The sequence below is a fragment of the Cygnus olor genome, chromosome Z (genome assembly GCF_009769625.2).
Source record: "Cygnus olor isolate bCygOlo1 chromosome Z, bCygOlo1.pri.v2, whole genome shotgun sequence".
NCBI classification, from domain to species: Eukaryota; Metazoa; Chordata; class Aves; order Anseriformes; family Anatidae; genus Cygnus; species Cygnus olor.
The window spans coordinates 80,818,914-81,107,271 of NC_049198.1; the positions used below are offsets into that span (position 1 = coordinate 80,818,914).

The 288,358-nt window shown below is 45.0% G+C and overlaps 2 protein-coding genes across 7 annotated transcripts in view; one reads left to right on the forward strand and one right to left on the reverse strand.

Moving 5' to 3' along the window:
- Positions 1 to 62,215: 62,215 nt before the first annotated feature.
- PAX5 (paired box 5) lies at positions 62,216 to 211,911 on the reverse strand. 4 transcript variants are annotated; one of them, XM_040540353.1, is made up of 11 exons: positions 210,832 to 211,911; positions 202,804 to 202,969; positions 198,013 to 198,210; positions 194,014 to 194,078; positions 192,565 to 192,693; positions 159,775 to 159,950; positions 138,363 to 138,419; positions 134,552 to 134,681; positions 103,537 to 103,638; positions 77,334 to 77,420; positions 62,216 to 68,596 (listed from the first exon to the last, which is right to left on the reverse strand). In XM_040540353.1, the coding sequence occupies exons 1-11, from the start codon at positions 210,875 to 210,877 to the stop codon at positions 68,520 to 68,522; spliced, it is 1,233 nt and encodes a 410-aa protein (XP_040396287.1). In that variant the 5' UTR covers positions 210,878 to 211,911; the 3' UTR covers positions 62,216 to 68,519. The 4 variants fall into 4 exon arrangements, with proteins under 4 accessions (XP_040396287.1, XP_040396288.1, XP_040396289.1 ...); XM_040540354.1 differs by lacking the exon at positions 210,832 to 211,911 and adding an exon at positions 207,124 to 207,454; XM_040540355.1 differs by lacking the exon at positions 138,363 to 138,419 and having other exon boundaries at positions 210,832 to 211,904.
- Positions 211,912 to 242,791: 30,880 nt separating this feature from the next.
- Positions 242,792 to 288,358, forward strand: part of ZCCHC7 (zinc finger CCHC-type containing 7) — a 116,376-nt gene continuing 70,809 nt past the window's right edge. The window contains exons 1-4 of one of the 3 annotated variants that reach the window (XM_040540841.1): positions 242,792 to 242,869; positions 243,544 to 243,583; positions 246,190 to 246,317; positions 249,281 to 249,991. In XM_040540841.1, coding sequence (XP_040396775.1) covers positions 249,298 to 249,991 — 694 coding nt within the window. In that variant the 5' untranslated portion in view covers positions 242,792 to 242,869; positions 243,544 to 243,583; positions 246,190 to 246,317; positions 249,281 to 249,297. The remainder of the gene's footprint in view (positions 242,870 to 243,543; positions 243,584 to 246,189; positions 246,318 to 249,280; positions 249,992 to 288,358) is intronic. The other 2 variants (XM_040540840.1, XM_040540842.1) reach the window with 2 other exon arrangements.

Here is a 288,358-nt window from a genome sequence, read left to right on the forward strand (position 1 = left end):
GCATGATGAAGCCCATTTAAAACTAGGCTCCCAGGTGCCACCTCCACCCTTAATTACTGGACTTTGTATGGCTAGTGCAACACACTGCACGCATACTTTCTGCACTTCATTCGAACAGTTGTAGAGCCCCTAGGACAATGATACAACCAAAATAAAGTTCTTCTGAAACATAGCTCTACACAGCTGAATGAAATTTTATTCTGAAGCAAAATAATTGATGTAGGGATTGGGAAATGCCATACCCAAAGATAAGAAATGAGCAGGTAGACATAAACATTTCCACTTACTCATTATGTAGTTTTTCAGTGTTTGATTTTCCTTTGTAGGAGCAACTTTTCACTTTTTCTCTCATCTTTTTTTTTTTTTTTCCCAGAGACATTTTTTTCTGTCTCTTTTCTAGTCCACTCAGTGTTGAAGCAATGAGAATCCTATCAAGTATTACAGGCAGGTCAGAGAGGGCAAATTACTTGCCAAAATAGTCTCTCTGCAAGTTTTTATTGGTGTTATGTGCTAAGTTATGTGATAAGTCAAAGTTAGTGTTGCATAACATTCTCACAGTACTTCTTGTAACCTTTTTTTTCAGTATAGAGAGTGATTCACTTTCTGAAATGCTGCAGTTGCTTTATTCCTGATGAAACTTATCAGATACGTTACCTTATTGCTCTCTGATACCTGCTTCTTGTTCCTGCCCTTGTACCATACACATACCTGCTTTTCATTAGATTACATCCCTCTGAGTTATTAATAAATGCAGGTTGAAGAGAAGTGGGCATCTTGCTTACATTTGCTGAATTTATGACTCATTAGGTCTTTGAATCACTAAAAAGTCACTCTGAAAACCCTTAAGTGGGTGATATATCTTGACTAATACTTACTAAGCCAACAGACCCCTAGAGTCTTCAGGACCATTCTCTGGAGGTCTTGATGGAGTAGACTGGGCAATGTGAGGTTTGGTTTCCATGCTCCTCAGCAACCCAGAACAACCCTGACTCCTTGGTATGTCACTCCACATTCCTGGGGATCCCTGCTTTCACAGGTGTCATGCATCAGGACCAGGGCACTGGGCATTTATTTCAGACTCATGGACTAAACAAGCAATCAGCCATAGGAAATGCAGATCAAGTAAAAGTGGGGATGAAGGAGGGGGAGAGGAAGGGAAGGGAAGGGAAGGGAAGGGAAGGGAAGGGAAGGGAAGGGAAGGGAAGGGAAGGGAAGGGAAGGGAAGGGAAGGGAAGGGAAGGGAAGGGAAGGGAAGGGAAGGGAAGGGAAGGGAAGGGAAGGGAAGGGAAGGGAAGGGAAGGGAAGGGAAGGGAAGGGAAGGGAAGGGAAGGGAAGGGAAGGGAAATAAGTTTATTTAGTTCTTCTCTACCGCACCTAGACAGGTATATACATTTGGCTGATTCTTCAATGCCTTTCTGCAAGCAACACAGATGCATGAGTTATCACTCTCACCCATGTCCCCTGACCTTCCTCTTCTGTCCAGGTTTCCCTGGAATATGCTCACAATGCTCAAGATTTGCTGGGTTAAATCTTGCCTTCACATTGGTCACCAGGGGCATCCCCAGTGATGGGGTCGGCTGTGGGTCCACAGGCAGCTGATGGTGAGCCCAAGCCCACACAACTAGTAGGGGGTTCCTTCCTTTAGACCTTCACTTAGCCCCATGCTCAGTCCTCTCAAACCAACTAAATACCAGTCTGGTACTGGTCATGAGCTCTGCCCAGCTCACGCTCCAGGTGGTGTCTTGCACATCCTTGTGTTTATTCAACACATACATTCCTTCATTCCCTTTATCTCTGTTTGTGTGAGTGTATGGTGTCACCAGAGATTCACAGCGTGGAGGAGAGCACAGGGCTGCAGTCTGTCATGGTAGGTCTCTGGTCAGCCTACTCCACGCTGCAAACCAAGCCATGCCATACCCAGGAATTCTTCCCCTTGAGGGCACCCCAAAGGTGACCTCTTCTTGGTGGTCTTTGACATCCAGCCCTTGCATGTGCAGCGCCTGTCAATAAGGGAGTGTGGCAGGAGAACCAGGCCCCCTGTCCAGAAGGGGTGAGGAATTCCACAGGTGCAGCTGCCATATACCAAAAAGCCAGGACTAAATTCTGTGATGTTGGAGAACACTGCTTCACACTTTGGAGTACCTTGCTCTGTGTAAGCCTATTTGTCCTGGATGAAGGTTGACTTGGTGTGTGGTGACAGCCCACATTGTCCAGTTGTGTAGGTTAAGGACAGGCTTGCAAGTTTTCTGCTGGTTGCATTAGGTGTGGTGGTTACTCATTACTCAGTGGTGTAACCAATAGATTACTCAGTGGTGTAACCAGTGAGTTGGAAGAGTCCTCAAAATATCTTCATTATCCAGTCTTAAAAAAGTTTTTTGACATTCCCATATTCTTCCTTCTAATGCAGATACTCTTAGGAAGGCTTTTTGCACCTGTGGCTTCTTTGCAATGAAACACAGCCTTGTAATAGCGCCATCATTGGTAAGATTGCTCTGTTCACCCCACCCAGTATGGTGGCTAAGCCACGGACAGGTTATGGCATGCAAAAAAAACATAAAAACAGTTAGCAGACCAATCAGACAGTTACCATTCATTTTTTAAAGGAAAAAAAAAAAAAAAAAAAAAAAAAAAAAAAAAAACGATAATTGAGGAAGTATTTCCGATACGTTGTGATAACTATTTCTCTCTGAGTATCAGCTGCATCTGAGGACTGCATGCTAGGCATATGTAGATCCACAATGCTAAAAGCAACGTCTGCCTGTTGTATTTTAGATGCAATGATACTGAGAGTCTACCCATCTTCCTTTTTACATGTTTCTCCATCCACTTGTTTCTCATGTTCTCAAGCAATGCAGCCGCTTTCCTCTGGCAGTACTCCCCTCCTCTTAACATGCGCAAGAGGCACACAGCAGCGGTGTGTGACCAGGGACAGTGCCTGGTGTGCACATTCACCATTTGTATGTTACTGCACTACTAATACATTTCCTGCAGTTCAAGGGAAGCAATGGAAGGACAGAGCATCACTGAGCAAGGATTCTGATTAAAGGACAAATGTAGCTGGCCAAATGAACAATTACATGAAACAAAGGGAAAATAACAACTAAAGATCTTTCATTGCAGCCAGATAATTATCATGAGTTCTGGATTTAACTGTTCAGGCATAGAATTAAAAACCTTAATTATATTGTCACCTTTGTCTCTCAGCTCCCATTGCCCACAAATGAATCCATTTACTCTAACTGCTGATGATGAGAAGAAATTGATGGCAGTCCCAGTGAGGTGGGAGAGAGGAGCTTTTTTTAAGAGAGAGAGAGAGAGAGAGGCAGCATGCTGATGGCTGCACAGCTGGGTGACAACTACATTCCAGGACATTATAAATTAAAAATACTTTTAATGAGACAAATATGGGTTTGATGGATTTCGTGCTTTCCTTCTACTCTCCCCTCCCGCTCTCCCCTTCTATGCTCTTACTGCCACCACCGTTGCCTTTTTAATTTTAAGTCATGCCTCTTGTCAAATAATTCTCCCGTCTTTGCTGCTGGCTCCCCAGAGAGCCTCATTTGTAGTTCCATGAAAGCTTCGGTGTGCTCAGGCTCGAGCGTTGCTGCAGAGTGGTGACCATGGGTGACACATCAAAGCGGGCACTCCGCTCTGCGAGCCAGAGATCCCGCTGGGTGCTGCCCCACGGTAGCTGCTCGCTGGCGGGTGATGAGCAGCACTGCCTGCCCCATGGAGCCGCGGAACAGTAAGATTTTGCTGGTCAGACAAGCAGGTGTTGGGACCTGGCTGTGAGATGCAAACCTGACAGCTGTACACAGTCAGTGCTCCCTCCTTGCGGCTCTAATGAAGCAGTTTGATGCTCAACTGGAGCCTACCTACTCAGCTAAAGATGCTATCTTAATTTTCCTTTTTTCCCCCCTGTAATTCCAAGGATTTTTTTCAAGACCTCTCCCGCGGATGTTCTGTGAGCAAAACGCTGGAGGCTGCCAAGCTGGAGGTCTCCCTGCTCTGCCCCATCTCATTATGAACAAAATTAAGGGGCCCCATTACCCGCTTACAGCCTAGGCTGGGCTGGCGCCGGCGCAGAGCTGGCGGCGCTGGGCACACCTGAGTGGGGCCTCCTTGGGCCTGACAGCCGCTGTGAACGTGTTGCCGTGGTTACGCGGGTGAGTTAATGTGACGGAACTCCGCAGCGAAGCAGAGGGGCTTGTTTCAGACATAGCCGGTGCACATGGCTGTGTCAGCGGCGGTGCACGTTCACTCCCATTTATTACCCTCATGTAGCGGCAAGGCTTCCAGCTGTGGCTTTGAAAGCTTTGGCTTCCATCTCTATTTGAGTTCTGCCTCTGCTGGGCTGTTGGGCTTCTTCTGCCGTGGTTTTGTTCCTTCACCGCCTGCGCAGCCACCCGCCAATGTCAGGCATTTGCAGGGGCTGCTGCGCGTGCAATGCTCAATCTTCAGTGATGGAGACAGGATTTAAGGTTTTTGAGGAGGAGGAGAAAGGAGATTCCCTGGCTTGGGCTGCCTAAATCTCATAGGCAGGAGCAGTTGCTTCACCTAAAATTAAAACTGATTGATGAGTCTGCAAGGTTTCTTTCTGTCAGTTTTGCTAGCATGTTAATAAGAAATCCCATATTTTGCAGCACAACCTGCTTTCTCTGGTTATTTGTGGGTTGTTTTGTTTTGTCTTTGAAGTCTTAATGTGGAAACCTCTCTTTAAATATATATGGTACCACCCTATCATTTCTTCCAGTTGTGATACACTGCAGTCGTGACTTTACAGGTGGGCAGGTCTACACTGATTTAAACTGTAAACACCCTCCATGCCACAAAAAATTAAGTAATCTATCCTGCTCTCCTTGTGTAGGTGCTGACAGCTGAGCCCAGTGAAATCTAGTCACATATTTACTGTTCAACGTTTGTTACCAGAAGGCCAAAAGACCACTTCTGGTCTGGAAGTATAAATGAGGTTTACCATTATTTCTGCTAGCTTGGGATAGATCCATGGACTCGTGCTTACAGGTGCATCTGAATTTCGGTGCCAGTGGAATTTCTGCGAGCTTTGAGAAACACATGGAAGAGCAAGCTGCAGATAAGGATTTCTGTTTTGCTGCATGTCAGTTTCTGTGTGTGTGTGTGTGTGTTTGTGTTTGTGCTCTTCATTTCTAAGAGTGAAATATAAGCTACAAATGTGATAGCAAAAAGTGTCTATTTTGAATACTGGTAAGTTCGACAGCATCAGAAAGTTGCAAAGCAGTATTACAGGTGGCTTAACCTAACAAAAAAATGTGAACAAAGTGAATGAAACAGAGAAAATAAAAAAATCATTTTTCACTCACCTGAAGAAAATTAATTCAATTGATTCAGTCCTCTCTCACTGAAAGGTTTTTGTTGTTTGCTTAGATTTGTTTTGTTTTGCTTTGTTTTTATATATAATGGACTACCACTGTAATCTATGGCAGTATTGGAACTACTGCTTGTTCAAAGCTTCTTTCCAGACTCCTGAAACTTTCAGAAAGTTCCCTTTAGAATCACAGACTGGTTGAGCTTTGCAAAAACCCCTGGGTCCATCTAGCCCAACCCCTGATTGAGCAGGGCCACACAGAGCAGGGTGCCCAGCACCTCGTCCAAGTAGCTTTTGATGATGTCCAAGGAGGAGACTCCACCACCTCCCTGGGCAGCCTGTGCCACTGTTCCATCACCTGCACGTCACAGAAGTGCTTCCTGGTGTTCAGGGGGAAACTTCTGTGTTCCAGTTTGTGACAATTGCCTCTTGTCCTGGCACTGAGCACCACTGAGAAGGGCCTGGCTCCATCTTATCTGCACCTCCCTTCAGGTATTTAGAGACATTGATGAGATCCCCCTTAAGCCTTCTATTCTTCAGACTGAACAGTCTCAGCTATCTCATCTTTTCCTCATAGGAGAGATGCTCCGATCCCTTTTGCATCTTTATGGCCCTTTGTTGAACTCTCTCCAGTAGCTCCATATCTCTCCTCTAATGGGGAACCCAGAACTGAACACTGTACTCCAGGTAAGACCTCATCAGTGCTGAACAGAGGGGAAGGATCACTTCCCTTGACCTGCTGGCAACACTTTGCCTAATGTAGTTCAGCATGCTGTTAGCCTTCTTTAACTCTAGGGCTCATGTTCGACTTGGTGTCCACCAGGATGCCCGGGTCCCACTCTGCAAGCCTACTTTCCATCTGGGCATCCCCAGCAGTTATGCACGTATGGGGTTGTTCCTCCCCAGGGGCAGGTCAAGGAGCACTTGCCTTTGCTGAACTCCACGAAGCTCCTGTCAACCCACCTCTCCAGCCTCTTCGGGGCCCTCTGGATGGCTGCATGACCCTCTGACATATCAGCCTCTCCACCCAGTCTGTGTTATCTGCAAACTTGAGAGAGGATATGCTCTGCCCCAACATCCAGATCATTAATGAAGACATTAAACAGCAAATTAGATGTTAAACTGGACCCAGCATTGACTCCTGGGGCACACCACTAGACTTTGTGCCACTGGTCACCACCCTCTGTGTCCAACCGATAAGCCAGTTTTCAATCTACCTCATGTCTGCCTGTCCAGCTCATACTTCATCAGCTTCTCTATGAGGATCTTATGGGAGGTTGTCTGAAAAGCCTTACTGAAGTCCTGGTAGACAATATCCATTGTTCTCCCTTCCTCTACAGATTCAGTCATTTCATCATAGAAGGTTACCAAGAACCCAAATGCTGGCTAAAAGGTTTCAGCCCTCACTAACAAGGTAGCTGCAACAAAGACTCCAGGCACCCTGAGTCAAGGGCACTGGGTCACATTCATCAGAGATGGTTAGAGCTTTCTTGGACCCACACCCTTTGGCTCCCGTTATCTCCTTCATACCAGCAGGCACCCTCAAGTTTCTCAGAGGGTTCCCAGGCATCCCCCAGTGATCTTGGACCTTGTCTCTAGAAGGTCCAGAAGCTGTGAAGGCAGAACCCAGAGACTGCTGCACAAACTGCTGCATCTGCTGCCTGTCTCTGTTAGTTGCTAGAATAGAGAAAGTTTTGGAAATTTTGAATGATTACCTTATTCTTTTGTAAGCTGAGGCCTATTAGCCAAGCTTCTAAATAGAAGAAAAAGTTTTAAGAATCTGCAGGAAATGTTTGCGTCACATAAGTAGTCCTGTGTACGAGCAGTTCAACACAGCAGCAGTGTGCAGGAGGCAGTCTGGTTTAGTGCTGCCAAAGAGGCTGTTAAAAAGTCTCCTGGAAGCATTGCTGTGTGTTAGTGCTTCTCAGGCTCTTGAGACCTCTCCTTCCCAGCTCATTTTTGTGGTCATCCCCACTTTTTTCCTCCATCCACCTGGTGCAACCTCAATATGGAAGCCCATGTTCCCCATATGTTTCCATACCCAGAGGCTTCCCTCAGTGCTTCTTGGCTCTGGCTCCTGGCATGGTATGAGAAGCGCTGGTGCATTTGATGTGAGAAGCACTGTTTGGTGCAACATGCTGCAACTCCACAAACCACTGACTAATGCAGATGAATAGAGAGATGCCAGAAAAGAGGGATTGGAAGGGAAGAGAAAGGGCAAGTGGATGGAGATAAGGGTAACTCAAAGGAGAAGTGAGCAGACAAACTTTAGAGGTAATGAGGGAAGGAACTGAATAGATTTGGAAACAGCTGGGGACAAGATTTACTGAAGGCTAGAGCAAGCTGTCTGATTGGTGGTGTAACCAAGGTCTGAGCTCACAGCATGATCCTGCATTCCTCTTCTTCCTCCCCCTACCTGGCCTGTAAGAGAGCAGGTTGTTGTGAATCCCAGCACTCCCCCTGTTGAGTCAGGAATTGCAGCAGCTTCTCAGGGCTTCTGTGTCCCTCTAATGCTTTAAATTAGAATTTGAGGATGAGCAAAACGAAGTAAGGAAGTGGTAGATCAGGATGGCAAATGAATGTTACAGGGTAAAGTGAACAGAAAGGACTTTGTAACGAATTCAACAGGGCTGAAGTGGGTCCCTCCCATGGGTATCACATAAACAAGGAAGGCTCTACCAAACAGACTTATGGGGAAAGTTCTCATACCTCTTCTGGGAAATTAGCACGCCAGGTGCCTCTCTGTACATAAAAGCACACAAGAGCACACAAGACGGGCCCATACAGGGGGAACTGAAGGTCTGTGTGCAGCTGCAGAGTTGTGATATCATTGGGATCACAGGGATGTGGTAGGATAGGTCACGCAACTGGCATATGCATTGGGTGGATACAGGCTCTTTAGGGAGGACAAGCTGGGAAGGGGGTTGCACTTAATGTGAGAAAGCAGCTGGTGTCTCTCCTGAGATGGATGATGAACTACTTCAGAGCTTATGGATTAGGAGGAGACAGCAGGCCAGCTTGGGCAACATGGTGTCTGCTACAGGCTGCCTGACCAGAAAGAAGCGCTTGCTGAGGTCTTCTTCAGACAACTGAATAAACCCCACATTCACAGGCTGTGGTCTTCATGGGAGACTTCTACCACCCCACTACCTGCTGGTGCAGGTTGAACACAGCAGGAGGTGATGCAGGAGGTTTCTGGAGGCACTGACAATAACTTTCTGAGAGAGATGACCAAGGAACCAACAAGGAAAGGTGGTTCTGCTGGACCTCACAATTAGAAACAGAGAAGAATTGATAATGTGAAGCTTGGGGATGGCTTTGGCTGAAGTGACCGTAAAATGGTGGAATGCAAGATCCATAAATTCAGGTTAAAATGGTGGGAGGGAAATAAATTAAAAAGCAAGATCACAGACCTGGACTTTTGCCTATTCAGGAATCTGCTTGGAATTGTCCCATGGGAGACCATCTGAGACAGAAGATGCATCCAGGAGAGCTGACGGATTTTTCAAGGATCACCTTACCCAAACGCATGAACTGTCAATCCCAGTAAGAAGAAAAATGAGCAAAGGTGGCAGGAGGTCTGTATGTATGAACAAACAGCTCCTGATAAAACTTAAACTTAAAAAGGAATCAATAGGAGGTATAATCACAGATGAGTGGCCTGAGAGAAATACAGAAGCACTGTGAGCATGCAGAGATATAGTCGGGAAAGCCACAATCCACACTCCAGAGTCCATTCTCAGGTCACAGATTACATCAAAACTGGGAGGACTGGGTGATGTAGATTTAGGGGGACATGAATGGGCTGGAGAATTGGACAGAAAGGAATCTCATAAAATTCAACAAAAGGACATACAAAGTCTCAGGGTAAGGAATAACCCCAGCCACCAGGACAGGCTGATGTCCAGTGGGATGGGAGGCAGCTTTGCAGACTATGAGCTGTAGGCATAGCGGACAGAAGTTGAACATGAGCCAGCAGTGTGTCCTCATGGCAAAGAAGGCTGATGATATCCTGTGTTGCATAAGGAGGAGTATCAACAGCAGGTTGGGGTATGTGATCCTTCCCCTCTGCTCAGCACTGGTGAGAAATACCTGGAGTGTGTGCCCAGCTCTGGGCTCCTCAGTGCAACAGACACGCGCTTCCTGAAGGAAGTTTGGTGCAGTACCAGGAAGATGATTATATGATAATATATATTAGGATCATATGTCCTACAAGGAGAGGCTGAGAGAGCTGGTACAGACTGGGAGAAGAACTCACTGAGAGCAGCCCTGCAAAGATGGATTTGGGGTTCTGGTGGATGGTGTCGAGCTTCTGCTCGACATGAGCTGGCAGTGTGCACTTGCAACCCAGAAGGCCAGCTGCATCCTGGGCTGCATCAAAAGAAATGTGACCAGCAGGTCGAGGGAGGTGAATGTCCGCCTCTACTCAGCCCTTGTGAGGCTCCACTTGGAGTATTGTGTCTGGAGCCCCCAGCACAAGGAGGATGTGGTACTGTTCGAGTGGGTCCAGAGGAGGGCCACAAAGATGAGCAGAGGGCTGGAGCATCTCTCCTATGAAGAAAGGCTGAGAGAGCTGGGGCTGTTCAGCCTAGAGAAGAGAAGTCTCCGGGGTGACCTCACTGTGGTTTTTCAGTACTTAAAGGGGACTTAAAAAAAGATGGAGAGCGATTCTTGGCTCAATCAGATAATGACAGGATGAGGGGGAATTGTTTTAAACTAAAAGAGGGGAGATTTAGAGTAGAGGTTAGGAGGAAATTCTTCCCTCAGAGGGTGGTGAGGCACTGGACCAGGTTGCCCAGAGAGGTTGTGGATGCCCCATCCCTCAAGGTGCTCAAGTCCAGGTTAGATGAGCCCCTGATCTAGTGGGTGGTGTCCCTGCCTGTGGCAGGAGGGTTGGAAATAGGTGATCTTTAAGGTCCCTTCCAGCCCTTCTATGATTTTATGATCCTATGGTACTGTTCAATCTGGGGAAAGGGAAGGTCAGAAGGAATCTTATCAAAGTAAAGACGATGGAGACAGGTTCCTCTCAGTGGTGTCCAGTGAACAGATAAGAAGCAATGGGCAGAAGTTGAAATAAAAGAAACTTCATTTGAACACAAGAAAAAAAATTTACTGTGAGGGTGGTCAAAGTAGAATATTGCTCAGAGAGGCTGTGGAGCCTCCATCCTTGGAGGTATTCAAAACTCGAGTGGGAATGGCCCTGAGCAACCTGGTCTAGCTGAGTCTGCTTTGAGCCAAGGGGCTGGGAAGGAGGACCTTCAGAAATCCCTGCAAACCTCAACCACTCTGCAGTTCAGCAATCTTCCTGAGAAACAGCTGACAGAAGACTTAATCTCTGAAGCTTATGTCCAGCTGACAACAGTACCATAGGATGGGAACTTCAGAAAAAGTCCTCGTGGGCACAATCCTGCACCAGAAATGGCCATCACTGACAGGTGAAAGACTTTCTCATCTAGTGGAAGTCTTCTTTCCTCTACAGCTGGAATAATGGCAATGACCATTCCCTTATAAAAACACCCAGAGCTACCATGAAAGGGTCAATATTGATCAACCATAGACCTTGGCTTAAAATTGCAGAGTCCTGCTGTACATGCGAATGTGCAGCAGATTCTCTTTCTTTTTTATTATCTCTGTGTAATTTAGAAATAGCTGAAGATCAGATGTGGACCAGTGCACATTATTATTGCCAATATGAGTTTAAATTGCTCTCCTTGAATTATTTGACTTATCTTCCTCATCCTTGCTTTAATTTTTTGCTGTTTTAGGGTCAGATGCTGCCACATGTGATGAGTGGGTCACTTTTATGACAGTAGGCCCACTCCCATCTGTGGAGTTCATTTAGTTTAAATGTTACAACAATTAGGCTGAAATGACAAACTTAAAGAAAATTCATCTTTGCTTCTCAGTGAAGATCCTTTGCAAGCACATGATGGCCTTTACTGCAGGCATTTTCATGACTGCTAAGGAGAAGAACTGATATGTAAATGAAAAGCTGGATGCAATGCATGCTTAGAAGGGGTTTCACCTTACCAGTCCTTGGCTGTGTAGAAATATGGTACCCAGGCAAAGCCAATTGTTCCTAAACTGGACATCTACTCTGGTCTTTTGCAGGAGGCTGGTAGCCTCAGAGATATTGCCTCCCATCCTGAAACAGATAATTGCAAAGGGAACTGGCCTTCTATTCAGTCCTCTGGCAGACACAGCCTGAAGCAGCTAATGAGCTTTCTGTGCTCAAAGTTGGTAATGCAGTTAACTGAAATGCAGTTTTTTGTCATGCCATCTACTGGATGATAATTCCCTGTGAGAAAGAGCAGGGTACATTTGATGTATGCATGATAAATCAAGGCAGAGTAGTTAACAGCACTCACGTCAGAGCTCATTGTACACAAGGGGAGTCCTTGCTCGACCATGTCTTCTGACCGATGCCCATGTCCTGTCAGTGCCAAAGGATGAGGTCTTTATAGTGAGGGGTGTAGGACCAAATGTCTAAGTTATTAGAAAATGTGAATCTCTGATTATGACTCCCTAGGCCCTGATACTGAAAGTACTTACCTCTTTTTTTTTTTTCTTGCAAAGTCTGAATTTGGACAGTGTTTCAACAGGTAAGTGACTACTTTTCTCCTTTCTGAGAAGCTCTACAATAATTATATACCAACTTTACAGCAGCAGCTGCCTGGGCCAATTTCTAATCTTCACTCCAACTGTGGGACATTGCACCCTGTACACACAAATTTTTCAAAGCACACAATTTCACTGGGTTGTCTCAGTTTACATTCTAGTTCTTGAAATATTGTTTACTGCTGAGAAGGAATTATTTCTCCCTTCACCTTTAAGTGAAAACTGATGTTTCATTTTCTATTGTTATTCTAGGACAAAGACTTTAAGCAAAACACTAAAAGAAATACCTACCTTCCTGTTGATTTTAAGGAATTCATTTTCTCATCCTTTTATTGCAAAAGCAAGCCAGTGCTCTGTAGGAAGCAGTGTCCTGTAGTGCCTCTAAAACTGCTGCCTGAGTGCCCTTCTCAGAGCCATCAATTCGGTTTTTTGACTTTTATGGATATCCTAGGTTCACACTCAGCAGTGATGGCTGGAGCACAACTCAGAAGAAGCATCCTCTATTTTGTGCTGTTAAAAGTGATGGCTGAGCAGGAAACATGGGCACTGTTAGCAGACTTCAGGCTTACAGTAAGGCTGTAATTGCTGCCCACTGCCTCTGCTGAGCTGCCATTGGTGACAAAACTGGATGACATTTGTCACCTCAGAAAACAGGAGATTGTGAAAATTACCAGAGTGAGTATGTAGCCATGTCTTGTTCATGACGAGAAGAGTATGTCTGGTTATTACCCAACATTTGCTAAGCATACCAACTAATGGAGCGAGAGACATGAAAGATTTTCATAGGCCATCCGGAATGTAATTCAAATCTAGCCTGACGGAGGTCATGCTAAGTAAGATGAATTTTCATCTCTCCTTTCCTTTAAAATATCAACCTTTGTCTTCTAAAAAGTTACTTAAAAAGTGATAGTTAGGTGGTACCTGTATGTCTTACTAACTGGATGAATTTACTGACTCCTTGAGGGCCAAAGATGTGTCAGGTCTTCTAGGAACCAGTTGGGACAAATACATATTTCTTGGTCCTTCTTTTTGAATAAAGCTCTGGGTTTAGACACTGTGGACACATGAAAGCATTTTGTGATGGAAACTTAAATCACAGAATCACAGAATCATCTAGGTTGGAAGAGGCCTCCAAGATCACCTAGTCCAACCTCTGACCTAACACTAACAAGTCCTCCACTAGCCACATCACTAAGCGCTACATCTAAACATCTTTTAAAGACCTCCAGGGATGGTGACTCAACCAATTCCCTGGACAGCCCATTCCAATGCCTAACAACCTTTTCAGTAAAGAAGTTCTTCCTAATATCCAACCTAAACCTCCCCTGGTGCAACTTTAGCTTATTCCCCCTTGTCCTATCACCGGGCACGTGGGAGAATAGACCAACCTCCACCTCGCTACAGCCTCCTTTAAGGTACCTATAGAGAGTGATAAAGTCGCCCCTGAGCCTCCTCTTCTCCAGGCTGAACAACCCCAGCTCCCTCAGCTGCTCCTCGTAAGACTTGTTCTCCAGACCCCTCACCAGCTTTGTTGCCCTTCTCTGGACTCGCTCGAGCACCTTGATGTCCTTCTTGTAGCGAGGGGCCCAAAACCGAACACAGTACTCGAGGTGCGGCCCACCAGAGCCGAGTACAGGGGGACAATCACTTCCCTAGACCTGCTGGCCACACTGCTTCTTATGCAAGCCAGGATGCTGTTGGCCTTCTTGGCCACCTGAGCACACTGCTGGCTCATATTCAGCCGACTATCAACCAGTACTCCCAGGTCCTTCTCTGCCAGGCAGCTTTCTAACCACTCATCTCCCAGCCTGTAGCGCTGCTTGGGGTTGTTGTGTCCCAAGTGCAGGACCCGGCACTTGGCCTTGTTGAACTTCATACAGTTGGCCTCAGCCCATCAGTCCAGCCTATCCAGATCCTCCTGCAGAGCCTTTCTACCCTCGAGCAGATTGACACACGCACCTAACTTGGTGTTGTCTGCAAACTTACAGAGGATGCACTCGATCCCCTCATCCAGATCATCGATAAAGATATTAAAGAGAACTGACCCTAGGACTGAGCCCTGGGGGACTCCACCACTGACTGGCCTCCAACTGGATTTAACTCCATTCACCACAACTCTTTGGGCCTGGCTATTCAGGCCCAAATGAACCCAACGAAGCGTACACCCAGTCCAAGCCATGAGCAGCCAGTTTCTTGAGGAGAATGCTGTGGGAAATGGTGTCAAAAGCCTTACTGAAATCAAGGCAGACCACATCCACAGCCCTTCCCTCATCCACTAAGCGCTTCACGTTGTCATAGAAGGAGATCAGGTTCGTCAAGCAGGACCTGCCTTTCATAAACCCATGCTGACTGGGCCCGATCGCCTGGTTGCCCTGAAAGTGCCACATGATGACACTCCAGAAAATCTGCTCCATGAGCTTCCCTGGCACTGAGGTCAAACTAACAGACCTATAGTTTCCTGGGTCTACCCTCTGGCCCTTCTTGTAGATGGGCATCACATTTGCTAGCTGCCAGTTGACTGGGACCTCCCCTGACGGTCAGGACTGCTGATAAATGATAGAAAGCAGCTTGGTCAGCTCTTCCGCCAGTTCTCTCAGTACCATTGGCTGGATCCCATCCAGCCCCATCAACTTATATACATCTAAGTGCTGTAGCAGGTCGCTAACCATTTCCTCGTAGATTATAAAGGCCACATTCTGCTCCCCATTCCCTTCCCCCAGCTCAGGGTACTGGGTATCCCAAGAACAACTGGTCTTGCTGCTAAAGACTGAGGCAAAGAAGGCATTAAGCACCTCAGCCTTTTCGTCATCTCTTGTCACTAAGTTTCCCCCCGCATCCAGTAAAGCATGGAGATTCTCCTTAGTCCTCCTCTTTGTGTTTATGTATTTATAAAAACATTTTCTGTTATCTTTAACAGGAGTAGCCAGATTGAGCTCCAGATGAGCTTTGGCCTTTCTAATTTAGTCTCTGCACAGCCTTACAACATCCTTATAGATCTCCTGAGTGGCCCGCCCTCTTTTCCAAAGGTCATAAACCTTTTTTTTTTTTTTTCCTAAGCTCTAGCCACAACTCTCTGTTCAGCCAGGCCGGTCTTCTTCTGCACCAGCTTGTCTTTGGGCACGTGTGGACAGACTGCTCCTGAGCCTTTAAGATTTCCTTCAAGAATGCCCAGTCTTTCTGGACTCTTCTGCCCTTCAGAACTGCCTCTCAGGGGACTCTGCCAACCAGTGTCCTGAACAGCTCAAAGTCTGCCCTCTGGAAGTCCAAGACAGCGGTTTTACTGATCCCCCTTCCTGACTTCACCAAGAATAGAGAACTGAACCATTTCATGGTCACTCTGCCCAAGACAGCTCCCAGCCTCCACATCTCCCACCAGTCCTTCTCTGTCTGTGAACAGCGGGTCTAGTGGGGCACCACCCCTGGTAGGCCCACTAACCAGCTGCGTCAGGAAACTATCTTCCACACTCTCCAGAAACCTCCTAGACTGCTTCCTCTGAGCTGTATTGTATTTCCAGGATATGATATGTCTGGGAAGTTGAAGTCCCCCATGAGCACAAGTGTTGTCAATTTCGCAGCTTCTGCCAGCTGCCTGTAGAACTCCTCATCTGTCTCCTCAGCCCGGTTTGGCGGTCTATAACAGACCCCCACTGGGGGGGAGGGGGAGGGGGGGAAGGGGGCTTGCCTTGTTGGCCTTCCCTGACCCATGGCTGATCCTAACCCATAGGGACTCAACCTTATCATTCCCAGCCTCAAGTTCCACAACATCAAAACACTCTCTAATATAGAGAGCCACACCACCACCCCTTCTGTGCTGCCTGTCCCTTCTGAAGAGCCTATAGCCAGACATTGCAGCACTCCAGTCATGGAATTGGTCCCACCACATTTCAGTGATGGCAACCAAGTCATAGCTTGCCAGCTGCACGATGGCTTCCAGCTCCTCTTCTTTGTTGCCCATGCTGCCTGCATTACGGTAGATGCATTTCAGTTGGACCATTGCCTTCTCCCCCAGCCCTGACATTGCTCCCCCTGGCACACCTCTAATGAGCCCTACTTCATCCCCATCCCCCTTCTTACCTAGTCTAAAGCCTTCTCGATGAGCCCTGTCAGCTCCTGGGCTAGTATCTGTTTTCCCCTTAGAGACAGGTGGGACCCATCTGCAGTAATCAGGCCAGGTGCCGAGTAAAGCGCCCTGTGGTCAAATACTCGGTTCTAATTACAATAAGGCTATATTATTGCTTTCTTTTTTTTTTCCTTTTTTTTTTTTTAAGTCTCCATTTTCAAGTGAGCATTTTCCTAGCTTTCTACATTGCAGTCTTCACTAACATGCAGACAAAATGATAGAATAGTATATATAATCTTTTTTTTTTTAAGAAATTCCCTGAAAAAGCAGCCAAAACAAACAATTCTTTTTTATTTATTTCTTTTTTCCTAATTATTTTTTCCAGCTCAGAGATTTGGTTCTGTGGCTGAGTCTATTAAGTCAAAGAGGATATTACCTGAGGAAGGCCTGTGAGATCAAACTTCTAAAGGCCCTAGGATTGTGTTTCTGTTTTTATTTGTTCTGTTTATTTTTGTTGGTTTCTGTTTCTCTTTTTTGATCTCTTACTTTTCCTTTTGGGGTCTGATGTATCACTTTGTGAAATCTTAAGTAATTGCTGGTATTGCAGCTCCTACCCGAATGGGTCATCTCTCTCTTCATGCCAGCAAATGCTGTGGTCAACATGAATCCCAGACCACAGCAGGTTCCTGTGTGCCTAAATTACTGCATTCAAGGGTAAAGAATCTGTTGCTTAATTCCTAGGTAGCACTTGGGACTGGGGTGTGCTGCCTGAACATTTCAGCCATGTGAAGGTATTTGTTCTGCCCAGAAATTGGGGCTAATGGGAATGTTTTAGCCTACAACTTTCCTAGAGATAACTCTCAGAATACTTTAGGGAGATTGATTTTGGCAATGTCCATGAGGGAGGGGAGGAGCACCCACTCCAAGGCCTGCTGAGGCATTCTCATCAGTCTTGGAGACTTGGGATGAGACTCTGAGCTCACAGAAGCTCAAAGCAAACAGCCTGAAGGATGTCATGATTTTTTTCTACGACTCTGCTCTGATAATCAAAGGACAGATGTTGGCTTTCCACCATGTCTCTTCCTCACAAACCAGTTTATCTCCCTGATGTTCAAATATCCCACTTTGGCCAGTGGGTTTCTCACTTAAAAGGACTGGAAAAACAACATTTCCAGGAAAGCACCAAAATGAGGCAGTCTTGGAGCTGCTTCTCAGCCTGGCATTTCACTTCAGTTTCTCTGCTTCTGAATGAAGCTGAATTATGGGATATTTTATAGTTCTTGGTTTTGGAAACTGCCTCTGCCTTTATGGGAGGTAGATTTGAATGTTTTCTTCCACCACAGACTTTGGGATTGTCAGAGGACTGGGAGAGTCAACAAAATCTCCAATTCTGCAAATGTTTGAAACAGAAGGTATTTTGAAGTGTTTTTTAAAGTCTTACACAGTAAGACTTGAATCTAATTGAGCAATTCTGAAATAATTTTTTGCCAGTAAGATGTAACCATAAATATTCACAGGCAAGAGATCTTTCCAAGTTACAAGTAGCTCATTAATGTCCTTTTAATAGGCTTTGTGAGCACAACCTGAGCACCAGAAAGATATGCATGTTCCCTAATAAGGCACTTCCTGATGACAAATAAGAGCTGTGATCTTTTGTGTTTCAATTCCCATGCCTTAGTTGCTTAAGCTAAATGAAGAGCTCTGTTAGCTGGCTGGAAAAATTGTGTGCTCTCTAAACTACAGCCAGTCAACAGATGTCAGTGTGTTCATTCTGACAGAGCTCAATGGTGCTTCCACAAAGGCAACGTCAAAACCCTATTGACTGTGTGGGGGATGAGAGAGAGCACCAAGCTATCCGTGACTACAAAGGTGCTTACTGTTAGCAAGCAAAAATCTCTGTCTTTGCCTTGCATTCCTGAGGAAATGCAATAGCATGGTATATTCAAGAGATAAACGATAAGGGACTATTGTTTTTTCAAAAAGTGAAAATTTTACTGCCAGACTGAAAAATAAGACTATACATTTTTTTTTGGTACGATCAGCTAAACAAATCAATATTTTTGGTGATATAATAAGAATTTAACTTTACGCACCCTACTGCAAAATTAACTGAAAACTGCTGAAATAATTTTGAAATATTAAAAGGTGCATGAAAAATGGCATGAATTTATTAAACAACAATGGATAAGAAATATAATTTATTTTTAAAAAATATGTCTATTTACAAAAAAAAAAAAAAACACTACATTAAGCAGTTTGTGAAACTTTAATCTCTCAAGTTATTCAGCAGTATTAAGACACAGTGCCGTCCAGAACTAGAGGAGACATCTCTGACAAAGTCTCTGAACACCTGTGAAAGGTATTTATAATGGAATATGCTTATAGCAAGATTTAAACAGATTTTGAGGGAGACTGGCCCTAGATTTGTTCCAGCTGCAACATCCCAGTGAACACCTTGTTGCATGGAACCAGAGAGCCCCTCCAAGATGTAGTTAGGAAATAAGTGTTCATACAATTAGCAGAAATGCTCTTTCACTAATTATGACTAGTGATGGTTTCCATCTAGAAAAGTTTCACCCAGTAACCTATCAAGAAAGCTGTAGGTAGCTGATAACTTAATTATTGATCAATGGTGGTAGTATTCACAACCAATAGCTCCAATGGCAAATTTCCCAAGCCTGTACTTGTTCTTGGGAATGCTTATTTCTCTGGCTGTAATTTCTCCTACCCAAAAAATGCTGCTGTGACATCAGACTGCCCTAACTGGCATTTTTTCTCAGTTTTCCATCTTTAGAGTTTCTAAAGATATTAGCACAGGTCTGACAAAATGAATTCCGACAAAAGATAATTGCATGAATCTTTTGTAGCCGAGCACTTAAAACGCCTTGACACTGTCAGTTCCTATTTCACTCAAATGTGTGTCAAAGTTGCAATGCTGCCCTAGCTCAAGTAGGGGTGACAAGAATCACTCAGCCAGAGTGGTTGTGAGGATCTGAGTCCATATGCATTAACATGTTTTTGTTGTTGTTGTTTTGGTTTGTTTGTTTGTTTTTACAAAACAGAGGTCAGTGTATGGAAATTTGGGAATCAAGTTAACCAAGCTGACGTCTCAAACAAGTTAACACTGCACTTGAGGCACTGACATGTTGACACAACATAGTCAGATTGGGAATGGCAGTTACAATGAGGGATGGATCTATTGGTGTGCCAGAAAAAGGAACACTCCTTGTGAAGTAGATACTTTTCCTCCCCAAGGATGGGGAAATAAACTGAGCTGGAGCAACTTGCCTGGTCTTAAAGTCACACCTGGAGGAATTTAAGTTCTAGAGCAGAGTCAGTGGGCCTCCTCAGGCTTCCTGCCTAGGGGTTGAGGCTTACTCACTGGTCCAAATAGAAGAGTCTCATGTCATGTGCAAGTGAAGACCACAATGTTGGGGCAGGAAGAGAGAAGAAGCCATGAGACCCTGGCAGAAGACAAAGTGCTCCCGACAGTCTGAGTTAAGGAGACAGAAGGGACAGGTTTCTGCTATTTCAGGCATTTTATTTAGAAGTGCCAAGCCAGGGTGGCTTATCAGTGTTTGAGTCTTTGTTGTGCTCTTAACACTTCTAATATGTCCCACTGCAGAAGTTTCCCAGTTTTACCCAAGTAAATATTTTTGTGTGACTGGTCATTGCCCTCAGTACTTTAGGGTTATTCCTCAACACAGCTAATTGATGGTTCTCCATTCAGGAGCACAGACCTTGATTATCTCTTAGATTTAATGAGAACCTGTTATGTCACTGTACCTCGTTTTTATACACTTGCTCTGTTAGCCATTTGAAGTGGGTAATGAATTTCCATTGAAATTGTTTTTTTCTTCCTCTTTCAGTTCTTTCTATGGGAACCAATCTGAAGGAACTTGATCTGCAAAAAGGGCAGACAACTGCAAAAGATTGCTTCCAGAATCTCTTCTTCCTCACAGTGACTACCTCAGTAACTGTCAATCTGCAGCTAACATAATCAGTTATTTCTTGCACTTCAAAGGAAAATGTCGCTCTAACAATTAAATTTCTGTGTTTTCTTATGTTGTCTCAACATTTTCTCTTTTAAAAAAAACTGTCTTCTAGAATCACTTTTTACTGATGTGAGCCCTGTGTCAAAATAGAGGGATGATTCACAAGCTTGACTTGCAGCAGGATGGTTCAGGGTGTTTTAGGGATGTTTGTTTCAAATACCTTTGCGGTCCCCTTCATTGGGCTTTCCACTGTTTCTTTGTTACTGCAACTCCACAGAGAAATCTTTGGCATATGATACTGATCCTGGAGGAAATATTATAACTGTAAATATTGAATTCAGTATTTTATGTAAAGACAGAGCTAAGTATTACCTTTTTCAACATGAAGTTACAATTTATGATGGAAAACCAGGTGGGAGGAAGGGGGAATCCTTGGACGCCTTGAAAAAGAAAGTAAGTGCATGAAATCTTGTAACTCTGAGACAGGGATTTTTTAATTTAGCTTGCTAATTGTCAGTTAAGCACTTCTCTCTCGTCGTAACAAGCACTAAAGCACAAGGTGCCGGTAAGTGAAAGAAGTGTAGGTTTGGCTTCTGTCTTGCTTATCTCCAGAAAAGGCCAAATTAATTATGCTCAGTAGGCTCACTGAGCAGACTTTATCTATGCTGAGGAAGGCACACCTGGTCTGTGACATGAGAGTCAGCAGTGCTGTGCAGTGTGCAGGAGCATGAGCTAACTATTGCAGCCCAGTCCCCATAGCAAGAGATGTGTAGTTGAAATGCCCATGTTAAGGACAGCAGGAGAGGAATTTGAGTGGCTCAGAGGTACAAACACAGTAGTCAGTAACTCTGGATGCAGAGTATTTTGTTTTCAACCACACCAGCATCTTTGAGATGCAGCAAGGTGGCGATGCTTGCAGATGAAACCCAGGTCTGATGTCCTGAGCAGGCTGCAGGCAGGGTGTCAGCCTGTCCCCTGACCCATCACTCCTGCAGGCCCTGAAGGAAGCACCCCTTTGCAGCAGGTATTTCACACCCACAGCTGGTGCATGGGTTTCAAGCTGCCTGCCACTCCATGGGCAGGGCTGTTTGTGCAGGGAGAGCTGAGACTTGGCAGGAGCACATGGATCTAATGGCAGTGTGGGACTGAGTGGGGCAGGAGAATTTCTGAGACCCAGCCAGGAATGCGCTGAAGACCTCAGGTATAGGGCTCCAGCTAAAGCAGTGACTTGTGCAGAAAGGAAATTCAAAAAAAAAAAAAAAAAAAAAAAAGAGAGAGACAAAAAATAAATAAATAAAAGAGACAGCTTTCAATCAGCTGAACTAACTACTGTGCAGCCTGCTATGAGGCTGAAATGAAAAATGTCTGTACAATTCTCTTGTGCTTTCCACTTGAAGCCCAAGAGAGCACCTTCAGCTCAGCTGGTGACTGAGATCTGCTGGACACACGAAGTGGAAGAGCAAAGTAAGGCACCAGCAAGCCCATATTTGATCTGTAGTCTTGTTTTCACACTGCATAAACTTCCTTCTCCCTGAATCAGCAGTGTTATTGTAATCCTGACTGTTGGTGTTAAAGTACAGCAGTGAAAAAAGCTGCCATCAGTCTGGACACCTGCTGCTGTGCTTCCTGTTCCAGACCTGTCCAGGCAGATCAAGTCGTGGCCATTCTGCCCCAGACCACCTTGGGCATTAAGTCAGATGGCGGAAAAGGGCTGCTCCAAAGAGCAGCACAGGTCTGGCTTCCCCAAATAATGCCACCTGTCTTGTGGTGGGGGAGTCAAAACCTCCTCATGCACAACGGGCTCTTTGGCCCATTTGATTTGCAGACACCCCAGGACTGATGTGTAATTGCTGGCTTCTTCCTTCAGCTAAATTTGGAAAAACAGATAGAAGAAACACAGCTCTTTTCTTTCCTCTGCTATCATATTTAGTCAATTCATTAATTTTACTTGCTGCCAAGCATGCCTCCAGTTAGCCATTAATTTCAGGTGCTAAAATTGTAATTTAGTAACTGCACAGGACCAAAAGGGAGAATATAATTCACTTCTCTGCCTCTTAGGGGACCTGTACATATAGTAAATCAACCCAGAGTTACAGTTATACAAAAGTTGGTTTTAGCTGGAGAAAAAAACAGTATAATAGACAACTGGCAAACTCAACTATCAAAAATTACAAATCCTAATGGAGTCAGTCAAAGATATTATATCTCCATTTGAAAGGACTAGCAATTTGTCAGCCAGACCTATTTAGAACTTGCTGAAGTGCTGCAGCCCTGCAGCATAATGCATACAATGATATGGTCTTGATATCAAGTCCTTTCCCTATTCCCACTGAATCCCTTCTGCATCCTCAGATTTATACAGCACCTTGGCCACATGCAAGTGAAAAGAACAGTTAAAAGCTGACAGAAACAAACCCAATGATAACTCTTGGTTTAATCCAAAAAGAAGGAAAATCTATGAATGCCCATTCAAGCTGAAATACTAAGAAATCATTAATAAGCCAAGTTCAATGATGATGACAAAAGAAATTTAGGGACGAAATGGAATTATTGGCATTTGCTTAAATTTGCCAGTTTTGACAGGATGGGAAAAAAAAAATCTGTGCTGGAGAACTCACAAAGCAAAATACAATTTAGGTGGTGCACTCAGTGCAGGCTGACAAGTATTGAAATGCTAGACAAACACAGACCATTCCTCAGCCACTCCCTGCCTGTCTGTGTTTGCTGGGCTGAACTCTCCTGCTCACTGACAGTTCCTGGCCAGGGCTGAGGGCAAAAGAGCTGGAGATCTCTTGTGTGTGTACATGGAAGGGAGTGGCCACCTCCAAAGACATGCTGATACCAGAGCGCCTAGAAGGCTTCCAACGTCCTCTTCTGCAGCAAACCTGAAGTGTGTCCAACTTCAATGCAGCACTGCTGAGGCACATTGCTGATCTCCTATCACGAGATTTCTGTTGTCCCAAATTTTCATCTTACTGTCCTTGAATAAATAAAGATGTTCTTCACTTGTACTGTGTGAATTCCTTATTGTTGGACTAACTGATCTTTGTTACTGCATTAGCTGAAAATTAAAAGTAGAGTAAGCTAAGTACTATATCCAAATTCAGCCAAGGTAAGTACAGGTGGTTGCTTCCCTGTTTCAACACTTTTCATGGTGCTGTGTAAATCCTGGGTTCCCCAGAAAAGCAGGAAAACTCTGTATTCCAAATCACAAAGAAAATTAGACCATGGAGAGACTAATGGGGTGGGGGGGTGGGGGAGAGCGTCACTGGGACATCAGACTCGGAGACCCTGTTAGAGTAATCAGGCCGCTGGTTAAAATGTCAGGTGCCCTAATGAAGCATGAACAGTACCTTGTTATTTTTCTGTCAGTGACAAGCCTCAACCAACTCATGTCACTGGGCTCCAGCCTCCACAACCTGCTGATGGGGATTTCTCCTGGGAAAAGCAGGCTACCAGCTCCGTGACAAGGTGCCAGCTTTTCCTCTTGCCTTCTCTGGACTGAGCTGGCAGAACTGAGAGCTCCCAGTCCCTCCCAGCTGCTCTATTACTTCTCCTTCAAGACCAGGAAGCTCTCACCAGCCTGCCCTGTGCCCATGCTGCGATAACCTCCATCAACACACAGAGCATGCAACCCTCCTTCCAAAAACTACTTTATCAGTCCACTTGGATCTTGGGGCTGCATTTCTCCTCTTTGTCCCAAGCCTCCAACAGGTGCTCCCTTTAGCCCCTAGGTACTTTCCCACTTCTCTTCTTTTCCATGCAGCTGGCACTCCTTATTAATCCTAGACAGCAGGGGAACACAGATCTCTAAGATCAATCCCTCCAATATTTCTGCCTTTTTCCTGCTTTTTTGCCACCTAACCTTACCCATAAAAGTGGCCTAGAAGAAAGCTGGAGAGGGACTCTATCAGGGCGTGTAGCCATGGAACCAGGAATAACGGCTCTGAACAAATGGAAGGGAGATTTAAATTAGATGTGACGTGAAGAAGAAATTCTTCACTCGGAGCACATGGGAATTAGGGCTGAAGATGCACCTTGCTTCTGTTCTTTTCTGTAAAGAATAGAATGAAATTACCTAAAAACCAGTGTTAAAAATAACCCCAGGGCACGGGATGGGAGGTGCAGGGCAGTCCCTGTGGCCAAGGGCCAGCCTTTCTCTCTGGCAAGCCAAATGGCCCTCTGGAGCCAGCCCCAGAAAACGGGCCCTCAGCCCCCCCCAACCCTCCTCCTTGTCCACGTGAGGAGTTTTCCATTAGAGAGAAAGCAAACAAGACTTTTGTCTCATTTCTGCCTGCTTTAGATTAAATTTTAATTTTTGTAGAGTTTTTATTGGCTCAGTGTCAAATAATAATAACAACAACAACTTTGAAATGGCAGATTCTTTTGTTTCTGATCATATATGAAAGCCTTATTGAGAAAGTATTCTCTATTCTTCTTGCAGAAGAATAAATGCTTTCTTTTCATTAAGCATTCTAATATTTAAAAATATGTCTACATGATTGTTAATATTTTTACTTGAATTGCAAATTTGCATCTTTAATTTGACTGAGCTAGATAGTTTTAGAGCTAAGGCTTTTGACTAACCCAGAAAATCTGTTCCAGTGTTCAAAAGCCACTTTGCTTTTGATAAGGTACTGGATCAACAGATCAGTAACTTGAACAAGTCTGGCCCATTCTTCCTCCTTCAATTCTACTTCAGGTTTTGTTATCCTAAGTTTTTCCTCCATTTCTCCAGGAATGATGTGCAGAGACTCCAGTAGCGTTCAGAAAATCAAGCTGTTACAAGGCAGCAATGAGCAAGGGCAAATGGTGATTTAGCCAGCCAGCTTTGCAGAGCTGTGGAGGAGATAACAACTCATCTTTGTGGTGTTTGTTGTTAAACAGCACTCCTTCTTCATTATTTCATTCATTTCTCTTTATCTCAATCTTGATTACAAATTTTAGAGGGCATCTGTATTGGGTTTATGTGGCAAGCCTTTGGTCTTTACCAGGGGGGCTGCAGAGGTGGCCTCTGTGAGCAGAGCCCAGCAGCTGCCTCATGTCACTGAGGAGCCAGCTCCAGCTGCTCCAAAAGGGACCCGCCACTGGCCAAAGCTGGGCCATGAGCAACGCTGGTTGGGCCTCTGGGAGAGCAGACTGAAAAAAGGAGGAGAAAAACAACTGCTGTGCTACAGCAGCTGGGAGGGAGGGGTGAGAACTGAGCAAGAAACAGCACTGCAGCCCCCAAGGTGAGTGCAGCAGGAGGGCAGGAGGTGCGCCAGCCACACAGCACAAGTTCCCCTGCGGCCTGTGGAGAAGCCCCTGGTGGAGCAGGCTGACCCCCTGCACCCATGGGTCCCACATGGAGCAGATCTCCACGCTGCAGCCCGTGGAGGAGCCCCCGCTGGAGCAGGTGGGTGTGGCCTGGAGGAGGCTGCGGCCCATGGAGAGCCCCCGCAGGAGAAGGCCCCAGGCCAGAGTTGCAGCCCTTGGAGAGGAGCTCATGCGGGAGCAGGGAGTCTGGGGGGAGCTGCCGCCCGTGGGGGACCCGTGCTGGAGCAGTTTGCTCCTGACGGATGGACCCCGTGGTACGGAGCCATGTGGGAGCAGTTCCTGAAGAACTGCTGCCTGTGGGCAGCCCCTGCAGGCTCAGTTTGGGAAGGATGGCATCCTGTGGGAGGGAGCAGAGACTGGCATCCACACGGAGCAGGGGCAGAGAGGGACCATGAGGGAGAGGCGGAGACAAAGCATCAGGGACAGACCGCAGCCCCCATTCCCCTGTGCCGCTTGGGAGGAGGAGGTGGAAGAGGGTGGATGAGGGGAAAGTTGGTTTAGTTTGCTTTTAGTTCTCATTGCTCTACTTTTATTAATTTGCAATATATTACATTAACATTCCCAGATAACTATTTTGCTTGTGATGGTAGTTGGTGAGCAATCTCCCTGTCCGTATCTCAAACCATGAACTGTTTTATTATATTTTCTCCCCCCATCCTGTTGAGGAGGGGGAGTGAGAGAGCAGCATGGTGGCCAACTGGCATCCAGTCAAAGTTAAACCAACAAGAGCATCTTATTTTGTAAGGACACTTGCACAATAAGCATTGCAGAGAAAATTTTTCAGTCTATTTATTTTGCTTTTCTTTAAAGGCCATCAACAATTAGATCTAACAACTTGCACTGAGATAGTCCTCTGCTCATGTGCCTCCTCTGCCTTTCCATCACACATTCCTTCTCCGTAGGACAAATGAGACACTAAAGATGTTGGATTGTCCTCCAGATATCATGTAAGCAATTTACAGTATGTTTTAAAGCCTCACACCAGGAAAGCAATTATCCAGTGTTGGAAGTAAAGATAGGCTCTGAGTCACAGAGTCATAGAATCATACAATCATAGAATGGTTTGGGTTGGAAGGGACCTCAAAGATCATCTCATTCCAACTGCCCTGCCATGGTGGGGGACTCTAAATCAGGTTGCTCAAAGCAACATTCAACCTGGCCTTGAATACTTCAAGGGGTGGGGCAACCACAACTTCTCTGGGCTACTTGTACCAGTGCATCACCACCCTCAGAGTGAAGAATTTCTCCCTTATCTAATCTAAATCTGCCTTCTTTTAGTTTAAAGCCATTACTCCTTGTCCTACCCCTACACTCCCTAGTGGAGTCCCTCCCCAGCTTTCCTGTAGCCCCTTTAGGTACTGGAAAGTTGTTATAACATCTCCCTGAAGCCTTCTCTTCTCCAGGCTGAACAACCCCAACTATCTCAGTCTGTCTTCATAGGAGAGTTGCTCCAGCCTTTCATCATCTCTTTGGCCCTCCTCTGGACTCATTCTAATACTTCCATGTCATTGTTGTGCTAGGGGCCCCAGAGCTGAGCGCAGGGCTCCAGGTGGGGTCTCACGAGAGCAGAGCAGAGGGAGACAATCCCCACCCTTGCCCTGCTGGCCACACTGCTGTTGGTGCAGCCCAGGGTACGGGTGGCTTTCTGGGTAGCAAGCACACATTGCTGGCTCATGGTGAGGTTCTCACCAACCAACACCCTCAGGTCCTTCTCCTCAGGGCAGCTCTCAATCCATTCTCTGTCCAGCCTGTATTTGTGCTTGGGATTGCCCTGACCCAGGTGGTGGACCTTACATTTGGGCTTGTTGAACTTCATGAGGTTCACACAGGCCCACCTCTCAGGCCTGTCCAGGGCCCTTTGTATGGCATCCCTTCCCTCCAGCATGTTAACAGCACCACACAGCTTGGTGTTGTCTGCAAAGCTGCTGAGGGTGTACTCAATCCCACTGTCCAAGTCATCGACAAAGATATTAAATAGTACCAGTCCCAATACAGCCTCCTGATGAACACCACTACTCACTGTTCTCTACCTGTACCTGTACATCTAGCTGTTTACTGCAACTCTTTGAGTATGACCATCCAGCCAATTCCTTATCCAACAAGTGGTCCATCCATCAGATCCATGTCTCTCCAATTTAGAGACTAGGATATCATAGGGAACAGTGTCAAATGCTTTGCACAAGTCCAGGTAGATGACAATTGCTCTTCCCTGCTCCACCAATGCTCTAGCCCCATTGTAGAAGGCCAGCAGATTTGTCAGGCATGATCTGCCCTTACTGAAACCATGTTGGTTGTCACCATGCAACTCCTTATCCTTATTTTCTGTGTGCCCTAACAGAGTTTCCAGGAGGATCTGCACCATGATTTTGTTGGGCTAAGATTTGACACTGACTGGCCTGTAGTTCACGGGGTCTTCCTTTTATCCCTTTTTAAAAATGTGGGTTATGTTTCCCCTCTTCCAGTCAGGGGAAATTCACTGGACTGCCATGATTTTTCAAATATGATGGACAGTGCCTTAGCAACTACATCTGCCAGTTCCCTCAGGACCCGTGGATGTATCTCCTCAGGTCCCATGGACTTGCGCACCTTCAGGTCCCTTAGATGGTCTCAAATCTGATCTTCTACACTGGGCACTTCATCATTCTTCCAGTCTAGGCCTTTGCCCTCTGGGGCCTGGGCCATGTGGCTGGCAGTCTTGTCGGCAAAGACTGAGCCAAAAAAGTTGTTGAGTACCCCAGCTTTCTCCATATCCCAGGTGTCCAGAACTCCCATTTCCTTCCAGAGAGCGCCTACAATTCCCCCAGTCTTCCTTTTTATCATTGATGTACCTATAGAACCCTTTCTTATTGCCCTTTATGTCCCTGGATAAATTTAATTCTAAAAACACATCTCTATAATGCCAGTGCCAAAGCCCTGCAGGCGTGCGTACATCTCTAACTCTTGTTTATTCCCCATGCTACGTACGTTAGCATAGAGACATTTGGGTTGGACCCCCCAATGAAGCTGACTTACTGGCTGCAGTGGCTGGACTTCCTTTGTGTTGCTCTTCAGGTGCTCTCCTGCTGACCTGTGACCCTTCTCCAGGCTCTGTCACTGACACTGGCATCAAGCTGGGAGGGGCGGGATGGATTGAGGTTCCCCTTCCTCGGCAACTCTGGTTCAAAGCCCTCTTCACCAGCTTGGCAAGCCTATGACTGAGGTTGCTCTTCCCCTTTTCTGACAGGTGGACCCCCTCAGACCCCAGCAGACCAGGTTTCTCAAAGCAAATCCCATGCTAAGCAGCCGAACCCCTGGCTGTGGCACCAGCCCTGCAACCATATGTTGATTTGCCAGATTCGACCGGCCCTTTCAATCCCCTTCTCTTTGACTGCTATGGCATGCTTAGCCCTTGGGACTTGGACAAGATGGCCTTTAAAGGTCCTTTCCAATCCAAACTGTTCTGTGATTCTGATTTTATGCAAGAGGGATGGGAGCCTAGGAAAGGCAGAGTGGTGCTGGTGCGATAAGGAGCTGGACATCCTGGTGGCAAGCAGGAGAGTGTGGAGTTTGGTCAGTGTGAGACTAGGCCTCTGGTGTGAGGAAATTTCTGGGGCAATCCCAGAGGACATTTGTCCTCAGCAGTCTGTGGTGTAGGTGTATCTGTATAGGTGCATACATACACATAACTCCAGACACATTACCTAACTTCTGCATTGCTTCTCATCATATTTTTTTCAGTAAACACAGCCTTCTACTCATGCATTTCCACTAATTGTCTTTCTTCTACAATAGTCTGTACTGGAGCAAAATCTGAAACATTTAATGAGTAATATAATCAGTTTCTTACAAAATTTATCCTTTTTTTTTCTCCTTAATCAGTAGAGTGACTGGTTGCCCTATTAGACCCTGTGACTTTAAAATATGCCCTGGTTTAATTCAGCAAAGCAGCTGGAACACAGTTAAGAACTAAAAGGCATCAAAACAGCTCAAGAGCAGTCAGAGCTCAAGAGAGAACCCAAGAGCCCCCTTGCTTGCAAAGACAGTGTCATAAAGCCTCTGTTCTCCCAGGAAGCGGAGCAGCTCTTGTGCTGCCTGCTTCTGAGGAAATAGCGGTCTATAATCAGTTTTCAAGATTTTCAGTCTTGCAAGCATTTCCTCTTCTGGGGGCAATAGGACACTCTCTGATAGTATAAGTGCTGTTGTCTGGGATCCCAACCTCGGACTTGAGGAGAGAATGTCATATATTCAACTCTAAACCAGTAGCAGCAGGAATAGACTCTTGGAAATCTCCAAAGCCCACATGCAGACCCAAACACTTCAAACCTGAATGTTTGGTGATGGTATTAATAACGATTAATATGGTGTTGCTTGTAACCAAATTTGCTTGCTAGACTCCTACTGAAGTTGGGGGAAGCTAAGCCCTGCTTTTCTTGAAGGTCTGCATTTCTTGTTGGAACACCTTCATTTAGTTCAAAGAGAAATTGTTTGTACACTAATAAATAAATATAAGTTCAGAATTCATTTTAATAAATCACCCACTTTTTAAATTAAGATAAGCATTACACAAATTTGCTATCAGTTCTTCTATGCCTACCTGAGAACATCTTGCCTTGAAAGACTTCTATCAGAACTGACTTTGCAACTAATAATGTGGTCTCTGTCATTTAACTCAAAGGTCCCTATTGGCTTTAGCACAGTGAAGCATTAAGAAAATGAATTATTTTTTTTAAATGCATACCCTGAAGTTTGATTTGTTGAAAACATTTCTTGAACTGACAAGACACATGCTGTGTCTGTGAAACCCACTGGGAACTTTCAAAACTTGAGCAGCAGTTTCTAATCACTGACTATCATTAGCATTTTAGTGAATAGATTTTTGATAAGAAAAATCTTTGCCCTATGAAAAAGACTTTTTTTTATTATTTTTGTGTGTGTGTGTGCCAACAGATCTTCTCTTTTAATTATTCCTTCAGCTATCCTCTGAGCTACAGAGAGTTCTGAATGATCATGTTTTTCTGTGGCAAGGGAGTACAGTGCTGTGGCAACAAATACTCCCATTATGATGTAACTTTATGCTGTCGTCTGTGTATTACTAAACCATGGAATATGCCTTCTGCTATGTGTGGCAGCAGGTCAAAGGGTGGCTTCCCATGATGGAAGGCATGCCTGGATTTCTGATGGACCTCACAATGGAAGTGGCTGAACTGTGCCAGTGCCCCTTCACTGTAGCCTGTTAATGTTAACTTCTGTATGTGTGTAGAGCCAAGCAGAGCAAACAGGGTCTCTGCACAAAAAGCGTCAGCCTTTTCAAGCTGTAGAGCCAACCAAATATGTTACCCATAGGTGAAACAAAGAGGAAATGCAGAGGACATTCAGTGAAAAGTTTCTGAAGGATAGTGAAATCTTGACACAATAGCGGAAAGAATAAAGAGTCAATACTGTTTCTCTATGCTTTCAAGAAGTATTTGACAAGGTCTCTCAAAGAACATTCTGAAAAGTAGGCAGGCAGTAAAATGTGGAACCAGCATTACTCCAGAAACTCAAATCTGAAAGTGTCTGTGAGGCACTGAGAAAAGCTAGATAAATGAAGACTGTGATAACTGGAGCAACTCGTAATTTACCAGTTTGGCTTTGGAAGCTTACATATTTCTTGGTTTTAACTGGAGCCACTCAGAGGAAAATCCTGAAACAAAATGTGCTACAGCAGTCAAAAGGGCAAACAAAGCCACATGCTGTCCTAGACATTTCATAGGAGAAGGAAATGATGGAGTCAAGTTAAAGCTTTGTCCTTCTTGTCTGATCCTGGAAAGAGCATGGCAAGGAAACACAAAAACGAACTAGGTCCTGTAAAGAAGCAGAATAGTCATCCTTCCACCTAAGAAGCCAAGGACTAGTGAGTGCAGATGGGAGACTAATTAAGCTCCATCCTACAGCTGTCTGATACTCACCTGCTAGTGTTCGCAGGATTAAGGAAACAAGACAAACGAATGAACCCAGCTGTATGGAAGGAGTCCCTGGATGGATGTGCAGAGCCAGCAGAGCCAGTCTGTACTATCAAACAAAGCAGAGCTGGGACTTAGCACAGAGGCAGTGATACCTGAATACCCTGAACTGCAACAAATTTTCTGTTTTCTGCTAGGGTAACATGGCTCTGCTGGGCTGGAGGACATCTGCATTATTTGTGGTGCTTTAGCTGAATGCCATCCCCCACCCCAATCCCCTATCCCCTCCCCGATAATAATCACTCTGTTGTCTTTAAAAATTATCATAAGAATGGGGCCAAAGGAGAGATGAGGCCAAGTGCTGTGTGATGATAATGCAGCTGGGCTGAATAATAGCCTTTGTTTTTCACCTTTAGTAAGAACTACTACAATAACAGGGACTAGGACTGTGGAAAGGGGCCGTTTCACCACAAGCAATGCCAGGTTGTTCCTCGAGATGCACCCGGTGACATCTCTGCAGAGGACAGGACAAGGGGAGGAATCCTGGCTTTGGAGAGGACACTGGAAGAACATCAGTGATGTCTGTCCCCTTGCAGCATGTGCCTATGCCTGGCTAGGTTGTTACAGCTGTGTCAGTGTTTCTCATGAAATTTCCATGTCTTGAGGCCTAAGTTGATAGAAAGAGAGAGGATAAGAGATCTGTCCTGTTTGGTGGTGGTTTATGGGCATACACTACAAAGATTTTGGTTCTTTTCATCATCACTGGGGCCATTTGCAGCTTCCTTTTCACTCTGTTGGTCTCCAGCAAAGTCTGGGCTCTCCTGCCTTTGGTTCTCTGACTGCTGCTCCTTCTCTTCTTCCTCCATCAGCAAGCATTTGCCTCCTGGTTGCTGACATTTCAGGACCAGGAAATGCAATCACAGTGCAAACAAGACAAGGAGAGGATCTGTCCTCTCCTCAATAGAGCATCTGTCCTTTCCTCAACAGCAGCTCCCAGTCCAACTACAGGGGATCCTCATGAAGTATAAGACTGTAAACAAGGGCTGCACGCACCACTGGCTGTCAGGAGTCAGTCACTGCTCAAAGTCTCATTGCTGGGAGTCAGCCAGAGACAAGCTACACTTGTCCAGCTCAGCTGCTCTGAATTGCCTGTCTTCCCCAACCTGGAGCCTTTCTGCATGTGGGCATGCACAACACAGAAATGCACTTCACTGGGGAGGGACCAGTAAAGAGCTGACAAATGCTAGCGGGAGAAGTGAGAGGGTAGATGTTGTGAGAACTTGGATGACACAAGGTCCTGAATGTAGCAGGAAAAGTATTCATCTAAAGTCATACAAGCAACCTTTGTGCTTCTGTAGAAATAAATAAATAAATAAATGTGCATACGGCTTTCAAGGACTGTTTTATTTCCTGGAAGCAGAGAAACCTGATGAAGAACACACATGTACCTGTGTGACGTTTTGCCTCCTGATCTGCTGCTGCTGCTGGCCAGGTTAGCCTGGTGGTGTGACCTGCCTAATGGTTTGCCACCCAGAGCTGGCTCCAGGTGGTGGTCAGCCAAGGGGTGAAGCTACACAGAGGTATAGGAGACTGCCCCACACAGCCAAGTAGTGCTGGTGGGAGCCTTGGTCACAGCCAGCGTGGGACCAGGTGACATCGTTCTGGTACTCAGTCACGCCTGTTCATCCCAGGAGCCAGAAGGGAGGCAGGGCTGGCCGGGACACCTGTCCCTGTCTGCAGCAGTGGGAACCTCCCTCCCAGGGCTTTGCTTGCGGTGTGGGGAAGCGATGGCTGATCGGGACTGATGGGACATGGCCCAGCAGGCTGGAGAGAGGTGCCTACAGCTGGACCAGGTCTCTCCCAGCAGAACAAGGAAGGCTTTGGGGAAGCAGCAGGAGTGGGGGGAAAAGAGGATGCCAGGTGCCCAAGGTGAAGAATCACAAATAGGATTTTTTTGAGAAAGATGGAGAAAAGAAGACAGAAAAAAACCTTCTGACTTTTTCTCCCCACTGTCTCTCCCATGACGTGCCAAACTTCCCTGCTCATGTGCAGCTGCCCTCTCTGTCTGACAGGGAGGAGGTGAGGAGCTGACAGTGTTCAGGAGAGAAAAAGGGAGAAAAAAGAGTGAGAGCACCAGAGAGAGGCTAGTTGCAATCCCCTGCTTGAAGCTGATAATTAATAAATGAAATGCCCTGGGACTCCACTAAAGCTTCCTCAGATGACTTATCTGTCGTGGGCTCGGTAAAGCATTAAATGGCCATTTTCTGACAGAATGACTTCACTGCGTTGGAGCTTCCTTGACTTTGTGTGGAATATTTCTCCCCTCCTCCCACCCTTTTTTTTCAGTCTTCTCTATTTCTTTCTCTCTCTCTTGCTCTCTCTCCCTCTCTCTCCCCCTGGTTGATGGCTCTAGTTCATTTCTGCCTATTTAATTGGGCCCCGGATGAATTTACTCGACAGGGCCATTCATCATGTGGCAGCGGCTGGCGGACGAGCCCAGGGGGAGCGGGGCTGACAGCTCCAGCAGCCTTGGATGCTGCCTGACTCTGGAAGTTCACATATTTGGGCATTAGTGCAGCTATTAGTTTAACAAGCTTCGTTTATCCCTGTCACTACCACTTCAGCTTCCCATGTAATCATTTGAAATGTAGATTACTGCTAGACAAATGGGACAGAGCAAGAGTACACAGGAGGGAAAAAAGTGACATGGATTGCTTGCTATGAGCTGGTTTTTTGTTGTTGTTGTTGTTGTTTTGTTTTGTTTTGTTTTTCTTTCCCTCTTCTAATACCTTTCTATGTGAGTGTTCTGATTAACTTAATATTCACATTATTCCTATCACAAGAGGTTTGTCACCTGTGTACACCCATTTTTAGAAAATATGTGGTAGCTATTTATTGACCCAAAGTATATGTTTAATGCAATCATACAGCCATCCAGGGGTCCAGAAGTTTGTGCACACCTAGCCCTCTCTCCATATACTTTTTCTGTCTCTGCTTCAAATTCGTTGTGGTCTGCCTCTATCATGGGCACAGCATGGACTTTTGAGAAACCATCAGCCATGCCCTCCACTCTACCACAGAAACACTGGTGCATCTGCTTCCACACACATCCCCATGACTCTGCAATGTCAGATCACACATGTACTGCTAGGAGACTAGGCAATGCCAGTTCATGGCAGGCAAATGCTATCTCTCCTGGGCTTTCCCCAGGTCCTCCAGTACTGTGTTAAAAAAAAGGAAGGAAAGTATGAGGCTGAGAACCTCTTGTGAGCCCTTTCTCTAAGAGCTGGTAGAGGTCATGTTCTTCAAGCCAGAGATGCCACCAGATTCTGAACCTGGACCTTTCCCAACACAGATCCAGTTCCCTTTGCTGGAATCTATGTGAGATATGGCAACAGGATGACATGGCAAATGTAATCACCCCTTCTAGTCTCCTGTTTAATGGGTTATGCCTCACTACATTATTTTTGCACTAGGGTAGAAGTCAAAGCAGAGCAATATCTCCAATGTTCAGAGATGTTTTGTCAGTTATGATCCAGGAGTAAAGGTGAGGCTAGTATGCAAGCTATTCCCAAACTTCCCAAGTCATTATGGTTTGGATGAGGGCTAATGTTCCCGGACTTGGGGAGGATGGAAGGGAACAGCAACTAATCTGCTCCGGTAGTCTGTATGTCATAGACTCATAGTATCAGTCATTCCCAGCAAGTCCAGGACCAACACAATTCATCCTTTGAAACCACATTGAAAGGTGTCAGTGATGGACCCATTTTATTGCAAAGGAACATCATCCAGTGCTCAGCTATCCCTCCGATTTAAATGTGCATGTCATTCTGAATTCATCTGACCCAACTCTTGACTCTTATTTGACTTTCTTTGCTCGGCATAGAAGCTCTCCTCTGTCAGATCACATACTTTTGCTCAAAGTTCCCATTATAGACCACATAGGTCAAGTCAGTCTTTAATAAACCCTTGAATCAACCAAACAGGTTATCCTTTTTCATTCTCTTAATACAAGTCATGTTTCCAAGCCTCAAATGATTCTAGCAGACTTAGCCATCTCCAGTTTGCATGCATCTTTTCTGAATCAGAGGTGCTTTACTCTGCTAATGGTACCACTAGTGCTTCATTCAGGAATACCATTCCTATCTGTCCTGCCATCCATACTCCTCGGTCCTCCAAAGTCTGTTTCCTAATCTGTTAGCCACAGGCAGGCTCTAGGAGCACTTTGTCGGTTGGTTTGCACCTTGCTCCTCACCATGTCCTTTTCCCTGTCACAGTTTCTCAGAAATGCATGCCTTCTTCCTACAAATCTAAGATCATTCCATGTTAAAACCTGTGTTGCCTTGCATTTTGTTTTGTGAAAAATGTGTTGTTGAAATAAAAATGTAAAAGCTAACTTTGCAGATCTGAATGTTTTACAATGACACACCATTAACCTGTGATATCTGCAGGATTTATCAGTATGGGGCTTGGGATTTTCTTCCTGGCCCTGGACAGAGCTGAATGAAATTTAGAAATTCAATTCTTTGGGAAAATCTGGTCATTCAGCACTTCTCTTCATACCAAAGCAGGATGAGGCATTAAAATTCAGAAAATTCTGTGTTTTAATATTTTGACAGATGTTCTGTGTTTTAATATTTTAGGAGACACAGAAATGTGAAGATATTAAAATGAGAAAATACTAAAACCATCCTAAATGGAAGCTCTCTAAATTTCCTGTAGTAAGGCATGGGTGTGCTGTTTGTCTCTGGAAGGAAAGTAGTGGGTTGCAGTTACTGTGGTGTCCCTTCTGAAAAAAGAAAATAAAAAATAAAAAAAATAATCATGGCAGTTCTGTTTTTGCATGTGATCACTGGCATTGTCATGGTTCATTCTGCTCATCTCCTGTCTCTCCCCCTATTTGAACAGTAAGATCTCCAAGGTGCAGCTTGTGATATGTTGTTATCCCTTTCCAAGCCACTGCAAAGTGACACAATTCATTTATCCCTCCCTCCTCTGCAGCTCTGGGACTCCCCTGAGGGCCTCAGCAGCTGGTGTCTTCCCCTAATGAAAACAGCTCACAGGTCTGTGTCAAGCCTAGTGGCAGATCAGATCAAAGGCACCTGATTTTCTTTAGTCAGCAACAAGCCTGGGAGTTGTGCAGCGGGTGTAACACCCAGCCACCTTTCCATTCCCCTGCCAACACAGATAGGACAAATAGAAAAATCCTGGGCTCAACTCTGGTGCAAATCCCAGGCTTGCTCCTCTGGATTCACTCTATAAAATATCTTAAGGATTACTTTGTCCTAATTCCACCACAACAGAGCTAGGTGGATACATTAGAAGACCAGATTTTCCTGTAGCTTAGTATTCTTCAGGAGATCCAGGGTCAAGGGAATGGGGAATTATTCTGTGAAAGAAAAGCCAGAAGAGGAGAAATGTGGGAGAAGAGGGCAACGGGAGTGATTAATGGGTGCTACTTTCCCTTTCTGAACTTGGAAAATCACAGCTCTGCAATAGCAGGGACATCCCTGAACATCCTTAGCTGAGCTGGAGCTCAGAGAGTGTCCCTGGCCTTGGTCTTCATTACTAAACACATGCAATAGTATAACTGATCTGAAACAGTATTGCCCTGGACAAGGATGCTGTAGCCAATCATGTATGAACAACAGCTGAGCTCCTACATTTTTTTACACATGGCACCACAAGAAAACCATCCTACCAACCTGTTCCCCTGAAAAAAAAAATAAAAATAAAAAATCTGTCAGGGGCTGAAAGGGAGGGTTGAGAGGAATAGAGGAACCATAGCCCCTCTCCTACTTTCTGCTAGTCCAGTTTGGCAACATGACAGGTAGTCTCCCTCTTCTGGACCCCATCTTCAAAGGAATGCCTGTGACTTTCCAGTAGGGTGAAACAGACCCTCCAAGGTGCTGTCATTGTTGTCTACATGTTGGTTTCTTCTTTTCTGGCGTGCTTTGCAGACAATGGCTCCCCTCTCTTGACTACCAAGTTCCTTGCACTGATGAATTCCAGACATGACTGGGGAAACTTGGTTACAGTGACTACACTCTTGAAAAATAAGTCAGGTTTGCTGAAGTATATCCAGCCAAAACCTCAGGCTAGCAATTATTTTTCTGGCAGTCATCTTCCTCCCCAACACCTACACAGACAAGTCTGAAACAATTGGAGCTCCCATCCCCAGTAATTTGCCTGCTGCATTTCCAGGACGTGCTTGCAGTCCAGGAGAGGGGTATTTGCAGATCAAGTAGAGAACTGGTGAGTTTGATGAATCTGAGCATCACAATTTGGTGTTGTTTTCGTAGTCACTTGCCTGGTCCAGTCTAGCCCTTCTACATCACAGGAGAACTAGGAATTGTTGTTCTTATTGTAATTAATTATAAGCTATTAGTTAATTATTAATTAGCTAGTAAGTAACCATGAGTAGTATTAGAAGGTCTTACATGCTCACTAATTTTCAAGGCAGCTCTTTTAAATGAAAGCATTTTCTACTTTAATGAAATGTCTCTCTGAATAAAAGCAGCAATGTGACATATGGCTTGCAAGGCCAGGGAAATAAACCCCAAGATAACATGCTGACTGCCTTCAGTGACTTTTTTCTTTTAATAAAGGTCTACTGAATGTATAATGTATCAATTCTGTATGATCTGCCAACAATTTCAGGGAACTTTGTTAGTCTGTCAAATGAGAATGATTCCTCAAGCTTACATCCCCACAGTTCCTAAGCAGCTTCTTCACTTCTCTCAAAGCTAGCAGGTAACTGGCTGGCAGGGAGTGAGCTCAGCACTGTTCTCAGGCATTTCTTGTGAAAAAATGGTTTTGCTTGATCTGTTAATGGTATTGGCAGGCTGATGACCCTGGAGATATGGCACTTCCCCATCTCATTTGAAAGATGGTATTTGGCCTGGGGTTTGCCTCTGCTCGCCCTTCAGGAAACAAACTCTATGGCACCATGCACTGTCATGTATGTCACGTGCTTCAGGCGTATGTGGGGATCTCATTGGAAGGGTGTCTGAGGCTAGGAGCTAGCATGTGGCTGCTGTCAAATCCAGTCCAAAAAGCCATGATCACCTGGGAAGGTGTCCAGCAAGAGTGGTTCATTTACCAGTTGTTAACCAATTGCTAATAATTCTGAATAAATAGAAGACATTAGAAAAAATAAATGCAAATGGAAAGGAACCTTTTCCTTGCCAAAAAGCAGTTCTTCAAGCATAGTGCTTCCTGAAGTATTTTAGATAGAGAAAAATGAATATTAATCTTCCCTCCTTGGGAAACATTTTCTTGCAAATAATAATCCTGATTCCAATAAGCAAGACTTGTATAGTACAAATAAAAGCTTGTGTCTGTTGTCTTCCATATCCCTGAGATGAAATATGAAGAGATCCCACCAGAACTGATGAAATATGAATAAACTCCATCAGAAGAGAATGGCTGTTCATACTAGTAGTGATTTTAAACTTGGTTAACTTTTGAATCTGAGACCTGAAAGCCAACATGTAATTCACACCACTTGGGAAGTGGAGGAGAGTGTATTTGCTGAAACCTCATTTAAATCAGGCAACCTACCTTTCCATTTGCCAAACACTTCTCTTTCCTTTTTGCTTCAAGCATTAAACAAACAAACAAACAAACAAACAAACAAAAACAACCTTTCACTCAACATTCAAACAGTAATTACAAGACTGGACTTTACAAATGGAACATAAATAAAATTACATAGCTAATTAAGATGTATCATGAACTGAAGATCATTTCTGTGATACTAATTGCATATTTCACCTCCCTGTTAAATAGATTTGATGGTCTGAAAATAAGCCATTCATGTTATGCAGTCGCTAAGGTTTTAGTGAGCAGGTACTGACCTCTGTTCAGTGAGATGTCAGAGCTGTCTGGTGAGACCTGAGATTAATAGCATAAATTGATGATCCTTTTTCTTAGCCCTACAAGAAATTTGATTTTGAATGTGCCAGATGTTTTCTCTGCCCAAGTCCCCTTTTTCCTCAAAGACATGAATGTACAGGACAGTAAAGTTCTTCAAAACAGTGAAAGTGTTCAAATTCAAATAGTGATATATTGCAACCTTTCTCCATAGCTAGTCATGCTAGAAAACAAACTAGGTAACCAATACCTCTGTCTAGCTACAGAGTCACCCAAGATCTTTGCTCTTTTAACTCTGTAAGTAATTCAACCTACTTAAATAAACTAATAGAATTAGCTAATAAGATTAAATTAAAATGAGACAACAGATATAACTTTGTAATCATTTTTAGGAGCCTGACCAACTTACATGGATTGTGTCTTATCATCTGCTAATGTAGTAGTCCAACTGCCAGTCATTTGTGGATATTTTTCCAGGCTGCCCACTTTTGTTACCAGTCCTTTCTTGCCTGCTCTCCTTTACTTGAACAACATTCTGGGCTTCGCAAATGGACCTGCCTGTGGGAGCTCACTGTGCCTGGCTGCTGACTGGGCTCAAGCCCAGAGTTTTCCAACAACTGATGCTTGTCTGGTGGCTAGAGATGGCTTTTCCACCTTCCAGCGACAGAAGAGACCTTAGCAATCTCATCTGCTGCTTTTCAGCAGGACACAACCCCTTTGATGTTGAACCCAACCCAGTGCAATGGGATCCCAATGCTGTGGGGCACACTTAGTGGTGGGCTGAACACAGGGTGAATTTGCTGCTCTGAACAGCAGGAAGAAAGAGCTGCCAGCACTGCATGGCACATGGGACTGTGGTAATCACAGCCTTACTATAGGACCTGGATGCATGATCTGAATTCTTCATTCTGCTATCAATTTTCCTTGTGGATTTAGGCAATTCCTGGATTTTTTTCTCCTCTTTGGGAAGTAAGGCTAATGCCTTCCTGGCATCTCAACAAGAGTGTGAGCATAATGTAGTAAATGTTCTGAATTGTTCAACTAGTATGAAGATATACAGGGAGAAGGGAAAGGAAGTAGAATCTATGTGTTGGGTTTTATGCTGTTGTTGCTGAATAGGTCAAGTACTTCTGAGGAGCACCACTTTTCAAACATAGCTTTGAAAAATCACTGTGTGAGGACAAAAACCCTGAGTCTGCCTAATGGAGAAAGACAATTATTTTTAGATGGAATGCTTTAAATGCTGCAGTAAGAGAGAATGCCGGTGTTGAAGCACTTGACACTGCAGCAGGAGAATGCTCCCCAACCTTGCAGCTTGCTCCATCAGAGGTGTGACAGGAGAAAAGCCCAGCAGGTATGTTTGAAGTAAAGAGAGCAACCATTGTTTCTCCACTTTTTTCTTTCTTTTTTTTTTTTTTTTTAAGTTTTGCTTTGCTCTTAACAGCTCTGGAAAAAGGGCACAGCAGCTTCACGGGCTGATGTGCACCCTCAGCGAAAGCTGATGTCCTGAGTGGGCTTGATCTCCCCTGCATAAAGTTGTCACAGGAAGGGCTGTCCAGCAGGCTCCACAGATGACTTTCTTGCACTAGGAACTCTTTCAAGCATGCAGCATGCCTTTAATGTGTTGATATACGTGGCAGGTAAACATATATCCTCAAAACTGAGGGCTTGAAGTGTGAATAAAGGTTGTTGGAGTATTTTTTTCTCAAAGAGCTGCCTGTGTTTAAGCTAGTCAAACTTGCTGCCAGGTGTAGAAAATTTCTCTGTGATGTGGTTTTAACATCAGGCAAGCAAAATAATGCAGAAGCAAATTTTGCACTCTTCTGCATTCAAGGCAAGTGTTTTTGTGGAAGGCGCTGAACACCCTTGATATGAAGATATTTAAGTGAAATACAAGATATGGCTCACAAGTTGCCAGGAAGTGAAGGAGGGTTGTGTTAGGGGAAATAGGGCTGGATATAGCTGCCCGTGCAAGGCCAGGCTGCAGCAGGTCCATGCCCCAGAGGCAGCCAGCAGTTTGGCTGAGTGTGTGTTACCAGCAGTCAAAGGCACATTTGCACACATGTATACACCACGTATATGTGTGTGCCCAGCCATTCACATATATTGACAAAGGTGCACATAGCACCGACTTGAAAACAGAGAGCACCATTGAGTGGAATAGAGGCCCTCCTCTAGTGGGAATATGCCGTGGAATGGAATGGAATGGAATGGAATGGAATGGAATGGAATGGAATAGTGGGTTAGTGTGTGATAGCCAGTCTGTGAACTGAGTAAAACCTGTCTCCCAGCCTGAAGCTGGATTTTTCCACCTCCGTCATTTAGACTAGCCTAGCCTAGCCTAGACTAGACTAGACTAGACTAGACTAGACTAGAATAGTTCCAGTTGGAAGGAACGTACAAAGACCATCAAGGCCAACTGTCAAACTGCCTTGGGGCTGACCAAAGTTAAAACATATCGTTCAGAGCATTATCCAAATGTCTCTTGGAAACTGACAGGCACAGGGCATCAATCACCTCGTTAGGAAGCCTGTCAGACTACCCTCTTGGTAAAGATACCTATTCTGAGCCTCACCCAATGCACCTTTGTGCCATTCACATTGGTCCCATCACTGGATACCAGTGGTCAGAGGTGAACACCTCCCTGTGTGCTTCCCCTTCTCGGGAAGCTGCAGAGGTCACCCCTCAGTCTCCTTTTCTACAAACTACACAACCCAAGTGTCCTCAGCCTCTCCTCACTGCACATGCCTTTCAGCCCTTTCACCAGCTTTGTTGCCCTCCTCTGAATGCTCTCCAGTGCCTCAACATCCTTTTTATGCTGTGCAGCCCAGAACTGCACACACTATTCCCGGTGAGGCCGCACCAGCTCACTACAGCAGGACACTCACCCCTTTGGGCGGGCTGGCTGGGCTGTGTCTCATGCACCCCAACACAGGTTTGCCCCCTTGGCTGCCAGGGCTCGCCACTGGCTCATGTTGGGCCTGCTGCCACCAGCATCCCCAGATCCCCTCCTGCTGAACTGCTCCCCAGCTACTCGTCCCCCCGTCTGTGCCCGTGCCCGGCGCTGCTCCATCCCAGCGCAGCACCCAGCATTTCCCTTTGCTGAACTTGATGCCAGCGCTGATCGCCCAGTGCTCCTGTCCATCCTGATCCCTCTGCAAGACCTCTCCTCCCTCCAGGGAGTCAGAGGCACCTCCCAGTTGAGTATCATCAGCAAACTTGTGGAGGATTAATTCCACACCTGCATGCGGATAATGGATAAGACCTTGACTGATTTAGGCCTTTCAAGCACATTGTTGCAGTAGTATCTCCAGGTAATTAAGCATGAAGGGTCTAGAAAGCATTTTGGAGTTCCTGCCACCTGGTTGTTCCTTCAGTTTTTAGGAAGGAGCTTTAAAAAGCTGTTTCATACCTGCTAACAGTTACAGACTGTTTGTTCAGGTTTATTTAAGCAGGGTGTTACAGGTGTTAAAGCACAGAAGCGGAGTGCTGCTTACACCGCTGGTTGTGGTAATTAACAGTGTAGCATTTCCGAGCTGCTCCTTCAAAGTGAGGTACAGACACTGTCTAATTAATTGTGTGGCATTAATAACACTACCTGGGATTCTATGAGTGACTCTGCACTCATTGTCAACCAGACCATTTCGATATGCAGTGCTCCAGGGGCTCTGTCACGGCTAGTGCTGGCCGTAATTTTTAACATACTTTTATCATATTTTTTAAAAAAACAAAATGGGGGCAGAGAGGTTAGTACATTGAGACCTTTTTTTTATTATTATTTTTTAATTGAAAATCAAAAAGTGAAGATTTTCTTTAGTGCAAAGAACGTTTTACTTGAAAATCATTTGTGAATGTTGTTCTTCTTCTGAAATCTATGACTTTCTTTTCCATCCTCAAAATAAAATTAAAAAAAAGAAAAGTGCAGAAACCATTTTCCATTTTCCATTTATTGATGTTTTATTTACTTTTTTCCCATATGTGAGGATAAATTGCTTGACACAATGCCAGGTAACTGAGGGTCCAGAGACTGCCAGCAGCTTCTTATTTTGACATAGAGGATCTCAGGCATTTTGAAAAATAGCTTCACTGAAAATGTTTTCCAAACTGGAATTTTTCAGTCCCCTTTGGAAACATTTCTTCTTCATTAAAACTTCTGCCTCTGACAAACTGTCCCAGCCCTGTTTTTGTATTGTGTACCTGTTCCTCTCATAATCGGACAGTTTGTCGAGAAATGTACTGTGAGGGACAGTACCAAAAGCCTTGCTAAAATCCAGAAAAACTACCTTCACCGTATTCCCTTCATCCACTAAATGGGTGATCGTATCATAGAAGGATACCAAATTAGTGACACTGGACTTCCCAATCACGAACCTATGCTGGCTGGGCCTGATGGACTGCATTATCCTTTGAGTGCCTTTCAGTGGTGCCCAAAATAATCTTCATATTTTTTCTAGGCACTGAAGTTAAATTAACAGGTCTGCATTATCCAGGGTCTTCTCTCACGCCCTTCTTATAAATCGGGATAAAGTAGTCTGGTTTCCAGTCACGCACAGACCTTCCCATGACAGACAGGCAGACACACCCCCTGCCCCACAGCTGCCCCTGGTTCCCGCTTGCCTGGTTGCTGGCACCAGCAGGTGGGAGCCCCTTGCAGCAGCAGCACTACTCCAGCTGCTGGTACAGCCCCCCTTGCACGCACCAACCTACACGCAGGCACCGGCACACAGCTGCCCAAGGCTGCCCTGGTCCCCCCTCAACAACCAGTCTCTCCGGTGGTATCACCCCTTGAGACCCGCACCCCCTGGCTCCCCAGCCACATCCCGTCCTTGCCCACTTGACTGGCTGGATCTCCACTTGTGCTTGCACACTCACATGCACACCCGCACTGCTCCAGGTGCTGCACCACTGACACGTGGGCCCTGTGACTCCGTGCACATATACACTCCAAATGACCTTTGGAAGAAGAGGCAGGCAACCTGGGAGAACTACAAATATGTGAGGTTATGCAGGGAAGAAATTAGAAGGGCCAAAACCCAGCTAGAACTGAGCTTGACTGCTACAGTAAAAGACAATTAAAAATGTTTTTGTAAGTACATAAACAAGAAAAGGAGGACTAAGGAGAGTCTCCAACTTTTATTGGATGCAGAGGGAGACAAAGTGACAGTTTGTCTTGTTGGCAGGGCAAAAGATTCATTGCGAATGGAGTTCAGTACAGCTGGTGGCCAGACACCAGTGGCCTTCCTCAGGGCTCAGAATTGGTATCTTTATAGATATTAAAGACATTAATATCTTTATCAGCGATATTGATGGGGGGATTGAATGCACCCTCAGTAAGTTTGCAGACCACACCAAGATAGGTGGGACAGTTGATTTGCTTGATGGTAGGACCAGATCTCTCTGCAGAGAGATCTGGACAGACTACATCAATGGGCCACGTCCAATTATATGGCATTCAACAAGGCTAAATGCCGGGTGCTACACGTTGGTTGCAACAACCCCAAGGAGTGGTATAGTCCTGGGGAAGGGTGGCTGGAAATGTGCCCAGCAGAAAAGGACTTGGTGATGCTGGTTGGTGGCCAGCTGAACATGTGCCAGCAGCGTGCCCGGGTGTCTAGAAAGGCCGATGGCATCCCGGCCTGCATGAGAACTAGTGTGGCCAGTAGGGCTAGGGAAGTGATAGCTCTTGGACACGGCAGTGGTGAGCCCGCACCTCAAATATTGCGTTCAGTTTGGGGCCCCTGACTGCAAGAAGGATGTTTGAGTTGCTTGTGTGTGTACAGAGCAGAGCATCAAAGCTGGTGAAGGGACTAGAAAACAAGAGCTACGAGGAGCGGCTGAGGGCATTATGGTTGTTTAGTCAGGAGAAGAGGAGGCTGAGGGGAGATCTCATTGGGCTTTCCACCTCCCTGCAAGGAGGCTGCAGCGCGGAGGCAGTCGGTCTCTTTTCTCGGGTGACAAGAGAGAGGCCGTGAGGAAAGGGTCTCAATTTGGGTCAGGTTGTGCTTGGGTTGTGCAGGTTGTGCTTGGGTCGGGTATTAGGAAGAATTTCTTCATGGAGGGTGTGGTCAAGCATTGGAACAGGCTGCCCAGTTAGGTGGTGGAGTCCCTGTTCCTGCAGCTGTTTAAGAGATGTGTGGACATGGCACTAAGGGACGTGGTTTGGTGGTGGGACTCAGTAGGCCAGGTGGATGGTTGGACTGGATGATCTCGAAGTCCTTTTCCAACCTATATCATTCTATGATTCTATGCACCCTACAGAATGTCTCATGTCCCTGGCAAGTACTTCCGAAAGTCCCAAGGGTGCTTTAGCTTTAGTACTTCTTGATGGGTTTTATGCCTGGATGCTGGGGCTGAGGCTCTTCTGGGACAGCTCTGGGAGTGTCCTGGACAGGATGCCCCTTCTGCTGAATCCCTAATTTGAGTTCCCACCTGCTCCTCTGCCCCTCTGATTTTGTGGAGATGGACCTCTGATGGACACTATGGTTCAACTCACAGTCCTTACTGTCCCCCTGTTCTTGCAACTGCATCATGTGTGAAGCCAGGTTAGGGAATTTGTAAGCTTTCTTTAAGGATGAGTTAGTTGTTTGTGCCTTGAATTCTGGACTGCATCTTCAGAGTTTTCCAAATTCAGGCTTCTACTTCGGATTCAGAGAGCACATTGTATCTGTGCTTGATGTTTTTGTTTGCCTTCATGAAATTTTACTCTATGATTTCTTCCAAGGACTCAGAATTGTGTATGGTATGGGCCCTAGGGTACAAAGTTTTGATATGCTGGTTCACATTCATATGTCACATCAGGATAGTTTCACAAATTACAAGCTAAAAATGGTTACAAAGAAACTTTGTAATAATCTCTTCCATGTTTAATGAACTTGTTAAATACTGTTTTCAAAATGTGCAAGTGCTATCTGGGCCAAAATGCAACCCAGCCATGGAAGCATCATGAACTTCTGCAGCTGCCTCTGAATTTCCATCAAGTGTTCTTTCCCTCTCCTCACCCTGTTCCCCTTGTCCTGTGCTTTGAGTTTCCCACAGAGCAGAAAGGAGGCTAGCACAGAAGCCACTCTTGCTTCAAAAAGCAGAATCTCTTCTCTTCCGTTTGCAACTTTTTCCCCTCAACTTAGTATGTTCTCTGGGCGCAATTCTTGACATGTTCCTATGAAGATACAAAGTGGTGAAACCAGTGAATTGTGAATCAAAGCTGCTTCTTACTTTCATAAAAGAGACATTATAAACTGAACACATAAAGATCATTTTAGCTTTATTAATAGTTTAATGCATATGAGAAAGCTATTTGACATTTTTTACACCTCCAACTCTTTTCTTCATGCATTGCTGAGCAGGCTGAACCAGAACTCAGCCATTTAAATCCATTTCATAACTCAGTAGATACACAACAAAAGGATTTCAGGATATAGTGGTACTTAACTAGTTATATTAAAAAGTCCATCTGTCTATTCCCTTAAAGTTATCTGGTTATAGTTAAAAAACACTGCTAATAATGAAATTAAAATCAGACACGATATTTAGATTGAGGTAAACTATCCCATTCTGCTTCCTTCAACAAATTGTAGTCTTTTTTTTGTTGAATATTTCTGCTTCTTATTAGAAAGGATTTCATTTTGTTGTCTAGCAGTACACATCCAAAGTGCCTCAAGAATTTCCTCTTAGCAGCTCTTTGTCAAATGCAGATTGCCTCGTGATCAGCCACTAATTTTTTTATTTCACTACCTGCACAAAGCAGATTGTAAAAGTGTGGTGTGATTAATTTTGCAGGTTGAACTCACAATAGGAAGGCTTTAAGAACAAAACAGCACAATAACCCCTCATTGTAGCAGCCAGACTTTGCTGTTGATCCACCTTTGTCTTGTCTCCACTGCAGTCCAGCTTCTGGCTTCATGGCAATGTATTCCCCTCCTCTTGCTGCTCCCCTTCTTCTCAACTTTGAACACCTTTCCGCCCCATCTGGACAAGAAAAACCTGAAACATACAATTTTTACCATGCAGAAACAGCACGGGGAGGTTCAGCTGGAGTGCTTCACAAGAATTAATCCATGAAGAGAGTGGTACTGTTGAGCAAAATACATGCTGTCAGTGATGTCAGGGTTTGTTCATCCTCATGCTTATCTTATTCTGCTGAGAAACTAAATGGTGAGGTTCTTGTCCCGCCGTCCCCTGAACAATGCACAGCCCACATGACTTTCAAGTGAGAGCTGCCATGAATCTCTGTAAGGCAGCAGAAAGCAGCCGGTGCCTGCAGCTGGTTGCAGGAAGGCTCCTCGTCTATCTCAATGAAATGTCAAATGCCAAGGTATAAACCTCCTTGGAAGGATGTTCCCTTCGTGTTGCTCAGCAGTGGATCTACAGTTTTGTGGCATGGTCTGCCACGCGAACTCCATTTTTTAGGGAGGGGCAAATGCACCTGTGTGAGTTGGCTCACCCAGGTTTGGTGCTGGAATTTTGCCCAAAGACGGATATCTACTTAGGTTGTGGGCTGCACACTGACTGCAGAAAGATCAAGAAATTAGTATTTCAGAGGTACCCTCACCTGTACTTATGATGTGTCCCCCTTTCTTCCCCAGCTTCCAAAGACTAATGGTTCCTTCTAAATAGTGTCTATAATACTGTCAAAGTTCTTGTCTTGATACTTGATACTCTTGATCAAGAATAGGAAAGATATTTTTCACCATTTTCCTAGGCTGAATAGCACTTGCTGATCTTCAAGACAGGCAGACCCTAGACTAGCAGTAGTGTGCAATAAGCCCACCAGTGACCCTGTGAGAGCCCTCCTTCTGAAAGAATACCTGTCACACTAAGAAGATGTGAGAAAATCCTTGCTCACATCTGGATTCCTAGAGACTCTTGGGGACCTTGTTTACTCACATATCAGTCTTACAAAGTACTAATCAAAAACACATAAAAAACCTACTTTGCATTTCCTTGAAATTGTTATCCTATTCAGCAAAGAATCATCTTGTGTCTTATAACTTATACAATTACTGTTCTTGATTAACAAGAAAAAGTGATGAGTTGGCCTTTCCAGGAGCCATAAGCAGAGTCAGCCATGCAGAAAATATAAGTGAAAGGAAAACAATTAAAAGTTGTTTTAGTTGTTACATTGGAATAGATTGTTATATTTACATATTTTTTCTATGCTATATGAACATCTCCTTGACACGCCCAGTGATACTTTTCCAATGACATTAGATGGATATAAAAAGTCAGGTTTTTATATTAGTCACATTAGTTTGGGATTAGTAAGCAACATGCAGGTGGCGGTTTTGAGATTTCCTTTAATAATTGTGAAATAGACAAATAAGGTACATAATGATTTCAACAGCTACAGTTATAATGCTTACAATCCAAAAGCAGCGATATGAACCAGGTAGGACTAGCCCTAATACTGGAGGGGAGGAGGATGTACAACAGGGACAGTATGCATGATACTTATAAAGTGCATGGCATGAAACAGAAACCTGCAAGTATTTAAAAATACACAAAACAGACGTACAAAAAATAGAAGGCATTCTGCAAGTGCTATTATGCTGTGGTCGTGTCTTAAAATGCTTAATGTTGTAGAGGGTTGCAAATACTGATGCCTGGGTATAATAGAATTTAAAGAATCAGCCAAGATCTTCCTATTTAAATTTTTATTAATCATGAGGAGGTGGTAATGTGTTGAAAAATCATCTACAAATCAGCACCTGCTCACATAATTATGGGCACCTGCTCATAATGAAAACTAGCTAATTACTGGGGGAGAAATCCAGCAAAACCATTCAGCAGAATTTTCACCTGAAGGAGTGACAGTTTTCAAGTTAGGTCTGAAGATCTGAATTCTGAAGTGATTTATTCTGTGTCCAGCTCTGGGCTCCCCAGCACCAGAAAGAAATGGACATACTACAGATTCCAGTGAAGAACCACGAAAAGATGAAGAAACTGGAGCATCTCCCTTACAAGGACAGGTCTCCTACAAGGACAGGCTGAGAAAGCTGGGACTCTTCAGCCTCAGAAAAAGAAGGCTTCTGAGGGTGTCACCAGTGTGCACAAATGTCTGAAGGGTGGTGGTGAAGAAGATGAAGACAGGCTCTTCAGTAGCGCCTGGTGAATGGACAAGAGGCAACAGGCACAAACTGAAACACACAGGAGGCTCCATCGAGGTGGAAGGAAAGGCACTACTGTGAGGGTGACTGAGCAGCAGCACAGGATGCCCAAAAATGCTCTAGATTATCCATTCTTGAAGATATTCACAAGCTGTCTGGAGGTGGTCCTGGGCAACTTGCTGTAGGTGGCCCTGCTTGAGGACTGGACAAGATGACCTCCAGACTCTTTCAGCCACCACCACGCTGTTCTTCTGTGATTCTCATGACAATTTTTCGGACTTTCTCCTGTGTCACCTAGTCTGGTTCTGATGTTCAAGAGAGTTACTTCGATACCTGGCTGCCAGGTGCCACTGCTCAGAGCAGCCACAGGACAGAAGTAAGAGCCATTGTTCAGCCCATCTATGAGACATGCTGATCTTCTCTTGTTCTTCCCACTTGCAAAACCTTTAGGCAAGAAACCTCAGTTTGCCAGTGCCTAAGGGCTGATGTCCATGCCCAACAGTCACTGTCCTGGTCTATGCTACAGCTGCAATAATGGCCCTTATGACTCCCTTCTTGGAAACGACAAGGGCAGGAATGACCTGAACCAAATGTCTGCTTTTATATGAAATAGCTGCTGTGGCTTGGATGACTGCTGAGAAGGTATTTCCCCATCCCTGCTGTGCTTAATCTAATTTTGCTCAGAACAGAGAGATTAACCTCCACTAAGCTTTTAGCATTTTTAGGACTGTGGGTCAATGCTACTCCTATCCATCACAGATACTTCAGTTTCAGACTAAATTTTACAACAAGGTTACCCATGCCACTTAACTGACTAAGGGAAGACAGAAGATGCATTTTATTATTATTATTTTTTATTATTTTGGCAAAGCTTTCAATACTGTTTCTCACACTACTCTTCCAGACAAAATGCCCAGCACACAGCTAGACAAGTACATGATGCAGTGGGTGAACAATTGGCTGACAGGTCAGGCTCATGAGGTTACAACAGGCTGGCAGCCAGTCACTAGTGAGGTTCCCCAGGGCTCAGTTTTAGGGACAGTTCTCCTTAATATGTGGATACAAAAGGAAAGACAAAAAGAGCTGAGAGTAATCTTTCAGCCATGAGTCTTCCCAGTATCTAGGAGCTGGTGGTTTATGTATTCTTTCCCATAATGCTTACAAAAGCTTTACATGGGTGTGTTTAACACAAGTAATAAGATACACCACCTTACTTCTCTAACTATATTCAGCAGTGAGAACAAACGTATTGCAAAAAATATCAACAAATCAACTGTACAAGCAAACACTAATTTTTCAAAAAATACTGAGGGACTAAATTATGAACTTTTTCCAAGAGAAGAACCTCTTGTTGTAGTCAGAGATCAGTGCACAGAACTGAAAGGCAAGGCTTTGCACCTAGGCTAAAAAGTCTTTGTGGCAAGAAACTCTTCCTCCGCCTCCTCCTCTTCATCTTCCTCCTCCTCCTCCTCCATTTGCTATTGGGTGGCAAAACTGAGGGACAGAGGGGTAATCTGCCTTGAGAATTAGTGAAGCTGCTGTGGGTGTGAGCACAATTTCCATTGGTGCCTGTAGAAGACACAGCAGCATATGGCTAGCAGAGATTTCCCCTATAAAAGTGAAAGGAGAAGAAGGTAAGTATGCATTTCACACAGGCATTTCAGTTTGGCTTTCTCAAAGAGCAACTCCCATCACTGTCTCAGTGCACTCCTCATGTTCTGGCTGGAGAGAAACTCAGGTATAAACATTTTATTCTTTTGTTGTTGTTGTTCTCTGAATACTCTATTTTCCAGATTTTTTTTCTTCCCCTCATTTTCTTTGTTGGCTTCTCTGGTTTGTATTCAAGAGCTTTTGCACTTCTACTCTTCCCAAGCAAGTACACTAAATAAAATTCACCTAGTACCTTTTAGAGACTGGCAATCAGAGTGCTTTTTTTAGTTAGTGAATTTAGAAGTAAGTTATTGAGCTAAACAATCCCATGTCATCTGATTTATTTAACAGTTTCTCAAACCTTAGCACATGCAGAGCATGTGGAGACTAGCAAGACAAAAGGTTTTTAGGAGAATTATGCATACAGAGAAAAAGTATTTATTTATAGAAATATTTGCTTATATAAGGCAAATGAGGATATACTTGCAATGTGACTTTCAAAAGGGCCAATTAAACATGCACAGAGTTCTTCTTTTACTGTCAGACTTGTCCTTGGGAACACAAAACAGGCTTTTGTGCTCCTTGTATATCAGATATGTTTTCCAACCTAACATGTAGCAGCCATATTAAGTGTTGGGATATATTCTTTTTTTTTTTTTTCCCTAGGTATTCTTGTATATTGTTCATATGCTAGTCAGCAAGTCATTCAGTCGGTTCTACCAGAAGACTGTATTCTTCCTCCAGTCAAAAGCAGCCACCACTTCTCTTTCTCTTGATTGCACACAGAGGAATGGAAATCAGACAGCAGTGATAAAGGCAAATTATTCCCCTACTTCTATGAGAAGTTTTTTTTTTTTTTTTTTTTGCTTAAAAATACCAAGTAACGAGGATTGCGAAGTCATATTAGAAAACTTATAAACAGACTCTTATATAAAGATAAAGACCAACATAGAAATTTTAGTTCAGTCTACCTCAAGAACACGTTGCCAGCCACATCTCACAGCTTTGCTAGGAGTAAAGGGCTACTCTGGGGACTCATTACAGTGATGGATGGGACTCCCTCCCCCTTTAGCTCTCACCCACAGAGCTCTGCTTTCAGGGTTCCCAGAGCAGTCCTTTGCAAGGAACTGGGGGCTGGTGCACAGGCAAGAGCCCCTGTACTAATATAAATGCTTTTCACTAGAAAAATGCTTTTCACTAGTCTGGCTGTGGGACTGTCTCACACTCAACTGCCATCCCTCTCGACTGTGTTGCTTGAATCCCCATTGGCACTGGAGTACAGTTGGTGTGGCTTGGGAATTCAGCTATTTGTTCATCTCTCCAAGAAACAAATGGAACCTCTGCATGTTAAAACCAGTCTGCAGACTGACCCAGAGCCCTAATGTGGGTGCAGACTTCCCTGGATAGCAAGCAGCCACAGGGGTACAGCTGAGCTGCAGATATCGTCAGACCTGGGGTCCCGCAGTGTGGATGGAGGCACAAGTGACTTGGACATGTTTTGTCCATGTTAAAAATGGCATGCTCCTCAGAACAGTCCGCAAATTCTTCTCCAGGAAGAATTTCCTTTCTAACTCTTCCTTTCAGATACTGCCCTTCTGCAAAGAATAACCTTTGCATCAAACCGTGGAACCAGACTACACAAATGAAGCTATCACATTTGACTCTTTTTCTTCCTCAGCATGTTAATGCAGGACCAGCATTTAGTTATCTAAAGACATTGGGTTAGTGTGCCATACCCCTGTGTTCTTCTGCCTTTTTTTACCATATAGACACTCTGAATTACATTTTGCTCTGCTAATTGAACATTTTAGTATCACATGCTTACATCAGCTTTATGTAAATGAAAAAGGCCTTAATGTGTTTGTTAATGAAAGAAGTTATACTGGTATATTAAAGAAGAGTTTATTTAACTTAGTTTAATTTAAAGGCCACTTAGCACACTGAGCATTTATGATCTACAGAAAATGTATTCCTTCAAAGGATTTCTCCATTATTGTGTGTTCTTAGACAAGAGTCTACATTGAATATATAGGATTTAGATAAATTGCTACACTGGGTAACACAGTGTGATAAATGGACATTAATTCATGCTAAATTATGATGAGATTCCTTCAGAGGAATTATTATATCCCTATGAATACAAAAGACACCCTCTGTATCTGAGGGTTTCCTGGGAAGCCAGACATTTCTGTGTGTTAAAGCAAATTGCAGATGTACTCATTATAATAACATTAATCATGATGACTCCATTTGTCAGTTCCACTCTAATTAAGCATTGCTGCAGTAATGGACCATTATTTTAAAGTGTTATCAGGGACTGTTTACAATGAGTTTAACTGAGTTAGGAGTCAGAATTTAGCAGTCTTATATCAGGTGTGACTTCCCCAGCGCTGTGAAGTGACAGAGATTTGATAGGGATATCACCCAATGGGGGTGGCTGGGGTCATCCCTCTTAGACTGTTCCGGGCGTGTTACTAGTTGGGATGGAGTTAATTTTCTTCAGAGCAGCCTACATGGAGATACGTTTTAGTTTGCTGACCCAAACAATGTTGATTACACACCAATGTTTATCTGACAAAAGCTTACGTGGCAGGGAGGGTTTCTTTGTTTCCCACTCTGACCTCCAGCCAAGAGGCCAGGGGTCGGCAAGAGAGTGGGAGAAGACACAGCCAGGACAGCTGATGCCAGCTGACCAAAGGCATACCCCTTACCACCTGACATCATGCTCAGCAGAAAAGTTCAGGGAAAGAAAGGGGCAGGGGAGGACATTCACTCTGATGGCACTGCTTTTCCCAAACAATGGTTAAGTCTCCTGAAGCCCTCCTTTCCAGGAAATGGCTGGACATCTGCCTGCTAATGGGAAGGAGTGATTTAATTCATTGTGTTGCTTTGCTTGTGCATGCAGCTTTGATTCTTTTATTAAACTGTCGTTATCCTCAATCTCTAAGTTTTTCTCACTTTCCTACTGTTGTGGTTTAACCCAGCAGGCAGCTAAGCACCATGCAGCCATTCGCTCCCTCCCCTGCAGTGGGATGAAGGAAAGAACCAGAAAAAAAAAAGGTAAAAATCATGGGAAGAGATAAAGGCAGTGTAATAGGACAGAAAAGGAAGGGGAAACAAATGATAAAATAATATAAAAAAAACAAATTATGCACAATGCAATTGCTCACCACCCGCTGAACAATGCCCAACCAGTCCCTGAGCAGCAGCAGCCCCCCCAGCCAACCCTACCCCGACATTAATTCTCCTGCGTGATGCCCCCATGGTATGGAATACCCCTTTGGCCAGTTTGGGTCAGCTGTCTTGGGTCTGTCCCCTCCCAGCTCCTGCTGCACCCCCAGCCTGCCTGCTGGCAAGGTGGTGTGAGAAGCTGAAAAGACCTTGGCTTAGTGTAAGCACTGCTTTGCAACAATTAAAACATCAGTGTGATGTGCAACATTATTCTCGTCCTAAATCCAAAACACTGCACTATAACAGCTACCAGGAAGAAAATTAACTCTATCCCAGCTGAAACTGCATACTGAATCTTCCCCCATACTGCTGCAGGAAGAGTGAATGAGTGGCTGGGCAGGGGCCTAAATGGTGGCCAGGGTCAATCCACGACAGGCACAGAATTTGGGGCTGTGGTCAGAGAGGAGGTTTACGCATGTAAATTCCAGTAGTGGTACCAGAATCCAACTGATCTGTACCAAAATACTGGTTCCCCTTCTTCCACTTGCTCTCAGCCCTGCTCTGTGGTGATTCTCAGAGCAGCTGCTTTCCTGCTTCTCTGTGTTGGCAAAACATTCTTTTGGCCACTCTCAGCTTTCTCGTGTCTTCCTCATACTAAGGTCCTGTTGACTCATGCAGGGCTATTTCCTGCTGCTTCACTTTCCAGGGCCTTTTACCCTTACTGTGCTCTGACCCTGTGGACCCTCTGCAAATGTCCGAGGAGAAACAGTCCTTGTCTTCCCTCAGTCCAATTTAATGCAAGGGAGGGACTTGACCTTTGTCTTTGGGATTCAAAACCACATGGTAGAGGGAAGGAATCTGGTGAGCTCTCAGTCTATGCATCAACATTGTCCTACAGTGCATGACGGTGAGGTGATGCTGCAGAAAGAGGGCAGGGTCCAGGGTCCAGTCTAAAAATCCTGTGTGGCCCTCCGCACACTATGCGTCTACTTCTGTGGTTAAAAGTATTCTGTAAACAGCCCAGATTTGAAGTTATTTTGATCTAAGAAAATAATCCTGAAAGGAAGCTTTCCTCTAAGTCCTTTTGCTAGGATCTTGCCCTTTCAGAGCTGCTCTGGCAGTTTGGTTGCACCCGCAGGTGAGTTTATGCAGCGTGATGCATAAACGTGTACATTTTGGAAGAAGATCTCTGATGAAACTAATTCTTCATATTCATTCAATGCTTCTCCAAAGTAACTTCTATTACTAGTTCGTGCTTCCAGCTCTTATTTGAGTTTGACATCAATGCAGCCGGCTGAATTTTACCTGTTTTGCTGCAGCTAAGCCAGTTTCTCTCATGTATGCTGACGAGTACACACAAGCCTCTGCAGTGCCGGCCACACTTTCAATGCCTTGCACTCAGTCTGAAAAGAGGGCATGGGATCCCATTTCCGGTGTGCTCACAGTCCAGCACAACCTTTGGAGGGGTGAATGAGTGGGAATTATCGCATATCAGCAGGTAGAGAGAGGTCAGTCTAACTGGATGGTGGCCAAAGCATTCTTTTCAATCCACTGTGCAGGTATGGTTGGTAACCCCACCTCTTTGGTGGGGAAACACTGCCCAGAAGGAAGCTTCCTAACGGCTCAAAGATAGTGCATATACAGATAAAGAATTTACTTTTCTCCATAGGCCATTTCAAGTCCTTGTCTTTTTGCTGAGTGACTGAGAATGAAAATAGGTCATGACACCCTGAGACAGAACCTACAAGTTCTCACCAGCTATACCTGACATTATTTCCAGATGTTCCAGCTCATAACCATCATGGCCCACTGCAGGGGTCCTGGCAAAGGTCTGTCACTTTGATCTCTTTGGACCAGCCCTTGTGTACCCGCCAACTCTGCTCCTGATTTGCCGGCTGGACTGCATATTGCCCTTGTCTGCAAAATCTGTTACAATACAGAGACGTTCCATTGCTTAAACAAGGGTCTTCATTTCCTATTCATGAAAAGTTTAGGTGACAATTCCAGGGCATCTTAAACAATAGCCATTTGTACAGAGGTTTGAGCTAAAACTGCATTTGCATCCTTGAAGGGCATTCTCATTGAACAAAGCGGTATGGGGCCTCACACCTGGAGAGACAGGATGATCCTGTGCCTCTCGCTGTAATTTTGTCAAGTCTAATCCCACTGTTCTCCTGCCAGCAGGCTGAAGTGGTATTTCACATCCAAATGTGGGAGGGCTTCATGAGGAATGGGCACCGCATGTGTACTAAAGGACAGTTTGCTCCTCTTTTAACCTAGCAAGACTAAAAGAGAGCAAAAATATAAAAATCCTAAAAAACAAAGTGAGTAACAGCAATCCCTGCAACCAGTATCTCTCTGTAGGGAATGGACAATCACAAGACACCTCTTGCTGTCACTATCTGACTGTTCTGCAAACTCCCTTTGCTGCTGCACTGTGACCCTCTCCTGAAGGCTGCCTGGGCATCAGCTCTCACCTCTCTCTTGGAGGGGAAGGTGGTTGCGCTCATCCACCTTTCTGCTCTCTTTCTGTAATGCTGGTAGCGGCACTACCAGTCTTAAACATACCCTGCTGCAGGGCATCCATTGAGGGTGATCTCTCAGCACAAGATCAATCGTGGGGTCTGGAAGGGGTCTGATGGCTGGAAGGTAAGTGGTGAGATTTGATGCAGCAGGTGGTTTTCTTCCTGGGAGGTCCCCAGCAGCAGATGTTGCTCATAAGCAGAGTATCCCAGGTCTCAGAGGGGAAAAAAGGAGTTCTCTGCCTCCTTTTGAAACTCTGGGTCACCTTTGCTGGGGGCACCTGTGTCTTGATGGGGGAGGGGAGATGGTAAATGCCATCCTGTAGCAGTGATGCAGGCCTTGACACTGGGAGGTGAGACAATTTCTTGCACAGGACTCTTTCTGTAAAGGGTTGTTCCCAAATGCCATACTCTCCACAGAGCTACAAGGTAAGCCATGCGTGTAGAACAGCTGGTGACTGACAGGAAGAGAGGGTCATGAGGTGTGAAGGTGGACTCACAGAGTCAAACAGGATGTGTGATATGGCTGAATAAGCAATGCTGCATGAACTTGAAAATTCCAGAAAACAGATTTTTGAGCACTTCTTAAGTCAGATGCATGACACTGTATTCTCACGTGCAAGAAAACCAGCTCCACTTTGAAATGCTAGTGTGTGAAAGCAGTCCTTTGCCCTCAGGTGAATTGCTAATCACCATTGGAAAGGGCCCTGAGGGCAGACAAGGCAGCCACAGTCCTTCTGCGCTGTGAAAATCATGGCGTGAGCAGGCAGACATGACTTGCTCTGGAACTGAAGACCCGTTTGGACTGTTTCTGGATGGACTTGCTGCTCTAGGCTGCTGGAGCAGAGAATTCAGTTGCCTCCCAAAAGCAGAGGCTGCTGAGGGCTGAGTAAATACTGGTTCCAAGCTATGGGTTGATTAAATTCTGCCCCTCTCTGATGTCTGCAATTAGACTGTCAATTTCTTTTATTTATTTACAGTTATTTGCTGAATTGTGGAAAGTTCTGTGAGTTTTGTTTCTCAAATACGACTATTTAATACTGAAATGTATGCTACTGTGACAGAGATACAGAATGGCATTGCATCCATTCTCATATTGTTGTGATGAGTTGACCCTGGAGAGCAGCTAGATACAATTGAACATGGCCAGGGACAACAAGAGCAAAAAGAAGGGCTTCTATAAGTACATCAATAATAAAAGGAAGATGAGAGAAAATGCAGGCATTCTCTGGAAAGAAATGGGAGACCTGATTACCCAGGATATGAAAACAGCTGGGGTACTCAATGACTTTTTTGGCTCGGTCTTCACCAACAAGAGCTCCAGCCACAGAGCCCAAGTCGTAGAAGGCAAAAGCAGGGACTGGGAGACTGAAGAACCACCCACTGTAGGAGAAGATCAGGTTGAAGGCCATCTAAGGAACCTGGAGGTACACAATTCCATGGAACTTTATGATATGCATCTGCAGTTCCTGTACTGGCCGATGAAGTTGCTAAGCCATGTCCTTCATGGTTGAGAAGCTGTGGCAGTCTGGTGAGGATCCGCTGACTGGAAGAGGGGAAAATAACCCCCATTTTTTTAAAGGGATTTTTTTTTTTTAATTTTTAATTTTCCCTTTTTAAAAAGGGGAAAAAAAGAACCTGGAACCTACAGGCCAGTCAGTGTCAAATCTGTGCCCAGCAAGATCATGGTGCAGATCCTCCTGGAACTGTGCTAGGGTACATGGAGAATAAGGAGGTGATTGGTGACAGCCAACATGGCTTCAGTAAGGGTAAACCGTGCCTGCCAAATTTGATGGCCTACTACAATGGGGTTAGGGCATTGGTGGAGAGGGAAAGAGCAAAGCAACTGACATCAACTAACTGGACTTGTGCAAAGCATTTGAGACTGCCTGCATGATAACTTTGTCTCTAAATTGGAGAGACATGAATTTGACAGGTGCACCACTTGTTGGATAAGGAATTGGCTGGATGGTCATACTCAAAGAGTTGTGGTCAACAGCTAGATGTACAGGTAGAGAACAGTGAGTAGTGGTGTTCATCAGGAGGCTGTATTGGGACTGGTACTATTTAACATCTTTGTCAATGACTTGGGCAGTGGGATTGAGTACACCCTCAGCAACTTTGCAGACAACACCAAGCTGTGTGGTGCTGTTAACATGCTGGAGGGAAGGGATGTCATCCAGAGGAACCTGGACAGGCTTGAGAAATGGGCCCGTGTGAACCTCATGAAGTTCAACAAGGCCAAATGTTAGGTCCACCACCTGGGTCAGGACAATCCCAAACATGAATACAGGCTGGGCAGAGAATGGATTGAGAGGAGCTCTGGGGAAAAGGACTTGGGAGTGTTGATGGATTTAACACTGAACATGAACTTGCAGCCCAGAAAGCTGACGATATCCGAGGGCGCATCAAAAGCAGTGCGGCCAGCTGGTTAAGGAAGGTGAATCTCCCTCTCTACTCTGCTCTCGTGAGACCCAACTTGGAGCCCTGCATTCAGCTCTTATGGTGGGATCCCCAGCATAAGAAAGACAAGGACCTGTTAGGGTGGGTCTAGAGGAGGCCACAAGGATGATCAGACGGCTGGCGCGCCTCTCCTATGAAAAAAGTCAGAGAGTGCTGTCATTGTTCAGCCTGGAGAGAAGGGTCTGGGGAGACTTTATAGCAGTCTTCCAGTGCCTAATGGGGGCCTACAGGGAACATGGGGTAAGACAATTTCTCAGGGAGTGTAGTGATAGGACAAGAGGTAACAGCTCTAATACGGTCAGCCTGAAAAAGTTGCAGTTAATGGGGTTACAACAGGCTGGCAGCCAGTCACTAGTTGGATTCCCCAGGACTCAGTTTTGGGGCCAGTTCTCCTTAATAACACCAACATAAAAGAATCACATCAAATAACAGAAGTGCCAAGATACACAGATGACAACAGGCCCGTACTGTAACATTTCTGGAGAGTAATCTATGCAAAACCACCATAGTTATAAATACAGGTGTTGAAAAACGTACTAAGAGGGCGTTTTTTTTCTGCTTGAAATATGGGAATACTTAACAATAGAATCCAAAATTTAGTCTCGTGAATTTAGAGCTCAAATATAACTGGATTTCAAAATGTTTACCGTGCATCTCTATGTATTAACTTATGCTATTAACTGCATTCATAGGGTAAAAAAAATTCAGTCTGACTTACTAAAAAAAAAATTGTCACTGTCCTTTAAATTTTAAATCACTCTTAGAAAAACAGGGAAATCTATTAAACCTTTCAGCTTAAGAACATAGATATCAGGAATTTTTTTTCTCTCCAAGTGTGGTCAGGCACTGGAGTGGCCTGCCCAGGGAGGTGGTGGAGTCACCACCGTCCCTGGCGGTGTTCAAGAAATGCCTGGACAAGGTCCTACAAGTTATGATTTAATAGCTTAGTGGGTAGTATTGGTGACAGGAGGACGGTTGGACTAGATGATCTTGTAGGTCGTTTCCAACATTGTGTTTCTAAGATTCTAAGATTCTAATATATTTATAAATGATCTGGACATAGGTGTCAAATGCATACTAAGTACGTTTGCTAAAGATACTAAATTAGGAGGAGCTGTTGACTCCCTTGAATGTGGAGAGGCCTTGCACAGAGATCTGGACACATTAGAGGGCTGGGCAATCACCAACCGCATGAAGTTGAACAAGAGCAAGTGCCAGATTCTGCACTTAGGATGGAGCAAGCTTGGATATAGGTACTGGTTGGGGGACGAGAGGCTGGAGAGTAGTCCCATGGAAAGGGATCTGGGGGTTCTGGTTGATGGGAATTTGAACACGAGTCAACAGCGTGCCTTTGGCAGCCAAAGGGACTGTCTGTATCCTCAAGTGCCTCAGGCACAGCACTGCTAGCTGGCCAAGGGAAGGGATTGTCCCATTCTGCTCTGCATTAGTGTGGCCTCACCGAAGTACTGTGTGCAGTTTTGGGTGCTACAATACAAGAAAGACATAAAACTATTGCAGAGTGTTCAAACAAGGGCTACAAAGGTGGTGAGGGGTCTGGAGGGCAAGACATATGATGAGGGGCTGAGGTCCCTTGGTTCATTCAGGCCAGAGCAGAGCAGGCTGAGGGGAGGCCTCATGGTGGCCTGCAGCTTCCTCATGAGGAAAGTGGAGGGGCAGGCACTGAGCTCTGCTCTCTGGGGACAGCAACAGGACCCGAGGGAATGGCACAGAGCTGGTACAGGGGAGGGTCAGGCTAGGTGTTAGGAAAGGGTAGTCAGGCACTGGAACAGGCTCTCCCAGGGAAGTGGTCACGGCACCAAGTTTGCCAGACTTTAAGAAGTATTTGGACAATGCTCTCAGATGAATGTTTTGAGTTTTGGGTGATCCTGTGTGGAGCTGGGATTTGGACTCGAGGATCATTGTGGGTCCTTTCCAATGCAAGATATTCTATGATTCTATGATTCTTAAAGAGTGTAGATTTAGATTAGCCATTAGAGAGAAATTCTTTACTCAGAGGGCAGTGAGGCACCAGCACAGGCTACCCAGAGGAGCTGTGGATCCCCCATCCCTGGAAGTGCACAAGGCCAGGCTGGATGGGGCATCGAGAAACCTGATTTAGTGGGAGGTGTCCCTGCCCATGGTGCGGGGGGACATGGAATTAAATGGCTTTAAGGTTGCTTCTAACTCAAACCATTCTCTGATTCTATGTTATCCAGTCACACATTGAGCAAGAAATATTTTGGAAAACCTCCTTCCCCAACATTTTAATGAAGACCACAATGTCATACAGCATGTGGTATTCCTTTATTCACTTGGCATCAGCAGTCCTGGCTGGTCCCCTGACAGCGACTTGGCCCTGCATGATGGGTATCTTTTCAACAAACACACAAAAAAAAAACACATTTCAAATGTAACAACCTTGTATTATTTGCAAGAGATCCAGAATGCAAGATGAAAACAAGAGTAAAAGTAGACTTCTGGAACTTAAAAAAATTACTTTTATTTTAGGAACCAATAAAATTATGGTAGATATTTACAAATAATTATCTCACATAAAGGTTACATAAAATCAAATGTCCACAAGTAACAGTCACTCTCATGAAAAGACACACAGATATTGAACTACGCCAATCTTATTGCATGTTTCTTCAACTAATCTAAAAATAAAAAGTGTTGCAGTCAACCATTTAACTTAGAATAAAATCACAAATTTCAGTTTTGACAAGAAAAAGAATTGGAAAAAAAAAAAAAAGATCAAAAAAACTTCAAAAGGCCCATCCCTTATGAACCACACCTTAGCACCCCCACTCCCCAACCCACCCCCCATTTTGCTCCCCAAAATAAAATGCAAAACAAAATCCCCAAAATAATGTTCAACATCTTTGGCAAATTGGCACTGCTGTAATTACATTCAAATATTATAACACACAAAAGCAACACACAGCACTAAGGAAAAAACACCAAAATTTCAAGTCTGTTCTTTTCCTACTAGAAAAAAAGAATACAAAACATACACATTTTAAGAAGCAATTTTTCATCTGTTTTGCAACAGATGTTATCCCCTACTTTCAAAGGCAATTCAACAGTTATTTTTATGAGTTTTCTTGTAAGTTTTTTTTTCTGCTTGTATGTATTTTTCAAGGAAAGGAGACTGTTTTTCTCTCCCTCTCTTTTTTCCCCCTCTCTTATAAGAAGTAAGCTTCAATGCAGGCATTGCAGACTTTGGTGGATACAATAGATATGTATTTCTTTGTTGCTAGAAGTTCCTAATAGAAAGTAGTTTGTCTCCAAGAAGCAAAAAGAAGAAAAAGAAAGAAAGGAAAAAAAAAAAAAAAGCATGTTCTTCTTTTTTTTTTTTTTTTTTTTTTTTGGAAATAAATCCCATTTGCAATGAAATGAGTTTCTGTAATTTCAGAATGTACAAAGGCCACTAGAAAGTGAAAAACCAGGACAGTTTTTTTGCAATACAAGGCTGAATGAAGCAAAAGAAAGATCTAAATGCCCACGGGTCATTTTCTGTCTCGCTTTACAAGGCAGAGTAGAAAACTCCAGACACACAAGTTTAATAGCGTGGTCACAAGTTGAGTGGAAAGGCTATCAGCAGGCTTCAGGTCTGTCCTATCACAATTCCCCACAGACTGGGAGATTCAAGCATGCCTACAAATGCACACAGGTGTGCACATAAATATTTACACACAGGCACGCACATTCACTACAGTGCTGAGATTGCATCCTGCAAAGCATCTTCAGTCTGGCTCTTACTCTGAAGCTTTTTAATTAAGTTTGTCCTCTCTCAGGACTAGTAAGCAGAGATCTCAGCTACAGCTAAAAACTAAGCCACCTGCAATGCTGAAATGAGCAATTCTGGCACCAAGCACCTGTATACAGTGCTTTTCACTCAGTATTTGCTCACCAAGTCTTATTAGCTCCACCAGAAAAGCAATACTAACCAGGTTCCAATCCTTTTGAATGTTTCCAATTTCTCATGCTGCTGTAACATGTCTGAAATAAGAGTGGGTTTCTGTCTGAGGGGCACAGCAGTGCAGAGCAGATCCCTGGCTTGAGCCTTTTGCTGCCACTTCGCTCTCTGCCTTCAGTGCAGAGTGATCATAGGCTGCAGCTTGGGATGTGCGCTCCGGGCCTATGTCGGTGCATGCAGCCCAGCCTGGCACTGTCTGCCTGTGGGCAGCCCCACACAGGGCTGTCGCTTTGCACAAGACTGCAGGGTACAGTACCCAGGGGCTGTTGGCCCCCTAGAGCTCTCAGTGAATCCAAAAGGAAAAGCAGGTTTTCCCAGCATTTGATGGGACAGAGTCACAGGGGGGGTTGGCTTAACGCTGTGCTCCTGCCATGGACCATGGCCTCAGGTGTCCTAGTGACACACACAGGCACGCACATGCAAGAAAGAATACAATACCAGGGAGGACACTTTACTGAAGCCTTGTAGCTGCTCCAGCTGCCAGCCACACATGTTAACTGGTCTATGTGCCATAATGCTTTGGAGCTATTGGTATTTGTGCTTGGCAATAAACAACATTATAACATGGCTTCCATTCTTCTTCATGCTAAAGGACTTGTAGAAGAGATAAATTACAGAAAATGAAAAAAAGGAATGTAATCCCATCAGTCAAGAAGGGGTATGGCAGAACACTTGTGCACAGCAAGTGGTTGCCAGTACCCCGTGCAGTGAGTGACCTCATCATCTCTCTGCTCTCCACAGTGCACAGCCATTGTACCTTGCATCAGTGAGAGAACTCAGCTACAGAAGGACAGTGGAAGGATCACAAATGCCCCATCAGTTTTCTGTTCAACTTTACTTTTCTTCCAAAAACCGCTTTTCAGTTAGTCTCTTTCCTCTCTTTCTTTTTTCTTTTTCTTCTCCTGGTGCTGCTTCTTCCTTTGCTATCTCCTTCACAAAGGCCTACAACACCTAGGCTCTGCTTCTGGAGCCTGCAGTCCCAGCGCAAATCAAAGCTTTACTTTGACATCTCTGCATCTCTGAATAAAACACTTACTCTCTGGCCTCCTGATTTAATAGCTATCAAAGTCTTCAGTCTAAGCATCTGGTCCTGAGACATGCTTAGCTCTGCAGTTGGTGGGAGCCATCTTATGATAATTCCTCTCTAGTTGAAACTTCGCACGTAGATGCTAAGCTAATTCAATGCCCACAACTTTTTGTGTCTTCCTTATGGTCACACTCTTATAGCATTTGATTAAGGGCTTCCTTAACAAGTCAGTTCATGTAACATTAGCTCACGGACTTTGTTGATTTAGTTTTACGTCAGCATTTTCTCTCTCTCCATCTCTCAGACTTTATTTCTATGCCTGTCTGTATTGGAAATGTACTTGATAAATTTATTGCTCGAGCGCACACTACGGGAAAAAAAAAAAAAAAAAAAGTCTAGCTGCATTAAACAACTCAGTGATGAAACTGCCTAAAGACACGTTATGGGGCTGATCTCTGCAAGAGGCTGGTAATGATACACGGTGCTACAGGGCATTCTGCCTGAGTGAAACATAAACAGGGCCTACCATGCCCCTAGCCCCAGTGCTTTTGGCTGGGTGTCAATGACCCTCAAAACTGTTCTGGAAAACCTGAAACAGACTCAGCAGATTAATACCAGCGTTCACTATGTTTTCTTCCCTTTTTGCAACACCAAATGATGACTTGCTTACAGTTTCCACTTCACTCAACAGCCTCCACTGCAGCTAGCACATTTGAAAAAAGAGCCTAAGCACTGAGAGTTTTGTAAAAGTCTCTTCAGCCAGTCTTTGTACAGAGCATACATCTGCTAGAGATTGCATACATCCCCAGCAGTGCTTGGGTCATTTGTACTGCATACAGCACAGGTGCACACACCTCTGCCTTGGGTTTGTGTGTTGTTGATCTGCTCCCTATTGACCCAAGCTGAGCCCTGTGAAGCAGTGCTACATCACAGGAAGGTCCAGTAGTCTGTGGCGCTGAATGAAACCCAAACATCCCTGGGGGATTGGTAGGGTGAGTGAGGGGAGGCAGTGCACCAGTGAGACAGGCAGCATTCCTCCAGTCCTCCAGGGTCACAAAGGAAAAGAGCTGCAGAAGGCAACTTTCTGTCATCCTTGGAAGACAATTTTCTGCTAGTGATGAGTTTCAAAGACATTCCCCAAGGAGTAAGGTTTCCCATGATGAAGACTACGACAGAAAGTCAAGACTTCCTGAAGAAAGGAGTTTGTAAATACCAGGCATAATATTCCCAGAAACAGAAAATACTGACAAGAAGTGCCTTTTCTAGAAGTACAGTGTGCATACTTATTGGGCTAAATCCTACTTGTGTTTCTTGCAGAGAAACAATCGTAGCAGACAGAGGCAGGCCACATCTGCCAGGGATCCTCAGCAATGTTTTGGGAAGGTGGGCCAGACACAGATCTCGCCATGTGTGTGCAAGGATGGGTGTTTGTAGTTTCACCTCTGCAGCTGCGACCAGGGGCACACAGGCAGGGAGGGGACGTGTACATGGCCTGTGAACCTGCACCGTGTGTGCCCTTCACCCCCACTCTGGCTCACTGGATAGAGCCCACCAGCATGCACTGCAAGATGACTCTGGACAAGGGCCAACCCTTAGGGGATCTTGATGAAAGCATTAAGGCAAATCAGGTCTAAGCCTAAGCATCTAGGTCATTTCATCCACGGGCATGCATAGATCCTTAGGATGAAATATACCTGTTGTGCCTCTTGTAAGTCCCTACCCTAACTAAAAGTCTCGTTCCTGAGCATAGTAACAACTGCTGAAGTCTCATGTTTAGTCTTCTGAATGTTACCCAAATGAGTTTAAGTCATACAAGCCATGCCACTAGTGAAATAACAAAACAAAACCAAAACAAAAACAAAACAAAACCAAACCAAACCAAACCAAACCAAAAAAAAAAAAAAAAAAAAAAAAAAAAAACGTTTCCCAGGTAGTATTCAGAGCTGGTGAAACCACCCACATGTAATCAACAAGAGCTGCTCTTCCCTCACATGAAAGACACAAACAGTAGCTTTAAGACCAGCCTAATCACTGACCAGGTGGTGTCTGTAGCTCTTATAGCTCATCCCCACCTCTGCTCTGGAGCCATAACCCGCACCTTCATGTCATGCTGTCAAATGTTCATTTCTTTTCTCTTCAGCTATTGTCAGATAGCCTTTTCACTTCCCAAGATTACAGAAAAGGCAGGTGTGTTCAGTATGTGCCCCTGCACACAATGTGCACGCCTCAGTCAAGAGCAAGTGTGAAGACTCCCACACAAACACTAACCAGGAACAGAAACTCCCTTTGCAGCTTTACCACCAGGGTACAAAACGACACAGCATGTCGTGATGGCTTAGAAAGGGTGACACAAAGCAAATCTTCAGAAGGTTTCTATATAGATGATTTGCCTGTGCTGTTATTTTTCTTGAAGATGTGTGTGTGTGTGTGTGTGTTTGTGTATCAGCTATTAATGGCTGAAAAATAAAAGGAGGTCTTTTTGTATGGGTAAGTTTTTCACATACTCACAGAACTTAATTCTGGATTAGATGGAAACATTTAAGCCAATGGGACCAATGGGACCATTCATGGCTTTTGAGGATCTGAACACATCTCACCTGGAAACTTGAAAGTGGTGGCTGCATTTTTGTAGCATGAGAACACATAAAGCATGCCACCAAAACTGGGAGAGCACACAGAGACTCTTTCTGAATGGATCAGTGGCCATTAAGGTCAAGATACCAGACATGCAGCACAAGAGATGAGGTGCAGGGTAGGGGGGAGGGAGTAAGGAAAGGGAGAAATATTAACTCAGTAGTTGCCATTACAAAGAAATACTTGTAAAACTAGAAGCAAATGTTTATACTTGATTGTATATGGGACTGTATTTCAGGTTCAACACCAACAACCCTTTTTCAACTTTGGGAAACACACAGGCACACACCAGCGAGATCCCTTTGCAGTGTCTGTGCAGATCCATGTAAGTAAGCATGGTTGCCTCTGGGAGCTTCACACTGCCAGAGGCTACAGTCAAATCTTCATCTCAGCAGGACCAGGGAGCTTTGCCACTGCTTTCAGGAGGGGCTGGGCACATATGTTGTACCAATACATGACTAAAGTTAGCTGCAACCAGGACTGGTGCAGGGGGACGGTGCAGAAAGAAATCAGCATTTTTCTCAGTTCCCTGGGAAGAGCAGTGATCGGAGTAGTTGCTTACCAGATCAATTGTAAGCTGCTCTATTCATTAGCCCCAGGAAACAGTGAACATTGAACAAAATGTCACCATTAGTGCTCCCTCTTTGAGCAGGAGGGGAAGAAACACAGAATTAACAGGGCAAAATTCTCCATGACACCAGTATAGACTGCAGTGGCTTGAATTTGAAATTGCTCTCCTCCATGTTATTAGAATGACTTGAGAGATGCCTTCACTTAAATGTACAGACCCCCCAAAATGAGTGCCTTCCTCACCAGTTTGGTTCAGGAAGCACATGTGGCTGCCCTTGTGCACAATATACCCTGTTAAGCATGTCCATTTCACAAAAATTATTTTTCCCCTTCCTCTCAAAGTGTTCATAATTGGATTTTAGCATACAACCTATTGAGATGTACAAAAGGTGTCTGCTATGATTCCTTCTTGGATGCTGTTTAACTTGAAACCAGAGAATTTGTTTCAGTGCTCATTATGATGACAAATGAACATAAATGAATATTAAGCAATAAACTGTCACAAAATTGCCCATGTCTTTCTGTTGCCCATGAGTTTGATACCAGCATATAGCATGATCATACACCACTGTCAGAAAGGATGCTGTACACAGAAGTAACATCAGCCTGAAATACAGCCACCATGAGTGTTAACCTGGTTCAAAGTTGCTTAAAGCTTACTGAATTCTTTGAATCAGTGCACCAGTTTCAAAACACATTTTCAGATGTATTTTGAGTTCATATTTGTACAATGTTGCTGCTTATGCTAAGTCACTCATAGTAATACAAACAAGCAAATATTTACAGTGCTGCTTGTGTAAAATTGAGCGGACTGATCTTTCTTTGCAACAAAAATTTAAAAAATAAAATAAAAATTGCGTTGTCTCACAGCCTGTTTCAGTGTGCAGTGAGAGGAAGCCACCCCAAGCAGGGAGGCTCAAGCCTCTTCCTTATCCCCAGATACAGCCATGGCACCCACAGGCAATTAAAGCAGTAGCCAGCCGGCTGCAAAAGACATGAAACTACTGCATTTTTATGACCACATGAAGTGTTAGGAGAACTATGTCCTCCTGCTTCTTCATTTTGTTTGAGACCTGGATAACACCTCCAGAATTAAGAAAACAACAATATTAAGTTCACCAAGTCTAAAGAGTAAAATTTCAATTAGCTTGTTCCTACTAGATACTTTCTCCTTCCCTTGCAGGGTGACTTGCATGGTTGTGGCAAGGTGACTCAATGCAGTTGTCCCAGGCAGTATATTTTAGTAAGTGCTTTAGCTCCGGGCTCCAGGGTCAGTGGCGGTCATAGGCAGCAGCCGCTGCAGGTGGGGCTGCTCCACGGGCTGCAGCGCTGTAGTAGTAAGGAGAGCCTGGAAGAGAAGAGACCACTGTGAAGAAGACAAAGGTAGAATGGTGCCAGCTTGCACCATGCCAGCACAGGCAGCAGATAGCTCTCCAGCTTGAATTAAGACTCAGAGGAATAAAGGCCAGGTGATTTAAATAAAATTCACAGTCACAAATTCTGCATGAGAATATTGCTGGAGCTGCTGTGCATTTCTGCTGGCTAGCAGAACCAGATACCTGGTCTCCTTCCTCCACCCAAAACATTAATTTCATTTACATCGCAAAAAGTGAATTACTTTTTAGAGTAGAAGGTTGAACTGTTCCAGCTACTAAAACATTACAGGACTCTGACTTCTCTGATGTTGTTGGGTGTTTTTTTGTGTGTGTGTTTATTTTTCCCTCCTTTTTGAAGGATGCAGAGTTTGAACCCAAAGTATTCAACATATTTTACTGGACTCAAAAATATTTTCCCTGTTTCTCAAGATACTTCTTTCAGGGAGTAAACCCCTGCCTTTTGCTTAGCTCTGGCAATGATGTTGAAAATCCAGAAATAACAGTGAAATTTGTGCTACTGGATCTGCTTCTGTGATGACCACACTACACTGGCCTCTGTCTGGCCAGAGAAAGCCCTTTGTCATCTAATAAATTTGCTGAAGGGAGAAATTGTCACAGTAAATACCGGTGACTTTCTCTTTCACTTAGTAGTGAAATTGAATTCAGTGAAAGTGAATTTGAACTCAGAAATTATGTTACAACTACCCACAGTGAATAATGTCTTATCTAAAGAAGTACCAAGTGCTCTACATGACAGCTTCTGAAACAGGCACTTAAGTCACAAGCTGATCAAATAAACATATGTTTTATTTTTCGATTCAGTACATGTATTACACATCTGAGTGAACTATGCAGATTGATAAGTGCTGAAACACTCATCTAGTATGACAAGGCCTGAAAAATATTAATGATGACTTTTCTGCCCTGCAGTGCGAAGCGGTAGGCTGGGTGATCACTGAAGGATCACCTGGAATCTGGATTGACTGCTGAAATAAGTAAGAGTGTTAGACTTCACTTGTATCTAGACATACACAAATTTGTCTAGACAATACAAGGTATTAAATCAGTTCCATGTACACCAGAGAGGAAACCAGCTCTGATGTGGTGTAAGAAAAGAGTAAAACAAAAAATATTTCATAGTGCTATCAGTTCAGTCTCCAAGTCACCAGCAGAGTTTCACATTTGGGAAATGTAAAGCAGGCCACAGTGTGGAAGAAACCCCTTGGAAGGATTCACATCTGGACTCTTGTGTCCAAACACCCCTCAGACAGGTTTGGATGAGCAATAAAAAGCCAACACAGGGATCTGCTCTGGAGCAGGCTGGGCTGTAATATCAGGTTCAAAGAGCACCCCACCCCATCCAGAAAGCTGTGAGTTCATCCCGAACAACCTGCCTGTGCTCTGCCTGGGACATGAACAACAGCCTCACAGGCACCGTAAGGAGGCTCTCCATGCCTAGGCATGTGGCTTTTCACAGACCTAGTAACTTCTGCAGCTTCAGCAACGCGGAGGAGCAGACACTTCCAGGAGATGGTGGCGACACTAGTCCTCAGATGGGTGTGTGGACAATTCAGCAAAGCAACAGTGGAAGTGATGTCAAAGATGCATCTTCTGTCATTTTCTTCCCATCACGGACTCACAAATTCTGCTCTGGCAGGTCCACAGGCTGCCAAAGACCTTATATAGGCCCAGAGTACCACTGCTCCAGCCACACCACCTCCACAGCCACAACACATCATCTGCATGTGAGCTAACATCCTCCATGTGAGATAACACCTGAGCAGAGGGCATGGAGGACCGTAGGGCCACCAGAGGTTGTGGAGGTAGCATGAAGGAGAATTCAACTGCACACCTTGTGCCTTTGGCTTGCTTCCTCTCCTCTGCACACTCTGCCAAGAAGCCTCTGCAGTGGGACAATAGAGTATTTTTTGGCCTCCCCTCCTCTTTCATAGCCTCCATCTGAAGTCAGCCATGCTTTTGGCTTTGCTGTTTACCTCAAAAAGGCCTGACTCAAGGACTGCTGGTTCAAAAGCTTAAGAACAGCGCTAGAATCACCACCTCTAAGAGGAAGCCCATGGACATTTAGTGTTAACTATCAGCTCAGGATGGTGCTATAATTGCAACACACAGGGCTTTCTGCACTTTCTGCCCAACATGACCTATCTGGCATGCTCAGGCTCCAGAACTCAGCTCTTTGCTCTTTGCAGCTCTGGTATGGAATGAGAAAGGCCAGCAAAATTAGTGCTGCTACCTGGAAAGGGAGCCCTGAGTAAGACAGCCCTACCAGCTTAAACACATCCCAAAAGACTGCTATTGCTGGATCCAACAGGATTCCACTAACATGCAAGCTCACCTGTTTGTTCTGCTTTCCTCCTGAGCACATTGTCAGGAAGTTAGCTCAGGCTTTATCACCAGCCTGCTGCTGCCAATTTCCAAGCTGGTACAATCCAATACATCCAAAAAACAGAGTTCAGCCAATATGTGCCATTGCATAGTACATACTCAGCATAGCCGTGAAAAAGAAACTTCTTTCTCATGATCAGAGTCCTACCAAAGCACATGATACTCTTCTGCTGCAACCCTGACGGATCAGAAACTACAGAATATGGCTATGGGAGCTTGGCTATGGCTTCTGCAACAGACAGTGCTGCAGCAGCAGAGTTTGTACATAGGGGCCTGGCACATCTGCGAGGAGCATTGTCCTCAGTGCTTCAACCAACCCAGCTTACATATCATGTAAACCTGCTGCAAAGGGATGAGTTTAAAGAAGGTAAACCAAGTTTCAGGGCTGTGGCCTCAGTTGTCCAGAAGGGTAGTCATATGTTTACCATGCATCAGAGGAATTCAATACAGTCAGAGAAGTTACTGGCCAAGGTAAACATTTGCAAAGATATTTGCAGAACTTGTAGGAACTCATCACATCTAGATTTGTTAACTAAATTTAAGTATTTTAAGCAATAATCAATAGAGGCAAGGGCAGATCACTTCAGAGAGTACTCATTCTATTTACATTTATGTAAGTGTTGTGCTGACAGCCTTGCATTACCTGCAAGGGCACCACAACTGCTGTCCTGGCCTGGACTCTTGTCTTCTAGGTAACTGACACTAGAGTAACAAATCCCAGCCTTAGGAATTGTATTTCACAGAGGATAATATTGGACAACTTCACAAGAACAATAAACACCATTCTCGCAGCCACCCTAGATTGCTGTATACATCCCAGCAAAACGGAAGCCTCTGGCTAAATGATGCAGTTTTGATTTAGCAAACTAAGCTCATAGAATCACTGAATCATAGAATATCCCAAGTTGGAAGGGACCCATAAGGATCATTGAGTCCAACTCCTGGCACCACACAGGTCTACCCAAAAACTCAGACCATATGACTAAGAGCACAGTCCAAACACTTCTTAAACTCCAACAGGCTTGGTGCAGTGACTACTTCCCTGGGGAGCCTGTTCCAGTGAAGAACCCTCTCAGTGAAGAACCTCTTCCTGATATTCAGCCTGAACCTCCCCTGTCGCAGCTTGACGCCATTCCCTTGGGTCCTATCACTGGTCACTAAAGAGAACAGATCGGTGCCTTCCTCTCCGCTCCCCCTCATGAGGAAGCTGTAGGCCGTGATGAGGTCTCCCCTCAGCCTCTTCTTTTCCAGGCTGAACAGGCCAAGTGACCTCAGTCATTCCTCGTACGTCTTCCCCCCTAGGCCCTTCACCGTCTTCGTAGCCCTTTGCAGCTCAATGCTGCAAACTAAGCTGTTCACCAAACTTTGAAACTTGCCTGCAGTCTAACTGATTTGGGGGGGGATGTTCAAAATGACAACAGGAGAAATGACACCTTTACCCTGTCAAGCAATACAGCAAAAGTGGCACAAAAGAGATCAGGCGACTGAAATGTCCACTCCATCCTAAAGCAAAGACAGCTTAGGCATGTTTCTGTTCCCCAGTAATTCCGTGCGAGTTGCCTCTGCTGCTACAGCATCTCAGGGTAAAACAACTGCTAGGCTCTTGGAGACCCGGGTGAAACTACTGTGCTCACCCAGCAAGGGCACCAGGAGGACTGGAGCAAAGGATGGCAGCAATATGTCTTTGATGCTTTCCAAAGGCCTTACATTTCTTCCGAGTTTCATTTCTCCAGTTTGCATTTCAGCAGTGAAATAAAAAGCTTGTATTTAAAGTGAAAAATGAAAACATCACAAAGCAATCACTCTTTCTCCCTGTCACCATAGTACCATCCAGAATAGACTTGTCCATCCTTTTGTCATTTTTCCTTTCTAATTCATATTATCATCAATTTATTTCTTGACACAGTCATTTCTGGTGCCTACTTGTTCTCTAATCCTTTCACAGAAACCCACAGAAGAACTGAATCTAATCCTAATTGACCAGCTTTAAGCCCTTCCCTCACAGGACACTGTGCCAGCAGCATGACTTTGTAGGCAACCCTGAGAGGAAACCCTCCCAGACAAGGCACACGAACCACATCCGTGCGGGAGAAGGAGCAGCACATCAAGCAAAACCTGCCATGAGCAGCATCAAGTCAAAAGCAATGAGAGAGAATGGTAAAGAAGTTATTGCAACAAGCCAGCATGAAATTGAATCGTTTTTCTTCATTAGACTGCCTTCCTGTTATCCACTTTTAGCGTGTGCTTGTTGACCAGACTCTAAACCGGCACGCCTGCCAGGCCGTGCAGACAGTGACAGACTGAGCCCTCAGTGCACGCATGCTTGCTTCCCAGCATGTTTGTGTGCATGCCTCTGTGCAAATCCCTGTATTATAGCAGCTTCAGGTCATTAACAGCACGGTGGAGAAAAAAAACAAGATGCCTTTTTCTCCACCTCTTCGTATTGCTTCCTGAGTTACACATGAGGACACCTGGCTACAGCCACTGAGATGGATGTGACACCAACAGCCAGCACTTGCATTATCCATCCTCCCAGCACAGCCCGCTAGAAACCCAGAGTTTGCCATCACTCCTGCTGCAGTCAGGGATGGACAAGTCATGTCAAGACATGCAGCAAATGCTGGCTGTGTCCATGCTGCAGAGCTAGGTGTTGGTACTACTGGGGTTGATGGCAGGACAGAAGAACACGAAGAGGCCACAGAGCTGCGGCAGTGAAGGGATTTCTTCTTTTGCCCCTGCTTCTCTTGACCACTCTGGGGGACTGTAGGTTGGTTCTCTCCCCCTCCACAAGAGCTATAAACCACAGTGTTTCAGATTGCCCCAGAGATAAAGGTGCACAGTCACCCTTTTGTATCAGTTCACATGCTAGCCAGAGCAGATGTGGGTGGGTTGCCTGGTGCAAAAGGAGCAGCAAGCACAGAGCAGGCATAGAACCAACAGCAAGCAGCTGGTTCTCTGGTGGGCCATACAGCTGCTCTGTACCTCATGCATGCCTCCCCAGAGCGTGGTCCTGCCTCACAGTGGAGAAACTGTCTCACTCCTCTCACTACTGCTCTACATTCACACAAGACCAGAAACTAATGACCCAAGTCTTTATACTATTCTTAGCATTCTTTACTCCTATTCTCCTTATTCCTCCCCCCAAACCATTTTTTAACCCAAGTATCCTTTCTTGCTGGCACTTGCAAATCACTGCATCTCTCTTTTAAATTCTTCTTTCACAGATTTGAGCTTGGTGTGATTGCTGCAGTGCAATTCTTCCTTGCCAGAACAGGGAATTAATTGAACATAGGTGCTGTTAAGTGCTTAGAGTATTACAATTTCATCTTGGTGAAGGGAGAGGGACTTAGTAAAACAAACTGTGTCAGTCCATGTACCAGTCCTGATTAATTTTGTCAAGGCTTCTGCTTTGAGGCTGATACTGCCAGAGCTTGCTCTCAGGAGAGAATTAGTAAATGTACTCACGTATACTGAGAAGAGTGGAAGCATCCTGGATATAGTTTAAATTAACCTCCTCTCTCCTGCAGGTGCTCAGACTCGTAACACAGAGCCTTCTGAGTGTGCAAGGAGACTTAGAGCAGGCATTTAAGGCTCTGCAACAGATTCTTACTTGCTCTGAACTACCAGTGAGTTTAGTGGGCATCTTGGTGCAAGAATGGAGTGCCAGATCAGGCTCCCAAGGATAACAGAACAGTATGGATAACTGGGCTCTCCGTATGATACAGGAGACCTACAGACAATGGCCAACCATGGACATATTCTAACTTAGGTTGTATGGCTGCATCTGGACTTTGCAGTGTCTCTTGGAGCACCGGCTCACTGGCCTTGCCATCCAGCACAATGTTGGCACAGGCAAGAGCTCTGTGCTCCAGTTAGATCAAGGACTTTTGCAATCCCCAGTCTACATGGCATCATGTAGACTCCCAGTAAATGCCATTTCAAACTTAACACCATTTTGCTTTTGGTGCTCTTCTGACAAAAAAAAAAATAAAGAAAAAAAAAAAAGGGAATCTCAAAGGTTCAGCTCAGTCGAGACCTCACTGCTACAGTTCTCACACTGTGACCACAGACAGATAGTACCTGAGCACCACAGAGAGCTACAAATTATGTGAGATTTTAACCAGCTCAGCAATGCCTACACTGATGACAGGAGCAAAGTGGAGCAGATATTTTAAACCATCACTGGTCAGACAAGGGAATTCCTCCTCCAAAGGAAACTCCAGCACTCCCGGTTTTGTGATCATGCTAAAGGAGCAGTAAATTCTTCCTGAGGACTTGCTGCAGAACAAATATTCCCATTTCTTTTTCTTTCCAACGCATCAAAAGCTTTCAGTCTCATCATTCCCATTCAGTGTGTCACAGTGCACTCATAACATTATATGGCAGTGATTGACAGCGTACTTACTGAAACACACAATTTTGAAAATATCAAAATGAAATGCTTCATATAGGATAAAAACAAGGAATCTAAAAGTATATATTTTAGCAACTCCTGATAGCAAAAAATTATTATTGTATTTATCCTGTACAACATTTCAGTTTCAAAAAAGCTGTAGTTTCCGAAGGAAAATGGTAGCATTCAAATCTTTTTGCCCTTGCCTCCTTTAAACACATGTTCACAGCATGCTAATGAATAAATACTGCTGTATAAACTCTCACTGGCTTGAGACGTGGGCATTGCAGTCCATTCACTTTAAGGTGGGGAGCACGCACTCATTTCAGCTGTGGTCCCCCCACATATTCAAAGAAGAGAAAGAATTGCCCCCAAAAGTTTATCATCCAAAAAGAAAACAAGGAAAAAGAAGCAAGTCCTCTCCTGCACAAGTGGCAATTTGCAGGCACGAGTCTGCAACCCAGAAGCCTTGCCAAAAGCCACTCCTGTTATGTAGAAGGGAGGGCTTTGAGTTGGGTTTTCACTTATTCTGAAAATCCTGCTGGTTTCTTCACGGGTTTGCAGGCAAAATTTAAAAAAAAAAAAAAAAAAAAAAAGCCGTGCAAGACCTGGCTCCCAAGGCCTCCCTTCAGCAGTAGGTTAAAGCATCTCATCTGCTTCCAAAGGAGTTGCAAAACCAGAAACTAGGAAATCACTGCATGCACTCTTCTACTGGCTAAAGCAGCTTCCTTCATGCAGCCAAACCAAAGTCTTGCAGGCACTCCTGGCTGTGGCCATGGTAACTACGGGTTTAAGCACAGGGACTCCCCTGGCTTTGTACAGCTATGCCCATCTATATTAGCTGAAGATCTGTTCTCTGATTTATGATGGAAGCACTAACAAACCCTTAAATGTGGCACAGCAAATAGCAGTAGTATACCAGCACCATGGCATGAGAGGCAGAGGCTGTCTATTGCTCCCGAAGGATTTGTTTAAGGACAAGAACTATGATGAATACAGCCTGGGTGGCTCAATTACATGGGGACTCAATTACTTAAAACAAAGAAACTGGATGAAAAAAAAAAAAAGACAAAAATTCAAAATTATTTCTCTGCTGGAGGTCACATATAACAGCCCTGTCATCCATAAATCTGGAAATCTCTAAGGCATGCTATTCCTGTGTTGAGAGATGACAATTAATTGGTATTTTACTTACCTCATCCATGCAAATTATGCAGGGAAAAATTCTAATTACTGCATGCTACATGTGTACAAGGTCAAAGTGGGCCAGCTTTTGACAGTGGTGTAAAATGGATTATGTTTATGCTTCACATGAGGGCCATGATCCTGCATGAGCCACAGGGCTCCTGCCCCCCACCGTTTATGAGAGCCAATGCAGACGTCAGTGAGACTGCACTGGCACAACAGTCCCTTGCAGAAGAAAAGCTAGATTTGGCAAAAGAACAATTGAAGAGCATACACAACATGAGGGCCGGGAGAAAGGCCAAGGGCTGGAACTAGCAAGAAAACAACAGCGCAGAGAGTGGTGGGGCTCACATTCGTCTGTAAGAGACATAGCATCTTCTTGAAGCAGGTGTCCCAGTAAAACACCACTAGTTTTGTACAAATAGGATTCCTTGCCCTCAAGAAATGGACATCCAGTCTTCCAACAATGCCTTGTGTTTGTCAAATGATTTTATGGAGCAGAAACAGGAAGACAAGAGGTTTTGGCATGGGGCTTCCTGCTGGCAAGAGGAACTGAGAGCATTATCGTGCCCCAACAAAGATCTGCAGCCACTCACCAGGGAAGAGCACTGGGATGTAGGACCGCACCAGGACATGCATTCTGCCTCCCCTGGTGGTGCATAATTGCCTCCAGCTTACGAATGAGCCACAGCTAGCAACGCACCCTTAAGGGAGGGATAGCAACTTACCAAGGAGTCCAGGATTGGGAAACCTCCAGGAATCATTGTACGTTGAATATTGTGGATGGCTGTATGGGCTCCCAGAAAACTCACTCCCTAAATAAAAGGGAAACAGAAAAAAAAAAAAGACAAAAGAAAAGATCATTTGATTTAAGACTGCAGTTGTTCATGTGGGAAAGGAACTATTCAGTATGTGCTATACTCTAGTGAAGGCTCTCGTAACAGCACTGCTGATCACTCTCTTTGAAGAAGGGCAATCTGGATGGCCAAATTATTAAATGAATGGGAACAGTCATCTTTTATGTGTTCTTTTTTCACTGCAGGTCATGCCTGATGAGCTGGTGGGATTTTCTCACACAGCCTGTACTGCAGGAGCAAGACAGCTGGAGGAATGGAGAGGAGTCTGGGACATATCTAAGGGGCTGGCCATTGCCACTGTGGTCCTACAACAGGACAAGAAATGCAATCCTGGGACAGAGCTGGTCAACTAGGCTCTCTATTAGGAGGAGAACACAAATCAGCTAATCTTCTAGGTATTGAATATCATTCCAGGCTCTCCAGGAAAACATGGTTTTAGTCCCAGGCTTCCACCGATCATTTTAACCGAAGGAGAGGGATGTTCACCGCAGTTTCAGGTGGCTTTGAAACCTTCTGGACCAATGCACAGTTAATACTCAAAGAGTTACTGTTATTTATCTCCTCGTGAGCTCCTGCTTTCCCTGTCTGTTTGTTCCCTTCACGTCATCTGCTGTTTCATACCTCAGCTGCAAGCTCATCAGGGCAGTGCTCATACTGGAGCTCTGACCCTGGGCAGGGCACCCAGCTCCAGCACCACGAAAATACAAATACTGCCATTGTTTTGTTAGGGCATCTTACACAAATGACAGTTTCTCCTGCTCTCCTTCTATCTTTCTTCCTTCTTTCTTTCTCCCTCTCAAGTACACAAATACATACAAAAGAGCACAGCAGGAGAAATTTTCCTGTGCTAAGTGGTGGAGAAGGCTGCAAGCTGAAGAAGGAAGATGCTGTCTGCAGCCTTCAGCTGTTCTGGTCCTTGGCTATGGCACGGCTTCTGCACCGCACTCAGGGACTGCCTTTACCCAACCAAGCGGCAGAGCCACACCACCAACACGTGACAGCAACATCCCACCAACCTACTGGCACAAGCGGCAAATCTGCCCCAGGGATCACAGCCTAGATGCCAAGCCAGTGAGTGGCCTCCACACTCAGGACATGGCCCTGGCGAGTTGCCCACTGGCTGGCCCCAGGAGGGAGATGGTGATGCTCTGGTTATTGGCAAGGCAGTAGAAACCCACTGAGCTGCTTGGTGCTCACGGTTTGGGTGCGCAGCAGTAGGTAGCTTGGTGTCCACAGGATGCTGTTTCAGTAAAAAAGCACTGTTTCTCAGTCTACACCAACGAATGCTGGTGAACACTGAATACACAAATGGCAAAAACCACCCCTCACTCCTCTGCTCCAGGGGGTCTCCAGTAACAGCCCCTCCCCGTGCTGTTCCCCACAGACAACTGGACTCGTAGCATTGCACCTGACAGTGTCGGCCTGCTCTCTTCTCCCTTGCCCAACATCCACAGACAGGGCTGAAGTCTGAAGCCAACAGCAGCAAGCGCTCACATGCTTACCATAGGGTTGAGACGTGTAGCTCATCACCTGCAGGCATGTGTCAGCTCACTACACCAACAGCCCAAGGAGGGCTCCCAACATCTTTACGAACAGCAGCTTCACCCTGCACTGAAGCAGTTAAGCCCAGAACAAACCAGTTCTGATTTGATTTGATTTGATTTGATTTATTTTATGAGCCTTATGCATCATTGTTTCTCCCTACCTCTGTTTACTGATGTGGAGAGTACCAACTACAGACAGGTCATCCGACATCTCCGTGGGTAGACCTGCACCTTGCTTTGAGCAGCAGGCACTGGCTTTGCAGGCCAGGAAGACAGGAGAGACAGACCATGGCTCTGGCCCAGCATTCTTCTTGAGTTTACCTGTGCCTCCTCCAGCTGTTACACGCTGGTTGGCCAAGGCACTTTTGCAGGAGCACAAGCAGAAAATAAAGATTTGTACAGCTGCAGGTGGGACCATTAAATGCCCATTCTGTTAAGTGCCAATTGTGTTTTGACTACATTTCCACAGAAGTTCAGAACAGGTTTTCATTACTACTTCTAAGAAATGGTATTCATTCTAGGAGCCATGGAAAATAGAACTGTTTCCAAATCCTTCTATGTGGTGCAATACATTTACATTTATTTACATTTCCTCCCTAGTCCTTGTCCTTCTGGATCATAGACAACTTTAGTACCTGACCACTACCTCCATTCAGTACTCACTCTTGTTGGCTAAAAAAACAAGGCATAGAGAAGGCAGCAGAGCCAGAAACAGAAACCGTCTGAGGTCCCAGAAGCACTGGCAAAGATGTCCCCACTGCCTTCTGCTAGCTAGAAAGCAAGCTTGCTCCTGCAGGACACAAGTACTGTTGCAGCCACTTTTATCCAGGAAAAGCCAGGAAAAAAAAAAGAAAAGAAAAAAAAACCTCTGGTCACTTCTGTCTCTCTGCTGCACCTGAGACTGTCTTCTCAGCCAGATGCTTCCTCTGCTTTTCTTGTGTTCCACCAGGTCTCTGACTCAGCTCTGTCCTAGTGGTGTTTGCTGAAGCCTACAAAGCCTATGGGTGGCAAACTGATTGTTATCTTAACGGTTGAGTAATATCATCTTTTCCAGCCCTTGAAGGCTGAAGCCCAATTTCTCCTTCCAAGTGTGTGCTGCACAAAGACCCCTTCATCCTGTGAATACCTTTTCCTGTGGACACGGCTTCCCCAGGGGTTTCATTTTTTTTAATTTTCAGAGGTTAGGCAGAAGTTCAGTTCAGAGGTTCAGTTGCATGGGAGCATGTCTATTAAAATAATATTCACTGAAGCTTCCCAATGTTTTTCAGGCTGGACATAGCACAAGACCAGGGCAGGTGTGCATGGCCCACCTTGCTGCTGCTGCCTGGTTGACACAACTTGCACATGTGTCTCTGCACCGTCCTTCCTGGGAGCTGCATGGTGTACAGACAGAGAAGCAAGATAGACAGGACAGCCTCTGCTCCCAGCTTCAGACCCTTTGCACAAGAAGCAGTCTTGGGTGTGGAGAAGAGCCTGCCCAGCTGCTCTGTGTGCAGACTGAACAAATGTCACACCAAGCCATTGTACCCCTGCATGACCTGCGCCCATCAGGAGACAGGACAACACATTCCTCTGTGAGTCCTGGGCATTTTCACCTGGGACATCATGCTCCCTCACACACTTATGCTGTGCACACTGCTAAGTAGGCAGCTGCACTTTCTAAACATTCAGCAGCACTGCAGCTTGACTATGGGCTGACATTTCATTGTCTCATCCTCTCTTGCTTTGCTCTCCTCCCCCCAAAATCTCCACTACCCTCTTCCCTTCACACAAACACACACACACACATATCTTGGACCCTCTCTGGGGGATGCTCTGGTGCCTGTCAGGCTGAGGCTTCCAATTCTCTGTTTTTTATGCCTCAGTGGTCAGGGTGTCAAGCTCCTGCAGTACAGACCAGCCAGGAGCTCGAGGAGTCACTGAACACCATCAGTTCAGTGACAGTATTGCTTGCTTCTTAACATACTCTGCATATCCATCAGCCTTGCAAAAAGAGACTGGGGGAGGAGGTAGGGGGGACAGAGAGGGAAAGGAAAACAAGAGAAAAGAAATAAGGATGGGAGGGGAAAGAGGAGAAGTGGGGGAGAAAGTCTCAAGCCCTGTTGCTATCATCACAATGTGTGGGCAGACAAATGTTACAGCCATAGTGAAACTAAACTAGATGAATGAACACTGCATGAATGCCTCATGAGTTTCACCAGATATTCCAAGGCCCATCAGGTATACTTCTTGACAGCACTGCTTAGCAGCCAGCCCCAGCCCCACTGAAAAATTACAACAGAGCAGCTACCCTGGGATACACACACACGATGCACTGCAGAGAAGGGGTGGCAATCTGTTCCTTCATGTTGAACAGTACCACCCCATCCCTGCCGACCTGAATCCAGGCTGTTATGATACTACTGCTGCTATAGCCCAAAAAGGCTACACTAGAGGTAGAGGTCTCATTTTGGAAGGTTTAGGAGGGAAGAGTGATTCACAGAAACTCTAGTGCTACAATACAGCAGCAAACCTGAGGACATGAACTCCATCCTAAGATGGTAGACAGAGACATAATCACCCTGACCATGGGTTGAGCCCCAGGAGCAACCGCAGAGTTTGATGGTGGTGGTGAATAAGCCTGCTTTGTCCTCTCTGCCCTACTTCCACTGGGGATTAACAACTCAGTTTTACCAGTCTGTTTGGTTATAAGGTAAAGGCTCCACTAAGTTTCCAAAGTGATGCACAGAACTAAAAAGTCTGAATTTAAAAATCACAAAAAACAGTACACGAAGAGAAGATTTCATGGTGTCTTTAAAAATACCATGGCTTAAGAAAACTACCTGTACAGGGGACCAGGGAGGTTGCATGTACCTCTGTACACAAGGTACTGGACTCAGCCCAACTCGCGAAACTTGTCTAAACTTTAGCTGTTTGGACTGAGCTCTTTGTCAGGTTCTTTCTGTACTCAGCAGAGAAATGGGGTACCCCAGAAATAGGTCAGCCCACTAAATTCATACCTAAAAGAGGTGGGGGTGGCTGATATCTCTCCCTGTGATATCAAACATGTTGTACACGTTACCTGCTCTACCTCAGTGAGGCTGTGGCATCTGCCGGCAGGTCCTGATGCAGGTGCACAGCATGTGCCCAGGGTCAGCTCCCAGGACAGACACCTCCTGAAATCAGGTGCCCCACTGCTCTTAGGAGCTCCAGAGAAGAATGAGGGTGCTGCAAACCTTCCTTGCCCACTGAAAGGCAGAAGAATGGGCAGAACGGCAGAAGGAAAAGCAGATATTGTTGGCTGGCCCTAGGGTAGCAACATGCATGTGCACTAAGAGGGAGTTCATAGGTATCTCTGCACAAGCTTAGGAGATGTCTCCCCCTGCAAGAGGCTGCACTAACCGTGGTCCTGAGGCTGGCTGTGCACTGGGACACTCAGCCAGCTCCAGCCTTCAGACAGGTGCAGAAGCTCCAGTTCTCACCAGCTTCACAGAGATACAGTGGGTATCATACACTTAAACCTCGCTCAAGTCAAAATGGGAAGATTTGCAGTTGATCTCAGCTAGCTTTGGATCTTGGTAGGTGAGAGGGGAATGCAAATTATTTTTCATTCTTTGTGTTTGTTTGTTTTTCAATGGGATGCTGTAACCATAGAGGAGTGTAAGTTGGAAGGGATCTGTGGGAGTTATTTGCTCCAAACCTGCGCTCAAAGGAGAGAGAGCTTCAAATTAGCTTACGTCCAGCCAGGTTTTGGAAATCTCCCAGGATGGAGGTTCACAGCTTCACTGGGCCACTGTTCCAAAGTCTGGCCACTATCACTGTACAGCATGGAGAAGATCTGGCTCGCTGCTGTCCCACTAGACAGCACAGCTGTAGTGAATTTGACCTTTAATCATTTATTCTTAAGACCATGTAACATTTAACAGTAGAAACTAGCAACCTAATCAAATATGAAGAATTTTTGTGACCCAGCTGCTGGTATCTTTTCACTGAAATACAAAGTTTTACAAATACTTAACAAACAAGTTTGTTTTAACATTTCCAAGTTCATCACAGAGCTCTGATTCCCAGGGGAAACAAGCCTCAGAGTCACAGAAGATCCTGAGAATCAGAAGCTCTGGCCAGTGAAGCACTAACTAGAGCTAGCAAGGTGAAGATGGACATATGTTTGTACACTCCTTTCACTCCATTTTCTCAGTTCAGATAGTAAGTTTTGTGCACATGTTTGGAACAGGAAGAATCCATCAAGACCATGGAGACAAATGGTTATATCAGTGTTATGGTTTCAGGATACCACCTACAGACCTGATCCAAGCTTGACTTCTTCTGTAATCGTTTCACGGGGAAATCAGTGAAAAAATCTGCTATGGTTGCAGCCCAGCTGTAACTAAGTGAACCACTGAATCACAGAATCAGACTCTTCCCAATATTTTTTCTTTCAACACTTCTCCTTCCTGGTCAGTCAGTCACTCACCAGCTCAGGGATCTTTGTATAATCTGCCTCAGCTGCATCTTTGAGAAATGAGTGGTTTCTCTCCCCTTTTAATCAGCATGTGGACACTTCCTGATGAGTATCAACTGGAGCCACTGTGAGTTATTACAACCCCCCTAGAGCTGTCCCTGGTCCCTTCTCACCAGATTGTCTAAGTCTCTATTTTTAATTCCAGTCCAAAATTGCTACATCCTTTTGACATCCAAGCTACTGGTTTAGGACAGTGTCTTATACAGCCCTTCTATTTGGTAGACTAATAAAACAAACCAGGGGAAAGTTTTCAATAAACACAGCTTCATGAGGGACACAAATGGGATGTCATGGGACACAAAACAGAATTCTGACCAAGAATAACAACATACTGCTCATTCTTTGTTGGGGTCCAGGGTAAATTCAAAACTGATCTCCTGTACCTGCTTAGAAATTGGACATCTGTAGATTAACTGTTCTCTCCCATTCCACCCTGACCTTCAGGCAAGGGCTGCAAGTGTCTTTATTTTTTTCACGTGGCAAAGGAACCTAATGTAACTTTAAAAAAAAAAAAAAAATTCTCGAGTTTTATTTGTTTTCTGTCTCTTTTTTTTTTTATGGAAGTAATCACATGGATCATAAATTTCTTCGGTGAACTCCAATAACAATCATTATCCTGGTAACTAAGATATGCTTGACTGCATGGCAAGCAGGGTTAAATACTGCCCTTAGGAACAAGAATACACCAAAGGAGCCTGCATATTACCTATGAACATTATGAAATAAATGCTATCCGAATGCAACTTTAAAATCTGTTACAAAAAAGTAACACGTACAATAGGGCCATATGTCATGTGCACTTGAAGTTTCAAATATTAACCAACGGACAGAACATGGTGCTAACGGACACCACCTGAGGGATCAGCTTCAGCCTGATCTAGAATCTAGTTCACATTGGGAAGCATGTGAAATAAAGTCAGACTGACAAACAAATGCGAGACACTTTAGAAAAGAAGGAAAAGATCTGGGCTCTACAGAGAAGAATAATGGCTCTGTTTTGCCCTCAGGGAAGCACATCGGCTTTCCTGCAACAAGCTCTCAAGGTAGATCAGGGTGAGAGAGTAACAGGTTTGCAGCCCTGTCTGGAAACAAACAGCCCCCATAACTTACAAAACTCACTGCCTTAGAAGCTCTGTCCACGTGCAGGGGAGCTGGGAAACACTCTTCAGGTAAAACTTGCTTTCACAAAAAAAAAAAGGTAGTTTCAAATCACTAACATATTTATGCAAATTTCTAACAATTTGACAAACTTATTCCATCAAAAAGTAGCCCTATGTGCTTTTTCTTTTCATTCATATGTTTTCCAAACCAATCTCCTTTTTCTTTTAAATTCAGAGTGATTCAGAGTTTTCAAATTGAGTTCAATAATATTTTAAAAGTCCAAAAATCTCACAGAAAAAATATGTATATTGCTTTGAATCGAAAATCTTTTCATTTGATCCAAAGTAATTTTTATTGCTTTTTTGTTTTGCTTTGCAACCTTAGACTTCCTTTAAATTTTAACATTCATTAGCAAACAAAAGAATCAGTGATTTACACTGCTCTGATCTGTAAATATCAGATGTATTTAATCAGGGTGTGTAGAAAACAATGGCTGACCACCAGTAAATGGCCCACCAGTAAATCTGCTCTCTCATGTTTTCCTTGTCCACAGAAGCTCCACGAATGGAGGACAACGATAACTTTACCTTCTGCTTTGCAGATAATTGGCCACTAATCTAACTGCTCTAGTCCAAACATAATGCAGTACACACACACACACACAAAATGAAATAAAATTGCAAAATAAGGGAACAAGTAACAAAACACAACTAAAACAAAACATATTTCAGATGCAATGTTCACCCTGGAAAGAAAGCAAGTGGGAAAATGCACTAATAATGCCAAAAGTCTGTAGTTTTCTATCCAGTTTATCTCAGTGAAAATACCCAAGGTAATAAACAGCCAAAAATCCCAGGAAAAGCAAACAGAATTTGAAAGACAATCATTGAAGGACAGGCTTGGAAAATTTTCTTGAGACTGGATTGTTAGAAAATACATCTAGAAGAATTGCTAGTCCTACATATAATGGCAGTAACTGTGTTCCAGTGAGAGATGTCTGAAAGGAAAACAGCCGCTTCAGTTTGTCATATGTTTGTTTTAGTTTTTAATGCAGACCTCATGCTCTGCTTGTATAAGAAAACAAAGCAGCATGCCCATTCCTGATCTCAGTGTGGGTAAACCTGACTTAGTTGGCCCAACAAACATATTTCTGCTGACTTTGACATCCGCGTTCATTCATTTTGCCAGTCTTCTTTAAACACAGCTTCATTACTCTGAAAAGATTTACACCAGCACTGAAGCAGAGCCTGGCAGGGTAAGGCAGTCACAGGTACGCTCTGCATCTCTTTCTCTGTGGACAGCAGAGCTTAGAGCTGTATTGCACCATCCGCCAGCTGCATTTCACTCTCCCACTTTTGCAGGGAGAGTGAGGGCAACAGGGCAGCGGGACATGGACCAGGGTCAATGCTCACTGCGAAGGTGGAGTGCTCATCAGGTTGCCACTTCAGAGATAAGAAATTTGTCACATCTTAGAGATGCCTTCCCCTACATGGCTGGTAAACCATGTATATTTCTCCCTCTGCAGTTTCAGGAAAACCAAGGAGGCAGCAATCCCGCTGCCTAGGACTGTGTTTAGGTGAATGCCTTTTCCTAGGTATTAGGAAAAACATCTTTACCAAGAGGGTAGTTTGACATTGGAACAGGTTTCCTAGCAAGGTGGTCGATGTCCCGTGCCTGTCAGTGTCCAAGAGGCATTTGGATAATGCTCTGAATGACGTTTTAACTTTGGCCAGCCCCAAGGCAGCCTGAAAGATGGACTCAATGATCTTTGTATGTTCCTTCCAAACTATTCTATGAAATGAAATGAAATTGAAATGAAATGAAATGAAATGAAATGAAATGAAATGGATTAAATGATGGAGGTGGAAAAATCCAGCTTCAGACAGGGACACAGGTTTTGCTCAGTTCACAGATTGACTGTCACACAATAACTCACCCAGCAGGGAAACTGGGGAGCCTGCAGCCAGGAAAGGGAACAAGCAAGTGCCTGGGACATCAGAACCCCCTTATCAGAGTTTCTGTCACCCTACTCTCTGCCTCGCTTTCACATGCCAGAGCCCCCAAAACCCAGGCTTCTGCCTGCAGCCAAGGCTCTGGTCCTGATGAGCCACAGCTGTGGCTGGAGGTGGCTCATCCCAGTCAAAGCCATAGCCACCAGTCTGACCTCAGAGAATGCAGCTAGGAGGCCAGCCAGGGAGCCTGCCAACAGAGATGCCTCACTAGGTATTCAGGGCTGAACTGAGTAAAAGATGCTTTTTGCTAGCTTCATTTTCAGACTACTTCTCCAGTCCGTATTCTTTTGTATGATATGGCACTGTCTGCTCTCCTGGAGGCACTGAGTGGGACAAAGCAGAAGCACACAAGAAGAAAAATAGCACATGTACCAACAGGCACTGACAGATATGTGCAGATGTACATGCACAGAGATGTGAAAACACTTTGCATCTTTGCATATTTAGGCTTTTCTTGGCCACATCTCAGGTTAAAGAAACCCATCCACAGAGGCTTAACAGATCGCTCGTAAATCCACTATAAGTATACGTTGGATTAATAGACCACTTATTATCACCTTTGAATCCTTCCACCAGTACACTTTTACTCACCAAAAGCGTATTCTGCTCATGCCTGTAATGTCTCATATTCGTTGATTAACATTTCTATTAACAGTATAGGTATAACCATTGCCCAAACTTTCACAAGTGATTTCAAAATCTTTGTGTGCATTGGATAATTTTTTCCACACTTCAGCCAAAAAGCAGTTTATTGCAGTTGTGGCTGGAAGGCACATAGTCATATTCAATAACATCTCTCCAAAGTTCCCTGTCCCACCAAGACTGCCAATTAACTTCAAATGAAGGATGTATATAATTTTATTATCCTACAGATTGCACACTATTGTCCCCTTCCTTTATCTTTATATTAACAAGAACCTGGTCAAAGATGTACAATTTTATTTGTAACAGTCCTGAGTAGGTTGTCATATTTAAAAAATCAAACATGCAGATTTTTGTAACACTACCTCATTTCCAAGACGCTACAAGGCACAGAAATCCCATCAATGACTAATGAGTTGTGGGTTAAGGTGGACGTACCTTGCTGTGAAGTCACTGTACTATTCTCGACCCGTGCTGCCTGCCATAAAATTTTAATGCTGCCTCTGACATATTTATGAAATACCTCACCTAGTCTTTGCAGGATGACAAAAAGATTTACATCTGCAATTACTGCAGGCACATAGGTTTTAGCTATGCACTTTAAACTTTTGTACACAAAGATATTTAACTTTAATACAACAAAGGTAGGTGGTGCCATAGAGCAACCATATTGGAACTGCATTAAGAGAGAATTATCTCCCTCTACAAAGAGGACAACCGCCCAGCTCATCTGCACGGAACATGGCATTGCAATTAATGATGAGAAGGAAGTTGCCCCTTCCCTTCCTTGGCTGCCCTCTACAGAGATGCCTGCCATTTCTAACCACACATCAGTAAACAACCTTTTGGTACTCCAGCTGGACCCAGGAATGAGAAGCTGAACTGCCAGAACTTCCAAGTAAATCAAGACATGCTCATGAGGATGTGGGGCTGAAAATGAAGTTCCCCTCTGTGCTACTCGTCTTGTGCAGCTTGGCAGGTTGTTCCAACCACGTGGCACCACTGTGTGCGCCATGTAGGCTGCTTACTACCTTACTGCTTGCAGCTCTCTTGAACTCTGGTCTGTGGGGCTGCCTTCTTCCTGATGCTCCATTTTAGGATCATTCAAGAAGGAGAAGTGGCACTGAGTGCCTTATTTCCAGTCAGCATGTCGCACACACTCTCTGCACTTGCATCCAGGCCTTTAAAGATTAGCATTTCCAGCCTGTGAGTGCTGCAGCATGCATGATTTCATTTTCTCTGTTCCAAACTGAACAGCTGGTAGCACAGGCTGGATGAGAAGGGAAATTTCCATCTCACAAAACACTTTAAACTATGTTTTCAGCCCAAACTGTTGGAAAAAGGATCAAAAGAATATATTGTGGAATGAAATTCTCCAAACTGTGTTATCGAAAAGTTGCTTTTGGGTCAGCTGAAAATAGTCCACTCCATGCTTTTATTTTTCAGATCTTTGCCTTTTTTTATATATAATTTCAGCCTTTGAAATGATAGCATAATATGTTGTTACTTCCAGGAATTACACAAGTAATTTAACTAACAGCAGAAGTAGTTATAAGGTTATGAGGCATAACAATATATCCATAATGTGGAAATTAGAGTTCAAATATCTGGAAATTAAGGATTTGGGTATCTTGATAAAGGTACTTTGTTGTTGACAGTGAAGCAGTCTTCATTAATCTGAAAATACCGATGTGAAAACAGGTAGGAAAGTGTCTGCACAGCTCATGGAGCAGCTGCCCACACCAGCATGCTCACAGACATCCCACTGGTGTCCTTGGTGACCATTCAGAGCACGCTGAGGCAGGCCAGTGCTCACTTGGGGCCAGGTCAGGAGTTCTGGCAACACCAGATTACAGAGTCCTGTCCTTTCTGCGAAGGTGGCAGCATCTTTGAAGGGTGGAAAAGTCGAGATGTCTTCTAAGCCCCCTGTGTGGATGAACACTTCTGACTGAGCCCCTCAAAATCTCTGCATCTCATCCCTTCATCCAGCAAGACTGGCTTTTCAGATGGACTTCAGGCATCAGCCATCCCTGGACTAGGGCTTTAACATGTCAGCAGGGCAGGCTTTTCCTCCCTGGTTCTTTCTGTCATAATGGGGAGCTCAAACAAGCTCTGAAATACAGAGACGTAGCTACAGCAGGGATGTCAGTTTTTCCTTCTGACACCAAACACAATGCAAATTAATGCTTGAGTGACAAAAGACAGGTAATTTCTCACTTGATTTTCACAGCGCTGCTTTGGTTTTACACCACATCCACGTTATAGCAGTTCTTTTAATGCAGGAAAAAAACATGTCAGCCAAACACAGGTCAGTCTGTGGAAGCACAGCAGCTTGGGCCTTCACAGGATCACCAAACACACATTTTGCAACCAAAGCCACTTCAGGGTGATACCTGCAGCCCACTTATTCTGACCTGACCCAATTGAAACAGCAACAAATTGTGCTGAGCATATGGACACACAATTAGGAAGTGAGGACTGATGGGAGCCTCATTCCCCACCTAGCAGGGGTAGCCTGATGCTCGAGGACACTGTGGCCTGGTGTGTGCAGGCCATGTGCATCCTGACCCCCCAGGCCTGACTTCCAAGGAAAAAGGCTCCTTGCTAAGTGCTGGCACTCCTGTTCCTCGCTTCAGGAAGCACACAAGATTGTATATTAGGCAGACCTTTGCTGAACTGGCACCTTTGCTCCAAAAAAGTTTCATATCAGGAAGAGAAGACAGGGCAGAATCTTCACACCAGGCCCAGAGAACAGCTATTGACAAAGCAAGTGGTTCTTCTCCTACCTGTATGTCACTAATCACATCACTGAGTCCACACACGTATCTTCATTCAGCAAGTACAACATCCACACTCACTTGGGGATTACTTATTTTGCAGCAAAGGTGCTGTGTGGCAAAGTAACCTTTGTTGCTAATACCTGAGACTCCAAGGATTTAGAGCATCTGTTGTGAAACAGACATTGATTCAGGACCAGAGTGCTGCTTTTAGTCTTTTTATGTAATAATTAAGAGGAATACTTTTAAACTTCCCAACTTAATTTCCAGTCAGAGTAGAGACTGATCCAAAATCTACTGCAGTCACAAGTGAAAGACAGTGTATTAATTCTCAAAATTAACTTGATTCTCAAAATATACCAGTGTGTGATCTAACCATCAGTCTGCGACTATTTGAGTTTACTACAGGACAGATGCTCTTGTCTCCAGCCTCTACTTGCGTTCCATTGGCAACACAAATGCTGGAAACAGGAGACAGCAAGTTCACTGCAGACTAACTCAGCAAGTGTTTTCTAAAGCTACAAAGCTGTGCAGATGTCAAAGCTCTCAGGCCAGCCCTCAGAGCCAGGCACAACTTATAGTATACATCCTTCCACGGGATGCTAAATGCAGGCTGCAGATTTGCTATCCAGGGTCTAATGCTTCAGGGGAAAAGAAACTGAATCCTACAGGGCACCAGTCATACAGTCAAACAGTTGGCAGTTTAGCTGTAGAGCTTGGATGTGACAGATGTACACACTTGCTCTCTGTTCAGTGCTACCTAGTGGTTAGTTCACAATGGCATGGCTAACTTGCATGGCCCAGTGCCGCCAGTGTCGTGCAGATATACAACAGGCACACAGGATCACACATATCACAGGATCACAGAATTGTAGGGGTTGGAAGGGACCTCCAGACATCATCGGGTCCAACCCCCTGCCAAAGCAGGTTCCCTAGAGCAGGTTGCCCGGGTAGGCATCCAGACGGGCCTTGAATATCTCCAGAGAAGGAGATTCCACAACCTCCCTGGGCAGCCTGTTCCAGTGCTCCGTCACCCTCACCGTGAAGAAGTTCTTTCCCATGTTGGTGTGGAACTTCCTGTGATCCATTTGATGGCCATTGCCCCTTGTTCTGTCTCCACAGACCACTGAAGAGAGGTTGGTCATATCCCTTTGTCTCTCACACTTCTGCTATTTATAAACATTGGTAAGATCCCCTCTCAGTCTTCTTTTCTCAAGGCTGAACAGACCCAGGTCTCTCAGCCTTTCCTCATAGGGCAGATGCTCCAGGCCCCGTATCATCTTTGTTGCCCTCCGCTGGACTCTTTCCAGGAGACCCCTGTCTTTTTTGTACCGGGGAGCCCTGAACTGGACACAGTACTCCAGGTGAGGCCTGACCAGGGCAGAGTAGAGGGAGAGGATCATCTCCCTTGACCTGATGGCCACGCTCCTTTTTATGCACGCCAGGATCCCATTGGCCTTCTTGGCCACCAGGGCACACTGCTGGCTCATGGCCAACCTGTCGCCCACCAGGACCCCCAAGTCCTTCTCCACAGAGCTCCTCTCCAGCAGGTCATCCCCCAGCCTGTACTGATACATGCGGTTATTCCTTCCCAGGTGCAAGACTCTACACCTGCTTTTGTCAAACCTCATCTGCTTTCTTCCTGCCCAGCTCTCCAGCCTGTCCAGTTCTTGCTGAATGACAGCACAGCCTTCTGGTGTGTCAGCCACTCCTCCCAGCTTTGTATCATTGGTATACTTGCTGAGGGTGGATCAAGGTCATCGATGAAGATGTTGAACAAGACCAGACCCAGCACTGACCCCTGGGGAACACTGCTAGTCACAGGTCCCCAGTCGGACTCTGCACCGTTGATCACCACCCTCTGAGTTCAGCCTCAGCCAGTTCTCAACCCACGCCATGCTCCTTCTGCTTGTGGATACAGTGGGTCAGGAAATACTTTCCAGTGCTTTCTTTTGGGATCTAAGCACTTTCTCATAGTCAAACACAGTTTGTCAGAAAACTGCCTGTTTGATTTTGGTGGCTTGGTCTGCTGCTCCACAAGCACCCCACACATCATGCGTAGTGTTGTTCCCAACACCCCCATACCATCACTGGTTGCAGAGGCAGGTTCTGGGCACACTATATGGTTTGTAGAGCACACAATTTGTTGTTTGTAACTACAGTGCTTTTGTAATCTCAAGGTTTTGAAAACTCTGAGTATTGATATAACACAAGGAGACACAACCTTAAGAATGATGAACACTCAGGAATTACATAGGATTTTGTGTGCTCCCGCATCTGTGATGCTTAGGTCTGAGAAACCTCATCAAGAGCAAAATTCAACCCCACAAGCAAAAGCATGTTCAGGCCAGCTGGCAGCCATGCCTAGGAAGCAATGACTGCACTCAGGACAAAAGTAACTTAACCAGATTTTCAGTGCTTTGCTTGACTAATCCAAACCACAACTTTCCAAAACCAGAACTAGTGTAGACCTCACAGCTTTCTAATTACATTCTGCTTTTTCTTATTTATTTATTTTTCTTATTTACTTGTGCTTTGTTTCCACCAACAGACAATCAATAATAATAATAATAATAATAATAAAAGATCCAACAGGAGGGCACCTGTGGATGACAGAGCATGAAGCAACAAGCCTAATCTGTAGCAAGAAATGTCTTGGCTGGACACTGAGCTCCCACGGCATGCAGTTAAGTGCGGGGGTGTGCTGCCTGGGGAGCCACTGTCACTGCTGCTTTTAAGAGCCAGTCAGACAATGATTTGTTAGGAAACCTTATGTAAAGCTGTTCCTGCCTGTTGAGAGGAGAAGGCACCTTGCAGCCCCCACAGCTGCAAGGATCATCAGGGATGTCCTGATGCCCAGCTGGCGGGTAGCCAGTCTCAGTGGTAATGAGCAAACCCCAACAGAAGGCAAGCTCTATCAACCAGTTCTACATTGGGCAGTTCCCTGATGTCATCTTCTACAGGGCAATTAATGACCAGAGGACAAACTTTTTAACATGTTTCATCTACAGACACCTCATCTTTAAAATTCTGGCTGGGGCAGAGACCTGTGCTCACAATGCTTCCAGCAGAAAGGGACCTGAAAGCAACTGGCTTGCAGAGGATAGAAAAACTTTTACTGATGATAAAAAAATAAAAATAGAAACAGCAACAAAAGGCATTCTAAATTCTTGCTGTTGCTTTTATAATCACCAGCATTGCTTAAAGATGAGCAGTGAGTCAAGCTCCTAGCACTGAATGAACCATCAACAGGAAACAGCCTCTATTTTTAGACTGCTGTCAGTGTCTCCTTGTGGATATGCTGCACTGAGACAAGAGATAAAAGCTGTGCACGTCCTGCAATTTAGCCCTGCCTGGGAGATGCAGGATTTAGCCCAGTATCACCAAGAAGTCAGAATTATTTAGAACAAGCCTGTTATGCTGCGGCTCATTGGGTCTAGAAAATACAGCCAGGTCTGTCATCAAGACCAAGCACTGAACACCTTCCACCTCTCCTCCTCTGCTTGCACAGGCAGCAGGTGGCTGCACTTCAGCAGACGGCATCCCTCCACGTGGAGCAGCCAAGCCCTGCCAACTACAGTGTGCTTGTCAATTTGCCCAGTGTAGCAGCCTCCAAAATTACCCTACATGCACTCAGTTACCACAAGCAAGCCAGGAGCCCTGGGCAGAGCAGAAAATGAGAAGACATGACCAAGACCCCTGGCATTCATCTATCCACACAAATTGCCCCCCAACAGGAACCTTTTTTGCAGCCAAACAGTGACTTCAGTCTCAGCATCTGGACAAAAAATCCCACGAGATCAGTCCATTGTCCCACGAGCAGTATTTCAAGCCAGCTCCTGGGTCAGCTGCCAGAGACCCAAACTCCTCAGGTGGGAACGGGGTGGTCTCAGTAGCAAGGTATGGCTGCAGCCCCCCACCTCTGTGGCCCACGGCCCCCCGGCATTGCAGCGCACTGCTACCGGTTGACGCAGCTGATTTATTTGACTGAAGCTAGCCAAACTGTCACTCAGGAGCTGCCCCCTTGGTACCTCTTATGCTGGATCTACTTGAGGGTGGGATTGCCTGAGCCGCTCCTGTCAGGGTTTTCAAACGAAACAAGCCGCTGAATCTGGATCTGACAGCTTGGCCGCCGAATTAGGGCTATTTGCATGCTAATTTTCACCGTGCTTAACTCGCTGGCAGACCTAGTGCAAGAAGCAGCCTCTGCATGTTTGGAACAATGCTTGACTGATCTAGCGGCATTAACGAGCAAATTATGGTAATTTTGTTATTACAAATTCATAGAAATTTCCAAAGAGTGGAGCAATACAATATGTTTTTTCTCCTCCTCCTCACTCCTAAATATGGAGCCTTTTGTTTATACACACTTTGCCTTGCTTACTTATGTTTAGTTATGCATAATGTTTCACTTCAAAGGGAGGAGGCAGAAATTATGGCTAGAGCAAAGGGAACCAGCACAGAAGACTAGACTGGCTTACAGAGCATTAGGCACTTGGAACAACATCCCTGGCTGGGGTAAAGCAGCAGAGTGCCTTGGAAGTCAGGGAAGTCAAGAAAAATTGACTCCAGTTCAGGATCTGGTCTGTAGGAAGAAAACATGTTTGGGAACAGCAGACCTAGAGGCTGTTGGTTTTTCTTTTCCAACATTTCACCTTCTTTCGATCACCAGCGTAATTTCTAAATCAATTTAATGAAATAATTTCTGACAATGTCGTATTGAAAACAATATAAATTCTGTCTATATTCTTTTTAAGAGGAGCAATTACATTCCTGAAAGATGAACAACAAAATGTTTCTCTAGGCTTCCAAGTTCCTGGCAGCCCCTTATTCAAAATGTACATAAGCACTGGATAAATGCATATCAGCTATTTAACTGCTTCATTATTAATTATTAATAAATGATTATAAATCATTTGTCATTTGATTTGCAACCTGCTATTGCCCCAAGATATTTGTGATGGCACATCACTTGCTTCATCATGTGATGAAATTTCTGTAGGATTTGCCTTCTGACATTACAGAAGAGTGGGGAAGCACCTATATGAAGCAGTCCTAGACTTAGGAAAAAGCAGTAATTCATTTAAATGGAAATGACATACTCCAACACCTCAAACATCAATAATTTCTATACTTTAGCAGTGGGTCTTCTGGCTTTAAAGGTGGATGCTGTGATATGCTTTTATGTGCATCTAGGGGCATGAAGGTGTTTTAGGGACACTCTGGATGATGGCTGGATGCACACTATGTAACTGCATTCACAAACTGAAATGTGAAATCCCTAAAGAGTTAAAATATTCTGGGTCAAAATCTTCAGGCGGCTACAGATTACCTTCAAGGTAGTTATGCTAAGTGCATGTCCTAGCATCAATCCTTCTACCTGCTGATAGAAAACATGATTTCTCATGGCATCTCTTCCACCTGATCAAATTCTCTGCCTGAATCCCAAAAGACAAGAAGCAGAAATAAGCAACCCAGAATTTACACACCCTTCTGAAGCCACCTGTCCAGATAGAGCGAGACAAGCACATCACTGAACAGTCTCGCTCTGACCCTGAGGAGCCCTGGCCAGTTGGGTGGGATGGAAGGGCACAAGAAAGAATAGAGGGGGTTTTGACAGAAATTAATATGGTATAATCCATTATACAATGGAGCTGCAAAAAGTCGTGATACTGGGAAGAAGCAAGTAATCATAATCAGAGCAGAGACAAAAATTCTTGTAATATCAGAGTATGAAACAGGTGAAGCAGATGCCAAAAGAATATCATCTTCAGATATCATCTCCAGGCTTCAAGAAGACAACTCGCAACTTTCCACTTCACCAAAGAAATGTTAAGAGGTCTTTTCGGAAAAAAATATTTCCTCCCTGATTTTCCTTCTGCTTTCACTGGTGGCAACAGCGTTACTGTTTAAGTAACCAACCGTTTCCAGCTTTATTCTGTGAATCAGAAGAGCTCACACAGTTCAGGCTCTGCCGCTGATGCCCTCTATCGTGCCACATACTGTAATTTTCTTTGTCAGTCACTGTTTGTCAATGTTTTACCTCCCAGCTACCTTCCTGTCAAATATTTACTGCCTCACATCAGGAGGCTACAAAATGCTATGACAAAACTTTGGCACAGGCAGAGCCAAAACAAGTAACATAAACATATGATAATACTGATGACTAAACTCTTCATAGTGCCTGGCAGGGGAACACTATCCCCAAAGGCTTTGTGTAGAAACTATTAGCTTGTAATACCTGCCTTTTGATCCCAGCCACAACACAGCACTTGTGTTTCTGTTCTTCACACAAACATTGCCATACGTTGTGTTTCAAGTGGGTTGAGAGAGGGTGTTTCCCCTTAGAGGGTTAGGTGGGAGAAACAGCCTAAACATGGAGAAGCTACACAATCTATGTCTGCACTAATATCTTCTAATCAAAAGGAAAAAATTCTTTTAAAAACCATGTGTGTTTTTTTCTCAACATTATCTCTTTCTGTTTTGCACATTTGGGCTAGCCACTTCCTTTAGATAAAAGATTGTTAATGATACCCTTGCTATTTTTTATGCTTCTCTTTTCAAAGCCCAGTTTTGAATGTCACTGTTTTCAGGTCCCTTTAGTTGGGTAATTGCACATAGACTTCATATAAAGGAAATTCATTTGTTCAGGGTCACTGCATGGTTTTTCATTAAAAACAAATTACCGGTGTTCAGAAAGGACATCTGGGTTTCAAGAGTCCCATTAATGACTGTATTTTCAGCATTGCTATTCTGGACAGTCTACCCTTTCCTGTCACCCTGTGCGCAGGGCCCCAAGAGGACAATGTGAATGACAGTCCTGGGGAAGGGAGGACATGGGAGAGGTGCTCAGGACTCCATCCCAAAGACAGGCAGATGGAAAAATGAGGAAAAAGATAGAAAACAGAGGATAATGGGGCTGCTGTCTGAGCACTTCTAACACCAGAGCCAGAATAAATACTTACATGAACAAGCATGGTTGCTTGAGCGTAATCTTTTTGCATTTCAGCCGCAGACACACCAGGCTGGTGGCGAGGGCAAGCAGAGGAGCTGGAGCTAGGCACTAGCGTGGTTTGCCCTAGCCTGGCCCTGACTGTCCCAGCCCCAGGAGAGGACTTGGAGCCTTCCCCCCCCAGCCAAGGTAGGAGCCTGAAATGGGGCAGAGCAGGGGCCGCGGGAGGGACAGGCAGTGCAGCATCCCACAGCTGCGTGCTGGGAAGGGACATATCTAAGTGTCAACCACCAGCCACCCCAGGACACCGGGGAAGAGACAGGGCTGGGAGAGCGCAGAGAACAGCCACAGGGCACAAGAGCAGAAGGAGACTCGTCCGCTCCACCACCGACTGGCGCACAGCAAAACCCAGGCTGCTGCCAAGCTCCCATGCACCCCACAGGCCATGTGTCTGCAGGATCCGGCACGTGTGCAGTCACACTGATGGACAGAAAGCTCCTGTGCTTTGTGAGGCTGGGTGGGAGACATGTTGGCAGAGACATCTGGCCTTCACTCCATGGCTGCTGGGGTCTGACGGACCTGCGTTACACTCACCAACTGCCACCAGCTCCACATTGGGTCCACCCCCCTTCTTCCTTTCAGCCCTGATTTCCCAAAGGACTGGGCACAAAGCACAGGCAGGCAGGAGAGGCTGAGGTGGGGCCAGCAGCAGGCACCTCTTGGCTGCAGCAGGTCACCATGGTCGTTGGTGAGAGAAGATGGGTGGAGAGCAATTTCTCCGGGTCCTTGTGTAAACATTAGGCACTGTCCCGTGACAAGGAAGCTGCCAGTACGGCTCCCTCCGGATTCTGAGGGTGAATTACAGCTTTATTTTTTAGCAGTGGTTCAGGTCTAGAGCAGAGCTATCACATTGGTGTGGACTGCTAGCATAACTGGTTTCCAGAGAGGGACCTGCTGTTAACAGCTTACTGACTCACTCTCTACTCAAAATATTAGACAGAAGATTCGATATTAGAATTCCTGATTCTGAGGTGTATTTCAGCAGTGCTGTAATCAAAACATTGAGTCACAGGCTTCAGTAGGTCTCTTGATACTGCTCACAGCAAGATCAGCAGTGAGGCCAGACCAGGATGCTCAGGGCTTTATCCACTCTGGCCTTGAAAACCATCACAGATGGAGACTGCACAGCCCCTCCAAGTAACCTCTCCAACTACTTGGACCTCCCTGTGGGACAAAGGTTTGAAGCTTTCCCTCATATCCTGTCTGCATCTCGCCTGTTCCTACTTAAACGCATTGCCTTTTCTGTGCTGGGGTGGGGGGGTGGGGGGGTCAAAATGCAACATTCTTGTAGTGATACTATGAGTGAGAGGGATAATCTCTTCCCTCCATCTCCTGGCCAGAATGTTTTTGGCCATGCACATTTTACTTGCTGCTGGTGCACAATGCAGGCAGATGCTTAGCTCCCTGTCTGCCCCTGGATCCTTTCCAGCATCCAGCCAATCCTCAGCCCGTTGCAATGTGCTCACTTTCCTGGTGCAGGATTCTGTGTTTGCCCTTGCTGTCTCCTCCTCAAGCCTGCCTAGATGCCTCTACAGGACAGCCCTACCCTTTGATCTGCACTCCTCGGTTTGATGTCATCTGCAAATGTTACGCATGTGTGCTCCACCACCTCCTCTACTTCATGGATAAAGGTGTTAAAGAGGACAGACCCCTGGACATATGCTACAGTGTCGCATACAGTTAGAACTTGGCATTAACCACCAGCCTCCAAGCTTGACCATCCCACCAGTTATTTTCCCATTTTGCTGTCCATCAGCAGTGTCCACACAATAACATTTAACTTGGATAAAAGCATACAAAGGGACACAAGAACACTGTGAAAGACAGTGTTTTGCAGGCCATGGATCGAAGTGACTGGGCAGTACCTGAAGCCCAGCTGTCTGAAGCATCCCAGCCACTGCCCCAGGGACAGGCTGTGCCCCTGTAAGTCCCATCCTGTTTATCTGTTGAGTGCCCAGGCCCTGTGCTGTCAGAGGACTGTGGTGTGCCAGCACTGCAGCACCTCTTGGAAAGCTCCTCACCAGTCACCTTTTCAGGGATAGCAGCCACCAAAAGGCAGAAGGCAGTACAAGCATGTAGGGCCAGTAACCTGCAGAGGAACACTCTTTACAGGAGCCACAAGAGATGCCAGCTCTCAGTTTGTAAAGCTCTGGTGCGAAATCAAAGCAACACCTCTGGTTCTTTGGTTTCTTTAGAGAAAAATCTTTGATTAATTTATTCTCTTGGCCACATTAAACATTCATGAATCACATAAAAAAGGGAATTCTGTGGTGACAAGTAAGTCCCTGTTTTTGCAGAGAAGGAAGGAGAGAAATCTGAGAGTGTGGATCAGATGTTTTGTGCCAGGCACGGAAATGCAGAGCGGGCACGCTCCCGTAGGACAGTCTCGGCTGCTGGAGAGCCAGGAACCATTGGTGGGAGGAAGAAGCCTTTCCTGTTCAGATGAACAGTGGGGAAGCTGGAGAAGCGATACAAAGAGAGCAAGAAGCTGAAACTACATGGCTGCTGTTTCCAGCTTGAAAATGCCAAGGGGCTCAAAGGTTTCCTTCACCCTTCACACATACTGTAAACCCCCAGCAAATATGAGACAAATACCAACAGTGTAGTGGGGAATAGCTAATTCACAGCAGCACAAGCAATGTCAGCAGCATGCAACAAAACACCCTTTATGTCTTATATATATATTTCTCCCACATCTCTAAGTACTTAACTCACACAATCACTTAATAATGAGCAAAAATTAATGGCTAACAACTAAAAATCTTATCAAGGAAGCACATTTCTAGCAGAGGCTCTGAAAACAAGGAGGTGGCATGTTATTAAATGAATCCCTGTGAAAAAGGTAAAACAAACGTATACATGCTTGGTCATGGCAATTTGGCTATTTCAGAACAATTGCAGATGTGCCTCTGGAACCAGACCTGATCTGTCAGCTACTTCTGGGTCAGCCCCTCAGAGACTGTGGTGCTTTCCCTAGCAAGGCTCTGAAACTCGCCCTGCAAATGACAAGAGGCAAAGAAGGATTGAGAAGGTATTTTGGATGCTAGTTAGCAAATTCTCACTTAAATGAGAAGGCGAACCTAAAGAAATTGGAGCTGACCTTCACACTAGCTGGAGCAGAAGGTTGTTATTAAAGGAACCAGTGAGAGGAACAGTGCAGTTATTCAATGTAATGGGTCACACAGGCCTATGTGTAGTTAAAAATAAAATCTATTACCTGGGAAAATCAGCTCAGACGACTCTATATCACTGACCCCTCACTGCATTTCCTCATACTGAGCTCCACCAAGCCCATCATTCTCACAGATTTGCCATCCCACTCTGGCAGGTGCTCCTGAACAGCTGGTAACTGCTGATGTATTTATTCCCCAGCTCCCACAACCAAAAAATAATAACAATAATAAAGAAAAGGAAGAGCGTGTATACCCCTTAAATGGGGAAGTGACCAGGGCTCACTGGAAATTCACAGAGTCATAGAATATCCCGAGTTGGAAGGGACCCACAAGGATTATTAAGTCCAACGTCTGGCTCCCCAAAGGACCACCCAAAAAGTCAGTTCATGTGTATGAGAGCGTTGTCCAAATGCTTCTTGAGCTCCGGCAAGTTCGGTGCCGTGACCACTTCCCTGGGGAGCCTGTTCCAGTGCCCGACCACCCTCTCGGTGAAGAACATTTTCCTGATATCCAGCCTGAACCTCCCCTGTCACAGCTTCAAGCCATTCCCTCAGGTCCTGTTGCTGTCCCCAGAGAGCAGAGCCCAGTGCCTGCCCCTCCACTCCCCTCATGAGGAAGCTGCAGGCAGCCATGAGGTCTCCTCTCTGTCACCTCCAGGCTGAACAATCCAAGTGACTTCAACTGTTTCTCCTACGTCTTCCCCTCTAGACCCTTCTCCATCTTTATTGCCTTCCTTTGGACACTGTCTAACAGATTTATGTCTTTCTTCCTTATACTCTGGTGCCCAGAACTGCACACAGTACTCAAGGTGAGGCTGCACCAGCTCAGAGCAGAGCAGGAAAATCCCTTCCCTTGGCCAGCTAGCAATGCCATGCTTGATGCACCCCAGGATACGGTTGGCCCTCCTGGCCGCCAAGGCACGCTGCTGGCTCATGTTCAGCTTGCTGTCAACCAAAAGCCCCAGATACCTTTCTGCAGGGTTGCTCTCCAGCCTCTTGTCCCCCACTCTGTATGTGTAGTCAGGGTTACCCCTTCCCAGGTGCAGAATCCAGCACTTGCTCTTGTTAAACTTCATATTATTAGGGATTGCCCAGCTCTCTGATTTGTCCAGATCTCTCTGCAAGGCCTCATCAAACTTGACGGAGTCAAAAGCTCCAGCCAATTTGGAATCGTCTACGAACTTGCTCAAAAATCCTTCAAGTCCTTCATCCAAATTGTTAATGAAAACACTGAAGAGGACTGGTCCTAAAATGGAGCCCTGGGGAACCCCACTAGTGACAGATCACCAGCCTGATGTAGCCCCATTTACAAGAGCCCTCTGGGTCTCACCCGTCAGCCAATTGTTCACCCATCTTACTATACTTTTATCTAACTGTATTCTGGTCACTTTGTCCAGATGGATACTGTGAGAGACAGTGTTGAAAGCTTTACTGAAATCCAGAAAGATTGCATCAACTGTCTTCCTTTGGTCAACTAGATGGGTGATCTTGTCATAAAAGAAAATTAAGTTGGTAGTGGAAGGCGACCAGGAAGATGACAGATTTCTACAAGGTTTCTAAAAGCCTCTAAATTGCCATCTCTAAACTTTGTGTTCAACAGCAGGTTCAGGCACAGAATTCATACCTCTGTCTTCATGACCAACCTGGCACACACATGATTAACTGATCCTCATACTCCAAATGCTCTGAAGTGTAACTACAGTTTTCAGTCATGCTAAAAAGTTAATGTAAAATTGAATCCTCAGATGATTTAAGCAGCTGGCAATGCCACTGAAGTAAGAGCAGCCAAGCTGAGGACAAAAAAAGCTTTCTAATAGCTGTGTGTCTTTGAGAAATAGCGTAAAACAAGAAGTCTAACCTAACATTTTCCAAACAAGACTTTCTTTCAGATGTTCAATTTTTATCTTTTTATTTTTATTAAAACAGCAGTCTTTCATCCTCTGTAGTCTTTCCGAGACTACATTTCATGCATAAAAATTGTTTCAACTTAATCTCTGATCTAGCATCCATAGCCAGTTTCTAACTCTAACAGAAAAATAACGTGGCTGATTAGATTATTTTTCTTAATTTCTCAGTGATCTGCTGGAAAACATTTTACAGAATATAATCAATTCTGGACAAAAAGACTAATCCCAAAAGCCTGGTCATCATGTAACTATCATCAACTCCTACTTTCTTATTAACAGTATTGTTTTCTAAATCACCACCTCCTGGAGCCATGTGATTACATATGAAATTCCACTTTGGGGGATTTTCTTCAATAATTGTCTGACCTTGCTGACTCCAAAGTGTCTAACTCAGATGACCTTAAAGGCTTAGAAAGCAGTAGGGGAAAGAAAGATAATCCCCAATTTATCATTAATTTTCAAGCTATACAATACTTACATTACTTTTAACATATATATTTGAGCCTCAGGATACTTCTTACCCTTGTAGACAGCAGTGTCTGTCATGTCCAGACCAAAGGCAGCAGAGCTTGGGGACAAATCCCTTTCTTTCTTTCAAGCCGAAATAAGCGCACTGATTTCCAGCAGTATCTGATCTCCAGTGCTTTGGCAGGAGTTAGCCCAACTCAGCCTTCCCACCACCACATACCCACCAGCTGCCCACTGCCAGCACCCCGATATCATCATCCTATTGAGCATTGCATGTAGATCCACAGCCAATAGTAAGAGAGGATTATGCAGATTATGTTACGCTCACGCAGACCTTACTCTGCCAAACCCAAGAGCCTGCACATGCTCAGCTCCCACTGGTTGCACAAGCTAGCCATTAGCTGGTACCTGCCATCTGGCATTTCTCACCATGAGGCTCAAAAACGGGAAGGTAAGCACAGAAAGAGATGTATAAATAGCAACTGTCCTGAGGAAAACTATGTCCCCCAGAAGTCGTCTGGATTGCCACAGTTTGGCACAGAGAAATGTTAAGGTCAGGATGTGTCTAGCTCCCAGAGACTAGCAACCTCTTACGTGAGACATGGCAGAGGGATAAAAAGGTGCCTGTGTTGAATGGGAAAAGCCTGGAATGGTCCAAAATTAAGCTATCCCCAAGCTTCGCACATGGAAGGCTGGAGGCACTTTCAGCATCCCAGTGCAGATGTGCTTTGGCAGTCTAAATGCTGGATTATCTCTAGCACTGAGAAGTCTGCTCCTTCACTTAGGGCTGCGTTACATCTCTTCCCTCTCCAGTGCTGTGATTTCTGTCTCATGGTTGCCTCAGTGCAGAGCATCCAGAAAGTGCCATGCCTTCTTTCTGAAATGCTGTCTTCCCTGCCTTCCACCCCCTCCTCCCCCCCATTTTTTTGAAAACTCACCAGGCACCATTCCTGTCAGCGCTGGAGCTGAGTAGCTGCCCTGTCCGGCAGGGGGGACATGTGGAGGGTATCCTGGGAGGGTTGTGCTTGCCAGCTCACGACCTGAGGAATCAAACCAACAAATCACCACGTGAGCATCACGACCAGTGGACATGGTTTTACATCTCCCCAAACACTGTGAAAACAGCCATGCATTTGTCATAACTACTCTGCAAGTACCAGAGTGGGATTTTTAGCCTGGCAGAGGGAGAAGACACAATTTCCCTTCCTCTGTAAGCTGCCATAATGCTCTGACAAAGAGAGATGGAAAGGGGAAGAGACGAACACTGCAGGGAGCAAAAGTCACCAGTTTCAACTCCAGCTGCTCTCCCTTTAATCCCAAGTTTATCCAAAGTTCAGGTTTATAAAGTCAGAAACAGCAAAATGTGAAATAACACTGATTTTAATGACACTTTCCCAGAAAACTCTCTAGGAAATCACACCGCATGGTCTGATGGCTTGCAGAGATTTAAATAAAAAGCAGGACATTATTTGTGTCTCTTATTAAGGCAGTTTATGAAAAAAACACACACACACACTGAGGTCTGAAGCCAGTTCAAAAAACTTGGCTGTTGCTCCAGAAAAAGGGGAGTCAGATTCACATACACAGCCTGACAGAGCACTCTTTACTTAGACTACAGAAACGTGCCTTCTTATTCAAGTCTCCTCAGGTCTTCCACAGAAATCACACCACAGAAAGGCAGTGGGATGTCCCCGTCTCATTCTGCCCCTGGATCACTGTGCTGAGGTGCCCTCACTTCAAGCACAGCTTCAGACACAGCTCCAAACACCAACCTAGGACATGCAGCTGCCTGCTGAGCTAAGGCAAGAGGTACACACAGTATTCCATACCAAAGACACTACACAAGTAATGTCCAGACCCTGTCCAGACCCTGCCTCCCATGGTGCAGATGCCAGGATACCCTCCTGCTCCACAGGCTGCAGCGGATGCAGTGAGATTTCAAGGAAATCTGCTGTAGTTTGTTGTGCTGAAATTAGATCAGGAGCCCACAAGGCGAAAGAGATGCTCCCATGAATCACACCAGGAAGGATCCAGCACAGCCAGCCTCTCATCATAGAGGGAATCCTCAAGTTCACCTCCTCAAAGCTGAGGGCATCTTTGGTTATATCACTCACTCCAGGATAACTGCCTTCAAAGATTGCTCATACACATGGTAACATCTACCCTGGGACGCCATGGAAGGGTCTGGAGTTGCTATCCTGTACTGGTGTGCATCAGCTGTGAGCTTCATCTCCAGTCAGGTGAAGGAAAGAGGATCCATGCCCCCGCTGCGGAGAGGCCTGGTCCCCCACTTGCATGGCTCACGTGTCACCTTGGTGCTCCCACACCTCAAACTCGTGCATGGAAGGGACCACACAGGTGACAACCAGCAAGATCAGAGATGCTATTAGCACAAAGCAGGCTCAAAACAGCCTGCTCGGCAAAAATCACTGACTGACAGTTCCTTCATCAAAACGTGGTTATCTCAGATCAATGAGAAATATGAGTTTTTTCCCAATTTTAACATCCCTGACAAAAATAAGTGTACATATTCTCATGTTCAAATTGTTTAGCATAGGCATTTAATTTTATGATAGTCATTTTTAAAAACTATTTAGAGCTTGTAGAGATTGAAATCACAGGTAAAAATTAAACATTTTCCCACTAGCTAAAATAATTTTTAAACTTTTCAGTTGGAAGAAATTTTAAACAACAGTTTCATTTTGAATTGACCTAAGAATAAAATTTTTAATCACTATTCAATTACTATTGTTATCACAGAAGGAATGGAATGTCACCAGATGTAATGAGGCACGGGAACCTGAGATATTGCAAAAAGCTGTTCACCACTTCGTGGCCCTTGCTACAAAGGCTGCTTCCTCCATCCCTTCTGGCCCGACAAACGGGTTTATATCTGAATGCTCCCACACTGCCCAGCGCATGGCATCACTGCCGTGATCTCAGCAGTCTGCACCGACAATTCAGTCCGCACAGTCCCTCTCAGGTCCTTCCTACAGAGCTTCTATGGTTCATCCACATCCTGAAAGCATTCAAGACTCAAAACAGGTATGTAATTTGTTCTCCAGTTTTAGAGGGAAGGAGGATTCCTAATGGAAGGACATCATGAGTTCTGATTATTCAATCTGGGCAGAAAACAGCTCTTTTAGATTAAAACATTCTCCCCTCATAACTGCCCTGTTTCCTGGTCTCCTGCACAACATGAAAGTCTGATTATGTCATCTCTGCAGCCTGGGGAATGTGAAAGTATCTCTGGTCTCCTTAAATTTGGTCAGAGGACGTCAGCTTCACCCCCTCAACTCGCAGGCAGTGCGAGGTTAACAGTGATCTCCCCTACCTGCCACCCCACCAACAAGGGTCCCAGAAGGGCTGCCGCTGCTGTTCCCTTCCTTTCCCCTTTCTATCACCACAAAACAGCAGAAGCCTCATTTCCCAAAGGTATCCAGTTCTCTGGTAGCATATGTCCAACAGGTGAGCTTCCCTTCTCGTCGTACACACTGACCACCCCCCAGTGCTCATTTTCTGATAGCTATTAAAAAAAAAAAAAAAAGCCTACATTGCCATATAATTTATTCAAATATATAGAAATATTACAACATATTTCAATACCCAAACCTCTGTCATATTCTTTGTGGTTAGGATCATTTTCAACAGCACTGGGCAACATAGCCACCATTGGAGACACCAAGAAAAGTTGATCCTCAGCTTTTCCATAAATAAAGGCAACAACACTCACAGACTAATATGTTCTACAGGTAGCAGCCTGGTCTGGTTTCCATTGCATCCCATTTCCAAGTTGAAAGTTCTGCCATTTGCCTACAAATGTCACTTCGGCAGAGCCTGGGAGGTAGCCAAGGGGAGCTGGCAAGGACCAAGGCAACAGCTGCAGGTGCTGCAACCCTGTCTTTTCCTCTTGATTCATCTGATACGCTTACCCAAAAAAGAGAATAGAGCATCATTGTCCTCAGTGAGATTTTCCCCAAATACAGGCAAGCTTCAACTGTGTTCAAATAATTAGTTTCAGAGAAACATCAACAACCCTAGCACAAAAAGAGGGTAAGAAGCAGCGTCCATAGCAGGATGTCCGTACTGTACAAGAGCAAAGCACATCTGCATTTTAGTAGTGGGCCACAGAGACTTCAGGACACACTTATTCCTGAGTTCCTTTGGCCTGGTCTCTTTAAAGGCTATTAGATGGCTAAATTTGGAGGCAGGGCAAGGATGGCTTGGAGGCAGAGCTTCCTTCCTCCTGTCCTTACATCCTGCAGGACAGAGCAGCTCAGCTGCCACCCCCAGCCTTAGGAGAAGCTCAGCTAGAGCACAGTCTATCAGGATTTTCCAACGACAATTTCTGCCAGCGCTGTGAGGTCACTATCTGAAGCTTCAGGTGCCCAAATACCTTCCCGAGTTTGCCTGAAGTGGCCTCCCCATGGAGAGGCTGGCAGCCCCAGTAGTACCCATACCTGCAGGGGTATCTGCTGGCCTTCAGTCAGCATGCCGGGCACAATGATGGGTCTCCCACCCCGGCACAGTCACAGCTGGCCCACAGCTCAATTAAAAGTTTATCATCGAGGAAACAGTTACCCGTAATTTTCATGTGACCATGTGTTGCAAATTTTATGCCAGACTTATATGTAAAAAAAATGGCAGAACTACAGAATGGCAGCCTGTTTTCCAGCGAGCAACCACTCCCACTCCGCTGGCTGGTGACACCAGCACTTATTTTTCCCTAAAATTGAGAGTGAGAGTGAAAGAAAAGAGCAAAACAATAGACTCCATATGCTTGGGCTCCATCTCCGCCATCTCAGGAAATCCATTAACAAAGGGATGTAAAACATATTGTAGAAGCCTGCAGAGTTTATAATACTGGTGCTTAAAGCATCAGCAGACAGTTCCTGCAGCTCACCACCCTCGCTGGGGATGGGGAGATAACCTCATGTCATGGCACGTGGGGCTGACGGTATGTCACTGTCAGTGACAGAGGGAGCACACACAGCTCACTCCTTCCTACTGGAGTCAGGATGGGCACCTAAACTGGATAATTGATTAGCTGACAAATACCTGTTTACGTTTTGCAGATAACTAACTGTTTCTGACCTTCCTGGCAAAGGAGATAGTCCTGAGGGCCATGAAATGACTCTATCCGTGTTACCTTTGAGGATAAATATTCAAGAGAGCGTGCCACACCCAGGGGTCCTGGCTCACTGCCTCTCATGCCACTTCAGTCTGCAGGAGACACTGACATATCCTTCAGGTGTCCTCACTGGGCTTACTCAAGTCACTAGGGAGTATCTTTAAGGTGTGCATCATCAGCACGCCTCTGGCCTGTCATACGCGAGGGGCTTGTTCATCCAGCCCCACATGAAGGCAGAATACAGATACGCTCTTTGAGTGGGAAGTGGTGAGGCTGGCAACATCCTTACTAGGGTGGGAAGTATGTCCTTTCCCTCAACATGGCCAGGTCCCAAGGAAGTTCTGTCTCATCCACATTGATCTTTACCTTTTCACAGGCACTTTGCACCACCCCAGAGGAGTAACACATTATTCCTTGACTTCCAGCAGCACTTTGGATACCCCAGGTCCAGGCTGCAAAGCCTAGAAGGACTTTGAATCTTCATCTTGAACCAACATATTCTGGAAGCTCAGGGGAGCATACAGCATCCAGGCATGATGCTGAGGAGATGGGATGCTTTTGCACGACTATGGCATGCCACTGATGTCACACAGTATACCACTTTCATACAATATCCTATGTCTGCAAGCCCAACAGCAAAGTGTCACCACTCGCTAGGACTGCAATTAAACCAGAGACTGGCTTGAAGTAGGTTTATGGGCATAGGATTAAAATAATAGCAACCCTAGAAGTGATGTGTGGATAAAAAATATGAATACAGGACTATCTGCACTCAACAACCCTTGCCACAGCACCATACAGTCAAATAAGCCCTCTTGGAAATGCAAAACTGCCGAGTAGAGGAAACCTGAGATTAGGACGACTAGGGAAGCCTTCATCCTGGAGATGGGGGTGAGGAGCCCATTTTCAGTTTTCAGTACTGCTACAGACAAGCCACTTTCTGTCTCCAAGTCTTGTCTTTTCCATCTCTCCAATGGAGAGAGTTCACCACTTCTTGAATGAGTCTGAAGGATTAGCACTGCAGCATTCTAGGTAACGTGACATTTAAAATGCTTTTCCCACTGAAGTGCGTTACAACAAGGAGCACACCAGCCTAAGCTCCAGCAGGCAGGCTGCAGCACATGCTTACCAGCGTTGCCTTGTGACTTGCCACCAAGAGATGAACATGCATCCATCTGGAGAGGGGCTGAGGGCCACGAAGCTGCGCAGCAATGGCATGCCACGAGGTGGGGTGCATGCACCCTGGCTGGCATCGGGGCAGTGGAGCAAGCATCTCTTTTGCGGATAAATATGCAAGTACATGACCATCTTGAGCTTGCTACAGGGATGAAAAGCTGCTCATCATTTTGAGTTTGAGGCATATTCCTGATGGAATTCATTCTGCATTACTCCAGAAACTAGAATATAATGATGCTAAATAATAACAATATCAACTGGCACTGTGGGACCAGAGGCCGCAGCTACGTGTTAAAGTGCTTGGCTCTGTACACAGACGATATGCAATGAATGTCCATCCTTCCATTCACCGGCAGCTGACAGCTTGCTTGCACTGAGAGCAAATTATCATTTCTCAGAAAAAGTGCAAATAAGTAATTTTCTTCCATTAAAGAAATTATTTTGCAACCAGCAGCAGGAGAGCTCAGCAACACTCCCTCCAAGCACGCATGGTAAGCTGCACTCAGACATTGGCAAATGCTCTGCTCCTACACACGATACTAGAGTCTGGCAACATGCAGCAGGAAAGGCCTCTTGTCTCCAAACCACAGTGAGAAAAAAATGAGGAAATGGTTCAGAAGCATTCTTTATTTTACTTACCTTTTTTTTTTTTTTAGGAAAAAAAAAAGCAGTGAAGAGCATTTCCAAGTGTGTCTTTGTATAATAAAGTGTGTAAACGTGAGTCCAATTAACTTCACACTTAACTACTAATGAAATTATCTCATTTTGCTATCAGCTCAACTCTCATCCATGGCAGTAATTAACCACTGGGGGTTGTCACTCCCAGACACATGACACGAGGACTTCCTCAAGCTCAGGTGCTTCAAACCCTTGCAGAATTCATTACCCTGACAGTGTGAAAACCCTTCACTTTCAATACCACAGGGCACCAACATGTTTTTTTTCCCTTTATCTAACTGATTGCCAGTAACAGTATGAAAGAAATGAATACACTGGAGAGGTAATTAATTACTGCAAAGGATACATTAGAAAATGCAGGGGGTTCAGGTGGTGGGGAGGGTAGTTCAGAAGCTCTTTTGCCAATGCCTCAGAATAGCTCCTCTGCAATAGAGGGGCATTTTTCTCTTTGAGGTGCCTGTGGGCTGTACTGAAGCAATGCTAGCCGTGCATAGTAGCTTCCACTCGCTGTTTCATGCCTACAGCAGACCTCAGGAACTTGGGCAAGGACTAGGCAGTGCATTGTGTTAACAGGATAATCCCATCTCTCCAGAGACAAAGGTTCAAACACGGAATAGGTCACTAGTACTATAAAAAACAGCTGCATGGTTTGTGAATGCCCCGTGTGTGTTTGCTCTTGCCACAGGCACGTTCACAAAGTCATTGGCTGGTCTGAAATAGCCACCCAACGCAGTGTGCACCCCACGTCATGCCCCATGCTGGGAGTGTTCCACCATGGAATCAAGAAGTTCCCCAGGGCTCCACGCAGACAGGTCACAGGGCAGAGACTGAAGCAGTCAAACTTACCACAAAAGAGACTTTTCTTTGAAAAATCTGGTTCCTCCTATGAAAAGCTCTTCCTTGGCCAAGTGATGACTTTGATAATACTGCCCCTGTTGTTCCAATCATTATCAGGAGGAAAACATTTTGATCAACCTCACAACCCTCTCAGCAGGAAAAGGTCCTCTACGCATCATGGAATGATAGAAGCAGAATGGTTTCTGTTGGAAGTGACCCTCAAAGACCATCAAGCCCCACTCCCAGCTCCTGCTCCCCCCCCCGGGACACATGTCACACTGACAGTCCGCCTGGGGTAGAGAAGCACCCCAACTAGAAATGAGCTTCTCCTGAAAAAATTACCCAGCTTTACCACATGCAATAAAAAAACAGCACTCGGCACGACAATGTCACAAAACCTCCGCTGTTACCACCTCCCAGTCTGGCCACAGCCGTAACACAGGAGGCAGGAATTAATCCTCTTCTGTCCTTCCCTGGAGGTACAGTGGAATTATAAAACTCAGCTGTCCTGAGTGAATTTTAAGGATTTGTTTGGTGTACCTGTCACCTTTACACCTGACTCCCAAAATCTGGAGGGGACTGGAGCTCGGGGTGTCAGGCAGCACCAGCCCTTGGACCTTGCTCCCCATGCCCTGTCCCATCCCCTGCCTTGCGACCGACTCCTCTGCCCTGCCCTGCCCTGCCAGGCTGGTGAGGACCAGGCTCGCTCAGTCCAGAGCCCCTACGAGCACATCCCAGCCTTTGCTCCAGCCACGCTGTCCAGCCTAAATGCGATCAAGGCTTTGCTTCCTGACAATGTCTGTGGTCTGGATGTGGTCACATCTTCCCTGGTTACACCAGGAAAGGACAGGCCACCGGCACAAGACCCAGACAAACCGAAGTGCAGCTGTAAATGAATAACTTCCCCTCCTGTGCTCATCTAGCTCTATTTGTGGACATCAAACCAATTGCAGCATGCTTACTACTATGAGTTACCTCTCCCACACCTAATTAGAGGCAGATAAAACAGTGGTAACAGACAGATCACCTGTAATGATTTTGCTGACTCGATTATTCTTCTGACAATTAGCTCTGGCTGCCAAAACCTCACAGGAATGTCAAAGTCTACTTCCTACAAAGCAGGTAATGTCACAGGTGTGACCATGAAATCAATAATGAGGCATAGCTCTTGCAGAGGGCATCCAGGTCAGATGGAACAGCCCTTAAATTAAACATTGATAAGCAGAACACAATTATCCATCATGTTTAAGTGCCTGCGTGAAATTAGCAGCCAGGGAATGGGAGCAGTGGGGGAAAGATTAGTGGAGGAGGTATTGAAATGCACAGTGTCCACCGTGACTGTGGATGCAAGGGTTTGTGACATCACTGTAATCTGCTATCAAGGCCATAAAATTCAAATTAAGCGCACTGCACTGAAATGGGGGTTGCAGTTATGGGTTTATTTTTCTTCTCACCTGCAAAGCAGCACAGATGTCTAAAGGAGTCCAGAGCTGCCCTTCATATCCGTTGTTTCTCTTGCTCTTCCCATTGACACTACTACACTTTTTAAAAAGAAGCAGGGCAGGTAAAAGAAAAAGGAAGGAAGATCAACACTTTCTTGTACAGAGAAAATACAGTGGAGAAGTACAGAAGAAACCTCCAATCTTTTTTTTCCCTGCAATTTCTAAGCAACAATTTTGGAGCTGCAAAATGTCTCTTCTGAACAATTTCTCTTGCCTGCTTTTGCGTAAAACTCCTGTCCTTTTTTAGTTCTAGTGTAGCCACTGAGCTGCTCTGCCCCAGGAACAACCTGACAGCCCAGCTTATTAAGTACTTTTTAGAGCTGTTAGCCATAAGAAGGCTTTGTCTGCAGACCTGAGGCAAGGATGACCACTAAGCTGCACTCTGTCATCCATCTCAAACTACAGAGTCTACCAGGCTCTCTTTCCCCTCACATAACACATACATCCAGGATTAGAAGTCTGTAGTTTGACCCTGCCAAGTTTAAGATGTGTGTGGGCACACAGACACACACACACAGAGTATTGGAGGGGACATCTGTGTGGAGACGAGAAAAAGATACCCTGAGGCAGACAATGTCTCTGCAAGACTCCACAGCCACGGCACCTAAAATCACATGTGGCCAACGATTAGCCATGTACAACAACTTATTGTCATTTAACCTGTCACTGACTCCCTGAAAACGAAGACTCTGCAGAGTGCGGACACTCTTTACTCCGCAATTCCTGTTTGCTTGATGCCTGTCCATACCTCTCTGCTGCCGAAGAGCACCGTCACCCCAAAGCAGCTGGCCACTGCACAGAGCTGGGTGCTGGTGCAGGGGTCTCGCCTTGCCCGCCAGCACCACTTACTTCTTGTCACTGCCCCTTGCTGGAGGGGACAACATGCTTTAAACAGCGCTTCTACCATTCAGAACTATGGGCTTGTGCCACTTCTGTGGGTTTAGTGTAAGCAACACTTGGCTCTTTAGGATGCATTTGAGGAAGAAAAAAGATGGGGAAAATGAGAATTATGGACACGCGCACATGTTGGCATGCCCAATGCACAGCCAGGGCATGCCGGGGCTGCAGGCAGGTGCTGGCCATTCTCTGGTGCATGGCGAGAAGGAAGTGGAAGAGCACAGCCATCATTTTGGTTTGCCTTTATACTGGAGCCAGCCAAAACCTTTTTTAATTAACCCTTTTCATAAACAGTCAGAAACCCCCAGAAAATAGCCTGGATCACAGAAGCCTGGACTTCATGTGAGCAGAAAGTCCAGTCTCTGGGTATTTTAGCTCCAAAAGTTTCTAGGAATATATGTATAAAATGAAATGCCATTTTCAGGATTGGAGTGACTTTGCTATGTAAAATACAAGTTACTGAGACAGAAACATTGGTTCAGATAAAAGCAAGAGGTGCTGACTGCTCTGGACTGCTTTTATCTTACTACTTTCAGTTATTAAACTTTTCTCAGATCTTAAGTTTTTACTTGAAAATAGACCTGAAAAAGTCAGAGTTGTGAATATTTTCACAGGACAGGAAAATCCACTCCTCCCAGTCCTATCACTTGTGAGTAATGCTCAGCACACCTGGCTACAACAAGGGCAAAGGGGACCACAGAGCAGTGCCACAGCCAAGCAAGGCTGGACCCTGCATGCACTCAGCCAGAGATGGGGTGATCTCCCTGAAGACCTGAAAATAACCCAGGACAGTAACCGCCGCACAAAGACCTGTGCCTGGGCACAGCGGAGCCTCTGCTTTGCTCCAAGGACACACATGGGACACTGATTTCATAAGGCTGGTGGCACCAGAGCAGAGTTTGCTGATTCCTTCTCAAGCAAACTCCTTAGCATGTTGAAAAAAACGAAATCTCAAAGCAAAGAACATCATGCCAGGCACTCAGCATATCTGACACTGAAATTGACGGAAACATTCGAACAATTTCAGGGGCTGAACCACACCTTCTTTTTAAGGAGAAAGATGGTAAATGTGAGAATTGGCGTCATGACAGCAGAAAAGGGACAGAGACTTCCCTGGAAAGATTCTGGAACAGGCACAGATCCCTTTTTGCATTTATATGTTTTGTAAGGGAATATAATAAAAAAAAAACATTGCAAACAATTAACATGTAGGAATTCATGAAGCAGTGTGAGGCAAGCCACCTTAGCTTTCACAGCTTTGTAAAGAAAACTGACAAGGGAAATACAATCTGGAAGCATGCATGCATGCATAAGTCTATACATGGGACAGACACATAAACATGCTTCCATTCCAGCTCTGGTCATATCACTGCTGCCAATTATATAGACCTACAGTTTTCACTATTTCAAAAGGGATTCGCTGTATATCAAGTGCTCTGCTCGGCCATCTGTGTTAGTTCGGAAATGACATCAAGTGTTACCTTCAAAGGCAAAAAAACCCATGTGTCTACTTATCTAAGAGACCAGTTAGTCTCCTCCTGTCAAATCGACATGTTAAAAGGGGAGTGAAATCTCACCAAAACAAAACAAAACAAAAAAAAAAAAAAAAAGGAAAAAGGCGGGGGGGGAGGGGCTTGCCACCATTGCAGATCTTAAAGCCTAGGATTTTACTTTTTTTGAAGTGTAGCTCATTGTGCAGTGTGTTTTACAGGCAGCACTGAAATGAAACTTTACCTTAAAAAAGAAATAATAAAAACAACTTCACACAGTTCAGAAATACAGTAAATGCAAAAGAAACCAAACCCAAAAGAACGAACAAAAATCGTAAAACAAAACACCTCCTCCTGCTAAAGCACAGGAAGTGTCAGCATGGGTATTTTTCTACTGTTGTGTAAGTTCTTCAGCATTTCATATCCCCTTCCATCCCAGGTCTGAACGACCCTTACACACCTCACAGCCACAGCCAAATTAAAGATGGTTTTTCTTTCATCCCATTATTTCTAAAATGTACTCCAGCCAGCATGCTACATGCAATGAATGAAAGAACTAGGAGAATTAAACCACGCAATGAAACAGCTTTCTGACGAATAAAGCTATGGAAATTTTAGGCTCCATTTACTTCTCAATCTAATTTTGCCCTCCAATGCACATTATGTCTGAAATGGGATCTCATGTGGTTTGATCAGTGATCTTAATGCATGCAGAAGCTACATATTCCCTTTATTGTTGTTTCCTTTCTGCAGCACAGCAATACTTTTAATAAGAGCAGCACAGCAGGCTCTGTGAGACTGCCTCTACAGTAATCACTTTACTGCTGGAAAGCTGAAAGACAACCATGAGGGTTGGCAGCTTATAAATTTTGTGGTCTAAGGGATCCCCATTCTTGCCAACAAATGCAGAACTAGCTGTTGAAAACGTTGTCCTTATCTCAACCCTTGAGCCCTTCATCATACTTTCTCCGTCTCTGAGGAGGAGAGTGAAAGACCAGTTGTGGTGCAGCTCAGCTGCCCACCACACTGGCCTCCAGCTTGGCATTTTTCAAGGAATGAAAACCAAGTACATTCTCAACAGCACACTGTAGCTTCACACCTTCAGCAATTTTGTTCAGCAAATACTTAGAAGTTAACAGAAAGAACACACATCTCAAAGAGAGCCCTGAAGACACGGATTGTCCTGCATACCCTGTTTTCTGCGCTTCATTCCTCAGGTCCAAAGCCTTTCGTCATATGAGGAGCAGCACTGAAGACAGAGGAGCTGCTCCCAAATGAGTCCATAATTCCTTAGGATTTCATTTTCCACACCTTACAGATCTTTAATATGGTCAAAAGACACCTGCTGTCAATAGGCAGGACACGTGTGTACCTGCCTGCATGCAACCACCCTGCCCATACCAACTAGCACAGCCAGCAGCCACCTCCAGGGCTTTTCCTGCCACTGCCTGAGCTCTCAAGAAGGAGCAAGGTTATGGGTTACAGCAAGGTCCTGGCTGCTTTCTGAAGAGCATCAGAGGATGGTGGTAACACAGGACCTGGGCTGGGGCACAACCCGGGGACACCAAGTTGTGACATTAGCTTGATGACCACCTGGGCAGAAGGGTCCTGCCTGCTAGAGTAGATGTCACTCAAGCATTAACGAATGCTGGACAGGAGTAGCAGGCAAGGCAGCCTACCTCCTTCCCCAAGCTGCTGTCTAGCTTTGTAGCTCTGGAGACATTCAGCTGAAGTCTGAGGACTGTTTGTGGTGACATGTGAAGGGGACCTAGGACCATCCCCACTGCCAGAACGGTGAGAAGCAATGTTGGAAGCCCTTCGATCCCCTATTCCCTGCCCTGAGCTGCTGCAGGTCACCCAGGCCAGCAAAGCCCAGGCACAGGAGCCGCCCAGGCAGCACTAGGCACCACCTGCATGGCTGGCCAAGGACATGTGGCTTCATGTGGTGGGGCTGTGCCACAGCCTGGCAAGCCAGGACAGGCAGGAAGCCACAAGTGGGAGGAAAGCAAAACTGATGGAAACAAGGAAACCGGGCCAAGACCTCAAGGTGGGCTTCCTCACTGCACAAGGTATCCACTCTGAAGTTCAAAGGCAGCTTGTCCTGACTGAAGGATGAGGTCCAGCTTCTTGCATTGGTACAGGACTGCACAGCAACCCCAACATATCAGCCAGCTAAGACTTTCATGCTGGCTCTTGCCCTCCTCATCTGGAGGTGGTGCAAGCGACAGCACCACTCTTCAGCAGCCAGATGGGCACCAGCAGCCCAGCAAGCCCAGACAGATAGCCAAGGCTTGTGGCACCAGAGTCAGCTTTGCTTGGGGACCAGAGAGCCCTGGGTCTGAACCATGACCTGCCAGGGCCAGGTGGCACAGGCAAGGAAGGGTCTCTGTGCCTCCCAGCTAGGCACAGGAGAGCACTTTGGCAGCAGCCAGGAAGGACCTGACCAGGCAAAAGGGGGAACATGAGTTTCCAGTCACCTTACAAATGACAGCAGTGACCATGACATACAGAGGGACCTGGGCAGGCCTGAGAGGTGGGCCTGCGCGAACATCATGAGGTTCAACAAGGCCAAGTGCAAGGTCCTGCATCTGGGCTGGGGCAATCCCAAGCACAAATACAGGCTAGGCGATGAGTAGATAGACAGCAGCCCTGAGAAGGGCTTGGTGGTGTTGGTGGACAAGAACCTCACCATGAGCCAGCAATGTGTGCTTGCAGCCCAGAAAGCCACCCGTACCCTAGGCTGCACCAACAACAGCGTGGCCAGCAGGGTGAGGGAGGGGATTGTCCCCCTGTGCTCTCATGAGACCCCACCAGGAGCCCTGCACTCAGCTCTGAGGCTCCCAGCACAAGGAGGACACAGAAGTATTAGAGTGAGTCCAGAGGAGGGCCACAGAGATGATGAAGGGCTGGAGCACCTCTCCTACGAAGATAGGCTGAGGGAGTTGGGGTTGGTCAGCCTGGAGAAGAGAAGGCTCCGGAAACACCTTACAGCAGCCTGCCAGTGCCTAAAGGAGGCTGCAGGAAAGCTGGGGAGGGACTCTTTGTCAGGGAGTGGAGTGATAGGACAAGAAATGATGGTTTTAAACTAAAAAAGGGTAGATTTACATTAGATATAAGGAAGAAATTATTTCCTATGAGGGTGGTGAGGCACAGGAACAGGTTGCCCACAGAAGCTGTGGATGCCCCATCCCTGGCATTGCCCAAGGCCAGCCTGGATGGAGCTTTGGACAACCTCGTCTAGAGGGAGGTGTCCCTGCTCATGGAAGGGGGGTGGAATTAGATGGGCTTTGACGTCCCTTCCAACACAAACCATTTTGTGACTCTATGATCCAGAGGGCATTTGGGAGCAATGAGAGTGGGACAGAGGAGTCGGAGAGCAGCCCCCAGGAGCTTTACAAAATTGCCTTGGCACAGATCCTGCCAGCTCCAAACTGGACCCTCAACACTGTTCACTGACATCGATCCCAACAACTATGTGCCAGCTCACCACATCGCCAGGGCACCTCAAGGCCAGGGCATTTTCAGTGAGGCACCACGTACTTTACAGCCAGATGTACCTGACAGCAAGATGCCCTGCTACTGCCAGGGAAGACCTTTCAGCCTTCTCTCATGCAAACGGTCCCCTCAGAACAGGAGATCACGCTGCATGCACAGGCACCAGCAGACATGACTCCACAGCCCACCGGCAGAGTCGGAAACAGGAAGGGGAGAGTATGTTGACGGTCAGTTATCCATCTTGCTAGGTAAACACAGAGGGAAACCAGTACAACAGCTTCCACCCATATCTGTTGCAGAGCTGTGAAATCCATGCTAAAATATTCCATCTCACAAGAATCAATATTTATTGTCTGCATCTACAATTAGTCTGAGATGGAGACACTTCTATTCACTTCTAACATCATCAGCAGCTTTCTGCTCCTCAAAGAAAAAATATTTACACCCTAAATTTTAATGCCGTAATTAAGGCTAACCAAAGTCCAGACTGACAACCCAAGTATGACATTCTCGATATTTCAATGCTATTTTTATCCCAGAATAAGAAGAAAAGCCGAAATCAGACATTTTATCTGGATTCTGTGTGATGGAAAAAGTGAAGCTTTAGAAAAAATATGGAAAACCAAATATCTCAACATTTCCACCAAAATATTTTAATTACCAAAATTGAAGTATTTTATTTTCTTTTGTTCAAAGAACCTGAAACAGCTTGATGAAATCACTTTAAGACACATCTGCATTTTTCATGTGCCCTTTGAAAGTCGGATGAAGTTCGTACTTCCAACATCATTCTCTTTCCTAGCTGCCTTGTCAGTAGTTAGTATCTCCTACAATATATTCAGATGTGTAGATCAACTGATGCACCAGGTAGTTCAGGAAAAAATAAATGCATGAGTTACTTTTTGTAAAGTGTCCTCCAATGACTTTAGACAAAAGGACGTAAAAGGACATGGAATTACTATTCCCATATATCATGAAACACAGGAAAAGTTTGAATATTCTGCTGAAAGTACTGGTTGATCAAAAATATTCAAGTGTGATTTTCTGTCCAAAAAAGGAGTGGAGGACAACAAAATTAATCCTTTGCGATAATGAATTTTTTTCACCATGAAATATTCCCCAGTGCTAGGAAATTTGCAGTTTTGCAGGAAAGCTTTTCAAGTAGATATTCCTGGCCAGCTAAGAAGTGTTGTGAGCAACTTGCCTAGTCCTAGAAGGGAAAGGTAAACAGGTTTGAACACAGACCTGAAAATCAGCTTTGGGAATTCACAGAACTGAAGGTATCTATTAAGTACCCCTCCGGGCTGCCAACCAGCCAGTGATGCCTCAGGACTTTCCTCCGTACTCACCCTTCCTCCTTCAGGAGCCACCGCTCTGCTCCTCTGCATCCTGCACACCTTTCCTCAGGACATTTCTGTGGGACGCTGCCAGACAGCAAAGACCACTCAGAAGGCAAAGGGGCTGCTGATACCGACTGTGCTGATCTGCAGTGGCTCTGGCTGCCTCTCACCCATGTTGTGTGGGCAAGTGGTGGGGCAGGAAGGGGGCATTTCACCTGCAGCACCAAGGCATGTCCGTGGCTTCGCTATGGGACCAAAACACCCCATCCAGCATTCTCTTCATGCTTTTTCAGTGCTGCACTTGTTCGGTTTCCAACACATGCAGAGCCCTAAACAGAAATCTTAAAATGACAGCTTGGCTGTATTTTTGCATACCTTTCCCAACACAACAAGGTGTGACACAGAAAGTGGCTTCCCGATGCCACTGCAATAACAACCAGAGCCAAAGCTGGTGGCTGTCTTCTTTCAGATTCCCACTGGTGCCATTTGTCCCTGTGCCACTGGGTGAGGGCTTCATGCCCTGCGCCTGAGCCGAGCAGGAAACACAGGTGAGGAACCAGCCTTTCCTGCTAACTAACACTCTGTCTTCTCTGCCACAGGCTGGCACTTCCTGGTGCCCTTCGCCAGCATCTGGCGTCTGAAAAGCTTTCCAGATTGGATGCAGGATTAGCCAGTGGAGGCAGCATCATGTTACTTCTGCCTGGCTTATTTTGTGTGAAAACTACACATGCCCAGTCTTTGCTAGGAGGATTACACCAAGATCATTAAAATTAAGTTAAAAAAATGCATCAGCTCATCTTTCTGAGGGCTTTTTGCATGTTTAAAGCAGCTGATGGGACTTTGCTTCCCAGCCACAATCACCAGTTCCCTTTTCCGCCACATTCAGTCGGGATGAGACCAGCCTCACCAGCACAGGTGCCAAGACCTGGGGGGCTGCTCTGGTGCCCTGGGCTGGGCCTTTGGGCATCCCCTATTGCCCCAGAGTCTGGGGGCCTCACAGCCCACCTGGGTCTGCGTAATGTGCTCAGGGCCATCACTGTCACTGTGGGAGCTCCTCAGGTCCGAATTTCCCCCTGCAGCTGAGGAAGATGAGCAAGCAGCTGTGGGAGGAAGGAGCAGGGAGGCAAAAGGGGGAAGGGAGACTGGTCAGAGGAGGTCCCTAGTTCACGGTGCCAGTCAGTGGGTCAGGATTTATAACTGTATTAAATGGCATGACAGTCAGCCATGATAAATCAGTTCCCCTTCTTCCCAAATCACAGACAATAAAAGCTTTGGCAGTGAAAGTCATTCATCATCATAAAGACTTGAGACGTTCCAGCCATCAATTTCACTCACATCCTTAATACACTTGAGAGGAGTGGTGGACTTTTAGGGAAAAAAGACAGGGAGAGAAGAAAGGGAAAAATAATTAAAAGAAAACACAAAGAAAGATTGAACGGGAATAATTACCAAGGTCAAAGAAAGGAGTCCCTTCAGGACAGCCGTTTTGATGATGAGGGGCAGAGCTGCCATGTCCTCTGCCCGCCACATGATGCTGAACAAAGCAGAGGGGCCTCCTTGCTACCCTGAGGGGTTGCACAGGGGAAGGAGGGAGCTGGGGAGGATGCTACAAGCTGGGACCTGGCCTGCCAGCCCTCCAAGACATGCTGGCAAGGAGAAACCCCCGGCACCCCCCTCACTGTGGCTGGGCGGGCAGTGCTTGCCCCCTACAGCCTCGCCATGGCACACAGCCATCGACAACAGCGGCCCACCAGGGTACAGGCAAGCATTGAGGGACTGACTCTGTTCCCAGAGAGAGAGGGGACGGGGATGCCTGGCCTCAGGCTGCTGGACACAGGGAGATGCCCCAGAGGCTTTTGCTGTGCTGTGTTGAAGTACATATGTACAGAAGCTATCCCTACTTCTGACAGCCATCCCTACCATGGCACCCCCAACTCCAGACGGACAGCTGCCATCAGAAATGAAGGGCGGAGCACAGTCTCTGCCAGAGGCCTCCTGCAGCCAGAAGGACCTTGGAGAGCACAGGACAGACCAGGCTGTTAGATGTGTATCTGTACCTGACACCTTCCAGAGGTGAGTGAGGACGTAGCCATACTGTTTAAAAACCCTCAGGTGGCATAACACAACAGTGAGTTCACTTCGCATTACTCCAAGGGGCCAAGCATGTCACCTTTTGCATTTCAGCTGCTACAAAAAGCACCTGTGTGCACCACGTGCTGGCAGGGCTGGAGGGAGTGGTGTTGCTGAGAGTGGCTCTTCTGGAGAAAGGCTGAAGGGTTAATTTCCAAGAGCAGCAAGCTGAGGAGGATGAGACATGGGCTGAGGAGCTCAGTGCAGGCAGTGAAGGGCAGCAGGGGCACAGCACAGGGTCCCCACTCAGTGCTCACAAGGCTACCTCCTGCTTCTCAGCTACCACTGTCAGGCCAAACTGAAGTTTCAGATGAGTCTACCTCATGCTTGAAGGCACTGATGTGACCACTTCACTGCTGCTTCAGTACCAAAGTCATCTTTCGTAACATGCCCAAGGAGAGCTACAGAGCTACTTTATCCATTTTACAGAAAAGACCACTTATATTTTAAGATGTTAAGAGCTTCTCCCATTAAAATTACTGAATCACACCAACCAACCCATGGCAGTTCATACTCAAGCCTGTTAAGCCGTAATAACTCTCATACAAAGGACAAGGGCATGTCTGTCTGTGAGGTAGCACTCACACTTTACACACCTCTTCAAGGCCTGATACACCTTCACTGCAAGAGGCCACAACACCTGCCTGCATATCCTCTCCTGCACCGTGGTAGACAGCCTCAGCAAAGATGAGGTCGCTTCTCTGCAGCATGAGCCTGTTCCATTCTGCAGATCCTCAGCCCCCTGAAGGCCCAGGAGCAGCCTTCCCACAGAGCATGCTCACCTGATGGGACACCACTGGGTCTGAATTCCACAAAACTCCTGCTGAGGACAGGGTAACCCACACACATCCCCTCTTTAGAGGAGTATTTATTGTGCACAAGTCATTTTTAGGAGTCAGTGCTCCAAAACAGTACAGTGTCATCACAGTTATAGTCACAGTCACAAAGTATAGCTCACAGTATTTAGATTGTTGCAAAGAATGTACGATGGAAAGAAAGAAAACTCCATTGAGGCCCAAGTACTCCTTTCATGCCCTCACTGAATTCACTTCAGTCACATCTATGTGAAAATCCGAAGTCAGGTGCCAAGTTCATAGCAGCACAGGCAGTCCCTGACCCCTCCAGTTCTCACAGGATTTCCACAAAGGGTATTTCTCACTGTTGGGAAATAGGCACTTTTCATCAGAAGGTAGAAACAGGCCAATTGTATTCTGAAGAAATGCCAGTGACATTTTATTTTTGCCAATGCATTTTGCTATTTGCATTTTTTTTTAATTACAGTTCAAAACTTTGATAAGAAATGAAATCAAAACTTGAAATTCACACATTTTTGGCCTGATGTAATAAGAGTTATAAAGAAATAATGGTCCATTAAAAAATAAAAAAAGCCCCAAACATGCCTATAAAATCTCTGTTCAGAGATAACATGAGAGAGCACAGCATTTTCCAAGGGAACTAACTACAGGTGAGCTATTTAAAGAAGACAGTAGGGAAAGTAAATGAAGGTTTTCCTTCCTGCTCTGCAACAGATGCTCCCCTTCCCCCAAACTGTGCTGCAGCATCATTAAAACATCTGGATCCATTCTCTCTCTCTCACACCTGATGTCACTGGCAGTCACTTTTGTCAGCTCCAAACTGGGCAGCAGCAAAGAGACATGCACATGCCTGAAGCTGTCCAACCTCAGGAAACACCAGCTCATGCAAGGCGCAGGTGGCACCTTGAAGCAGCCCCTGCTGGCCTCCCAGACACTGCTGCGCAAAGTTCGGCCCCTCGAGCTCAGCTGGGTTCCCCAGAGCAGAGCAGAGCCACTTAAGGAAGCACCTACAATGTCTGGCACCTGAAGATAGCACTGGTTGCTAGTCCTTGTGCTCATCTAATTTTGAATACTCTATATTTTGCTGCTTTTCTTCTGTGAGTTTGGGGAAAAAAAAAAAAAAAAAGAAGTTTGTTCTGGTTTCTAAATGGTAATATCACAGTACTAGCTGATAGCAAACAGCAAGTGTTCTCCTGTTATGCTATCCATTACTCGGTGGTGCATAAAGCTCTTAAAATGCCTCTGTTTTAACATTAAAGCAAAAATATTCTCTCTTCCTATACTGGTTTCCAAAACTGCCAGTCAGACAACTCACTATCCCATATGTAACTAAGCAGAATCTCCAAACTGAGTATGTAACAGGGAGAAGTAACTCATACATGGCCAACTAAAGCTACCTATTTTTGATGGTGCAACAAGTTTGGAGGCATCCTCAAATACCATCATCAAAACAATTACTTTGTCATAGAAATGTTATCTGTAGCCTGATTCAGATTGCCATTAGACTTTACTCATGTAACATGCCTACAAATAGAGCTCAACGCATCACTCTACCCACCTGGAAATGCCGTTTTGTTTTATTGTACAGGCAGCCTCAGGTGTTTTGCTATTGTTGCAGGAAAAAAAAAAAAAAAAGCAATTTAAAAAGCATTTTTACTACCTGGAGTGTTTCATTTCTATTTTTCTTTTTATTTCCAATCTGGAGATTTACAGCATATCTCTGGCAGCAAAAAAGCACTGTGCATTGAATAGGCCACTGATGTCCTAAAGCACTAACACAGAAAGCCACCTTGGCATATCTGAGCACCTGAAACCTTCACTGCTCCTCCACAGCTGGCTGCAGACAGTGGCAGAACTGTGGGTGGGTGTACCAAGGACCAAAAGACCAATGTGAGATGCTGCTGGTAAAGCCAGGATGATAGTTTCCACCTGCTTGCATGGAGTTGGTTTAATGCCCTGTTGTTGTTTTTCCAGAGCATTTCAGACTGGAGCAAAAAAGAGCTGAAGCTGTTCAACATGTTTGCAGAACAAGCCCCAGCCACGCTGCAATCAGGAGCCAGCACAGAGGCACCAGAACCCTGTTGTCTTAATCTTTCTGCCATGGCTGTTCCATTTAAAATTGTATTTATTATCTGTACCACAGTGGTATTGGGGGCAGGGGGAAACAGATTTAATTAATTAGAGATTGCAAAATCCTTAAGTAAAAGATGCTATGTAAATGCAAATTGTTATTATACATGCTTTGCACCAAAACATGCCTATCACAGTTAAATTCAACATTTAAATCCACAGCAAAAATCCCAACAGAATCAGGCTGTACATCATCAAAAGAGCCAGTTAATAGCCTAGGTCTTAGTGGGGTACAAGTGGCCTCGTTTGCTTTCTGAGATGCGCTTGTTCCTTTTTAATGGCAAGATAAGAACTCATAAAAATTGAAAAAAATTAACAGTGTTTCAGTTAGACTCTGTCCTGTCATTAAAAATGACACTTTTGTTTTTCAGATTGGCTGCCTTTCCACAAGAGTTTATGTGGCCTTTTTTCAAGTCTTCAACATGACAGGCCCTATCAGGAGTGACGAATAGATTATTGGAAAATGCATCTGCACTTTTATCTACTAAACGTAGAGACTAAGTTGTAAATCTAGCATTATGTTGTGCTAGAAACCAGTGATCTAGCATTATGTTGTGCTAGAAACCAGTGATCTACCAACACCAATTTGCACTTCAAAAACAGTCTCACAGAAATTAAAGTCTATTTTGGTGTTAATGGTTAAAAACCAATCGATATATCCACGTAGAAACTGACTATATGAGCAAGACATAATGGCCTCAAAAGAAGACATTTAACTATTATAACTGTTGTCCAAAAAAAAAAAAATAACAAAGCAGTTTCCAGCAGAAAAGGCAATTTCCACAAAATCAACCCTTTTCTTTACTTTTGTCACATCTGTCTTGATTTTAACAATGAAAAGGAAAAAAAAAAGGAAGAACAAATTGTGAAAATGTTATATTGCTGTTAGAGAGTTGGGACATGAAGTCTAAACTTTTAAAACATTTTTCATTTAGAAACTGCAAATCTTTTAAAATTTACAATCAATATAATTGAAATCCTTTCATTCAGCTAATGAAAACACTGCTTCAAAACTGTTACCAATATTTCAGCAAATATCAGCTGGATGAGAATTCCCTCCAGAACCTTATTCCTGAGACCCTTCTTCCTCTCCACAGCGTAGATCCCTCCCACTTCATGTAGCTCTAGTTTAAGCTAAGTGCCTTCTCTTCCTATATAGTCATCAGAAAGAAGAAGTTACCTTCTGACAATGACCCCTAACTTTAGATCCAAAAGGCTTGTGGGACAAGTCACCTTCAAGTGCTTTCTCCTCTTCATTTGTATCCTGCTACACTGATGACCAGCAACTGACCTCCAAAGGATGAGAATTCAGTGAGATGACTTTGCTGCTATGTCATTCTTAAAGTGCAAGGTGGTAAATTAATTTAAGAGTAAAATACCGTTTCCTAGTGAAATCAGGTTCTTTCATTGTGGTCAGCAAGACCTGGGTTTAGACCTATATTCAGAATGATAAGCAACCCACAACAGTAGAATCAACTACATAAAAGATTTGTTGTTTTTTTTTTTTCACCCCCACCCCAAATACAGTAAAATATGAACTAAAATAAATGCTCTCTTTTTCCCCAAGGAATCACCAGCTGCAGATTTCACAATGCATTTCCCACTCTCACACTTCACATTAGTGAAATGTTGACCCTGTACCACATTTTTTGCATCTCAAAACTACTAGTTGTCTTCACTGTGAGTGTCAGGTGTGCAAGAATGAGTGAAAAGTCTGATGTCACTATGTATTCCTCAAAGTCATGTATGGGGATCTTTTATTTTTGCTTTTGTTTACAGATTCCACTGGACACAAAAAGTATTTATTTTTCTCAGATAATCATCAAAAATGAGACATAAAAGGCAGATCAAATAAGGGCTTGGGCCAAAAGAGAAATAGCCCTTTCTTGGCTCCTTTGCGCACCAATTCCAGAGACTTCATCAGTGCTGAAGAAAGAGCACCATCTATTAGTCAAACTTCTCTTTATTCTCACCAAGCTGAAAACAGAAGGCAGTTTGGAAAGAGTCAGCAATTTGGTTTCAGTGTGGGATGAATATTCAGAACCCAGCCAAGACATGGCAAAAGAACACTGCATATTATTTGGGATCCACACAGAACTTCGAAGAGTGCAGCCCACGTTTCCCACATTATCTCTCTGCAATGATAAAATGCTCTACCTTGATGTACACACCATATAAGACAACACTCTTGCAGCTTCCTACTAAGACAAAACACTTGATTTCTCTGATGCACGTCTAAAATACCTAATTCAAAAGCCAATAAAATTAAATAGGCTGGATTTTAAACTGCTTAGGAACTTCTGTGTTCCCATTTCTCCTGACACTGTCCCCCCAGCCATTCCCAGAGGGACACAGCCCTTACAGTGTTCATCTGAGAGATTAACTCAGGGTAAGAATTCCAGAGAAAGCCTTTTAAAACTGGTATCCTTGCTGGCTGGGTGGAGAACCAGGGATGCATTACAAGGAGATTAAAAAAAAAAAAAAAAGCAAAAACGGCAACAACAAACGTCATGTGAAAATAAAACACCCACCATTTCTTCCATGTTTTATGGTATCTAAAGAATGGTCCTATAAATGCATGCAACAGACAGAGAAAAATAAACAGATCAAAACCTCCTTCAGCCATCTACTCCACTTTCCAGCATAGTTCAGTACAAGCAGATACTCAGCAGTTATGAAGGTGTCCCGTCTCCAGGGGCCCTGCGCACGATCCCATTAAAGAGACAAGGAACACAGCTTGCTACCCAGCAAATACGGAAGCACTATGCCTATCACAGAAATACAGAGTAGCTGAGGTTAGAAATCTGCTCTGGAATTCATGCAGTACAACTCCCCTGCTCAGAGCAGGGTCACCTAAAGCAGGTTGTCCACGACCACGTCCAAACAGCTTTTGAACATATCCAAGGATGGAGATCCCATAGCCTCCCTGAGCAACCTGTGCCAGTGTCTGACCACTCTCCCAGTTGAAAGGTTCCACCTCAAGTTTAAGTGGCATTTCCTGTATTTACATTTGTGTCCTCGGCCTCTTGCCCTGTCACTGGGCACCACTGAGAAGACACTGATTCCATTCCCTTTACTCACCTGCCATCAAGTATTGCCACATGTGGATAAGGCTCCCTCTGCAACCTGCCACCTCAGTTGTAAACAGCCCCAGATCTTGCAGGGCACACCATCGCTATTTCTAAGCACAGAATCATAGAATCATTTGGGTTGGAAAAGACCTCTAAGAACACCTGGTCCAACCTTTAACCTAGAACTGCCAAGCCCACCATTAAACCATGTCACCAAACACATCATCTACACATTTCTTGATTGCCTCCAGAGACGGTAACACAACTGGGCAGCCTGTTCCAATACCTCACAACCCTTTCAGTGAAGAATTTTTTTCCAATATCCAACATAAGCCTCGTCTGGCACAACTTAAGGCCATTTCCTCATGTCTAAACTGCATACTTCTGCACAAGCTGTTGCATCTGAAGCTGCTCCTGCTATTGCTTTCTTGTTAGGTGCGCTCTGGTCCCGTCCCCTTACTCAGCAGCAGCTCAAAAAGTGCTTGACTCTCCCTAATCAGGTGTCACCTGGAGACCACAGCTCAGAGCACACTTTGATTACAATTATCACAATCTAGTGTGTAATAAGACCTCCAAAATTGAGCTACGCAAAAAATAAACATCTGGTCCAAAGTCAGTTCATAAACTCTAGGCTGTGATGAGAGAAATGTACCTCCAGGCTCCTCCCATACCAAGGCTTGTATCTAGGGTTGTCCAAATGAATCCTGCATCCTACATGTCACTGGTTTTCTTTTTAAATAAACAAAAAGCTTCTTCAGGCTGCATTGAGCTAAATGCTAAATATTATCAGTGTTTAACCCTGGCAAGAGATCAGCCTGGGATTTTAAAGCAGCTGTTCGTTTTTTCATTGCTGTTTAAGGTATCAGAATCCACTTCGGTTGCAAATATTGAACAGCTCAGGTGGTGATCCATTTTTGGCAACCTTTTCTGTCCAACTGCTTCATCACCATCTAGCTCCTAGCTTCAGAAGTGACAATAACTGCCATTTTACAAAACCTTGTGAAACTGTGGCTCATCAATTGCAGACACAGCATGATGGGATAAACATAGCAGGCTGAAGAGTCAGGCAACAGACTTCTGTAAAACTGAGCACTACTAATGAAAAAACATGCTATCAGGGACCAGCTAAGGACTGTATTTTGCTGCAGAACAGTAGCAGGAAACCGCTTATCTTTTGACATGCATTTATCCCATGTTAGCACTCTTGTTTCCCAGTGGCAAAAATTTGACAAAATATGTAGTAATATAGAAGGTTAAATGCATCCCTGTTATCTGCATTACCCACAGGCCTGTGCCACCTATGGAGAAATAACTACCAGGCATAATATACCACATCAAAGTTATTGGATGCATCCACACTAAAGAAAAAGTCAAGCTGATTTTTCCAGGAGTGGCAGAATCTGTTCTGACAGATATATTTGTCCCACTTGCTCAACATTCAATCCAGCCTGAAGCCTGGAATCAATTATGCTTGGTTGCCCGAGTCCCCCAGTGCAAACCAGAGCAGATGATCTAACGTGATTGCCATTCAGAATTTCTCTCCTTCCCCAAGGTTCCAGATGACAAATGGACTCTGCTTCTACTTTTGCTCTGTTTCTTCTCGCCTTTTTGACAGGCATACAAAATGCGCAGGAAAGATGATGAAATCGGCTCTGTGGCAACATTGTCTTCATAGCTGATCCCGAGAAGGAGCATACAAGGTAACACTCATTTTGTAGTGTAGTTACAAAGCCAAATGTGGAGAAGAAAGAATCACTCATCTGCATTCTGCAGTCTCCATTTTCCCATGCACAGGTGTGTAAGCTGCAAAATGCACTGCAACCTACTCATTGGTACAGCTCTAACAGCACAAATTTCTCAGATCGTAGTAATGTGGAGGAGCAGACAAGCTAAGAAAGGTAAGCTGTGCCAGAGGTGTCCTGGCATGGGAGCAGATGAAGATCCCTCACTTGAACATCTGCTGGAGGAACAAAAATAAAGCCCACTTCGAATGTTTTGCTCTGTGCTTCTTCTTTTAACAGAGCAACACAGAGTTCATGTCAGATTCCAGTAAAATGAAATGCACTTCTCTGCTCTTCAGTGAGGCTGGTCGCAGCCACTTCGGTACTCTGCTAATGCAAACTGACTCTCCAGCCAGCTGCAGTCAGGGCTTACTGTGGATTTGTCAATCTGCCCTCTACACCGTATAGGAAAGTCAAGCAAAGGTGTCAGTTTAGAACGACTTTGTCCTCTCAAAGTGATACTGACCATGCTGAAATCAGCAACCAGAGCAGGGAAAATGCATCTGTGGGTAATTAGTAACAATCACGGGCTGCTTGGAAACTGCTGACTACAGCAGTAATGAGCTGGGCACATGTCATTGGCTTGCAAATGGAGAGAGCATTTATGAACCATGGCAGCAAGCAGTAAGGGAACAATTTTTTTTTTTTTAACTTAATATTTAATGTGGCATAAAAACGATGGAAAGAAATTGAGTGGCTCTCTAAACAGAGGTTTGGCTGGTGGTCTGTAACATAACAGAGCTGGTGGATGAAGCAGTACAGAGAACTGTCACTAAATTTTCCTTACACATATTCTAGCAGCAAGTGCTGGCATGAATGCCAGTATTTAAGCAGTCTTTCCATCTTCAAGAAATATCCCTAATCTTTTGCTCTACCAGCTTGCTAGGAAATGGGAATCTTAACATTACACGCAGAGGATCTTCCATATCTCAACTCTCAATATTACCTTGCCATCCAAACTGTGTTCTAGCAATAAGAAAAAATGAAAGATTATGATTATAATTCACTTAAGACCTCTGTTCTCCAATTCATTTGCATTAAATTCCTTATGATCTGTCGATCTGTCTTACAGATTGAAGACTAACAAAATAAACTAGACCTAGCTCTCTTCACAAATGGCAGCCCACAGTCTCCAAACTTTCCAATGAAACTGATTAAGCCTGAACTGCAGATACCAGCCTGTAAAAGGACTAAGTATTCTTAGCCATAATAAAACCCATCCCACTAACGCCTGTATTTAATATTTCACGTTCTTTAATCCCCAAAATAAGTCTTTTAAGCCCTACACCCACCAACTCTGTGTTGAAATGTTGTGCAATCACACATTTATGGCTCTGCTTTACACAGACTAGAAGATTTCCTGATAAAAATAATATTTTCCACTAACGTATCTTAATATTACAATCCACTTGCAATTTTTTTTACGCAGCCCTTGGTCTCATGACAATTAAGCCATTACAAATGTTTTTATAATCTGGAATGTCAGCTGAGAAGTGAGGTAAACCTATCAAGCCATTATCACCACCAAACACAGACTGTGGACATTTTGTGGTGCGTTAACCCCTCAATTTTACAACTGAAAATTGTGTTAGCTAGCAGTACTGAAACAGGTTGACCCACACAGCTTTCAGTCTCCTCCTCGCAGTCTGCACACATCACAAGACAGTCTATCTGGAACAAGGAAGTGGGAAGGCTCCCAAAAAAAAGAGTTAAGAAATTAAAAACAACCAAACATTTTGAATCTCAACGGAAAAAAAAAAAAAAAAAAAAACAGGATTCATGATGGCCATTCCTCCTCCAAGAGGCAGCAGTTTGCAGGAGAAACACTATCAGAAATCTGTGAGGCTCAGGTACTTTCCTGCAACACAAGGGCCCAAGATCCAGGACATGGTTCTGGCAGAATTTCTCCCATGAGTTAGTTCCTGATCACTAAAGCAGGGCTGACAGAAAGCTAACAGTTTTGCAGTTGTCTTACTTCTCACCTACCCCCACTGATCTGTGATCCCAACTTAGAAACACTAAACCATAGCTTTTGTCGGAGCACAGACAACAAAAAAGTTCCCAGGAGGCAGACTACATCATGCCCTGTTAGGAAATGTTTGTTGGATCCTGCACTAAAAACAATTATTGTGTACTGTGTATCATTGTTCACCTCCTTCTAATTTTCAGTGGCATCTACTATAAATGTAGTATTGCCCATAGCAATACGCAGGTTTTGGTTACAAGCAAAAAGAGGATCAATAAATGTGTCTTGTCTCCTGAATCCCCTGTCCTGCCTAACAAAAAGGATAGAAAAAGAGACATGACTAAAAAAGTGTGTTAATTCTTGGGAGAAAATGCAGTTGTCTGTCCAGAGCCATGATGAGAACCGTATCATCAAGTACACTTTAATTTACATAGCTTGTATGTTACAGGCACAAAGTATGGCTTGCTACTTAAATCTTCGTACCCCTGAGATCTGCATGTCCCCTCAGATCATTACAGAAGCCCCAGGGCAGAGAGTAGGGCTCAGCTGTATGGTATGTACCCAGCACTACAGGGCTCAGGGCATGCCTTGGGCTTCTAGGTGCTTCCAAACTGTGAGCAGCATGGAGCTGCCATGGTGTGGGTTATGAAAGAAAAAGGGAGGATAGCACTTGGACAATCTTTTCAAGAAAATATATCAAAAAGCATAGGTTTTTAAAGGGTTTTCATACACTTGTATAAATCTAAGTTTTATGAATATAGGTGTTAGAAAACACTACAGCAATAGCAAATTAAAGATATAAATACCTACTGTCTTGTAAAATGTGTTCTGTTATAGCTCTCAACTTGTCACATTTAAGACCAACTGCAGGTTTTTTCTAGGCTTTCTACTCATACAGCCTGCTCCACATGGCCAATGAGAACAAATAAATTTAACATTTAGAACTTTTGTTCACGGGTATAAAGTCACAAGGAGAGCTCGGGAGAAATACAGAACAGCAGAAACGTCCCAGTGGCAACAGAAGGAAGCTCTGTTATCTAAGAGGCCACGGAACATACGTGCTCCCCAAGGTCATCTTCCCAGGTGAAATCTGTAGTCAGCCTTGCTTCTGGAAGGGCCCAGCATGACCAGCACCTGAGGCAGAACCCCATAACAACACACTGACCAAATCTGACGACTCTTAACGCTTCTGTCCATGTCAGCCTCTTGCAAAACAAAGTAAAAAAAAATAATAATAATCTATAGGATACCTGTGAGCTTGGCAAGGCCTTTTTATACTTTAAATCAAAACAAGTTCTTTTGCCATTTCAGTATATGCCGAAACTCAGAGTTTTGATGCACATTGCTCAAAAGACTGTAACGAGTACTTTTTCCATTCCTAAGTGTCACCTTACACTGGTGTCAAGGCACCTAAAATTACTTGATTCCTTGAGGGTTACCATGTAATCTTCTCCATTCTTGACTAATCAATATCATTGGGAGTCACATATAAATGAGATGCTTTTAGAAACCTTATGAAACAGGTTTGTTTGAGAATAAGATTTGTATAAGATTAGTATACATAGTATAGATTAGATCCTGGTGAAAGGCATATTCGTGCCTATTCTCTGTTAAAGGTTTCCCAAGCTGGTTCTTATCCATAATTCTTTATTTTCAACTTTGCTCGGAACTCAGTTTATTCATCTCTTGCTAGAGATTTTTTTCAAATGCTGGAAAGAACAACTGAACAACATCAGTGCTGCTGCCTGGAGTATTCCCTTTTTTTTTTTTTTTTTTTTTGAATATCTTGAAGAATAAGTAAGGATACACTCATCAACTACCCGGGCCCTGCCATAGTAGTAGCTGACTTTATAAAACAAGTGAAATCTTGCTTGCTGGCAGTTTGGCAGTTTTACTAGAAAGCTGTGCTGGAACTGCTGGATCCATCCTGCCTGCTTCCAGAGACCTGAGGCTCGTGCAACCCACTTGCACGAGCTGCGATCTGGTCTTCTGAGGCCCTCAATAACTGGGCCCACAAGAAAAGCTTCACCAGCAGTTCCAGCAAGCAAACAGTCACTGCTATCAGCTGATCATCCCTACTGCTCCCGTTGCTAACTCTCTCCTTGACTTGCCCACATCTTCCCTCCCCAGACACATTGTGCTAGTATTACACCACCAAGTACTGTGCCAGGGACCCTACCTGGCCAAAAAGTAACTCCATAGAGGGTGTTATTTCTCAGGAGGGTGCGGGGGGGGGGGGGGGGGGGGGGGGGGAGGTTCTTGGCTATTTTCCAGCCAGTTCAGTTTCATTGTATGATTTCCTGCATGATTTCACACAGATGGGACAGCAGGGGGAATGCGATAAGCATGCGAAGTGCTTAAACCAGCATAAAAGAAAGAAGTGTTGCTGTAATATTAAGACAGCTTTTGGGTGAACCTGTTTTTGGCTAGGTGCAGATCTCAGACATGCAGTTTCTTAGCAGAAGACATAAGCAAGAAAGCATTCAAGTTTTCTACCATTTCCTTCCTAAGTCTCACTCCATGATAATGCAATTTAGTAATTTCTTGCTTCTCACCTACTAGATGAGATTGCAGTGCTTCCAAGATAAGGTAATAAATAATATAATAATAATAAAAATAAAAAATAATATAAGAAAAACAGTATCACTTTCAATTTTAGCAACAAAATAAACAAGTAAATCCAATCCTGGCAAAACACAGAAAATTCAGTGATAAAATCTCCACAAGTTAGACTCAAGGACAAAAGTAATACACAGGGGTAACATACATAAAAAACAGTTCCTCAAATTTTTTAATCCTGGTTGGTTTGTTGTTGTTTTTTGTTTTGTCTTTTTTTTTTTGGGGGGGGGGGTGAATTCCCACAATTCCTTTGGGACACAGTTTCATGTATTTCTTACCATTTGAGCAGTCTCCTTCCACATGATGTGGTCAGTCCCAAATAAACAGAGGACCATAGCATTATCAGATTCCAGCTGTTCCTTAACTCTTACCCTATACCTTCTTGAATAAGGTCTTGCTTAAATGCAGACAATCCTAGAACAAACAATTGCTTTCCACTTAAATGCTCCATCTTAGTGCAAAATTGTAGGTCCATAAGTCTAAAACATGAATGTTTGTAGAAAACAAAAGCATTCAAAATTCAAGTTAGCTTGAATGCAATAAAAATCTCATCCAACCAAAAATGCCAGTTGACTTTATGAAAAACAGGTCACAAATCCCAAAATCACAGGCAAGCATTCTGCTTTTCTGTTACGTGTTAGTATTTACGAAAGCCATCCTACTTCATTCCTATTCCTACTCCATCCTACTTCATCTGTTGACTCCAAGGAACACTAATGATTTATACAATCCACACAATGACTATCAACAGAGCTGCTGTAAAATCACATGGTTACAAAGAGACTTTTGAGTGAATAACGACACATCTGACACAACTCCTTCATTAAGAGCATCACCCTACAATGTACATGTATACTTCTTCACACCATTTATCAGTGTATAACAAATTAATTACCTGTTACGATAGGATATGACTGAGGTCCAGGAACACTGGCTCCTAAATCTGCAGAAGTAGGACTGGTTATATTGGCCTTCATGTCATCCAATCCACCAGCTAATGATGCCATGGCTGAGTATTCAGTTGCCTGGAAAAAGAAACAAAAGGCATTTTACCAATAATAAGTTCAGTATTCAACAGCTTTTGCCTGTATGGCAAAATGCAATGCAGAACTCTGAAATCTTTTGTTCAGTCAGACTGGCTACTTTTAAGGCAGTACACGGGTAGCGTAAACAGCAGTGTTAAGCAGTCAAAATAATAAATGGGTCTGTTCTTATCACTGGTGTTCTTGGAGAACACCAAAATGAGCTTTCTTTATAAAATGAAAGCCAAACTCACAAATATGTCACAAAGCTTTCTTTAAAAAAGAAGTTTTGTAGACCAAAATGTCGAGTGTAAGTTATTTGCTTGTTAGAGAAAACTGTTCAAGTCAGTTAACCTGAACTCTCCTTAGTTCATTGGTGGCATTTGAAGAGACACACACTAATGAGCTGGTGGGAATAGAAGGGTCCGGTTTCCCACCTTCACTTAGGCATACTTCATTTCCTTATAATTTCATAAGGAATAGTTTGCACTTAAATAAAAGCACTCGCTTACTGTATGGATTTGTAGCCAACTGTTTCAAAATCCAAATTATTTAAAAATAAATAAACTGACTGTTGTAAGGGTGCTCTCTCATCTCATGGTAATTCTTTAACCTCATTAGCCGAAGCTACACTAAATGAGCACAGGCCCTCAGAAGTCAGATTCCTTCTGTCCTGTAACTCTGTCAAAGTCCATGTAGCTATAACAATCTAAAGCAGGTGAGGTCAATTCACACATCCAGAAGGACTTCCATATACATGGCAGAAAGCTCATCTTCATTTCCCTTTTTCCTTAATTTTTTATTAGTGGAATCATTCACAAAAAATGGGAACTTTCTTTTCAAAGTTTTCCCTTCCCTATTGCTATTTCCACTTTAAATTTTAATCCCTTATTTGAGAGATTGTAATCACGTCCACAATAATCAGAGGATTATGACTTCAAGTGAAGAACAGGCAACAGGAGCAGACAAAATTAATAACAACTCCAAGGCTGATTCCCACTGTATTAATGCAGATGAAATCAGCATAGTAGCTGTGCAGAGCTAAAGTTATGAGTGATTACTTAAGCCCTCAGTGATTTTTTGAGCTAACAAATCAAAATGATAACTTTATGGGTTTTTGTTGTTGTTGTTGTTTTTGTTTGTTTGTTTGTTTGTTTTTATTTCAAGGAAACAAAACATGTCTTGTGTGAACACATCTTTCTCCTTGCAAGTTTCTTAGAAGTGCCTGAGAAGTCCAGCACACAATTTGAGATTTGACACAAGCTGAGTACTTTGGGTCAAATATACTTGTTTGTGTCTCTGTTGCTCAGTTCTTACTTAAGCTGAACATAATTTAATTTGATAACCTATTAGTAGTAGGTTTATATTGATCGAAGCATGCTTCATTCAAAGACACAACCTGTGTGAGGCACAAGCACCTCCATCACCTTCAAAGATCTCCCATACGAACCTCTTCCAGATGAGTGTGTCAAATATGTTTTGCCAAAGTGAATAGCTGCTGGCCACCCTCTCTCTTCACCCTGCTCATGGATCAGCACTGCAGGGTCCTCTGGATCAAAGACTCTCATCAAGGACTTCTCATCAAAGACTCATCATCATCTCCGTTCTTCCCTTTGCATTAGATTTCTCCTATTCCTCAGCCTTTTCAGCTTATTCCTTCTCCAAAACTCTCCTCACCCTCATGTTTTCCTTGCCTTCATGAGCCCAGTCTCTTTCTTCTAACACTGCTGCCTCAGAGATATGCACTGCCCGCACCTCTGCTTCAGCTGCACTTCTGCACCTTGGCAATCGCTGCCCTTTGGGAAGACCTTTAGGAGGAGGAGCACTCCTCTATGCTGTCACCAGTGCAACCAAAGTTCTTTCTTCTAGTCTCACATCCTACCCAAAAAAATCATCACAGAGACCCTGTTTGGTCTCCCATACCACAGCCCTTCCACTGCTGCAGGCTGCAGCAGGCTGCCCACGGGCCCCGTCCCTCCCTGCAGTACCTGCTCTGTGCGGTGCAGTCAGCCTTCCCACATGGCTCCAGAGTCCTGTGTCTGCAACCCCACTTGGGGATGTGCATACTTAGTAGCATAGCTGAACTTTTTAGCTTCCTGAAGCCCTGACCTGAAAAGAGACTGGATGAACAAAGCATGGCTGAAGTTCTGCAGAGACATTGCAGGCCGTTGGCGCTGTCCTCACAGTGTGGGATGTGCAAGAAGCACAGCAGGGAGAAAGCTGTCCTGCTCTCTTACATTGGGGATGGTACTTCTGCAGTCTGGAGAAAAGCACACACCTGTCCCTAGGGAAAGGACTCTTTGTTTTACTCCTACTGCTCTAAGAAGTTGTAAATGTACTATGTTCTGACCTGACAATCTCTTCAGAGCTTCCTACATTTCTCTGATCTGCCACACAGGCAATGTGAATGTGGTTTCACACTTCTGAAGGGGGAGCTGATAGTTTGGGCTCAGCTGAGAGAAAGCACACTGCAGTGCCACATGCTGGGTCACATACAGCCCTGGGGTAGCAGGACACACATCCAGCCCCCTACAGCCAAAAGGTGCTGTAGGGGCTGCTACTCCTTGCTCAAACCCAACTGAGAACAGTCCAAGACCCCACCTGCAAAATCCCTGCCATGAGAGCGCAGAGCATTCTGCAAATGTCAAAACATTGCAGCTTTCTTCAGCTTTGAGGTCCTAGTAACTGACCTAGGAGTAAACTGTAACATAAATAGGTCTCACATTTTAACTGTAGTGATCTGAAAACACCACATCAACTAAACGACAGCTGGGCTTTTCAAGCTCGGAGGGATTTACCCGTTTCAGTAGCAGAAGCAGATAGCTAGAAGGGTATAGCACACTCTGCTGGGAGCAAGGACAATGGCATACCCGTGCTCTGTGTCACCCTGTACAGGGAGCAGGAACCTGATGGTGTGTGCACCATGGGAGGAGATGGAGGCCAGCCTGCACCTGCCTGCTATGGAGGTAAGAATATTGGGATTTTCAGGGATTTTCCTGTTTTCACACTGTTCCCATGGCAAAACCGTGCCAGCATCCCTCCTCAGAGCCACCAGCTGTTGCCCACACACCTGCAGCCAGGCCAAAGAGCCGTAGACAAGCAGCTGATCTGGGGCTACCAGCCACCACGCCAAACAGACACAAGCCCATTGCTGCTCCAGGCACCCACAAGGAGCAACCCCAGCTGCTCCAGACCCACCACACCTGACTCGCAGCCACATAGTCCAGGTCAAGGTGAGCCCCTGAACCACCTCTGTGGTCACAGCACCTACCACAAGGCAGTCAGGAGGCAGCCAAGGCCAGCACCAGGCTGATGCAGCAGCACTAGTCAGGAGGAGAGCAGGCAGCTTTGGGAAGAGAAGGAAGCATGCCACTGCAGAAGGTGTCTCTCATTGCCAAGCTGTGAGATGCTGTAATGAGCCCTGTGCTCAGCACTTTGAAGAGAGGTCCCCATCCCTTGGAGCAGGTGCGTGCAGACCTGCGGGACAGCAGGCAGCCAGGGGGTGAACACTGCAGCACAGGGGGCTCAGAACTTGGCTTCTCCACTTCTACATGTGAGCCAGCACTGCTCGCAGTGACAAGCAGCCCATGTGTGACCATGGGGCCTCTCCCTCTGCAGCAGGAAGCCCGACCTGCTTGGTAGGTGAAAAAGCAAGAGTCGGGTGTTCAGTACCCTAGAAATTACCTGAAAAATGACTGCCTGCGGTTGTACCACGTACTGTCTCATCAGCATGGAGCACCACTGCCATAGCATGGAGGAGAGAAAACACAGACACGTGAAACGAGGAATATATAAAAGGGGAGAGACTAAGGGAAAACTGAAAGGAGAGGCCAGACAGGGTCTCATGCTTGCCCTGCCCCATCCCTTTCAGCTCAGGAGGCCCTGGTGCTGGGCAAAGGAGCTGGACAGGGGAGAAGCCAGGGTGGTGAGGAGAGGGGTGGCTGTTTGGATGCACGGGCAGCAGCTCACCCTATGCCTCATGCAGGAGCATCCACACGGCACTTTCCCTGCCAGCCTTCATTGTGTGAAGATGGGAAAGTTTCTACTCTGGCAGAAATTTCACATCCACCTTAATTTCAGAGGCTTTATTTCCAGGTATTTCCTCCGTGGCACCCCTAGCCCACATCTGTGCACTGGCATTGCCAGCAGCACTGAGATGTGCAGGCAGTCACAGGCCGGTTCCTTCCCTCACGTGGTGTTGGGCAGACTCTGTGGCACCAGTGTACTTGGTAGGTGTCATTTACAATCTCTCTTCAAGTACCATCCCATCCGCTTTATGGAAGGGGAAATTGAGGCAGAGCCCCACATTTATAGGAATAATTGTGCCAGTGGGCACTTTTCAAAAGTTACTGGGGCCACGAGAAACAACTGGAGTGCGAGCTGGGTGTCTGTCTCTCTTCATGGCTTGCAGTAGGTACTGAACCAATTCTCACAGCAAGTGCCTACAGGGGGAAGAGCTCCCTCCACAACCTGCATGCGAAAACCCATCACCAGCCCATGGGGATGTAAACACATGAGGATGAGGAGGAAACAATCAACTTTTATGCATGTATTACAACCTTCTGTAGAAAACACAGGAAACCACCCACTGTGTCCGTGCCAATTCTGCTGCCTTCAGTTTCTCAGGTACAGATTTAGAGGGACAACCTCAGTCACCATGAGCTGACAGAGCATCCTGAACCACCGCAGCTCACAGGAGCCTTGTACCCAGCCCTGTCCTTCACACCTTGTTGCACCACCAGAAGATAAGCTGTGGCATGAAAGATATTTGTGGGAGGTGGTGGAGGCGATGGGCATATGTCAGGAAAATAGGTGCAGGAGTACTTTTGTACTGTTCTCAAACATATTTCAGGGAAGTTGTGGAGTCTCCTTCTCTGGAGATATTCAAGGCCCGTCTGAATGCCTACCTGGGCAGCCTGCTCTAGGGAACCTGCTTTGGCAGGGGGGTTGGACCCAATGATCTCTTGAAGTCCCTTCCAACCCCTACAATTCTGTGATTCTGTGATTCTGTAACATACACAGCATGGTAGAAGGCACACCAGCATCTCCTGTGGCACCACAGTAAAGTGGTGAGATAGCCCATCACTGGCTTCACCCTATACTTTTTCTAACAAAGATGCCTGAGTATAAATCACCAAAAGGTCAACAGACCCTACAGATAGAGCAGTTGTCTCTTCAAGATATATCCAGAACAGACAAAGGTGGGCATGTAGTGGGGAATAAGGGCATTCCCTAAAACAGCCCAGTGCTGGAATCTAGCATGGGAAACTTGGAGAGGTAACAGGGGGGTTCTTCTGTGCAAGGGTCTGGGATTAGCCCTGCAGCAGTGCTGCAATCCAGGCAGTCTTAAGCAAATGCATCCCCCTCTGGTCCCTTGTCCCCCCTTCCAGTGGCACAGACCCTGCACGCCCCTCATGAGACCACTTCAAGAAAAGACAGAAAAGAGGTGCCTGCTACATAGGGAAAGTGACTGTCCAAAGGAGCCAGCTGGCATCCTGTGGGACTCGCACATGTTGCTTTTGCATCTGCTCCATTTTCCAAATCACACCTGCAAAAAAAACAAGCAGGCATAAAGTACGTGTCTTGTGCCTTCCTGCTACTCGCATGGCCGCCTTCAGACCAACAGTGTTGCTTGGCATGCAGCAGCAAAAGGAAACCCCTGCCTGACGCAACGGTGGCTTGGGCTGCCAGAGCACAGCACCAGCTTGGGGCCTTCAGGACTTGGCGCTACTTCTGTGCTGACCGCACGTGCTGCCTGCCTCTCCCTGAGCAAACCAGCTGACAGTGAGACAGGCATGTCACAGGGGGCCTTCACTGCTCAACACAGTGCTTTTACTGTTCCGGGAAGACACTGATCTGAGGTCTTCTTAAAGGTGTAGTGCTGTCCACTTGGTCACTCAGCCCAGGTCACGACTCTGCTAATCCCTCATGGCAGCAGCAAGCAAGAGCTCATACTTAATAGATCTAAGTCATCCTGTCGTAATACTTTCAAAATTAATAAAGAAAGGCAGAACTAGCAGACACCAGGCAGGCTTTCCACTGAAACCCCCACACCGGCCTCACAAAGGGAAGAAATTCGTAACATTAGATATGGTTCGGAGAGCTTAATCCAAAGCAGCTTTAATTAATCTCCCCAGGCTTTCAGAAACTCGGTGCCACACGCAGCTGCACGGGCACTGGTGCTATTCGGTCTTAAATTTTATGGGAATGAGAAATTCATTCCGAAGCCCTCCTCCTCAACCACCTCCGATTTGGACTGGAAAGGGATCTGAAAAGCCATATATCAAAGCCTTGTCGCTGCCACCCCACCAGCCACCCCTCCATTTTATAATTTACATCACATTTCCTGCTCTACTCACTGCTATCACTGAAACTAATTCTGCTTTGGAGTAAAACCGATTTATACAGCTAATTGGAGCTGTACTCCAATTTCTCTTTGTTTTGTTGTTTGGGTTTTTTTTTTTGGTAGCATTTGGCTCTTACTCTCTTAAAGGGCATGAAAATTTGATTTCAGTGATAAAGCCTTTTTTCCCTCTGTGTAAACAGAATATTTCTAAAACTCCCTTTCACAAAAAATATATGTTTAAAAATAATAATAATAATAACAGCTGTGCTTCACTTTAACCCAAATCCAATTAGGATTGTGTAAATCCCCAGAGATTCTTCTGAAAACAAGGGGAATTAGTACACCCTGCCATGAACATATTTGCCCTCATACCTCAGAATAACTGACTGGCTTTTGACCTAAATCTTCAGATTATCTGCATGTGGGACACTCTACGCTACATTTTACTTTTCCACAGTGAGATCCATAAGCAGACGAGCCCATTCTCAGATTTTCCAAAGGGATCCCCAAATCCAATCTAAATGCCTAGAATTTACCTGCTTTTCTTTTATACATATAAATAACTGCATTTCCATTCGCTCTTTGTTTCTCATTTCCATTTTCTTCTAATATCTGCATGTAAATGTCTGAAAATAGCATCTGTAATTGAAGATTATGAAGTATAGCCAGCTCCTGACAGGCTGCTAAGGAAGATGGATTATCCTCATTTTTCTGTAAATTTTGTCAATTTTGGAATTCATAAGCTATCAACACTGATCAAAATGTGAACACACAGCTGTGTCAAAAAGAAAGGCGCAAGGACATTGTGGCTCCCACGTTCCCGCAGAGGCTAGGTCTCCTGACCCTCCCCCAGCCTGAGCCAAGTGTGGTGCAGGGATTATTCCTGGCCACTCATGGTATTTACCCCCCCTCAAAAAAATTCAAATAAATAAATTGAAAGTACGCAAATTCTCTGGTGCGCTGATTCAAATCACAAAGCGTAATTTATTGCATGTTCTCCCTTTTTATTTATCCCTAAGTAGTAAACACGATTTCCATTCAGGGGGTTCGTTATGTTCCACTCCTACCAGACAATCACAGCACACTTGAGGCAATTGTTTAGCCTCTTCCTCTCAATTTTCCCATTACTGGGAGTAAGTACTGTTGGGACTCTTTAATAGCCCGACTGCAGCCCATATCAATAACAGATGAGGTTTAATCGTCCAATACAAAAATTATTTAGGCTCAGTAAGGACATTCAATGTCATTTGCATAATGGCATTCCTATCCTGAGCACCCAACCCATCGTGCATAAACAAGGCCCTGGGACTATAAATAATAATAAATCATGACGTCCATGCTCCTCTTGCTGTAATAGGAGCCACTCTTTGTAGAAATTATTTCAGCAGGAAATGGGCACTGCAATTTTAAAGATGTGGCATTCCACAGACCAGTAAATCACACTCATGCGCGCACACATGCGCGCACACCCTCCACAGAGGCTGCCCATGGTGAACAACAAAACCCCATGAAATGGCAGCACAGAAAACAACCAGCACTTGTAGCAGAAAATGTTCTTTTTTTGTTGTTGTTTTGTTATTTTTCTAAGCAGAACTAGCAAATTGAATAAAACCAAGGTCTGAATAGAGTGAATTGTGCCTGGGCATGCATATGCAAGGCTGACTGACTTCATTTCAAATTTGAATTGTGACCTGTCTCCAGCCTCAGAGATTACCTAGAGCAAAATTAACTACAGTAGGAAGCAGTTAATTCCAGCCAAAATGAGAAGTGCATAACTAGACATGCCTGCCTGGATTTAACGAGCAGAGCCACATGGGATGCTCTTCCACTGCCTCCAGTGGGAGCACTCAGCTGGGCTGCTTTTATTCCCAGCCATGCAGAAGCCTGTGGAGCTGCGGCCAAGGAGCAGCTGACCTCAGGGAAGGAGCCTCCTCTCCAGGGTCACCGCATGGTTTGTGGGATGTGCCGGTCCCCACATCCCTGGGCGAGGAGGGGGACAACCAGGCCAATAGGACAGCATGCAGAGGCCTTTCAGCATGGTAAAGGACGGCTGTGGATGCGGCACAAAACCAGCCAAAAAGGAAGGCCAGGGCCACAGAAAGGCGCGGGACCAGGGCTGCTCTCCTCAGCAGGAGGTGCCTCCTGGGCTGGCAGAAAGCTCTTCTCACACAGCCACGGAACGGGGCTGGGCCCCTCTACCCTTCTGGGGGGCTTCTTCACCTCCCTGAGCACGCACTGAGCTTTGTAATTTTTCAGTCTCAGTGTTGACAGAGAGAGGACAAATATTATAGCAAAATGAATACTATTTTAAAAGATGCTGTTTTAGAATAGTTGGCAGGGACTTACAAAGATCATCGAGTCCAACTGTCTGACCACTTCAGGGCTACCCAAAAGTTAAAGTGTGTTACTGAGGGCACTGTCCAAATGCCTGCTGACCACTGACAGGCATGGGGCATCCACCACCTCCCTAGGAAGCCTGCGCCAGTGTCTGACTGCCCTCACGGGAAAGAAATTTTTCTGAACCTCCCGTCACTGGCTCCTGGGGAGCAGTTACTGGGTTACTGAAGAGGCGAAGCAAGCCCAGCTGCCTGCCTGCTCAGAGGAACCGGCGGCACCCAACGGACACCTCCTGGGACAGGGCTGGCCACCACAGGGCTCATCGGACTGCCGGTCCTCCTCACGGCCTGCAGCACCCATGTGGCCCAGAGAAACAGAGCACCCCACAGTCTGCAGTGCTTTTCTTCTATCTTCCACCAAAAGGAAGGCTCATGATATTATCCCTACGTTACAGCTTGGAGAGCAAGCCAGCGGAAGTTCTGAGATGTATTCAGACTGCTCCCTAAGGACCTCACGGTGTAGAGGAGCCACACTGTCAGACCTGGATCTCTCTATAACCTGTGGTGAAAAGCATCCCTGACTCCTAGCGAGATGCCCACAGCAACACCACCACCTCATATCAGGCAAGAAGAGGAAGCTAAGTCTGCTGCCTGGCCGTCTCTTGCCCTCACCATCTTTGAACCTCTTCTGGAAGGCTTGGTGGGAAGGAAGCAAAGGCCTGCACACACTTCAAGACGTTTTTTAACAAAGACTTTCATAGATCATTAAAAGCACCAGTCACCTGTCTGGGGCAGAGAAAGCCAGCAGTCTCTTCCTACTGGTTTGTAAGGAGAAGTCTCCATAGAAAATCATGAGAAGGCCTCCTTAAAAAAAATAGACGTACATCTCAGTGAGCTATAGTGACTTTCTAGACTCACCAGGTGTTGTGGTTTAGCCTGGCTGGCAGCCAAACACCACACAGCCGTTCGCTCACCCTCCCCCCTCCCTCTCCGGGATGGGGAGAGAAACGGGAAAGTGAAGTCTGTGAGTTGAGATAAAGACAGTTTATTAAGACAGGGAAAAGAATAACAACAATAATAATAATAATAGTATTAATAGTAATAATGTGTACGAAATAAGTGATGCACAATGCAATTGCTCACCACCCGTTGACCGATGCCCAGCCTATCCCCGAGCAGCCGGCCCCCCCCTCCACCCTGGCTAGCCACCCCTATATATTGTTCAGCATGACGTCAGATGGTATGGAATACCCCTTTGGCCAGTTTGGGTCAGCTGTCCTGGGTCTGTCCCCTCCCAGCTCCTGCTGCATCCCTAGCCTGCTCGCTAGCAGGACAGAGCGAGAAGCTGAAAAGTCCTTGGCTTGGTGTAAGCACTGCTCTACAACAATTAAAACATCAGCATGTTATCAGCGCTCTTCTCATTCTAATCCAAAACATAGCACCCTGCCAGCTACTAGGAGGAAAATTAACTCTGTCCTACCTGAAACCAGGACACCAGGCAAGTAACAAGTGTTCAAATGAACAGTGACAGGACAACAATGGTGACAGCTGATCTCTGCTTTTGCTGTGATTTGCATCTCCACACATCCACCCTCAACTGCTCGTTTGTCTATGTCTCTTTCATCTGCCAGTATAAACATTCTTCAGGTTCTTCAGAAACACCTATCTACTTTATTGCACACTTTCCTGCATTAGCCCTGTCCAGGCTCCTTGCTCATGGAATGTCCTTTCACAGTCTCTGCATGGGTTCTTTCTCACCATTTAAATGCCAGAGCTTCCTGTTGTGGTTTAACTCAGCAGGCAGGGAAGCACCATGCAGCCATTCACTCACTCCCACAGTGGGATGAGGGAGAGAATCAGAAAAAAAAGTAAAACTCGTGGGTTTAGATAAAGACAGTTTAATAGGACAGAAAAGAAAGGGAAAAAAACAACAATAATAATACTAATAATGATAAAAGAGTACACGAAACAAGTGATGCACAATGCAATTACTGAGCACCTGCTGGCCAATGCCCAGCTAGACCACAAGGGGCAGCACCCCCAGCAAACTCCCCCCATATTTATTGTTCAGCATGAAGGCACATGGTATGGGACATCCCCTTGGCCACCTGGGGACAGCTGTCCTGGCTGTGTCCTTTCCCAGCTTCTTGTGCACCCCAGCCTCCTCAGTGTGAGAAGCTGAAAAGCCCTTGAGTGTAAGTACTGCTCAACAACTAAAACAAACTAAAACACAGTTTCATTTCCTGAAGAGTACAAAAATTGCCTAACACACTTTCAGGAACTTCCCACTGGCTGTTCTTAGCACCAGCATTGCATGCCCATCCTCCTGACACCTGCACCACGGTCAATTATATGAGTGTCTTTGCCTCAAAACAGCATCTCCCCCATCCTCTTCCTCCTTCCTTGGAGGAAGTCCCTCATTTCCTCCTGTCCAGCTTTTGCTGTGGGTTCATGCAGGTTTTTTTTTTTCATATCTTGCTCTTTCCCTATGCTCTCCTCTTCATGAGTTGTCTCAACCCCAGCACAAATGAAATGACCACCTCACTATTCTCTTTGTCAGCAGCTTCTATCATTCTACACATAGTGCCAAAAAGGGGCATCCAATTAAAATAACACATAACATATTCAATGCTGATGGAACAATAGTTTTTTGGTTTTTTTTAAACCAGCACATAATCACTTTATGCCATTCATTGTCACAAGATACTACTAAAACACATTGTTTTTCATTATTCTGAAAGGAACTAGACACTTTCATCAACAACAGTAACCATTTCAGCCATAGGAGGAGGGAAGATGTACAATCCTCCTGTTATGGTGGCTCTGCTGCTTCTGAAGCATCTAAGCACAGAAGAAAATGCAACCTGCAGTAGAGTCATTCGTATTTCCGTATTGAAAAATATGAAGCAGAAATATGAGGCACACTCGGAATGTGCATGAGGTTTACATCTATGTTGCTAGATATCTTTAATCTGTGGTACCAACTGCTCCTGACACTTCAGATGTCGTGTGCACATTTCTAAGAACAACATTTGTATGTTTCTAACACTTTCAGATGAACTATCTCAAGGTATTTCACAAATGCTGTCTGAGACAGTCACCCAGTAGTCCTTTTATAACTGTCTGTTATACAGATGAAGAGAATGAGTATTGTGAAGGTAATGACTAAACACCCAAAAGAGACCACAGGTTACAGCTGACTCCCTTCCTGCCACATCCTCCTGTATGATCAATAGTATACAAAAAGCAGGGTCCTAACAGACCACATGAGTAGCAGACAACCTAACAAAGTAGGAAATACCATAGGATCCAGTGTGAGATTCATATCTTTTTGCTTTGTGACTTCTCTGCCCCAAGTCTCTTTTGTATGACATCTATTGGGATCCTGAGCAGCAGCTCACACAGCTTTTCTATGCTTCATATTGTATGCAATATAGTTATTTCAAAACAGTAACACGTGGCAAAAGAATCTGGGCAATGTTTACCACTTTAGCTCCAGGTACACTTAATCTCTACCCACATGAAGAACAATGGAGAAAGACACAGAATTTGCAGTATTTTGTGGCATGCTACAAAGTCAAAGATGAACAAAATCCTTTCAAGTCACAAACTCCTGATTTCAGGTCACTTTGAAAGCTGGACATAAATGTTAGTATTTTATTTTCTAAAAGACTTCCATTTATATTTCATATTTGTGTTCCTGAGAGCCAGGTGAACCTATGGTAGATTGAAGTCCTCTATTTTACATTTTGTGGGTGGCAACTATTCCTACAATGCTAAAGTCCCCATCAAATTGCCAGTGTGAAATTGGCCCCATAAAGCAAACAAGCATTCTTCCAAAGCTTTTTTCTTTCATGTCTTCACTGTACCCAAGGCTGGAATGGGGAGGGCTGCAAGACAATTTTCATGTGGGAAAGCCAAAAATATAACAACCAACCTTGTTCTCAAAGATTTATTGAGCACTTGTTAACTGTGTGTCTTCAGGGGAGTTTAGATAGGCAGCGGGAACTGAACTAAGTGGAAAAGCAACCCTTGCACAGACAGGGAGCAGTGACTCACCTTGGCTTTGAGTCCTTAACCCAAGGTCTCTGTGCAGCAACAAGATAGGGCACAGAGAAGCTAGTAAAAGAGGGCTTTGGAGTACCACAAGCACAGAAATACTCCGTCCTCCTCAGATACACTCTCTGAAAGGTTCACGTGAATGAAAACACTTTGTATGGAAAAAATCTGGGGGGTGATGTGATGCTTTCTTTTACATTACACTCACTAACACTTAACAGGCATTTAACCAAATGCATGTCAGAGGGTAAATCTTGAGCTATTTGTTTTCCCTTTGCTAATTGGCTGAGACCCACTGACAACTAAACCTGACAGGCAGCAAATGTGTGGAGTTTCAGAGACAGAACACTGGCAGTCTGTCCTCACAGGGACCAGGGTGGACAGGATCACCTACCTACCTCTGAGACACCCACCCCAGCATTTAAACATCTCAGTTCATCCTGCCTTCCTGAGGCAGGGAAACTGTTTCTTCTGCTGTATAAAAGCAGCCTAGAAACATCAGGCACTGTCTGCACACAGATGTGAAAAACAAAGCAAAACAGAAAAAGGCAGGCAGATCAAAAAGCATGGTAAGTACACTTGAGGCCTTGCACCTCCTCACTCTTGTGAAAGACCCTAGTGAGGGATCTTCTGCATGGAAAAGTCATCAAAGATGACAGGTTTGCATGAAATACTTTAGTTTTTGTCAAAATGTTTTCTGGACAGGTTAACTAGATGCACTGCTTTTTAATAATCCTCATTTTCCTGCTAAAATCATTTCTGCAGTTATGCTGAAAATGTCCAGGTGCTGCACAGGCATCAAAACATCCCAACAAGAAAACAGTTTCAGAAAATCAGAAGGGAACCCCACTGTTTATATGACCCACCCTGACAGCTGTCCCATTTTCATGCCAGAAGTATATCTGGGGGTCATGTTTTCAAACTCTTCTCCACAACCACAAGAACCAGAGAAAAATTGTTTGCCTTAATGAAAACACAGACCTGAGATCTGTGGCTTCAAGAAAAACTCCCATCAATGTAAAGCCTCACAACCTGACAACCTGTTCTCCCTTAGCCTTTTGGATATCGCTCTGCACATGACTTGTCTGGACTACCTCAGAAATCAGCTCTGAACTTGGAGGAATATCTGCAACATATAAAAGGACGAAGAGAACCCCTGTTTCTCTGTGGTTGCCATTATTCAATTATATTTTTAAGGAGAGGAGCAGGACCGAAACCATGCCCTACATGTTACATTGCTCTCTTCACGCAAGAGCCTTCCTCATTTCAGATTAATTATTTTTTCAGCTCAGCAAATTCTGCTGCCACGTAATTTTTAAGCAGCCACTATTGATATGAGCAGAGAGGAATTTTGAAATTAGCTTCTTTCTTTTTTTTTTTTTCTAGAAGTAGCTCAGCTCCACAATTCCTTTATGTCATCATACAACAACTTTGTTGCTTGTTTCATTCAATTCCTTACTCAACAAATGTCAACCCAAAACTACTGCATTCTTCTTAAAAGCCAGCATCTGCTCTGAGAAAGTTGTAGTCAACAGACAGAGAAGGGCCTTCCACCCCAGCCAGCTCTTCATCTCACCTTCTGTGCTGTGTGAATCAGGTGCTACTCTCATGCCTGTAACTATGCTTTTCATGTTCTCCACTGTAATCATACAAACATTTCACCAAGTCACAGCATAAAAGCTGGAGTGAAGAGCAAGTAGCTGGACATCAGTGTCATAGGGTAATTCAGGTTGGAAGGAACTTCCAAAAGCATGGATATTGTTGAGAAATTCGAAAGTCTCTCGGGGGCCAGCCATTGGGTCAGGAATTTATCCAGTGTCATCTTGAAAACTGCCATGGGTGGAGACGGCACAACTTCACAGGGCAGCCTCTTCCACTGCTAGATCATCCCCATGGTGAAAACTTCCTTATACCCTGAGCTTTCCTGTGTCATTTCATGCCCACTGTCTCTTGCATTGCCACACTGCACTGCTGTGAAGAGGTTGGCTCCTTTCAAATCCTTTAACACATCAAGACATTCAGCTCTTCACATGCTTTACGTGGAACATCTTGAGAAACCTGTTTGCTGACTTAAGTAACAGATTTAGGAAAAGCCCACAAATGAGCTTGAACCAGCAGTGATTTCCAAACCAATGGGTGGAAGTTTTATTGGGGTCTATTCGAAGCCTGTGGGACCTAGACATTCACTGGAAACCAAGAAAATAAGTCTTGTTCCCATTCTTCAAATGCCAGTGCAAACCCCTTCCATCCAAATGTAATGTGAGCAGGCACCACATTAAATAAATCAACAGGCAAGTGTGTTTGCTTATAGATTCCTCTTTCCCTCTCTTACAGGGCTAACATGGAGAGAAGGAATTAGGTCAGTTTTGATGTGGCTGATGGGGACTGTTACAAAAAGTTGTCTTTTTCCACAGAGAAAACCAGCTTCAAGACAGTTCCTGATGTGGTTTTCCTACACATACAAAGCACAACACATACCGTACTGTAAACCACATGGATGACTCCATCTGTTATTTTTCAAAGGGACAAAGACTACATGAGCAATTACGACTCTACTCATCTCACTCATATATTATGCTTTGACATGATATTAAAAATCTAATGGGTGGCCAGTACATCACTGCTCAATATGGACAATGTCCACTGTTTGCCTAGCTACTCTCTATGCCCTTTTTTGTACACACAGACTTTCAATTAACTGTCTCCTAACAAAATGAAACATTGGAAGAAAGACTCTGCTTAAGACAAAGATACGATTTTTTTATTTTAAACACACTAAAGTGATAGACTTTATTTCTTTTCCTAAACTGATAAAAAGATGCTATTGATCAGCAAAATATATGATGATCAAAGAGAGAAAATCACTAAAAGGCAGCTCTAAACTTACAAAAGAAATGTGGCAAGATAACAAGAGGGAACAGCTTCTTTAAAATTTCCCACTTCTGTACAACATTTATGAAAGCATTGACGAGTTTCCCAGAAGAGACCAGTTGCTGTCTTTGCAAGATGCAGCATCTCTGAGCTGGGGTGTGACCTGCCTACGCCGTTCTTCCCACATTTTCACTACAGTCCCACCATGCAACTTGAGCACATTTGGGAAACAGCTCAGCATAGCTGAAACCTGGAGGAAGAGATCTGCTACCTAAAACACTTCAAGATCACCCTTGTCATCAAGACTGGGACATCACTCCTGTGATGGGACACAGGGAGAGAGGTGCTGTACTTCAGATATGCAGAGTGCCAAAGTGCTGAGTGGAAACTGGGGGACTGGCAAAACATCTCCTGATGATGTTACTTGACAGAAATGGCTCTAAGCTTGCAATTTTCAAACACTGAGAGAGCACTGCCCAGGCCCTCAGACACACAGAACTCCAGTAAAAAATCATGCCACGTTCTTTCTCAAGGATGTCTCAGTCCCTGAAGCATCCCCAGCCTGCCTGAGCACCAGAGCTCTTGTGCTTGCAATTGGAGACACTGAACCTCATCTCCCTCTGGCTCAGCTGTGTTTCTCTGTGTGAGAGTGCTGGGAGCTTGACTGGGAAGTCATGGCCAGCAGCTGGTGACACTCTGGCCACCGTGACCTCAGCTCTGCCGGGCTGTGCCACATGTCACAGAAATCCCCTCCACGCCAGCCTCTGCATAACGAGGGACACAAGTCTGAGGGAAAAAAATATCCCGTGGCTGCACCCGTACAGACCAAAGAGAAAAAAGGCAGGGAAAAGGGAGAGCTCCAACTCAGCAAGGCTGGCTTTTTATTTAACTCGTGAATTTTTATTTTCATGTATGTTCAAAACTGGGAGCAGTCAAGAGGAAAAAAAGGGGTGGCAGAGCCCAGAAAGGCATTGCAATGCCCAAAGGACTTCTCTACCCCTCTCTTTCAGGATGCCCTCTGCCTGCTGGGGCAAGGGGAGGAGACATCAAGGGCTCCTTTGGGTAGAAGACAGACCCATGCTTTGCCCTGCCAGACACAGAGGTGGTCCCAAAGCAAAAACATGCAAACAGAGGCGTGACCTGCAGCAAACTTAATGTAGCAGTGTTGGAGGGAAGCAGTGTAAGGATAAACCCAGTATACCCCTGGGGCTTCTCCAGCTAAGTAACTGGCACTAGGAGTCCTTTAGTCTTTCAAATACACAGGTAATAACTGCTTTCCTTTTCCCAGCCATTACCTGCCTTCTCCATCTCGACAGCAAGATCTTCAGGGAAGTTGCTCTTCCCCAGACAGTGCACAAAGTACTTAGCCCTGTGGTGCCTGTTTGGTGCCCCCAGTATCACTGTAATGAGAATAAGCAATAACCACAGTGACAGTGAACGGGAATAGGAATCCAACACAAAGTCTCATGTGCTGAAGGCTCAGCTTCCAGAAGCCAAGGGCAAGTCACAGCTCTGAGCTCCCTCGAGGATCCTGGAGGACCCTGGAGGATGGAAGAGTTCTACCTGACAGTCCTGCAGTATAGCCTTGGTATTTCACTGGGAGATGATGGTTCTCTATGCACTGCAAGCCACAGGTAGCAGCAGCATCTCAGGGCTCAAAGGGGCAAGGGGCAGCCTCTTGAACAATCACTTCATGCAGGAAGGTCCAGTAAGAACAGCTATCATCTCCAAGGAACTACTTCTCCTTCCCAGCCAAATGCCCTGTGTTATGGCTAAGCACTGGTTCTTTGCAGCCTGTTTTTTAACCTCTTTAAGTTTTGCCATTATTAAAAGGTGTTACTTAACAAGCAAAATTATTTTCAGCCAGAGATCTCCTTCCAAGCATCTGACTCCCTCTAAGGGAGCTCTTTCCCCATCTCTGCCTGTGTTTTACACAGCAGCCAGCACAGACAGGAAGTACCAGGAGTGAGTACTTCTTTGCAGCACACAAGGCATGCCCCCTGGGATCCAAACTGCCTGTTCCTACACAACCGAAGAGCCTTTCCATGGCTTTTCTTGAAGACCAACAGCTAAGTCCCAAGCCTGAGGAATAGGAGAACTAAAGGCCAGCACAGTATCTTACCAAGTGGCAAGAGGACAGCACGGAGGACAGAGCTGAAATCCACTCCAGACCCCAGCAGGCACCATACCCTACACCTGCACCTGCAAGGAGGGATCTGAGCCCCAGTCCTGCACAGCACAGCATGCTGTGGGCTGCAGTTGCCTCTGCAACACAGAGTATCACAGGTCCTAGCGTAAATTACTGACCAGGAGGGGATGTGTTCCCTTAAGAAAGGTGGGGCGAAGAGGGAAACCTCTGCACAGCTTAACCTCCCACAGCCTCTGAACTGCACAGGAGGTCACGGGTGCACCAGTACTCCCAGCTGCTGTCCCTCCACCACCCTTCCTGCTGTGAACCCCTCGCCCTTTCCATTTGGTAGTAGTATTGATCTGCTGGCAGCAATGGGCTGGATAATTAGCCAGGAATTAGGGTTTCTATTACAGCCAGGAGGCTGCTCCAGCTGATTTATCACCTGAATAATTTACTGTGATTGAAAGGAAATTAAAATGAACTCCATTTGACAACTGTGCACTTTTATGGGCTTCAGTGAAGACTCAAAAGCCAAATTAATAGCCTGGTGTTGCTTAATAGTCTACTGAGAGTAAATATGGGAAGGTTTTTCCTCTCCTGACATGCTTTCTTATGCTGGATTTTAGAGTCGTTGTTTGTTTTTTTCCCCTCCCACCAATAAAGCCATGGCCTGCATCAGAAGTTGTTTCGGCTGATAGAGGTGCAGCTGTAAAAATCACTGACCTGCTTTTCCAAGCTGCTCTTTGCTCCACATTTCCTCTTGCACCACCTGCCCTCATCCACCACTACCCACAGTCAGAAGGGACCCGGGGCTCAGAGAAAGGTGCTGAGGAGGTGGCACCAGCGCCTGCACCGCCACAGTGCCCTGGCACTGCACAGCTGCACTGCTGCAGCCATTGTGGCCACCAGCAGAGGTGGGGGGCTCACAGGGTCAGAAGCACAGGGGGCAGCTCAGCCACACACAAAGGAGTTGCCCGCATGCTCTTCCCAGGTGACTGCATTTACATAGTCAAACCATTGCTGCAGGTGGCAGATCAGGAAAAGATTTGATTCTGAACATGAAGATATAGCCATGAATTAGTTCCATAATTTTCACTGTTATAGGGCAGCATGAAGTTCTGGGAAGATATAAATAAATGATAGCTCTACTTTTCTCTTTACAACTCTCAGAGTAATTTAGGAAGATCCTCAGCAGCCACTGTCCACCCAGAGATAGTGCCATAGGAAAAAACATGCTATTCATATTCCAGGGACTGGGAGCAAACATATGGTCCTACGGTTCATTCCTTCCTTCTGCTTCTCTACTGCCTGCACTTTTAGAGTAAGTGAGTCACAATAAAAACTAATGTAAGTCTACAAAAAGTAAGTCCTACTTCCTGTCTTTATCTTGGAACTCCCCTGTTATTGCTGGAGGTCAAAACCAAATATTGTAAGAAGGACTGTACATCTCCTCCCCCCTCAGCAGTTGTACCACTGTGGACACCCCAGCCAACACAGCTCCTTTAACAGAAAGTCTAATGTCCTCTTTGGAAGATGGCTCACACCTGCCTTTAAAAAGTAACACCTGAAGGTTTTCAAAAGGATTTACACCCCTCTTTTGGTCAGTTTGGAGAGTTCCTTCATTAAAACACTTCCTGCAACAGAGGGCAATAGGTTTCTTACTGTGCGCTTTTCTTTTTTTTTTACTTTGTCCAACTTTCTAGTAATTTTTTCAGGTGTATTAAATATCCAGCTTTCATCTGCCTGTACTTATCTCCAGATCCAGACTGCATCTCATGATTGCATATATTATTATATGTTTGTCAGATTCCTGAGTTTGTTCCTACCTAAACCCAGAATATCCACGTTTTATCCAGAAAATAATAAAGGAAGAGATATTCAGTTTAGTTCTGGTTAAAAGTAACGTGAAAGCATCAGCAAAGGCCAGGGAATTATCTGCTATTAGCAGCAAGTAGCTCTCCTTTAAGTCAGTGACCTACATAGTGTTGAATCTGGTCACATCACGTTATGCCTCATTATGGTCCTGATCTAAAGTCTATTGAAGTCAATAGAAATATTCCTCTTGGCTTCAATGAGTATTCGATTGGACCTATGTGTGAAGCTGAAAACACAAGAGAATACATTTCTGTTGTGGACAGAAACTCAGCAAAGACTCTTTATTCTGAGGAAATTAATGAACTGCTGCTCTTGTTGAACTGATTCTGCTACATATACTCTAGACACTGCTGTAACACCCCACAATTCTCCCCTGCAGAGGTGTTAATCCAGCTTTCATGCCTACCAAAACCACGTTAGTCTGTGAGTCTTGCTCCTGCCCCTTGCCCACCTTGACATGCCTTTCCTGCACCCTCTTTAACCCTTCATGCCTCAGGTGAGGCCAACAGCTGTTTCCCAGATCTTGATTCTCCACAAACACCTTTTAGCAATGCTTTCATTGGCAAATGTATTTGAGTCAACTGTTCACACATATGTTGGAGAAACTTTTGTGCCCAGATCTGGTAAAGTCTCCTTCCTGGTGGGTGACAGACTCTTGAAGGAGAACCTCAAGGGTGTCAGGGTCACCGGGACATGGAGTCCTCCATGTTTCTCCTAGGGCTCCAGCATGACAACACACAATGATAAAGCAGGAACAACTCCACTGCAGGGCAACATGGGGGGTGACAGCCCTGCTCTGAGCACTGTCCTGCAGCATCAGGCTCCCTGCCAGTGCTGGGCATGTGGATGTTTGCTGTACAGCCCTCTGGGGAGCACGTGGTGACTGCAGCTGACGTCACAGCCCAAGTCAGGCTAGGATGGCTTCTCAAGTGAAGGGTGGAGAGCATTTTCTGCTTCTCTGACAGGAATTGCAGGAAGCTGCTGGTGGACAATCATCCATGTGCCTAAACAGACCTGTATTTGATTAGTATAACCTGCACTTCCAGTTTCCTTAACCTGAACGGTCCTAATGGACTAGGCACAGAAATGTATGCTATGCAGTGCAGCAACTCTATGCGTAGAATGGGCACAAGATGAGTGCAAGCTCTGAATAAAAACTGCAGTCCATGCAGCAACCACTAACTGTTGTTCTTTTTCCTATGACAGGGGACAAACTGGAGTGCCGGCGCCCAACACAGGTGTAGCACTGTTACCAGGACAGGCAGGCAAAAGCCACTCCTCGTGTCCATAGAGCTCTGCTCCACAGGAAGTCTTGAAGATAGCTACACTAGTAATGCAAACAGCCTTATCTGTTGGCCATCGGGACAGCACTTCAGAGTCAACACACCTCCCTGGACAGCGGGACCCATCCCCGCAAACACCAAAAGTGATGAAAAGAACAGGAACAGTAACCAGTCCAGATAGTAGATGCTGTGAATGTTTTCCTTCTCTGAGACCTGAGGATTATGTGACATTGAAGCCATAGCCTTTGTCCCAGCTGATGAATGAGCTGTATGGTGCTTGTGGTGGTTATCACTCATGAGCAGAATGACAGTACAATGGTGGTGCTGCAAACACACACCTATGTACAGCCCAAAATCAGTTCCCAGAAATACATGAAAGCGGTTTTCTTGTCAACATTTGCAGACAGTGCAAATCGATCATGGGCTGTTTGCAGAAAATGAGATGAGTACAAAAGAGGACAAATGTAATGGAAAGGCATTCATTTTATACATGAACTAATGTTCATGGTGGGGTTCTGTTAGGGCAAAGGAAGGCCAGAGTGCTTCTAGATTGCTGTCTCTATCCCCTCATTACTCCCCGGAAATATATAGACACAAAAGGACTCAGTTTGCACATCCAGCCCTCAGTCTCAGACTGCCCATCTTACAACTTCTTGATGTCACCAGAATAGCATTCACCTGCCACTAAATGTTATGGCAATGCATATGAAGGTATTACATACCAGTGCTGCAGAATGCACACATACAACTGTATCACCAGGACATTAGGTTGCAAAACAAGGCACATAACGCCATACTTCTGCCCCGTGATGCATACAGTCTGACACAATCTTTAATTATATGAACAAATGGTAGGATCCCTGCCTCACCCAATGCATACAACAGACACTGTTTCTGAGTAAGGTACTGTCTAACATCTTATTTTCCTGTCATTGTCCAGTGGTTGTCTTCTCTCTCAGCATTGTATTAGCCCTTACTCAGAGACAAGTATTCATTCCCCATGGTCTTCTCTATAGCAGTCATGTTTTACAGTAGATATGAAAACTCAGATAATGCCTGTCAAGTGAGTGCACAACTTTTTTTCAGCTGAAAGTTAACTTGTGGGTCTCCATTTTATGTAGGTGAACTGAGGAACGAAGACATTAAAGATGGAGGAGTAAAGGAAACGGACTGGAATCACTCACGTAAAGGGTTTGGCAGTGGTGAGCAAGGACTCAGACTTAGGCCGTGAAAACATCTACCTACATGAGTGGCAATGTACTCTTTCCAACAGACAAGCCCAAAACATCCAGAAAAGTCATTGGGAGAAATTCAGGGCCCAATCTTCAGCTGAGGACAGAACATGCTCAGGCTGCAAATGCTTAGCAGTGCAGAAGCAACCTTGTCTGCCCCATGCCACTACTCACCCTGACCAAGGGACTGTTCCCAGATCACAAGCAAAGAAGAATTAGGGAGGAGCAGCAAAACAGGAACAAAAAGGGTACTTCCTTGTCTCACGAGCCATGAGTCTTCTGGTAAAATACCTGGAGTCCTCCTCAGGTGACTAGCACAGGGACATCAAGAAGGTTTGTGACTAAATAAAATTAGCAATATTCCACTTGCTACTCCTGGACTATATTTCTAATATAGCAGACAAGTAATGGATCACCAGCTCCTGTTACACATCTTCTCTGTGTGGGGAGGAGCATCTTTTCATTATTTTCATCTACAGAAATGGGTAAGGACTCCATATATCCATTGCTGCCTGAGCTCCTAATGCACTGCCTTCTGAGTTCAGCCACATTCTGGACTGCCAGATTCTGGATGCATACCTTAGTCTACTACAATAATTAACTGTGTTAATTACAACTCTGTTTTTCCTAGTCACATGATTAATTTTTTCAACCTGATCTTGTGAAAGGTCTCTATGCCCATGGCCATGGGGCTGCAACTAGATAATCTTAAAGGAGCTGAAAGGACCTAAAAGGTCCATTTCAACCCAATGATTCAATATGATTCAATATTTTCTTTCTAATTGATTTCTTTAGCATCACTAATTGATCTAGACAACTTCTCCACTTTTCGTGTTTCATGACATGTTTGCTTTATTACAAAAGAGGTAAAACATGACTGCTTACTAAAGCAGTGGTGATCGTATCACATCCTTGTGAATCAGGCATTCATATAAATTACATGTGTTCATGCTGAAAATAAATGTTGTATGCCACCAAAAAGAAAAACCCATCCCAAACAAATGTCAGCTCTTACCCATGGCCCAGCCTTCCAAAAGCAAATGAGAATGCTCCAACCTATATTAAAGCAAACAACTAGCAAACTCCATTTGTAGTTAAACTAAAAAAAATCATGGAATTACAGCATCATTTAGGCTGGAAAAGACCTCTAAGATCATCAATTCAAGGCAGTTCTGCTAAGCCCATTTCACACATCATAATATCTTTTTCTCAGAAATATCATTTCTCAGCATCCATTTGACTTCTTAGACTGTGAAGTGCCCTTTTTAACAAATTAATAGGGGCATATCTCCACTCTCAAAGTTCTGACTGCACAGACATTCTATTTACAGCTTCTTACATGGATCCAGGGAGATCCTTGCTCCACCAACAACTGAAAATCACAAATCTGACAATCAGGAAACTTTAGCAACATCCCCGTTTAATTCTTCTATTCCTTCTATTAAACCAATGAGACATTATCTATTTCTGTTCGTTGCTGGACTCAGTCCCATAAGCTACGGTTCTGGATAACTCAGAAACTTTAGATTACAGAAAGCTAAAAAAGGATCTTCTTCCATCACCACTCTCTTTCACATGATTGTTTTTCGCATATAGAAGTTAAATAAGGATGGATGTAACACCATACAGCTTTTAAGTGACCAATAATGAACAGGCTTACTGTAGGAGTTGGCTCAGTGCCTGTCCTCTCCATTATCCCAGGTGTTAGGGATGGGATAGCCACCATCTAGTGGTATGCAAAGGCCATTTCACCTTCAAGAGATGCTGCTTCCTTGGCTTTCCTAACGAGTCATGTTTTGGTTTTGGTTTTGATTTCTGTTTGTTGTTTTTTTTTGTCTTTTTTTTAATTCAAATTGATTTCAGCATCTTCCTCATCTTTTTCCAGCCTGAATTCAGATTTATATAACTCATCAAAAATATAAACCATGGAAACCACAGAACCTTCAAAAACTGGTGAAAAATGAATGACTATGAATGAAGTAACAAATGACACATACAAGCTTAAGGGCACAGGGAATTTTTACTCTACCATTGACTTTCAGCAAAAGGAATTATTTTTTCCAAAAACATTGGACCAGTAGGTACTCCTTAATACTGAAGCCATGATGGTAGTAAACTACTGTGTTCCTGATAGTCTCCAGTGGCCTTCAAACGTTTATATTCCTACAAGGGAAATCACTGTTTGTTTGCAGTTTAAGGCATTCATACACCTTGCTAAAAATCAGGTTTAATATTAACAATGGAGATTAACAATGACTAATTACATCACTAAGTATAGAAAAAGTAGCAAACTAGACCCAAATTGAAGCTGACAGCAATACTTTCATTTCTACACCCCATGACTGCAGCTAAATTTAAGGCTGAAGGCTACAAACCAAAAGCACGTAGAGAGAAACAGCTAATCAATTTTTGCCTGTGCTTCTGTATTGTGCCTGCTAAAATGGAACTTCCCCCCGAAATTGGTGCCAAGCCCTTCTGAAATACACTGCTAATCTGTAGGTGCAATAAATTTACCTTCACATATTAATTGGGTGTTTCTCTCAGCAAATGGCTAACTACATGCCTAAAAAGACATTTCTGGATACAAAAATCTAATTTGCGTGTACAGTCAAGCTAACTCAAAACCAAAATTAGGCATAGAGTTTTGCAAGTCTATTCCTTATTATCTGCATAGCCTGCTTTTGATCCAACAAAAGTATCAGAAGCTGTGATGCGCTTTATGCCTTCATTTGATGTAACTGGCCCAGACTGGGTGTAATTTCATACCCAAACACTTGCTCATGTTTATATAACAAGTGTTTTCTGTCATTTTTTAATAGTCTTGGCTGAAGAGCTTGATAAAACACCTGTTTCTCCATGTTTTTCTACTGCAACTCTGAGAAATAATTGTTTGTTGATTTCCACCAAGGAGGCCTCTCATCAGAAAGCATATCTGGAAAAACATTGAGTGTTTGGAACAGTACCTGCTCTGGTTTGATGGGCTCAGTTGTTGTGAAAATGTCAGAATAATGTTGCCTCTCGAAGACTCTATCCAACACTTCTAACTGCTGCTGGGTGAAAAGGTCTCCTCGCATCTGTTTCCGAAGAAAGTCTCTACCCGGGAGAGAATGGCCATTTGGTACTGGAGATTCCTGAATACCTTTCAAAGAGGACAAAGAAGACAGAAGAATAAATAGACATTGCAATGATGAGACCTACAGAGGAGTGTCCATTTTATCCATTGAATTGATGTGGGTACAGTATATTGACACAATGAAGAATCTTTGAGAGGATACAAGCAAGACACACATTGCTAGAAGATGTACTGATCAGTTCTCCACTATAGCCAACCCTCAATGCAATTTGATATCAGTGATTTCACGTATAATTTGAAGGCAAGACAAAGGCTTGTGGTCAGATATTTTCTCACAGCACTTTTACGACAATATCTGTGAACCTGTAATGGTTTAGATGCCAGAGGACATACCTACAACATATGATGCTAGAGCCACGGTCAGCTTGGATCATCTCCAACAGATCTGCTTTGCATAGTCACTGTCCATATCCCCTTTCTGTGATACCTGCAGGTCTTCCTGAGCTCCATCCTACGTGAAGGTCTGAGCTACTGTGTGCTTATGCCAAGAAGCAGGGACCCTTAATCCATAACCACACTCAGCTTGCAGTAAATGGCCAGTCAGCTTCCCAAACACAGACGCTAATAGCACCGTACTAAAACGCGATGTCACTGGGATGCAGAGTTGCCACCACAACAGCCTGAGCAAGGCCTGATCTGATGCACCCTCCCAGCTCACAATACCATATTTCTGTGTGGTATACTTCTGTATAATATTTCTGTATTTTTTTTGTATTTCATCACTAGCATGATGAAAGCCTGGGTTTCAAGGCACATTTTCTCTCTCTCTCTCCCCCTCCTTTCAGCAGGTTGGAAGTTACTGCCCATATCTCAAAAGCCATGAGACAAGTTTGAAAAATGTTTAGTCTGAAAAAACTCTTGCAATATGGGGCTTGCTTCAATTTGCTTTGTTTGCATATTCACAGTGATTTTCTACTTTTCCTTCACCTGTCAATGCCAGAAACATATCGTTTATATTCTGAAAGCTGAGGTCTGCAGTATTCCCAGGACTCCAGGAGGTGGAACTCCAAGAATAACAGTAAACATCAGATTTCCTCTCCAGATGGCAACATCACACTACACAGAGGAAGAAAAGATTTTAAAAATAAGTTCTTACTGCCCAGATTTATCTGCAGAACCAGCGCTCAAAGCTTCTCAGGTGGATTCTGCATCAAAATTTTTGAAGGCAAGTATTGAAGGACATCTGTGCTAAGAGACCTCATTGCTGCAGACACCAGTTTTGTCTCCATATGTGTGCTGGCGATTGGTAACACGGCCGATGTCCAGTGGACAAGATTTTTTCAAAAAGGACTACTGATTTGGATGGATTATGCAGAAAACCTCTGTAAATTTTCTTACACTCAACAGGCATTTGATGTAAGCACGTAATTATAGAAACATCCTTCTAAATTTTAGTTTGGTTGTTCAGGCAACAACAATGTTGTATTTACCTGTTTAGATGAAGTCAGGCAACTTACAACATGAATAGACAATGTTGGCTTCTATAAAGTGCCAGGATCAGTTTATTACACGCAGAAAAAATACGAACCTGCCTTCTGAATAAAAAGTCAAAACGTGTAAAAAGGTATGAAAAATACGAACAGATATAAGAGGGCAGTGTATCTTTAAATTTGCTTTTTTGTTTTGTTTTGTTTCATTTTGTTTTCTTTAGTATTCTAAATCAAATAATATCTAATTGACATAGTGCTGGGTTTAGTCAACCGTTGCTTATGAAATTAAAATTGTGGTTGCTAGCTGCATGGTAGCAAAAGGCTGGGGGGGACACTACCTCTGAACACAAAAGTGCTGGCTTTAAATTTCAGGTTAAAATAATGTTATTCTAAAGTTGGCATCAAAGTTAAAGGTTTTTACAGTTTTGGTTCAAAGTGGGCAATGAAAGAGAGTGAAATGATGATATAGTACAATCTGGGAACTTAATATCCCAGAATCCTAGAATCAAAATATCCTGAGTTAGAAGGGACCCACAACAATCATTGGACTCAACTCCTGTCTCCACACAGGACCACCCAAAAAATAGGCCCTGTGTCTGAGAGCATTGTCCAAACACTTCTTGAACTCTGGCAAGTTCGGTGCCGTGACCACTTCCCTGGGGAGCCTGTTCCAGTGCCCGACCACCCTCTCGGTGAAGAACATTTTCCTGATATCCAGCCTGAACCTCCCCTGTCACAGCTCCATGCCTTTCCCTTGGGTCCTGTTGCTGTCCCCAGAGAGCAGAGCTCAGTGCCTGCCCCTCCGCTCCCCTCATGAGGAAGCTGCAGGTCGCCATGAGGCCTCCCCTCTGTCACCTCCAGGCTGAACAATCCAAGTGACTTCAGCTGCTCCTCATACATCTTCCCCTCTAGACTCTTCTCCATCTTTATTGCCCTACTTTGGACACTCTCTAACAGTTTTATGTCCTTCTTGTATTGTGGCACCCAAAACTGCACACAGTACTTGTGGTGAGACCACAGTAACGCAGAGCAGAGTGGGACAATCGCTTCCATTGACCAGCTGGCAGTGCTATGCCTGATGTACCCCAGGGTACCATAGGACCTTTTGGCTGACAGGGCTCACTGCGGACTCGTGTTCAACTTGCCATCATTCAGAACCCCCAGATCCCTTTCTGCAGGGCTGCTTTCCCATCTCTTGTCCCCCAATCTACATACATCCAGGGCTGCCCCATCCCAGGTGCAGAATCTAGTACTTGTTAAACTTTATGTAGTTGGTGATTGCTCACCCAGTCCTCTAATTTGTCAAGATCTCTCTACAAGGCCTCTCTACCCTCAAGGGCGTCAACAGTTCCTCCCAGTTTAGTGTCACCTCCAAACTTACTTACTATACCTTCAAGTTCTGTATCTAAGTCATTTACGTATTTATGGAAATATTAAAGACAACTGACCCTAAAATGGTCAGAACCCCATCTGAAACTGGCTGCCAGCCTGATGTAACCCCACTTATGATAACCCTTTAAGCTCAATACGTCAGCCAATTGTTCACCCACCTTATTATGCTTTTATATAAATGCATCCTGGTCATTTTGTCCAGAAAGATACTGTGAGAAACAGTATCAAAACTTTTGGTGAAATCCAGAGGGATTACATAACGTCATATCAGAGAAAACCGCATGGAAGCCCACGAATGATGTGCCTCACTGGCACAACACTGGCCCATTGGAAAGGGATGAAAACATGCCAAGGTAGTGGTAGAGCTTCAGAAGGTTTTGAAATTCAAGATCAGGGTCTGATATGCTGCTGGGAGTGCAGTGTGAAGAGCAAGTCACAGAGGGCTGACCCCCACTCCACTGTCAAAACACCTGTGTCTGTTAAGGTCTCCACATGCCATCCCAAGGGTCTGAGAAATCAGTCTGAGGATCAGTCTTTGAGGCATGCTTCCCAACACAGCCTGCTGTTGCTGAAGTGAAGGAGCAATGTGTTTGCTGACACCTGGGCAGAAATGAGTCAGAGCTGAAACTCTGAGGACAGCGGGTCTCTGTGCTGAAGATTCTGCATTTTTGTCAAAGGAGCTCGGCAACTGCCCTTCACTCGCCCTCGTTATTGCTCTCTCACTATATCCCATCAGCAAAGGGAAGAGTTTGTTCCTTTTCACTATGCTTCCTAAACTCTGACTAATTGCAGGTAGCTACTGGATTTCACTTCACAGATTAAAGACTTTCTATATGCTGCGCATGACATATAAAAGTTCATGAATGTCTTTAGGATACATTTGGATATTAGACATTATATAAATGTGAAATAATTACCATTAGCATTATCTATTGTTTGAATACACTAGAACATCTTTGATAATTAAAATACCATAGGTACATTTGAAACAGTTTGGGTTATAAATAGGCTCCAGGGAGAGGTAAAACATTTTTCGTATAATCAATGGATCCACCTAGGAGAGTTCTGCTTTGCTGACAGTAGCACTACAAGTGTACCTACCTACTCTGCAAAACAATTAGCTCCCCATCCAATGGCATCCTTCCAAAAGTGCTAATGAAGAACACAAATATAGTACTCTCCTTAACAGAAAAAGACATTCTTCCCAAACAAATGTTTCAACCTTTACCTCTACCAGATCATATAGATGGGTCAAGATTGTGCCATAGGACCACAACTTTCTGAATGAACTTGGATGTGATGCACTTCCCTCCCAACACAAAGCCAGAAACCCCTTCCTATGCTTAACCAAAGTCTGAATAGCCTAGGAAGAGTTAAGCGCAGAACAGATCCACCCCTGGGAAGAAGTGCCATGAACAGTCTTGCTGACAAAAGGCTGCCTAAATTGTGTGGATTTCATCCAGAAATACTGGGTCTTCGTTACTTAAGAGGAAGGTATTTTCTGGGGACCAGCAAATGGCAAGATCAGTTTAAAGAACCTGATAAACTGTGACTCAATTTTTTAGCATAATTTTATGGTTAATTACTTTTCCTTGACATGTCTTCTGAAACCACAGGAGACATACAGAATTGCTAAACATGCCCATAACAGATTTTTAGCTATACTCACTATGGAAATCACTTATTTTAAAATGGTATTTTGCTTATACATGTCTAAAACCATGGGTCAAAGTAAGGAGAACAAATGTCCCTAGGCCCTATCTTTACAAAACTCCAGAGCATTTTAAAGCCCTACAGTCCAGCATAAAAGAAAAAAATTAAAAAAAAAAAAAAGGCAAAATATGAAGACATCAATTAAAAAAACAACACTGGAATAATGAAAAAGATCTAAAAGATCTATTCTATCTTGTCTTTTTCACTCAGAAAAGGAAAATAGCACAGTTTAATTACTGCATTATAAAGCAGCACTGTGAAATAGCATGGGATAGATTCTCCATTGGTCTAAATGAGTGTAGCTCCACAAAAGGATCTAAGCCAGGGGACAGCGACTGAGAAATTGGTGACATGCACAACTTCAGCCGGAATAATATCTTCGGTGTTATTAATAATAATGATGTACCATGAAGTGCACATCTTAGTGGTACATTTGCCTGGTGCAAAGAAAATATAATCTTCTGCTTTCAGGTTTTTGGGTTGTTTTCTTTTTTAAGCAACTCGATTTTACAGGGTTAATCAAGGAAGTCAACAGCTAGTGCAATGAACATCCCGTATTCATAAAGGATGTGGTTTCTGTCTCTAATTTGTACTGTCCAACTTCATTACCTGGTATCATACCTAATTACTTCACCTTATAGGGAAATGCAGACTAATTAGGAAGGATGTTATTCACCACATTTAAAACATGATGAAGCAAATGAAATATTACCAGGAGGTAAAAAGGTGATTTGTTTCCTTGTAGCATGCCTGTAAATTAGTCCAGAGTAGATAAAGACTTTGTTTAATTACCATTTGGGAGGCTTTGTTTAAAATGTAAACTGAATTTTCACGCCACCTTCTCAGGACTGTGTGCATTTGGCAGCAAGCAACCTCCTGGTGTTCCTTTTAAAGCAGTAGTTTCAGAATCATATATACTGTGAGAGATCTTTGCATTTACAGCATTTGAGTTTTCTAAGCACCGTTATTTATTTTTTCAAAGGACAGTATCACTAAAAAGAAACTTTTTATTTTGAAGTGTATATAGCTGATCATCGCACAAATATTTTCAAGAGAAATCACTATATTTCACAAAGATGGGTATGGGTTTTGTAGTAGATCAAAGTGAGAAAGAGGGGAAGAAAAGATAAATCATCAGAGATCCAAAAATACTTTTCATTTGGAGAAGATATCAGGCCATTTCGATGGCACTGATAGAGTCTCTGCTCTGTCTCCATTACCCACTGAAGGCAGCCAGAGTCAGGAGCTGACTACGCTAGATTATATTCCCTATAAGATGGTCACCAATATATATATATATGATCTTCAACCTCTATTGATTGACCAATTTCACAAGCAAAGACTGGTGAAATGAAGCTGAAATGAACATCATGCTTTAACTCATTGAACCCATCAGGCCTGAGTTAATCTCACTGCCCACTGTCTCTGATAGAATTCAATTGATCAATCATGTTTCGGTGATAGTACCATTTCAGTAGCTTATTGCTTCTTCATTTCAAAGCTTGACCTGTTAGATATACTTGGACCAGCTCTACTCTTCTTGGAGACACAGAGATCAGCATCTGCCTACTGCAGCATATTGTCTTGCATCCAGGCTTGAAAAGAAATGGGGAACTTTTGCTAAACACTCCCATCTTAGCACTGTATTTTTACAGGTATTTTACTGATTTTACAGTCAGAATGGCTGTAAAAACACGGAGACTGAGTAATCAGAATTCCCTGCCGCCTGTCAGCTCAGTGCTGGCTCTCATTCCCACAATGTCCTGTATTTGGACAAATGAGCAAAAGACTGGTTAAGTGACATTTCCAGGCTCCATCCTTCAGGTACAGCACCAGCTGCAAGCTGACTGGTGTGCATGCCCTGCAGTATGTGTGATTGTTTCCCTGGGGAACAGGCCCCTGGCTGAATACTGCCCAGTGCATCCGCAAACCCAAAAGTAGGGCTGGCAGGGGGCAGCTGGGAAGGTTGCAGCTTGCGACAGCCATGGGCTGGAGCAGGATTACTGGAGTTACTTAGCCAACCCACACGTGCTCTTTCATTTCAAATATGTGGTCAGCCTTCATCCTGCTTGCCTTCATCCTGCACTTTGCTCTTGCACAAGCACCAGGAGCAGCTGGAGCCCAGGGCACAATCCAGCAAAAGTGCAGCCAGCTGCAGGCAGGAGGGCGAGGGCTGATGCTCCAGCCTCTGGAGCACAAGGTGCCTCCTTGCATGGCAGGCTGCAGGAAGCTGCTGCAAGCAAACGTGCTTCTCACGCTGTTCAGGGCTCACTTACACTTTAGTCCCCACTTCCACACCAGCCAGTCGACCACTGCTCCTGGTCCTCTGTCATGTGCTGCTGACCCAGGCTGCATCACCACAGCTGCCAGCAGTGAGCCCTTGCCATGCCAGCCCCAGCTGCACTGGTCTGCCCCAGCCAGGGTCTTTGCAGACCTGTCTGGCATGCTTCAGCAAGCAGGCTTCCCAGCACCTGCAACACCTGGCAACAGGCACCAGGTACTCCTGCATCGCACAGGGCTCTCCCCTGCATTCTCAAAAAGGCAGGGGCAGTCCCTCAACCCCACGGTGGTATCCATGCCTATACTGCCAGTGCTGTGTTTTGCAACATTTCTGGGAAATGGAAGGACCAAGACAGAGGTGTTTGTGTCACAGGCCTCTCAGTGCTGCTCTTCCTAAAATGCTCAACAGCAAAACAAACAGCCACCTCTGGTATTTTGCTGAGAAATGGTGGAGCTTCTCTCTACTGTGAGAACATTTCTCTCACTCATTAGGACACCTGGAGGTCATGCCTGATGCACAAGCTACAGCCTTGCATATATGCCCACAAGATGCCACCCTGCGATGTTGTTGTGCACCCAGGTCCTAAGTCCACGGATGCAGAAATGTACCACTAAACTGGTTACAGGCATCAGTGAAAATGGGGCTATACTTAACAGAACAGATTTCCCATGAGATTACAGCTCATTTTCCCCTACAGTGATTTTAATTCTACAGTAGCCACATAGAAATTTTATTATGTATCTCTTAGTTTATGTCAGGAAAGGCGTGCCATTAACGCCCATCCCAGACTTCTAACCAGTGGTCAGCTAAGGCGTGGTGGAGCCCTCACACCTCTTCCGAACCCGACAGCCTAACTATCTGAGCAAATGCTTGTGTAAATAGTGCCACTGAGTGGAGCAGGACTGCTTGTGCACCTGTGAGGGCTCTGAGAAGCCATGTCTTTGCTCAAACTGCCAGCTTTGCACATGCAGGATGCATCCCCCTCTGCCATGGCCCAAAGCACTGCTTGGCCACACTGTCCCAGGGCTGCATCCTTCTCAGTGGGCAGACGAGAAGCCACAGCAATTCCCACAGCCACTTGCCCAGCCCACGGGGGAAGCAGCCACCTGAAGACTTGGGACCAGAAGGACTGATGATGGGTGTGGTATTTGTGACCACTCTTATGATGCAGTTCTATTTTTAAAAAGCAGCAAAAATGATGTCAGTGGTACCTTCCCCCCACGTACACTTTGGTAGAGGATTTAGAAGTGCAGAGAAAGAGGTTAAAAACAAAGAGGCAAAGCAATGAGGAATGGATGTCCTGAAAGCCTGCCCTGCATAAAGTGGACTTCATGCAATGCCTCCATGAGACACAAAGCCTCGGGGGCAACGGACATGTCAACAGTATGTGGGGCAGCAAGACCCTTAAGCCAGGCTGCAGCAAAGCATAGGAATCCGCTGATGTTTCTATGACTTCTATTAACATTTAAAGGGAGATATAACTGCAGTAACTATTTGTATAAAATAACAACCATGGTTAGTTTATTAATAAACGATCATGAAAAAATGATTCTTTCTGTAATCCATCTTTGTAAGGTACGTTCAGCAGCAATCTGTGGAGATGTGCACTTTATTTCATGTAGTTTCAGTTCAAAGTGCATTTTTAAATGGCTGCTATAAGCTCATGGATGCTATTTTAACACAGTTTATACCTACTTCCATTCCACACTATAACACCTTTTCATCTTTTTTTTTTTTTTAAATCATTTCTATGTATGCTTAGGTTATATGGACAAGAGCATATTGAAGATGAAATCGTAATTTGCTTAGCTTTGGAAATGTCAAACTGGTCTCCCGTTACAACTGGCAGGAGGAGGATTTACAACTCTGAAAAACGCTGGTGTGCTGAGGACACCCAGAGAGAAGTGCTGTGTAGGGCAGATAGCCGCTACTCCCCAAGCAAGCAAGTCCTGCCACATTACACCCGCAGCATGACGGGAAGGGAGAGACCTTCCTCCCTGTCTCCCAACATCTGGGAGCCTGTGGACAATGCCGATTACTGGCTCTGCCAGCTCAGAGGAGCAGGGTGCCCAAGGACTCCCTCCACTCACCGGCTGCACACAGCTCTGCTGCAGCACCAGAGGAGGAAGCAGGAGGGAGAAAAGACCAAAGCCTGACAGCCAAAGGGAAAAATGGTGTGAGATGCAAACACAGCCCGAAGGCATCCCTGCAAACAGCAGTCGCCTTTCGGTATGACAACGCTGTTTAAAATGGGCATCTGTTTTCCCAGTGGAGCAAAATGTAGTGGACACCAGCACAGAAAGCGTACCTGCAGGAGCCAGTGAGAAGCTGGAACACCGCAAGCAGACTGGCACTGGGTGTCCTGCAGCAGCTCCAGCCTGCACAACACTCATCTCTCACTGCACCTAACAGGGGCTGCAAAATTCCTCCCCTTCCAGGAACTGACATTTGATGAGAAAAATGCAGGCCATCCAGCTGGCATCAGTCAAAACTAATCTTTCGATGCAAGTTTAGAACACTAAAGCAAAATTTCCACCTAATACCTTAAACACTTTGCAAAGTGCTATCTGGAAAACTTACCTGGAGAAAATAAAGGCGGTGAATAGCTCAGCCACATTCCACCCACGGGATGTGTCACACTTAAAAGCACCAAGAGTACTGCTGCATCCCAGCAGGTTGCCTGCTGGAAAACCCCAGAGTAAACTCTCACTGGGGAGGAAAACTTTACTTTGCTGTCATGTCAAAGATCCTGGCACAGTTTCTAAGAAATGCAGAGGACCTCCAAGCAGATTTTACTACTCCTAAAATGCAGATTCCTGGCAAGAAATTGAGACAGTACTACCAACCAGTAACAGGATTGGATTTACCATATGCAAAGAAGAGAAAGGGGAGGCAGGGTGCTCCGCTAGCCACACTGCAAGCTGTAGATGGGTGCTGTGCATCGTCCAACAAGTCAGAGATGTCAGTCCACACTCTCTATCCTCTGATCCACAAAGAGGATGCCCAAAAAGCTGTTAGTATACGAGGATTTTCACTGGGCAAATTTTAAATAAAACCTCATTTTATAAAATCAAGAACTATGGTCTCAAGTCTGCAAATGCAAATGCTTACAACTAAGCAAAGAAATCTCTCCACTGAATTCAGCAGTGCAGCTTACATGCAAAATGCAAACCACAGGAATAATTTTTATACACAAGTTACATAAAGTGTGAGTTTTAAAAGTACCTTTATATACATTTTATCCACATGCATTAGTTGGGTGAACTTAATTTTTATAAACCCTTTACAGCTGTGTAATGCAGGTTTGTAGACCTCAAAAATTGCTGTTTACTTCTCACATCCAGGAACTGCACCTGTGCATCCATCTTCCTTCAGCTGCACTTTCTGCCTGCCTGAAGGCAGGTGTGTGCTCCAGCACCAGCCTCCAGCCGCAGGTTCCCCTGGGCCTGAGTCTGCGAGGCTGTTTTATGCTTAAAGAGGTGTAGAGGGTTGTTCAGCACCTGGGTGCTGCCAGGCACACTGATGTTACTGCTGCCTGTGTATCATCCATCTACTCTGATCAGCAAAGCCAGAGCACAAAGCTTCCTATGCTCTCTCTTCCTCCTAGCAGAGAAGTGGAAGATGGGGAAGTTCCACCAAAAAAACACATAAAGGAGTAATGCTGGTCCCACGGAAGCCAGATGCTGCCATTAACCAGGGATACAAGTGTAGATGGGTAGTGCGATGATGACCAGCCCAGCTCAGCAGGGAAGCAGTTCCCTGAGGGTCACCCGCCACCATGGCACTAGTGACATGGTCTGTGGTCAGGTCCCATCACCTGGGAGGTCTGCCAGACCTGGAGGGCCTCCCTGCTGCAGCCCACCTTGCATGGGGAAGCCTCCCCCAGCCCTGGCCCATGCCTCCAGCAGGGACGACACCGCACCAGCACTGCCAGCTCCCACTGCCGCAGCTCAGCCGCCTGCCTGCCCACAGCACAGGAGATGCTGTCAACAAGCAGGCGCAGTGTCCTGCACGCTGACACCCTCGGGCCTCAGTCCTGGTGTGAACAGGCAAGCATGCACACACAAGCACTGTGCTCCAGGGGCTGGTGTCCGGGCAGTCACACGCAGAGCTGAGCAGCCCTCAGCAACGTCCCTTGCTCCAATGGCTCCCTGTCAGTCAGCACGCAGGGAGCAGCGTTTCACTGCGGCATTTGCACTCATGCTCTTTTGCAGGTAGCCGTGGCATTCCTCCTTGCTAAACACTGCTGCTGACAGAGGGACCTGCTGTCGCGCTGCTCTTGTGCTGAGCAGAGCAGCGCTCCGGTGCAGAGCCCTCATTCCACGCAGCAGCACGAGGGAGCCAGGGTCCTGCGGGAAAGGGGCGCAGGGAGCTCTCACCTCCACTGGTTCAGCTGCAGAGGCAGCTAAATATCACGTTGGGCTTTATTATCACTATTTTAGCTTTTCAGCTGCATTCACCTTTCTGCACTCTTGGCTCAGTTAAAAACTGCAGAACAGAAGATTACAAAAGGGCAGTCACAAACTGAACAAAAACGACATCTTCCAACTATTTGTATTTTACAGTTCTGCCTTAAACATTCAGATGCACTCGACACAGAGCAAAAATAATCAGCCGAGATTTTACTTTTAAGGGAAGGTAGTGTAGTTCTTTGCTAATTACTGTAATTAATTAGTGTCATCTAAACATTAATTATTTATCCTGCAGTAAACTCAGGATAAATAAAACCATACAATTCCCCTGACAGCGTGCTTATCGCGAGGATGCCCTTATTAGGGGAGTACTGAAGAATTTCACTGTATGTATTCCTATTATTTCAAAACCTGCTTAGAGAGGGAAGTCGAGTGGGTCACTTTCGGGGCTGTACCACTGGAATTCTGCCAACTATATCTCACGTAGGTGAGCCTGTTCTTGCAGCTGTGCTGTGGACTTCACTTGAGATAAACACACTGGGAACAGCTCCTCCACACCATCATCAGAGGTTGCCCTTTTGTCATGTCTGTGCCAGAGTTTTCCTAGGCTCACTTATTCCCCTCCCATATAATGGGATAACTCCTCCAGGAAAAAGATAATAATATGGCTAGATCGTGGCAAATTATTTTTAAAGACTGCTGTATCCGAATACTCCCTCTTTCTTCATGACAGCCAGCTGTAGGCAAACAAATAATTTCTATGAATATGTAATGGTGACTCGAGAGCAAAGGTCCAGTGTGACAGACACAGGTCTCTCTGGCTTTCGCTCTGTGCCACAGAAGCCAACAGCAGTGAACATGATTCTGACTGTGCTGTAAATCTGCACTGATGGGGAAATTTTTTGAGGCTTTTCTTCTATTGGAAAACATCGACTGACTGAAACTGAATCATGTTCACAAGCAGAGATCATTTCTGAAGAACTGTGTGACGCAAAAGCCCTAGCAGGGAAAATCCTGAATGCGCTGAGCTAGCCCATCTTGACCCTTTCAAATAAAAAATACTCTAGCTTTGCAGTTCAAAATGATTTTAGTGTTTAGAGTGTTCAGCTTTAAGATATACATATACACATACAAATATTAAAAAGCAAAAAAGCCTTCCCTTCTTGGGACTGGACAAGGCTGGGCATCAGCCCCTCTTCACCTGCCACGCGCTCCCCTGTCCTGAACATCCTCTGGCTCCAGCGCAGCTCACGCCGGCAGGCCCGCATCCCTCTTACAGGGTGCTGTGCTCCTGCCTGAGCTCGCAGCACAGCACACCACATGTATCATGGAATACTTCCTGAGGTGTTCTTCTCATTGCTAGTGCAACCATATGCAACCTCACAGACTGGCTAAGCCGGCATTCAAAACAAGATCAATAGAACATACTGAAAAAAAATACTAACATAAGGATTCACCAAGCTTTAAAAAAAGTCATTATTTTCTATGACTTGTGCAAAGTATGACTATTCTTCACTAAAGTTCTTGTCTGAAGTACTTGCAGAAAAACAACAACAAAAATAGGGAAGAGTTTGCAGGTTTTTTTAAGATAAATTCTTTTTGGTTAATCAAAACCTGAAAATGTCTTCAACTTTGTACTTTATGATGAACAATGAATAATGAAAAGTTAGGTAAAAGACAATCACTTTTCCTTTACAAAGATTTACAAACTCTCCAGAAAGGGCTAAGAATTATTTTTCTTGGTTTTATTTCCCTAAATCTCTTCTCAACTTTATTCTCTTTGAGATAAAGGAAAGCCCAGTCAGGATGCATGCTGCCTAAAATTTTTCCCCCTTGCTTATGTATGTACCTATATCTAAACATTTACACATAGCCTCAGATTATTCACAACAAATGCTCTGGAAAGCTGCAACCACTTTTCCTCTCCCTGGGTAAAGCTAGTACTGACAAAATGCATCATGCATCTGTTCATGAAAAGTATGTGTTTGTATCATTCTGCTTCCAGGTGAAATCTCTGAAAGAGATTTTTTTTTTCACAGAAGGAAGGAAGGAAGGAAGGGAGGAAGGGAGAAAGGAAAGAAACTTTTAGCTTAAGAAGCAAACCTTGCCACCATTGCATAACAGGCAGAAAAGAAACTGACCAAAGGTGGCTGTAAAGAAGGAGGGACAGGCTGTGCTATCAGTATTGCCACTCGATAAAGAAAGGCATAGCCTCTCTATGCAACGTACCAGCATGGGTTGTATTATTTATTTTTTTTCCCCTGAAGACCCTCTGGTAGCTCTGCCTGTATCTGTAGGCTGAGTAATGACCTGGAGCCTGCCCTGCCACGCTTGCTGCCCACCCCAAGCCACAGCGATGGACTTGCAAGCACGTCCCCTGGCAGCCGATGCCTGGCAGCAGACCTTATCCCTTGCACGCACTGTGCCCACGCCGGACCCAGCCCTTTGAACCTGCTGACATCTCATCTGCCAGGTCTCTCCTGCCCTCCACAATCAAACACCTCCCCGTGCCTCCAGGAAAGCTGGCATCAGTTCCTACCATAACAAACTCAATCGTTCTCAGCAGTGCTCCAGCAAATAAAGTCATTAATTACGGCCTCTCTCCCCTCCGCCGTTGGCTGGAGCGGCAATCAATGTGCAACCCCTCATTGCCTTCTCTCGGGGAGTGGAGACAGATGCCATAAAAATAAACTGCAGCCCACACAGAACCCTGCCAGTACGGCAGCAGCAGGCTGTGCCCAGTAACAGCCACCACGCTGCTCCAGCCTGTGCGGCAGTATTTATTTGGTCTGCCGCAGCCATGGGGGAAGGCATCCCATTAAGCGATCATTTTTATCTTATAACGTCAATTTACTTATACTGATTGGCTTCCTGCCGCCAAATATCAATTAAATTGCAAATGCCTGCTGAAGCTTATTTTCTGCTTCTCTCTCTTTTCTCACATTTCCCTTTTTTCTTTCTCTCTCCCCTTCTTTTTGTTACAGAGAGAGAGAGAGAGAGAGAACCCTATGTTCGAACATAATTTAATTTATTTCCCTTTCCATATCTCAAAGGAAAATCTATAACTCCCCCTGGAAGGCCATTTGCCCTCTGTTATTGGGAGCTGAGGTATCACAGCACTGGGCAATTTGTTTCAACTGACTATCGGCAGCCCATCAGGACTCCCGAGGACCTCTGCCATCTCAATGCAATTGTATCTGGTATTGCCATTTATGATTTGTTTTTAATAGGTGCTAGTAACCATCAGACTCCAAGGTTTTCAGTTCACACACGGTGCACCCACTCCGCTCCCTCCTGCAGTTGCTGCCTCCTCCTCTACAATGTTCATCAGCTGCTGAAAGAGGTTTCCACTTGAGCCATGGACAGAGACTGTCATTAACTCGGTCTGCTGTTCCCTAACAGTTGTATTTCTGGAGATGATAGGGTGGCCAATGCTGCTACAGGTTATAAGCCATTCCTGTGACAAATAGCTAAATGAGTGGGCTTTGACAAATGGTGAGTGCAAAGAGCAAGCAGCCCATGCAGAAGCTGTAGGTGGGCTCTCCCCACCATTGCAAAGGTAACATGCTGCATTTGTGTGCACTCACAACCATTTCTCTTTGCCAGGTCTTCCCATAACAGCAGCACTCAGTCAACTCCGAAGTGAAGAAAAGGCCTCAACCAAGACATCACACCTGCTTTTGCTTATATACCAGAGTAATACACATAAGGCACCTTCCCCTTATTGCTGTAACCCTCCAGAACCTATGTCTGCTGCTGGCATAAGAGCCCAAAACATCCCAAGCAAACTAAAACCACATCATGATCTCCTGCTGTAAAGCACAAGTCCTCTGTCTGTACCTGCAGTGAGAGAAAAAGAGGACGGGAAACAAACTCACAGTAATAGGGCTGGAGATCTAGCAGATGAATGTCAGTGTTAAAAATGAATGGTCTCTGCAGAGAGAGGTCAGCAAAAGTCGTAGGATTTGGAAGACGACTGGAAGGGTAACGTAGAGCAGAAGTGCAATTGGCCACACCAGAATGAAGAGGCGAATGCTAGCCAGAGATGAAGAGTTTTCTCAGGTGCAGGAACTTGATCTATGGAGCACAGCAGAATTAAATCCCACCTGCTCTGCCCATGCCACCTTCTGCTCCTCACAGATGGTGAAAAGCAGGGGAAAGCAGAAGCCTATCAAAGCAGCCCGCCTTTGGACGCAGAGTGAGCCTTTATGCACATACCTCAATTATTCTCCTGCGTTGTATATACACATACGGTCCATGAGTGCGTAGGAAGTATACTGCACACAGAAATGCACTTACCAAGTGAAGACAAAAACACATCCTCACACACGTGCACTCATCCAGCTAAGTGTTTTACCCAACTAAACGGGAACTGATCATATCAGCCTGAAAATAAACAGCAAGCGTAACTTTGCCTGTCAGGTCCCTGTTTCTCTTTTCTCTGATGTTCCAGCAAGTGCTGCCCTTCCTGTGACTGGGCAAGACAACGTTCACAAACTCACCTCCAGTAAGTAAAATGAAAATTCAGTCATGGCTACCTTAGACTACTTCTTTTCTGAGACAAGGGTTGGCTCATTGGCACGTGCCAAACAGATGACACTGGTACAGTGCGGTGTTTGCAAGTAGGGCCCTGGGCTGGCTCTCCATGATCCTGACTCCAAGTCTTGGATCTTCCACAGCACTGCTTGAAGCCTTCAGTAAGACTTCCAACCACTTTCCAACCACTGGTTCCTCAGTTTCCCCACTGGTGAAGTGAGGACATTATAACTGAACACACTGTAATTCAATAAAGATCTTACAAGCGAAGTACTAACCATTATAAACTGCTTGTAGTACATCCAAAAATTCTTTGGCACCTAAAAAAAATGCAGGTGAGTTTACTCTGGACTTGCCAGGTGCCAGGGTGATTTTCAGTGTTTGCAATTATCTCCACAATAGGCTTTTGGACAGAAGCTGCATGAGTTTAGTTAAGGCTGGTTTAAAAATGTGGGCCCTTCTGTGTGAATGATGCATTCAGAAAGCAAGAGGATGAGCTACATGGAATACAACAGTGTGCATATATATTCCTAGATCTACCTATATAGATATATATATACACTATGTGTATACACATGCATGGTGAACATCTATATTCCATCTGTCCATCCATGTAGCTATCCCTTATGTAGAGAAGCCTATAAAAATATCAAGGGTAATAGGAAAGACCTCTGCACCCTCTGCAATGGTGATTATTGACTGGTTCATTCAGTGCTTGATGGAGATAGCATGATTGCCTGGGATGTACCTTGTAGGTTTCTAAACAGAAGGCTCCAGAATCAATTTTGTGGTAACTGGTTAGATGTGACCAGCTTACAAACACAGCATGGATGTCAGGAAGCAAATTCAAGCAGCACCATTACTGGTTTTTTTTTTTAAATATCAGAGGTGAGTTAAGCCTCCTGGCTGAGGGAGCCACAAGATAGAACACAGATTAATGATTCTGGCTTCTTTTCATCTCCAAGGTGACAAATTTGTGCACAACAACCATTGTACCACAGCTGATGGTGCAAGGCTACACTGAAGCTCACAGCTTTCATAGGAAGATTTGCATCTTCCTCATGAAGTGAGGGTAGTGCTGGAAGTTTCAGCAGAGTGAAATCAGTTTGGTCAGTCACCAGCATTTCCATCACTGTCTGAGGAACTTGCCTTGCGGAGTTAGAACCTGTGCCCATTTTGGTGCCCACACCTCTGCGGGTCTCTCAAGCTCTTGACTGTTTGCCTCTGAAAGCAAAATAGCTTATCCCAAAACATGCCCTCTGCTTTGGTGGGTGAAACCGTGGAGGGATGGGGGGAGAATGATAGGAATTTTTGTGAGTACAAGTCCCCAGCAGCAATTATCAGTGGGGGGCTGCACCTTGAGCAGTGGTCAGGGCAACCAGCCATGGATACCTCACTTTCAAACAAGTTTTCCAACAAAGAGTGGTGAAGTGACACCAAGTGACACTGGAGCCAAGTCACTGATTTGACAGCTCCATTTTCATCCGTGGCATCCTGTAAGTGAATGCTTGGAAACTTCTCTCAGTTCTGACATAGCTCTGGAAGGATGACTGGGCTAGCAGGAGCAAGGCCAAGAGATCCCAGAGGTTTGCACTGACCTCACTTGCCTGCCACTAACTTCTAGGGGCACCATGAACAGATTTCTTGCATCCCCATACTCTGACTTCCATCTTTAAAATAAACAGACCTACTGAGGCACTGTGGTGATCCAGCTGTGAGGCACCAAAACAAGTAACAAAAGTAACCAAAACTGTAACAAGGACCACAGGACTGTAAGAGAAGGAGAATGAATAAAATGAAGAGTTACTCAATTTCAAAACTCTAAGCCATAAATCTAAGCCATTACAAAAAAAAAAAAAAAAAAAAGTTTTTTGACCTAGACACATTTACATCCAGGTCTTGGCCACTACTCCTTGCCAGCTGAGGCTGTGATGGATAGGGACTGTTCTTTGTCCCTCCTGACTGGGGCTTGGCAGGAGGAGACCTGCTCCTGCCTTTTGTACCGTTCCATCACAAAACCTCACTCTTCAAGAAATGACAGCTCCTGCATCTTCCAGCCTGGAAGGAAACCTGGGTGAGAGTAGGGAGAGAGCTGCCAGGATGCCAGTTCTCTGGGAAGCAACTAGATAACACAGAAATTAGAAAAGTAAAAACTATTTCTTATTAATGGACTTATGGAAAAAAAAAATCATGCACTGTCAACCATGAAATCTTATTTGGACGATCGAGATGAAATTGTCACTTCTGACAGTAATGTTTACAAGGGCATCATGTGATGATGCAGCACAGCATGAAACCAGAAGCACCATCTAGCTCCTGTGAACTGTAACAAGACACAAAATGTCCCATCTGGGACAGGTATGAATTGTACTTCCAAAAATAACCACTCAGGTGTAAAATCCATTACACATAGATGCGAGGAAATGCAGAAGAGCCCTGCCAACACGGAGGGAGCCTCCTGAGCTCTCTCCATCCACAGGAGCTAGCAACCACTATCTCTGTGCAGGGGACACAACTGCTGATGGGTGGCAGAGCACAAGGAGCAGAAATGCACCCATCCATCCACTGCTGGGCACCAGGCTCAGAAAAGTAGTGGGTATCATTGAATGGTTTCCAGCAAGGCATTGCACCAGCCGTCTACTTCTGAGTTCAAGTATGCACTTAAGCCTTTATATCATATGGGCAAGAAATCATTACCAAGTCTGAAGAATCTGATTTTTTTTAAAACTCCAACACAAAACCTGTCTGACTCAAAGGAACCCTATTCAGGGTTGACCAACAGCTGAAGCCCATCATGCACTACAACAACTGCCCATTGTAAGACCTTCCAAACAAAGAACAATCCAAGAGCTGCCGTATAAACAGACCAGAGACAGCAGTTACCAAACATTATATGCCTAGGAAAGCAAAAGCGGCGGGAGTACTTTGACCACAAAGTCTAATCATAAATCCTCAGCATTAAGAGGACAGGGCTGAAGAGGTTTTAGTTGACATAAAGCATTCTTACATCTTCACCTGGTGTGCTCAACCACCACAACAGCTTGAATGTGGGCACTTATGTCTGCGAGCACCTCACACCTCCCTCCCCACAGCTGGGCCTTATCTCCCCCTTGATACACTGTACCAGGTGAAGAGGAAACACATCCTGACCATAAGAAGAAGGGGTGATGTGCAGGCAACGACACTTTCACGTCAGCTCCAGCAGGGCAGTGCACCAGCCCTTCAGACAAAGCCCAGTGTCTGCTTTAGCAAGACAAAAGTAATCTCTGCCATGTGAGATGATCGCCATTGAACCAAAATTGTTCTTCCAGATTTCTCCTCACTGTAAGGTTACTTTTTAGATTGGATGCTTCGGTTTTTTGACTAAAAGTTGATGTGAGTTGTACAAACCATCTGAAAGAAGCACTTTTTCCTGAAGCATTAAGGATATCCTGAAGCATCCCTGAAGTTAATTCCTATAAGGGACATCTTTTCTGGGGCCCTGTACCTGTTTGAAAGGCACACTATGTTGACAGGGCTGCAGAAGTTTCTGAACAAAGGGCTGTTTCTGAGCTGGCAACAGAAACAAGTCCTCACTCTGCCTGTGACAAAGAGATTCAGATATCAGCAGACACAACATTCTGACATTTCACTACTTCGGCACCCCAGTCTGCAGCTATGGGGAAGCTGTTTTATGAATGTGCAGTGGCTGTGTGATATGAAAGCCATTGCTTTTCCCTGATGTTCATCGCTGATAGATTTCCAATACCCTGACCTCTGCTGTAGACATCTCTTTTGCCATGTTGCAAGTCAGCTGGATCACTTGCAAACTGAATCTGTGCTTTAACTGGATTTCCCTTTAACTCAGGGTTGGGAAAGCACCTCAGCTACAGATCTTTGGTTTCCAACCTCAACCTGTGATGTGGTACTGCAGCAACAAAGAAAAATGCATCTCCTGTTAGTGCCATAAACTAACTTCTTTGTATTGTAAAGAATATAATAAGTATTCTTTAACTACAAATATCTTTCAGCAGATTCTCAGAGGACATAAAACATGAGGAAATTCCATGCTCAAATTTCCCAGGCACCTGACAGGAGAAAGACAATGGTGTATTTCAGAACTCCAAGTATTTTGCCTGTTCTTTCCATCTCCAGCATCATAGTCATCTTCATGTAGATGGCTGCTGCTGCAGAATCAAGAACATAAAAAACAACAGCAAAGAAGGAGCTGTGCAGGCACTTGCATTTACATATCAGTCTTCCCAGCTGAGGCTAATGAAGAAAGAAAAAAAAGGCCATGGCTCTGAAACTGCTTCCAAGCAAAAGCTTTTGCAAAGTTTCTCCACAGTTATCAGTGGGGTGCATCAGTGAGAGAGCACTGTGCTTGCTCTTGTCACAACAGGAGAGCTATCATAAACAGAAAACAAACCTCAGGCTGTCTGGGGCAACTGCCCAGAAACACAGACAGAAAAAAAGGCCTAGCTGAATATGAAGTGGCAAAACAATTTGAAAATCACTTTCTTGTTTAGCAAAACATCATTGGAATACTATATATATCAGGCACTTATGCAAGCTGTTGGGGCAGGTAGGAACACCACATCTCTGGGTGTTCCCAACTATGTTTTCTTTTTCCATCCTCAAAATCTGCTCAAAAAAAAAAAAAAGGGGGAGGGGGGGATTTGGCTATCTGTGCAGCACATCTGGATGTCCTGCTGCCTGCTCAAAGCTCCTGATGATTGCTGTGGCTCTGTCTCAGCTGATGGATATCTGAAACCCCAGGCAGTCACTGGGCATGCAGCCTCCCCCGCACTGGGAGTCACAGGGCACCCACAAGGCTGGAACACTGGAGCCTGTTGGCATGTGCACACACCCAGCTGCACTGGAGCCACTGTGCACACACCGCATGATGCGTCCTCCTGTATCTCCATCTGCAGCTCCACAGCAACGAACCCAGAAGCCCTGCCCAAGGGTTTTGAGCTCCAGCATGGCACACAGCGAGTAAAGCACTGTCCTTTGTAAGCAGAATCACAGAATCACAAAATATCCCAACCTGTTAGGGACCCATGAGGATCATCAAGCCCAGCTCCAGGCTCCACACAGGACCACCCAAAACCAGCCCTGTGTCTGAGAGCGCTGCCCAAATGCTTCTTGAGCTCAGTGCCTTGGCCACCACCCTGTGGGTCCTGTTCCAGCGCCCAACCACCCTCTCAGTGAAGAACACAGAATCATGAAAAAAGTACTGCAGCTCTCTTTATGATTTTCTGTATCCTGAGCACAAAGCCATGGCCAATCTGTAATGGTGCTCTTCTTGACTCAGGCACACCCAGACAATATAAACAGCCTGTGGGTATGAGCCCCAAAATTCTGGAAACTCAGTATGACCAGCCACTCACGCAATTATTTAAGAACACACTAAGAGCAAACTGAAGTCACCAAGTCTGGTGTGAATAATCCCACAGCCCGTCTTGTGTTTCTTTCCAATGTTTGTTGAATCTTTTGAATAATGGAATAGATTTGTAAGTAATGGGCCTATTCTACAAATACTAGGAGAGGCCAAAATTGTCAGGATTCAGTCAATTCAGTGTGCAATCACCTCTACCAATGAATAAAGCTTGGTGCAAAGAGTACACACAAAAGCCATGACAGACAAAAACTGAACTGGAAAAAGAAATCCACTCTGTGGATACCCCCATTTTCTTCATCTCACTGATTTAATGCTGTCTGCTTACCAAGATCTTCCTGCTTGGCAACAACAGCAATTGCAGCTTAAAATATTAAGTCCCAAAAGTACTGACAGAAAAAAACAAAATGGGTTTCCACTATCATGCAAGATCTCAGGAGTTTGTAATTTCAGCCAAGAAGTAATTCTGACTTGAAAATCCCAGTAAGCTCGAATCAAACTTTGGCCCAGCTTTGGCAGAGGCAGGTTTCAGTCCCATACGATAATCCAGGTACTAATGCTACGTTTTGAATAACCATAGAGAAGTCAGCTAACATACCAGGGGTATTTTGTTACACGTGGAAAAAGCAGTTTAATGCTTTCCCAAGAACAGAAGACCGCACAGAGAGCTTGGCTGAGCCATGGACCCACACAGGTGGTTGCTCTCTCACACAGTGTTGAAGCAGGACGAGAAAGCCATTATTATTTCCGGGGGCAGGCACAAAAAATACACGATACTCAAATAGTTCTTCCTGCCACGGAGGTACCGAATAATGTATTTAACACTTTGGCATTGGACCTTCCATGTGGGGATAGCTTCTGTATCCCTCAGAGCACTGTTTGCAAGAGTCCAGACCTCTGTCTTTCAGCACGAAGCACGCACTGTGCAGCTCCCCAGCACTCTCGCTCCGCACATGGAGTGGAAGCACTTATTTAACGGGACAGAAATTCTCTGATGGGTCCTAGGGAACGGGATCCACGCACAGCAAAAAACAGAAACGGGAGGAGAAGGAGGAGCAAAAGACAAATGAATAGAAACGGGAAGAGCAGGAGGATGAGGAGCAGCAGCATCAGCTGGGGAGTGGCAGGCGTGCACACATCAGGAGCGCAGATGTACAACCTCCATGTGTGTGCACAGGTGCAAATACGCTCTGTAGCTGCACCCTCCACAGTCCTTCCTCTTGGGATGCTACCACTTTCTTGATAAAATCAGAGTGACTCATCTCACTCCTAACGTTTCTGTTTGTTTTTATGCCAACACTCATAATAAATATCCATCAAAAGTGACAAATCCTGCTTTTCCACAAAACAATTTTTTTCCTCTGGAAAATGCATTCCAGCAAAAGAATTCCAGCCAGCACCAGTATTGACGGTATCAGGACGATCTGACAAGACATCTACCCCTAAACTGGATTGTAGTTAAACCTATATGAAGAGGTTATTTCTTGAAAAGCATCTAACACTCGACAGCTCCTGATGAGAACAGCTGGAGCTACAGCAGGGCTGGAAGGAGTTGTGAAAGTCAGGGCTTTTCATTAACAGCATGGGGAAAATCCCAAGCCTGCTGGAGCTCATGGCAAACCTGACGGGTTCACCCCAGCCCTGGAGGAACCCCCCTGAAATTAGGGGCCACATTAGGACACAGGTGAAAAACACGTGACATGCACGAAAGACAGCCAGTAACCTGCTCCTTGGGAAAAGGCAGCAGCACTTGCAGAGAGCTTTCCTACCCTGAGCTATGAACATGTAAAAGCGCCTATGGCCACACACCGCCGACTGCCAGGGCAGAGCTAACACATCTCCCAAAACCCTGGAAAGACATATGGGGACCACGCTCAATGCTCAGGGAGTCACAGAGACACTCAGGAGTGCGTGGAAAGCTACAAAAGCAGACATTGCTCCCACTGTCTTACAGAGCCAAAGAGATTTTGTCCTATTGAAAGAGGACATCAACCCACAGTTCTCATCAGAGCTGTGCAGAGGTTGGTCCCTTCGTCCCCAGAAATACCATCCTGTCTCAGCAACTGTCATGGAATGCATCATGTTCAAACATCACAAAATAACAGATTAGAGTTGTAAATTGCTTTTGTTACATTTCCATGAATTTAGCCTTGTAGAATTGTTTCTGTGTCCAGTTCTGGGCTCCCCGGCACAAAAAAAGACAGGGGTCTCCTGGAGAGAGTCCAGCGGAGGGCAACAAAGATGATACGGGGCCTGGAGCATCTGCCCTATGAGGAAAGGCTGAGAGACCTGGGTCCGTTCAGCCTTGAGAAAAGAAGACTGAAAGGGGATCTTATTAATGTTTACAAATACCTTAAGTGTGGGAGACAAAAGGATTTGGCCAAGCTCTTTTCAGTGGTCTGTGGGGATAGGACAAGAGGTAATGGCCACAAAATGGAGCACAGGAAGTTCTGCACCAACCTGCGAAAGAACTTCTTCACGGTGAGGGTGACGGAGCACTGGAGCAGGCTGCCCAGGGAGGTTGTGGAATCTCCTTCTCTGGAGATATTCAAGGCCCGTCTGGACACCTACCTGGGCAGCCTGCTGTAGGGAACTTGCTTTGACAGGGGGGTTGGACCTGATGATCTCTAGAGGTCCCTTCTAACCCCTACAATTCTGTGATTCTGTGATTCTGTGATTCTGTTTCAGAAGTCCAAACATTTTAATGCAACCTTAGCCGACATTCTGAACTGGCTCAATTTTTTTTATTTTTTTTTTCCAGAATTCCATGAAGAATCTCCAGCTGGCTCAGCTTTGCTAGTTAATGTCCAGGTCAACTGGCATAGCACCAATAACCACACAGACCAGGGTGGTGTTTTCAGAAACACCCAAGGGCTTTAGAGTGCCACAAGCAAAAGGGGAGTCAAAGTCCTTCTCCAGACACCCACTACAGGTGACACCATCTCTGCTGGTGCCAAACTACCACCATCCGTGGCCAACACCATCAGCACTGGCCAGAGTGGCCAGAGGTTGCTGCCACTTCAGCACATACAAAATGCCCTGTGAGAGGTTCACAAAACATAAATGTGAAGACTAGACCTAAACAAAAGCCCTGGCCAAAGCCCCAGTCTTGTGGGAAATTATGTTTGAGGAATCAGGAAAAAAGTATTGTATTTCCCCTTTCTTCCAAAGACTACGAAAATGAAGAGGTGAGCTCTTTTACCAAATGGAGAGTGACTGCCGTCAGAACCACAAGCCACCAGTTTTCACCTCCAGCTGTGGAGGAGGCTGCCCAGGGACCAACCCTAACACCAGCAGAAGGTGTCTTTGTGGCTGGACCCTCAGACATGCTCGAGGTGCCCTGTGCAGCTCTACAGCAGCTGCGCACCCAGCTCAAGTAGCAGGCTAAGCCAAGGCGAAGGCTCCATTGCATCTGCAGAGCTGCTCATGGCAGATGGGGGCCTCCTGCAGACCCGCTGGCACTGGGGAGAGCACTCATCCTTCCTGGCCAGCATGCACCAGCACCACTCCTCTGGCGGCAAGAGAGTTAGGAGGAAGAGTGGCATGACTGTATGACCATCGCAGCAATTTTCTTCCAGCAGTTCAGTTCACACACTCTCAATGACATTAAAAAGAAAAAAAAGACAAAACAAACCACATAAATTCGACTAAGCTATAGATTGCATTCGATACAGCACAGATGAAGCCATCACTGCAATGTAACTAGTAAAAATAAGAACAAACTATATTTAAAAGGACTGTTTCAGTGTATGCATGGTGAGGGAAAATAATTTCTTTAGTGGGCCAACAACCTGACAGGACAAACAGCTCACCACACTTTGCAACACTGGGAAAGGATCCCTGAATGCAGAAGGACAATCTGAATCAGCAGCAGAAATTTAAATCAGTACTTGCTGACCTGGCAAAACCTGATTCCCTTCAAAGACTTCATCTCATTATAGTCACTAGAATTATCCCCAAGAGTAAACGCAACTCAAGTGAGTAAGCATAGCTGAAATGGTCCTAGAAATGATTTAAGTAAATTCCAGCACATCTCTGGGAGGGAGTTTCTTTCTCTTTAACCTTTTCATGGACTTCAAAAAGTTCACGTGTATCAACCGACTGCCTGGATTTCAGAGGTTTTGATTTCTGATATATTATGTACTTTTCTACCACTTCTTTTTGGATGTTACTAACTCCACTGATGGGTCTGTGTGTGCATACATCCATGTTCCAGACAGACATCACAGGGGCAGTAAAATGCAGCTAACACATATTATTATGAGTCCCACTCACCAAGCACATGGCAGTCCCTCCCCATCCCTCTTCCCCACCCTGCAACTGACTTTCAGCCAGGCCTTGCAGTTCAGCACTTTGCTATCAAAAAGTTCAAGTTTATATTGGCAGATGATTTTTTTCTCTCCATAACCTCCTCCTTTTTTTCCCCTCATAGTGTTTCTGGAATTGACTGCTCCCCTTGTGGGTTTTGATCCTCAAAAGCTTCAGTCCTTTGCAAATGACTTGCAGTGCAGAACTCCCCAGTGAACAGCTAAGAGAACAATATCAATACTGTGAAGCTCCAGCATGAGAGGAGTTACAGCGATTTCTGTCAACACAAGACCCAGCCAGTGGTCAATTCCTACACTGAGTATTCCCACTGGCTGCGATGTGTGTGGTTCTCCTGCCCACAGCCTGGCACGTGAGTGCAGGCAGGTCCATAAGCTCCTTCACCACTTGCTCCCAGCACCAGGCAGTCCCTGGGAGCAGCGGGACAGGCTGTCCAGCGAATACTCCCTGCCAGGGCTGCTCAAACCGGCCAGGCCAAAGTGCCAAGGACTGTTCATGAAACTCCTAGGGATAAGTCAGGAGTGGGAGAGCATCCTGACACCCAACCCAAGAGAGGAAAGGGCATTCATGCTGGAGCATTTCACCAGAGGTGTCCCACGACCAGCGGTACCTGACATTGGCTGCCAGGAAGAGGGGCCCACGCGTGGCCAGAGGAATCCTACATTTCAGCCCTCAAAGAAAGAGAAATAAAGATCCTCAGTTGCCAGGGAAACTACAGTGAGATATACATTGTGTTTATCAGGACTTGGGAAGCTATGGTCTGAGAGGGAGCCTACATGCTCCTTATTAACTCCCATGGCTGGTGGGGCTCCCCATCCCGACCACACCTCCCCACCCTTGCCCTGGTGTGCCCCGGCCTCCACAGCCCAGGTCCTGGCCACCACACAGCCCTGCTCCTTGGCGCGCACCAGCTCCCATGCCACATGTCCTCCTCCACTGACCCTCAGCTCAGCCCTTCTCCCGAAGGGGGGCCCGAAGTGTCCCCCCTTGCAGCTTTCCAGGCACCCCTGCACCCACCTGCATTATCTCTACTGCAGCCAGCTTCCTCCGACAGCCTTCCCATCCATCCCCCTAAAAGGGACAAGCAATCGGGGAACGAGAGGCAGGCCACCATGCCATGCCAGATCTGCTTCCCAGCAAGGCACCCTCACCCCTCTGCCACTCCTCCCTCTTCTGCCAGCTCCACCCTTTTGTTGTCTTTGCTCAGAGAGAAACTTTCTTGGAGGCACAACGCTGTGTAAAGGAACATCCTCATGTGCGCCTGTCTATCACACTCACAGAGGTTTTATTCCTTTACAATAGGAGGCCACAGCTTGTTCAGCTGCCACAGGAATTCCTGGACCTTTACACACCCCCAAGGTGAAACAGGCTGGCTTGGCAGCTCACACCATCCAGTTAGGGCATCTATGTGACACAGTCATCAGTGATCAGATGGGATGTCTGTGCTAGCAAAAAGAACACAGGGCATCAGCAGAAAAATAGGGCCAAGAGAACAGGACAGGCATAAGTTTGTCTCCCTCACAAGAAGACACAGCGGTGGGATGCCACTGGACACAATTCAGGCAGTGTACGAATGCACTGCTGGTCACTGGGGCAGACCTCAGACGTGGACAGAGCTATGGACCTTGTACCTGAGGAAACTCAGCAGAGCTCAATACCAGCCGTGGATCTAGCACTGAATATTGAAAGAAGTGAAGGTAAGCCAAAAACACTTAACAAGCTTTCTCAGCAATCTCATAGAGTAGACACCCTGGAAGTCACACTGGCCTTTAGCCACAAGGGGAAGTCCCTGGCAGGACGTACTCTACACTGGGTCCCCTTTCAAGGCTGCTTACCTTCTGCCATATGACATTTATGCCCACACCCTTCAAGTCTCTAACTCTGTGTGTGTGGCTTACTGTTTCTGTCCTGCTGGGAAAGGATAGCTCCTGGACATGGAGAGAAGACACAAATACAGAAATGCTGTCCATATTATTAATCCTCATTCAGCCTTAGTCATGTTTGCTTTGCTTTTCTTGGTGTTTCTCCAGTAATGCTCTCCCTGGGCGTGTCACAGACAGCTCGTGTTCATATTTGTCAGTACAAAGCAATTCAACTGCCATTTCCAAACGCAGGTGTCTCCTATAGCCACTACAGGATGGGCACTACAGAAAATGCGCCCTGCACAAATTGGTACTTCTTGGATGCCTACAACTGTGCCTAGCCTGAGGCATCCCTGTGTGAAAATCTGGTGATCATAACATTGGATGTTTTCACATGGCATTGGACTGTGTGCACGTGCACACATTTCTTTTCATTCTCATTACCATCTCTGCCCCTCTTGGAAGTCTTATCCTTCCAGACAGAAGGCTGTGTCCCAACTGTCTTTAAGCATAGAGTCTACATTTAAAGGAAAGGCATTTTTCAAAGAGTTCAGCTTAGAAAACAAAGTACAAACATCTACATCACCACACCAGATGCTGACAGCAACATAGGGTTATGGGTGGTGAGAATGGAAACAAAACAACCCGTATGAGTGAAGGTCTCCTGCTATGCTAGTTTCAATTCCCCAAATGCCTCCACTGCTGAGAAGACTCCATACCAGTGAATTTAAAATATGGTCTGTGCAGCTGTTGTGTGCAGGTATTTAAATCTGCCAAATTTCTCCTGCAGCAAGAGGATGTGGGTGGGTAACAGACACATACATCCTGCACCGGACTCTTGCTAGATTCTGTTGCTCTTCTTCTGACTGCATTTCCCAGAGAGGGGCCAGGCCAGGCTAACAATTTGCAGTTAGCCATTCAATGCTGCACGTAGCCTTTTGCTCTCACCAGCTGCGTCTGCACAAGGAAAGAGAACAGGCTGACTGGTCTAGCACTGCCTGTGCCCCTGTAACAAAACTCCCTCTGTAACATCATGGCTGCATCCAGGCTGAGCAGCAGGAGCAAGGCCCAAGCTGTGCTAATCTCTGTGTTAGCAGACACTGGCCAAGAGGCTGTCAATTCACACAGGACAAAATCATGCCACAACAATACATGGCAGGATGTAGCAGGCAATACAAGGCAATACTTAGCAGGGTGGGCCCGCTTCTGGTCCCCAGGCCACACTGACAGAAACTCTCCTTGCTGTCTGGACCTGATCTACAAACAGCAGCTGACAGTGCCGCAGGCAAGGACCTGTGTACAGACAGGACCATGCTCAGACTGAGCAGCTCAAGACCCCTGTGGACTGGAAAGCAGAAGGCTGTGCCAGAGGCACACTGGTGCGCCACCACAAATCTTGTTCTTGTGCACCCAGAATCACCATCCCACACACTCCACTTGAGGTGACCCTGCTTATAAAGGGGCACCACACACAGCCTGCTGTTTACAGCACACAGCTCTCATGGAAGCAGGAGGGTTGGGCTTTGCCTTGGCTTTGGAGGAGAGACACTGCAGTGAAAGCATCAGATCACAGGGACATCACAGGTGAGAGCCACATCCCCTGTCTGGTCTGGCATGTGCATTTGCTTCATGATCCCTCTCAGCATGAACCTGCTGGGAAAGTCTCTCTGTTGGGCTTAACTGCTTTTTCTCTCCTGTACCTGCACAGCTCTGCAGTGAGCAGGATGGAAACCAGGGTTACTTATAGGAGACAGCAGAGAAAGGCAGAAGGAGGAGTGAACTGTGCCTTACCTTGCGTTGGCTCCCAGCGGGAGCTTGGGTGTTGTTTTGGCTCTCCAGAGGGAAGGAACATCCCAGCTGGGTCTCTTCTTGCCCTGCTCTTCCTCCTCCATCCTTTCCCTGGATCCTTGGATCCTCCTTCAGAGCACTCACAGCCCAGCAAAGTCCCACATCCTACACACCATCCCTGGCTTGGCCTACTCTGTATCTACCTGGGGACACAGTTCCAAAGATCACGCTTCTTGGAGCTTTGATTTTCAGAAAGGGGTTGCTCGGCATTTCTCAAAAAAACAGACTCCGTGGAGTGTCCCGTTAGAGGACAATCACTGTCCACCTGACCAGCTTCAAGAAGTACAATAAAATAAGTTCCTTCACTACTGGCATCTGTAAACACTTGATGCAGCATACAGCTCAGTGTGACGCAGGGTCTTACTGCCTGCCTTTGTGCCCATCCTTGGCTTCCCTAAAACAAATCCTGCTCATTAGAAGGTGGGTCGATCAGATCATTCTGTGCATTTCTGCCACCCACCTGCTCTTTTACAGCTTTTTCCTAAGCTGCGGGGCCAGATGAATGTGAAGCCACAAAAGTCAGAGGAGGGAATCTGAAAGCGAAATAGCAAGACTGCTTCCCAGCAGCATCTGCTGCTCAAAGCTGAGGAGATTGACGGTAACTCTCTGCCTAGTTACAGAACAGCCTGCTTCTTGTGTCAGTCTCCAGTAGTATGTCCTTTAACCACAAGTGAAAGCAACCGATCCCCCACGAAGGCACATCTGCTCCAAGACCATATTACAGCAGGGAAAAAAATGACACCTTCAGCTATATAAACCAATAAAGACTGTCGGATTTGGTTTGCCCCTGTTGCTACCCAGCAAGCTCCCCACTGGGATAAAGACTGGTGACATTCGCTAAAAAAATGTCAAGAGTGAGGAGAACAAAACTGGATAATGAATCACACCGAGTACTCAATGCAGCTGGAAGAACTGAGGGGCGACTGCACCCCACTTCACTCCCCAGCCAAGGGAAGCCAGGATCACCAGACGAGTGCTGCACACTGTGGCTCTATTTCTATGTGAAGAAGTATACAAAGTTATTGCAGCAGGCATGCATCTTGCAACAGCTACCAAGAAAAGAAGTGACATGTTAAAGAGGTGATGTAACAGGATTGCTATGGAGGTAGTCTCCCTCCAGCTCTCAGAAGTCTGTAAATGGTAAAGTTAACTCTGCCCCCTTGTGCATCTGCATCATGATACAGTCTGCAATTAAAAGATGACATGCTTCTCTTATTCACATTACAGACTAGCATTTGATCCACCTTGTTGTCATCTGCAGCGCAGAGACCTGGGACTCCTTCGTGAGCACCTCAAATCTAGCTGTGCAGGGATAACTTTTGCTGAGCAGGATGAGGAGGGGTTATGGAGTCTCTCTGGAATCCCCGTCAAATGGACAAAGATGTTGAAATATCAGGTTATATACAAAGTCTGTCCTTCACACACCTCTCCAAATCTGCAGCTGCGAGCTGTTAAAAAGCAATTTAAATGGTCTGCTAAAGACAGCATTGCTGTCCAACTTACAAGCTCAAAAATCATGACTCATACTGCCAAAACAACAGGGTTGTTTTATAAATCATGTGATCTCTTCTAATAGTCAATTGGCAAAGGCTGGGGAATTTCTCAGCTATGCCTCTGATCTTTCCAAGGAAGCATTTAAATCTCTAATCTACAATTGTGAGTTCTTCCTTCTTGCTTAAATCAGTGCATCTGTAATCACACACATCCAAGAATTGATGCTTCAGGACAATGCCATGAAAGAGTCACATAACTTGCAACACAAACTGCCACTTTCCTGCTGTGGCTCATAAAACAAAAAAATTCTACTTCACCTGCTTTAATATATATACTTATCTATGCACTTATGGCTTTGATTTGGGAAGAAAGTAAAAAAAAAAAAAAAAGTGCAGTCACAGATTTAACTAAAACAGGCATATTCAGCAACTACCTGAACTTTCATAGTTTTATACTCACACCTGCTTCTCGTGTGACTGAAATCAACCCCACAAAGCTCTCAGCAGTCTTTCTCCAGTTTCAGTAAACTAAACATTACTCTATAATCCAACAGGACATCTGCAGACACCCACCTTCTGCTTGTGCAACAGGGGCTCCACGCTCCTTGCCTGTTTTTAGCCCGTTTTCTCTAGAAGTTAGGTTTATGGCACCACAGTTTCTGTGCATCTGCCCACCTCTACCTCTGTCCACGTGTAGCACTGGGGGTCCCAGGGGATGGTGAGATGGAGAAGGAGGCACAAGACCCACATGTGATCCCCGCTCACCGACCTCATGGCCAGGGCTGACTGCAGAGTAGTGCCTGGACCCACTTTGGCACCCCTGGGTGTTGGGATGTAGGTCACATTTCCAACGCGTTCCTCCAAAGCCAAGCAGTGAGCTCCGGGCCACAGTGAAAACCATTGCTTTCTCCTCTGCTCAGCAATCTTTGGTGAACAAACCTCTTTTCTCCTCTTTTACTACTCCCTGTGGCCGCTCCTCTATTCAAGGTAGAGATCTCTGCCTCTTCTCAGAGGCACAGATGGGACTTCTGCCTGCACATGGCCAAGAGGACCCCCTCCCCACAGACATGTGGAGCACATTACCACAGGGGCTCAAAGGCAAGAAATGGGAATCTGATGTTCTGGAGGGCAGGGTGGCAGCACATTAGAAAAGAGCAACCATGGGCCTCCCACCCACTGGTACGAGCCAGTGACATCTCACCTGAGTGCCTTCCCACACATGTGACCGCAGCATTGCCACTAAGCCTCCGGTGTGCCCTCTGCTCCCAGGCACATACCAAATGTCTTGACCCCAGCTCTTACTAGTGAAGGACAGCTATAAACCCTGATTTGAGGACTGCAGGCAATGTTCAATTCAAGCCACAATCACTTGTTTCCTCTGCCATCTGGGCTGACAAAAGTCCCTGACAAATGCAGCATCACAAACTGCTCTACTGTTAATTTTCTGCACCTTTGTGGATGGCGACACCTCCCTGGCATTTTTTTTACTTCAGGTGGCCACAGAATCAATACAAGGATTCTTCCCCTTTTCACTGATGGCAGAGAGATGTTCCTCATCCGGGAAGAGAAGGTGACCAAAAGCTGACACACTGAAACTGCTTTCTATGACATCAAGACCCTGTTCCCAGAAACACTGCCTTCATATACAGCAAAGGACCGCAGGGTCATGCAGAAGGTCCCCAAGCTGGGCTGCGACCTCAGGAAAGGCCCTGCTGCATTCAGACAGGACTCCCCACAGCCAGCGGCCACAGAGGGCAGGCAAAGGGCACCTGCAGCTCCCTCGTACCCACCTTAGCCCCAGCAGCCTCGCAGGGCCCCTGCAGCCCCGCTGGGTTCTGGCAGCCCCACAGACCACGTTACCCCTGGCCGGGAGGCTGCTTCCACCATGGCCGGCTGCCCACCAGCATGCACTGTCCTGGCACCCCCGGAGAAAACCGCTGCCATTACCTTCATCTCGCTTGCGCTTGTTGCTCTCGGTGCCGGGGGAGGCAATCCCCAGAATCCCACTGATGGAGTAGGACGAGCCGGCGGAGTCTGTGCTCACAGAGGACACCTGGGTGACGGACCCTGTGGAGGCTGCAAGGCAAGGCAAGGCCAGGCAGTGAGTGGGCAGCACAGAACAGGCACCAGCCTGGCAGAAAGCCGCCTGCCGCCATGGCATGACGGTTGCAGGCCAGGGCTCTGCTGGCTGCCCAGGAAGGCTTCTCGTGGCAGCAAATGCCACCTGGCCACATGTCAGCTCACATTCCCAGGCAGGTGGAAGGCTCTGAGGACACGGCGGCATTGGGAGAAGAGACTCTGGAAGTGGGACGGAGGGGGAACACGGCAGCTCACAGGCTGGCCCTGCACTGGCACATCCCTATATCCCTGAGGGCTCCACACTGCCCCAAAGCACAGGGTGCTCTGCAGGGTCCGCACAGAGCACACACCTTAAATCCCAGCTGCCTCTACCAACCCCGAGCCCCAAGAAGCAAGACTGCTCATCTCTGCTCTTGTTTTTCTCAATGAGAGGCAGCCCCTAAGCTACCAGAGCAATCTGATGGCTGCTTTCCCTCTTCAGAGATTATTTTGGCATTTTTCAAGAAAGACAGACCCAGGATGCTGGACTGCAGCATTATCTGTGTGATGAGCTCAGCATTTAACACAGCTCTTTGTGAGCTGCTGTGCCTCTCACAGCACCAGCCTACCTTTGCCAAAAAAAAGTCAGCGAGCTCTTTGCCCATTTCACAGGTAAAAGCCTGAAGACACAGAAGAACCGAGACACACACACACCCGTCTGTCTCCCTCCTGCATAAGGAGCACAATCTTGTCTTTGCCACAGCGGCTTTCACCACAGAAGCTGCCTCATCAGTCAGGACACCCTTTCCAGAGACCACCTCCAGCAGCCTTGCATGAGTCCTGGCTGAATATTGCTGGTCTGCATCTGAATTAAAGTTTAGGAAAGTTTTGCTACTTCTTCACTCAAGGCTGCAAGTGCACAAAGAATTATGGAAGGGATGGTTGATAGATGAAAAAAAAAACACATTCAAAACTACTTACTGACTAATGATGCAGAAAATGTTATGAATAAGTATCCCTTTCTTGATTTATTACTTTAATTATCTGACATTCTATAGACCCCCATTAGTGGGGTTTTTTTGGTTTAGATTTCAATTTTCTGTCTCATGGTGAAAGCTATTTATCATAATAATCAGTAAAATTCAAAACCTTTTAGCAGTATTTATAAAATTCATTTACTATGTTCAGTCCTTGGAGAATGACAAAGAAGGTGCATTAGCACGTGTGCTGAAGTGTTTTATGCAGAATTATCTGTCCATACGAATGATTAAAAGTTCTTTAGAATATTTGTAATCCATTATGCTATTTTTTTAATATAAAAAAAAAAGTTTTTCTTACCTATGCTGTGACTGGAGGCTGGGACTTGCTGATTGGGTGGCTGCTGCACCTTTGTCCGTATGATCCTGTAAGTAGTTGAAAAGAAATGGCTACTTAGCATTAAGCATATAATTACAGGGGACACACCATACACTACTTTTTCACTTTGGGATATCTACATCAATACAAAAATTTCTTTCTGCGTATTGCAGACAGACCCAGGACTACATTTTTGCCACCAGACCAAGTCATTAGGGACATTTGTATGACCAACTCCTACACACTCCTTGAGATCCAGCAGAGGGTCGTGCTTCAGTCGCTTTGAAGACACAGTCCTTAATGCCCAAGAAGGACACTTCCGTAGCTATTTGGCCACCGGCTAGACCCAACACCACATCTTCAGGGAACCAGACACTACTGAGTTCAAGCGCCCCACTAGACTGCTATCTGCAGCCGCGGGTGCTTGAACACATTTGTAAATAGTGACATTTTAAAATGTCACCTTGGGAATAGTACTCGCACATCTAAAAAAACTGGATACCTCTGAAAGGATTCTGCTTATCCAAATTAATATTAAAACAAAAATGTGATGGATTAAATGCTAATCTTAAAAGCTGAGTAACTACATTGTCATTGCTGGGGACAGCCTCTGCTCTGAGTTATAATGATGTAAATCAGGAAACATTCAAAGGAGCAGAGACAACAAAAGGCATGTGCTGTGTTACAGGACAAAGAGCAGCTGTTAAGAAGAGTTGGGGAAGTGCTCTATCAAACACTCACCTGCCAATGCACTGTTAAAAAAGAAAAGAAGGGGTCTGAAATGCCTCCAGGGATTACACAGTTCTGCCACAGGCTGCAGTGGAATCAAAATGGGCTTGAGCGAGGCACACTCCTTAGTCAAATCACATGTCTCTGTTCTATGCACTGTTTATGCAGTTGTAATGCTGTGGTAAGCATTTATCCTGTGTTTACCTAGCAAACTCTTTTCCCATTTCTGCCTGCCTTGAATTTGGAAGAGGGGATTGGAGGAGAGGGGAGGTGGGAGACAGATGTGGCGATGCATCATGAGAACACAAAACAGTTACTTGCTGGAAAGTTAGCCCGCGAGCCTGTACAGGAACCTGTACTGGTGATGCCCGCCCTCCTCCTCAGCACAGGACTCGCTGCCTGCCCCTTCCCTTCCCTTCCCACTATGGGGCTAGGTGTGAAAACAAGTCTACATTCAGCTGTCAGCACCAAGGTGAAGCTGTTGGCTATTAGACGTCTTCAAACTCCTCAGTGACAGGGTCCCTTGCTTCTTCTTCCTCTGCACATGGCCAAAGCAGCCAGCTGCACATGGGAGCTGCAGGGAGCTGTGCAGGAAGATTGGTGGGGGAAAGCACACAGCCGAAGATGACAAAGGACCCCGTACAAGCAAGACCAAGAATAGCACCCTGTACAAGGCTTCCTTCCTGTCATGCCAAAGGAAGGGTGTCTGGGGCCTTCTGACACAGAAATATCTTCATCTCTGGAGGGACGGGGGACTGGAGCACACTGAAGCAGCTGGGCAGCTTATTTGAGCAAAGCTAATCACAATGATTAATTATGCCTTAGTTGCACAGAGTTGCTCCTGCTGCGGAAGAGTGGCCTATTATTAATATTAATTAATGTTACTAATTAATAATAGTAGTTATTATTCATTTATATAAGGGGGCAGCAACTCAAATTCATCTGCTGAAATGCACCCTCCGTAGCAAGGACATGCTATGTGTAGACCACCACAGAGGCTTTAGAGGCAGCGCCCCAGCCCCTCAGCTCTCCAGCAGCAACAGCAACTCTCCACAGCACAGCCCTGGGGCATCACTTCTCTCTGCACAGGGGAGGCAGTGCAGCAGCTCTGTCGCACCCTGCACTGCAGGCTGCCGCTGCAGGAAGGCTTACGGCTCAGTTCACCTTGCCTCTGCCAAGACAGTAACCATCCTGAATGGCTTCTGGTGGGAGTTGGCATCGGTGGCTAAAAGGCAACGTCCCATTTGCACCTCAGGGCTGAATAAGGGCATTATGCCTTCATACTAGAAGTTTGCATCATTGGTGCATAATAGGCCTATCTGCAAAGTCTTGAAACATGTAAGGACAAGTCCAAAGACTGCACCATGGAACTGTGAGGATTTAGCATTAAAGCCAAGTATTTTGATGTAGCTTCCAGGTTCTTGTCATAACAGTTTGGTTTGGGTTTTGGGGAAGTGCTCCTAGGCTGGCAAAAATAGTTCTGCAGGTAAACAAGCTGACTCAAAAAGATCATGTGAATTTCAAAAGGGGTTTCACACCCTTCAGAAAAGGGAAAGATCTCAGCCAGAGTTGCATGCAGATGAGAAAGAATGAGATTTCCAGCCAAACAACTTGGCTGTAGATCATGAAACGGAGATTCTGATGAGAAGTCAATGAGTGCAGACATTATCAAGGATAAAGCAGGAAGCAGAATAAGGAAAGTGGATCAAAACACACTGGAACCTACTTAGTGTCTCTGCATTCTAGAGCTATGAGTGCGTTTTTGGTAGTCTTTTGGAGAATGCTTGAAGCCCTACTACGTAAACACAGGACTGCTCATAGCAGCATCAATGCTTCTGACATGACAGGTGCTGAGTTGACTTTTACGGAAACAAAGTTTGCCCTTAGTTATCTGAGAACAGACAGAGCACGATTTTCCTTCAATTTTCATGGTGTCCATATCATTCCTCAAATCCTTTTTTAAATTGAAAATGCAATGTCCATAGCGTTACTGAGTGCTGCTTTGGAGTCTAAGCTAGACAGGAACTTCCAGGCAGTAGCAAAGGCTGTGAGTGAACTGACCCGTTTTTGCTCTTAACCATGCGGATGGATGACTCAACTCTTAGTTCAGCAAGACAGAGCCACCACTCTGCACTAACATTGGGGAAGTCACTCCTGCTACTCAAGCGGCAACTCCATGAATGCAAATCAGGTTGGGATAGCCAATAAAAGAACAGTGCATCAATTTATTTCACATCCATGGACACAGATGGGACTTTATAGCTAGCTGCACTCAAAGAATTTGCATGAAATCACACAAGTGAGAACCATCTTACCAGAGCAGTGAGACCAAGCCCGGTACAGAAAATACTCCAGAGAGAAAATGAAAAGACTCGGCTTACCAGGGGCTGTTGGTGTGCTTGAGGGTGCCTGCATGCTCTGCCTTCCAGGTATTAATCCCCTATTATCACACTGGAGGGCTGGAGGCATAGCTGAGTACTTGACAGGGTTTTTTCAACACCAGTCTTAGACATCCTTTGACTGATATGGATGCAGGTTAGTATAGACCTTCAGACCTCGACATGAGCACAGACCTGCCTACCCAAGTTGGGACAAAACTCACAAACATTGGACTGAGGCTCCAGATAAGATTGTCCTGCATTTTTACAAGGGAATTCAAGGCCAATTTAAATAAATCTATTTAACATGCAGACACTACCAGCCAAATTTCCCTGGTTTATTCATGCTAACAGTACCAGACCGTGGCCAGCAGAGTTCTAGGCCAACTGCAGCAGTACTGAGCAGGACAGGAAGACCTTGAGACCAGTGCTATGGATCATCTCCTGAGGTACCTAGGTGCCTGTCTTTTTCCAGATCAACACCACCACCTGACCCAGTTGCAGTCTCAGCTTTCCCCAAGATGAAGTACTTCCCGCTCAGTCCCCAGCACAGTGGAGGCCTCATTTGGACCAAATCAACATAGATCTTTACCAGCAAGAACTGCAAGACATGGACCAGGGAATGGGAAAGGACAGAAAAGAAGCAAAGGCCAATAGCACAACTTGCCCGGTCCTAGGAAATATTTATGACTGTGAGGGTTTTGCCACCAGGGTGACCCCACAGCCACTCCAAAGCCCCAAATACATTATGTAAACACATGTAAACTGCATTTTTTTGCAAACAACCCAAAACACACAGTTCTACTGACAAATGAGGATTCAGTGAACAACACTTCCTAGAAAAGTCCCTCCCCAAGACCATACAAATCTTTACCTGTTAATTGAACTGACGCTGGGCACGGTGTCATTATCACATACTCTCTCAGCAAGAAGTCTATCCCTGATCTCCCAGGCAAACATGGTAGGATTTTGGCGTTTGTACTCCGCAATTTTTTCGACGACTTTGGGTGTGGCGACCTTTGGTTTTGATCCTCCAATCACTCCAGGCTTAATACTACCGGTTTCATAATACCTGGGACAACATCCAAAACAAACCTTTAGTTATCACAAATAGACAGAGAACATGCTTTGAGATTTATAGAGAACATAATTTCAAGGTAACCAAACCCCAGCAAATCCCGAGATACATCTTCACTTTCACATACATATTTTCTGCCTATGTAGTGTTTTATCACCTAGTAGATTAACTTACAGTAATTGGAATTGGGCCATAGGATAGAATATGTAGTTTTTCATAACAGAAAGGCAAAAGAAGCAGTGCAAGACTAAAAGGCATTCCAGGATCCAAAATTAAGTGCAAATATGTGTTATTAATCAGGGGTATTGGCAATAATAGAAACAAATCACACCAAAGACCACTTTTTGCAGTAAATTATTGTTTCAAAAGAAATTCTCTGTCGTTAATATCTAGAATGTGTTATCATTTCACAGTGAAATGAAGGCTGGGTATCGTATTTTATTTGCACCTTCAGAATAAATATGCTGGCATACCTTTTTCCCATTTAACTGTTTCAATATATATGTTACTGTTTTAATAGTTAATATTTTTCATAATATATTATTTTTAATATTATGCTTCTAATAGTTGTAACCATAAATTTTAAGGTAAAAGGAGCTGTCCACGTTCTCAAGGGTTTCAGTTGATTTGGGTGTTGGTTTATCTGACCAGCTCCACGATCTGTTCTCACATACATGATCTTTACACACGTGAGCAGTTCTGCTGTCATACAAGAGAAGGTGGTAGGAGTGCATCCCTAAACTGACTGAGATATGTCAGATTTTTTTTCTTTTTCGCATGTATATCACACAAGCACAACTGCCTTTAGTAGAATTGCAACAAAATGTCGCACCTGAGATCCCCAGCCCCATCCATCTCCCCCTTTTTAATAAGCAAGGTCTTGAAAATGCTGTTAAACATATGTCCATAAGATACTACCCATTGAAGACCAGAGAAGAGACTAGGAATGAAATCACGCTCCTCTGTGCTAAGATTTCAGGGAATGCAACACACAAGATATTCTCCTGGTCATGCACTTTTTGTATCTTGTGAATTTCCTTGTAACCAGATGAAAAATAAATCCCCAGACTACCTGCAACCACTGCCCTAGCTGCCCTTATCTGGCTCATCCTTTCTGAATAGACCCTGACTTCATGAGCCTTTCAACCAGAGACCCACCAAGATGTAGTCTCTTAGCAGCTTAACCATGTCCACCGACTGCTCTGTGCCCAATTTCCAGTAAGGAGCTCAGAAAAGACTACCAAATAAGAATGTAAGATTATTTCTTAACGTGTTTTTTTCTGCAGCTACTTGATATACCCATTATATCAAATAATAATAATAATAATAATAATAATAATAATAATAATAACAGTCTTTCCAGCATGAGCAGATCAGAACACAAACAGGCTGCACAGTGAAAGTCTGTCTCACTGTAGCATGCAACCATGTTCGTTAAATTTCCGTCATGTCACTAGTTTTTAATCTTCCTCGGAGAGGTCTATGTGTGGGGCCTAAAATTCCTTTGAAGGGACTAATACCATGTTGTTTGTACATGTTTTCAGATATTCTGGATGCAGATGTGAACTCAGTCTCCACGAGCCATTTAGGTAATATTAGTAATGGACAGTGTCAAGAGTCAGAGATAGATTAACCCTCCTAGTGTCCCTTAGTCATGAGCTTTAGGGTAGGAGGGTAATATTTTGCTCCTCCTGTGCTTAATTTTCTAAGGACATAATTAAATGAAGGCAAACTTGGATCACAAACTTTCTAAACCCTTACATCCCTGGCCTCATAACCTTTTCTGGTAGAACTTCTACTGTAAGAAGGGTGTGAAAGGAAGCCATACAATAAATGCTACCCAAACAGAAAGTTGTAATTTTCTTCCTTCCAGCTGAAACCATGGATTTTACAAGCGTTCCTTTGTGTTCATCTCTCACATGGCCGCGCTGCACCTTCAGGCAGCATCCTGCGGCCAGCTACCCCAATGATGGAGAACAACACTGATGGCACAAAAAACAGACATTAGCAAGCTGGGGGAGCAGTCACTGTGTGGAGAAGACAGTGTTTCCCACAGCTGACTCTGCTAGGGGTCGGTAATGCATGACAGCAGATGCCTTCGGCACCCCGGCGCTGCCAACTAGTGTGGCAGTGGTGAGCTCGCTGCGGGACTGTGGGTGGAGGCACTTTCCAAAAACGCTGCCGCAGCAGTGGGACAAAGACATGGTGCCCTCCAGACAGTAAGAACTTCACTTCTGAATCCTTTAGCCACTATCTGCCGACCTACCCTCACCACCTTGAGCCGTGCGAAAGCACACACACGTTTGCAGGCGGCTTGTCTCGCATGGGAGGGCGCAGGCTTGGGCCCAGACCCAGCTTCCTGGGCAGCCAGGAGAACTTGCCTGCAGCATGGGTCAGTGAATTACCAGCAACACTACTGTCGATGCCTTCTGGTTCACCCAAGCAACTAACGGAGGGAGCAGCGTGAAGCAGTGGCAGGCTGCACAGCGCTGGCGTCCCTGACTCCCATCTCCATTTTAAAGACGAGGCTGGCTGCAGTCAGATTCATTTCACGCACACAAGGTCCAGGCCTTTTGCTGCCAACAAATTGGCAATGCAGGTAAAAATTGTTCACCCCTGCAGCACCCACCTCTGGGACAGTGATAGTGTCACCTGCACTGCAACCAGCTGGTCCCCAGCCTGTGGGCTGCCCAATACGAGGCTGATTTTTAAGGTTGTATTGAGGGCAAATAGGAAAATTCCAACCATAAAATTCCAAATGTAAAGATTTTTCGTAAGGACTCCTGTTCTTCACACACACACAAACACACACACACACACAGAGCTCCAATTACAGTGACATTTTACCCACCGTAATTATTAGTTATGAAAATAATGAGGTATGAAATTCCAATTTATTTTTGACAACTTTAATGACAAAGCTTTGGAGCTTCATTCTCAGCTGTATACCGCAAATGTATCTAATGATAAATCTATTCAAATGAGCAAAAGTAAAACCACTGGACATTTGCCCAGTAAATAAATTGCCCATTTCTTAGTTTTACATTGGTCCTGATGGGAATTGTTGGTAAGTCTGCTGCAGTGCGGAGCGTCACAAAGCAAATTATATAATGGCCACACCAGGAGCAGAAACCTGTACTGAGCATGGATGCACATCTCTAACAGTACGAAATAGCCTGCAAGGGGCAGGCAGGTCTCAAATAAAGCCTTCAGAAAGTTTTTGTCTATCAAGTAGTAAAGGCGTCAGTGTCCTTAAAGTCACACCAGTGTAAGACCAGGAGGAATGGTTACAACCTGCAGGGGAATGCACCTCTGAGCAGCTAATGCATGAGAGAAGGACAGATGCTTAGCTTAACCTGCACACCAGCTCATGCAACTCTAAAAGCACACTGTCCAAGACTAGTGAGATAGAGTTCAGCAGTTAAGCTGACTGCAGGGTGTTATAGGGAAAAGAATGCTGTCTTCTACAAAACCAGGGGGGGCATGACTTCGGCAAGTAAATTTGCTTGTGAACACTTGAATTGTCACTGAGAGATCGGAAATGCTGCTAATCTGAGCAGGATCTCATGCATGCTACAACTAAAAGGTCCTTTAATAGTTTTTACATCTATGCAGTGACCAGTAAAGCTAATTGATTAAAAAATGGAAAAGAGGAAGATGGTACAAATAATAACAGTAGAAGTAAAATGCTAAACAATGAAATTAACTGTTAAAGTCTAGTAAATATGTCAGAAGTTAACTTTTACAAATTATCAAAAAAAAAAAAAACATATTATAGCAGCAACAAGAATAAAAAATAATAATAATATTAAAAAAAATCCTTACTATAAGGTGGTCAGATACCTCAGAATTTTCATCCCGGAATCTGAAACTACTTCAGTGCAGTACTTTATACAAATGATGTTCAGAAGATACAAAGAAGAAAGGATTTTTTTTTTAACCTGAATCTGATTCATATTTTAAAACAAAATCAGGAAATAATAAGAATTTAGAGATTAATTTGCCGTCTCTGTACTGGTTTGAGCAAGTTCCATCTGAATGGAAAGCTACTCCCAAAATAACCAAATGTAAGATGGTTAACAGCTACTTATTGTATTCTCTGCTCTAATTAAGAACATATTCCACCACAAGAGTAGGAAAAGACCTCAAATTAAACAGTGGGACAGATTTCAACATAGCATGTGTGAATGAACGTTCATGCAGTGTAGGATGATAAAATTGCTAAAAGTAAGTCTTCTTCAGAAAGCACGAGTTACTTTCCCTGAACGTTCCCCAACTTGTCTTTCCTCTCCATTTTACTGAAGCTGACTCACAGATTTCTCTATGTATTCACAGCAGACTACTGCAGAATATATGCTACATATACACCAAATATCACACGTGGCATTGTGCACTGTGCATTAGAATTACCTGTAAGAGACTGTGAACAGGGCAAAATAAACATATAAACAGTTGCATTTTTTTCACACGTCAGACATATAAAATCATGAGTGGTGATCATGAGCCCTTGTCCTCGCTTGTTGGTAACCTTTAATTAAGGGTGTTTTTTCTCTTGATGGACACGAGAGATTTGTCGCCCACCCTTACCTGCCAAGTATTTTGCTGACACAGCCATGGCTGACACGGAGCTGCCTGGAGATGTCACACGGCCTGACCCCTTGGTGGGCAAGCTCCACGATCCTTTGGCGAACAACATCTGGGAGGGGGCGGCCGTTCACAAAAACACCCCCCAGCTGATTCACACCTCCATGTCCTGAAAGAGACCGGGGGAGGGGGGGAAAGGCAGGAAAAGAACAACGTTGTCAGAGTTGGAAAAGACCTGTGCAAGGCAGTCCTCCCAGCGGCGCTGGGGACGTGCTTCCCGCAGGCGGGTCACCCCGCGGCTCGGAGGCAGCCACAGCCACACTCTGCAGCCCCGCCGTGCCACAGTGCTACTCGCCAAAGGGAAGGACCCACCAGCCTGAAGGCAGAGAGGGCTCTGCGCTGGAAAATGGCCACCTGAGACCATGTACGGTCACCCAGCTCCACCAGTCGTGGGCCATGGCCATCCCAAACACAGGGCCGAGGCTGCCGGACCACAGACTCTGTGGGCAGGCCTGGAGGTGCCTGGTGCGAAAGAGTCAGCCACCAGCTATGAAGCCAAGTAAAATAAAGGTGGGTGACTGTTCAGCATACTCATTATTTGTGTGTAGGCACAAAAGGGGGTACCTGCAAATAAGCATGTTATTTTTTCAAAACAACTGAACTTAATCGAGAGTGCAAAAAAACAGAGAATGACTTCTGCTCCAATAATTTATAGCAGTCTTGGCAGGTATTATGATCGCCCAAATGAAATGTGAACACTGAGGCAAGCCCAATATATTATTCCTTTTGTAGCAGATTTGCACTGTTCACCTTTAGCAAGGTGAGTCATATGTCTGATGGGAGATGGGACCCAGTTAGATGGATAGTACTGAAACCATGTAAAACCCACAAACATTTATGTATTAATCCCATCCACCAAGTGGGAAAATATAATTAACCCTTGTGATGTTAACCATCCAAACTACTTAGATTGGAGAGAGTGGAGAAACTGAAAACAAGCAATAGGGGCAGTACAGATGCCAATGCTGGAACAAAAATAATAGAGAAAATGTCTCTATTTACACAGAAATTGAGTGGTACTGAATAAAGTGACAAGTCAAATGCCTCAGTGTTTAGATATATATACATACATATACATATATATATATAAAGCAGTTTTATTTAAATCTAGCCATTGCACCGCAGACAAACTGCTGTCAAACTTTGCAAACACCTTCTAAAACTATCAGGACAAATACTTAATCCATACAGAATATGTGATTGTCAAAGCCAGTTAAAGCCTGCGAAGAGCAGACAAGTGTTGCCCTGCCTTTATCAGTGTCTGAAGCAGACCTTTCCCAGAGGCTGAATGACGCTTCAGGCTCGAGTTGTATCCCAAGTTTGTTGGGAGCAGACCGAGGGCAGCGGGGCTGCCTTCAGCAGCACATGCCAAAGGAGCTCCCGGTTGCACACAGGGAATGCTGCGCTGCACTGGCGCTCAAATGGTAGCGTGGCCAGAGGGAAGAAAGAAAACCCACTAATCACTAAGGATAAAAATGCAGGAGCAACCCAACAAAGCTGTAGTGAATGAGATGTCAGGGTTTTCACCTCTTAGCAGCTTTAATTACATGAAATCATGGACAGGTCATTCAGTACGAACGACAAAATTCTGCAGGTGGGGGAGGTCCAGAAAGGGAAAGGAAGGAAGGAGTGAGGGAAGGAGTGAGGGAGGGAAGGAAGGGAGGAAAGGGAGGAAGGGAAGGGAGGAAGGGAGGAAGGGAGGAGGAAAAATTAAGTATTTCCTTTGGAGACCCTCTCCGGGCCGAAAGCCCAGCCCACCCCGCGGCCGCCGGGGGAACAAAGGCTGTGGGTGACTCCCGCCCGGGGCCGGAGCGGGGCGCGGGGAGTCCGCGGGACACCACCAGCCCTGCCGCCGCCCGCTCAAGCGGGAGCGGCGTCGAAGCCGTCCCCTCGGCACCTGCCGGGCACCCCCCGAGCTCCGTGCGGGGCTGGCCCCGGCCGGGTGGTCGCGAACCAGGACTGCGGGAGCGGGGCCGCACGCCCGGTGCCCCCCGCCCGGGGACAGCGCGGGGGCTCGGCGCGCCGCCCATCCGTGCGCCTCCGGCTCCGGAGAGCTTGGGGCGGCCCTAGGACCCCGACACGGTCCGAGGCAGGAGCAGAGCCGCGCACCGGCCCCGCCGCTCCGACCTGCGCCCGACCCCGGGCCCCCCGGACCCCTCCAGCTCCCCGGCTCCGGTTCTTGGCGCCCCCCTCCCGGCAGAGCGGAGCCCAGCGGGGACAGGGACGGGGACGGGGACGGGGACGGGGACGGGGACGGGAGGCGGGCACGGTGCGGTGCGCGTGGCCCCGCTGTCGCCCTCCCGGTGCCCGGGTCGCCTCGGGGCTGCCGCGGCGTGAGGCAGGGCCGAGCCCCCGCCGGCCGTCCCCGCCCGAGCTCGCTCCAGAGGCCGCGCAGGGCCCCCCGGCGCCGCGCCCCGCAGGCTGCGCAGCCGGGCTCTGCTCCTCCCGCCGGGCGGGAGCCCCTGTGCCGTTCGCTCGGCTCCCGCCGCCCTCCTCTGGGACGTGGCACCGGGATTTCCTGCTTGTTTTTTTTTTTTTTAACCCCCCCCCCCCCTTTCCCGAGGAGAGACGCGAGTCCGGAGATACTTTGGCACTGAAGTCTCCTCCTCAACAGCTGTGGTATCAGAGCGAGGGCAGTGATTTTTTTTCTTCCCTTTTTCAACAAAATTCCTGCAGAAGACACCGATTTTCCATGGCTTTGGTTAATGGAGGGAGCCGCTGAAACCCGCGCTGTTTTCTCCCACATCTGATGCCCGGTGCCCTCAGGCGAAGCCCTTCCTCCGTACGCTCCGTGTCTGAAAGCGCCGCTGCCCGCTCGCTCGCACCTCCGCGAAGACGCGACAACGGGTCCCTCCGGATATGGGGACCTGCGATTCCCCCTCGGAGCCCCCAGATCGCGTTTTTTTTCCGCCTTTTAAGTTCTCCTTTTTAAAGCGCGATTCGGTTCAATCAAGGGAGAGAAATAACCACAGCTTTAAAAAGCTATGTTTTGGTGGAAGATAAAAGTCAGGCTTACGCGCAGCAGGAGAGAGCTACCGGCGACTATCCCGCCTGCGCTGAGACACCTTCCAAAATCTTGTGACGGACAGAAAGAAAGAAAGAGGAAGAGGCAGATAACAAGAGAGAGAGAAAGAGAGAGAAAGATGGAGAAAGACAGATTTGTAGCTCTATCGCTGGATGCTTTATTTTGAAAACAAATTCCTTTTAGCTAAAAGGCTGTGGTGCACCAGGAAATGAGATTAGTTCTACCTTAAATTTCCTCGCAATCTCTCGCCGTAATGCAGCGTTTAACTCACCGTGAGAGAAGATGTCATTTCACATAACACTGTGCTAATGGATAAGTCTTCCCCCGACCTCTCAAGCACAACAAATCTCGGGCAAGCCCATCGCACACGACCTGTTAACTTAACCAGTGCTGCTACCCACTTGTTCTGTGCCGCGGCTCCCGATGCAAAGCTCGCAAAGGAATTGTTATGCATTTCTTTAGATGGTTAAAAAAAAGAAAAAAGAAAAAAACGTCCCTCCACCCCCACTTTGCGCCCTTCGAATTCGCCTGCTTTTTCGGTTTTAATTAATGTATATGAAAACGTTGGACTATACTGGGAATAACGCAGAGCAAACTTTTCCGTTCGTCGGAAATACTGGGCAGCTTTCTTTCCAAATATTTGATTTGGGATTGTACATATATCTATATATAAATATATATAGATATACACGCACGAGTCCGTGTCATATATATAGATAGATAAAAAATTTTAGTTAGGAGTGTGTGTATATGTGTATATATTTATGCATCGGCTCTTTCTATACGGGAGGAGAAATCTCAGGAAAAAAAAAAATCAAAGAAACACAAAGAACAAGAACAACAACCAAAAAATAAAACAAAAACCCACCCGGCTGCCTGCAGAATTTCTCCTTTTCCTGCTCGCTGCCAAAAACACCGAAGCGGGCGCGAGCAGCCTCCCCGGCGGGGACGGGAGACCCCAGCGACCCCCGCCCGCCGCGCCGCGAAGGACGGGTGCGGAGGGCGGCCGCCCGCCCAGCCCCGCGCCCCGCGCCCGGCCGCAGCCCGGGATTTCGTTTGGGGCCGGGTCGGCGCTCGCGGGCGGGACCCCCGGGACGGCGCCGCCTCCCCCCGGCGCCGCGGACCCCGCGGCCGGCAGGGGCGGGCGGGTGAACCGAGCCCGGCGGCCCCGTCCGCGAACGCGCACGGCCTGGCTCGGCCCTGCCGCGTCAGAGAAGTTGAACTAGCAGCCTACTTACTATGCATTGCTGCAAACGGGTCGTGCTTACAGTGTATTTCCATCGGAGCGGTCCGGAGCCGGAGCGGGCAGCCTCGCGGATCAGATCTCGGTTCGGCGGCGGCGCTCGCGTGTGCGGCTCGTGGGAGGGGGGCCGAGGAAGCAACACGGAACGGAACGGAAAAAAAAAAAAAAAAGGCAAGCACGCCCCCAAACTTGGGTATCCGACACCGGCGGCCAAGCGCAGATCCCCGTGCACAAGTTACAGTGTCCGGCTGTTCCCTCGGGCAGGGAACGAGGCGTCGCCGTCCGCCCCGGAGCCGCGCGCCGCTCCCGTCGGTGCGCCTTCCCTCCGCCGGGCGCGGCGGCTCTCACAGCGCCATGCAGCCGCGGCAGCGCGGCCCCGGGGTGCCTGCCGCCCGGCTCCGGCGCGGTGCGGTCCGGCGGGCGGCGAGCCTCCCGCTTCGTCCCCGGTGGCAGCGGCAGCGGCGCGCCCCGACGGCTCTTTGTGCTGCAGGCGGCGGCGGCCGCGGCGGCCCCGGGTCGCTGTGTCCGGCGGAGGAAAGGACCGGCGGGAGGGAGGCGGCGACGCCGCGCCGCCGCTGCTGTGTCCGGCGGCCGCCGGGGCTGCCCGAGCGGCGCCGCGCCCGGTGCTGTCCGGCCGAGCCGCCGCCGCGGCTCCCAGCGGCGCGGGAGTTGCAGGAACTTGTCGAGCCCGGGCGGAGCGGCGGAGGGAAGAGGGGCGAGGCGGCGGCGGCGGCGGCGGCGGCGGCGGCGGCGGGCGGCAGGAAGGTGTGTGCGAGGGGGCGGGAGGGCCGGGCGGAGGGAGGGAGGGGACGGGCGGAGGGAGGGAGGGAGGGAGGGAGGGAGGGAAGGAGGGAGGGAGCGGCGGGGAGGGGGCTCCGGCGGGGCGCGCCGTTAGCTGCCGCCGTCGGACTTGGGGCGCGGGTGCGCAGCGCCCATCGCCGCCGCTGCTGCCCGCGGGCGGGGGCTGCTCGGAGACCCCTCCCCGCCGCCTGCCGTCGGCGGCCCCGGGCGCCCGGGACCCCGAGGCGGCTGGGCTGGGCTGGGCTGGGCTCGGCTCGGCTCGGCTCGGCTCGGCTCGGGCGGTGCGCCCGCCGCGCTGCCTGCTCCGGCCGGGCTGCGAGGGTTGTGGCGGGCGGAGGGGGGCGGCGGGGCGGGGGGCGGGGGCGGGGCGGGGCGGGGGGCTCGGGCCGCGGCCTGGGGAACGCCCCGCGCCCGGCCCGGTGCCCGCCGGCAGCGCCCGCCCAGGGGGCGCCGCGGGGCGGCTTCAGCACCGCGCCGCTGGACAGCGCCGGGGCGGGGCCGCGGCCGTCACTCACGCGCCCCGGCCAATCGCCGAAGGGAAGTTGCGCGGGACGCCGGGAGGCGCCGGCGCCTATTGGCCGCCGCCGGGCCAATGGGGGCCGCAGGGGCGGGGGCGGCGGCGTGACGGTAAGGAGCGAGGAGGGGGGCGGGGCCTCGTCCGGGGGGCGGGGCCATGCGGAGCGGGGGCGGGGCCGTCGCGCTCCCGTCCCCCGACGGCCGGGCGGCGGGACCGGGACCCCGGCACCGGCAGCCCCGGGCGGACAGGCGGCTCCCCGGGGCACCTCCACCTCCGGCCCCCGGCCCCCGACGGCCGGGCCGCCCGTCCCGGGCTGCCCCGTCCCGCTCCCGTCCATGCCCCCGGTCCGTCGGGGAGCACCGAGCGGGGCCGGGGCCGGGCCTGCCGCGGCCCGACGTGCGCAGGGAGGCGCCGCCAGGCGGCCGATCGTTCGGGGGCGAGAAGGCTGTGCCCCCGCCCTCCGCCCCCCCAGCCGGCCCGCCCGCCCCGGTGCCGACCCGACGGCGCCATCTCCTCTCGGCTACACACTACGCCCGGCCGCCGAAGCCCCCCCCTCCGCTCCCGGGCCGGGGTATCTGCGAGCGGGGGGAGGTTTGTCCGAGCCCCCGCCCCGGACGGCACGGCAAGAGCCGAGCCAGCGCCCGCAGCCCCGCCGGCCGCCCCCTCCACCGCACCTGCCGCCGGGACCTGCCCCGCTCGGGGGGCCGCAGGGGCTGGCCGTGAGTTGCAGACCCTCCAAAAATAATCAAAAACAAACAAACAACAACAAAAAAAAAAAAACTGCCTTCCCGGCACCCAGAGGCGTCGAGGGGGCAGCGGCGCCCTGGGCCCGTCTGCGGCTGACTCTCCGTGCTCCGCGACAGCAAGGGCACAGCCCGGGGCTCCCCGGCCGCGCCGGGGGGTATCGCCCGCTGCCGTCTGCGGCGGCGGCGGGAGGCGGCTGGCGGCAGGGGGGCCGTTTTCGTTAAAACCAAAACTCCCCGGGCGGGGAGGGGTGGGAGCAGTTTCGGGGGGGGGGGGGGCGGGCGCATTCCGCTGCCGCGGTGCGGGGCTCAGGAGGGACGGGCGCCGTCCGTGCCCCCGCCAGGGGTCTCACGGGGGGCCGGACCGGGAGGTGCGGGGCAGCGCGGGGACACCGGGGGCGGGTACCGGAGGCTGCCGGCAGGCTGGAAGCCTCGGTGAGAGCCCGGTGCGGCCCCGCACGGGAGAAACGCGGAGCCGAGCCCGGCCGCTGCAGCCTGGGGTCCGGAGGCGCGGAGCTGCCAGGGCCGGGCCGCTGCGGGTGGGCTCCGGGACAAGGGAACGGGCGGCCGGGCTGCGGCCGGGCCGTGGCGGGGCTCCCGCGGCGGTCGGGCACGACGGGCGAGAGGTGCGAGGAGCGGGGCCGCTGCGGGCCGGGGCACGGCGGGGACCGGGGCAGCAGCTGCCTCGCCGGGGCTGGGTCTGCGTGCGCGGGAGGCGCCGACGGGCCCGAGAAAACGGGGTGCGGGCACCAAGCAGGCGCTGCGCCGAGCCGAGCCGTGCGGGGTGGGCATGGCCCTGCACCCCTCCCTTCCTCCTCCTCCTCCTCCTCCTCCCCTTCCTCCTCCTCCTCATCCTCCTCGTCCTCCTCCTCCTCCACGGCGCCGGCAGCGCGGGGGCACCTGGGTTAAGCCCCCTCATCCCATCCCATCCAGTCCCGTCCCGTCCCGTCCCGTCACCCCTGACCAGGACGTAGCGGCAGCCCCCGGCCGCGACATCGCCCGGAGCGGCTCGCAGCGCCCGGCCGAGCCGGGCCGTCCCGTACTGGGCAGAGCTGAGCCGCGGTCGTGCGGCCAAGAGGCGGCCGAGCCCCCCGCCCCCCCGCTGTAGCCCCCTCCTTCCCTCCTCCTCGACGGCCTTCCCGGGGCGTGCGGCGCGGAGCAATGAATGCTTTATCGATTAAACGATTATTCAGGCGATTTAACTAATAAAAGGCCCCATCGATCGCTTCGAAATTACATTCTTTATACGCAGCTGGTGAGGCCTCGTCCGCCCGCACGCCCGCGCGGGGCCCGCTCCGGCCGCCGGGCCCCGGTGCCGCCGCGGGGGCTCCCAGCGCTACTGCCGCCGGGCTCTCGCCGAAGGCGCACGGTCCGGCCGGCACCAGCGGCCGCGGGCGGCCACCCCCGGAGTCCCGGGGAAGCCGCGACACTTCGCGGCGGGGCCCCTCGGCACTCCTCGGACAGCCCCGACGGCCCCGCCGCGCTCGGCCCCGCCGCGTCCCACCCGGCCCCGCCGCGCCACGGCCACGCGTGAGCGGCCACGACCGCACCGAGCGGAGGGGCCTGACGCGGCCGGGGGTCCAGACGGCCCCCGCGGTGGCGGAGTCCCCCGGCTCCCTCCGATGATGAGCCCGAGTCCTACCTGTCCGGCCGGCCCGTGGGGTCGCGTAGGTTTTCTCTAAATCCATCCCGATTTTTCAGGACTTGGTGAAATGGACAGAGAAAAAAGTTTCCACGTTTTGTGGTTACTGCCTTTTCTTTTCTTCTTTTTCTTTTCTCTTTCTTTACTCTTTCTTTTCTCTTCTTTTATTTTCTCTTCTTTCTTTTCCTGTTGTTTTTTTTTCTTTTCTCTTCTGTTTCTTTTTTCTTTTCTTTTCTTTTCTTTTCTTTTCTTTTCTTTTCTTTTCTTTTCTTTTCTTTTCTTTTCTTTTCTTTTCTTTTCTTTTCTTTTCTTTTCTTTTCTTTTCTTTTCTTTTCTTTTCTTTTTTCTTCTCTTCTCTTTTCTTCTCTTCTTTTTTCTTCTCTTTTCTTCTCTTTTCTTCTCTTTCTTCTTTTCTTTTATTTTCTATTTTCTTTTTTTTTCTGTTTCCTCTTTTTTTCTGTCTCTCTTTGCTCTTTTCCTTTTTCTTCTTTTTCTCGTTTTCTTCCCCCCCCCCCCCTTTTTTTTTTGAGGGGCTCTCGCAGGTTGGAATAATTCAACTCTTCCGCTCCCCGCCGAGCTTTTGCAGCTGATCACTGAGCTGAAACTAAACGTTTTAGGTGGAAAAAAGCCTCTGAAGGAACCGTGAAATGATTAAGAAACTAAAGAGCTTCTCGCCATGTGAGATCATGTCCTGTTCTCTAAAACATCACAAGATGTCCCCAGACGCAGCCAAAACCCAAGAAAACTCTGACATCTGTTGTAGCAGGAATCAAAGTTTGTTCGCAACCCACCGCCTCTCGAGCGCTGCCTCGGCTGCCTGCAGCGCGGCGGCGGCGAGGCGGTGGCGGCGACGGCCCTGCCCGCTCTGCCACCCGCCGGGCGAAGCCTGTGACCAACTTTTCTGCAGCCCCAACTTCCCCTTCCCGAGCTGACGCCCCAGCAGCCCCAGGCTCCGCTCTGCTCCCGACGGGGGCGACGCGGGGTTTTGCAGCTCGGGAGCCGGGCGGTCCCCGAAAGCCCCGCGTTCAGCCTCTCTGCGCTGCCTCGCCGGAGACACGGTGAAAAACCGAGCCGAGCCGAGCCGAGCCGAAGCCGGGCATGGCCGGGGCAGCAGCCGGCCGGGGACGCGCGAGGGCAAGTGCTGAGCCCTTCTCCGCTGGCGCAGGGGGGCTTCGCTCGGGCTCCCCTCGCGCCCCCCGTTTGCGCCGCGGTCTGCAGCCGCTGCCCCTAAGGCAGCCCCGCCGCGGGCACCGGGCCGGTGGGCCTGGCCCTACGGGACTTCGAGGCGCCGACAAAAACGGGGGAGAAGGGAGGGGGGCGAATTCACGAAGCTACGGTCTCTCCGAAATTCATTTTTTGGTGAAGTTGTTCCACGAATAAATAAACATGTAACAACAACAACAAAAAGATAAGAGTGCTTCTCTTTTTCCAGAAAATAAATAAATAAATGGGTGACAAGAAAAATCATGACCGGGTCGATTCCCGCGTAGCCGGGCCATGCGCAAGGTCGTGCCCGCAAGCCGACCCCGGGACTCTGCCCCTTTCCCTCCGCACACAACTACGGCACCCGCAGATATTTATTTTCGTCTGCCCGCGCCCGCACGGGGGACAGGCGGTGCCCGTGGGCATCCGCTCCCCACGCTCCCACACCCACGCCTGCAGCCCTTCCCCAGGCCCGTTTCCAGCGGGGAGTTTTATCAAACGAAATTGATTTGCCGCCGGGAGACGCCGCTGGCGTTTGACCTCCTTCACCGGCAGAGCCCACGCGGGCCGTGGGGCCCCGGACTGGCCTCGCCCGGCCTCCGGTGCGGGGAGCGGGCGGCGGGGCCGGGGGCCGGACAGAGGGGGGAATGGGGAGTTGTGGGGGGGGTCCCCCTCCGCCCGCAGGTGCGGCGGGGCCGGGGCAGCCGCGCAGCAGGGTCCCGGCCCGCGGCGCCCCCCGCGTGGGCTGGATCCACGCGGGGAGGTGCCTTTGCGGCCCGCCGATGCCGGGGCCCGGCGGGGGAGGACGCGGGGGGTTGGGGTTTGGAGGTGCGAGGCCGCGGCAGCGCTGCTCTGCCCGCCCCCCCGGCAGCGCGCCCCTGAGCAGCTCCCGGCCCCCACTCGCCCCTCGGCCCTGGACCCCTCCCCGGCTCCGACCCGGAGGCCGCCGCTCCCGAAACCCCCCTTTCCCCTCCCGCCCGGGCCGTGCTTTTCGCACGCCTCCGCATCCGACGGGCCGCGGCCGGGCTGCGGGGGGGGTCCCGCAGCTCGGGCCGCGGCTGGGCCCCCTCGAGGCCCCCAGGGGCACGGCGGCTCCGGGCCGCCCTGCTCCATCCTGTGAGCATCGCGGCGGGAGGCCGGCCGGTTCCTGCCTCTTGCTCTCTTGCTTCCCTTTTCACCAACGTTTCTTTGCTCTCATTTGCTTACATAAAAATAACCGGATGGCCTAAGCCCGCTTTCCGCCACCCGCCGCGAACGGCAAGCCGCCGTGTGAACGAGTCCACTCGGGTTTTGCCTCTCCCGGCGGCTCTGCCCTGGCAAGGGGCAGAAAACAAACAAACAAAAGCCCACCAACAACATCAATAATAATCAAATATATATATATATATATATATATATATATATATATATATATCAGCAGAGAAATAAACCTCAGCACCCCCTCGCCGCAGGCGCTCGCCCTCCCTCCCGCCTGCCCCCGGCCTCCCCGCACCACGGCCCCGCGGCGGTGCGGGGCCCAAGCGGATTTCCCGGAGCTTGCGGAGGGAAGGGAGCGGGACACACGGCACTGTGCGGGCAGGCGGCGGGGGCGGGTTGGGGGGGTCAGGAGGGGGGTCCCGCACGGCTCCAGGCGGCGGGAGGCTGCGGAGCCCGCCGGTTGCCGCCGCTCCGCGGGATGCACGGCCCTGCCCGTCCCTTCCCCTGCCTCCGGCGGCGGCCCGGGGCCGTGCGGGGGGTCCGCTCCTCCGACCCACACCGGCCCCCCGGCCCCGTGCTGCTCGGGCTCCCGGCGGGTGCTCGGGCCGCGCAATGCAGCACGCTTTTGAAAATAGCGCGCAGGCTGCTGCAGCCTGCCGCAGCCTGCCGCACGCACAGTGCTCGCCTCGCTCCCCGCCAGCTGTCAGGGACGGCTGTGAGGGCCGGGGAGGCTCGGCTCGGGGTGGAACCTTCTGGGGGGTACTAAGGGGAGCCCTCTGCTCGCTGTCCCCAACAGAGCAGGACTCAGGAGCTCTGCTGGGGAGAGACACTGCAAGATGCTCTGGGTCCCATCCTGCACGCACCTGCAGGATGCACAGCCTGGCACTACCCAGCACATAGGGCAGCAGTCCAGCAATAGAGGCTGGCATAAGAAATATCTGCTCTGTGCATCCCCAGGAAAAGCAGTCTTCTGCTTCTACCTGAAGGCAATCCTGTTGTGACCAGGGCTTGAAACTGCCATGAAAGAGACCGCAGCTCAAGCAGGAGCCATTTGGAAGGGTGTCTGAGAAGTGGCATACTGCTGTTCCCTGAAACAACTTCTGCTTGGGCATGACATCGGACTCGTACCTGAAAACTACCAGGAAAGGGACATCCACGACCTAGACCACTGCAGAGCCATGGCTGCAGGCAGAGGGCATCCCTGGCCTCAGGGTTGTGTTGTGCTTTTTGTAAATGGAAAGTGACAGACAAAAAAAGGAGTGAAGAGGAAAATGCGGTGCAGCACGAATCCAGCAGTTTGTGGAGTATTCCAAGACAGTGGTTGCTACCTTCTCTCAAGTGAACCACACTTTTTCTCTCTGGTGCATAAAGCTGGGAAGTGAGAGGGTAACCCCCTGAACCCACCATGCTCTCACATGTCCAGCAAACCCCAGTACTCTTCGAGGCTGATTGTGTCAGTTTGTAGCCAAACCACATGGAACCTCCACAGCAAAGAATTTGCATTGCCTTGCCTCCCCATGTATCAGTCAGCTTTGGTAGCCTCCTTTTCCTGAGAAGTGATTAATCACAACTTCGGGTAAGTGGAGAGGCAGAGGGCTGCACAGAGCTTCCAAAGCCCAGCAACATATTTCAAGTCATTTGCACCACCTCACCTTCCTGTAAAACACACCAATACCAAATCTGGGGGAGGGCTGTTACAAATGAGGTTCTACCCCTAAGCTGGAATAAAGGGTGTGTTCTGCTGTTTCAGAAATACACATTTCTTTTCTGCATTACCATAGGCTCTTTTTCCTCTTTCATTTTTCATTTTAAAATGAAAATATGGGAGATCTAGTGGCGATTGTGGACCAGCACGTTCCCTCAGATAAAACTGAGCTCTGAGATGGGTACGTTAAATAGACTATGGTAATTTACAATGTGGTAGATGGTCTGTCCTGAAAAGTTGAGCACACATAGAAGGCACATTGCAATGCCCTCTGTGATCTTTAGAGAACAGTCCACAGAAAGACAGCAGGAAACGAAGCCTGAGGGATGCAGGCATGGGGAAGAGGCATCCCAGCAGCAGCAGCGCTTACTCCACTGGTCAACAAAAGAGGGGTGCTCTGTTGGGTGGTGAGGGGTGCTCTGTCCCTGTTGGGTGGTGATCTAGTCTCTGAACTGACCCCAAGAGATGTCACCAGTCTTATCAGTGCTTTGTTTCCCAGCCCAGTCAGTCAAGTAATGGGGCAGAGCTGCGGTGCTGCAGCTGACAGGTTTTATTTTCAAGAGTGTGAGAGGAGAGCAGGAAATGCTGAGACTTCTCCTTTTCAGCCGACATGTGCTATTACTCGTGCTCTCCTCTCACATATCTAATGGCTGTACCCCGCAGCAGTATGGTGTTGGGGGGTCCTGGCCAGGAGCACTCAGCCTCTGCTGCCCTGCAGCAGGGAGCAGCATGACTTTCACCAGAATGCAACGTGCCTCAGACATCTGCAGAAACCTTTTTCTGTCCTGCACCCCATGGGCTCCTCCGCTCCGCCTCATTCTGTGCCTCTGGGACTGTTTTCTGCAGTCCCCAACCACACAATGAGCAGGGCCTGTGTTTTCCGAGAGAAACCTATGTTAGACCAGAAGGCCACCCTGGTCTGTCAGTGATGAATAGGCTGACTCCTGCCCATACCTCTTTTACCAGTCCAGTGTGGAAAGGCTGCGGGCCACAGCGAGTGCTTTGATCCCTTCTCTCAGGCAGTCACTTTCACTGCCCTCAAGTGTGGTTATTTTGACAGTTAAGGTCAAGACAAAAGGTTTTAAAAAAGTCACCTTTGCGTCACTTTCTTCCTGGCGATACGCTTACGTGCACAGCTGAAAACGAGCCCACATCAGAGGGAGGCCAAGCCACACCAGATGCTGGCTTCTGCCTCTTCCTGAGAGCTGTGTGAGAAACCCCAGCGTGCCCTCTGAGACTGCCGCAGTGGTGCAGAGGAGCAAGGGCCTGGCCTCCTGGGAGCACCGCGCAGCCGAAAGTCAGCGCCCAGGCTTCCCCGAGCAGGGTGCTGCACAGCGCTGTGAGCAGCAGCACCCGTGTCCCACAGCACGCAGGGGAAGGCCAAGCACTCGGAGGGCACTCTGGGGATCTGTCAGAAGGCCCAGCAGAGGGGAGCAGCTGCCAGGAGGCAAGGAGGGTGGCAGGAGACGTGGCTGGGCATCGCAGAAGCCGGAGCAGAGCACAGAGCTCTGGCCTTTGCATCTGCAGGCCAGGTGTCTCGCAGCAAACCCACCGTTGGCACTCAGCTCAGACTTGGCCAGCGCCATCAGGCATGGGGCAAACATGCTGCTGGGTGCCCAGCAGCACACGATGCTGTAAGGTAACTTCTATGCTGAGCAGAGAGTAGAAGATTGCTCCACAGCTGCACTTATGCCTGAAGGAACAGCTTTTTCAGTTATAAGCCTTGCTTCCCTCCTTCCAAATGCATCCTCCCATGGATATTTTTAAAAGAGGGGCCCATTTTGGCTTTGCTGCAAAGTAAAGAGACCAAGAATGAGGGTTTTGCTGATGGGATCTATGGCAGGAAAGAGATTGACTGTACTACACAATACTTCCTTTTCCAGTCTCTCTTGAGAAAGCGAGGAACAAAAATTTCACCCCAACTTCATCCAGCACTGTAAGTTTCATGTTTGCTGCTATTAAACACTGAAAAAAAGGTCAAATTGATTCCTTTGCTTTAAGAATTGCTAGGAAAAGAGGTAGATTGAAAGATAGGAAGTTAAGTCACTGAATAGTCTGCTTCCAACAGTTGCCAGCAAAGAGATGATACAGATGATTTTGAGCCCTTTGCTAGACATAAAATTGTTCAGAAAATGCAAATGGAAGACAGGAGGTTAAGAAATCTAAGGCTTTGTTAGGGTTCCTAGGGAGACATACCCAGGGTGTTAACCCAGAAGATCCAGCGTCATTCCTACTTTGTGTTTCATGTTAAAATCCCAATTGTCCCCTATGGATTGAAAAAAAGGTTGGTGGGTCACAGCCTCCAAACACATATAGCTCCCATCAAATAAATGGCCAGGATCAGGAGTTGGACAGCATTCAGAGTCCTCCTCTGCCTGGAATTTCTTTAGTTCAGGCGTTCAATACATGCAGGAACCTAACAAAATATTCTCCTGCTCCTTCTTGGCTATCTTACTGATGTAAATAAATACATCTCCATCAACATGCTGCCATGTATGTACATAATTAGATACTAGTGTAAATCTTAGCTGCCAAAAATTTTTTCATTTTATCAGATTATGCTTCTAACCAGCTAAAGAGATTTCATTTTTTTTTCCCTAGAATACTTACTAGAAAAGTCACAGCACATGCTTTATGTGGGAATTTTAGCCAGAACATTTCAATGGCTTACAGAAAGGCTTCCTTCTATAGTTTTGGTAACCACAGCACCTAATGCAAGAACCCTTCAATAAATATCTTTTCATGCTAGTCACCACAGCCTTTGTGCAGTAAGGCCTGCATATTCACAGCAGATTTTCAAAGGAGCAGGGAGCTAGAATGGATGAAAACATTTGCACATTTTCAGGCCCCAGACCATGCTGTTATAACTCAGGAAGTTTTTTCATTCACAGCAGTTCTGGATATAATACTGGCTAGACATGTGCTCAGAAGGGTTTGGTTGGGATGCATATTCTGGGATGCTGGGCCCTTCTTAAAGGTGCAGCTAGGACCTGGGACAAGCAAAGGTCTTGGCCCAGGTAAATTTGCCAGAATCACCGGATTTTCACATCTGTGGAGTACCAGTAGGAGCGACTCAGATGTTCCCCTCATTATTGTGGAGAAGCAGATGTATTTTTGACAGGTGAGACTGAGGCTCTCTAGTTTTTTAATCTCTTTTCATATGCATACCCCAAAACACTTCCCAAGGCCCCGTATGGCACAGCAAGTTTACCTGCAATAAGCCTGCCTTTTGCACCACGCAGCTGCACATTATGGCTGTGCAGGTCTAGGGGCTTGCTGCAGGCAAAAAGTCAAGTCTTGCACCCTTCTCCTTCTCACCGCTCTTCAGAAGCCCCTGGGGAGCTAAGCTCCCAGAACACGAATCACTTACAGCCACCTGCCCTGTGCGATAACTCGAGCACGAGCCACTGACAGCGACAGCGCGAGGCTCCCCGCGGGGCCCGGAGGTGGCCAGTTGGCAGGGCCGGGCTCTCCGCTGGCAGCTGCCCCTCGCACCAGGCTGCAGCAGGGCAGCTGGCGCCCACGGTCAGGGGCTTTCCCACCCAGCACCTGCAGCCAGGCTCACAGTGCTGCAGGGAGTAAGGCAAAATTGGCCAGGCCTGTGTGCTGGCCATGATGCTCGGAGCATAGTTACATCCATTGCCAGCTCTGCTACCTTCTGCTTGGTTTGCTGCTCAGCGTTTCCATCACTGTGCTCTCAGCATCCAGCTGGAGTGATCTCTGGCAGACTGGAAATGCCTGTACCATGGTGGCAGGACAAGCCCTGCAAATTAACACTGCTATCACAGCAACCCCGCTATTGTCGGACAGCACATGGTCAGGTTAGACAAGTGCTGGCCCATGGATCCCTCTGTCACTGCAACCCTACTTCTGTTCAGCACAGACATTTTTCAAGGGACCATTTTCTCTGTTTTGCCTTCTGCCTGAATACTGACTCCCTACAGCCACCCCCTCCTGCCTGCTCCTGTCCCAATGCCTCTGCTCTCCCATCCTTGTTGGGGGTGCCGTTCACCCTCCTTGGGCTGTGACTCCATGGGACTACTCCAGCTAACAACAGGCTGTGACCGAAGTCCATTGCCAATGAGTTAAAAAGTAAAAACAACAAGAAGAGAATGTTTCACCACCTTTGCTATCTGCACTTTATCAGTAATTTTACTCATGAAGGCTATGATGATTTCTTACCTTTTACTCTCAAAGATCAGTTCCTCTCTTTCTGCTCTTGGTGCGTTTCTCTCACCTGCACCCAAGTCATTAGCCTCATGGTAATTTACACCCAGAAAACCATTTTTTTTTTTTCCTCCTGGAAATGTTCTTGGGCAGTGTGTCAAACCACCAGGCCTGGAAAAACACTCAAAGAGGCAGCAGCAGCCTCCAGCTGTGGGTCTTGTACAGCATGAGCAAACTCTGTGCTGGTAAAACCCTGGATATTGCTTGTCCTTTGATATTTTCTGCTTCCAGTGTAAGGCGCTTCAGCTCTCCCTTCAGCTCATCCCACACCATGGGATGGTCACTGCTCCCTGATGTCCTCCACTTTTGCGTGGAACTCATCCTGCAGCGTTGATGCCAAAAGGCACTTCATTCCGGATGCAAATAACTCATACCAGTTTAGGTACATACAATTATCGTTGTGGGGTGATTTCAATCCTTGCATACCTTTGAGAATAAATACCACAGAAGATTGTTTTTTCCCTTTCTTTAGGTATTTTGGGGGCAATTTCTTTTTCTTTATTTGCATTCACTCTAAATTGGGTGGTGGTGTTTAGAGCAGGTGACAGAGAGCTCTGGTCTTTATCATTACACAGTGAATTGTAGTTAACTGGAGACTTTAAGAACAATACAGAAATCTATTTCTTTAACTCCAGGTACTGCTTACCTCCAATTATACAGCTGTATGGAAGTTATTAGATGTGAAATATAAAAACGTTGTATTACAATTCAAGTTGTTTTATAATTAAATTTCGAAATCAATAAGAGGAAAATTAAAAAAGAGAAGTTTGATAACACTTAGCCTGTTTGCTCAATATATAGCAGTAATCACCATGAAAAGCCATTTACCTTGTGATATGTTCTGCAGGAAGGAAAACTGAAGAATTTCCTTGCTTGCTTTAAAATACATTTCAATTAAAGCCGAGACCAGACAAAACAGATGACACTGCAGGGATACAGGCTGCGTTGCCAAATGGACAAAGCACAGCCAGTCACAGCTCATGGCCAGGCTGCTCCGTCACCTGGGTGGCGGAGATGCAGGCACCGCGCTGCATGGCTCCAGCGCGACGCACAGGCTGCAGGCCCTGCTCGGCAGCGTCCACTGCAAGAAAAGGCTCATTTCCCACCAACACCTCGCCTTTCTCTCTGCACACGCAAGAAGTGCCGGCAGGTTATCTGCCAGGGCTGCGGCTGCCAAGATGAAGCAGTGCCAGGCATGTGGGCTCGCAGGTCCAGCCTCCTGTGGGGCTGGAGGTGCTGTCACCCTTGCTGGTTGCAGCCTCGGGCCAGACAGAGACTGCAGAGATGAACCCTTGCATGTAGCGTCACTACAGTGGAAAAAAAACATTCTTTAGGGGAATTTCCTTGCTGCTTTTACCGCTCTGTTCTGATATTTACATTGCTCATTAATGATGCTATTTCAGTTCTGCCTCTATTTCTTGCCCTGCAGGACATGCATTACCTTGATTATAGCAAATGATCTCAGCGGATTTTTTCAGAAGTTTTGCAGCTAGGCACATGGGACATTTTTAAAGCCCTTGTTTCCTGATGGGCACAGTGTCAGCCGACAGCTGGAAGATATCCCTCAAAACTAGAGGTTCCACAAAGATCTTGTTCTTTCTCAAGGCTGCCTTTCTCTATTCCCCACCCCATGATTGCCCAGCTTTAACAGTCACTGGAAAAGTCCTGGTCTGTACTCCAGCCTTGCCTGTAGCACAGGGCAGGTGAAACTTGCTACCCCTACAAAGAAAGATGCCACCAGCTCTTTGGTCATCATCTGGTCAGGAGTGTAGTGGGAAACCCAACCAGGTTTAGGCATTGTAGCCCAGAGGGGGTAATCAGCAGGTGGGTCCCTGTCTTTCTGTCTCACTGTCTGGCTCAGCAGAGAGGAGAACTTCTGAGGTACAGCAGTAGTACGCCATAAAGGAAGGTTTGTCCAGGCCTGAGAAGGTAAGTGTACTGGCACTGAATGGATGATGAGTAAAGTTTACACAAAGAAAAAAAGGACTCGGTCTGAAGAAAATAGAAAGGCTCTGGCATAGAAGACAGAGGTCCTGTGTCCCCTTTGCCCAGGTGAGCATTAGGGTTGGAGCACAACACTCAACTTATCCTACATTCTTCCTAATCTATGTGATCAGGAAAACAAACAAACAAACAAACAAAATCAGCATTAATCTGGATGATGAGCAAGATAAAGATCCGTGTAAACACTCCACTGTTTTTAGCTTACTCTGTTGTATCAAATAATATTACCATACTTTTTTCCAAAACTCATCAGTCTGATAACTGTCCTTGGAAAAAGTAACATATTTGCATCCGCTATGCTGCAGAGCGGAAGCTACAAGAGACAGTCTGTGAGCATGTAAAGCCAATAGCAACTAAGAAGACACTGCATTAAAAGAAACAAAAACAACCCTCCCCCCAAAAAAAATAAAAAATAAAGTATTATTTTGTTGACTGCATTATAATTCTGTGGGTGGTGACTTAACAGTTTTGACTGCTGATGGTTGCCTGTACCACCTTACCAATAGGAGTGCATGCAGCAGATGATTTGCTGGCTAACAAGACTAGAGACTTCGGTAAGGAGCACAGGCATTTGAGAAGATACAGTGAGTCCAGCCTCTCCATGCCTGTCCTTTTCACCACCCAGACAAGAGGCTGACATTCCCACAGGAGGAGAAAACTTGTCACCCACCCGAACTATTCTCTGTGCCTCACCACCAAGGAAATAGCATGCCCCAGACAGACAGAATATAAACAGAATAGCTTCCCTTCCCCTCCAAACCCTCCTCAAAGCTGCACACACCATCTGGCAAATACTGTTACTATCACAGGAGCTGGAAGTCCTAACTACAGCCTCGTTTCCCAATACACCAGAAGGTATGCAAGTTTCACTGAAGACACCTTATGTATTGCTTCTGTTCTGACTCTTAGTAGTACTATTAAAAAGAGAAAAACAATACCACTAATGGGCTTTCTCCATCTATGTCCAAATGTTTTTAGAGTGTAATCAAGATGAAATAGTGGACCTGCAGACCTGAAATGCAGAGCATTCTCTTATTGAGGTGAGCCACCCAGATCTCATAGTATTTCATTATATCAGCGTAGTGAATGTTACCTTGCAGCAGGATGAAATTCAGTCTAACTTCATTTGCACTCTTTCAATACTGGCATTTTAAAATACAAATATCTGAGTGCAAATTACAGTCCTTAATTCAACCTTCAGAACATGGGCCTGAAATCTTAAAATCACACAGAAGAAGGGCTTTTTTACTTGCTGTATTTACTATCTGAACATTGCAAATGATTTTAAAAACAGAGTTGTACATGTATATCAGATACCATTTGAAGTAATGAGTGTATTTTTCTAATCTTCCCAATGGCAACCTAACAACCCATTTCCAATATCATGCATAATAATTAATTTGTTTTCTGTATAGTAATAAGATTAACAACTTCACATTTACACGGAGTACTGAGTTATGTTCAAATAAAATAAGTTCTAATGAGAAAAATTGGAAGTGGCAGCAAATCAATGTTCCACTCAGCAATCCAGGTTTATGTGTGTTTGTCTATCTTTTCTGCATGTATTTTTTGTCAAGATTCCACTGTAAACAAGATAATTTCTTTCGTGTTGGGTTAGCCTGGGTAAATACGTTTAATGAACAACAAATATGTTGTAAACATTGAAATGAATCTAAATACCTCAGAAAACATCCTGGAAACTCTACGGTGCTTCAGCAGACGCAGTACACTAAATATATAAATATGAGGCAATGCTGAATGAACGCACTACACAGAGCAAGCTAACATCAGGCAAAGCTTGATTTCAAAATAATTCTTAAGTGCTTTGTTTTGAAAGCTCTGCATATATAATATGCATATATCAAAGAAGCCTCATTAGGTCAATTGGGCTGGAAATTTTGCTTTTCTTTTATTTAAAGGAAAGTATTGCAACACTAGCAGAAATCAATGAATTATAAGTAAGCAAGGCAAAGATTGGAAAGATTTTTGGTCCTTTCTAGAAATCAGCATCATAGATAAGTCAGTGTTATAATATACTGCAGTGACTCTCTGAACCTAAACCTCCATGATTTATCCTAACAGTCCTTTTCCTAGCACTTCCTCTTAAGCGTATGTCTCTCAGACGGTGCAGTAACAAGGTGACCAATGTGTTTCAGCAACTATACGAATGAGTAATTTTACTTGAACATTTACCTACTAACGCTTGGAGCATCTGCCTGCCTTCCCACTAATAGGGGATGACACCAAAGGAGCACCAGATCGTATTTTATAGACTAGCAAGCAGTGCAGTGCCTGTTGTGATAGGGGTTGTGAGATAGCAGTAAGTCTGCTGAACACAAAGCCCTCTATAACTAGGCAAAGTTCCTAGGTGTTCCTGGGGAAGGACGGTCATGGAGAGTGAAGATATTTTTTTTTATTATTATTCAACATCACCCCAGCAGGGCACATTTCCACACCACCAGTGCAGAGATAACTGCTGGCATCTAATTGTCCCAGGCAGGAGCAACTCAGAAAGGAGAAACAGGGAATCAGTTTTTCTGATCATCTTTCCACTGAACAGCAGAGGAAGGTGTTTTCCCTTTCTGGGGCAGGATTTGATTCCTTATCCTTTAGATCCTGTGTCATCCACACAGATACCTCTCCTCTCCTCTGTGATTTTCATCCTGAGAAACCTCTCCCCTCTCCTGGCCCCTGGGCCTCATGGTGGCATGCACCCTCCTGGAGGATGCATGAGTCACACCAGATGGACAACAACAGGGATGCCCAGCAGCATTTCAGCTTGGATTGGCTGTGGCCATTCACTTGCAGCACTGGGACCTCCTGGTATGCACCCAGCCAGCCGTGCTGCCCCTGCCCCAGACTGCAGGGCCCACCTGAGAACATGCAGGAGCTTGCTGAGGCAGCCACTGGTACCGTGGAGGATGCATGCGGTGAGTGAAGAGGAGCCTTGGGTTTCACGTGCCATCCAGCGACAGAGACCCGAATCCCTGGGGGCTGTAGGTCAGACATGTCTTGCACACTTCCATGGTAGGAAAGTTCCTGCCAGGCTGCATGTGTCCTGTGCCAGTTTGTCCCCTGCCCTGCAGCACTCAGGGTCCCCATGTCACCAGGGGCGAATGGGCTGTGCTCCTGAGAGTCTTCTCAACCTGCGTGCATGGGGGGACATCCCCTGCAGGCTGCTGGGCTGGACAGTGGGTCAGGGGCCCAAGCACCACTGGCAGTGGTGGGTCGGATGGTGGCCGTGCAGGACACATCCCAGCTTTGTGTGAGATGTGCACTGTCACAACAGATGTGCCTGGGGACCACTGGGCTGTGGCAGATTCGACTTGCTGCCCTTGGTCCCCTTGTCAGGAAAGACACTACAACCTCAACCACTCCTCTGCACCCAGGCCATAGAACTGCGCATGGTGTCATAGAATCTTAAAGGTTGGAAAAGACCTTCAAGAGCATCTGGTCCAACCATCCCCCTACTACCAATGTCACCCACTAAACCATGTCCCTAATGACCACATCCAACCTTTCCATGAACACCCCCAGGGACGGTGACTCCACCACCTCCCTGGGCAACCTGTTCCAACGTCTGACTGCTCTTTCTGAGAAGAAATGTCTCCCTGGTCCTGCTGGCTGCACTATTCCTGATACAAGCCAGGATGTCGTTGGCCTTCTTGGCCACCTGGGCACACTGCCAGCTCATGGTCAGGTAAGCATCAACCAGCACCCCCAGATCTTTTTCCTCTGCACAGCTTTTGAGCCTCTCTGCCCCAAGCCTGTAGTGCTGCATGGGGTTGTTGTGGCCAAAATGCCGGACCTCGCACTTGGCCACGTTGAACGTCACTTGCTTTGAACAAAGCCACCACATCTTCTCTTTCACTAGGGCTTGTCTGTTTTCTTTCTCCATTTTAGGCTCCCTTCCCTTCCTTCTATAATTCCTGGGGAAATATTAACATATGATGTTTTTTGTCAAAGCAATCCATCCACTAAACCATGGACCAGACCCAGACCTGGAAGAAGAGTGCAGGTGCTCCAGGGAATGATCCGAGACCACAAGAGGCCTTTGCTTACTTGAAGTCCAGCACAGCAAGAGTCAGAGGTAGAAGCTCTTTTCTTCCCATCTCCTACAGCTCAGTAACTGCTGTGGTCCATCTCTCATGGTCATCTGCAGCTGCACGGGTGTGCTATTGGGAATCTGCAAAGAACATCATAACAAAGCATACAAAACCAGCCACTGTCAGAAATGTCTCCTGGCTTTCCTTTACAGGTGAGTAGTGTAACAGGACGTGAACAGCTGACGATGGATTTGAAGAACAAGCCTGTCACAGCATGCCCTGGCAATGGTCTCAGACTCCCAGGCGAACAACGGGAAGGGATGTGTCACCAGACAACCCCACCGGGGAAAAACTGCCATCTGCATTCTACCATGGGACGTGGTTCTCGGGGTTTGTGTGTCTGCAGACGTGGGAGGAAATGCCTGCTCAGCACCTGCTCTGTGCTCACCAGTGGGAACACGAGGACCATGCTCAGTCTCCAGGAGGAGCCACCCACCAGCCCCAGCAGTCTTGGCCCCAGTGCTGCCCTTCTCCCCATGGAGCAGGGCACGGCCCACCCCGGCACCTTATTCTGACTGCTGTCACATGCGCTGTGTGGCAAAGAGGTTGAGGAGCAGCCTGACTGTCTCTGCTGCCTGCTGGGGACACAGTGGGAGCTCAACCCCACCCCACATCACAGGGCAGGAGCAGGGGGCAGCCTGGGCCTGGCCAGCCACAGCCTCACCAGCAAGGTGCTGGGATCCACCTGGCCCCAGCTGCTTGCTGAAGAACAGTGAAAACGAAGCAGCTATTCATAGCTTGTTTGTATAGTTTCCGGCATACACATGTTTCCTTGCCTAATTATAGGCAATTCGAGCTTCACTGCCTAACTGAGCATGGCCATCACTTGCCATTGTAAGATCTTCAGTTGCTTACAACTTCACCAGATTTTATGAGTTTTGGCTGAAATTTTCCACACTGTGAGTATGATTCAGGCAATTGTTGTTTTTGTTCTTTGTTTTTGGTTTTGTTTTTTTTTTTTTTCCTTCTGGGAAAGCTTTGATAAAAAATATTTGTTTCTCAAAATAATAACAATAATAACAATCATTGATGTACTCTTAGTAATTTTTTTTTTTTAAATATGTTTCTTAGAAGCACTATTTTGATCCTTTTTTCTGTAAGAGTGTTCCACTTTTAGTGGGACATTGCTCAGGGTTCCATTATTTACTTTTCTCTGCAGAAAGCCACACATGTCTGGGGACATTGTGAACTGCTGATTCATGTATGAACAGAAGAGATTAGACAAATGGTTACTCAAAACTGGACTTCCACCAATACTAAGTAGCAGCTTGTCTGTCTTCCACTTGCTTCTTTCTCAGGCCCTAGGCCTGGGCCACTTTGATAAACTCTGAGTCATCTGCTTCAGCCTGGTCTGAACTGGGTGTCCTGGGTAAGCGTTCCCTTTCTATCTTGGCTTTTGCCTCCCAGGGAAAGAAGGAAGACCCAGCAGGTCACCAGAATTTGGTTCTTTTCCTAAATGTCAGTAGTGGACATCAGAACTGTCACATTTTTTGCAAACAGCGTAACACGCCTCACCACTGATGAACAGCCAGCCCACCTCCCAGCACAGGGAAGACACATGTAAGAGGTTTCCAAAGAAAATTCTTGTCCAGTAAATGCTGGGGATTCAACTAAATAGACCTAATGTCTTCTTTCTGCTGGACGTAGCAAATGTTTTTCCAGGTGTCTCTGGGTGTCTCCTAGAGACTTTTCCTCTACATTACCTCACTCCAACTCTACTGTATGAAACATTTCCACCTGTGTTACTCTGGACCATCCTGCTTCTAGAGGTGTGCAACATCTGAACAGGCTTGGTAGCCCTGAAACATTTTAAGCAATTTTAGCTAATTACTTCACTGCAATTAGTATAACAATGTAGTTAGGTAAAATGGTGGCATTTAAAATAGTCCCACACACGTCATCACAATCATGATGCTCTCCCCTGACAGATGCATTACCACCCCCCTTCCCACCTGTTTGGGGTAGCTGCAGTCCCTCGCCCCCTGACAGATTGCTCTCGAGCTGCAGCCGTCACTCGCTGCCCTTCCCTTGCCTGGCAAAGGGCCGAGAGCTGCACTGCCCCCCTGCAGCCAGCTGCCCTGAGCAACTGCCTGCTTTGCCTAGGCTTCGCCTGTCCCATTTGCCTTCACAGGAGACACGGTGCCTTGCTCCTGCAGTGTCCCTGGAGATGTGCCTCTAAAGCAGAGAGCAAACACCCTGAGCCAGCCACAGGTGGACACCATGCACAGCTGGGCTCATGTGGACACTCAGACTTCACCATCTCAGAAAGCCTCTCTGTGCACAGCAAATAATCCAGCTTCTGGCACTCAGAGGCACCACAGACACTGTGAGCCAAGAGACCCTAGACCACAAGTGCCACAGACTGTAAATGAGCACTGCGATCTGGAAATGCCACCATAGGCTGCCCTCCAGTTGCCTTCATCCCCCTTCAGGCAGGTGCATTGTGGCAGGCACTGGCTCCGGTGGAAGGCCATCTTTGTAGCCTAAGGCAGGAGGAAAGAAACGGAGCTAGGGCTGACTTTGTTAGTGACACGACTCCTGCTTCATTTCTCCTATTAAAAGGAAAAGGAAAGGAAGAGGCTGTGGGTTGTGAGGTGGCCTTATGGCTAAAATTGTTACATCTCTATTAACAGCTGCTAGCTCTGCTAGTGTGTTGATTGCCACATTTGTGTGTGGTACAACTCAAAAGTCTTTGGGCTTGTTTTGCCTCCTCACTGGCTGTACCGGTCATGCTACCCCAACTTGCTGTACACCTACTGTGAGACACCTGAAGCATGGCCCTGTCAGCAGACAGATGTTCTTGAACACCATTCAAATCAAACGCTGTTCAGTGAATGTCCAAGGGAACAGCAGCTGAGCTCTGAAGGGTGCTGCAGGAGGACCAAGCCGGAGGGGTACCAAGTGAAGTGTCTGCTCTCAGACCCTGTGCACGGGGAAAGCAGACCTGCACGTCTGTGGAGCACATGGGGACAAACACACTGCCTGAGGACCACGGCCCTGGCAATACTGCCACCAGCAGCCCTGGTGAGCTGGGGCAATGCTGATCTGCAGCACAGAGATCAGTGCAGCGTGTTCGATGATGCCAGAAAATCCACGTGGTGACAGCTCAATGGCTGTGCACCCACTGGCTCTGGAGTTTGGCTGGTGTGCCCACATGGGTCTGCATGAGCTGCTACCACTCCTTGGGCTGCAGTGCGGACAGAGCACCCCAGGGTGTTAAGTAATGAGCATCTGGAGGAACAAGCTTGTGAGTGGGGACGACTTGAGTGCAAGCCCTGTCTTCCATACCTCCCACCAGATTCTGTAGAACCTCCCTTCTTGTCTGCCCATCCATGGAGTGAGACCAGCTGTTCTCTGTTGACATCTTGATTCTCCTGCATGCCAATCAGCACCAGAAAGGCCAAACAGCAGTACGCGTTGCTCTGGGAGCAGGCTCTGGAGTGGCATGGTGTGGGACATGCAGCTTATTCCCCCTGCTCAGGACACATGTGCTTCCTCCTCAGGGTGCTGCCTGGCTGGGCCATGGATGCATGCTCTGCTCCCCCTCCACCCTTCTCCAGAAGCCAGGCAACATCCTACCCTGCTCGGGCTCCTCAGGTTGGAGGGCTCTCTCCTGCTGCTCTAGAAGCTGCCCATGCCTCTGTTGGGGACCCTGGGCCTCCCCAGTCTGGCCTCCCCAGTAAAGGAACATGGTTCTTCACACCCCCCCCACCCAGCCTGGCTTTCAGAACCTGCCTTTGGGAAACATGAAGGCTTATTTAGGGACCTGAGTAGGTCTGGTTGTCCCACCCATCCCCATAACAGCTGAATGCACACTCTGGCCATAGGGTCTCCAAGATAGGGGCTCTCCAGAGCAACCTCAGTACCTGAGGTAGCTTATAAAGGACCCTTGACTGTCTGATGGGACTTACACACCCACGTGCCCAAAGTTCTTTTGAACTCCTCTCCACAGAAGGAAAGTCTGAGACTCTGCTTGCCTTGTGGCTCTTGTCATGGATGTTAGCAGCAACCTTTGAACAGGAATGGCATGTTTTGCTGATGAGCATTGTGTTTTATTTCTTTTAAATGCCAGTGTCTCTGGCAGTGTCTCTGTCTCTCCTGTGATGCAAGGAAAGCATAAAGATTCACTCCCTAACATCCCTGACATCGTGCTGCCTGCGTCCCTTCCCTTCCTCTGTGTTTCTGCTCTCGTACTTGTCTCTCACCCTTCCTCTGCTTTGCAGCTCAGCCCACGTGGCTTGTGCAGCGAGGGAGTGTGGTGCCATGCCAAAACACAACAATCTTCACAGAGCCCCTGCAAGGTTTGCAATGGCAGCAAGCAAATTCATTGTCCCCAGCACCCAACGTCATACTCCACCCTTCTCTTTGATTTCAGCTCCTTGCAGAAGCAGAAATAGCTGCTGAGGGGTGGGAGGGCTGGAAAGTGTCAGTCCTTTCACAGCCGCACCTCCAGGCTTAGCTTGGGGCCAACCCCAAGACTGTGAACTGATGTGGGACACAGAAAATAGATGAGGGGGTCACACTGCCGCAGTAGCAGCTATGCCATAAGCTGGAACACCTGCTGTGTTTAAATGAAAATACGTGTACATGGGGGGAGGCTAAGATGGACTACAACATGTAGTACATATTGTAGTCAACATGTATTTGCCCAGTGCATGCATGAAGATGATTTCTCTTGGGGACCTGTTCTTACAGGTACATCTGTGGCATTTCTCCTGGTTGTCTGAAAGAGCACATAAAACACTGTTGATGCTCTTTGCAGAGTAGGAGAGAGACAATTGAGAGGACAGATCTCTGGTATAGAGGGAGAGAGAGTGCTTGGTCCTTTGGGTGAGAACAGACAGAGCCAGAGGTTACACTGGGTAGGAGAATCACCAACCTACCTCGGGTAGATGGGTTCCTCCTAGTGAGGATGCTGGTAGGCAGAGAGGACAGCAGGCGAGGCTGAGCTGCTCTGATGCTGCTGCTCTGACATGTCACATGCTGTCATGGGACAATGTATCGGGGATGCTGGTATTGGAGCAGGGGGGCGCTCTTCACAGAGCTGCTGAAAATTTAGTTCCCAGAAGCACTAAAAAAGTATCAGCCTAGACACAAAGACTCATGGGAAAAGCAATATGAGATGATACCAAAATTCCAGTTGTAAAATAACCAACCAGGGATATTATAACATTGTATTTGCTGTGACATTTATCAGCCTAGCAATCAGAGCTGAAGTCAATGCTCCTTCCAATCACCTTTCCTTCAAACTCTAGTGGTAAAGGGAGAGAAACATGGACCACATCTTCCACTGGCACAGATTGACTTTACTCCAGATCTGTGTTAATACCCTTGTTTAAACATATGGCATGTCACACACTTAATGCTAACAAGTAAATAAAAGCCTTCCATTTGATTTGCTATGCGATTACACTTGCAAAATAAGATAGAAAAATAAACTTGTAGTAAGCATTGACACACACACTTTTTTCAGGCACAAGTGACAATGTAACAATGTGGATTTCCCTTGGAGATGTCGGAGTTTAATGAAGTAGGAGAAATCCTGCAGAGAGAACCATGACTTAGATTTCTCCTTACCAGAATTAATTTCATACCCCTGGTTGGGAAAACAAATATTTTCTTCAGTAAATGGAAGTTGCCCACTAGCTCTGGAATGCCTTTTTACACTCACTGCATTGATTATTTTCTCCTCTGCTAGCCTGCTTTTGATGATAACGTGCATATATCTGAATATATAGACCCCGAGGTCCTTGATATGGTAGACCAATTCATACAGAAGGTCCAGTGTGTTGTTCTTTCTCAGGCAGAACAACTCACGCTCAAATTTACATCTATTTCTGGACCTAGTGAGGAAGATCTGCAGCCTTGTGGAGTGCACTGGAGGGAAACTTGTGGTTATAAAGTAGATCACTGTAACTCAGGCTTGTAGTGAAAGGCTGTTTTGCCCATTGCTTCCTGGACCAAAAGTGCAAGACAGCAATTTTTCTGCAGTCTCAGAGCACTGCTTAAGCAGTTGCCAAAACTGCTTGGCTTTGGTTCATTTCTCAGAAGAAATTCATTCATATATTTCACATTACACTGGCTTCAGCAACAGAGTAGAGGTACTGCATGCAGATTATTTTCATCTGCTCCCAACACTTTTGATGACAGGTACCAACAGAGACACAACATCTGCTTAAAAGATTTGGTGTCTGGACGCAGCCTGGTTCACCCTGAGGACCTGATGGTAGGTACTTGGCCAAACTCCAGGCCACTGTGTTTCCCAGTCAGACCAACTAACTACCAGGCAGGAAGCTGAGCAGAAGTGATAGGGAGAGAAACATGTTTTTCCTGGGGAGAAAAGTGGCTTCCCTGGGGCAATTCCTCTTCAATCTTCTATGAGACTTTCTCTGGAAGTCCCTGCTTAACCCTTAACTACAGAATCACAGGTACTCATACAGAAAAAGGAAAATCATAGAATCACAGAATGGTTTGAGTTGGGAAGGAAATTAAAGATCATCTAATTCCACCCCACCCTGCCACAGGAAGGGACACCTCCCCCTAGACCAGGCTATCCAAAGCCCCATCCAGCCTGGCCTTTGACACTGCCAAGGGATGGGGCAGCCACAGCTTCTCTGGGCAACTTGTGTCAGTGCCTCACCACCCCCACATTAAAAAATTTCTTCCTTATATCTAATGTAAATCTACCTTCTTTTAGTTTCAAGCCCTTACCCGTTGTGCTATCCCTACACACCCTGACAAAGAGTCCCTCCCCAGCCTTCCTGTAGCCCCCTTTAGGTATTGGAAAGTTGTTATAAGGTCTCCCCAGGGCCTTCTCTTCTCTAGGATGAACAACCCCAACTCCCTCAGCCTGTCTTCATAGAACAGGTGCTCCAGCCCTTCATCATCTCTGTTGCCCTCCTCTGGACTTGTTCTAATATTTCCACGTCCTTCTTGTGCTGGGGCCCTAGAGCTGAATGCAGGGCTCCAGGTAAAATGGTACATCACCTTCAAAATAAATGGTCCATCACCTTCAAAATAAGATAACTGTGTTAGGTGTTATACACTTGGGAGATGTGAACATGCATTTGGATGGAAGGTACTAGCCCATCTGCACAAAAGACAATGGTAGACTCTCCACTAGCTGTGACAGATTTGGGAGGGGGCTGCAGACAGCCCCAGAGCCTGTGAAATAGGGCTTACATATTGACCATGTGGCCCTAGTAGCAGATACACACCCTGCCATCAGCCATTTGGCTGCAAAGACTGGAACTTCACAGTCACATCATAAAGCAGCCTCAGATTTTTTCTAGCATTGTATTTTGTCTATGGCTTTTTAAATTCACTCCTCAACTGTCTTTAGGAATAAATTCTGTGCTGAAAACCAAACCTAACTGCCATCTAGTTTATTCATGCTCATGAATTTTGAGTCATCAATTGTCATCAATTAACAATTTCTGCAATAACTACTGGAACTAACAGAGTGTATAACTCTTTTTTTTTTTTTTTAATTTTTTTCCTATATCCTTATCTGCATCTTTCCCCACAACAGTCCCAGTTTCCTTCATCATGTGTCCTCTGACTCTGACAATTTCCTCTTCTATCCCACATTCCCAGCATTTTCATTTCACATCTCTTGTTTCGCCAACATCCTTTGACAGCACTCCCAGCCCATCTTCACCCCCTCTAACCAGCACTTAATGAGATGGCTGGTTCTGGACCATGTCCAAGCCAGCTGGCCATGCAGTTGCTGAGCCCATGGTGGACCCCTGTGATCTGTGACCTCTCTCTTCTCCACACGTTTTTTCTCCTGAAATGCCCATGAAATGCCCCTTTAATTCCTCCCAAGTTCCTCATCACTCTACTATGTTTAGCTGGAACTGGCCTGTACAGCATAAGCTTCTGGGAGGGCTGGACAGAGAATAGGAGCAAGCAATGACTGATTGTTGCATAACTCATTTTCAAGGGAAATCCAGCCCAGTTCATGTGTTGTTTTCTGGTACGCATGGAGAAAATTCAGGCCTTTGGGTAGTCTCTGTGCATCACTCACCTAATTTTGTTGTAAACTGGGATGCTGCTTAAGCAAGTGGTGTCCTCCTGTAGCCCTGCTGAAGTTCATGGACTCGGTGTACACCTAGGCATGGTGTAAGCAGCAGCTCCAGGACCAAGTTCTATGCAATGCCAAACACTTTTTGGACAAAAGCTAGGGAGAACTAAGAAGAACTTGAGAAGGATGGTGTGGCATGTAAGAGCTGAACATCCTCTTGTTCTAACTGTTACCTACAAGAAAGTAGGACTTCAGGCTGGGCAGGACCTCAGAATATCTTCAGTCCAACCTCCTTGCCTTGGAAAATCCCAGTGGTGGAGACCGCACAGCCTCTTGCGTCATTTTGCACCAATGTTTGTTTCCATTAACAGTACAGCTCCCTGAAACAGGGGCAGACAGCAAAGGATAGAGAAGCTGATCTGCCTTTGAGCAGGTATCTTTCAAGAGCTCCTCTTCCCTACATATCAGACAAACCAAATCAAGCAATTTGGAGTCCTGTGTGGACTCTTTTTCATACCCTTCCTCTTCTTCCTCCATGTACATTATGTCTAGCCATACTAATCCTCCCATAAGGGTCTGTCATTCTTACATGGTAATTAACATAGAATAACAAACTTGTACACTCTGAGCAGATTTGATTTGGAACATGTTGATATATTTGGCACCAGAAACTGGGTCACTGATTATATCCTGTCTACACATCTGGTACTTGCTCACTTTCTGCCACCATGCCAGGAACACAGGTGCTAAAAATTGAACACTATTGCTCTGTACTTATGAGTCTGTACTGCATTTGGTGCACAATGTCTAAAACTTAGCTTTCATCTTTTGATAGTGCTATTAAGTAGAATTTTTACTTTTTAAGGCTGTGTCTTTTCTCTATAACCCCCCAAAAGGAAAGAAATCTTCCAAACAGATCTGTCCACAGGCAGAGAAAGAAACCAAGAATTTAATCATAATGCTTGTGCATGGCTTTCAGACTGACATCTGTACATTAAGAATATGTAAAAATACCAATTTCATGCTCTGACAACTTATTCTGCATTGATGGGGGATAATGCCATAGGAATGCCAAATGTCAAAGCATTATGCAATGCAAAGCATTCACACACTGTCTCACGGGTCATCACTAGTGGTTCCTTAAGAGAAATTTTGCAGGGAAAAAAAAAAAAAGAGAGAGACAGAAACAGTGACTAGGAGCTGCCAAAATAAAATGGAAATCATGAAGTTGGAGTGAAAAACTATTGGCAGTGCAGCATCAAGTCTTTGAACACAGAGCCTTTTCTGGCTCTGAGTTGTCTCTTCACTTCTGTCAAAAGAGGAAATTCACATGTATTCATTTCAGAAGCTGCAGATAAACCCAAAATGGTTTTACACAAAATACCTGCATCTTCTTAACTCCGTAACACTGTTCTAAATAATCTGCTTTTGGACATCTTGAATATTCTGAAGAGTAAGCTTTTCCCTTAAGCACAGGACCCTTATAGCAGGGGGCAGCAGAAATGCTGTTTTCTAGTGGGTGGCGGATCCATGGACAAGCAAAACAGGTGAGCAGCAGTCTCCTCATCTGCTTGGTCCTTGTATCCTTCGCTAGGACAGCAGAGGAAGTCAGAGAGCCACGTGAGGGAACAAGACCTGCCCTCCCAATGCCCCTGGTGCCTCTTCTGTGTGCTCCTGTGTGCACTGCCATGCTACAGCCAGGGCTGATCACACTGCAGCGTGCAGGGGCAGCAGGGCACCGTCCTGCCCAACAGGAGGAAGAACAGCATTCCTGTCTACCAATGGCTCCTGTGCAAGCCCTGGTGTTCTGCGAATGGCAGAGATTCTGCGGTGCTGACAGTGCTGCATGTGCCAGGCAGATAGAGGTCCCATGTGAGTTCCACAAAGAGCGTCAGCTCTCCATTACAGGAGAATTTTTATTTTTTCTTTTTTCCCTGAAAATGCTGAGCATTCTTATTTGCTTGTATTGGGAGATAGGCAGAACACCATTGCAATTATTTTGTTCATTCAGTGAGAAAATTAGGATGATTTAGGAAAGGAAATATTTTCTCTCAGAAGATTCAATATGTTGTGAAAGTGATTCTGTCCTCCAGAAACCAATGTCCACACAACTGCACTAAGGAACATCCAGCACTTGGTTTTGGAGCACGGGTATTTATTTGCACTGCCAGAGAAAGTAGGTGGGCATGGTGTGAAGCACAGAGGAGAGAACACGCATGGGTCATGACAGTTCATAGCATCCCTTGGTGCCTAACCTGCTTGCCCATCTCTCCACAGATAAACTATGCTGCTACCCATACTCAGCACTTCCTTTCCTTTTTTCCTCTGTCCTCCTCTGCTTCCCAGTTGCTTTCCATTCCCAGTTCTCCCCGGTCCTCTGCCCCTCCACCCCCTCTCACTCTGGCTTCTCCCTTTTGTCAGCCCTTGTGGGTTCTGCCTGACTTCGCTGAGCCCCTCCTCCCCCCGGTCCATGTGCCCCCACATGCTCTCTGGTCCTCCACTAACTAGCACAGATGAAACTGTAATTAACAAGCCATGAGGCACTGTAGAGCTAGCTCCAAGGAGCTAAATAATTACAGTCCCTCCCCTCTCCCGCTGTTCTGTTTGAAACAGCAAAGTGAAGCACTGGGAAGAGGAGGAGCAGACCAGGTGGTGGGTGGGAATTTAATTAACTTCTGAAGTGCTCCTGTTCCTGCTGCACTCAGATGAGGATGATGATGGGCTACAGATCAGGAAGTTGCACAGGTCCAAATGCAACGTCATGACAAACTTCCACGTGGGCTGCACCCAAGAGGCCCAATCCAGTCACACGTGGAACCGTGCAGACTTTTTATACTGTCCTGAAGACCTCTTACGTGGGATCCCACCAGGGCAGGCCACGGAATACCCTGTCAGGGTTCAACATCTGTGATTTTCACTCCATTTCAGTGCAAAGTCTTTTGAACATGATATTTCTGTGCTCTGTGCAATGCATCTTTCTGTTGCTGGAGTCAGCAGACTGGAGGCAAGGTGTGAAAATAGTAGCAATAGCAACAGCAGACATCTGTGACCTCTTTCCTCTCATTTGTTAGTTGTTCTTTTTTTTCTTGTTTTCCTCCTCTTTCCTCTTCCTCCCATCTTCCTTGCTGAGTGTTTTCTGAACCATTTAAATCCTTCTGCAGCTCCAGCTACCACCAGATTTTGTGACAGGCCCATGCAGACTCTGCTGGCTGCTCCCGCATGGCCCAGTGAAATGCTCCCACCTCTGAAGCAAGTCCATGTTTGAACATCAGGGGGGATGACTGGTTCACCACCTCAAAGTGTACGTATTTTACTGGACAGACAAAAATGGAGTTCACAGGTCCATCCAACACAAATCAATCAATCAATCAAACAAACAAACAAACAAACACCAGTTGCATCTGCTGGATGAAAACAGCATGGTTGTCAGGAAACAGCATATGCTGGGTCACAAACAACTTCCCTCAGCACAGGTAACCAGAAACAAATACACCCCTTCACATTCAGTGAGTTCAGGTAAAAGAAACATTCATTAGATTTGCAAAATTAAGCTCTTAAAAAACAGGATGTGATTGCCTGTGCACTTTTAACTTGACCTCTTTGCATGGCTGCTTTCTTCATTTGCACTCTCACATTTTTCTGGACTGGACGAAACCTTGCAAAAAGATTTTTAACACGGCCAAGGCTCATGTAACTTTCTTCAGCAATGCTCTTGGACAGGCCAACTCTTTCTATCTGTGACAAAGGAATTTCATATCAAGAAGCAGTTCTCGGGGGCCAGGTCACTTCACAGGACTGATGTCTAGCAAAGTTACAAGCAACAGAAAACAGCATCCTAACATGAACACCTTAAAAATGCGTAGCTTTATTGAGTCTAATTCTGGATTCCTTCATGCTGTTTCCTACAGCACTTGGAAATATAGTTTTGAAAGAAATAAATGAAAATAATCATTTGTTTCCTCAGGGTCTATTTTGGCAGCTCTCTGCTCCAGTGGCAGAACACTTCAGGCTACCCGGGAGGTTACAAGGAGTGTAGAGGCTGAAGGTGCAGAGGTGTCGTGGTCTCCGGTGAGCAAGCAGCGAGGCTTGCACAAAGCCGCTTGCACAATGCTGCACATGCTTGGGTGCCACCTACTGGCATTTGAACTGTACATTGCCAGTTTACACGTGGAAATTTTCCCTTTTTCCCTCTTCCTTTTTAAGCACAAAAAGCTTGTGGTGTAATAACAACCAGATTCCTGCAGTCTGGGAGACTCAGGGGGACCTGAAGTGTCTCCAAGCAATTGGAAATGCTGCAAATTCTTCTCTGACACCAGCACTGATTTCCTCTGGAATGCCTCATTTGTGCTTTCTTGGAGTGTGCAGCCACTTGGCCACTCACTGAAGGACAGGCAGGTGGGAGGGGAAGGAGGGTGCATGGGTGCAGGTGTGTAAGGCAGCATTGCAGGGTTTAGAGAATGGCTGCTCCCTTTCCTGTGTATCCAGTGACTTCTGGGAGAGTCCAGGCAAATCACAGCAGGAAGACAGTAAAACACCACCACTCCCTGCTGCAGGACAGTGTCGAGGATGCCAGCAGCCTGGAAAGCACAGCACTGCCATTTCAGAAGATGCCTTGAGCAAGCAATCAGGTACAGCAGACCATTTCATATAGGAGGGTGACAGGGTTGTTTTCAAACCTGACATCCTCTGAAGCTTTGCAGCCCCTTTCTGGGTTGTAGGGAGATGTTTCCTTCTACCTGTAGCAGCTTTGAAAGCTTCAGGTTGTGGGTTCTGGAAGTGGAGGAAAAGGGGAGAGAAGCCCTGTGAGAAGGCCCAGCAGAATGCTGAGCACAGATGTCTCACAGCATCAGCAACTAGATGAAAAGGGAATGCCACCACTGTTCTTCTGGTTGTCTGTGAGTGTCAGAGCCTGAACCTTTGTGTCCTCTCATCTGTTGTGTGAGCAAGTGCCTGGCACACGAAAGTGGATGGGCTGTTCGGGGGAGGAAGTGAGAAATTTGGACTGGGCTCAGGTGCAATGTAGGTGGAGTCTGTCATTAATCCTGAGAAACAGCACCCCTAAACAACAGTAGAGGCAGGCCTCGTTTTGCGTGAGAGAGAGAAATGGGTGAAAATGCCAGTGCCTGAGGATCACACATAAACTCCACTGCATTTAATGCAAGCAACTCCATCTGCTTCTCTGCAACAGCAATGCACCCTGTGGCACATCTGTACAACAGAGCCATGTCACTTCCCAACCAAAAGCACTTCACATACTATGACCTACAAGCACTGATGAGGGCTGTTTCTTCAAGGAAAAATAAATGACATGAAGGCAAACACGTGGCCTTGCTTTTCTCATAATATATGAAGGCTAAACCAGAAGTTTAGTGCTACACAAACGACTGTGCTTCCATGCTCTTCTACAGCAGTGACTGTTTTCAAGTTAAGCTCAGTGAAAGCCATTCAGGCTGGATGACCACACCTGCACTTTTGCTGGACTAGAGAAGCTGTGCTGCTTGAGCTGGAAAAGACAGTGAGTCCCACTGAGTGAGGCTAACAGCAAATGCTATTCACATGCATTTGGTGGAAAAAATCATACCAGCTTCCTCGTGTCTCTACACCAACGCAAACTGGTGCAATATAAGCCATACCAAGACTTGTCTTCAAGTGTCCAGCACAAGGTAGTCATATACAGGTGCATATGGCCCAGATGGGTTTCAGTGACCTGATAGGGAGAAGAACTGGTTACTGGTAGGCTAATTGAAGAGGCTGCCCTTCAGAAAGGCTGTGTACTGATGCTGCCAGCTCCCTCGGTGTCCCCAGGGCAGCTGTGCCCCACTGTAGGACGGTGGAGTCCACGCAGCCACACAGGGTGTGTCAGAAGCAGCCACTAACTTTCCACAGTGACAGGCCCCAAAAGAAACTTCCTTTTGAGGTCAAATATAGCAAGAACAATTTCTTGCAAACACGAAATGCCATGGTAGTCAGTGCTAGACCCAAATTCTCTAACCTTTCTGTTTCTCTTTCTAGAAATACGTAATTTTGCTTCCTGGAAATAATCTGAGAAGTTACCTGACCAAGGACCTTTCTGCAAACAAACATTGTTTTATTATATTATTTTAATATAATAATATAGTATTAGACACTGGCCAATCAGTCAGTGCCCACACCAGTGCCACAGCCAGGACCAGGGCAGCCAAGGGGCTGCTCCAGCCCGGACATCAGGCATCTCCTTGGGGACGGGACAAGGCTGGGCCAGGACATCAGGATAAGCCTGGTGAGGGGGGGTTGGGTCAGACACAGCCCCAGGACAGTAAAATCTATTAGTGCCCTTTGGGCCTTGACAGTTGCATAATATTTTCCAAGTCTATTTCATCCTTTAACCATATTAACAGACATAGTTTTACGATGATTAATTAAATGATACATTTAAGAAGGTTTTGTAATACTCAGAGGCAGTAAAACAGTCATTGTTTTGAAGGGTGTCATGATTAGATTGTATTTCTACAATCTACAGTAACCTGTTGCATGTATCAGGTGCCACAGTTGTGTTTCTAACTTTCCAGGGTCTGCTGACTTGCAGCTCGAAGAAAAAACCTTCATACTTGCAGGTCATTTTCTGTTATTTTTCTTCTTTATTGACCTTAAAGCTTAGATGATCAGAGAATCAGATCATTTTGCCCTTCAGGAGGCACTTTTCCAGCCAGCACATGTATGCCTTTACTAATGTTCCCAGGGGCAAAATGCAGGCTGTAATTACATGCCAGTAATGTTGAAAACAGAGTACAAGAAGTGTATTAAGAAAGCCCCTAAAGTCTTCCAGGCCTATAAAAAATGAAAAGAGAAACAAAAGCTCCATGCTCAGCAGATGCAGAAACGCACACGCCAGCTTGTGCATGCCAGCCACCTGCTGGGGTCAGCAGTGCCTGCCCCTACCCAAGCCTACGCGTGGCTCTCAGGGGCTCCAGGATGGAGGAAATGCTCTGCAGCCATAGGGATGACCAAACCCCGCCCAGCAGCCCAGCACCAGATCCAGCTGAGGGCTAATCTCTCCCTACACCCACGTTCTCCTTGCTGCTCTCTTTTCCCATTTCTAGGATGCCCTGCACAGTGACAACTGGAAAACAAGTCTTCTGAGGAGTGGCTGAGGGAACTGGGGCTGTTTAGTCTGGAGAAGAGGAGGCTCAGGGCAGACCTTATTGTTCTCCACAGCTAGCTGAAAGGAAGCTGTGGGGAGCTGGGGGTGACCCTCTTCTCAGAGGTAACTAGTGATTGGACTAGAGGGAATGGCCTCAAATTGTACAAGGGGAGGTTTAGGTTGGAAATTGGGAGGCATTTCTTCTCAGAACAAGTAGTCAGGCATTGGAACGGGTTGCCCAGGGAGGTGGTGGAGTCACTGTCCCTGGGGGTGTTTCAGGAGAGATTGGACCTGGCGCTTAGGGACATGGTTTAGTGGGTGACATTGGTAGTAGGGGGATGGTTGGACTGGATGATCTTAGAGGTCTTTTCCAACCTGAATGATTCCATGATTCTATGAACTCGCTGCTACCTGCTGTGGCTAACTGTACCTGTTATACTAATGAAAGCAGAAGCATGCTGTGCAGGCTTAATGTAAGGCTTCCTTGCAATACTGAATTGCCCTCCTAGGTGAGGGTCTCTCCACTCGCTTTGTGTGTCTTTGCACAGAGACCCCAGCGCCAGCCAGAGGAGCCTGACCAAAGGTCGCAGGGGCTGTGCACAGTGCTGCGGCACCTGAGGGATGCAGTGTGTCCCTGCCGTGTGGGTCGGGATTGTCCCCCTCTGCTCTGCTCTTGTGAGACCCCACCTGGAGCCCTGCGCTCAGCTCTGGGGCCCCCAGCACAAGGAGGACAGGGAAGTATTACAAGTCCAGAGGAGGGCCACAGAGATGACAAAGGGCTGGAGCACCTCTCCTATAAAGACAGGCTGAGGGAGTTGGGGTTGTTCATCCTAGAGAAGAGAAGGCCCTGGGGAGACCTTATAACAACTTTCCAATACCTAAAGGGGGCTACAGGAAGGCTGGGGAGGGACTCCTTGTCAGGGGGTGTAGGGACAGGACAAGGGGTAATGGCTTTAAACTAAAAAAGGGTAAATTTAGAGTAGGTATAAGGAAGAAATTTTTCCCTCTGAAGGGGGTGAGGCAGTGGCACAGGTTGCCTAGAGAAACTGTGGCTGCCCTGTCCCTGGCAGTGCCCAAGGCCAGGCTGGATGGGCTGGGAGCAGCCTGGGCTGGTGGGAGGGTTGGGACTGGGTGGGCTTTAAGGTCCCTTCCAAACCAAACCATTCTGTGATTCTATAAAGTTGAGGCCACTGGTGCTGACTGTGGCTGCATGGGTGCTGTGCTTTCTGTCCATGTTGATGTTTATGGCTGTCAGCATGTACACGTCTTTGTCTACACACTGCGCGTGTGTCCTTAATGCATGACCACTGGGAAGACACGCTCAGCCCCATGCATGGTGGGCCCAGGGACATTACAGATCGCGTGGTGGCAGTGTTCAGAAGAAGGATAAACCAGGCCTGTCTAAAGTGAGACCAGAGCTCCTCAGCAGCATGCCCTCGCTGCCAGCACCGGCCATGCCCATGGTTACTGGGGGATCACGACAGGCTCATGGCCATTTGTCCTGGGCAACTGCGGTCTTTGCCCAGCTCGTGAGGTTGTGCTTTTCCAGTTACAGGTAACTGACCACCTGTGAGTTATTTCTGCCGGCCCCTGGTGTCTCTGCTGTCAACCTGTGCCTGTGTCTTTTCTGGAGTTTGGCGTTATCCCGTTCCCAAACCACAGCTAGCAAGGCCTGCTTCGCACAGCACAGCCTCTCAGCAAGGAGGCTTCCCTGCAACGCGGCACCCGGTGAAGATGAGCAGTTCTGGCCAACACCACTGCAACCTCTGTGGAAATAATTCAACTTAAAGCTGTAAGCACTATTTCTCATAGTAATGACAGAAATTTGGAAACGTAATTTCCCCTTTCCTAAGGAGGTTTGCTTTGCAGAGGAAAAGGATATAGGCAGCTACAGAAAAGTCCGCAGAGCACTGAGGAATTAGTTATCGTTTATGTGAAAATGACTTGCTCTTCCTTTCCACTGTAAGTACCTGAACTAGAAATCAAAACACAACAATAATAAAGTATATTGAAGTTTCTAGCAGATTCCGGATGGGTACCCGGGCATCACCGAGAGTTTCTGTAAGTGACCGTTGTTTCTGAAATGCACGTTTACAACAGGGGCAACTTTTGGGTCACACGTCAAGGTGTCAGTGCCTTAGAAGATTTTATTAACAGGCATTTTTATGGGTCTTCAGTAAGCCGCGTGGGGAGCCCTTCGGCCTGCACCCCTGGGAAGGCGAGTCCCGGCGGGGCGCTGCCCGTGAGCCGCACGCGCGAGGCGCAGCACCTGCCTCTCCCCCCGCCCCGCCCCTCAACGCCGGGTCCGCGGCGGCGGCGGCTCGGCGACGGGCGGGGCCTCGGGCCTCGGGGCGGGGCCTCGGGGCGGGGGGCGGGGCCGGAAGCACGCGGCCGGCGGGCGGGGCGCGGCGCCTCCACTTCCGGCTCGTCGCGTCCCGGTGCGGCCGGCAGTGAGTACCCGAGCGGCCCCAGCCCCACCCCGGCACCCCCGGCCCCGCGCCCCCGGCGGGCCCCGCCCGGGCCCTGCGCGGCGAGGTGCGGGCGGAGCCGTGCCGTGCCGTGTCGCGCCGCGCCGCCGGTGCCCCCCGGCGGACTCAGGCCGCCTGTCCCGTGCCGCCCCGTGCCGGTGTCCCGCGGGGCGCAGAGGGGCCGAGCGCTGCCCCGGGCGGTGCCCGCGCCCTGCCTTCGGAGCCGCCGTGCCGCGCGGCCGTGCCCGCCGCCCCCGCCGTGTCCCCGCTCGGCCCTGGCCTGGCGGCAGCCGGGCACCGGTCGCGCCGGTGCCGTGAGGGGCTGCCGTGCCCGCGGCGTGCCTCCCGAGCCTTCGGGGGCTCCGGGGGGGCGGGCCGGCACCTCCGCGCCGCCCGGGCCGCGCTGCTCGCCCGCGGCCGTGCGCCGGTGTGAGCCCTCCCCCGCGGCCCGGCCCGGTGCGTGCGAGCCGTGTCTTGTAGTGCGGCGCGGCCGTGTCAGCGCCGCCAGGTCGCGTGCGTCCCTGGGCCGGGGGAAGGCAGAGAGTTAACCTGGGGATGTTGGTGCAGTTACCCTGAGACACGGTTCTGAAAATGGTTGGAGGGAAACCTCTACCAGAAGGCTTGGTGTAAACTTTAAGTGTTTTGTAATTTTCCAGGTTTGGGATGTAGAAGATACACTCCTGTGATCTCCTGAAGGTATAGCTTGTCACTAGAATGACTTATTCTCCAAAGCCTTGGTCTCTCTTCTGGAATTATTTGTGCTATATTTAAACAAGTGACAGTAGGGAAACATACTGTCAAGCACAAGCCGACATCACAAGAATGCATTTTTTTATCTCAGCACTGAGCAATGTCAGTTACCCTCACAAGAAACTACTGACAAAGTTTACCTAAAAATAACCAATAGCAGGTGTAGCCATTAGATTAGCTTTTTTTGATGCTCTCTGCCTTTCCGTTGCCTATTTGTAACTCAAGCAACAGGTACTCTCAGCCCTTCTCAGGGTTTACGTTAAGAAAATTGTTGTAGATGGCTGCCACAGAATTTAGGTGGATACAGCTGCTTTGAAACGTTTTGCTGTGACTACATTCTTGCTCTACATTGAGCGTGTCCTTTGAGGGAGCTTCTCTGGGTGTCCAAAGGCTGCGCGTGTCACTTCAGGTGACAAAACAAAACCATTTCTCACCTGCTTTGAGTGCACCTTGGTTATTCCGTTATGCCCAGACAAGAACTGCACAGTGTTCAGTACAGAGACACAATACAGGTGAAGGAAAAAAAGTCTCCTGACGTGCTCTGATGATAACCATATGTTGTTAGATTGTTATTTTTCAAGATGTTTAGATTTGACAATCGCATAACTTTGTAGGGTAGCAAGAGGAACAAAGATGTGATTTCCATTTTGCTGTTGCTAATAATTTTGATCACTTACATCAAATGAAGAAGAGGTGTGCTACTTCTATACCACTTATAGCCATTGAAATGAAAGATTTCATTTAACTGTATCTGAACATTTAAGTTCTTTAGCAATTTCATGTCAGTTGTACGTGCCATATCTTAACAGTCTGAAGTACTACTCAGTTTACATATCAGAAATACGGCTAAATAGAAAATGGAAAACAAAGGTCCAGTCTATATGAAACTATACAGACTGTTGATGTCTGCTACCGTTCTGATGTCCGAACTTCTCTTCTGGTAGATACATGTGAGTTTAGGATGTTTTTGGTAATTTCCTTGAAAGGTTTTCTTTTCCATTTTTATCATCATTCCTGTCTGTAACAGGGAGGCTGATTATAGACATATGCCATATCTTTGCTCCCTAGGTGAGGAAATAATACATTTGTTGCTGTATTTTCAACACGGCCTTTGTCATAGAAATGTTGGATTTGATAGTACTGCAAAGATTAAGCAGAGAGCAAGTAAAATAAGGAGATACTGGAATTCACTGATGGTGTTTGATGGGGATAGTGCGCTTGTCTGAAAAGCTGTTTTTACAACACCAAAGGATGACATTCTTCTTTTAGTGATTTTAGTTATTTGTTTGCTTCTAAAAAGTCTTGATATTTGAAGTTAAGCAGAATGTGTATTTGAAATGACAAGAGGAAAAGAGAAGAAAGTTACTGTGTGAGCTGTGAAAGTTTGCTGGAGTTGAAGTAAGAGTAGCGAAAGGAATTAAGCAGATGAGAGGAGATGGTAGGGAGACACAAGGCAGGTGAAGCATCAGTGGCATGGGAAGGTCTGGCGCGGGCATCTTGCTGGCACACAATCAAAGCACCTTCTGTGCTCATGTTACGGCTCAATGTTCCAAACTGCTTTGAAACTTTGGCTGAGGAAGTAGTTTCCTGCATGCAACTTTAAAGTTGCTTTGGGGCTTCTGATTAACTTGCTTGTGCTCCTTCTCCCTGCCTGCAAGTCACCATCAGCATTTCCTTTCTGACTGTGGCTGTACAGCTGCCAACTTTTGTTACTTTACAAAGTGAGGATTCTTGTTTGTTAGTTTGTTTGTTTTAATGAGCTAAACAGAAAGTGCTGGAAAGCAGTCTTTGCAAATGTTTCAGGAAAATGCCCCCTGCCTCCCAGGTATTTCCAGGTACAGCCATACAGAGTTTTGTTCAGGGATGGTTAAAAGAAATTCAGATATCTGTGGTTTTCTTGTGTTTGGGTTTTGTTTTTTGTTTGGTTTTGGTTTTTACATTGGTAGCCCTTTACTTGAAGTTCTGACTTAAGGCCTACCACAGGGGCAGTCAGACACCTCTGAGGAAAGCTCTGCAGTGTGTTCAGGTAGCAGTAGGATTTTTGTTGATGAAGGGGTGGGGTTCTCCTGTGGCACAGGGCTGGAAGTTGATTTTTTTGTTTGTTTGCTTTGTTTTTAAAAATTATGGCAGTCCAGTTTGAAAGAATGATGTGTTAGTGTGTTTTGCTCTCCGCAGTTTGTATTAACTATAACATTAGCTACCCCGTGTGGGATTAATTTATGTGGATTAATTTATTTTTTTTAACATTCAGACGTCAGGGATGTCTTTGTTATAGTCTAGCTGGCAGCAGAAATGTTTAGACTATTGTCCATTGTAAGTAAAAGACTGCTTTATTTTGACATTCTGATAAACATCAAAACTTTCTGTCGAGCTCCTTTTCTGTTTCCTGGAGGCAGTGTTTGTCTGCTTGGATTATGCTTGAGACATATTTCTCATGCTGTGGTGAAGTGGTAGGGCACAGCTGTCGTCAGAATCCTACAACAGTGAAAGGTAGAAGTAGGTATCTTCACACCATTTTCTGATGCTGATATTTGACGTTTCTCATTTCTCAGTGGCCTGATGCACGTGCTGAGTGAGCAAGACAAAGGTCCCTTCATTGTTCCAATTCCTGCATGGATCTGAGAGGAAGAGGAGCCATCAACTGGTCCAAATTTCTGTAGTCTAGAGAGGATAGATCACAGTAAGTGTAGTGCAGTGCTGCCTCCTCTTACTCTTGTCTCCATTATGAAGTGTTTATAAGTCAGATACATGGGTGTTCTTCGACACTTCAGATCCAAAAGTCTTGTTCAGATGTGTTCTTTCAGCTATGCCATGTGGGTACTTACCTTGTGTAACTTTATCCAGCAGGTGACAGGAGTAGAAGCAAAAAGTGTTTGAATTAAGTTGTCTTTTTGAGTATCACTAAAATTGCAGTGTGTTTCATGGGGATTCTTTGATTTCCTGCATTACTGAAAGTCTTTTTTCTCACTTCCTCTAATTGCTAATTACTGTTGTAACTTTGCTTGATTAGAGCTGGATCTTCTTTTGCTCTTGTCGTGTGTACTGGAGCAGGTCTAGCCCTATTTGAAAGGGTGATCCCACATAACAATGAGAGGGTAGGGTTCTGGTGCTGTTTGGATGTGATCTCAGCAAGTGATCACCACAGTGACTTCCTTAGCTGTGCAAGTGAGATTGAAGAATGTATGCTGATCTACTTGAAGTCCAAGCAGAAGAGGGGAGAACACATGGGTTTTCCATAAGAATTGTATTTTCCTGCTTTTGCAGCAGTGTCTTGTTTATGTTTGTGGAAAAAAATGTGTTTCTCTTCACTTTGACTTCCAATGTAACAAAAATACAGATGAATACAAATCTATCAGAGGGACTCCTGTGACATGTTCACTGAAAGCTGCAATAATAAGAGCCTTTAGGTTCTTTGAATAAAGTCATCATGCAAATTACTTAAGTCTGGGACTAGCAAATCTAAGTTTTTATACTTTTATGTCTGTACACGTACAGACAATAAGCATCCAGAAAACTTAATAACATTCCACTTCAACAACCATAAAATTGATCTCTGTCTGGCAGTTTTTCATGCCTACAAAAGCTGGTTGGCTTCTGTAGGACTATATATAACACAGAAAGATAGACTTTCCAGAGAAATTATTTTGTTTCTTCTTAATGTGTGATGTGGGCATGTAAATGAAATTATGAAGCCCATGAGTTAGACAAAGTAACTTCAGAATACCTTCAAATGTTAGGACTGGCTCATCAGTATGTAGTGAACTCTTTATTTATAAATACTCGCAGTTTGGTTAGGATCAGAGAATAGATGAAGTCGGAAGGAACTTCTTGAGATTATCTAGTCCAACTGCCTTGACTCAAAGCTGCGTAACCTGGAGCAGTTTGCTCAGGGCAATGTCCAGATGGGTTTTGAATTTAGTGTGGAGTGAATTTAGGGTGGAGACTCCACAGCCTTTGTGGGCAACAGTTAAAAAGTTTTCTCATATATTTCAGTGGAATCTCCTGTATTTTAAATTGTGCCCATTGTCTCTTATCATGTTGTTGGACACTACTTGGAAGAATCTGGGTTGGTCTTCTTTAGTCTTCCATCAGGTCCTTATGCACATTAATAAGACCCTCTGAGCCTTCCATTCTCCAGCGTGAACAGTCCCAGCTCTAACAGCCTCTCCTTGTGTGACAGATTCTTCTGTCCCTTAATCATCTTAGTTGCTATACTCACGGCAACATGTCCTTATTTTTCTGTTATGGGAGAGCCCAGAGCTGTACACAGGACTCCAGATATGGTCTTGTGAGTGCTGAGTAGAGCGGAAGGATCACAGCATCATTGAATATCTCAAGTTGGAAGGGAGCCACAAGGATCATTGAGTCCAGCCCCCGTCTCTACACAAGACCACCCAGAAATCACCTCCCTCCACTTGCTGTTGACATTCTTCAAGAGCCCAGCATGCTGTTTGTCACAAAAGTGTTTTGACTCATGGTCAACTTATTCCACTCTCTAGTCCTTTTCTGCCATCTTGTTTTTGCAGTTGGCCCCAAGACTCTATCCTTCCCAGGTGCCTGACTTTATATTTACCTTTGTTGAACTTCATGAGGATCCTCTCTTCCCATTTCTCCAGCACACTGAGGTAGCCCTGAGTGACAGTACAACCATCTGCTGCACTCCTCACAGTTTTGCATCATCTGAAAACTTGCTGAGGGTGCGCTTTGTCCATCATTCAGCTCTTACAGCTTATATTTTTAACAAGTGGTTAACAAGAAAGGGGAAGTTGGGCCTTAATCCTAGATCCACCAGAGAGGCCAATAAAAGTTGCAGGTAACTGTTGCACAGCTGGGAGGAGTATAGAGATGTGGCTAATGTTGAGCTGGGCAGATACTGTTTGCAGGTGTGCCTTCCTCATGTCTAAGTGCATTGTAGCTGCATCTTTGTGGCATCATAACTCAGCTTGTAAGTCCTGATAGGACCATGTGACTTGTTAGTTTGATGACTGCAGATTTATATACTCACCTTTATTATACCTCTTTTTTTTTTTTTTGCTACCTTCAGACTTGAGCTTGTTCAGAATATATGTGTGTGCTTCTGTACCATCACACTAATAATTCTTGTCCTAGGGTTAAATAATGAAGTGCCAGGTCAGGTGACCTTGCAGCCCAGAGGTAGATATGTTTCAAGTTACTTCTTTGAAATACCACTGAGTGTTGCTTCCCTGTTCTTTCAGGGAGCATGCGTATATAAGACATTATTTAGTAATACGGTTTGCAAAGTATGCGGCATTAATACTGGTTGGTGGGACAATCAAGACTTACACTCATTTGTCTCCCGATCCACACAGGAACCTTGTTTTTGAACCAAGGATAGAGAGGAGATTTGGTGCCTGAGAGTTTCCACAGCTTTCAGAAGCCAAAGTGGTTGAGGTTAATGTATTTGGTAAGGTTAAACAAAATGCACCCTTAAGTAGCTTCTGCTGTTAATTGTTTTGAGCATTGATTCATGTAGCTGTTAAGTCTGCTCAGTCTTCCGTATTGCAGAGCAGTATGACTGACCCTAGCAATTTCAGAAAGACCAAAGTTGTCATTTGAAACATATTTTGGGATATACATTCATGAGCATACTAATATAACCTTTCATGTTTTTTGTGGATACAGACTATTCGTTTTCCAGAATGTTTTATGGATATGAAGACACAGATGACAGTGAAGTGTATGAAGATGATCTTTATCATGAGGAGTCATCCAGTGAGCAGAGTGTCGATAGTGAGGTGGAATTTCATCTCTACAGCCAGATCCACTATTCCCAAAATCTTGGTGAAATCAGCACAGTGGAAGTGATTGAAGAAGCTGATGTTGCAGGGGTCGAAGGTCAGAGTTCAGCTCTAACCGAGACGCTGCATGAAGACAAGGACGTCATTGAATTGCCCAACTATGATGTTCAGGTTTCCGATGGCTCTGAGGTCATTGTCTTGTCTGATACACCAGATGAAGAGAGTGTTTACAAAAGCAAGGCAAAGAAGTCAACAAGCTCTCTAGCTCAAGGTAAAGTACACACCCATCTAGGATCTTCCATACCAAATCATGCCACAGCTGCTGAATGTGATACCCTGTATCCTGCTGGATCAGACACAGAAATCCCAAGGCAAAGGAAAAGTGCTAGGGGAAAGCTTACCTCAGTCAGTTCTGTTGGAACTCATGCCATCCAAGAGGTGATGGTAATAGATGATAGCTCAAATGAGGAGGAGGACAGCATGATATCTGAAAGTGATGATGTCGAGAGTTGGATGCTTTTGGGATGCAGTGCAGATGACAAAGATGAAGATATAATTTTGAACCTTGAAGGCTGTGGAACTCCAGTCAACGAAGGTTAGTACTTTTTTTTAATCACTTGTTTGATGTTCTGTATGCGAAGGGATTTGTCTGCAGTGATACTGATCTTTGAAAAAAGATGTTGCAAAATGTTCTAATGCTTTTAAAGAAAGATAAACAGAAATCAAATTGGAGTGTGCAATGACGGAAAACAACCATGATGAAGGAAGTAGGCACTGATACCTTCATTATTTCAGTAGCGTCATGTGTAAGTGTGCTTTGTAAGGTGCTGTGAAAACAGCATTTTTTTGGTAGAAATTTAGAAGCAATATCAGTGATCCTTGTTGTGAACTTTCAAATGTTACTGTATATTTTGTAGTTCTAATAGTGTAGAAAGTTTGTGTGTGGTGTGAGATAAAAAGGAAATAAAATGATTTATTGTAAACGAAGTAAGTAAACAGTTTATTCTAAAACAAAAGAAAAACACAAAAAGACATAAAATTGCATAGCAACAAGAAGTTTGAAGAAAAATACTGCAGGGCAGGAAAATAAGTAGTGCTTACAACCCAGAAAGCAGAGTTATTCCTCTTTTTGTCTGATGAGATTTCTGTCCATCTGACCCCTGTCTGCCTTGCCTCATTGCCCCTCAGTTGTGGGGAAACAAAAGCTTTTCAAGTATATGCTGTATGCTGCTAGACTGAAGAAATTACAACTGAAGAAGGGGATAAACTGTAACAGGAGGTGGGAAGGAATGAAAGGGAAGACCTAAACTGATTCTTCCTTCCCAAGAAGCAAGCAGATCACATAACCAGTCCTTTGAAAGTCCAGGGCAATTTGGGCTGTTTCTCTAAAATTTACCGCAGCTTCTTATGTGGATTCTGTGTTGGATAATTCAGAGAGATTCACAACCACTAAGATTAACATCTAACATTTTGGTATTTTGTAAAATATTTTTCTAAGTTACTATAGAAAATGAGTAAATGCAGTGGCTAATACAACAAATTTTAGATGCGTGTTTGTAATAGTCACTTGTGTGGTTCTTAGAACATCGTTAGTATATTTCAATTTTTCCAAGAAATAGATACCCTTAGTTGCACCAGCAACTAAAAATTCTTGTTCGACAATCATCTATGCTTTTTTCTTGTCCACCAGTTTTCTGAAGCACAAAGATCGTTTCCAGAAATAGCATCCCCTGACAGTCAAAAACACTATCTGAAGAAATGCTTATTCAGCAGTAAGACTAACCAGATAAGCTGCAGCAGTGGGGACCTCAGCTAGATTTTCTTTCATGTTTTTATATGTATATATATATAAATGTGTATCAGAATTTTATTCGAAGCATGTGTAAATGAGGAGAAATTAAATGTTCTGTTGTGCTAGTCTGTAGGTTGATACTAGTAAAGTTTTTTGTCAGAATGGCTCTATAAATAATGGTGTTGATCATATGTCGGTACTAACCTGTTTGAGAAGGGAAATTGAGAAATTATTTCTTCTTTTCTGCTAAAATGTGTTTCTTGCCTGTAAACATTTAATAACTTTTCTCTTAGAGTTTTTCTCGTGTATGGTTTTGCATAGTTATCCTAGTGTGCTGCTAAATAGACCGTAGTGCGTACTCAATCTCGGATGGTTGATTAATGAGCTTCAGAGATTTAAGAAATGCCTTCCATGTTCCCAGTGCAGTGCCAGAAGAGTGGCAGAACATACAGTTACCATGCCAGAACCCCAGACAGCCACATTACATTTATAATGCATGTAACTTTTTCTCCCTAAAAATCTTTTTGAATGATTCTAATATGCATTTACTAAGAATTGTCTCAAAGTTGCTATATTTCATTTATATATTTCTTTTTATATTTTTGTATTGCTCAAAACTAAAGCTAATTGGTTTACGTTTGTGTTTTTTTAAATTACTCTACCTGTTTGGGATCAAATGTTTGGGGCCATTTGTTGACTGCTGTAATAGAAATGCAGTTTGTATATAGCATAGTTACTGCATTTTCTGGTTAGCTTATATTTTTCTCATTACTACTAGGCAGGCAAATGACTTGGAGTCAGGCTTCTTTTACTCAGTTTAGCCTGTGTATTTCCTTGGTTCGCATACCAAAATTGCTGATGGTAGCACTGAAGATTACCCAAAGAAAAAGAAGACAGAAAAATGTTTAAACAGTGTTTGAGACTTTAAGCATATTTTATAATTGTATATATAAATTTTGGAAACGTTGTGCAATTAGTTTATTGGAATGACTATGCTTACTATGTATAATGTGAACATTTGTGGTTTCATTCTTTGTGATGTTCTAACAAAGGTGTGCCGGTGCTAACTTGAGGGAGGCTTTTGAAGATCAATATGCAAGGTTAATATCAGGAGACAGTTTTGCTAAGTTATGGCATGCTTTTATAACAAATGTAGTAATATGTTTCCTGTTCATGTTCTTAGTTTTGACAATAAGCAATCCAAATTCAAAGCAGATAATGGAAGGAGAATTATCCTGTGCTATTTGAACTTGTCATAATCTTCAGAATTAGAATTGTTTCATTTAATTTAGGAGATGTAAATATTTTTTGAGGTGCTTGGATTGGAAATCATAGTCACACAAGTAGCTTATAAATATTACTGTTCTTCACATACTCTGATTTTTATTCTCAAAGCAGCTTCAGAACTTCTTCACGACCCCTTCTTGCATCTTGCCTCACATCAGTGATGGCGTTACCAACAGTAACCTCATGCTTGGAGGTTTGAGGCATGCAGAACTTTTATCAGCCACAGAGGGCAGCTTGGTAACAAGGTCTGGTTTTATGCACACATCTTTGTTTTCATTTAAACTTTATACTTTCTACATATGTTTTACTTTGCAGAAAGTCTTAATGTTTGCATGTTGCTTCTGATTTTGACCAAGTTAATGCTGACATGTTTAAACCCGTGTGAAGTGCCCAGAACAGAGTGGCTCTGGTGCTGAGCCCTGGCATAAGTACACAGTCTGAGGTGTGAAAGATACTGTGGAGCTGAACTCCAGCCTCATCCCAAGTTTCTCAACTGTGTCTGAAATTTCAGTGAATGCTATTCAAGTAGCTCCAGTGCAGAAAAGTTTCATTCAGCTGTTCTGTTTCCAACATACACAGTGATGGGGATGTAAAGACAGGTTTGAAATATCTGTGTTGTATGTATTTGTATACCTAATGAAAAGCTGCAACAGCATCAAAATAGCTTTAGGGAACAAGAGCTATAAATCTTAATGTAAAGTAATGGTAATGTGGTTATCAAACTTTACACAGCATCATCTCTCAAATTTTACAGGCTGTAAAGGATTTCTTTGCTGAAACTTAAACATAAAAAACTTAAAACCAAAGAAAGAAAGTAATTTAAAAATATTTATTCGCAAATTATTCTCTCAAAGATATTCTCTGATAATTCATTTGAATTATTTTGAGATGTATTCACAGTTCTATTTTCAGGGTTTTTGAAGAACAAGACCAAATATTTAGGTGACTACACGGTATGTAAATCACTATTTTGAGAACTGTTGTATCCATACAGATGGGGTGTGGAATGTAGCGACTGCTGAAACCTTGCCTTTTACCTTCTCTGTAGAAAATGCATATGGCCATGTGAATGGGACAGATCTCCCGTGGTAGCGTTGTGGCATAGGTAGTGTCCAGTTTGCTTCATATTAAAAAAGGAACTGAAATGTGAACAATTCTCAGACTATGAGAGTAGCCACTGGTGTCAGTTTGTTTTCCTGTCTGAGTACCTGCAACAGAGATGCTGAGGGTCCACCACAGTCAGAAGTAACTGCTTGAGGAGAGGAGTTAAGCCTATCTGCATATTCTCTTTATCTCCCTACTTATTACTTTCCTGTCTTGCTCTAGTCTAACAGCCTTGTTATATTTAAAATTCTTTATAAACAACTAACATGGTTTCTCAATTCCTCCAACAGATAAGTCTTCTCCCTATGTAGCATTGTAGCTTCAGTCACCTTCTGCTGTAACAGAAAGAGATGGTCTTTTGCTTTGGCAAAGTGAGCACTGGTTCCTTGATTGTAACTTGAGATTCAACTGACCTTTTTTGTCTTCTGTTAATATTTTGAAAGTTCTGGCTGGTCCACAAACAGTGCTGTTAAAATCAGATGAAAACTTTTCCTCTCCTTTCTGCCCTTTTTCCTTTTTAAAAGGCTTTATATGCTTTTCACAATTTTATTTTTGCTCATCTAGTACCATGGTAACCAAAACTGTATTTGTCCCCGTATTTCTGTGAAATGCAACTTTTTGTCATGCATCTGCTCTTTTCTCAGCAAATGTATCTCATTTCCAACCCTTTATTATTTAAGATATGAAGATGGGTGCTAGCTTTTTTTTTTTTTCATATGGAGAAATACCAGGGGGCAGGAGCAAGGTACTTAGTGTGTCTGTAGTGATTTGGGTCTATCTTACTCTGACTGTATTTTTCTGAGTTGAGATTACATGCAGTTTGGAAGTGAAGGGAACACTCCAATTACACACACCAGACCAACTTCAAAGACAGCAACTTCACTCCTGACTTACTTCTTGCACCCACCTGGTCATCTCTGTATGTTTCCTTGTATAACGTTGAGAAAAGTACACGCTGCTGCTGCTGTTTGCTTTGCAAAAAGGGCCCTCCCTTCTTAATTGTGCACTTTAAAAATGGTAGTTCAGCAAATTTAGGTCTTGACTTTGATCATCCTGGAGTCCACAGGAAAGTGTACAAATTATACCAAATGAACGGAGTTAATTTTTAGTTTAGGAAAGTTTCCAGGTCTTTGAAGGAGGGTTCTCCCCTCATAGTTCTTTTCTGCATTTTGCACTAAGAGTATATATTATAAGAATGTTAATTCCTGTAGCTGGAAGTCTTTCATCCCTTCCTTCATTAAAAGCTTTTTTTTTTTAAAAAAAAAACAAACATTTCTTCTTCCATGTATAGCTGCAGTCCTTATCTCTGCTTTTTGTTTTTCTTTTCTTTTTCCTCCCCCTTATGGCATTTGGAAAAAACTACAGCACAAACGTCTGGCCACTAAGGGGTACAGAAAACAAGTTACTTTTTCGTGTTTTATCCTTCACCCACCCTTTACAGTACCTTTCTTGGAGAGGAGGGGCTAACTCTTTAGCACTCTGTGCTATGCAAATTTGTGGATTGTAGTTCATATGGTTGTTTTTGAAACCAAAGTGTTTGTAAAACTCTATAGAAAAACTCTTACGGGCTTCTAGAGAGGGAATGTTTTCTTCTCTGCTCTGATTTTTTTTTTTTATTAACACCATAGGCTTTCAAAAGAGCGTAATACTGCATAACACTAAAGGCTGCTCTTATAAGTAACAAACACTGGACACCACTTCTTAGTACAGAGCATTGTGGTCAGATGCTCTTTGTGGTCATTGGTCAGCAGATTGAAAACTTCGTTAGAAACTCTGGAGCTTTATTAGCAGCTTTGGCCGTTTTAAAATAATATCTTGAGGCATTGGCACAATATGAGACAGTTTGACTGATGCGCATGTGTCCTGCATGGCAGAGATGCTGCCTGGGGACCCAGCACATGGTGGTACTTCTCTTCCAGCAGCTGCTCTCAGACTAGGTGTCTGACTCAAGTCTTTATTCATGTATTGTACCCGTTTAATTTGAACACACCAGCACTGGGACAAAAAAGGGACTCTGTGCTACGGGTAACATTCTGTGCATTTATTCCAGTATTTTATTTTGTGACTACATAAATGCTTTACTTCATATAGTTTAGCTTTGGTGAGAAGTGAAGGACGGAAGACTAAGAACAGAAAGTACAAAAGTCTGCTGAAGTTTATAGGTTGTGGTTTTAATCTGTTTATCAAATCTGTCAATATATGAAGCAATATATGTGTTTTCTGACAGATTGACATCTAGCATATGGTAAAATACAAGTTTTTTCAGCTTCTCTGTTGAAAGTAGTTACAAAAAGGAAAGAGTAACTAAGGAATATATTATTTTATTTGGGGCGTGGAATTTTATATCTAATTTTGCTCCTACTGTCTTGTAAAACTGTCCTGTACAAAAGGAAGTCATGACCATAAAATAAAGCACAAGCTAGTGTTTCCAAAGCAGTTTTTTCATCTTTCCATTTTCCATCCCTTTCCATCGTGTTTACTGGGTCTGGAAATCTTTCTCAGCACTGATTTTTCTCCATGGTAATAAAATCTCTCATTTAGTCAATGAAACTGTAAAAATGAAATTATTATTTTTATTTTTTTAATGGAGCCTGAACACTTAGTGAATGAAACCATAAAAAAAAAAAAGGACATCTAAATAATAATAACAAAAAAGAATTTGGAATGCTTTTATTTTAGTCCTTCCCTACAAAGTAATGTAAGGAGGACTTTTTCATTCATCAGCTTCAACTGAGCAACTGCTGCTTATGAAGTCAAAATGGAAATAGGAATCTCAGATTAATTTAGCTTATTCTTTTATCTTTATCAGCCATGCTCAAAACAGAAATATCCTTTGTTTGCTATCAGTGTTTTAAGTGTTTTCTTCTAGATGTGTGACTATTCTTTTTCTTTTTTTTTTTTTTTACCTCTGCATGGTACTACAGAGAGTATTAAAAAATTATACCGCATCTGTACTTTTTTCTCTCTGCTGTTATTCAAATCCCTTAGTGTATTTTTAAACAGGAAAAAAAAAGTGTAAGCTTATTTCAGAAGTGACAAAAATGTATGGTAAATTATGCTTTTTTCTTTAATTTCCCTTTGGCAACAAGTTTTGAACATTTGACCTTTGCAACATATAGTATGGTTTTGTGCTAGAATCTTGATATATATAAGACCAACTTACTTTTTAAAAAATTTTAATATTGTTAGGCCATATAAAAACTTCTTAAAGAGCCATGGTTTCCTGCATTTTTGGATGCCCAAGCTGTGGAATTGGTATGTGAAATGTCAGCAAAAGTTGCTTTCAAAATTAAAAATTATGTTTTGGTGAAAATTGGCTAAGCAATTAAAATATTTTCATTAATAATACCTAACTCTGTGCTGCATGTCTTAACAGCAGTAAGACTCGTTAGTGTGGCTCGTGTACAAATTCCAATGACAGGAAGAAGAGAAGTAAGAGTTTATTTCTTGGTAATTACATGTGCTTCTTTTGTAAACTGCATGCTGACTTAGTCTTTTCTTGAGAGTTCTAGGCTTGCTAGGTGCTGTAGTTCAGTAGCCGTGGGCCGTGTTAACGTCTGCTCCGCTTCCCATTTTTAAGGGTTCACTGCAGCCCTGAGTAAGATTTGAACGCCACCTCAAGCAGACAGTCTTCTCAGTGGAGAGACTTTAGCCACCAAAGACTAGGCAGTTGGAGGGGATCATCTGACAGAAAACAAAGCACCCCATGTCTCAATGAGAAATTTTCATTCGAAAACAGCCTATCGTGAGTCTTATTTTTCTCAGCGGCGAGAAGCAGTTGGCGCACTGAGTGCGAGCACGAGCATGCTTCCCTCCCCTTGCAGCGTGGCTCCACCTGGACTTAGATCTGCTGGCTGCCGCGGCATGCCACGTCCCTGCCAGGACAGCCTGCATCGCTGGGTCCTCAGGAGGTTTCTGAACCCGATGGAAAGCATGGAAGTCCATCGTCTTCCTCTTGAGGTTGCGTGTGCCTATGCTGGTGGTATTGCAAAGATGCCTTTTGCCGTGGCAGCGCTGCCTGTGTATAAAGTCTTGTGTTTCCTCCCATATGAAGTTATAGGCATGCAGTGACAGTTTGTGACTACATGCTTGTTTTCACTAAATAGGATAAGTGTACAGAATTGTGCTAGATCACACCGGCTGAATTTAACATTGATGTCACCAAATTCAGTTTTTGTTTGTGTGCTCAAGTATTACTAAAATCCTTTATGAACTTGCTTTCTTCAGAACTGGGCCCCACTGAATGCGGAGGCTTTTTGTGTGGTTTGGGGGGTTTTCTTCTCGCTTTTGTTTGCTAGAACCTTAACATAACTTAAATGTAGTAGGAGTTCTTTGTGCATGAGTTACTGTAACAGAATGCACCCTGAAGCTGTAATAAGCAGTGGGAATCCACCTACAGTTTGGAAGATACAGCACATGCATATGGATGTTTTGATGAAAGAGAAAAACTTAATCTTCTTTACCATGTAATATCGATACACGCGAATCTCTTGATTATTTTAAAAAAAATAATAAAACTAATAATGTTCCTTTGTAAATCTGTAAATGTCTAGATTAAGTACACCTGCAACTTTAGCAGGCCCTTTTATCTGTACAGATTTCTCTGCCTATTGTGGACCTTAGCTGTAATTTAAATTTCCCATGGCTTTGGATTGCTGACTAGGTTTTCTGCAAGAGTGCCCATGCTTACATGGTCATATATTCTCGGTGACTTTTTCACTTTTTTTCCCCTCTCTCTCTTTTTTTTTTTCTGTTCTGTTGATTGTTATAAGGGTGTTTTGTTTTGTTTTGTTTTGTTTTCCCCGTTCTGTCATCAGTTTGATCTTTCTTCCTTGTCCCTATTTGTTTGAATTTCTTACAGGTGGGGAAAAACCCTCGTATTGCAATTGAGCTTTTGGAGACAGCTGGGGAATTGATTCAGTCCTTTTAAAGGAGAAGTTTAAAATTGTTAAGTAATTGAAAAATGCAAGTAATTCAGAGGTAATGAACAATATACCGAAGATATAGGACTGAAGGATTTACAAAGGGAAAAAGTGAAGTTTGAGTTGGCCTATGGTGGGATGTAAAGCATGCAAATATGGGCATAGAATAAGCACGGGGGGGGGAAAAAAAGGTTTATATTGATGAATTTTTAAAACGATAAAATCTAAAGATTGGTAGAAGAAATAAAATGGTTAAATGCTAATGGTTTATTGTGTGTCTTCCTGTTTATAGAAACACGTAGTGAAAGTAGGTTTGGGCTTCAAAGCTGTGGGCAAAATTGATGTTCATGGGAGTTTATAAGGGGGCAAAGATTTAATTTTGTGAGCCCTTTGACAATAATTGGCATGTTTCTGGAGAGCGTGAGGTTTCTTTACTCAATCTGTGTCTTTCTGATATGAATGAGATTCACTGTGAAGGTCTAAACTGCAAGTGTGTTGAGCTACCATGTTGTTAAGATAGGCATACATGCTGAGTTCTAGATAATATTGTAGGTTTCTACTAAAAAGCAAGGAAAACTTGAACTTTGATACCATCATAATCACCATTAATTTTGTGACAGTTATATTCAGTGGTTCCTTTGTTTTTTAATCTGGAGGAGATGGGAAGTAAATTGTTAGGATATTGTATTTCTGTACTTTTGTGTCATTGTAGCACAAGCTAACTCATCCTGGGATGACTGTAATGCTTATCTTTATGCTCTGTTAATGTATATAACTGATATTTGGAGTATGCTTACAAATACTGTATTTTTTTTTTACTGTATTACATATGTAATGACACTCTTCCAACAACATTTACTAGGCAGGAATTGTGCATCCACAGACAAGGACTCTCTATATGCAGGTGCACATATTGTGTCACTCATCAGCAGTGAGCCGACAACCTGGTGTATTTTACCATGAATGCAGTCCTGAGCTTTCTTTCACTTTCTTAATTGGCTTCTTGTTTCCCCTCTCACAGTACTAAAACAGTTTCTGATCTCCAGGTGTAAATCGAAGTAACTCCTCAAATCTATACAGAAACTGCTTTTTTGATTTATTTTTTTTTTGACCAGACCCTGTCCAGTTGCCTGATGCTCAGTTTACTCAAAATATCCTGGGTTTCCCAGGAAACTTTCCACACTGAGTAATGTCTACTCTTCTGATGTGCCAGTGAAGTAGCAGAAGCCCTGTCTGTTTTAGAGAAGGTAGGAGAGGTGAGCTTGCCTGTCACCTCCGAGTGCTATGTTGAGAAGAGAAATTGCAGATGGAGAGTGTCTCAGAAGTTTTGTATGGACAGTCCACTGTTCCACTTCCATACTCAGTTTCCAGTTAAGAGTGTAATTTCTGATTAATATGCAAACTTTTTGCAGTTGCTGAATTTAACTTTAAGCTTTTTCCTTGTGTATGAATTTTTTTAGCACTGGGAATGTTCCAAGTCTGCAAGGCTGAGCCTTTTCTCATTTCTCACTTTGTATAGTGGTGTTTATTTTTGTTTTTCTTTTAATATCCTTCCTAATGGCTCTCTTTTTGCACTTTTGCAACAGTGCTAAGTGTCTTGAATATGTATTGGGATGTAAAGACATTGTTAGAAGTAAGAAAAAAACCGCATTGTCTATTTAGCTGGTCTTGTAGTGAGTATGGTGTTGTATGCCTTATGTTACAGGAACAGTAAAGCTATCACCACACATTATAGAAAATAATATGAAACATGCATTTCAAATGGTTGTAGAAATTGTTTTGTAACCAGCTTGGCGTTAATTCTGAGAATTACTGTTCTGTCCTTGTACAATATCAGGTTTGGTACTTTGTTGGTTTTCATCCTTTTGATTACTTTTGAAAAGTGTAGGTGATGGCAGACACTTGCAGACACTAAGAAAACCTCATTACATATGTCATGTCTTTGTGACAGACAAAATTATTCTTTGATGTGGACAGATTTAGTTGCACTTTGTTTTTGATCTTGTTGCATGGGCTGTTGTGGCATGCTTTTCTTCACTTGGAGTCCTGAAACATGAGAAACAACAAAGTCCTCGTCTGGCATGCTGAATAGTTTATAAATATTTCTCCATCAACTCCTTTAAAAAAAAAGTGCTCACACAAAAAACCCACCCCGGACAGCACCAGCAGAGTGAGAGGTGCAGCGGGGGTAGGAGGGGGGAACGGATGGGGATGGTGTGGGGGAAGAGAGAGAGAAAGACTGACTGCCAGATGCTTTTTTCGGTCTCTTTTTGAAACTGTGCATGGTGAGACACTATAGAGTTTTCTCTCCTATTTTAAAGCAGAGGCTGTGAAGCACTTGGTGCTCTACAGCCTCTGTGGTGACAGTAATTGCTTTAACATTGCACTTACTTCCCAGTCTAGATACTGCTGTGAAGGTAAGCCAGTAAACTGATAACCATGTATCTTGTACATTTAAAACTTGTGTTTCCAAGGTCTGGGGATTTCCCCCTCCCCCCCATAACAGCGGTGGGCTCAGAACAACTCTCATGAAATGCGGCTCTGCTGCTGTGTTCTGCGTAACTCAGATTCGGGATTGCCTAAAGTATTTCTATACGTATATGTAAAAACGTACACACATGTAAACATATATACGTCTTTATTTGTATGCATATTTATCGATTTGTATGTTAAGCTTCAGCTTTTCCATTTTCATTGTGTTCGTGTGGAATATCTGCTGTGTAACTTTAGAAAACCAAAGTGAAATAAGTCAGTAACTTTGAATACAGATTTCACTAATATTTTAAAATATCTCTGAGATGGGAAGCAGTATTTCCAGTCTTTATGGAGATAACTGAATTCTGTGTGGTAGACTTCCAAGTGTGATAGCCCACCATAAAATAGAATTGTTCCCAGACTCTTATTTTGGGGCATATAAAATTTCTTCCTTATTTTATTTGCACTGCTGATACTTCTAGAACTAAAACTAAGTGGAAGTTTACTAGAAGTACAGCCTTGCAGAGGGATTTTCTCATTGGATTTTTAATGGTAATAATTTTATTTTATCATGAAATTCAAAATAGCAAAGAAGAGTAGACATTTAAGGAAGCAGATGATTAGAATGAGTATCAACAGTCACAGCAGAGGGACAATTCAGCTGGCATTTGTAGTGTACTTTGTACATCTCCCTGCACAAGTTGTTCTGTGGTTGTTTCTTTTAGTGAGTTGCTAGTGAAGAAAGTTTTTTCTTTGTGTTTTGTTAAGTATGTCCATGCTGGCTTTCATTTTTAAGGTGGCAGTGCATCTGTTTGTGCATTTGTATCTTACTTTTTTTAATCTACTCTTAAAAAAAAAAAGTAGGTTGGAATATTTTGAATTTCTAGCAAAAAGTTTAAAATATTTTAGTGATTGTGCTATATCTTTGTGTCAAAAATGGATCCATATGTGTTTTGGTTTTTTGTTGTTTGTTTTGAGCAGTAGCCTTGTAGGCTAGAATAGTAGGTGGAATGGACACTGTTTTACCTGCAGTTTCTCTAAAAACTGAGTGATTTCATCATGGCTTAGACTCGTAGCTTTTAAAAACAAAATCAGAACGTTTTAAGCAAGGTGAGTAAGCTCTGAAGGGGCAGATGGGGAAGAGCCAGCTCGGTCGTTAGCAGAAGAAATGTCTCTCGAGTGTGGCCAGCTGTGGGCGTGCAGGCCTTGCCGCAGCCAGTGCTGCAGCGCTGGGCATGCCGCGGCCCTGTGGCCTGCGCCTTCACACACCAGCGGCCTTCGCTGCCGTCCTGCCTGGGACCTGCAGCTACCCAGGCAGCTTCGCCTGCACCACAGAGGTGCTGGCTTCCCGAATTTTGGGCAGCCAGTGCTGCAGCTGGGGCATCATTTTATAGGCAAAGGCGCTGGAGCGCACCTGCTATGCACAGAGGCTGTCTGACACGGGGCGAGCCCACCCCTGACAGGGCAGCCACGGGGGTCTCCCCAGACTGGACAGAGTTGGTTAAACTCGCTGGGCCAGGGTCAACGTCAGGGTTACTCATGCTGTTCTTTTAGCCCACTTGGCCAGAGATGGCTGAAAAGCAAGTCTTTTGCTTCTCTTTCAGCGTGACTATTAACAGGATTAAATGTAAGCCATTGTGTACTTTGTACCAATTAGTTGCTCATCTGAGGGGTTCATTATGATTTTTTTCTCTCCTTGTAATATTTTTTCACTGATTACATTTGTGGAAGACTCAAAGGACATGTTTCTAGAGCTGTGTCCTGTGTGTATTATTGTTGCCAGTGTTGTTCTCAAGTTTCTAAGATAGAAGCAGCATTGCTGATAGACAATTCTGAACCAAGTATTTACTCTTCACCTTAAAAACTGCCTGCATTTCAAATGGTTGTTACCAAGTTACCAACTTCAGAAAGTAGTAAAATAGCAAAAAGACAGTTTTTGGCAAGCTTCATTTAATCTCACTTTCCTGGAGGTCTTCACTGAGAAGTTTACACATTAGTTATTTATCTTGGACTCCATGTTAAAAATGTAATATAGTTTTAAATACAAATGACAGCTTTATGTTGTACATTAGCGATATAATTTTACTAGGGCACATATCCATCTCTAAAGGACAAAAGCTGAAAAATACTTCTTGTATGGAAATACATGTTTGAGAATCATTCTTCACTGGACTCAATTAAAAGAGCACATGAAAACATTTCAGCTACTTGATGACGTAAAACACAATTATATCAAACTGGGGGAAAAAATGAAACTGTCTTGTTTTCAGCTCATGTTGTTTTAGCACTGAAAAAGGAAATAAATGCAGACTAAGAAAGTGTGGCAGCTAGCTGTTAAGTATTTTGTTGCAGTGTGAAAAAGTTAGGATACAGCAATAGTATAATCACTGGACCTGAGTGTAAGAGTATATGCATATAGACAGATAAATAAGACCGCCCTTGGAATCAGAATGACTTTTTATAAATTAAAGTTCTTAAGTTGATAACTATTTTTAAGCCTGCAAATTTCTTATTTTTAGTGTATTTATTTAACGTAAAACCTACTCAGTTGACTCGTTTAGTATTCCACATGCATCATCAAAGAGAATGCACCGTCAAAGTCATCGTCCTCCCTCCTTTTCATTTATATTTCAGTATTTCAAAGCTTGACAAAACTTCAGTTGCTTTATGAAGCTTAAAGTCTATAGGAGCAAGCAGGACCTGAATTCTTCCCAAAATACAGATTTTCTATTCTTACTTTAATTACAGTGCTGTTAAAAAAAAAAAAAAAAAAAAAGGCTTAAAATTGTTTGATTTCTAAGGATAGCTTCATTGGAACTTTTATTTTTCTTTAAATCAGCAAATATGTTTGTTTTTTTCTGAGAACTGATAACCGAGAACATTTCTGAGTTCATGTTTGTATGTGACCATCTCAAGTAGTATCTTATGGAGAAAACATTTGCTTAAAAAATATGACAAAAATGAGAAATACACCAGAAATTGTTGTCACTAGTTCAGAAATTATACTGCTGTAAGAACAACAACTAATTCTGATGTAGCTTTCTTTTTCTGTAGTTTCTGTGAGAACTTATAGAATGCAGTGGAAACACAATAACTTCTCAGCATAGGTGGGTTATAACGTCAACAGTACCTTGTCCGCACAGTACAGTTACTTAGATGCCCTGGTGTCAAATAACAAAAACCTAACTGTCCTTGCTGTGGAAATTGTATGTATTCCCATGCAAATCTTTATTACTCACAGTGGTATTAGCACAGTACAGGTATTCAAAAACTATGCCTTAAGTAACTTAGAAAAGTGGGAAATTTGCTGTAATAACATCATGGGGTTTTATGTTTTTAAGGCTAACCAACAGAGGTAAGCAATTCTTCATAATTGATCTTCTCTGGGGTGATTATGCTGGTTTTAAATTTGATTGTGACACTTGAAATTCAAAGGAAAAGTAAAATAGGATCACTGACTTATGGTCTTACTTATAGTAGCATTAAATGTTACCGTCATCCTGATTAGAATCCGTCTTCTGCCTTTGTATCTATGTGACTGACCAAAGTAGACCCCTCAGAAGTTTTCAGGGTAAATCAGACTGGGAAGTAACGAAGATCTAAATAGTTGTACTGGAAGCAGATAGCTGCTTTGTTATATCAAGTGAGCTAATTTATTTTTAAATGGCGTACTTACTAATAGTTATGAAAACATGGAAATTATTTCTAAGTGCAACTAATACAAGGATGAAGAGAAGAAGAGAAAATGTTAATCCATTCTGAATGTGAAATTTGTTATGTTAATAAATTCTTTACATTTTTTCTCCAAAATGTAATTATTGTAATTTTGAGGTTTATTAATTAAACAAAACACTATATAGGATACAATTCTATATGCAATGATTGAAGAATCAGAGTCTGTTCAAACAATTCTCTTAAAAAAAAAAAAAAGGAAGAGAAAGGAAGAAAAATCAAAATGACATCAAGGAATCCGTTTCAGACTCTCATATCCTGCCTTCATAATTAAAATTTGAAGTTCTCATTACCATCCAGTGCCAATGTGGTTAACTGTCCAAAATTAGGATGGGTGGTCTGAACAGAAATACTACCATTGCTTATGGTTGAAAATAGTTGATTAATGATGTCGTTAATCGAACTAGCATACAGGTCAATGTTGAACCTCCATATTCAGCTATCAAGTTGATTTATTTTTAAATCGCATGCTTAGTACTAATCAGGAAAACGTGAAAATTATGATGTCCAAGCATGTTAACTCTACAAATCTTTCTTATTATACACCTTGTTTTTCATCTCTTTAGTTGAAGCAATGAAGTACAATTTTTATGTTAAAAATAAAAATACAGTTAGTCCTTTATTTTTGAGTATACTTTGTATATAGTCAAACAGGTAAAAAAAAAAAAAATACAATATTTTCAGTGGTATTTTGTGTTATCACAATAATTAAAATCAGCTGTTTCAGTAATACAGCTTCTCTCTGTGCTTCACACAAAATGTATTGTGTACTAGATGCCTCACATCACAGAGGGTAGAAGAAAAGTGCAAGATAGTTTGGAGGTAGTAAGTACAGAACCATCCGAGATTTAAGAGTATGTTTTTAATTCAGAACCTGAGGTTCTTTTCACCCTGTAAAACTGAGAATGGAATGTCTGAAAAAGATAACAGAAAAAAAGATGGGAATGTCTCTTCTTACAGCCCACCTAAAAGATATGATACTTAATCATTTATATTTTAACTCTGAGTTTTCTGAAAATGTATTTTTTTTCTGAACACATAGTTATTAGGAGATACAAACAGAGCACTTTCTATAATATTTATACAAACCGTAGTATAAGTGTAGAACTTTGAAATAAACTTCCATGGTATCTTTCCTGAAACCATTGTTACCTCTATGCATTTTATATCTACAAACATATTTAATTAAACAAAATTCATCAATTTAGTTTAGTTTACAGCAAAATCCTTACATTTATGCATGTAAGGTATTTCCAAATATGCAGATGTTAAATATAAAACATTTCAGATGGAGTATCTATGAAGAGAGACATCTTATTTTTTCCTTAAATTTAAATATAAAAAACAATTTAAAAAAATGCAAAAACCACAGTTGTGCTGAGTTGTTAATACCAGGGACTGCTAATGAAATATTAGTGCTAGTAAGTTCAGCTGCATTCTATTCTGGACCAAAATATCAATGGATTGAAATGCACCAGAAAACTAGATGAAGTGAATTTGCAGAATAATAAGCTTCTTGCATTTAAATAATCTTCTTAAAGTAGCAAAAATAGAGAAATATAATTTCCAATTTTATTTTGTTCTTATTCTCTGATGCAAAAAGATCAGATGAGTTTAAGTAGGAAATGTTGTTACAAATGGTATATGGAAATACAGCCATGGTTAGGGGTTGATTCATAGCAGGAATAACCACTTTATGGATTTTCTCACCATTAGCATTTGTATATTGAGAAGTACTTCTTCAAATGTAGTTTTAACAGTATGCAATAGATACCTTGTGAAAATTTTACATGATGTAACTGAATGACAGTACGAACTACCAAAGCATAACTTTTGAAGTAACGGTTGCTATTTTTTCTTTCGTTTATCTTTTTTGAGAAAGATTCTTTACAATTTGTGATGATCTTTTAAGAACTATAAAAGTATAGAAAGGAAACAAATACAATCCTTGTTTGACACGTTTTTAAAAACATTTACAGTAATGGTGATTATTGTATTTAACAGAAAATTCTTCTTTTGTTGTTGTTACATTTATTAAATTAATGAATAAACCATCAATAATTGGGCACAAGTCATTTTGAAAGCTGAAGAATGATTGATTGATTGAATGATTCTAATATATCTTATGTATGTGGGTAAAATTTAATTTTTAGTTTTCTTAGTATAGTAGAAAGATGTAGATGTGGAAAGATGTTTTATATATTAACGTGTGGTATCAGGATAGCTGTTTGGTTCATTTTGATACAGCAGTGTTTTATCTTTTGTGTGTGAAGATAAATCAGAAATCCAAGGGAAAAAATAACACAAGTTGTTGGGCTATGTAAGCTGCTTAAATTTTTTTTGAAGGTTTCTGTTTCTTACATTTAACAGTAGCTGGGTATATCAAATGTGAATGTCCAAGGCTTAATTTTATTGCCTTACTAGAGGTTATAAAGCAAGGGCATGTTTAAGTGATGAAGAGGAATCTACTGTAGTTATCAAACAAACAAGCTAGCATTCAGAGGCAGTCCTCTACAAGTGCTCTTTCGTCTCTGAGACACAAGGGAATTCGTAAATGCACTGTCCTGTTGGATTAAATTCTTGCCACAGGTCACATTCTCTTGTAAATGTTCAGTCATCTCTTTGACTTTCTTTAAAATGAGATTACTATTGCTTTATGCATTTCAGAATGGTGACATTTTAACTAGTCTGTTGGTTGGATTCTTGTGGCTTAGGTTACTGATCATCTTTGTTACAAAAGACTAAGTCTGCTTCAAAGAGAACTCAGGGTAACTTGTCATGCACTGCAAGAGGTGGAAAATGGTGATCTAGGCCACTAATTTTCCTTAATTTCTAACTTGTGTGCTTGTTTGTATAGTAAATGTAAATGCATTGGTAGTAGGCTTGCTTAGTTTAGTGGCTTTTCACTAATTTCTTGAAGTGTTCTGTGGACCTGCAAGAAAATGCAGACTGTACTGAATGTTGTCCAAACAGCATCTTTTGTCAGGGTGCTCTTCTGCCAGTCTTGAATCCTCTAAACATCATTCTCATTAGTTCTCAAAATTAATCTGGTAATTTTTTCCAGAATACCACTATTGAACAAATACTTTGTACAGTTGTCCCAATTTAATTATATTTCTCTAGATGTAAGTCTTGGATTGAACTCTCTCATTGTAAAAACACATGCTTCTTTCATTATTTGCTAGAGTTCAGCAAAAATAGAAAGTGAACAGATACAGGAATCGCTGACTGCCAGCAATAGTGGTCAGTTAGTCTTGTTGTCCCATCCCAAATGTCAAATACTTATTTTTGATCCTAAAAGAAGCAAAATGTTTCTTCCAGTTTGTCTCCTGTGCTCTTCTTTTAATTTACTTTTTCAGATTAAAAATCTTCCAAGTTTAACCACTGAGTTAAAATATTGAGTAGAGAGAATGGCCTCTGCCAATCTTACCAAAAGCTTTTCATTTCCATGTCCTTGACCTCAAAGTAATCCCTTGAGATAATTTCAGACAATGAGGAATCATCTTTGGAATCATTTTTGCTTTGGAATTACACAGGTAGCGTTTTTGGTTACATTTGTAATAGTTTGAAAAAATTTGGTGTATTTGTTGTTTAATTGGAATACTGCCAAAATAGTGTTTTTAAATTATTCATACATTTTGAAAACTAAGATGAGGTGTCAAAAGCAACAAGTATAGTGGATTTGGTCACCCTAAAGTGTATGTTAGTTATCACACCAAAACTTAAGGGAAAAAAAGAAAGGAAAACAACAGTTAAATGTCATTTTGTGGATATAGGTTATTTTCCTTGGCTCAGGAAGGGGAATCTTCTGAGTTTTGCTGAATTTATGAGGTTGCATTGAATGTTGTAATGCTGACATTAGTGCTGCATTTAGTCGTGGTTCTTGATGTTTGTTGAATGGAAGCAAAGCAAATGCATTTTTGTCTAGCCCTTCATCTGAGTGTGTCAGCTGATGCTAGCAACTCTCTTTATTACACAGGATACACACCATCCACCAAGGTGATACTACTGTTCAAATAATTCTGAATTCTGGTCACCTTATTTGTAGTGCTTTTTGACTTCCTCCTTCTGGAGGATGAGGTGGGAGGTGGTAAACAGAGCTGTAGATGAATGCTGATAGCACAAGTGGTTTTTGTATAAAAGACACGGTTCAGGTTGAGTAGTTGATCAGAAGAACATTGTTCAAGGGTAGGTTTCACTGGCTGTTGTTAAAGGTCTGTGACAGTAAAATGTTGTGAGAATAGATGTGGTGCTTAGGGAGATGGCTTAGTGGTAGAGTTGGCAGTGCTTGGTTAACAGTTGAACTAGGTGATCATGGAGGTCAGTTCCACCAGAATGATTCTATGAATATACGGTTCTGTAATACACTGCAGACAACAGAGGTATGTAAGATGGCACCTGGATACGCCGAGATCTGCCTTAGAATCATAGAATATCCCAAGTTGGAAGGGACCCACAAGGATCATCAAGTCCAACTCCTGGCACCACACAGGTCAACCCCAAAATTCAGACGATGTGACTCTTGTTCCCGTTTTCCCTCCTTTGGGGCCATGCAGGAGTGGTGGGGGAGAAAAGAGGCTGTTTTCTTTCTTGCAGATGCCTGAAGGGTACAGAATGTGCCCCAGTCTGGATAGGAGGAAGGCAGGGCCACGAACCAGAGCTCAGGCTAAAGTCTGCTTTGTGTGGTGCCAGCTGCAGACGGTTTGCTTTGCTGCTCAGTCCCATCCTATGCCCCATGCAAAAGGCAATTGAAGTGAGTATAAAGGTAGGAGAACTAAGGTAGTTGCACCAGCTCCATGAGGCAAGGCTTTTCTTTGTCTTGGGAGAGTCTATGTTGACCAGTTGGCATCAGACAGTATGAAAGCTGGCTTTTCTTAGAAAAAAAAATCAGAAAAGAAGATTCTGCCACAGCTCCAAGGTGAACGTTTGTTTGGGACGTGTGGATATGAGTGGAATGGCAAGCAAGGCAGTGACCAATCCAGAAAGTGAACATTTTTCACAAGTGATGCCTTTTCTTACTCATCTGAACACTGTATCTGTGTTTTAAATGGCTGCTTGGATTAGGTAAAAGATGAAGTAACCAGGCCAGTGGACAAGCCTGATGGTGACATATTGCAAGGTGTTTTGGAAACAAAGTGCAGAATGTGGAATGTCACTTTGTTCCAGTGGGATTTAACAGATCCAGCAAGAAGTTTACTAGACATAGGAGAACCAAACTGGCTTCTGCAGCACCTGTGTCTCTATACCACGTTCCCTAGAAATCTGATTTTAGGATGAATGGTGTGGGACAGAGCACAATGGCATGGAATTTGCTTGAGCATAGTACTGCCTATGTTATTAAGCCCACCAGGAACCGATGTGCAGCAGGACTGTCCAAGTGCCTCTTCTTTAATGAGCCTGTGCTGTTGGGGTTCCTACATTTTATGGTGGCCTGAAATGTCCATACTACTGAACTGGCTTTAGAGTGTTCACAAATGATATGCCTGACCTGAACAAATCCTGATAAGTTTGAGCTTTGACTGCTAGCTATGTCTGATGTGGTTAATTTCTCGTTTACAGTAAGGTGTTCAGTGGTAAGTGGAAATTAACTCTGCTTGGGCTAAGGATTCAAAATTGTGTAAAGCTCTGTCTTCTTACGGTGGTCTTCTGCACTGCCTTATTCTGCATGAGGTTCTTCTGTTTGGGCTTAGGTAGGAAATGTCTAACTGTTCTTAGTCCCATGCCTTCTGCAGGTTTGTTTGGACAGTCCAGGTTCTGCATCACAGAATGGCTAGGATTGGCAGGTAGTGCACTGCTGTACCTGTAGTGATGGGTAGGTTATTCCTTAACCTGTGGGTGATACAAGCAAATATGATTTGAAGTTGGATCTTAAGTTTCTTCAGTGCTAGAAAATTCAGTCTTGTTTTTTTCTTGGTGTTTGTCGTATATTACTAGCAATGTACATATGCATGTCATGCCTAAGAACAAAATTGGGGTAAATATGTAGACACGTAAATTTTATACCCAGATAAATGGAAGAATTTCCTGCCAACAGACATCTACTGTTTGGTCAAATAAATGAAGAAGACAGCTCAAGGCATCCTGTTATCAGGCTCAGATTTTGAACACAAGGGGTCTTCAGCGTAGCAAGTTTCTTGCATTCGTCTATGCTTGGAAAAGCAGAAATCCAGATCAATGATCTCTGATGTTGTAAAATCTGCTTTGCTTCAGGTAGAGCATGTCTTTGGAAGGGACCCCTTGTTATTCAATGAAAATGGCCATACAGTACAGGAAATCCCAACAAGACAGGTATAATTTTCAGGCTCTAGGATTTTAGTTTAAGGAAATTTGAGTATTATGTTCCCTTGGTAATTAAATCCCATAGTGCAGAAGTTTTCAATGCATTTCGGGTGGACATGATTGAGGCAGTATAAAGACTCATGCAGAAGCTGTTGGTGGCATTTAAGACTTGTGAAAAGAAGATATGCACTACTCAGAAGGCATGTTTTACAGTAAACTCAGGAATGGTTAGAATTTTATATTGAAATTTTTTACACGATGGGCTTTGAATACAAATTGAAACGCTGCACTCTGTCAACAAATCTTGTCTTAAATAGGAGTTTGAGGTATTCTTGAGGGCATTTTAGTAGTATACGTGCTAATTTTTGTCCTCCTTTATGGAACTACATAACTTATGCAGTTATCATGGTGAGTTAAGCATATTAATTCTATCTCTATGCCATGAATATTAGTAAAATAAATGTCACCTGTCCTTATGTTTTAAGAAACCACAGACCATAGCCTTTTCCTCTAGCCCTCTTCTGTATTAGCAATCTTCCCCTTCCCCTTTCCCTCTCCTGTTCCCTGATGGTGGAGACCTGGGTTAGTTACTACAGCCTTTTTTTGCTTCCACCACTCTGTATATCCTTCTGGTAAGGAATACTGCAGGAGTCCAAAACTCAATACAGCCAACCAACTCAATATGTGGTATATGTATGTTGTGGTAAAAGGAGCAGAGAAAGAGTATTAAGCCAAGCTGAGCAACTTCTAATTTGTGTGTCTTTATGAGAAGTGTATTTTTTATTAATCTGACAAAATCCTGCTTGCCTGCTGTTTGCCCTTTAATGCTGTGATGGCTCTTGGTAGAATACAGGCCTCATAGCCTTCCCCCTTGTGACATGGGTGGTCCTACCTGGCTGCTGAAGCAGCTGCCATGATTTGTACGTACTTCATTCATCCTCTGCACAACTGTATCCATTTTTTTTTCCAAACCACCTGTTCTCTGCCCAGAATGAACTTTTGAACATGTGGAGAGAAGAACACAAGAAGTTTCTCAGGGAATCCATACCTAGTGATGTGAAGAGAAGTGTGAAAGATTTGGAATCATGGCCTGAGCAAATTATCTGGGCAGCAGCTTAAAAGATGGAGATATAGACTGTATTTGTCAAGACCAGAAAAGTAGATGTTTCAGTAATCAAGATGCAAGATGCTTAGGGTTTGGACAATATCTTTTTGGACAGAGGGAAGAATGTGTTGTGTAAGTGGCAGAAAAATAGGTAAGTTTGGCATAGACTGGAAATCTGGGTGCCTGGAGCTCTTAGAGTGGCACCCAGGCTACTGCCAGAGTAGCAATACTGTACACAGTGATTGCAAAAGGAGCAAGAGGACACTGTGTGGATAGGAGGAGTAAGACCTGTGTTTTAACCATAAGCTGATGGCTATATAGCCATGAGAAAGGATTTCAGAATGATAACTTGATCTGTGAGATGCCAAAAGCTTAACTGACTGTGAGTTCTCATCTTTTGCTGTTGGCTTGCCTTGTGTGAAGTGCATCTTTGTGAGTCCACCTCAGCTCAGGCAGAGCTAGTCATGCCCTTAAACGTGCTCTCCGAAGGGACTCTGCAGCCTAGAAAGTTGTCTAATACTGGAAGCAGTAGACCAGGTCTCTGCTTCAACCCCAGGCCAGAAGGAGAGCTGCTGAGCAGGGTAAATGCTGTATTTCACAGTTCTCAGACACACTGGTAGGAAAAAGCAGGCCACAACCCCTGCGCTTTCTGTCTCTGCTTCCTGGCAGCAGACCTTCTTCTCAGGTGTGTTGTTTTAAATCCTGTCAAGGCCTTAATCATGAAGTATATTTTAGTTGCAAGAAATGATAATTTTCTTTTAAGCATAGGTCAGTCTTGGAAGTCGTGGTATAGAGCCTCAAAAGGCATGGGTCAGATAGCAGTGTTGCAGAAATACAGCTTTATCCAGACATGCTATATCCTTGCCCACAACCACAGTAAGTGCAGAAATCCTCATTGTAGGCCAGACAAAGCCGACTTATGTATGCTTTCTGATTCAGGGGGCAAAGAGGTTTTCTCAGTTTGAAGTGGGTTTTAGTTATTTCTCAGGCTGTTGCTCCAACGCTTACCTGATGCTTAAAAAAGTTATTTTGCTTATTTAATAACAAGGCTTCCTTATTCAACCAAAGATCTTATGGACCTAAAATATCCCTAGTTTTATTTTTTGTTAGTTTGTTTTTATTAGAAAAGCAATACTAAAACTTTGCAGAGATTTTAGCAGTGAGTAGGTCTTCCATGATAAACTAATGTTAACTACAGAAATTACAAGGGCCAAATCTTCTCTCTGCTGCTTAAATTTATATCCCACGCTGACTTTATACAATGTCCATGCAATCATAAACTCCATTTATGATACAATTCTAGGCAACACTCATTTGCTATTTGATCCATTATGCTGTCTTGATCCCATCAGTTATTGATGAAAGCAAAAGTCTCCACAGTGGTCATGTAGCAGCTGAGTGTTCCCAAGGCTGGGATTGCTGTTCTCTGTAGATTGCCTTCCTTCTCTGAGTCTATCTCAGAGACGCTGGTGAGACCCTCAGGCTTTCGTAGCTAAAGGTTAAAAGCAAATGATCATCTACTGCTTAAAGAAATGGGGGAAACCTTAAAGAATATCATTAATAAATACACCATTTTTATTAGTGTAAATAGTGTAATTTTACTATTCATTTAAATATAACAACTGGTGTATTTTGTATTCCTCAAGCAATGCTGTTTACTCAGCACATGGTTTGATTTTCTAATCTTAAGTACATTACTAAAAACATTGAAAACATACTTGCCCTTAAAGTGAACAAGGTAGTAAAGTACACACAGGAGTGGACGTAGATTCACTTGTCTCATGACTTCTGTTTTCTTCTGTTAATACTGTAAGATAAAAATCTATTGCAAGAGAAAAACTTCAGTGCTTTTCTTTTTGTTCTTATATTCACTGTTATTTCTGAAATCCTGGCTACCACACTTGAAGTGGGGCAATATAGGTAAGTGACAAACACACTAATAGTTTATTCTGAGAACAGCAGCATCTAATGGGGGCATGAGCAATTAAATCAGCCAAGTGAGTGAAAATCTCATTATTCCTACATTGCAGGTATCCCCTTAAACCAAATAAATACTGTTGGAACTGAAGGAAAAGTGCTGTGCTGCTCCCTGCAGTAAAAAATGGCATGTAGAAATAATGGTACTGAGAGAGAATGGGTGGGAGAAGCTCAGAGAGTCCTGAGCAAACAACAGAGTATAGGTTTTCCCTAAGTGCTCACATAAAGTGATGTTGTTTCAGTATCAGCCATAACTGTGAAGTCAAAGTAGTCATGTGCTATAGAAACCTTTCCTCCAAAGCCTTAGAAGATAATCTGATGCTGTATTATGATGGTCAAGCACAGGTTCTGGAAGCTAAAATTCTTTCAGTAACTTTCTTATCTTTAGGCATGGCACTTTAAGGGGGGGGGAGGAATCTATGTAGCATGAATTAGTTTTACATGGTCTGCTGGATTTACACCAGTTGTTGGCATGAAGGAATAAGTGCAGCTGTGCTACTGAAACACCTGCAGCTCGTTCTCAGTACTACGTATACCCCTTGTCTTACCTCATTTCTGCAAGTACCTTCCCTTATTTAATCTTTTATTCTTTTGGGGAGTTCAGGCTTGCAGAAGTGCAGGAAAACAGGGTATGGGTGTGTTTAGTTTTTGTCCAAATTAGTTTCTGAAGCAAACACTGCATTTCTGAAAATGAGGAATAAATGTGAAAACCATGAGTCTATGGTGAGTTTTCCACTTCTGGAAGACGTCAAAACAGTTTTACAGGTCTGAGCAAGCAGATATTTTCTAAAATGTAACTTAGGTAACTGAAATCTTCCTATCTGGTACAGCTTTTTGCTGTTTGGTCACAGCTTCTAAGCTTGTACATCTCAAAGGCATCTTTCCCCACTCCTTCCATTCAAAAGAAGCACAAGGTTCTTGTTTACCACTTCAAAATGGGAACCAATCAAAGCAACTCCTGAATACCAATGTCTTTCAGTGAAACATCTGATTTGAGGAAGGATAACTGAAGAGTAAGAGTTCTTATTTTAAACAAATGAATCTTAAAGTTTGGTGGTAGTTGTTTCTAGTTAATGTTGATGCTAATTAATGACAAAATAAAATGTAGCTTTGATGTGTCACTATGATGCTCTACTGTGCTTTTTAAAATTATTTCCTGATTTTGGGAATAAACCAATTTTAAGACACATTAAATATCAGAGGAATTATAATATGCACAAAATTTAATTTGTGCAGTATTGCATTACTTGCAGATGTATGAAAGATTAGAAAGGAATTTGTAGTTTACTTGAATGTGTTGACTTATGTCATCTGAGTTTTTAACTCTATATATAATGTAAGGCTTCAGGAGTAATTCTGGCTGAGTTCTGTTCCACATAGAAGGGAAATTGACTGCAAAAATAATTAATCCTTACGATACTTATTGAGTTGAAGGATCACGTATTAGAAGCAATGCTGTTTTAACGTTGAATACTCATCTGTAATAATATTTTGTTGCAAGTTATTCAGTAATATGGCAATCCATATTTCCCTGAAAAACTTTACATGTTATTGTGTATTATGTCTTGTCTCAAACTTGCTTATTTTCCACATCTCGGTTCTAAAAGCTATCTCAGCAGGAAGGAAACTGATGTGATCATGTAAGGCTTTTGATGGCTGAGACCTCTGTTACTATGCAGGTTAATGTATATGATGAAATTTGAAGGGACTGGGAATGAGTCTCTGCTCTGAAGAACTGAGTTTCAGGATGGTCTCAGTGCCTGACTTGTTGCTGCAGCCAGGACTGTAGTAACAATTTGTCACAACTGAGGTTGTGAACCGTGGAGGAATTTTGGTTTCCTGAATGTGCTTTATGAAACTTCAGTGTTTGCTGGATTAAGTTCCAAATTTAGACAGTTGCAGACCTTTATGTTAATTTGCAAGCCAAGAATACAGTGCTGTCCAAAAGTTTGGTCTCTACTATGTACTTTTAAAATGTGAATAATGGTTTATCCGGATTTATTTCTTATATAACATGATGTGAAGTCTCGTTTAAAGACTGAATGTTTCAAAAAGCAATTAGGTATAGTTTCTTTGTGTGTGTGTGATCCATTCCAGTGTAGAGCTTTCTACTGTTGCTATACAGTTTTAACATGATAGAATGTTGTTTTTTTAATAATACTAACATTATTAATAACAAAGAGTAAAGGAAAAAATTGGAGTTCATAAAGCAATAAAATTCAGTGATCAAATTATTAATTAAATGGCTGGGCAATTTTAGGAGTGTACAGTGAATGAGACAAATACACAGAAAGGCTTTGGCTCAGCAAAACACTGTAAAGTGTTTAACTTTAAAAGCATCTTTTTGTTGTCTAGATTTAGGACTTTCTGGTTTAAAGCTAAGCATAAGCTTAAATTTTCTCTCTGCTGTGGCCAGGGCATTTCAGCCTTGTTTGTGGGCACATACTATCTTGAATTTCCATAGAGTAGCATGAGATTATTAGAGGAGTGTGTGTCAGTGCAAGCAGAAATATTTTGGTTCATAGTGACAGTACACGAGTGCAAGAGTAGCATGGTCATGGGGCAGTAACTTTCAAAAAAGAGAATATTTGCTCCATTTGTCACACACCATGTAAGCTCTGCAATCATGCAAGGGTCCTGATGCTGCAATGGGTAGCCGTGTAACTGGAAATTGTACTTCCTTATATTCCCCATGAGGCAACGATAGAGACACACAGGCAGGCTTACATTTCCTGAGATCTTGATTTTTGGTATCTGGTTCCAAATTCTAACATTGTTTTTAAAACTTTTTTTTTTCTGCCTAGTAAATCCTACCCCACCTCTAAATCTTACTAGAAGACACCATGCTCAACTAACCATTGAACTTTTCATTGTTATAGACAGAGCAGTTTAACAAATAAAATGAAGTATGAAAATAACAGTTTATTAAACACCTTGTGGAAAATGGGGGAGACATGATTTTTAATTTTTTTTCTTTTTTTCTTTTTTTTTTTTTTTTGTACGGGGGGGAATAGTAATAGAAATGAAACAACTTTACATCTTCTGGTATTAAGCCTGAGTTTCTTTGACGTATAGCTTGTCTTTACCCTGGCAGGTCAGGGTGTCTGTCGTTTTCAAGTTTAAAAATAACATGTTATTAAAGAGAGTGGCAAATTTTAGCTGCAGTCTGAAGAAGCACTGGCAATGTGTGGCTGAGGATATGAAAAGATATGCAGAGCTGTGTACTGTGGAGTTTATGCACTACATATGTCATATGTGCTCCAGTACCATGCGTTAATGCTAGGTACTCATAAGGACAAATTAACATAATTATTAGAGTATGCTACAGGGTTTGTTTTGCTTTTTGTAAGCAGTCCTCATCCACAGAACAGAAACATTTGGCATGCTGGATTGGAATGCCCATGCGTAAGCCAAATCGTCACCTGAAGCTTGCAGCAGGATCTCTGAGTTTGCAATGCATGCTGCTCAGTCTGCGCTTGCTCTTCAATGTCGGTACTTCTGCATCTGTAGCTAACTAAAAGGTGCGAATGCTTTAAAACAAGAATAATTGACAGTCTTCCAGATGTGTGCTGTCAGTTCCTATTCATCTTCACATAAAAAAAATTGTAGCTATGCGTAATTTATAAATGTCATGCATAAGACTATATGGATTTCATTTTAAAATTAAGATGAAAGAGATTCATTACTGGAATTTTATTAAAATATTTTAGGGTGTTCCTGTAGACGGTAGGTAGTTGAACTCTGTTTCATCTATTTAGATGTGTGCTGCTTCTATCACAGCAACATTTACATAAATAAATATGTCATAAGTGAACCTCAGATTCAGGACATTAAAACCAGTTTTTAAAAGTGGGTGAGCTAAAGCATGGACTAGAGAAGTGGTCTGACAGGGTTTGTAAAATATTTCTGTAGGAGAGTCAGGAAGTGGATTAACAAAAAAAAAATCACACTTTTTTTTCCCCTAAGTTATTCTAGATTTTTTTGTCTTGCTTTTTATTTTAGTGTGGGATACATAAAGGTTTTTCATGTTGTACCTTGATCTCAGCATATCCAGACATACTACTTACAGTAGCATGAAGCAGATAGGAGCAACCTATGTAAATCTTTATTGACTTTTCTGTAAGAAAGAGGTGGAGTCTTTTTTTTTTTTTCTGTCAGTGTTCATGATGTGTTCCTAAAACATGATGGATTTATAAATATGTTTAACATGCTTTTTCTTTTTTTGTCTTAGTTCTTTGCTTCTAACTTGCAGGTGTAGTGGATAAACAATAAGCTGTGTGGTGTGACAGGTAAATTTCACAATTTACCTGCCGTAATAGCGTGCTCTGTACTGCCATTCAATCATCTCGGAATTTTACTTGCCTGGTTAGTTGAGTGCAGCGGATTTTCAATTTAAATGTAACTTCATCTGCTTGATTAAAAATGTAACAGAACATTATCTGTTGCAAGTAAATTTCAGGGGAAGAGATGATTTTGCCTGTTTAAAAATAACATCTGTTTATATTGGCTGGGAGCAGATGATTAATACCTCTCTAATTTCGAGGTTTACCAGTCCAGCTCACCTGTCTCTTTGCATGGGTAGCTGAAATTGATGGCTGTCGGCTATAAACATTTACCTGTTGATGTTTATTTGATGGATTTCTTTTTTAAGGATAATATAGAATCCCATCATTGGGCATTCATTTATTTGCTGTTCATCAAGTTGATTGACAGTTTTGCCAGCAACATAGAAAAAGGATTTCCTTCTTGGCACATGCAGGAGAAATTTACTTCCAAGAGATAGGGGCCTCACAGAATAAAACAGATTTCCAAGATTTTTCACTTCGAGCATTCATTTTAATTGTTTTGAATGGAGGCTTAATGTTGGCATGAACTCAGTGGACATTGTGGGAGGTGGACTTCTGACAAACAGGAGACAGTCCTGCAGCTCTTCTTCATGAGGTGATGACTTGATGTTTGAGCTTCAGAGCAAAACTAGGGAAATCCTTGCAAACCTGAAAGGATTTCAAATAGCATTCAGTTTTTCAATTCAATAGCATGTGGTTTCAAATAGCATTCTGCTTGAAAAGGCAAACCTGTGGAGGCTTTAGCTAGCTGCCACAGTGACTGTCAGGACACGGAGTGTCCCTGAGCCTCAGACTGCCCAGCGCGAGCAGGCCGTGTGGGGAGAAGCATGATGCTCCACGGGCCTCCCGGCCTGGCCACCACTGCAGTGGGAATGGCCGGGGAGCACACGGCTGCTGGTCCCAACTGCATTTCTGCCTCGCTCCTCCATGCTTGCCCTTCGTCCAGACTCACTGTGCCAACACAGAGAGACGTCCAGATGTTACTGTGCCAACACACTCCCCAGACTCATGCTCTTTGGGTCTGCGCACTCCTGCCCTTCACTGCTGCAGGTTATTTTTCTGTAGATGTGATATTTCTAAGTGTTATTTTTAGATGCCATGTGCTTGCTTGCTCATATCAAATGAAAAGCTAGGACTTGGGCATTATAACTCTGAAGGATGGAAGAGAAGTGTGGTTCCAAGTAAATATGATAAATCATCAGGCCTAAAAACACCTATTACTTACAAGAACATACCATTTTTCTTCAGGCCCTGACTGGTTATTTCATAGCAAGAGCCTAGCATATTTTATCAGAGTCACCATCCCTGGAGGTCTTTAAAAGACGTTTAGATGTAGAGCTTAGTGATATGGTTTAGTGGAGGGCTTGTTAGTGTTAGGTCAGAGGTTGGGCTGGGTTGGAAGAGACCTCCAAGATCACCTAGATGATTCTGTGATTCTGTGATCTCAGTAAAAAGGAGCTGCACATAAATCCTGCCTCTGGGAGTATGTCTGGGGTACAGTACAGAGACCCAGGAGAACTGCATATGTCCGTTTTGTGACACTGATTTCTGCATGAGCCTGGACAAACTGCTTCATTTATCTCTCAACTTTCCAACCTGTATGTTTGAAAGTAGCTGCCCAGCTTTGTAAAGCATATGTGTTTTCTGTATGTTCTGTTGTTCTGGTTCTGCTAATAAAAAGACAGTTTCTACGGATTTTCTTTTAAAATGCAGAAATTAAATGTTATGGGAAGACCTACAGTCATGTATTCTTGCTCCTTTACTAAAATGATAAAAAAAAAAAAAAAAATTATATGAGAAATTATATTTAAATTCATTTCCTATGAAGGTAGCTGCAGAAAATACTGGAAAACTGATTTCCTTAACCTAAAACCAAGCTATTGTTGTTATCCTTTATGCCCAGCTTAAGAGTACAATGTACTTCACAGTGCACACACTGAGGGGCCCGGTCCTCTGTTACATCTAAATGACATCCAAAGGGCAGTGGTTGCAGCTCATAGTTTTCAGCCACTTTGCCATGGTGGGGTTTAAAACTGTGGTCAGTTTCCTATAAAGCCTGTAATGTACTTTTTATGACTAGGAGAAAGAAATATATTGGTGATCTACTCTTCTCTTCATGTTCCCTCCTCTTCTTTTTGTTCAAGGCTAAGGGTAGCTAGCACAGAAAGCAGTGAAGCAGTTTTTTTTCCTACTTATTCATAGCCTGCCTGGATGTTTCCAGCCTTTTAAGACCACATTACATTGTTTCCACAGCATAAAGTGATCACAGCACTGCTAGAGAATCAAGTGCTAAAATTCTAATGTAAAAGCTTGTGTGTTGCATGGAAAATAACCTATGCTGATGTTGTTTTACCTTAAGTGGAGCCCCTTGTCTTTCCTCTTTGTTGGCATGGTACCAAAGCTTATTTATAACTTACCTTTAAAAAAAAAATACAGGAAAAAAAAAAGTTGTTTTTTTTTTGTTGTCTGAGCGTTTTGGAAAACCCGAGTTGAACCATAAATGTGATTTTTATTGTTCTTTTATTTAAGTGAATTTGAAATGTGAAATACTCATTTACATAAAAATTACACTCCGTTGTAAGTTTGAGATTTGAGTTTTGAGTTTTTTGTAACTCACTGAGATTGGTATAAAATTCATCATTCCCTGCTGAAGAATCTGTGCCCCAGGCATACCTTTAATTTTGGACAAAAACAATTGTAAATTAGGAGAGCAGCACTTGTCATACATCTTTTCCTTCTGCATGTTTTCAGGAAATTTTGTTGGACCAAATTGCACATGTAGATGTTTACTCATAATGTTACATTCTCTAAAAACTACATTTGTTAAAATACAGCCTTGGTACTACTAGAGGCCTATGGCTTTTTCAGTTTGAGACATTAAAGCCACTTATTCTACACTACTATAAAAATGGCAAACTGGATTTAAAGAGCTTGCAAACACTTTTTTGTTTTGTTTTGTTTGTAATTTGCCATTTGGTTTGTATTGTTTTGCACTCTGTATTGTAAATACAGGAGCAGTTTGTGTGCTGGGCATGTAAATAAGCCTATTAGATTTTTTTAGTATAGTCTATTTCTCTTTATAATATTTGAGTGAGAGGGTATTTTTAGATCTAGAAGCTCAAGACTAATCCAGGCTATGTGGAAAACAAGGGGGTGTACTTCAGAGGATTTGCTGAAGTTCTGCTATTGTTGGTCTGTGAAGTTTCAAAATGCTATTTCAATAGGCCTAGATGACCTCACCTTTCGCTGCTCACTAATCCACAACCTCCATTTGCACAATGTCTTAGAAAAGTTTATTTAAGGAGACTTGCACTGAAATAATAGGTGATGCTTTGCATAAGACATAAAGTCAAAAGTTACAGAAGTACGTCTAAGTTGTACTTAACCTTGAAGGAAAAAATTACAAAAATTGCTGTTAGACTAAATTTTTATAACAGAGTTTCATTTTTTTGTGATAACACTTAAAGCAATAAAATCCATAAGCAGTACTTCAATTTATTATTTGTGAATCAATTCTCATTTTTTGAAATGTATTTAGTTCCTTCCTTGGTCAATGCTAGAATAAAAAAATCATTCCATCTCTTCTGGGGCGGAATCTTGTGTTCTCGTTCTTCTACTTAAAACCTGTAGAACACTTGCCATCTGATGGTGTTTTGCTTGTTCAAGTACATGGTAGAGCTGTTAAGCCAAGTCCTGTAACACCGATTGCAGGCCAGGTTTGCCATGCATGAGAGACGCACTTGAAGCCCTTCTGTTGGCTTGTTGTGATTGGTGTTGGCTGACACACCACCATGCGGACATCTGTTTTACATTATTCCCATCAATTCCATGAAGCAGTCCAGAGAAATCTAAAGGACCTTGAGCCTATTTTCATGCTTGCATGAAAATTTACATTTCTGCGAGTTGAGCTCCCAGTTGCAGAAGTCGAAGAAGATAGCTGTGCTATTTTTTTCAGGCTTGTATGTTGTCCCATGGACCTTATTTATCAAGAGGGATTAAAGAAGTCTGTTGGTGTATCATCCACCTGTGTTAGCACAGTTGTGCTTAGATTCTACAAAGTATGTGATGAAATGCCACAGGTGTGTCTTCCTTGCAGCACAGGCTTGGAGTACTTTGAAATCCTCGCCTACATTGCTCATGTCAAAGACCTGCAAACATACATCTGAACAGGAGGGAAAGGCAGGAGTGAGTCATTCTTCTGGTGTTGATTTCTGTCATTGGAACTTCACCCAGTACCCAAGGAGCATCTCCCTTGAACAGCCTGCCAGTGAACAACTTCCAGCTTCCAGCACAGGAGTGTGCAGAGGACAAACTCCTTCTCTCCAGAAATGAAGTCTCCAAAGACAGTGTCTGCCCAGCTCAGTGGGCATGTAGATCAGCATTAAGGAGCTTCAGAAACCTGTTCCAACAGAAAACTACTCAGAACTCATTGGGCAGGCGATGTTTTTATATAGTAAGAGCCGGAAATTTTATGTGAGTTGCTTTTTCAGACTTTTTTTTTTAACCATTGTTCACATGCTGATGATACAAAGCACAACAGTTCTGCAGAAGCAGCCTCTGCAAGATCAGCTAGTTATCTGTGGATACAGAATAAATATCATCCCTCTCTAATGATAATTAGAAGAATATAATTTCACCACCTCCTTTAATGGAAAGCTTCAGTCTGTTCATGGCAAAGAGAAGACATAATGCATAAAGACATAGAGGTGCTTGCTTTTTATTTTTTCAAGTAAACTGGAGTCTAGCTCCATGCTATGTAAAACTGCATGTAAGTTGATTACAGGAGAGAAAAAAAGGCAAATCTGAACAACAAAAGTATTTTTATGGTCCTACCCCAGAGTATAGTTAAGGTAGCTGATAAACAAGACATGTGAGACATGGAGTTGTTTGACCAGTCAGAGGGACATCAAATTGGACTTTGAGGTTAAAAAGTGGCACCAAATAAACAGTTGAAGACAATCTTATGTGTCTGTCACACCACTAAGTTCTGCAGCCATTGAATTGGCAGTCAGACAATGAAATAGTAGTGTTTTCATTCTGATAAATGTCCAGAGCAAAGTAAGGGAGGAGTCTATAGGGCTGTGCCTCATTCCAGGTCTGGCTACGTCTCATTTTATATGCTTTATGAAATCGGAGACGTGCAGGTCTGCTGTTGTCCCTTTCTCTTGTCCCTTTCTCTCACCTAAGTTTGCTTTCCTAGGCCTTTTTCATCTTGTCACCTCTCTCTTGATTTCAGTCAGAAAATCAGATTCAGACTGCCAAGATCATGGTTTTGCAGTATTGCACTGAACCCATGGAACGTGAAAGACAGATGAAAATGATGCCTTAAAAGCCTACGTGGCACGGATTTCCCTGGGACTCTGAACTATCTGTCCCTTTGCAGTGAGACTGCAAGATACTGTACTGGACCTGAAAGATACTGTACTGTAGGAGCTGAAAATCTGTCAAGATACAGTTCAAGTGCACCAAAAAGTCTTGCAAGCAGTCTGGTCTCGGCTTCTGCGGTGGTATCTGCACACATTGCTCCAAGTCTTGTTTGTGCTGCATCTGGACAGGATAGGGGGGTGCGGCTCATTGCATGGGCTATATTCCAGTTTCTGGAATCTAGGCACCAATTTTTTTAGTCTCAGAATGTCATCTTCTGCTTTCTGGAAGACAAGGCTAAGATTTGCAGCTCTGATCTATGTCTTCATGCCTAGCTCCCTATGTCACTGCAAGGGGCATTCACTGTATGCCCATGACACCTCCCACGTGGGGAAGATGGAGAGCGAGAAGCAGCTGCCTGGGGACAAAAAATGACAGATGTCTGACTGCAGAAAAAATCAGGCTTTCTGTTGAGAAATGCTGAATCCCATGGTCTTTTGGGGAGAGAAAAAAAAAAAAAAAAAAGGTTCAGACCAGTGGAGTTAAGGAAGTTGAGATGAATTTGGTAACTCTCACCTTCAAAGCTTGTTGCTGCATACTCAAAGAAACCAGACTTTCATATCTCCAAGTCACAACTACAAGCATTCCTTATTGTTTAAATAGAACCAGAGTATGGAAGGTGAGGTGAACACCATAACAAAATTCAAAAAATTGTTAACTTGTTAAAATGTCATTGGTGAAAGCTTTTTCTATTGATTTATTCTTAAACTTTTTTTTTTTTTTAAGTCTACATGAGTGGTATAACAGTAAATGTTCATGTAGTTTGAATTTCTTTAGTTGAACATATGTATCTGAACATCTAAGGTTAGAACGGCTATACTGTAATACAAAATAGCCAGAGATATTGTTTTTATTCTTTTATTATTCTCCAGTTTGCATTTTATGTACAAGGGGACATATTTCTCTTGCAGCTTTCCTTACACACTCCTGATTATACTGAAATTAGGAAATTTTGAAGATTACAAAAGTGATTAGATCCTTAACATCTGTGTGAAAATAATTTTACGTATTTTTTCTAACAATTTTACTGGTTAAAAAATGTTGCATTAAGACTAGGATTTTACAACCCTTAGCTTATAGAGTAGTATGCTGTTTCCTGTATATTATATTCACAGCTCACTATTTTTTACTACTTATGTTTTGTTTCTTCGATTGGTGTGAAACTATTCTAAAACTTAATGGTTTTTTTGGTAAATAATATTCTTCAAATGAAATTGTATTACTTCTGATGTTGGTCACAAAGTTGCAGCTTTACAACTTGATGCCTTAAAAACCTTGCCCAGGAGGCACTGGGCTTTGTGACTTCAGAGATTTACATTAGTTTCCATGTTATTTATAGGGGATCGGGAAAATGTATTCAGCCATTGCAAAAAAGCTTTTCCGTCTTCTTCCATTTAGAACCACAACAAAGATACTTTTCTCTTTTTTACACAATAGTACTTTATAAAGCTTTCACCTCTTCTATTTCCCTGATGTCCTGACATGAAGAGAAAATAAGTTTTCAATCAGGGAAGTTGTAAACTGAAATTATCAGACTGCCTTGTACCTCCTGTGCCTCACAGTGTTTTGCAGCAAGCTGGACAGCTAACAGAGATGTAGCACGGGGAGGTGTCTGTACGTGCTCTATCAGCATTTTCTTGCCCTTGTAAATTACTGTTGTCCTGTGTCGATAACCCTGTCCAGTTTGTCAGGGAGAGGTGTAGCAGGATGGCTAAATGCTCATCTTGGCTCAGTGTGCATCTGGATATCCAAATCCTTTTATTTCTTGCTCACGTACAAGGTACGGTGTGAAAATTCGTAAAAGATAAAAGGGAATTGGGTGAGAAAACCACACATTTCTAAGGCTGACGTTTTCAGGGCAATGGATTCCCAGGATAAACAATACATAGCGTATAATAGCTATGAGAAATGGTTTTTCATAAACTCCAAGGTCACAGAATTCTTGTATGCAGTGTAAGTGGTGTTATAAAAATGTAAAGTTCATTAACAAGCTGTTTATTTTTTTATCCACTTGAATGTAATTTAGAGATTATATACTTTAATAGGATTTATAACATTATACATTTATAATCTCTATGGTTTTACGAACACATGAAGTACAGCTGGCAGAAACTATGGTTTGCCTTCAATGTAAAAGTGCTTTAACATAAGAAAACAAGCAACACCTGCTTATCTAAAGAACTTTTGTTTGGTTCTACTGGTATTAATGGATTTAAAGAAATCTCTCTAAGCAGTATAGAATATAAACCAGATGAATTCAGCATCTTACTTTCAAGGATAAGGTAGTCCTGGTTTGAGGGAAATTTGTATTAGATATTGAGGGGTAGGTATTTGTGTCTTCATGTCAACTAGCTTCTACGCTTGAGGATATATTTTATAAAGCAACTTAGAAAGTACTCCATTAGGTAGGGAAAAGACCATATTTCTCTTGAACTGGAGGAATTAAAGTTTTTTACTCTGTTGGAGTATATAAAGCTTAAAACTACATGGTTTGGGTAATTTCTCATTTGCAATATGGAGGTATAGACAATGTGAAAGAAAATTGAGAAAGGTGAACAAAAGGAGAGGACACTCTAGCACAACATACTTTTAAATGTATATTAACATGCTAGTCCAAATAAAACCACTCTTCCTCATTACAAAATACTTATAGGCATTTTTTTTAGATTTCAGTGCTTTCTAACGTACATCTTCTTAGATCAATTTTTAACCTGTAAAAACACACAAAAATAATACTCTGAATGTTTCATCTTACTTGGAACCCAAAACCCCATTTGTTTCTTTCTTGTGGAGGGAAAAAAAAAAAAAAAAAGGGGGCACTTTCCAATATATCTGATTTTAGGGTAACGTGTCTCTCTTGATTTTGGTTGGATACAAAGAGATGTGCACTTCTTTCCTGTCCTCCTGTCCTGAGCAGCTGCTCTGACTTCACCAACACAACCAGATGCTATTGTCAGCCATTCCCAGTCCATAATAAAATGCTATATTCACTTTGTGATGACTTGCAATTAGCAATGGTCATTAAAAGACATGAAGATGCCTCATCTGTTGTTATGTTGAGGATGTACTATCTTCTTGGGAAAAAAATGAAAACCTTCCAAACTCTTCCAGTGATTTTATTTATTTATTTATTTGGAAATTTTGATAGAGGTATTAGAGAGGAGAGATTTAAGAAGAAGTGCTGAGTTCAGGTTAATGCATTTTGGTGACATACCATCACTGGAGGACACATGCTGGGCTAAATCTTATTTGTGCATGAATTTGTTAAACTGTTAGAATAGGGCATTAATGTAGAAATATGACTTGTTATATTTTCATATTTTCAATTTTTGTCATTGTTATGTTTTCACAATTAAGCAGACATAAGTCCTAAAAAGCTCTAATTTTTCATTGGTGCTATTTCTTCCCACATTTAACTCTATGTTGAAAAAGTGCAGAAATAATACTGCTCTACTGAAAGGCAGGATGTTTTTGGAAGAAGGATTTTTGTGTAGATGACAAGGTGTATATTGTTAACTACAAAACAATATTTCAACTGTAATCCAGTGTAGTTGATTAGAACCAAGGTAATAGTGATCTTAATAGTTTTGCACACAGCAAGGGCAGGCTGCTGCCTTTCACAAGGAGATGAAGATCAAAACAAGCCTTGTTTGTTCAGCTCAACAGGCTTTTTTATGAAGTGTTAGAAATTAAGGAAATCTATAAATTGGGATTAGCTTTTCCTGTTCTTCCAAAGTGACTTTACCATCCACGAGCTTTTGCATTTGAATATCTGTAAAAAGCACTACTTAACTGTCTCGACTACCTTGCAAAAATAAAAGTCAAAAACATTTCTCTATGAAAAAGTTTCTCACAGTGCTAATATTTAAAATAACTGGAGAGAAATATCTGTATGCTGACTCTCTCAGTGTTGGTGACTTTTCTGCTTCCCCACTTTCTTTTACAGGAGCCTTCCAGTAGCTGTTTCGAAATGGAGGCCGGGTCTCAAGCCTGCTTTACGTTTGCAGCACATTTAGAAAATAACTGCCTTTCATTCCTCCAGCACAGACCATTGTCAAGAGCTTACTAGGGTAGCCGGACCCCTGGAGCTATCACGTATGACAGCTCCCTGTTTGTGTAAGAAATGCTAGTTTCACATTGATTTGCACAATAACTTTTCCTCCTCCTTCTCTGAACTATATGTTTCTCAACCAGGTCTTTTCATCATTAAGAAAGGTCAGATAGGCTGAGGCTAAGCTCCCCACATCAGAAAAAAAAATGGAGAAAGACATCCAGAAATAAAACAGGCATGTGAACAGTGCAGCTTCAACAAAGATATCCATTTGTCAGTAGATGTCACCCCATAAACCTACCTAAAATGTCCTTTTCTTTCTCTCTTTTCTCCATATAGTTTTTCTTTATGTTTTACACATGCTGTAAACTTCTTAGAATTTGGATTATTGCTCAGAACAGATCTTTTCTTTGCACAAAAAAGCTTTCCATGTTTATTTAGATGTTCAATGAAACTGTGTGAAGAACA

Bases quoted from the DNA above. Each gene is read 5' to 3' on its own strand.
- PAX5 (XM_040540353.1), bottom strand. From the start codon at position 210,877: ATGGATTTAGAGAAAACCTACGCGACCCCACGGGCCGGCCGGACAG. The intron at 194,079-198,012 runs GTAAAGATTTGT...AACTACTTACAG, and splicing joins AGCGTCAGTTCAATTAACAG to GATCATACGGACAAAGGTGC. The intron at 192,694-194,013 runs GTAAGAAAAACT...CTTGCCTTGCAG, and splicing joins AGCCTCCAGTCACAGCATAG to CCTCCACAGGGTCCGTCACC.